This window comes from Bemisia tabaci, chromosome 10, assembly GCF_918797505.1.
Source record: "Bemisia tabaci chromosome 10, PGI_BMITA_v3".
In the NCBI taxonomy this organism is placed as follows: domain Eukaryota; kingdom Metazoa; phylum Arthropoda; class Insecta; order Hemiptera; family Aleyrodidae; genus Bemisia; species Bemisia tabaci.
Window position 1 is genome coordinate 31,226,169 of NC_092802.1, and position 246,310 is coordinate 31,472,478.

A 246,310-nucleotide genomic window follows, 5' to 3' on the forward strand; every position below is an offset into this window, starting at 1 on the left:
GTATCTCCGTTAATAACATACATGCATGATATTTGTTTTGCAGGTTGCGTTGTGCGGATCGAAGGCGAATAGCTGTTTGGACAGATCTTATTATTTTTAGCTAATCTACAAAAATCAAGCACCAAAACACGATTCTGTGTTCAGCGCAACTTGATTCACACCTTGTCTATTGACCCACTACCCAATTTTCGTAAAACAGCTTTTCGCCTTCGATCCACACAACGCAACTTGCAAAACAAGTATCTCCGTTAATACATGCATGATATTTGTTTTGCAGGTTGCGTTGTGCGGATCGAAGGCGAATAGCTGTTTGGACAGATCTCACACTGAAAAAAAATTCTCGGCGTTTTTACCAAGGTCCGTTGGTACCTTTACCATCTCACTTTTTTTTACCAATTATTGGTATTTTTACCAATTATTGGTAATTTTACCAAGACAGATTGGTAAGCTTACCTAAAAACCGGTATTTTTACTGTTTTTTTCAGGTAAGACTACCACTTTTATTGGTAATCAATTCCCGGTAACTTTGCCATTTTATCTCGGTAATTCTACCACAGTCGATAAAAATATTGGCGTTTTTACCGGGGTCCAGTAAAATTACCGAGAAAGTCAATAATTTTACCGAGATATCTCGGTAAAATTACTAATTCCATAAATGTTAATTTTACCAAGAAAAAACTGGGATCAAATAGAACCCTGAATTCTAGGTAATTTTACCCTTTCCTTAGTAAATACACCGAGATTTTTTTCAGTGTATTATTTTTAGCTAATCTACAAAAATCAAGCACCAAAACACGATTCTGTGTTCAGCGCAACGTGATTCACACCTTGTCTATTGACCTACTACCCGATCTCCGTAAAACAGCTATTCGCCTTCGATCCACACAATGCAACTCGCAAAACAAATATCTCCGTTAATAACATGCATGCGCCGTGCAAAAGCATAGGCCATCGGGAACGACGCTCCACGATCAACTCTCCCTCCGGAGCGCTGCGAGCTGAGCTTCAACACCCTTAACCCGCTCCCCTCCCTCGCGACCTCCCTTGCTCCCGGTATTTTATTTCACAATCTCATTAAATTTGATTTTACAGTTTCTTTTCCTTCCGACGCTTTCGCATGCTCTCCCCCGAGAAACTACCTCCGGAGCAGCGTTGCTGAGTCTCGCGAAACGCCCCCCTCGCGATACATCGATCGTTCTACCATTTAAACCTATGGATGTGGATCGATGTTCAGATTGCCCGCAAGGAAGGCCTCGATAATCGATCCTTTATCATAGTTTCAAATGGAAAAATATCGATATCCGATTATTCACGCTTCGTCACGGTTGGAAAGTCGGAAAGTTCTCGCGGAACGGCAATGAGGCTGCCAAATCTCGGAAATTTCCAGAGGTTCTGTCGTTTCCCGGGCAAAAGAACGTAACTTCATTCAGAGGTTACAAAATAGACCAAAGAAATTCAATTTTCTACAAGAATGAATCCGTGCAATTTGTTCTCCATAATTCGTCACATTTTTGTACGAGATCAGAAAAAAAATCTGTAAAATTTTCAATTCGAAATGCCCCAGATCCTCCTAATAAAAACGCAATCTGCGAGGGGAAATTTGGCAACATTGAAATGAAGTTACTTTCTTTCTCGAGGAAAACGACGGTTTGGAGGAGCGAGTCCGGAGTTTTACAGTAACTTTGGCATCGGGTTATGACGCTTTCGCGTCTGAGATTGTCGTTTCTCGGGTAGAATTCGCAGTTTTTCCGCGGGAAATTGGAGAGTTTTCCGGGAAGTCGCGGCCTCTCAGTTTCTTCCTGGGGGTATCTCGTTGATCGCTCGCAGTAATGATCGTGTTACTGATACCCGGCCGAGGAGACGTTAGCGGCGGGTCGTGCTTAACGATGAATCGATGTATCTGCCGTTTAATCTATGGAAAAGGATCGATTATTAAGGTACACCTGAATAATCGATTCTTTACCATGGCTTCAAATGGGAAAATATCGATAGGTGATGACGAGGGACGACGCCGTTGGGAGGCGTTAATGCTGGTAGCTGTAAAATTCCGAGAGAAACATAGGTGCGCTCTTGACTTAGAGCTAAGATTCCATCCCGAGGGCTGCTGTTGTTTCGGAGCTTACCTGACTTCGTGAGTGAATATTTGCTTTTGGGAAGAGAGTTTTCTACGGATTTCTTGGGAGTCTCAGCCAGAATCGAGATAACAGATGCCGTAGAACCTTGAATCATTACGATCATATTACGTCGAGCTTTTTTACTCCCTAAATTTTCGTTTTTTGTCATCAAAGTTTGTTCTTCCATTCTACTGGGACGATTCTGAGGATTGGGGTATCGTGAAACGTAAAAGTCGAATTTTCAGTCAAATTTTCAAAAATCCAAGATGACAGAAGTGAGCTAATACGCTATCTAGGCACCTTCGAAAAAATTCCAACTTTGCCGCATCGATATATTTATTCTTTTTATGTTTAGTCTTAAATTCGACACTGGAAAAAAAAAAACAAAAAAAAAACACATTGGATCTAGATTCCAGACTCTTAAAAACATCGACAAGAAAAAAACTCTTGATTCAATCAGAATCTAGCTTAAATCAAGAACCAAGCCTCGTAATTTAAGCGGATTTCGTTTTAATTTAAGCAAAAATCCGATTGAATCAAGAGTACTTTTTCTTGTCAACGTTTCCAAGAATCTAGACTCTAGATCCAATGTGTTTTTTTCCAGTGGATGCACTCTCAGCTGCATTAGACCTCGATATCGGGGCGTTCCTCAACTACATATATTTGGGTTCAATCTATTTCGTTCTGTTTTATTTTTTCATTTGATCATTCGGAAGAATGTAATCAAAGTTTGTACTATTAGCATATTAGATGCAAAAGCACGAAAGTGATCTGAAAATGACTACGATTGTTAGTCAGTATGTTTCAGCGCATCATCAACTTTTCGAGCCCGTTCACTTGAAAAGATATACAATTTTGGATCCATTTTGTCCGGTCGAGGGTTCCCACTCATATTTGCCCCTCCCCCCCCCCATTTTTAAGAAAAGTATACCCATAGGCTTGAGTGATACAGTAAAAGGAAATGTTTCGTCATATCTCAGAAAAATAACGACGGATTCTTAAGTGTCCATATTTGTTTACTCGCACAAAAAAGGCGGCAAAAATTGCAACGTCGGAAATTGAGGTATGGATGTTTTTTACCTCGCCGTCAGTGATGAGAAAACGTGGGACTGTGCAAGTGCTAGAGTGTAATATCAGCGATCTTCTGTCATTTACTCTTGAACAATACCGTTGAAGGCGCTCGAAGCAACTATTCCACCACGAATGTATTGCACAGTATCAGCCGAAATTGAAGGCGCACTAACGTGCGTGAATTGACTGGCATCGGGGCTATTCACTGTATTGAGCTATTTTTAAGTTTCCACCTTAAGGCATATTTGAACCGCGGCTAGCAGAGCATATCCGCTATTGCCTTTAACGAAGCGCCTTAACTCTTTACAAGAGAGCGTTTGTGCGGATTCCTTTGATCATTTTAAGAAATTCGCCTCGTACTGTGCAGAAAATTCACAGCAATTTACTCAGCAATCCGCACAACCGTTTTCATGCGAAAATTGAATTGTCTACTTAAATTTGACAATAGTTGATGTGGCTTGGTTCCTTTTTGCTTCACGCGGTCCAGTTTATCTAACTCCGTCACCAATTTATTACAAATTGTAGTGAAACAAGAAAAATGACCAAAAACCCCCAGGCAAACGACCGTTTTACCCCTCGTATAACTTACGTATACATGTTCGTGAAATTTTGAACGAAAATACATAATTTTGTCGGGTACCGCCTTCTCCCGACTCCTTAAATCTGACACTTAAGCCTGGTCAACGGATTCTCCTTTTTCTCCCGGTTTATGGACCTCTTATCACTAATGATAATATTATTTTTATCAAAAATTCGGATCTAAAGCTTTACGCGTGACGTAATGGTCAGTCATCTAGTCACGCGTAAAGCCTTTATATCTCCTTTTTTTCAACTTTATGATGTCCGTTGATAATCTTGCACTTGCACTTACTGTTGATATCAATCCGTTATTAAACATGTAGTCCGCGACGCGTGAAGTTGCCTCCGCCTGGTCGAGGAAGTGTAGTGTGATTCCTGAACTTTGAACTTTATTCTTCGCTTCGTAAAAGTCCATACTTCACACGAAGAGGAAATGAGATTCCGTATTGAATAGAGAAAGTGCGTGGCCGTCTGATCTTCCCGCGTTTGCTTTTCAGCCAATCAGACACCCGAAGACCACTTTTGAACTCCTCATGGAAAATAACAGGGAAAATTGAAATAATTTTTTTTTATGTCGAATTCAACCAGTTTTTAGGGGGAAAATGTACGTGACTGACTTTTTTTGGATTTTGCGTTACCATAATAGATTCGACTTTCTTTAGAAAACACCGAAGATCTTGACTCTGAAATCTCAATGATATTCCACTTGAGTCAGCGGGACAGTCAAAAATCGTCACTTTGTAGCCAAAGTATCGCAAACGCTATGCGACGTTTTCAAAATTTCGGCCGCCATTTTAATTTTTTACAGAGAAATTCTTCAACGAAGCTGTCCGAAAATTTCACCGAATTTTCTTTGTGCTGCCGATGAAATTCAGTGAAATTTTTAAATAGATTCAGCCAACAATTTCTTTGTGAAAAAGTAAAATGGCGGCGGAAATTTTGGAACGCCGCATACCGCTTGTGATACTTTGGCCGGAGGCAGGTGACGAAATATCGACCCAAGTGCAAAAACAAAAATTGAATTTTTTTTAAATCAGGATCTTTGGTATATTTTAGAAGAAGTGGTACATATTATACATCAATAGAAACGCCATATCCTAGAAAAGTCAGCCATGGACATACTTTTCCCGAAAAATCAACTGAATTCGAAAAATAATATAGGCGATCGATCTCTCATGTTATTTTCCATAGGGAACTCAAAAGTTGTTTTCGGATGTCTCATTGGCTAAAAAGTGACCACAAGGCGATCAGGCGGTCACGCACTTTCTTTGTTCAATCAGACACTTATTTCCTCTTTATTTTCACAGAAAATTTTCCAGCACACTCAGTGAACCTCATCATCCCTGGAACAATAGGCTATAAAATGATCAAAGACTTGTACATCACACATGTCGAGGCCTTTGGTGGCCTCCTTCAAGTGTGGGCGCAGTGCGACATGACAAATTGCGAAAAATTGGAAAGGAACATCAAAAAGGTCTCTAACCTTTTAGAAACAAATGTCATCACAAATCCTATCGAACAGCTCTCTAACGGAAAACTCTGTCTATTGAAACTGAGAAACGACGAATATTTCCGGGTGAAAATCCTGTCGCTCCAAAAACTAGAGCAACAAACCATCCCTGTGTTTCTGGTGGACTATGGTAATATTATTGAAGTCCGTCTCCAGAGTTTAAGACTAATAGATACACACCAAGCTATGAATCCTTTCATCACCGGAATTCCATTCTTGGCGTCTCTTTTCTACGTTGCTGAGGTTCAAGCACCCGGCAATGGTTGGCCTCCTCAAGTGATGGACTTCATCAGGCAAATCTTGGCTTGCAAATGTTTCAAATGTAATATTTTAGACGGAGAGATACTAAAGAACTTGATTCAGATTTTTGTTGCGATAAACCCGCCAACCACCCTCTCAACTATTCTACTCTCAAGAGGTGTTGCAAGCTACATCACTGTTCAAACACAAACGGCTTTCATTCAATCTTTGACTCGACCTAACGGCCAAGAACAACGTCTGGCTCCTCCGAAATCGGTGATTAAAACCGATGCAACTGTGAATGCTCCGGGTGTAATTACGAGAAATACACAATCGATGACACCGATATCAACTGATATGATTGGCTCATCTAGTGGCATCGTCAGTGTTCCTGTACCTGCTGCTCCTTCCACGCCCCCCATCTTACGGAATCCCACTCCAGACATCACTGTTAAGCAATTTATTACAGTTAAATTTACACCCGGCTCTAGGCACACCGTGTATATTTCACACGTGGAGGATGGAGTGTTTGCTTTCGCTGTCCATTTAAAGGTGATTTTTTTTTGCAGCTGTTTTCAAGCAATTTAAAATGGGTAAATTCGACGGATTTAACCGAGATCGACTTACTTACATTATCTGACTTTTTCTCGTGTTCTATTTTTTGACAGATAACTAGAATTGTATCGTCTGTATATACTGCTCAGAGACATTTTGACTTTCGGTAGTGCCAATTTTTTTGAACGAGAATAAAAAATCCAACCAACCAAATTGGGTTTTTTTCCTCGGATCTTGGCCACCAACGTGTAGGTCTCAGGTATTTTCATCGATATTTCTTAGTCATTTGCCAACTGAAAATGACTCAGTTTTGAGTAGAAACATCACGAGTTTTTAGTGCTATATTTTCCGTCCCCAATTCCTGTTTTTTACATGTTAGTATTGTCTCTGGCTACTCCGTAAAAATTTGTATCTATGAACCGCAATCCCCAAATCTTTGGAATTGGAATCGGCACCAGACTTTCAAATTAGCAGCCCAATCTGCCGTTGAGATCATTCATTTAGTTGCATTTACGAGGAAGTTCTATGTCTACACCAATCAATTATTTTCTTCAGGCTGATGCTGAGAATTCGCTCCCTGACTTGATGAATGAAATAAATGGAAGCTACAAACCTGAGCCAATTGAGGGCATTTTGATGCCTGGCGCACCGTGCCTTGCAAACTCCACCTCGGACCGAGTTATATATCGAGCCGTTGTAATGGATGTGGCAGAGAATCAGGTTAAAGTCTATTATGTGGATTTTGGACACTCGGAGTGTTTATCTCCTTCGGACATTTTCAAGATTCCAACCAAGTAAGTCATTCAACTTTCTTTATGTGTCGATATCTCGTCTAAATCAGAGTCCTTTTACACTGAGAGTAAAGAGATCTTCTATACTATAAGCTCCAAGGCCTCCTATAATTTTGCATAACTGGTAACGCTTAGTTCCAGCGCTCTACCGGGCCGATTTTCATGATTTTTGCGGCAATCGACGGACAATTGTCTCGAGATGAGCTCGTTTTGTTCAGATTTTCAAAATATGACCCACGTTTTTTTTATATATTACATGGTAAAGTTGCGAATCGTCCCATTTAAACAATGTAAATTTATATTTTTTGTCATAGTTCGTTTGAGCGTTCTACAAAGCCAATTTCCATGATTTTTACGGTTATCGAAAGGTGATAAGTCCTAGATGAGCTCGTTTTAATCAGATTTTGTAAATAGGACCTAGGTTTTTTCATATAAAAGAAGATCAGAAAGCTTAAAAAGGGGGCAAAATTTGAAATTCCCGCCAATAAAAAATGGCGAGAATTTTAAATTTAGCGGAATATTGAAATAAGCGGGAAATGCAGAATCTTGGTCTGTTGGTACGGTAAGGTAGGTGAATAGAAGGTATGCTCCTTTGGCATAGACTATCCAAAAGCGATAGAACGCTTTGTTTCGTTTCGTTTCAGTTTTTGCGAGAAGTTTGAAATAAATGCCGATTTTTTTATTTAATTCTTATTGGTTCAATTGCTCCCGGCCAGAGGGAGATTGGTCAAATGAGAGTCGAGTATGAACATCTTTCATTTTTTGGTCGTTCTTTTGTCAAAGCGGGCCTAATACAGCGCGAAGCGCCCTCCGGGGGTTGGGCCTCGTAACGGCCAGGGGGCATGGCCCCCTAGTACAAATCTATTTCTGATCGGTTCCCGTATTTTAGCCCTCCACAGTGTCACAAACGGAATAAAGATTACATGTTCACCACTTGCAAAGGTAATACACCAGAATAGACCGGGAAATTTCCGTTCCGGCAAGGAACTAACAGAATGAGAGAAGGAACGAAGACATGAATTCGGGAATGAGTTGATCGAAGATTACAGAAAACGTTCAATTTGAGCAATCTTTATTCTCAACTGTGACATCCATGAGCCGTGCTGTCTCATCCCTCCCTATAAAGGGACTCTGGTCTAAACTAAAAAAAAACATATACATTTAGTTTTTTTCAGTGTGGCAGCGAGACGTCGTCGCTTGGGTATCGCTGATACTTCAAGTACAATTATTTAGTAGGTTTTCAGAATTAATTTTATTTCACAAAGTTAAAAAACGAGGCCCGATTGCATCTCTCCTACCATCGGATGTGTTGTTTAAGCAACCCTTGAAGAGCCACCACAAATAAAACACACAGAAGCATCACAACAACAAAACAGAGCAAGGAAAAGGACGCGCGTGGATAACGGCGCTGATATACAACTATTCGTGCTTGATGGATGTCCGTGTTGCATCTGCAAAATTGAAGGCGCGATGGTGCGAGGCATGAACTTACAATGCTCTCCTACTTATGCTGATGTGACGAAAAATGAAAATTTAGGGGTCAAAGAGCTTATCGTAATTAAACAGTACTAAATCCAAAGGGAGATCAAAACTGAGAACAAAACTTCCACCTCTTTCAGTTTTTCACTGAAATATGTTAGAAGGTCTTTCTTCTCAACTCTACTTCTACTATATTGTTTTATCTCGCTGTCGCTCTTCCCCCAGAATTATTTGGACACATTCACTGTTCCATAATCCTCTTACTTGCAGTACTCGGACCGTAATTTGGACGTATTTCTACCAAACAGACCTATGTGGAGGTGAGAAATATGAGGTGTGCTCGTTAGTTCTCTTTGCGTGGCAAGTGAATGAGAATAATAAAGCGCCAGTGACGTCAGCGGTAAGAATCGAGACGGGGCCACGACGGGGAGATCGTCGTCGGGGCGCATTAACTCATGAGCCCTGTCCACAACGCTCTCTTGCCATGCCCGCGGCTCATGAGTCTCGCATTCAGTTGGCACATAGGTCTGTTTGATAGAATGTAAAATCCCGCTTTTCCAATTCTTCAAAAGGAATCACGCCCACTTTTACACTTCTTCTTATGCAGCTTTCTAGAGCACACCCCATATTTTTCACCTCCACATAGGTCTGTTTGGTAGAAATACGTCCAATTAGTGGTTCCTCTCTCTTAAAAGTATCTTTGTAGTGAAAAAAATGCGGATATGTTTAGAATTGCATTTTGCAAAAAGGAACCAAGAGCATTGTAATGTTGCTAAGATTGGGCAACTCCTCTTGTTTATTTTGAAGAAAAACCTGATCATCTATGAGAAATTTCTGTTTTACACCCTAGAAACTGATAAATTTAAGACAATAATTACCAAGTTCGTTTCATTATTTGCATAATTTCAGTACTTTTCTTGCAAATGATAAAAGTTGCACAGTCTCAGCAACAGTGCAATACTTTTGATTTTTTTTTTGGTAAATGCAATTCATTTCTAAATGGAGCGTACTCGTTAGTTTTTTTTACAGCTATGCAATTAGCATTTACCTCATTTAAAGAGTTTTTTTTTTCTAAATTTGACGTGTTAGCCATAAGTTGAAATTTTTCAATTACTGCAATTTCACCATTGGTAACCCATATGTTTACATCCTTTTTAGATTCATGACACAAAAAGTTATGGCCACGAAATTTTCGCTAGCCGGCGTTAGAGAAGACCCCGCATGGAGACTAAAGACTGTGAAAACCTACTTCCTTGGGTTTGTTTATGACAAGGAATTAATCATGGATGTCACAAGTAACAAAACACCTTCGCCAACACATTCTTGCGATTTATACTACAACGGTTACAATGTCAGAGAGTTATTGCAGGAGCAGTTGGATAAAATTGTTCCGTTCGCCCACCGTGACCCTTTGACCATTGCAGTGTTCAAGTGACGGTCAACGTGATAGGCTTTACAATGGATCACTAAACAAGGTACGAATTTCAACATTCTGATACATGTTTCTTAATCAAAATTTCACGTAAAATACGATGCGCTCAACGAAAATCACCGATATCAACTCCTTACGAAGATATTTAATGATTCTTGGTGCGTGAATTCAAACTATCCGCTCATGAAAACTCGATGCTCTACGTGATTCACATCGCGCACTAAACGTTATCATGACAGTCTCTGCGATATAAAAATCTGGCAACCTTAATCTTGACACTTTGGCTCATCTATTACAAATAGCTTATAGTTTGAACAACACATGGTGGGAAATGAACATTGCTCGATTGAGCAGCTTGCTGAAACCGTTGTAGTGCGCGATTTGACTCATGTAGAGCTTTGAGTTTCTTGTGAGCGGGCAGTTCAAATTCCTCGTAACCAATGTGAAATGAAAACGTCAATATCTTTGTTAGAAGTTGGTTTCAGTAATTTTCGTTGCGCAAATCGTATTCTACGTGAAATTCTGGTCAAGAAACATGTATCAGATTGCTTAAATTCGTACCTTGTCTAGTGGTTCATTGAATTGAGCTGCAAAGTAGTTGCTGATTTGGTTAATAGTTGTTTGCATATTGCGGAGAAATCAAGTTCCTCCTTTCCACGGTGAGGTGATCGACTCCTAGTCCTATTTTAATCTCGGAAAACTACACGGAAAAAAATGGATTTCTGATTTAACAATTCAATTGTTGAAAAATGTGTCCGACATGTTTCAAATGTACATTTTACAATAGTGGAAAGCTAATTTAACCACAAAGGCGGTTAAATTAGCATTCTTTAATTGTAAAATCTACATTGGAACATGTTGGAAACTTTTTTTAGCTACAAAATCGTTAAATCCGCAATTTCATTTTTTTCCGTGTGGTGCTGCCAGTCTTACGGGACCAAAGATTCTGGGATTCCTAACTATTTTATTCCGAGTTTTTCCGGATGAAAATATATGACATAGGCGTAAAGATAGAAGTGTGCATTTTTTTTTTTTTTTTTTTTTTTTTTTTTTTGTGGGGGGAGGCTTCTGAAATAAGGAAATAATAGATAAGGTTTAGTACGATTTTTAAAAAAAGATAATCGGGTACGTTCTGTTATTTAAGCTCAGAGATAATGTCGACCCACCGCAGGCTGTTAAAAGCGTTTTTAACATCGATGCCAATTAGGCATAGCATGTTACGCTTATTGTAGGGAACTTTGCGATTACTCTCATATAGCTCTATCACACGTCTCATGGCTTGCACAGTCGAGCGTTCTTAACAATCGAGTTGTGTTCATTCCACGGAGAAATTCTCGGGTTGAATTCGACGGGTTAAGGCGGGGGTTAATAGGACTATCTTTATTAATCTTATGAGAGTAAGGCTCAGTAACGCGGAAAATGGCAGGGAACGTCCATTAGAAAAGACGACGGATTTGAAAATTTCAATTTTTAAAGAAGGGAAACAGAGTTTTAAACGGAATGGTGGGGTCAACGTGAGGTCAAGCAGGCATTTGAAAGTGAAATGTGGGGGAGAAATAACCTGTGAATGGTTGCACTGTGAACACCAGACGAGAAAGCGCATTCTTCAGTTTAAAATATAGCGGACTGGCTCTAATAACACGAAATTGTACAGGATTTAGATTATTCACATTATAATACATAACATAAGATTAGAGCTTAAGGTTAGGATGAAAATGGTGGTGCCCTAAACACAAAATTAGGGTCTGTAGTAAAAAAAAAAGACCGGTGAGACAAACAAATTGCGGATCGAAGTTGAACAATTTCGTCAAATCAGGGCATGTTTCTGAAAACGTTTCAGAAATATTGAAAAAAAGTTTACGGTAATATTGTTTTATTATTTTTGAAACTTTGCAAACATATTTAAAACATATAGTTATGAGAGCACTTTTATAATGCCAACAACATTTCGTAAGTACATCGTAAATATTTACGATGTATTTTCGATGTTATTGAAATATTTACAAAATAATAAACATTTTATTAAATGCTTACACAATTTCGTAAACTAATTTTTCCTTTTTCTAGTTGGTAAGTAGCGCATGTGAAGTGTACATGTTTGCTAGTTGGTGGCGCTTTTTAGTTATGGAGTGTACATGTTTGCTAGTTGGTGATGCACTCTAGTTGTGGAGTGTACAAGTGCACGAAACGTACATCAGACATTTATTATTCGAATACATTTTGTACATTCTGATGTTACACAGATTAATTAGAGACTATATTACTATTGTTGGGACCGAAACCATCCTGTTGAATACTACATCAGGGAATTGGGTTTGAGTATGCAAAACTTCGTACTTGAATAAATAAGCACACGCTGCTAAGAATACTATTTAACTTAAGATAATATCTGCTCGGAGATGAGAGCGGGTCTCATTGCTTGTCCGTGTGATCAATCATTATAAACCATTATTTTTTGACCGGTTTTCATTTTCGTTCCTGAATTTTTGGATAAATTAAACCACCTGGTAACAAAATTATTTTAACTCATTCCTTTTGACCCGAACTAGCTTCCTTTGAAAATTTAGAGTATTGGGACACATCTGCTCTGGTTTTGAGTGTGATCACTTTAGCACACTGATTTTAAAATACTTCAGCAATTTTTGCCTCAATGGGTCAGTTGCGCTGGTCACAGAACCGCGTTTTGGTGCTTTCTTTTTGCAGATCAAATAAAAATTATAAGATCCGTTGCGCCTTGAAAAACTCGATTTATGACGTCATCCACCTTGATAGAACATACCATGTTATGCACTACCGCGGTGGATGACGTCAGAAACCCGACTTTTCGAAAGACAATATCCCGGCTAATATTCAACGTAGAAAGTTGCTGTTTGAACAAATCTTCTTATTTTTAGCTACTCTACAAGCATCAAGCAACAAAACACGATTCTGTTACCAGTGCAAATAGCTCATTCATTGCCTCTTTTTGATCCTCAATTATGTAAACGCTCCCCTAAAAATGATAAGTAGGTCTCATATCGGTACAATGTTCCGTTCCCCGGGCGCGATGTTTCTGATCAGGGAACGGATCTACATACCATATGAGGTGATGAGTTTCAGAAATATCAGGCATTGCAGATTCTAAGTCTGTCCTGATATAGGCTAGAACCTATACTCATACAGAGTGGCCAAAAGCAAGTGGATGGATTCTACTGACATGACTAGAATTTTCACCAGCATCAGAGAGTTACGTTCCAACTGATATATCAGTAGATTTTACAGACTCGGACTTATTTGACTGATTTGATTTCTGCTACACGCGGTGCACATGTACTCCGGTACCTAATTTCACTCCTTAATTTTTAAGGGCGTGGAACAGACTTACGGCGCTTTTGCATTGTAATGTTGCCAGGGCACCGAAGGAGAGTCGTTCCTTCACGTCCCACAGTGGATTGAGTCAATTACAGAGGTCGGACATGAAGTTTTCAACTAAAACTGTAGATTTTGATGTTCGATTCGCCACATTGTAAATTTTAATGGGTGCTTCTAAAACAACGGGGATGTTGTATGTGTGAGGAATTTGCGATTTGACGGTTGATTCTCATGCAAAAGTTCGCAAGAAACACGATGGTGCCACTGGTTTTCTCTAAAATTAACTCCCAAGCTCAAAAAAAGCTCTCAAGTTGAGGCCAAAATGGAGGGGATATCCCACGCTATCCTGAGAGTCCACCTCTACATCAAGACAGTCTCTCCATGCAAAGATAGGGAGTAATTACATTGACAGGGCTACCACTTTATTTGAGGACTCTAAAACTGAAAACACGGCAACCCTGCTAATGTATTTGCTCCCTATCTTTGCATGGAGAGTTTGTCTTGATGTAGAGGTGGACTCTCAGGATAGCGTGGGATATCCCCTCCATTTTGGCCTCAACTTGAGAGCTTTTTTTTAGTTTGGGAGATGATTTCAGAGAAAACCAGTGGCACCATCGTTTTTCTCGCGAACTTTTACATAAGAATCAACAGTCAAATCGCAAATTCCTCACACATGCAACATCTCCATTTCACGATGAAACCAATAGAACCACTTTAAAACCACAAAATTTTGTATGGACGGGGTGTAAGCTTTTGAAATCTCCAAATTTTGTCTAACCTCTCCCGTTGACTAGATCCACTGTGAGTTCCGAGCAACAACGCAACAATTAATCGGGTGACAATCGACGGACAAGCGAGCTGGAGCTCACGAGAGAGTCACTCGGCATGATTAAGAAACGAAGAAACGGATCCAAGACAATACTGCCGTGCAAAGTAAAAACACCGTATGAATCTTCAGGCGTTGCCAAATTTCCTTTGATAAAAAACAAAATTCCTGCTACACTTACGAACGTTTTTCATCTAATTTTCCGGATAATTTTCCTCGCAATTTCAACTAAAGCCCCTGAAAGTTTCAAGGAAAAACATTCATAAATTCCCTCAATAATAAACATTTTATCGAATGAAATTTGGCAACGCTCGAGTGTTCATACGGCGTTCTTCCTCAGCGCGGCGGAACACGACCGACGCGCAAAGTAAACACACGCGAAACACACAAAAAATAGCGCGAGAAAAATAGGCTATTATCACCGAGACGCGTGTCGATTCCCCCCTCCCCCTTCCCCGACCGTAGCGGGGGGTGAGGGCGCCCTCCCGCCGCAGGGCGCGAGCAACTCGGAAACTTGTGAAAGGGATAAAAAGTTCCGGCAGCGGGGGCGGGGGCTGGGGGGAGGCACTCACTAATGGTGCGGAACTTGTGTGTGTACGTTGATTGAAGTGGTCGCTTTACGCTCTCTAGGAGTGAAACGCACTTGAGAGTTAGCGCTAAGGTTATTCACTATCCCTCCCTCCCCCCCCATCCCCGGCCGGTGCAGCTCCGTGAAAGCCCTGGCGGTGGAGATTTTTCCCGCCCCCGCCCCGCGAGCCGCGTTCTGTGGATCGGACCGATATTTACACTGCGAGCCGCGGATCCTTATACATCCGGGAAATATGTTTATTCTTCGCGCATTGACCGGTCTTGATCGCCGTTTGTCGAGCTGTGCTGCCGTGTTAAGCAGGAGTAACGCCGTATGAACATCTGAAAGTTGCCACGTTTCGTCACCTTCCGGTGGAAGTATCACGAGCACCATGCGACGTTTCAAAATTTCCGCCGCCTTTTTATTTTTATACAGAAAAATTTCAGGCCAGCGCAACACGCGTATCGGCGCCTACAAGACTGAAGGATACTTCACGCATTGCGCATAAAATTTGATTAACGACTACAGGAATACTTCACGCATTGCACCTATGCGCAATGCTTGAAGTATTCCTGCAGTCTTGTAGGCGCTGATACGCAACTCGCGCTGGCCGCACTGTGTGTTCGCCTGTAATACTCAAACTCGCGGAGTCAGCGTTCTCCAACTCATGATTTTGACATTTTTTACAGCATTTTTCTCCAGGAGTAACGCCGTATGAACATCTGAAAGTTGCCACATTTCTTCACCTTCCGGCCGAAGTATCACGAGCACCATGCGTTGTTTCAAAATTTCCGCCGCCTTTTTATTTTTACACAGAGAAATCCGGTTGCATCTGTTTGAGAATTTCACTGAATTTTATCGACCGCAAAAAGAAAACTCAGTAAAATTTTTGGACACCTTCGTTGAACAATTTCCCTGTAAAAAAATAATATGGCGACAGAAATTTTGAAACGTCGCATGGTGCTTGTGATACTCTGACCGGAAGGTGACGATTCACCCTCGATAAAAACATATTTTCGAGGAAAGTTATGAGTATTTTACAATTGAATGTTCAGAATTTGTTTGAGATTGGATGGAGTTGAGGAGAATAATCACGTCTACCTTGCAATATTTCAAACTATCTTCACTCCTAATCTTTTGGAAAGAAACTAACCATCATCACGAAAAGTATTGCAATTTTCCTCGCCCGTATGAAACGTATTACCTTAAAACTCAAGGAAAAATGTTAGTTCATGGTTTCCTTCCTAAAATTAAAAAAGAAGATGAGATTTTGAAACAGTCTCATGTAGATGTGATTATTTGTCTTGAGTTCGTTGACATGAAACGTATTTCACTGTGGAATCGTTACTTGTTTACTATAGATAACATGAATGAGATTCGAATCTTTGATTCTGAAAATTTAGTTTCGGTTTTCCATTGTTTTCGTGTACGAGGAGTAGAAAGCCGTTTAACGGAAGTCTTAGAAACCCATGCTTGCTTATGACTGGTGCCGAATGACATCATTCGGTTCGGCGCGTTAACGGGGAGTTTTAAAGTTGCGTAAAAATTCCGCTTTTTGAATTACGTATTCCTCGGGTTCTGAGTTACTTCTTTGCATTTTTAATGTGCGCATCGCATTTCACGCGACATTAACCGTAAACTGCATCCGCGAGGTTAAAATTTGTTTACGGTTTAGCGACCCATTCAAACGACATTAATCAACACAGATAAAGCAGACATTTCAAAATCATGAGATGATCATTCTGCTGACTCCATGAGATTTAATATTAGAGCCAATCGTGGTGCGGCGCGTCGTGCGGCCAGCGCAACACGCGTATTGGCGCCTACAAGACTGCAAGGATACTTCACGCATTGCGCAGAGAATTCGATACACGACTACAGGGATACTTCACGCATTGCACCTACCCTACGCGCAATGCTTGAAGTATTCCTGCAGTCTTGTAGGGGCTGATACGCACCTCGCGCTGGCCGCATAATCAAACTCGGCGTCAGCGTTTTCCAACTCAAGGTTTTGAATTTTCTTTTCATAGCATGTTTCAACCAATGTTTTTGTTTTACCGATTTGAAGAGTCCTTCATATTTACCAAAATGTTTTCATAATATTCATGATTTGCGGAAATATTGCGCTTTTAAAACTGCACATTCCTCGAGTTCGGAGTCACTTCCTTGCATTTTCAATGTGCGCATCGTATTCTACGCGTCATTAACATTTGGAAAAGTGTATGCGCAAAGTTTGTTTGTTTATAGTTTAGTAACCCGTTTCCAAGATGAAAAAAATGCCACGCACTTAAATCGAAAACTGCCACGCATTTAAGCGGAAAGCAGCCTCAAATATATTAGGAGGGGTCAAGTAGATTTCTTTATGATTTATTTTTCTTTTTCGTAACTTCAAATATCCCTCAGGGGATAATCCCACGCTTGCCGTCCCTAAATTCCCACCCCCTCAGTCCCTAATCTAGCCAGCCCCAGGTGACCGTCATTCGAAAACATCAAACTCGGGTCAACTGGCCGGGAATCGAACCCAGAACCTCCCGACGGGAGGCCGACATGATAGATTATGATAGAGTTTTATAATAGATTTGATATAGACATGATTCTTTATGATAGATTTTGTTTTTTCATGGTTTAGTAACCCGTTTCCAAGATGAAAAATATGCCACGCATTTAAATAGAAAACTGCCACGCATTTAAGTAGAAAACTGCCTCACATTTCTTAGGAGGGGCCAAGTAGATTTCTAGGGGGAAGGCGGGGGGCTAGTTCTGCCCGTGACGCTCTTCTGTCTGAAAAACTAGCAGCGGAAACTAGCTGGCGAGCAGTTCGAGTCCTCGAAGAAAAGTAACAGACGCCATTATCACCGCACGCGAGAGTGGCAGTTGACACGGAAAGGAAGCGGTAGGAGCTCCCCGTTACGTGTGTAGTTATTTAATCCTGTAAAAGCAATGAATGAACTCGAATGCAAATTTACCCCCCCCCCCTCCCCTCACGCCGTCGCGTCGTCACTTCCATACGAGTCCCGCGAGTGCAACACCTAACACGAGAACCGTTTCATTCAGATTGCACCGAGGCTCCCCCTTCCCCCGGCGCGGGGAAGGGGGGGGGAGGGTCCGTCGGAGTCTAGCCCACGAATTATTCGCATCAGTTACCGAAGCGCCCGGATTGAGAAATACATACCGATGGAAATAAATTTATTTTTCAATTTACCTCCTCTCCCTTACGATGCTCGAGAGCTGGCCGCTTTGAGAGAAAAATGGCTTCGAATCGTCTGTTCCCCGGCGAAAGAACGTAACTACATTTCGACGGTGCAAAAGTTTAATTCGTAAATTGTATTTTTGGCAGCAAAATTTCGGGTATTTCTCACGGCAAGCAAGAAAAAAAACACTGTGCCTGGACTGTAAATTCATGAATTTACAGTCCAGATCCAGGTCCAGTGAATCCTTAAATTCATGAATAATTACCAAATATAAAGCGCTCTTCCATCCGCTTTCTCTAACTGCGGGCTAATTGTTGAAATTAATAGACAAAGCTTTCGAAAAAGGAGACAAAAAGTATATGGAGGGATCCTATTGGTGGAAGGGGGTGGTTGCAATGGACAAAGGAGGTAGATAATAGACTAACTAACGGCAACCCACGAAAGACCAATAGTTCGTCCATCATTTTCTCCGTTAGTCTATAGGACCATTTCAACCAATAGGATAGCTCCAAGCTCCATACGCCCTATGTCTTCTTCGTCTATAGCTTTGTCAATCAATTTTAACAATCAGCTCAAAGCTTTATTTCTTCCCTCTTTCTTCCCTCTATCTTCCCTCTTTCTTCCTTCTTTCTTCCCTCTTTTTCCCTCTTCCCTCCCTTTTTCTTCCCTCTTTCGTCCCTCTTTCGTCCCTCTTTCGTCCCTTTTTCGTCCCTCTTTCTTCCCTATTTCAACAATCAGCTCAAAGCTTTATTTCTTCCCTCTTTCTTCCCTCTTACTTCCTGCTTTCTTCCCTCTTCCCTCCCTTTTTCTTCCCTCTTTCGTCCCTCTTTCGTCCCTCTTTCGTCCCTTTTTCGCCCCTCTTTCTTCCATCTTTCTTCCCTCTTTCTTCCCTCTTTCTTCCCTCTTTCTTCCTTCTTTCTTCCCTCTTTCTTCCCTGTTTTTCCCTGTTCTTCCCCTTTTTTCTTCCCTCTTTCGTCCCTCTTCCTTCCCTCTTTCTTCCACCTTTGTTTTGGGGCAAATGAGGGGGATGCACGCCCCCCTTGGATCTATCTATGAGTCATTTTGGTTGATACGCAAAAAGGAGTAACCTACAGTATAACCTTAAACACAGAGATTGTATAACCGTGTGAAAAGTTTATATGTATTTCGGGTTCTAAAAAGGGACGATATACGTTCCGGCTGGGCCACTCGGCTCACCATCGAACGGCTCCCGGTGAGATGACAGCGACAAGCAGGAGCGTTGTCGACAACCGCGAGTCGTCTCACCATAAATCACGCACAGGAGTCACGGGTGTCAACGGGTTGATAACTCTATTAGGGCCGTGACAAACCGCCGTCGAGCCCGCAACAAGTGGCGAACACGAGTTAATCGGCTTCCTACAACCCCGCTCAACAACTTTTCGATTTTACCCGCTGGAGCTGGAATTCGCAATGGGCCTTTTGCAACCTTCAGCTGGGTGGTTTCACGATAACTGGAATAGCTGTCGCCGTAACAGACAGCACATTTTTCGGTCATATTTTTAGTAGAAATGATAATCACTCGAATTTTTCGCATTAATCTTCAAAGGGTTGCGTATTACATCGCTTTCTAATGATTTATTGCTCTACTTCTCAATTAATATTAAGTGAATTCCAAAAATGTGCTGTCTGTTACGCGGTAAAAAGTCAGCGTAACAGACAGCACATTTTCGGCCATTTATATATTAAAATTGAAAAGGAGAGCGATAAATCTTTGAAAAACGTTATAACACGTAAACTTGTGTAGATTATTGCAAAATAATTTGTGTGATTATCATTACTACTAAAAATATGACCGAAAAATGTGTTGTCTGTTACGGCGACAAAACTACTCCAGTTATTGCTATAAGCCTAACACCAAGCGGAGCGGTGACGCATTGGCGCCTACAAACCTAACAGGGATACTTCACGCATTGCGCGGCGACGCACTGGCGCCTACAAACCTAACAGGGATACTTCACGCATTGCGCGGCGACGCACTGGTGCCTACAAACCTAACAGGGATACTTCACGCATTGCGCAATGCGTGAAGTATCCCTGTTAGGTTTGTAGGTACCAATGCGCGTTTCGCGCTCTCTGCCGCCCGCCGCGCCGCAGCGTGCCACGACGTCTGAAGCAACTATTTCACACCAGAGGTATTGTATCCACCACAGTATCATAAGAAATTGAAAGCGCTCCAACATATTAAGAATGACTGGCATCATTCAAAAGTACGGAGCTTTCCTCGCAAAATAAATCAAGATACTACGGCACAAAAAGAGAGCGGTAGTCCAAAAACTAACTAAGTCCTAGTATCCGTATTTAGTAACGTTTAGCATAAACTTTATCGTCTGGCTGTTGCTTAATCGCCATCGGCTATAAAAGGCTATAAGAAATTGTACAGCCGGCTACAGAAGCTATTGGAAATCTTACAGCCGGCTGTAGGTATACAGTATTTTGGAACACACATTCTACTGCCAATTTTTACCGGGATGATTCAATTAAACTCGACGGGGAAAAAATTCGAGTTACATTTCCGAGTCGATTTGTAAACTCTTTTGGATGTGTTCTCCAGGAGGCGCTATAAAATAAAGATGTAGATAAGCTGGAACTCGCAGAGCTATCTTAGAAGCGGGCGACAAACGAGCGTCCCCGAGTCCGAAGCGCGACCCCCTCCGCGGGCCCTCGGCCATAATTTTTATCGTCTCATTAGTGTCTATTCCGACAGTTGGAGTCTCCCGGAGGGTCGTTACCGGCTAGTTTATCGCCGCCCGATAATCGAGCCCCACGAACAAATCATCTCGGCCCGGAGTTGCCGGTCCCGGCCACCGGTGGCTCTGGGTTCGGCCGCCCCGGCGATCAGATAAGAGCAGTTGACAACCCGGGAGTGTCAAGTTGTTTGGTCTGTCACTCCGTTTTCATTGTTCCCTTGTTTGCGTTCCGCGGGTACTTTTGTGTTCCCTCGTTTGGCTGTTTGGATACCCGGCCCAGGAACAAATGAGGCGCGACCGACGGTGGGCTCGGCTGACGTAACGGGCGCGGATGAGATCTTAGAGGATGGTCGGTCGTGAAAAACGTGACGCTCCGGTTTTCAGCTAGAGTAGCCGCACCGAAAACAAAAATATGCTGACTTAACATTCGACAGGTCGACGGGTCGTTACAACTGTAGCACTGAAAAAAAAAATAAAACTCCGGTCGTGGGAGCCGCAATTACGGGCTATACAGACATACCGTCCGTTCCGGGCTCAAAGACCGAAATATCGGTTGCTGGAGCCGTAGCTTCGGCCTCTGAACCCGGAGCAATCGAAGTTACGCCTCCAGCAGCCGGAATTTTCGGCCTTTGAGCCCAGAACGGACGGTATGTCTATAAAGCCCGTAATTGTGGCTCCCACGGCCGGAGCTTTTTTTTTCAGTGAATGATAAATCACTCTCTGTAACCAGTGTAAGTGTGAGAAACACACACTTACACTGGTTGCTAATCGTATAGAACACGAATGATACCAATGTGGGAGAAATCGCGAATATGTACTACCACACATACATAACGCTTAAATAGATCTTATTCCATTTTGCTAACCTATAATCTTGAACCACTAAAACATGATTTGGAGCTGGAGCAACTGACTCATGGGTGTGGGAAACTTAGAAAACTGTTATAGGCGTTTTTAAGTAAGAATTTTACTGATTCTTCTGCTAATCACACGCAAAAATCAGACAAATTTTGGACAGTAACTTTACAGTCACATTTTTGTAATTGAGGCAATTTTGTTACGCTGGAATGGAATCACGCCACTCCGCCTCAAAGACGACGAATTGTGGAAAAAAATACCACCGTCACGCAAAAGTTACTGTCACACGATCAAACTGTGCTACCATTTTCTAAAGATCAGGAGTTGTAATTGGCTTATTCGATGACTTGGACTAATCGCAGCATTTGACCTTGATATATTTATTGCACGGTTTGGTCGTATGACATTATGGCTATTATTATGTCGGAGCAAAGAATACTTTCACAATGAACGCTATTCCGTCATATTTGAGTCACATTTTGAAATGAGGAACCACTATCTATGGCTATCCCATAAAAGCACATATTTGCGTAGGGAAACCAATGGCATGCATGTTGTTTCTAAAATGGGCCAGAAATAGTGGTTCCTTCTTGCAAAATGTAATCCATTTAACCCTCGAGGTGCGCTAATGAAATTTGAAGAGGTTTTACTCTATCTTCGCGATGTGCCTAGATACGTTTGCTGGAGTAAATAAAGTTGCCGATATTTCACAACTTTTACAAGGTTATTCTACCCGCTAAGGAAGAACGTCCTATGAACAATCAAGCGTTGCCAAACTCCTTTTGACGAAACACAAATTTATTTGAAAAGTTCTAAAAATTCTTCATTCAACTTTTCAAGTAATTTTGTCCGCAATTTAATCTAAAATATCTGAAAATTCCAATAAAAATATGCAAACTTTTTCCCCGATATTAATTTTTCATCTGAGAAAATTTGACAACATTCAAATCGTCATACGGCGTGTTTCCTTAACATGGCAGTATTATACTGCCGTGCCAAGGAAAAACGCCGTATGAACCTTTAGCCGTTGCCAGATTTACTTCAATAAAAACCGACTTATCTTGGAACATCGCGAATATTTTTCTTCAAATTTTCGTATAATTTTGTTCGCAATTTGACCTAAAATATCTGAAAATTTCAAGAAGAAATATGAATAACTTTCCTTAAAAATGCATGTTTTACCGGGAGAAATTTGGCGAGTCTCAAATGTTCATATGGCGTTTTTCCTTAGCACGGCAGTATAATCGATGTGTTAAGATTCATTCATATTTTTCCTCGAGAATATGGCATCCATTTTAGCTTGTCGACGCCTCCGTATGGCGCCTTCCCACGAGATAAGATAGGAAAAACCTTCATTCCAAATTTGTTTTTTAGGCTGCGAAAGTCCTCAGAGCTATGCGCGGGAATAAAACAGCGTCTTCTCCACGAGGGCTTTGGCATCTGTGAGAAAAAAAACACTTAAATGTGCTGATAGGAACAGCAATAATCATGGTAGCTGAAGTGAAATAAGCTCGGGTATCTACATCTATTCCAACTGTAAATATATGATGACCTCAATCAATAAACCCTAAGATGCCAATAGTCAATAACAGTTGCGCGGTTCTTCATTTCGGACTGTTTGTGATGTTGTTTTCTCCCACAGTATGATGCAAAGATCGACAGCGGAAAAGAGTTATGGGATTGTAAAGTTCAAAAATTTTAATTAGTCAACAATGCAGTTGTTGCATGTGTGAGGAATTTGCGATTTGACTATTGGTTCTTACGTAAAAGTTCGCGAGAAACACGGTGCCACTGGTTTTCTGGTTAAGAATAAAACGCGCCCTAGGGTAGAATAAGTGTCGTAGTTATGGTACTTCAGAAGCCATACACTTAGGTTGACAGCGCGGCGCCTTCATACAACTATTCGTGCTTGATGGATGTCCGTGTTGCATAAGCGAAAAATTGAAGGCGCTTTACGCTTCCTCGCTGCAGTGACACAATGGAGCGCGCGACGCGACGCGCGCACATAATGATACCGTTCCATGAGGCTTTGCAAGCATTGATCCGATGTGAAACATAAGTGAAACATGAATACGAACATAACCTTCTAAAGCCCCCCAAGTCAATGGTGTTTTTTTCAGTTAATTATTCTATTATAATTAATAAACTTAATCACATAAAATTGTGTGTGATTTTTTGTTATTTTTGTCGGAAAATGTTCTTCAAATTGTGTGGAAAGGCAATTGACCTTACTCTCAAAAATGAAAGTATTTATAATTAGCGAAGAGTGCGTTTTTATGTAGTAACCGTAAGCAAGATCGTCTATATCAACTGTACCATTCGGTTCACATGCCCGTATTTTCGCATTATTTTTTGCTAATCTATAAACCTACAGCTAAGACTATTGAACCGTGATTGTGTGAAAAAGGATACGGTTTGTAGTTGTTAAATTTCCGGTGTCTGGATTTCTGAAAAAATCACCATAATGCGTCAGTTACGCTATTCCTGCAAGGAGAATATGGATTCTACAGACATGAATCGATCGAAAAACGGAACATTTGAACCGATCGACACAGATTCCTTCGATCGATTAGAAAATCGTTGTTGATTTTATCCTGATGAATCAATCGGAAAATAAAAACGAAACCGATCGACAAAATGCAATCGATTTACGGTACTGTCGGTCGATTCATGGGTTTATCGATCGATGTAAGGATTTGTCGATTTACTCATGGGTTATGCCGATCGATTCACGGATTTCTCGGTCAATTAGCGGGTTTGTCGATGTATTCGAGGGTTGTTTGATCAATTCACGGATTTGCCGATCGATTCGCGGGTTTTTCAATCGATTCGCGGATTTCTCGATCAACTAACGGGTTTGTCGATCTATTCATGGGTTTTCAATCGATTCACAGCGGTTAGCGGTCAAAAGGTGCAACGATCGAATCTCAGTTGATCGATTCGTGTCTACAAAACCCATACCCTCCCTCCGCGACCAGCGCCACTGGCTCATTGTGTTGATTTTTTAAATAATCTCAAAATCGAAAATTCAACACATATTAACTTTTTTCTTAGCACGGAAGTACTAAAATTAAAGATGGTATTCTAGGGGGACAAAACCCAGGGAAAAAAGGAATACCAGCACAATGAGGACGCGAAAAAGGAATGAAATCGAGGGGGCGCTGAGAGGTGAACGTCATAAGTGTTTTCTGCTCGATTTACCACTCTTAGAGGCTGCACCTGCACCAGTTGCGATAAAGTCACGCCTTCCATACCCTCTCACTCCCACGCATACCCGCTCACTCCCACAGAGGAAAACCTTTTGAGGGTTTTCCAGGTCAAAATGCCAGACTATGAAATCCAAAGCAAAGGATATGGACGTCAGAGGACCGTATGGGTCACTAAATCATGAACGAATTATGACATGCGAATACATTTTTTTGAAGGTAACTGACACAAAATGACACAAAACTGACACAAAATGTCATAAAAAAACACGGTGCGCACATTAATAATGCGAAAAAATTACCCAGAATACGAGAAAAACGCAGTTGAATAAGCGCAGATTATCCGCAAATTTAAAACCCCTGTATTGGACATGTATTCTTATAGGTCTCAGAGCTCATGTTTGAATGCACGTAGCTCCTTTTGATTTTATATTCCATCTGTATACAAGTCTGAGAGTAGAGTGCCTTCATAGAAAGAGTACGGACTTGTCGAAATATGGCGGTCTTCGGGCCCAAAAAGGCAGCCAACCTTCTATTACCAAAAATGTCACTGCCAATCATCAGATTCCAAAATCAAACCAAAATGACCAAGCATTTTCATAAATGAGCGTTCTTCCGAAAATATGAGTTAATTTATGCAAAAAATTAAGTCAAATACTTGCTTTACCAACGATGGGTCGTATCAATTATAACAATAAAGCACTCTGGACGGAGGAATGATTGAAATAGGAAACGTGGTACTATACATTTTACGAGTACTAAAATAATTTACTTACATTTGTAGATATGTACAGAGATGGTTACGGCAAAGCCTTCCGGCTCCAGTAAGAGCTAGAGTCCCTTTATGCTGAGAGTCAAGACAATTCGGCTCATGGATGTCACAAACGGGAATAAAGATTACAGAAATTGAACGTTTTTCGTAATCTTTGATCGGCCCATTCTCAAATGCCTTTCTCCGTTCCTCCTCTCATTCCGTTTGTTCCTTGCCGAACCCGTAATTCCCTGGTCCATTCCAGATTATAATCTTTGCAATTGGTGAAAATGTAATCTTTATTCCCGTTTGTGACACTGTGGAGGCCTAAAATACGGGAACCAATCAGAGATGGATTCAAATTGTCTTGACTCTCAGTATAAAGGGACTCTAGTGAGAGCCATCTTCAGAGATCTTTTTTTAAATATACGTTACTATATAGTACCACGATTCCTATTTTAATCATTTTAATATACGGTTCTATACACTGGAAAAAAACACATTGGATCTAGAGTCCAGACTCTTGAAAACATTGACAAGAAAAAATACTCCTGATTCAATCGAAATCTGCTTAAATTAAGAGGCTTGGTTCTTGATTAAAGCTAGATTCTGATTGAATCAAGGGTACTTTTTCTTGTCGATGTTTTTAGGAGTCTGAACTCTAGATCCAATGTGTTTCTTTTTCCAGTGTATAGTACCACGATTCCCATTTTAATCATTTTAATATACCGTCCTATATAGTACTACGAATCCTATTGTAATCAGCTTAATATGCGGAACTACTTAACCAAGAATGTTTGAACACTCTGGATAGCTGAAATTCATCGGCTGTCCTTTTGGGCCCTGAAAGCTCCGGACCTAACCTCAAAATTTCGGACAAATCCATGATCTTGCTCTCCCTACATCGATTCTCTATCTGAGAATATTCGACGGTGAACTTTGACGTCCGTTCGTTCGCAGACTGAAATGTAGATTGGAGCCTTCTATTAGGCAAAGGGAGTTCCTTCGTCGTTCTCAGGATAAAGAGTTCAATTTGCGGGAGTGATATTCTTTGGGCGTGACCACATCTCATCGTGACTCAGACGACGGGAGGAAGGGGAGGGTGTAAACATTGAGGAAAAATCCGGCGGATGTCAATGTCCTTGCGAGTTAAAGAAAGCATATACGCTCAAAAGCATACTGAAGCTAATGGGAGGATTATTGGCGGATCCAGCAATTTGGCAACACTGGATTTCCGCCATTTAAACCTATGGAAATGTATCATTCTTGGGGAGGTCAGGTGCTCCGGCAAGATTCAATTATTTAGCATAGGTTTAAATGGATGTTGCCAAATTGCTGGATCCGCCTCTGAATTCATTGAAAATTGGGATTTTTTGATATTCGACTTTTGATAATCCACTTCAAGCGTCTTTTAAGAAGCAGTCGAGCTCTTGTCCGCAATGCTGACGTGCTGAGGAGGAACGCCGTAGGAACCTCCAGACGTTGCCTAATTTCCTTTGGTAAATCACTCTTTCTCGGGGAGATTTTTGAATATTTTTCTCCCAATGTTTCGTATATAATTTTGTTCGCAATTTCACATAAAATTTCTGAAAATTTCAAGGCAAAATATGCATGTCTTTCCTCAAAAATAAACATTTTATCGAAGGAAATTTGGCAACTCTCGAAATTTAATGGCCTGTTGCAAACTTCAGCCGGAGCCAGGAGAGTTACTCTAGCGCGAAATTCAATGTTTTCGTAACCGACAATATATAAAACGATCCTATGTTGGTTGGGAGTCTAGTTCAGTAATACTCGTTACGAGAATCGAGTTCTATACGAAATTTTGAGGAAAAACCTTATATTAAGACGCAAGGATGCAATGGAGTCAACACCTTTTAATACGCAACGCCTGGATGCAACTATTCGTGCTTGATGGAAACCTGTGTTGCATACCAAACAATTGAAGGCGTTTCGGTTCTTGTCGTGCCTAAAGCGGTGATGAACATGAGCCACCGCCGCACAGTGGATCGAGTCAATCAGGAGGGTCGAACATGAAATTTTTAACAAAAACTGCCAATTTCGGTGTCTGAATCGTCACTTTTTAAATTTTAAGGGGTATTTCTAAAAGAAAATATCACGAGGAAACCAATGAAACCATATTTAGAATCTCAAAATTTTGTATGAACGGAGTTTTAAGCTTTTAAAAAGTCCAAATTTTGTCCGACCTCTCCTATTGGCTCGATTCGTTGTGCGCCGAGGGAACGTAATTGGACTTCATTTTACGATAGGCCTGTTGCAAACTTCAGTAAGATCAACATAGAAACTGGCTCAAAAATCACGATGAGCGCATCGGAACAGTCTGAAATATGCACTCCTAACTTCAAAATCTGCGTTAAAAATTTGCGTTTTTTTAAGGCTTCCCGCTGGGAAAAAGTACAGCGGCACAAGTGAACATGTAAGAGGAGGCGTTCGATCCACCCCTTGCGTACTAGGATGCTACATAGTACTCAACATAGCAGACGCTCCTGCGCGCAAATCGTGAAGAAGCAGCATACACTTTATCAATGCACGGAAAATGTGAATATTAACACGTCGGTTAATGCTAATCAACCCTTCTTTCACTGTGTTCTGGTGGGTTGGCGACCGTCATGTTGCACTGCGTCCTAGAGCGGAAGGGTTGGATGGATAGACTCGTCTTACCAAATGTCCATTTGTGCCGTATTATCGTTTTTGAAGCAGATGTGTAAAAAAAAACATATTTCTCACGCAGATCGTGAAGTTAAGAGTGTATTTCACACTTTCCAAATGTGCTCATCGTGCTTTTTACAAAAAAGGCTCCTTTTTGCTCTGGCTGAAGTTTGCAATAAACCCATTTCAGAGACACTATTTGGTAATTTCAGAGAAAGGTCATTTTCTACAAAAAAAAGGCCCCTTTTTGCTCCGACTGAAGTCTGCACGGACCCATTTCACATACACTATTTGATCATTTCGGGGAAAGGCCCTTATAATTTTTCTTAAATACATATAAAATTTTAATCGGTAGCGATTTGCCTGCGTCGGAATGCTCATACGACTTTTTTTCTTAGCACGTTAGCGTAATAACCGTCATCTGAACGTATTTTAGTTCATAGATTTACACTGGAAAAAAAAACACATTGGAACTGGAGTCCAGACTCTTGAAAACATTGACAAGAAAAAGGACTCTTGATTCAATCAGATTAAGCTTAAATCAAAAGGAAATCCGCTCAAATTAAGAGGCTTGGCTCTTTGATTTAAGCTTAACTGTGATTGAAACAAGAGTATTTTTTCTTTTCGATGTTTTTAAGAGTCTGGACTCTAGATCCAATGTGTTTTTTTCCAGTGTTCTCGTGCAATATTTCCCAACCTTAAACGCACCGAAATAGTAGCCGCGACCAACGGACATTTAAAAACAGTGTATGAAATTTTTTTCGTCCTTGATTCTTGTCCTGACTACAGCTCCCTGTCAGGAAAACCGCTGAGCTCTGACGCGCAGACAGAATCGCTCATCCATGCGTGAAACGCATACACTCACCCTCGCTTGTTTTCAATCAACTCGCTAAGCATCCACTTTTTTCCCCCCCAAACCGAGGCTCCGAATTTTCAGCAAACATTTCGTCGCGTCGGCTGAAACGCTGAAATAGAAAGCGGGTCTGACATATAGCACTGGATTTAATGGGGTTAATGCGAACTCTGAGCCTCCACTTGACGGGGGGGGGGGGGGTTGCCAAATCGTGCATCCTCGAAATGAGAAATCTACCGTGCTGAGGTCCTCAGCCTGAGGATAAACGCCGCACGAACGATCAGACGTTGCAAAATTTCCCGCCATAAATCCCGAATTTTCGGGGAGACTTGTGAATATTCTCCTTCAAATTTTTTGTATAATTTTATTCGCAATTTGATCTGCAGTATCTGAATTCATCAAGGTAAAATACCAATAACTTCCTGAAAAATTGAATATTTTTCCCGGGGAAATTTGACAACATTCGAATTTTCGTGCGGCGTTTTTCCTCGGCACGGTAGGAACGGTCGGATTCGACTGAGATTTGGCAACGGCCCGCGTCGGATTTCCTCGAATTCTGATGCCGAAATGCTCAGAGCAGCGTGTTCTGAAGAGGGGTGAAGTTTTGTTCCCATTTAATTAGAGACTGCAAGCTTATAACGAACTAATTTCACAATAATATGTGTCAAATAATTGAAACTCTTGTTAATGGCCCGCTCTCCACGGATGGGATTGGCTGCTTTTTCGAGCTGTTGAGTTGATGCTCAGCCACTTATATCCCGATTCCTACGTGAGCCATATTGTCCATATAACTGCGTGCTTTCTGCGACTCACGTGGAAATCGAGTTACGCCGTTTCGTCAGGAGCGACAAATTGTACCTCTATCCTCGATCTGCTCTTCTCCAAAATTTTCGCAGTGCGCGAAACAATTGCTGCGCCGCGGCCGAATTTTTGTGGTCGTGAAAGTGAAATATTTCACTGCTAACAAGCTGTTTTCATACTGTACTGAATTTTAAAAAAAGGATATCGACAATGGCCAAAATTGGTTCACTCCCGGAATCCTGAGATTTTAGATATTTTGCAGTTGATGAAGTATATCGATGGCTGAAGTGCCAAATCACAAACCTCCATCGCGGGGTCTGAAAATTTACAATTGTTTTAGCGGCTCTGGTGCTTGCACTAGAGCTGCTATTCCGGACGGTCCCAGCTGGGGAGTATCAACGGACCATGTTACATTGGAGAGACCGCGTGTTGGTTGATGGGAATCGGCGCCATTTTCTGCTGTTTAGGGGGGACTGATTTTATTTTAATTGATATCTTTTTCCTGTGAGCGAATGCTATGTTGTGTAGTGTATTTTTGGAATCATGGTGATACTGTCAATAATTCAAAACGGGTCTGTGCTTTAATCTCGCACTGGAAAAAATGTACTTTACGTTTAAAATTTGAAAATTCAAATCTATAAGTTTTCGCGCTTTTTTCGAAGAATGCCGTGGTTGGAGCTTCCTAGTCATACTACTCGACATCAGCTGATAGCAAACAAAGGTTACCAAGGAAACCGTAAACGCGTAACAACTACCTACCGTCGCCAGAGCCGCTTTCCGACGCGAATGCGTTGGAGCTTCCTGCTTGTTTTATTTTTTCAGAGAGCAATAAGTCAACTTTAAAGATTGAAATTTTTACAGAATATTCTGCGAGCGGAGAGGAAAAATCGAAGAAGTTTTTGAGAAATTACGTTGAATAGTTTTCCAAAGGTAAAATAAAGCGTGACAGGAAATTTGCGACGTCGTAAACGAAGATAAATGGTTTAGCACTTTGGCCACCGATATACTACAGAAACATTGTTCTTCGGCGATACTCACAAGTTTTGGCTTCGAAACCGAGGCCAAAACTTAAATTCGACGGCCAAAATTCAAGAAAATGCAGATTAATTTTTTACTTTGAAAAACTCGTCAAGGTAATTTCTTGGAAACTTCCTCGATTTTTCTTCCCAGATGTTTGAAGAATATTCTGTGAAAATTCCCGGCTCTATAGTTGGCTTCTCCCCTTCGAAAAATTAAAATAGAAACGGAAATTTTGAAACACCGCGACGGAGATACGTGGTTCTGCACTTTGGCCAATGAAATATTTTAGAATGAAATAAGATTCTACGGAATCTTATACAATGAAGAATTTCCAGCCATCTTTTGAAAGAGAGAAGACTATTCGTCATCGCTACTTGCGACTATTCTGAACGGCGCTTTTAAAACTAGGACGGATCTCATAATTTCTCTCAGTAGATCAGCATTGCGTCGTAAATGTATCATTCCTTGATTATACGGAAATTAATGACTTGCGGATGGCAACCTTTTTATCCCTCTTTTTTAAATTGAGAAGAGGGTATATTATAGTTGCATACGTTGCGGTATACTTAACAAAATGAAAGTGTAAATCAGATTATTGACCGACGCGTAATAACGTACAGCCGGATCAATGGGCCTGTTGCAAACTTTTGCTAGAGCAAAAATAAGAGTTGTTTCTTATAGATAATGCCTCAAAAATCACGATGAGCGCATCGGCAAAGTCTGAAATGCACTTATAACTTCACAATCTGCGTAAGAAATTTGCGGTTTTTTGAGCTTCCCGCTTCAAAAACGATACTACGGCACAGGTGAACATTTTGTTAGAGGAGTCGCTCCATCGTCGGCAATATTCATCATGGCCGACGCTTGCGCAGTTCTGCGCGTAATTCGAGGAGAGTTTAAGGTCAATCAAGGCGGGCGAGAAAAATATGAACGTAAACACGCCGATTGTTACTTGGTCTAATCCTGTTCAGGTGTTATCTCGTACCATCACACGTGTTTTGGCGGATTGGCGTCGGCCATGATGAGTATTGCAGACGATGGAACGACTCCTCTAACAAAATGTTCACCTGTGCTGTAGTATCGTTTTTGAAGCGGGAAGCTCAAAAAACCACAAATTTCTTACGCAGATTGTGAAGTTATGAGTGCATTTCAGAGTTTGCCGATGCGCTCATCGTGATTTTTTAGGCATTATCTATAAGAAAAAACTCTTAGTTTTGCTCTAGCAAAAGTTTGCAACAGGCCCATTATCGTATTCAAAAAGAAAATTCAATGATGAAATATCGTTTTAATTTTCAAAAGGCGCAACATTATTCCAATTTTCAATTCGAGCACAGAAAGCCCCCACTCAGTTGACAAAAAATAATAAGCGCTCAATGTATCAGAGTATTATGACACATCAAGAGAATGCATGCATCATTTTTGCGGAGCACTTTTTGATCAAACGATATCCGCGCGTCAATTAGCAACATTGCTAAACCTTACAGAAACGACACATTATTTCAGCTACGACCATCCAATTACTACCTTTAAAAAGGGCTATGCAACACCAATACGTCCATTAGCTGAGGCATAAAAAACCTAATATTATTTCACCGACGGAAATTTCATTACGATCATTTAAAAGTCCATCCAAATCAGAGCAAAGTGCGGAAAAGTAACCGCGGGTTGACATTGAATGGTCCTGAGAATGCAATCGAGAATATAAAGCATATTAGACCTGCTGGAGCGACCTATGCATAAATGGACTATTTCTTTCAAACGGAAGTATGTGCATCATGATGTGAGCCCTATTATGCGTGTATTCTTATGGGTCTCAGGGCTCATGTCTTAATGCACATAGTTTCGTCTGATAGAGATCGTCCAAATGAATCAACTCTAAAGAAACTAAATACATGGGATTTGCGTGCGTCATAGTGATTATTTTTTAGTTAAAAAATTCATTCGTGCGTGGTTAATTTCGGCAAAATTACATCCAACTGACGTTGTGTGTTCTTGAAATTCACGGGGACAGCAAGGTGGTACAATACCTATTAAAAATCAGAATGAGTTTCAAGCATTGTGATTACGTCAACAATCGATATCACGAGACTGTGATTGTCATTGGCAAACTCGTGATCTGCCGTGAAACGCAAAAACGCCGTAAACGCCATTTTACATTTTTTGAAAACAGTGTATCATAGCAGAAAAACTTGTGTACCTTGGGACAATATTTTTACAGAGTTCTTTTGCAAATATACTGTCAAAAACTTAACCTGAAAATTTGAGGTGCATGGGTGAAACAGTTTTTATTTTATAAAATGTTAAGTTCCAAAAACGAGGGAAAATCTTGATTATTTTTCGGCGTTCTTGCTTAGCACAGCAGTCTTACACGCCACTTTAGGAGCGCGTGCAGTTAGGATTGAGTTTAGTCCCGATTAAGAGTTAAAATCGTGAGAGGTTTTCAGGGATGATGGAGCAGAGAACTACATCGAGAAAGAAACGAATTCAACAGAAGAGCGTTAACCTACTTTTAGTTTCAGGTATTAGGGTTGTACTTGAAAGCCTCCTGTCAAGCGCTAAGAAAGAAAAGTCAGCTTTTTGGTTATCGTCCATCCGATGCATTGTGCTTAGTAGTTTCTGTAAAAACTACCTGATTCTTCGAAGAATCACTTCCATATTTTAGATCTGACATTTCTTCCGACTGGAAATGGCTCAGTTTTGAGCCGAAATGTCTCGGATTTTTATGTGTACTTTTTAGCCTTGTTTCCCGTTTTTCTCCTGTGATTCGATGTCACGATTGTCACGGGCTGCTGCCTTAGAAATTTCAACCTATTTTAGATCTCAAGGATTTTTTTCTGTTGAAGGTATTTGCAAGCTGCTTTTTATCTTTTTTTTCACTTGTAAATTTTTAAGAGGTTGCAAATTTTTCACTTCATGCAGAGCAAATAACACATTTTTTCCAAGAATTAATCATTATGTTTTGATGCTTAAAATACAGTATGACAGGAGATTTGGACGTCGAAAATCGGAAAATGTGTCTTTTGACTGTAGCTCACGGAAAAAATTAAATTGCTGATTTAACAATTGAATCGCAAAAAAAAGCGACTGCAATGTTCAACGTAGATTTTACAACAAAAAAATGCTACTTTAACCACTATTGTAAGATAAATTAACCACGGGATTTGTTAAAGTAGCATTTTTTTCAGCAATTGAATTGTAAAATCAGTAATTTAATTTTTCCAGTGATAAAATTTGAAACAGCAAACGCAGCACAGCGATACCGTGAGAAGTCAATCAAAGCAAAAAACACCTTATCAACCCTACCGGTAGTTAGGGTCGTATTCATAGTCTCTCTTTATACAGCTTTTCGTTACAGCTGATTGTTGAAATTGGTAGACAAAGCGATAGACAAAGAAGACAAAAGGGAAATTGAGATATCCTATTGGTCGAAGCAAGTATAGTGAAATGGATGAAGAAGGTTAGTGATAAACTAACTGAAGGTAACCCACAAGAAACCCTTTAGTTACTCTATCATTGTCCCTTCTGTCCATAAAAACCACCCGTTTTAATCATACATGATGTCTCCCTGCACTCATGTCTGTTTTGTCTATCGCTTCGTCCATCGATTTCAACAAAGCGATAGACAAAGAAGTCAAAAGGAAAATTGAGGAATCCTATTGGTCGAAGCAAGTATAGTAACAGTGGATAAAGAAGATTAGTGATAGACTAGCTGAAGGTAACCCACAAGAAACCCTTAGGTTACTCCATCATTGTCCCTTCTGTCCATAAAAACCACCCGTTTTAATAATACATGATGTCTTCTTATACTTTATGTCTGTTTTGTCTATAGCTTCGACCATCGATTTCAACAATCACACTGAAAAAAAAAGATCTCGATGTATTTACTAAGAAAAGGGTAAAATTACCAAGAATTCAGGGTTCTGTTTGATCCCAGTCTTTTCTAGGTAAAATAACCATTTATGGAATTGGTAATTTTACCGAGAAATCTCGGTAAAACTATTTAACTTTCTCGGTAATTTTACTGAACCTTGGTAAAAACGCCAATATTTTTTACCGACTGTGGTAGAATTACCGAAATAAAATGGCAAAGTTACCGGGAATTGATAACCAATAAAAGTGGTATTCTTACCTGAAAAAACAGTAAAAATACCGGTTTTTAGGTAAGCTTACCAGTCTTTCTTGGTAAAATTACCAATAATTGGTAAAAAACAAGTGAGATGGTAAAGGTACCAACGGACCCTGGTAAAAACGCCGAGAATTTTTTTTCAGTGTAATGATAACTGAAGGTAACCCACAAGAAACCCTTTAGTTACTCTATCATTGTCCCTTCTTCCCATAAAAACCACCCGTTTTACTCATACATGATGTCTCCGCTCTCTATACTCTATGTCTGTTTTGTCTATCGCTTCGTCCATCGATTTCAACAACCAGCCCGCTGAAAATCGTGTTTTTTTCCCGAGGTGCGCACTCTCGCAGTTCCACCGTCGATACATCGATATAAAATCGCATCGAAAAATAAACATTTCCCGGCAACGTGGCAAACATCGCATCCGAGAGGTTCTTCGTTAAATCCTCCGATCGGCAATATATCACGCCCTGCAGACCTGCTTCTCCTCTTACACCCGCCCCCCTCCCCTCACCCCGGAAAAACCAACTGTAACCACTCATGAACCCGACCCTCCACTCATAAACTTTCATCGTCGAGCCAAACCCCCCCCCCCCTTCATCCCCGCGCGTCCTCGGTCCGGAATCGCTGGGCCCAAATGAGCCCGTGTAGTGTCGCCCTGTTTATTTTTTCAAAACGTAAACTTGCGGGGTAAAAAAAAAGGGGAAAACATGACGAGGCGCGTTACGGAATAACACGACGAGAGATAAACCTTCCGAGGTAAAAATGTCGTAACTGAATTCCGTGTTTTGCATTTACGAGGATCGTCACTAAAGAGGCGGATCTAGCAATTTGGCAACGTTGCTTTTCTCCATTTAAACCTATGAAAATGTATCGATTCTTAGAGGGGGCAAGTGCTCCGACAAGAATCGATTGTTTAACATAGCTTTAAGTGGAGAAAAGCAACGTTGCCAAATTGCTGGATCCGCCTCTGCACCAAAGTTTTACCTGTTTAGTATCTTATACATTGAGATAGATATCGACGATGAGACTGCCAGACCACGTACCTCGATTTGTGATGTTGTAGACTTCCCGTCGTATTTTATTTTTTAAATGGAGAACTATTCAACGTCAATTCTAGAAATCTCCCGTATTTTTTCTTTTTCCTGTGAAGAAAATTCTGTGAACATTTCAAGAAATACTGAAAAAAAAATCCTCGGCGTTTTTACCGAGGTCCGTTGGTACCTTTACCATCTCACTTTTTTTTACCAATTATTGGTAATTTTACCAAGACAGACTGGTAAGCTTACCTAAAAACCGGTATTTTTACTGTAGTTTCGGGTAAGAATACCACTTTTATTGGTAATCAATTCCCGGTAACTTTGCCATTTCATCCCGGTAATTCTACCACAGTCGATAAAAAATATTGGCGTTTTTACCAAGGTCCAGTAAAATTACCTAGAAATTTCAATAATTTTACCGAGATTTCTCGGTAAAATTACCAATTCCATAAATGGTAATTTTACCAAGAAAAAACTGGGATCAAAAAGAACCCTGAATTCTCGGTAATTTTACCCTTTTCTTAGTGAATACACCGAGATTTTTTTTTTTTCAGTGAACGATATTAATTTGTTCTACTTCAAAAGAATTAAATGAGAGCGGAGATTTTTAAACACCGCAAACGAGATACGTGGTCTAGTAGTTTTACCATCGATATGGATTAAGCTGTAAAATTCGTTAAAAAACCGCTACCATCAGCTTCCTATCTTGCATTGTAGAAATTTAAATTTGGTTCAGTGGAACTCTTTAAAAGCCAATAAATTTGGATTTCTACGGTGACATAATGGCTTCTGAACACTTTTCATAAAATTACGAACCAAATACTCTTTCCATTCAGCAGATAATTATTGATAAATTTTGCCAAAAATTCGTCGTACGTCAACTTCCGGCCAGAGTATCACAAGCGTTATGTGACGTTTCAAAAGTGCCACGTGAAAAGTGGTTCAAAAGTGCTTTCATGTCGCATGAACACTAATAAATGCTTGTAAACATATAAACAGGAAAAACAATGTTTGAAGTAAAAAACTAAAATGAACTCGTAACTTGACTAAAATCTTGTCCCGAATAACGAGAGCTTGCCACAATTATCATTTATTTATCTAGTGAGACTCCATTAAATTTGACCCACTTTTGCGTTAATGAAAGGGTAAAGGACCATTGAGGGATATGTTTCTCTCTTAAGAAATCATTTAGCTTTAAGTTTACCATTTTCCTTATTTACCACCTAGCCGATTTTAACGAGATGGTTGCAATTTTACTTATAGATAAATTCGGGTGCCGTAAAAGAAGGATAGTTTTATACCTCATTAGACCGCGGTATTACGTAGCAAACATGCTAACGTCGCCATTGCTACCACAACTTGCTAGTGATTTCCTGTCAAACTTAAGAGCACAATATTTATTCCCGATAAAACATCTCCCTTAAGAAATCATTTAGCTTTAAGTTTACCATTCTCCTTATTTACCTACCTAGCCGATTTTAACGAGATCGTAGAAATTTCATTTGTAGATAAATCAGGGTGCCGTATTAAGGAGGATGGTTTTATACCTCATTTGACCGCGGTTTTACGTAGCAAACATGCTAACGTCGCCATTGCTTCCAACAACTTGCTAGTGTTTTCATGCTAAACTTAAGGGCACACAATTTATTCCCGATAAAATTTGAATGACTTGACCCAGTTCGAAATGATAGCTCAAAAAACGAGACGTAAAATATTTGGTGCAACGCTTTTTGGGGCAAAACCTGACGAAGAAAATCATGATCAGTTTTCTCTTAAACGTCAGTTAAGTTCCTTGTCTCTAACCCTTCCACCGCCATTACGTGTAACTTTCTGCACGTATCCATGTAATACGCAATCGGTCCGGTGTCGGCAAAATATAATCGAGCCTGCCTGTTCTGTAAGTAAAATTTAATTTAACGACAACATGAACATGTGTTATACATTTAAACGGATCGTTGTTCTCCTACTCATTGCTTTGACGGCAAACAGTCTAGTATCTCAGAGGTTCAACTTCAACGAAAAAGATCGCGAACGTATAATCTCGCTCGCTCTCAGAATTTGTCACAATACAATCCAACAATCCGATCAAAAGTCTTTCTTCGTAGCAAATTTCAACTCCGACCCGTCAGTATCCGATTTGATCCAAACCTTACACCGCTCATCAATTCCAACCATTTCTACGGATCACTACTGTAAGCTGATGGATACAACCGAAAAAATTCCCTCCAGAAATTTTATATTCTACCTTGACAATCTTGAGGAAATCACAAGTTTGGTTCTTAGTACGTCTTCGACAGAAAAGACATGTCAGAGATACTTCAATTTTGATGAAATAAAATATGCAAACACCTCGATTTCTGCCTTTCGCGATCGTAAAGAGTCCGGGATTCGTAAAATGAAGAAATTGCCACGATACTGCATAATAGTCGATAAATATTTGCAGCCAATGGCGGACAAGAGCAAGACCTGTTACGAAGAGATGTACATATCTACAGAGGAACTGGACGGCTCTTCGGAATTATCGGATTTAAATTTCAACATGACCCGAAGTTTGTACACCCACCCAATCTGGAACTCGAAAAATTACTTGATTTTCATGATCAATGAGTTTGATTGGGACACCTGCATTTCTAAAACCTACTGTCACTCAGTGGAAAGGCTTTACACCCCTGATTCAGGTAACTCAAGCTCTCGGAATTATTACAATGCGCTGATTTTTTGCTTCAAATTTATGTGGCGATTCTTCCGCGGCTTAAAAGCGATCATCTGCCACCGAGGAGGTTGTAGCAGATACGATCATTTTGCCGAAAAGATATTCTGGTACAGCGGTGCGGAAGATGAGGCTTATTTCGACTTCTTCGTAACCAACATGCATGGGAAAAATTTGAGGTTAGCCTTGAGTGACACCGAAGGTGTCGTCATAAAACTGTCGTTTTTTGACTCCTCAGAGTGGATATATTATACATGGAATTCCATCCTGACCGAAGTGGCTAAGTCGTTGCACTTCACGTACGACACCTCTGACATGAGTCAATATGTCAGCCGTGAGATAGGTCAAAAACTTGACCTCGATTTGCACTATGTAGAAGTTGGCCTGGGTACAGAGGGTACTGATTACTCGAAGTTTGACTTTTCTGTCGGTGTTGAAACAGCAACCATGGGCATTCTCACTCCGCACAGTAAATTCATGCCACAATGTCTGGTGCCGTTTGAAGTTTTTACTTTCGAAGTTTGGATTTGCATCATACTGACGTGTATCGTGTTTGTCTGGATGCAGTACGCGTTCCTCAACGCTCAGAGCAGAATGTTTCGGGGCTTGTATTCAATGGCAGACATTTCATTGTACGATAGTACTTCGTCAATGTACACGATATACGCGTATTTCATTTGCGGAAGTCCGCCGCGTTTACTGCTGGGCAAGCTTTTCACCGGAAAGATTTTGTTTTCCGTTTTTATTTTTTCAGCTCTGATAATTTCCAATGTTTTTCTGGGCGGTATGACCACATTGTTGACAAACACGGTGCAATATCCCGAAATAGACACGCTGCAGGCTCTTGAGGATTCCCATCTGTCCATCCAAGTGACCGAAAAAGAATCAGCAGTCTCGTATTTCAGTGAGCTAGGCCTGTCCGAGAAGATGATGGCTAAATTTTCTACCAGTTTCAATCACTATTATTCCATCATTAAAAATGATATAACGCGCGAAGAGCTATGGTTGTGGGTATTATATTTTGAAAGAAATGAGACGCATCCGTTATTGGCAACATTTTTAAAAAGTATGCAAGCGATTTTGGAGGAAGATGCGTTTTTTTTTTCATTTCCGGATTCTCTAATAACAGATAACCGCTTAGTTTTAAATTATCCTCCACTGGGATGGGATGGATTCCAATATCATCTGGTCAAGGAACGTTTGAACTCCTTTCCGTGTATTTTCACGTTCCTGAAAAATTCGTTTTTATTCAACGCTTTCAACCGCAAAACCACACAATATCTGGAAACTGGTCACTTGGGAAAAAGCATAAAACAACTAAGTTTTTTTATAAAGTTACTGGAATTTGAGCATCCACTTTCGGATGATCAAGAACCGCGATCCTACAGTTTGAACGATTTGCAACTCCCGTTTTTTTGTCTCGTTTTAGGTTTATTTCTAAGTTATCTCGTCTTCATTGCGGAGATGGTGATTGAAGACACTGAGATTGCCGTAGTTTTCAGGTTATTAAGACGCCTCAAAAATCACCTAAACTGTTACAGTGTCATGCATTGGTACAAGAACCATTGAATGTACATTGAATACTTTCAGCCGGAGTGGCTGTAATAGAGAAAGTTGAATAAGGTGATGGATAGCTACAAAAAATGTATTGTGCATATAACAAAATTGCCGGTTCAACGTCCGAGGATGGCATACATTTGCGCTGCTTGAAAACTCCTGAATGCTTTTATGAATTCCTCGGTTGGCAATGGGTCAGTTGCGCTGATCACGCATGTTTGATTCTTGTGCATTAGCTAAAACAATGAGATCCGTCCAAACCGCAACTTTCTACGTCCAATTTTAACCGAGATACACCCTTGATTTTCCCTTGTCACCGAATGACACCCTTGATCTCTACCTCTTTTGTTCGATCAGTAATGCAGAAGGCGTAACGCGAAACTTTAACGACATTGAGCTCAAACAAACTCAAGAAACAGACGGATTTGCGCTTCAAGGATCCTCTCATTAGGAGATAACACACTCAATGCGGAGAAATTAGGCGATCAGTCGATTCGCCGCAGTTTGTTTGTGTCTAATGTCGTTGAAGTTTTGCATTGCGCCCTTTGCATGAATGACCGAATAAAATAAGAAAAAACCAAAGGTGTCTTTACCTCGGTGGATGATGTCAAAACCCCGACTTTTCAAAGGGCGATATCTCGGTTAATATTGGACGTAGAAAGTTGCGATTTGGACGGACTTTATTATTTTTAGCTAATCTACAGAAATCAAGCATCAAAACCCATTTAATGTAGCAAGGATGTTACTTCAAGAGCCGAAATGTTCACATCTAAGCGCCTGAGTTCTCGCACAGATGTTTAATATTCTAGATTTTTAATTCACAAACTTTTTTTCCGTGTGCTTCATATTATGTACCTTATAACAATATGAATCCCTGCTGTTTTTAATGAACAAAATATATGAGTAGAATGAATCAAGTGCAATTTTTACCATTAGAACGATTGCACGATTAGTTTTAAATTAGAGTGAAGCACAGTCCAGCCGGGTTGAAGCTGTCAAGCTGTTCCATGGTAACGGAACCAATGTCGACGTATTTCTGCCAAATGGAACGAGAGACAGGCGGGAAAGGAGGGGTGTGCTCGTTAGCCGATGCCCGTAAGAACGAATGGGAATTACAAAGTGCTTGTGACGTCAGCGGCGACGGAGCTACCGTCGCGGTCGCCCTCAGGCGTGTTTAACTCATGAGCCCCGTTCACAACGCTCATGTCATATACCCATGGCCCATGAGTGCCGCCTTCAGTTGGCACATAGTTCCGTTCGACAGAATGTAAAATCCTGCTTTTCCATTTCACCATAGGGAATCACGCCCACTTTAACATTTCTTATGCAGGTTTCTAATGCACGCCCCATCTTCCCCACTCGTCCATAGTTCCGTTTGGCAGAAATACGTCCATGTATGATACTGCTTAGATGTGATATTCTCTGTGTATCTAAAACTTTTTGCAACCATTTTTCTCAATTCAACTTTTTTTGAGTAAAATTAACGGCGTTTTTCCTAAGTATGGCAGCATATAATGGTGCGTTCTTCGGGCAGATGACTATTCGCGCTCCCCGGTATGTTTGTTGCCTATCCGGCAAAATTGAAGGGGCACTTTGAACGAATGATATCCACCAAAATGTTCCCGCATTGCCCATTTGGTTCTATCAACATTTATGGATCAGGATATTTGTGTGTGTATGTGTTTTAATAGGTTACTACTCGCACTTATTGGTATATTTTTTGTCTGAACGGCGGGTTGAAAAGAATTAACGCTAAAAATATTTTCTTCCCCTGCAAATGACAGAATTCATGATATTTCATAGTTAGCTTTTCGGACTGAACGATTCAATTTTGACGATCAGAGCTCAGGAAAGAATTTCGTTGGCGACTCAGCATTTTACCGCGGTGAAGCTTGAACCATCAAGGAACAACGCTGTCATAATGAGAGAAAACAACGTATAAACATTCGATTGTTGCCAAATTTCCTCTAATTAAACATGCATTTTTGACAATGGGTATGAACATTTTCCCTAGAAAACGTCAGATACCTCTGACAAAATTGCGATTGAAATTCTATACACTATTGGAAAAAAATTATTATAATAAGTTTTTTTAAAAAAAAAATATTTTATCGAAGGGAATTTGGCAACGCTCATAGTTTCATACGTCGTTGTTCCCTCGCAACGCAGAACGGTATCAAGAAGATATCATCTCAGGCGCACGAGGCACGACCCCCTTTCGTAATGAGGGGAACAACACCACGCCGCGTCACGCCGCAAGAACTTTTTTCTTTCATTAAAAGTTTTACATGAGAGCAGATTTTTCGTCGTTTCCGCGAGTCGGGTATCGCTGAAAAACTGACGCGTGTCGGGTTTGCGATAAATCGATTAATCCGCCATTGAAACCTTCGGAAAGAATCGATTATCAGGGTATACTTGGATAATCGATTCTTTGTCATAGTTTCAAATGGAGGAATATCGATAGCGGATGATACGCGGCTCACCACTGCTGGGAAAGAGTCGTCCTTGGGCGAGTGGTGACGCACCTTTAAAACCGCGACACAATAGACTTTCCGGGAATATCCCCTTTGCTTACTACCCCCCTCTCGTGCGTCCCCCCTCGGATGGGGTTCTGTAAACTTTTGCTCCGGTTTCTGTGACGCGGTCCGTGGAGGGTGCGGGGAGAGGGATGGTTAAAGGGGCAGTGTTTCTCGAAAGGGGACCAAGTGATATCACCTCTTGCCAATTTTCACTCGAAAATGAATTTTTAACCGGGAAAAGTTTGGTGGATTTAACTCAAATTGGACTGCATTTTGCAATTAGGCACTACAATTTTTTCGGCTCGGTTTAGAAACAACATATCGACGGTGAAACTACCAAACCACGTATCTCGGTTTGCGACGTCGCAGACTTCCTGTCACACTTTATTTTTTAAATAGAAAACAACTCAACGTCAGTTCGTGAAGACTTCCGTGATTTTTCTTCTTTGTGCGGAGAAAAATCTGTGAAAATTGTAAGGAGTGATATTGATTTGATCTCCTTCAAAAAAATAAAATGTGAGCGGAGATTTTTAAACACCGCAAACGAGATACGTGGTCTGGTAGTTTCACCGTCGATATCCTGTACACCTGTACACATCACGTACACGACCTGTACACGTCAAAGTTAACCGACTGTTTTCGTGTTCAAAATATTTTTTCTTGACTTCAAATTTGTACCGGTTTTTCCGGTATTCCCTGACTATGGCAACCCTGCTGATCATTTTGCGTCACATTTTATGGGGGAAACTTGGCAACGTCCGAAAGTTCATACGGCGTTTTTTCCCAGCACCGGGGAATCAATACAGATACTCGACACTGAAGACTGTATCCAACACAGACCCATGAGGCAGCCTTGGTCGATTCTTTTGAGATGAAACCGGTTGGGTGCACATGAAGGCATCACGCTGCGAGCGGCCAATATTTACTTTTGCCGCGCCGAAGACATGGAGGGGGAGGAGTTAAATGCAAGTGCAAAGAGTGCACTGTCAGTTGACGAGTGCAATCAATGAGTGAGGCTAAGTGATAGATGCTACATTGTTGTGGTGCGTCAGGGTCATAAAAGTGGTGCCAACTTGCAGAAAATCTCCCGGTTGTAGAATGAGTTGGCACACGCTGTGTGGCCGTGTGCGGTCTGTATCGAACTTGCACAGAACGGAAACGAAAGTACTCCATCGTAGCGACGAATGTTAAAAAATTGTAAAAAAGGGTTTATATAAAAGAGTAAGAGGCAAACCAGTGTGCGCATTGCAGTTAGCAGTACAATTTTTAATATTCATATCACGCGAGATGCGATTTTTTAATTTTTAAAAAGACTGACAATGTTTAGCCAAGGTGCGTGAAAAATCAGCATAAAGCTAAAAATCTCAATACAGAGAGAGGCCGAACACTGCACCAAACAGCGTACCTATCTCTTTAAGGGAAACTGTGCTTGTATGTTAGCTTTTTTCCCCTCTGTATTGAGATTTTCAGCTTTATGCTGATTTTTCACGCACGTTGGCTGAAAAATTCTAACATACTGTCTTACGATCCGTGCGTCCACCGCGATCAGTTTGTGTAAAAATTTATGATGAAATCCCCAAACCACGTAATTTCGTTTGCGACGTTGCAGACTTCCTGTCACGCTTTATTTTTTAGAGAAGTAATCGACGTTAGTTCTTGAAAACTTCCTTAACTTCCCTCCTCTGAGCGAAGCACATTTCCAGAAAACTTCAAGGAGTGATGTTAGTTTATTCTCCTTTAAAATAAAAGAAGGGCGGATATTTCATAACACCGCGAACGAGATATGTGGCGTGTATATCGAATAATTGCCTTCGATAAATTTTCTCTGATTATTTGATACAGCCGATTTTTGTAAAAAATTAGTTTGCCCTACATTGCATTCTTGGTGAACGTTAACGCTTTCGCAGCTGATACGGTGCATTCCTTAAAAGAGCCTCCCAAAATTTGGCCCCTTTTTAGGTATTTTCGATTCGACCATCGGACCAAGGTGTAAATGGAAGCTATAGTAAGCAGAAAACTCAGGAAAAAAGTTCAAGATGAGTATAGAACCGTTTTCGGAGTTACGAGGGGGGGCAAGTGGTCACAATTCTGGCCTAATTTTTTGCTGTTTTCTTGTAGAATTGATGTAACAGCGGAGGTTCTTATCGTTGTTTACGCATGTGTAGCACAATGGATTCCTACGTGTATTTACACTTAGAATCGATTTTTAACGTTGCCGAATCGATATCTTGATCAGTTAAATCGATTTTGAACGATTTTTAAGGAAGAATCGATGCTATTATCAGGATCGAAATTGTTTATTTTCGATCATGAATGAAAAATGCACCTGAAATGACTGAAAGCACATTAACCCTATGTATTATGACAGGAGAATTGATTTTTAACATTGACGAGTCAATTTATTTACAGTTTGGTATCGAATTTTTGCGACGTTTTATGAAAATCGATGACTTAGCGGAATTAAAATCGGGTTGCTCCATCCGAGATCGAGATATGTACCAACTGATTGAGCACATTCGACACTTACGTATTTTTATACCGTGGAATCGATATATCACCTCGATAAGTCATAACATCGATCAATTGTAATGAATGATGTCGATTTTTTTTTTTGCGGAAAATCGATGGTTTATCGGGATTGAGATCGGTGTCTCTACCGTCCTAGATCGAGAAATTAACCCTTCATGATTGGCGCACATCAATCTCTTACGTAAATTCTGCACGGTAGCATCAATTTTAAACGTCGACCGCGTCGAAATATCCGATCTGACATTCACATCTCTTGCGATTTTTTTTACGGATATTCGATGGTTCTTTTGGATTTGCATTGAAAAATCTAAACAGAACATGACTGGAGCACATCGATTCGTTTGTGATTATTTCTCTGCAAAATCCAATTTTTGAAGTCCACGATCGTTTTATTGACTGGGTCATATTGACTTCAATGTGGTTGGAACCAAATCCATTGACACCAAGTGAATGATGAATGAAGGACTTCACTTAAAATGAGTTAAGGAGATACATACAACACGCATCATAACCTTTTTGATAGGACAAGTATGAGAATTCCGGATCAGCATATTTGAACAAAGATAAACTTCCCTCGAGTTGACGCGAGTATGACCGCAATCGTAAAGCGACTCCGTCAACCTTAAAAATGATTCTACGTGTTTAAGTACGTGGACACGGCGCTCCGACCATGTTAGGTGCATATCTCCACCCTCGGACTGAAGTAACCCAATTCATTTTCCTGATCAAAAAATCGATTTGTTCCATAAAAATCACAGAAGTCATACGTCCCATCAATAAATCGCCTCGTGGACTTCAAACTTGATTTTGCAAATAATCCAAAGCGAATCGATGTGCTCCATCATGTCCTGTTAAATTTTCCAATGCCAATCCAAAAGAACCATCCGAATATCCCGTAAAAAATCAGCAAGAGTTGTGTATGTCAATCGATATAATCGACCGCGTCGACGTTTTAAATTGATCGACGTGCGAGAATTACGTAAAGAATTGATGTGCTCCATTCATGAAGGTACATTTCTCCGATCTTGGACAGAGACACCGATCTCAATCCCGATAAAACCTTCGATTTTTTCGCCAAAAATCGCATCAATTTCAATACAATGATCGATGTATCGTCTTATCGAGGTTATACTATCGATTCCACGTATAAAAATACGTAAGATCGATGCCCAATCATGTTGGGTACATATCTCCGATCTCGGATGGAGCAAAACCCGATTTTATTCGCTAAGTCATTCGATTCCGAAAAGTCGCAAAAATTCGATACCAAACTGTAAATAATAAATCGACTCGTCAATGTTATAAATCATTCCCTGTCAAAATACATAGGGTTACAATGTCTTCAGTCATTTCAGTGCATTTATTCAGTCATGAATCGAAAATAAACAATTTTCGATCCTGAAATAGCATCGATTTTCCTAAAAAAATCGTTCAAAGCGATTTAACTGATCAATAATCGATTCGGCAACGTTAAAAATCGATTCTACGTGTAAGAAACACGTAGGAATCCATGTGCTACACATGCTAAACAACGTAAAACTCGCTGATACATCAATTCTACAAGAAAACAGCAAAAAAATTAGGCCAATTGGTGCCCCTTTGGCCCCCCCCGAACTCGAAAACGGTTTCCTATACTCATCTTGAAATTTTTTCCTATTTTCTGTTACTATAAGCTTCATTAAACCTTGGTCCGATGGTCGAATCGAATACCTAAAAAGGGGCCAAAATCAGCCTCTTTTTTGGGAGGCTCTTTGAAGAACAGTGATACGGACTGAGCAAAATTTGTCCTTACAGTGTAGATTTTGGACATTTTTTTTCTGCTCATTGGGATTTTCAAGCGTTAATTTGCCCCCATAGAGTCTGCTCAGTTGTTCATTTGCAGGAAGACCAATCTACAGGCATTTTAAAATTTAAAGTGCCAATATGTACTTAATTGCTATGTAAATGTTACTGCAAAAAGAACATTCGTTGTGCATTAAGTGTACAGTGTACATTGTAAGTGAAGAGGAGAACCTCATTATTCATCAGGCATGCCGCGTCTAATCTAAATTAAAATTTGCTGTTTATCAATCAATTGACATTCAGCCTGACAGAAGGTGAAGCGTAGGATCATAAATAATCCTTACGTTTGTCATTGCGTTCTGAACAATGGAACGCAATTCAATAGTGCAGATCCGAATTGCACGCACTCGCATTCACTATTCATACCTACTTACGACATAAAATATGCGATGTATCCACTAATAATTTTAAAGTTTTCAAAAAGTAGTTTTTAGCTCTTGAACCTACTGGATGGTTTATTGGCGTTTAATAACTTTCAAAACTGACACTAAAAATCGAAAAAAAATGAGTAATGGTTTTTCACTATGGAAAATTATTTTCAGCTGCTTGAATAACATCGTATGAATTAAGACCGAATTTTCTCCGTAAAATTGTATCATACAATAATATTTTCATCTCCTTGTTTACCTTCATAGCAATTTTTCTAGGGATGCATGGTCCACATAGTTATGAAAGCAATGATTTCACCATTATTTTACATTGTACGCTCCTAGCGCTTCACAAAAATTGTGAATAATGATTAAATTATGTCATTTTTTTAATGGGTATGGTTGTGTATTGCTAATTTACTTTTCAATAAATATTTATTTAATTTTTGAATTGTTTTACAGATACAATTTATTACAAATGAGTGATAAGTGTTTTGATAAGCATTGCTCAATAAAAATAAAGAGACAATTTTTTCTTCTTCTAAAAGGGCAAAATTAATCGTGACATTACATCAGGAGACCAATAATGATGAGGATTGATCAGTAAAGAAGTAAAAAGTAGTCTCCGACAGGATACAAATTTACAACGTATCTTTCGATGATGTCTCCCTGTTCGCCATATGAATCTGAGACACCATCATTCATCGAATCAATCCTTGCTTTCAGAGGCGGATCCAGCAATTTGGCAACACCAGATTTGCTCCATTTAAACCTATGCTAAATAATCGATTCTTGTCGGAGCACTCGGCCCCTCCAAGAATCGATAGATTTCCATAGGTCCAAATGGAGAAAAAGCAATGTTGCCAATTTGCTGGATCCGCCAATGCCTACATTACGATTTTCGTCCAGTCCTGCAACTTTACACTTTGGCAGAACTACGCAAAGAGGGACATGGAAATTTATTCAATAAAAAATAGCAGGAAAGAAAGTATGAATTCGACTAAGCGATCAGATTACAATTTTTATACCATAAGGAAGCAATATTTTTACTTCCTTTAATCAATAGATTCCGATTTCAAGCGGTCACAAAAAGAATTAGGGGATATCCCCTTAAATTTTGGTAGGTACAAATCCAATTTGCTGGATGAAATAGATTAATTTTGGTGGTACCGCAACATTTGGTAACTAGTATTTTGGTAATTAGTAACGTAATTTATTGGGGTGCCACTACAATTAATTATTGCACTATCGCGATTAATTGGAAAAGTCCATATCATCCATCAACCCCTTGCCGTTTTTTTCCGTGATCAAGAAAATGAGTTCTGTACACGAGAATAGTAGGTAATTTGCAAACGAAATTGCAACTTACTTTAATTTTATCGTAACATATTTCACACTGGGAAAAAACACATTGGATCTAGAGTCCAGACTCTTAAAAACATCGACAAGAAAAAATACTCTTGATTCAATCAGATTTAAGCTTAAATCAAGAACCAAGCCTCTTAATTTGAGCGGATTTCCTTTTGATTTAAGCTTAAATCTGATTGAATCAAGATTATTTTTTCTTGTCAATGTTTTCAAGAGTCTTGACTCTAGATCCAATGTATTTTTTTTTCCATTGCAACGAGAAAAGTCCCTTCATTCATTTAATAGACAACATACACAACTTTCCACGCACATCAGCAATAATTTCACCAAATAAATTGAAATAAATTGCAGTCAGTGCTACTCAAAATGTACTCAAATTCCTGTTTCCTTTTGAAAAATCAGGTTTTTTTTTGTCACAAATCGCTATCCACGGAGTAAAATTACAGCTCGGGTGGGGTTGTTTCAGGAATGTCGCGATCCAGGCTCGACGGCTCCATGCGACCATAAAGCCAGCCACTCTCATATGGATATGGAGTCCAAGGAGCAATCGTGTTAGGCCCAAATGTATCGACAGAGTCGTACGGTTGCTCATACATAGTCGACTCCGGGGTGTCCCTCTTAATCTTACGCTTCATCCGCCTGGCAATTCTCTTTCCTTCTGCCGATGTGGAGGCAGAATCTCCCATGACGTCACTAGCTTCGTCCGATAAGTTCGATACCTCGGTTTCATACGACCAAGTAGGATCTTCACGTGTTTCCTCTACCAATTCGGAAGCAGATAAACCAATATTCATTGAATCTTCCAATGAATCTAGGTCTATCCACCGGCCTTCTGGCTCATAGTAGGTGTCGTCCTCTGAAGCTCTTTTGCGCCTGCTCATTCGAGCGGTAGCAGCTAACCCCCAATAATCATCAATAGTGTCTCTCTTCTGCACCAGACTGGAGTCTGAGCTACTTCCTTCGTTATCGTTTGGCGCACCCTCAGGGTCTGACCACGTGATCGCTGGATTATCCGAAACGTCGTCGTTGGCAGCACCCAGTGCGATGTTTTCTGAGGCATCATCAGTCGGCTCCACTGATGCAGAGAGACTGTCCTCCGATATTTCTCGATTGCCATCTGATGGGTCTGTTGATAAAGATGCCGCTTGGGCAGAGTCTCTTCTTCGCCTGTAGAGTATTCCCATACACCCGTACGGATCCGCAATGGGCCCATAAGGACCAGCAATGGGCCCGTAAGGACTTCCTGCGTAGATAACCGACCTTTTACTGATGCCTCCTTCGTCAGAATCCGACTCAACCTCCTTGTCGTATTGAGCATTTGTACGAAAACCAAAAACACTGATTTTTGGGGTGTCCGTTCCATCGTCAGCAGAGTCTTTTACAGCGTCATCTGTTTGCTCCGTTAAGCCATTTTCTAAATCTTTTTGATTCCAGTCCGATTGATCTGTAGATGCAGTAGCAACGTCATCGGTTTCTCTTCTTCGTCTGTAAAGTATTGTATACATTTTCTCACCATACTCACTAGGGCGTTTAAGGTCTTTTAAGGACGAAAGAGCAATTTCGGGATCGTTTGTCTCATTGTCTACAGCATCCATTGCTGTGTTTCCCTCAACGTCTCCTGATTCGTTTACTGCGGCAGCCGAATCGTCTACTGCATTAGTCGGATTAGGATCCGAAGAGCCGGTAGATGTAGGTACTACACCATCAGAGACCCTCCTACGTCGGTAGTCATACGTATCATAAAAACTCGGATCATTTGGTGTCCCTGTATAAGACACTGACCTCTTACAGATTTTACTTTGGTCCAGATCAGGCTCGAAAGCATATTCATACTCCGTCCCTGATAGAGGAATGCAATCTTCCTCGTCTTCGGTGGTATCTTCCGAAACAGGATCTTCGCTAACGCCGGCTGGTTGGTCCATCGAGGCGGGAGAACTTACATCCAAATCGGGCAGATCGGAAACCGATGCACCCGCGGGTGTGGTTTCTGCATCAGGGGTGTCTCGCCTCCGTCTGTAGACGTCAGTGCCGGAATAATCGTAAAGACCATCTCCTCCGACGGTTATCGACCTTTTCTTCATAATGGCTTGATCCAGAGCATCCTTAATCATACTTACCGATTCTACATCTGTTGGATTTCCCACTTCTGTTGAATTGTCCGATTCCGTTGAATTGTCCGCTTCTGTTGAATTGTCCGCTTCTGTCGAATTATCCGCTTCTGTCGAATTGTCCGATTCTGCTGAATTTTCCGCTTCTGTTGAATTGTCCGATTCTGTTAAATTGTCCGCTTTTGTTGAATCGTCCGCTTCTGTTGGATTGTTCGCTTCTGTTGGATTGTCCACTCCATCGTCCGTATATTCCGTCGAGATAGGATCGATGCTATCTGCCCCATCCACTATATCATCATCTGCGTCACCTACCGAACTGGCAAGACTATCGCCCATCTCATCCACTGAAAAGTCACTTGATTCATCAACCGAACCTTCATCAGCCTCATCCATCTTACTGTCATCTGTATCACCCATCAAGCTTCCGGGAGTATCACCATTCTTTGCCTCTGAACTTGCATCTGCGTCATCCAGTGGAGTGTCAACCACTGCATTCGGACTAACATCCGCCTCACTCGCATTATCAGTGTCCCTCCTTAGTCTCCAAGATTCCCTTCGGAACCGGGATACTGTCCTTTTGCTAGTCGTCGCCGTATCAAGAGCGGGGTCAAGAGACCCGTAGTCCGCCGTATTCATTAGAGTGTCGGGCAAATTGTTCTCTTGGGCATCCTCTGCGACAACGTTTGCAGACTCCACAGCCGTTCCATCATTCCCGGTGTTTTTATCTTCGTCCGGAGCCCACGGAATCATCAAATCATCATCCTCCACGACGTCCGTAGATCTACGTTTCCTGGTATTTATTACCGTTGCTATAGTTCGTTTCTCCGCACTATCACTGTCGTAAGGGTAGGGATCCATCCAGACACCATCCTCGACAGCTCTTTTCTGCGGAGGGTTCTCAAGATTAGACCCTAGTTCGCTGTGGGCATCCGCGTCCTTCGCATCTTTACCGGAAGGGTTAGCGGCCTCTTTAGGGGGTGGAAAAATTGTGACAGGGTCGATGATGGGAAGTGTGAGAGGATCGCTAGGGGGTGGTGGTAGGACAGGAGCCTCGGGAGGTCCTACGGGTAGATTGGGGTCCTTGGGAGGTTTTTTGTGAGGAGGAAGAGGAGGGGGAGCGGGCGGTCCTATGGCGGAGCCATCGTCGGTTTCATGACTTGTCGTGCAGTTTTTTCCGTCGTCGAGTACCCATGACCACAGGCAACACCAGAGGTCATCCCCCTCGCAAATGGATGTGTCGGTTGATTCGTCGAGGGTGTCGACCGTTACGTTGACATCAGGTATGCTTGCTGTGCTAACAACCACAATGCAAAGAGCGCCGAGGAAGAGGCTAGTTAGTGGTGTGGCAAGTTGCATGACTCAAGGTGAAGGTACCTAAAAACACAGAAATAAGACATGGATGACGCCAAGCAAATGGTTTGGACTACACTTTGAAATTAGGAACTATAATTTCTGTCTCATTTGTTAAAACACTTATGTGCATAGGGGAACTACTGGTGCATTTGTCATTTATAAACTGAGCCAGGAATCATAGTACCAAATGCAAGGTGAGTGCCGAGGAGGAGGCTAGTTAGTGGTGTGGCAAGTTGCATAACTCGAGGTGCAGGTGCCTAAAAACACAGATAGAAGACATGGATAACGTCAAGCAAATTGTTTGGACTACATTTTGAAATTAGGAACTATAATTTCCGACTCATTTGTTTAAACACGTACCTATGTGCATGGGAGAACTACTGGTACATTCGTCATTTATAAACTGAGCCAGGAATTGTAGTGCCGAATGCAAGGTGTAGTTCATGGAAACTTACATTGAGCGTTAAACAAATTTCTCGGTGGAATTCGTCGTTTCTCAGACGAAAGATCATGACTGCACTCCAAAATTAAACGTATTTAAATCAAAGGTAACCGTATTTAGTATGGAATTAGCCCAGCAGCCTGATTATTGAAATTTTTTGTTTGTCGGATCGACATAGATGACATAGGTTAAAAGGCGGAGCGTGATTGGTCGGCTATGTCTTATCGCTGCCTTATCGTGCCTTTGTCAGGTGGAATGATCGACATACTGTCGGAAACTTAAGAGGTGCCGTTAGCTTGTCGATCATTCCACCTGACAAAGGCACGATAAAGCAGCGTTAAGACATAGCCAACTAATCACGCTCCGCCTTTTAACCTGTCATCTATGTCGATCCGACAAACAAAAAATTTCAATAATCGCCCCGCTGAGATCCATTGGAATTCATGCATGGCATGGCTCATGTCTCGAAGGATAAAGTTCCTTTGGATTTCAATGCGTCTGATTAGTTGCCTAAAAAAATTTAGCAGTGGAAATTTCGTCGACAATTGTTCTGATCTCGCGCGATCAGAAGGAAAATCAGCGATATTTTCAAGTGAAAATTTCTCGGCTTCCGAAATAATCTAAAATTCGAGAAAGGGAAATTTTCCATAGTTGAAATGCAGTCACGTTCTTACGAGAAACGAAGAAGTGTGCAGCGGGTCGATTGTTGAATCGTTATCGAATGACCTTGATCGATATATTTCATTGTGAAGATAGGGATTTATCGATCGAGATCATTCGATAACGATTCAACAATCGACCTGCAGGACTAGTAACATACTTTAGATATAAATGAATACGAAATAGAGATAGGTACTATGAAGCTATCATTGTGCGTTTCTCATCAGAGGTTCGCAATCACAGTGACTCACTGATTTTTATGACTTACTTCAGAAATTTTATGTTCATAGCATGGCGGTGCATTCGGAATGGATGTACACAATTTTAACTTTTAATTTTAAAAAAACTAAAAGTTATAAAATAACTTGAATTGAATCTAATACAAACTGTCGATTAGTCATAATCACACGCACATTTACTTACTCCCGTTTTTTTCAATCATTACTATCCACACTATTTCATATACAACTTTGATTATATTTTATGACCCAATACATTTGTACTAAAACCTAACGTATAGTGAAGGGCTGCCAGTTTGATCGTTTAAAGAAATCAGTGTTCGAAACTCACAGGCGCCAACGCGCCAAATGCGCCTAAAAAATCGGCCATGGCGCCTAAAAAATGAAGGCTCTGCGCCAACATGGCCCCTAAAAATTGCCCTTTAAAAATTTGAATTTTCATATTAGGTGATTATTCAAAATTTTCAGCACTATAAGTGAAAGCTTTTCTATTCTTCACGATTTCATCCTTAGTGCTTTTGTCTTCCCCAAGTTACAGCTACTTACTACTTCTGTTACGAAAACATCTTGCGTCTAATTTTTCACTAAATATGCCATAATATATAGGCAAAAAGTCAATTTGGCCCCTAAAATATCTTCAATGGCGCCTAAAAATCAGGTTTTATACGCCACGTGGCTCCTAAAACTCAAAGTTGAGTTTCGAACACACTGAAAGAAATGAAGAAAACTGAAATTAACCAAAACTATTCTGTTGATGCACTGATGCAAAGCTGAGCAAAAAAAGGGATGAATTACACGACGATGGGTCATGCTAAAAATCACTTTCAATCCTGCTTAATACAGATTTCAATCTAAGTCTGCTGATCAAGAATTCAATAGATATGTAGAAGGACGAAACGTCATTTTCGTTCTGTTCGGATAAGAAACTTCAGGGTTTCCAATTTTATGTAGACTAAACACCATAGCAAAAGCGTTACTTACTTATAAGTACGAAGGTAAGCTCCAGTAAAACTCCAATTTTTGCGTGTCGAAAACTTTCAAAGCGTCAAGAAAGCACAAACTGTGAAATCGTCTAACCACAAATTAAATGAGAGCAAGGGACGATCAGTTGTTTTTAAATGGACTGCTATGCATCTCGCCAGATAAACGTCTTATATAAAATTTAAAGACTTATCACTAATACCGTGAGCCGATTTGGTTTAGAACAATAGGTATGCCTCATTGAGACCAAACGGCGCCAGGCGTGTTTTTCCGTCAAGACGAGAAAAAATTAGAATTAATTCCTCACGTAATGAAGTAGTGCGTCAGATCATGAGAGTCAAAAATGACATCGTATTCGACGTCATGATCAAACAGCTTGTCTGGTATGATCATGTGAGCAGGATAACGGAAGAAAGGCTGCCAAAGAAGATGCTTGATTGGGTTCCTCCTAGGAGGAGACGAAGGAGACGCCCAGTGAAAGAGTGCGGCAATGGCGAGTCTTAGAGGAAATGAAGGAGTGCCACAGTGCCAACTCCCTGAAGGGCTTTGGCGGCTAGGTGTCGCAGAGCGCCAAAGAGCTCTGTAAAAGCGGCTTTTGTGTGTATGATTTCTGACGTGTGACTAGGTGCAAAATTCTTGCTAATGTTACCTATTGATACAACACTCATATTCCTTATTTTTTTTTTAAAAAACATCATAAGTCCCAACTATTTTGCAACTATAACTAAAAAAACTGTGATGGTTTGAGGATTTGAAGATGTGGAGAAATTAGCTCAGTCATGTTAACTTTAGGTTAAGACCAATAATTTTTTATCATTCTTCCATCTCTCTCTTTGAAATCTTAGGAACGTGACTAATGATACAAATTGTACCGAAGAGGCAGTAACACATGTTCAAGAATGTGGCATGTAGGATAATATGGAAATATTAAAACAGAAGAAAAAATAACAAGATTAGAATTCAAACTTTTTACGTCAAAAAATAAAAGAGATACATTGTCCTCTCATTTTTTGTGACATTATTCTTAATCTTGAGGAAAGAGAAACCTAACTAAAGCTGCTTATAGAAGGCGATTTTTGCTTTTTTTCTCAATCATTTCAAATCAGCCCCCGAACATCGTATCCACATCCCTTCTCTCTTTATACGCATTATAGTTACAAGGCTTGACGTTTTTTGTCGGAGATCACAACCTACAAACTCAAGTTGATGCAAGATAAATTGCCTGAATCGAAAATCGAACGTTCATATTTTTTTTTTTGCATTTTTGTCTTCGGAAAACGACAATACACTTCTAGAAAAACCATATGCGGAGTATCGGAATATCGCAACAAGTGATGCACTTAGTCTCCAGAGCCGACAGAACAATAGTTCAACAAAAATAAAAACGACGTATGAATATGAATGAGGACAGATAAATTATCTCCACAGTTTTACTCATAAATACCCAATTCTTCCATTGGTTTAGGTGCAGCCATTCTGTTCTGTAAGATTTTCGAGAACAATTCTAGTGGTTAATTATATGTCTATCAAGCTTGATCGAAAAGAGTGAAAGACAAAGTTCGTAAGTACGTACTTCTACCATGTATTATTTGGTAGTTTTGTGGTCTAATCATCCTGACAAAAGAATTATGGTGAGTCAACTTCTGTTGCATTCTTGCTATTCAAAAGAAATAAGCCAACACCTAATGCATCAGATCTTGCATATTTTTATGACCTAATACGGATTTTCACATTAAATTTTGAAATTGAAAAAGGAGCGAAGTGATTCTTGGAGACATGAAATCATATGTTTCAATTCTTTGGGGCGTTGGCAAATTTTTCTAACCAATAGATTTATTGCGCGAATCATAGAAGTTTGTGTTGACAGATCAATCTTGTCGATTAGTTTAAAAAACTCACTTAATCACCACGTTTTAGGTCTAATGCTGACAAAGATATTGTCCATTGAAAAATGAGGATGACCATTTGATCCACCGCGCTTTAGACTGCACAGTTATCTTTCAAAACAGTTACCACCACCATTAATTTATCAACTACATATAGTGTTTTAACATGTCATTTTACTAGTTACATACAGCATCACACATCAAATACCAAGGTAGAAGAACCCGTGGTGTAGGTGAATAACGTCTATCAGACTATTTTTTGCGTGTTGATTTCTCCATTGAGTAGACTGAGATGAGCAGAGAGGGATCAAGTCGAAACTTCGCAGTACTACGGTCTCTCCATTTAAAGGCCGATTGCCTCTCCTAGAATCCAAATTTTGGATGGAATTTAACGAAGAGAACCCAGTGTTAAGAATTTGGAAAGTCGCCAAGGTAAAACCAAGAAAAACTGAATTAAAGTTTACTCTCTCTATTCTGCTTTTTGAAGTGTTTCACATCCAAAAGAGTTGTTTTTGACTTTGCATTAGGGATATTTTAACGAAGAAGTTGACATTTGACAAAATAAAGACTGAAAACTTCAAGGAAAATTTTTCTTAATTATAAGTAATTAATCTTTAAATTTTAAAGTTAGAATTTTGAATAATTTTCATCGTTCCTCTCACGAGAGAACGTACCTATAACTGCATCGCAATGTCGTCATATCTCCTCCCGCAAATTGCATTCTTACTGGAAGAATCTTGTGCATTTCTAACTGAAAATTTCAGTGATATTTCTTCTGATCTCATGCAAAAATCAGACAAATTTTGGACAAAAATTGTACCGGTACATTCTTGTAAAAATGTAATTGTTTGAGCCAATTTTGCAACATTGGAATTGAAGTACGTCCCTCGTCCGGGATACGACTTTCTCTGGTAGGATGAAATAAATAAAATAAGAGAAAAAATCAAGCAACGTCAGATATGGTGGGGCTGATTCTGCTTAAAGCAGTCTATTTGGTCTGATTCAAGCCGGCGAGCATGACGTAATGACTGTAGCGTGGATCCCCGCAAGTCGTAAGTGATCTGTATGAAGGCATTCTCAATCCTGACATCAATGTTCGTTCACCTTTTCAGCTTTGACGATTCCACAATATGCAGACTCATCGAATCATTGTCCTTGCTCTGGTCGCGCTGTGCCTCATCCACGGGTTGGACTATTGGTGCGATGAATATAATAACTGCTTTACTTGAATAGCCTGGGATGACGACCGGAATTTGAGTGAAATTTTAAAGCAAATTAAAGACGGCGTGAAAAAAATTAATACCCGAGGTTGATTTTCCTTTATCTCTTCATGACAACATTGCCGGTGAAGAATTTAAAAACACAGCAATTTTGTGTAAATTGAATAAAATAAGTTGTGTGAGCTCGAGTGCTTCTATTCATTGTTGCTTGTCATAGTAATCTAAGAAGGTGCCTCGGCTGACTGGTTTAAATTAAAACAACTTATGAGGTAGAGTAAGTATTTCTTCATTACACATTTTTTTTTCATCAGAATAATCCATGCAGAGAGTGTAAAAATTTCAAAATTACGAGTTTAAAAACGCTGACTCCGAGAGTTTAAATATTAGAGCCAAACACAGCGGAGTGGCATGCTGCCAACGCGAGGCAATGCATGAAGTATCCCCTTAGGTTTGTAGGCGCCAGTGAACGTCCGCGCTGGCATGGCAGCATGCCGCGCCGCGTGCCACGGCGCCTACAGCGACTATTTCACAACCTAAGCGTTACACAGTATCATACGACATTGAAGGCGCTCCAGCATGACAGGCATCCTTTAAGAGCATAGAGCTTTCCTCGCAAAATAAACCAAGATACTAAGGCAAATAAATAGATCGGAAGTGCAAATGCTCTTAAGTCCTAGCATCTGTATTTAATAACGTTCAGCATAATTTTTGGATTTCATTAGAGAAACAAGTGACTCAATGTAGGCAAATGTAGGCATTCTTGAGTATGCTGTGAAGAAGATTTTATTTTGAATCAAGAATGAAATCACCGAATTTAAGCAGGTTTCTGCTTGATGTAAGTAATTTTTGTTAATATAAGCATATTTTCTTCTTTAAACAAGCATTTTTTTCTTTATTGACTCAAAAGAAAATCTTCTATGCGGTAAATTTGAGCACATTTTTGATCAAATCAAGTCCCTTTTTCCTCTAAAGAAGTTCAAAAATCATGCTAAACGTTATTGAGTACGGATACTAGGACTAAGTAACTTTTTTGACTACCGCTCTCTTTTTCTCATCGTCACTGGATTTAATTTGCCAGGGATCTTCGTGCTTTTGATGCCATCAATCATGATACGTTGGGGCGCTTCAATCTCGTATGATACTGTGCAACAACTCCGTTGCGAAATAGTAGCTCGAAGAGCCGCAGCACGCCGCCGACGTCTGTATGTCCATCTCACCACAAAATTGCAATAGTGGACCACTAGACAAGGTACGAATTTAAGCATTCTGAAACATGTTTCTCATCCAAAAGAGCTTGATGCAAAAACGGCTTTTTTCGCCCCCCCCTCTGGAAGTTCTTCAGACTTTGTCTATTGATTACTCATACTTGAGCGCTTCTTTTCCCAAATTTTCAGACCCCCAAAAAATTTTGGGGGGGAGCTAGAGGGGGTGGAAGTCAAAACCTGTGAACCTCGATATCTCTTGAACAAAGAAAGATATCGAGGTCCGGTTTGGACGAAAAATCGTCTAAAATTGCATACTTTAAGATTCTAAAGGTCGAAATCCCGATATCACATTTTTAAGTCAACATATGTGCTTTTTTCCAGTTTTTAGGTCTAGAAAATTTCTTTTAAACGAAAAATTTACAAAGATCTCAATTTTTATTTGAACCAAAACCAGTTTTTTAAATTGTTCGTCTTTTTCCCGCATCCAACGAGTGGTCCATTAAGCTGGGGAACCAAACGGTTCCGGAGTTATGATCGATTGAAGTTTCCGCTCAACGCGCGCCGACCGATTTTCGCGCGCAAAAAAGTCGGATTTGACTGTTATTAGATCAGATTGAATGTTCAAACTGAGCAAAATGCTTTATTAGGGACTCTTGAGGGTCGCTGAGTTCAGAAATTACCGATACTTCCAAATAATTCACGTTTTTAAAATTGCAGCTTCGGACAGGACCACTGAGCGGCCGGTCGGCGCTCAGTGGGCCTCTAAAATAGCGCTGCGGAGCTGTAATTTTAAAAACGTAAATTATTTGGAAGTATCTGTAATTTCTGAACTCAGCTACCCTCAAGAGTCCCTAATAAAGCATTTTGCTCAGTTTGAACATTCAATCTGATCTAATAACAGTCAAATCCGACTTTTTTGCGCGCGAAAATCGGTCGGCGCGCGTTGAGCGGAAACTTCAATCGATCATAACTCCGGAACCGTTTGGTTCCCCAGCTTAAAGGACCACTCGTTGGATGCGGAAAAAAACGAACAATTTAAAAAACTGGTTTTGGTTCAAATAAAAAATTGAGATCTTTCTAAATTTTTTGTTCAAAAGAAATTTTCCAGACCTAAAAACTGGAAAAAAGCACATATCGACGGTGAAACTACCAAACCACGTATCTCGTTTGCGGTGTTTAAAAATCTACGCTCACATTTTATTTTTTTGAAGTAGACCAAATCAATATCATTCCTTGAAATTTTCACGGAATTTTCTCCGCACAAAGAGGAAAAATCACAGAAATTTTCAAGACTGGATGTTAAGTAGTTTTTCATTTAAAAAATAAAGTATGACAGGAAGTCTGCGACGTCGCAAACCGAGATACGTGGTTTGGTAGTTTCACCGTCGATATGTTAACTTAAAAATGTGATATCGGGATTTCGACCTTTAGACTCTTAAAGTATGCAATTTTAGACGATTTTTCGTCCAAACCGGACCTCGATATCTTTCTTTGTTCAAGAGATATCAAGGTTCACAGGTTTTGACTTCCACCCCCCCCCCCTAGCTCCCCCCCAAAATTTTTTGGGGGTCTGAAAATTTGGGAAAAGAAGCGCTCAATCAATAGACAAAGTCTGAAGAACTTCCAGAGGGGGGGCGAAAAAAGCCGTTTTTGCATCAAGCTCTTTCACGTAAAACACGATGCACACAACGAAAATTACCGAAATGAACTCCTTACGAAGATATTTAATGATTCTTAATGCGTGAATTCAAACCACCCGCTCATGAAAACTCAATACTCTGCTACGTGATTTACATCGCGCGCTAAACGTTATCGTAAACGTTTCAGAATGCTTAAATTCGTACCTTGTCTAGTGGTCCACTATTGCAATATTGTGGTGAGATGGACATATTGACGCCGGCGGCGCGCCGCGGCGCTTCAAGCCACTATTTCGCCACGGAGGTGTTGCACAGTATCATACGAGAATGAAGGCGCCCCAACGTATCATGATTGATGGCATCAAAAGCGCGAGGATCCCTGGCAAATCAAATCGAGTGACGACGACGGAAAGAGAGCGGTAGTCAAAAATCATTAAATATCTTTGAAAGGAGTTGATTTCGGTAATTTTTGTTGTGCGCGTCTAGAGTCCCTTTATACTGATAGTCAAGGCAATGTGAATCCATTTCTGATTGGTTCCCGTATTTTAGGCCTTCACAGTGTCACAAACGGGAATAAAGATTACATTTTCACCGATTGCAAAGATTATAATCTGGAATGGACCAGGGAATTACGGGTTCGGCAAGGAACAAACGAAATGAGAGAAGGAACGGAGAAAGGAATTTAAGAATGGGCCGATCAAAGATTACAAAGAACGTTCAATTTCTGTAATCTTTATTCCCGTTTGTGACTCCATGAGGGGTGTTGTCTTGACTCTCAGTGTAAAGGGACTCTGCTATGCGCGTCGTATTCTACGTGAAATTTTAGTAAAGAAACATGTAGCAGAATGCTGAAATTCGTAGCTTGTCTAGTGGTCCATTTTCGGTTCATGAGCGACGGAGGTTCGTTTAGCTTTGGCTAACCGCGATATTGTTGCTCTCGGAGCCGGATTATTAGTGGCTCAAAGGTAAGCGAATATTTAGCCTCGGCGGCCCGGGCGGCGCGGGCGGGGGTGCGCGGTGTTTGCCGGGCCGTCGCGGCGTCTTCCTGCGGAGCTCCCGAAGAGAACGAGCGATTCCTTGGGAATTAATGAAGCTCCCATCTCTGCTCTTGGGATCGGACGCCGGACGACGCGACGCGACGGCCCCATCATCAAAAACACATGCACGCGCCAATCCGCTGCCTCTAATTAGATTCCTCTTGTGTGATATCGCCCCGGCGTTGTCGCATCCCCCGGTCAGAGAGTATAGAAGGTTCCGTTCTCTCTGCCCCCGGTCGAATGGATCGTCGGCCTGGTGAATCGTCAGCTTTGGTGTCATGCGTTCTAGTGTACATAGTACACAGTAAGTAGCACATCGACGGTGTAAGTTGGCAATCACATAACTCGTTTGCGGTGTTTGAGAATCTCCACCCCTATGTTATTTTTTTAAAGGAGAACGAATCGACATCATTCCTTGAAGTTCATGCAGAATTTTCTTCGCACAGAGAAGAAAAATCACGGCAGTTTTAAAGAACTGCCGTTGAGTAGTTCTCCGTTTAAAACAAAATATGACAGGAAGTCTGCAGCGTCGCAAACCGAGTTATTTGATTGTCGAGTTACATCATCGACATGGTAAATTGTACGTAGTGCGTAGTGCGTAGTTCGCACTACGTAGTTCGTAGTACGTAGTGCATAGTACATAGTAGTTCAAGTATTGCGTAACGCACTTTTTCCGATTCCTCGACTTCAACCCCTGTAACGTATCCGTAATGCAGCCCCACGCCCCCCGTTTTAATTACGTGACGCTGGCCTGCCCCCATCCCCATTTTCAAAACATAAGAAAACGCTGAGGAAACAGCTCGAAAAAAAGATCCAGGCGACTCTTTTTTTTCCAGTGCGGTTTTTCATTGGTTGCGAGAAAAAGGCTAATACGGTGGGTGTGCTCCTAAAGTTTGGAGAAGGTAAAACCTATCCTAAAGTTTATCAAAATTATCGAATTGCCTCCACTGTATTTTGTACTTTTTGCGGTGAAAAATCATCGAAATCCCTTGTAAGGATCGATTCCGAGGTTGAACTGTCAAATTTACGCGAGATTGGCAAACATTCTTCTTCTTATAATGCTATTTTGATGGTTTCCGTAATCCTCCCCTATTTACAGTGTAAATGAAAAGGGGCCTCCTAAACAAGCTTGAAAAGGTGCTTGGGTGGAAGCTTCACACTGAAAAAAAAAAATATCGGTGTATTTACTAGGAAAAGGGTAAAATAACCAAGAATTCAGGGTTCTATTTGATCCCAGTTTTTTCTTGGTAAAATTACCATTTATGGAATTGGTAATTTTACCGAGAAATCTCGGTAAACTTATTGGACTTTCTCGGTAATTTTACTGGACCTTGGTAAAAACGCCAATATGTTTTATCGACTGTGGTAGAATTACCGAGATAAAATGACGAAGTTACCGGGAATTGATTACCAATAAAAGTGGTATTCTTACCTGAAAAACACAGTAAAAATACCGGTTTTTAGGTAAGCTTACCAGTCTGTTTTGGTAAAATTATCGATAATTGGTAAAAAAAAAGTGAGATAGTAAAGATATCAATGGACCTTGGTACAAACGCCGATAGAATTTTTTTTCAGTGCGGTGGAAAATCATTGTAATCCCTTGTGAGGATCGATTCCGAGGTTGAACCGTAAAATTTACGCGAGATTGGCAAACATTCTTCTTTTTATAATGATATTTTGACGTTTTCCGTAATCCTCCCTTATTTACAGTGTAAATGAAAAGGGGTCTCCTAAACAAGCTCGAAAAGGCGCTTGGGTGGAAGCTGAAAACCCGGCAGCAGCGAGACCAATAATCTGAGATTCAATTTGAGACTTGCGGCCGCTACTTCTAAGAGAATGATATCGAAATTATTGCTTGTTTACGGCTCTTTGAGCGGGGATCGGGTGCTTCGGGGGGCGGGGGGCGGGGCTCGGGTTCACGCTGGGTAATTTGCCGCCGTCCCTTTTGATCGGAGCAATCTTTGCACGCGGCCCGGGCTGCGATTCCAGCGGCTAATCCATTCACGATGCCCACCTCAAACCACGCTCATTATCGCAATCAGAGCGGGGGTGGGGATGGACCCTGGGCGGCTCCCGCAATCTCCGCATGACTTTTGCCTCCCCCGCCCCACAGTGGAGCGACTCGATACGGGAGCCCGGACAAAATTTGGAAACTTTAAACGCTTATCACTCCGCCTATACAACATTTTAAGGTCCTGAAAGTGCGTACATTTGGTTTCCTTGTGAAATGGAGATGTTGCATGTGTAGGAATTTGTGATTTGACTGTTGATTCTGATGTAAAAGTTCGCGAGAAACACGATGGTGCCACTGGTTTTCTCTGAAATCATCTCTCAAGCTCAAAAAAAGCTCTCAAGTTGAGGCCAAAATGGAGGGGATATCCCACGCTATCCTGAGAGTCCACCTCTACATCAAGACAAACTCTCCATGCAAAGGATAGGGAGCAAATACATTAGCAGGGTTGTCCGTGTTTTCAGTTTTGGAGTCCCCAAATAAAGTGGCAGCCCTGTCAATGTATTTGCTCCCTATCTTTGCATGGAGAGTTTGTCTTGATGTAGAGGTGGACTCTCAGGATAGCGTGGGATATCCCCTCCATTCTTGGCCTCAACTTGAGAGCTTTTTTTTGAGCTTGAGAGTTACTTTCAGAGAAAACCAGTGGCACCATCGTGTTTCTCGTGAACTTTTACGTAAGAATCAATAGTCAAATCGCAAATTCCTCACACATGCAACATCTCCATTTTCTTCTAGAGGCACCCCTTAAAATTTAAAATATGACGGAATAAACAACAAAATTTGAAGTTGTAGTCAAAAATTTCATGTCCGACCTCTGCTATTGACTCGAACCACTGTGCGCCTCCTCGATGTGGCGCTCATCAAAATTCAAGCCCCTTAATTTTCTGAAGAGAGGATTTGTATCAAAATCCCGTGATGCAGTACCTGAATAGGGAGAGTGAGGACATTTACGAAAAGAACGACCGCGATGGGGGGAACACGATTCGCCTTCATTATCGGATGTAGGCAAAATTGCGTCCCTCACGTTCGAATAATGGTATCGTGTAGAGTACCTATATCGTCACCATCCGGCCAAAGTATCACCAGCGCCATGCGACTTTTCGAAATGTCCGCCACCGTTTTATTTTTTTACAGAGATTTTGTTGATTGATTCTGTTTGAACATTTCACTAAATTTTATCGGCAGCACAAAGAAAAATTCGGTGCAATTTTTTGGACAGCTTTGTTAAACTTTTTCTCTGTAAAAAAATAAAATGGCGGGGGATATTTTTAAACGTCGCATGGCGCTTGTGATACTTGGGCTGGAAGTTGACGATTTATCATAAGAATGACCGCGATGGGGGAAATACGACTCGCCTTCATAATCAGATGTAGGCAAAATTGCGTCTTTCACGTTCGAATAATATCGTGTAGAGTACTTATATGTATAGGAAACGTGCGGTCATGTCGAAATATGGAGCTCCTAGGGCCCAAGAGGGCAGCCAACCTTCTAACACAAAAAAATGTCACAGCCAAACGCCAAGTTCCAATATCTAACCAGGATATGGCCAAGAATCTTCATAAATGAGCGTCCCTCCTCAAAAATGAGTAAAATGCAAAAGCTAGGTCGAAACGACGGGTCATTGTAATGATAAATCACTCAGGATAATTTGAATTCATAGTTTGGCTGCCCTTTTTGGCCCTAAGAGCTCTATGGCCTAGTCTCAAAATTACCGAAATGTCCATAATCTACCTAGGCACTCTACCCTGTGATGAGTGTATTGCGTGTGTCACATAATTATGCTGTTATAAAAGGTAGTATCTTGCAGATAAGTATGAATTGAACTACATTTTGAAAAGAAACAATTCCAATTTTGTTATGTAATGGACTTCGTGTGATGTTAATGTGATTATGCTACCGTTGATCTCATAGTATCACGGTAATGTTTAGTTAATCTCATATTGTTGTTAAGAAACTCAATATTGTATGACTTGCACTTGGACGTATTTATGCGAAAAAGGAGATATGTGGAAGTGGAAAGATGGGGTGTGCTCGTCAGTGGTCGGGCCATAAGAATGAATGGGGAATATTGTGCGCCAGTGACGTCAGCGGCAATGAGTGCGCACTCTAACGACGGGGAGATGGTCGTCGGGGCGCTGTAACTCGTGAGCCCTGTGCACAAGGCTCTCTTGCCATGCCCGCGGCTCATGAGTTAGCATATTTTGGCCGTTTAGCTCCTTTTGATTTAATAGAAAATCCCGCTTCTCAATTTTCTCAAAAGGAGCTATATCCACTTTTACATTGTTTCTTATGACCCAACTAACGAGCACACCCCATCTTTCCACTTGCACATATCTCCTTTTAGCATAAATACGTCCAATTATGCTGTTATAAAAGGGTAGTATCTTGCAGATAAGTATGAATTGAACTACATTTTGAAAAGAAACAATTCCAATTTTGTTATGTAATGGACTTCGTGTGATGCTAATGTGATTATGCTACCGTTGATCTCATAGTATCACGGTAATGTTTAGTTAATCTCATATTGTTGTTAAGAAACTCAATATTGTATGACTTGCACTTGAACCTGCCGGGGTTTCTATTACACAGATAAAATAAAATAAATATTTTTGCTCGTTTAAAAAAACTGTTGCACTTACAGAAAAAATACTTAGGTTTACGAGTATACGGAATGTTGCAGTACTCAGTCCATGTAACTCAAAGTTCTGGTTAGGAGTAACCAAACTTGCTCGCTGAACTGAAGTTTTTGTTAACCATCCTAGAACTTATACTCTATGAGTAAGACTTCAGTTCTTTGGACTGGATTTCGGTTCCTAGAACTTAAAACGTCGGTCATATGGACCGAAAACTTTGGTGTTCTAAATGAACTGCGTTTCAGTCCTTTTGGATCCAATTTTTTTTTCAAAGGACAATTTCAATTTTTCAATTTTTTCAATTTTTTTTCCTGTTATTATTTGCCTTGAAGTAGATAAAAATTTCTTATGAATGGGCTTTTAGTTAAGTGTCCTCTACTTTGGTTTTGTCGATCAGAACTTAGTCAACTTTAAAACCTAAACTGAGAATTTGGCAAAGATTGACAAAAAGAAAATTGTAAGGATCCCTCGTATTTATTTCGACGAAGAAAAGTGTCACGCATCTTTACCTTCCCAAGTAGTAAAAACTCTGTTTCTAATAAATGGGTAAATTCCAAAAAAGCGAATCCCCATTTCAACGTCTCAAAATCTACAATTTTATTTTATTTTGAGATATAATAAATAAAATATCTTCTTCCAATTATCTTTGGATATTTCTGAATGAGCGAGGACAATTCTCGGAGAACTGCAAGCAAAATTTTTAGTTATAGTTCACTGTAAAACGAACAACACACTGGCGACGATCAGTGAAGTCTCAATTGGACGTGTTTGAATCAAAATGAACTATCTCCATTGTGGCATGAACCCTGTCATATGAGTATTCTTATGGGTCTTAGGTTCAACGTCCCAATTGAGATAGTTGTTTTTGATAAAGTTCGTCAAACTGGCAGAATTTATTTTCCGCACAAAGCACATTTGTGGTAATTTTTCCGATTATCGTTGCCGCACAAAATCATTTTCGCGCAAATTAATCAAAAATTTATGGAAGAAATAGCAAGAATTAACAAGGAATTGGAGTATAAGCTCTCAGATGAAAATAATGAAAATTCACGCACGAAAATTTGGACCCTGACGATCCCTGTTGGACTGCTGAGTAAGGTAGGAAATAATTTTTTCAATCTTTGTTCACTCATTTTGCTTAAAAATGCCTTCTATTTTTTTCGACGTTGCCATATACTACAGAAGATTATTTGTGTGAAAATGGTTTTATGCGGCAACGATAATTGGAAAAATTACCACAAATGTACTTTGTGCGGAAAATGTAGTCAGCCGTCAAACTTGGAGATACGCGTTGTTCGACTTCAGTCATCGACTGCTGTTCAAGCTAATCTCATTATTTATGACGAATGAATGAGATCCCACATCAGAACACGATCTCTAGTTTGCATGCGTGTTATTTGCACAATTTATGGTAAAAGGAACTATATTGCACGCAAATCCAATGCATATAGCTCCTTTTTACATGAATACATTGTTGTTTTCTTTGATCAAAGGAAAATAAATACTCATTTTCTGTGTGATTACGATTTCAATTTTTTATTGGAAGTTGCCGGGCTCTCTAGTATTCACTTACGTTTTAGTGAACATAATTATTGAGACTCAGAGGGAATTGAAAATCAAACGAAAGGGATTATATTAATTTTAACAACATTCTTGAAGAGACTGACACTTTACCACCATTTAAAAACAGTGTCAAATAGCTCAATTTCGATTCCAGGGAGGGGCTTGCTTGACCCAGAGAGGTAGACATCTTTTTTTCAAAGTGGTAGCACTGGATTGAGTATCTCATCTTTCATGCTTCGTCTTTGTTTGCTGTTCTGCCATCGCAACTTCCTCTGACTTATACGCTCTTTCATCAACCTTGCTCTCCGTTTTTTCGACCTACCACAGTCCGAAGTACGCTTTACTCTGGAATGTGCCCGGTCGCTGAAATTATTTTTTCTGCCATCAAAAAATCCAATTTGTGACTCTGCGATATTTTGTGGAAGTACTGCGAACTGAGACCTGAAATTGATTCCTTTATCATTAGTTACCTTTGAGTTTGCATCCCAGGACTTATTCGTGGCTGTGTGTGTCTTCAGATTGGAATTTCGGTGGATTCCATTTACCTGTCGAGCATGTTCCAATTGAGGCGTATGAGTGATTTGATAAGCTGGTTCTGTTTGAGTTTTCCTCTGTTGGTTTGGATGATTTGAATGACACTTCTGCATTTGGGATGGTGCTACATTGTTCTGTGAGTTCCACTGGTTCTGGTTTTGAGGGCTATTTTGAGGCTGTAATGGTCTGTTTGGAGGCCATTGCTGGTTCGGATTCAGAGGGGTATCCTGACGAGAGGGTTGAATGTTGAGTACGCGTTGCTGATTTGGTCCCTGCGCGGTATTCTGGAGTGTCATGAGGCCTTTCAGAGATCGTTGCTGGTTCTGCTTTTCAGGGGTACCCTGAAATGGCACCACATTATTCAATATCCCTTGTTGTTTCAATTCCTTAGAAACCCTGTGATTATCGACTGCCGCTTGAAGAACTTGCCCAGCTTGAGGCGCTTGCGTAACTTGAGCTGTCATCCGGTTGAGGTGGTTCATATGTCTTTTCTGCATCTGCCGTGGTGGTAGGTTGTTCAGTAGTTGTTGCCTCGGTTGTGGAGGGGCATTCTGTAGTTGTGGTAGGTTGTTCAGTGGTTGTTGCCTCGGTTGTTGTAGAGTATTCTGTACTTGTGGTAGGCTGTTCAGTGGTTGTTGCCTCGGTTGTCGTAGAGTATTCTGTAGTTGTGGTAGGCTGTTCAGTGGTTGTTGCTTCGGTTGTTGAGGGGTATTCCGTAGTGATGGTAGGCTGTTCAGTGGTTGTTGAAGGGCACTCCGTAGTGGTGGTAGGCTGTTCAGTGGTTGTTGAAGGGTATTTTGTAGTGGTGGTAGGCTGTTCAGTGGTTGTTGAAGGGCACTCCGTAGTGGTGGTAGGCTGTTCAGTGGTTGTTGAAGGGTATTTTGTAGTGGTGGTAGGCTGTTCAGTGGTTGTTGCTTTAGTTGTTGAGGGGTATTCCGAGGTAGTCGGTTGTTCAGTGGTTGTGGCCTTAGTTGTTGAGGGATGCTCTGTAGTACTGCAAGGCTGTTCAGTGGTGGTTGCCTCAGTTTCTGTCGAGCAATTTTCCCCTGAAACATTTTTGGACTCTTCAGATTCAGGTTTCCCATATGATTCATCTTCAGATTTCTCCTCATTAGCAACAAACTGCTTTTCGCGTGCTTCCCATTCTTCATCATAATCATCCTCAAAACTATCACTCGAAGTCCTATCAGTACTATCACTATTCGACGGAGATTTGTTGTTGTTTTCAGCCGACTTACCTGGCTCGGAATCAAGGTCAGGCTCAGTGCCACGAGAGGATCTGGCTGCTAATAATTTCCAGAGACAGATCATGGCCTTCCCGTCGTCTTTTGAGTGATCAGTTAGGCATGCTCGTAACTTAGATCTCAGATCCTTACAATCGCACTCTTCTTTATTTTCACCACTCGAACTTTCCTCACTTTTCGACGCATCACAATCCAGAACATCCTTCAGAAGTTGTTTCCACAACTCTGGCAGACACGCTTTTTTCAAGTCTTTCGGTGCCTCAGAAAAATATTTACATAGCAACGATGGATTAGTGTAAGTATTCTGAACCCCTGGGTAGAATTCACAAGATCTCCTACCGAAATTTGTACACGCACCAGGTGAATAATGTTTGTAACAATGAAAATTGTCACCGGTGTAACTAGTTGGACATTTTAACGATGTATCCTTTCCATAAATATTGCTAACGGGGTAATAAGAGTGTGGAGAATCTGAGCAATAGATTTCATCAGGTACATACCGTCCGCATGGACAAGGATTTAGAGAATTACAGAAATGATTTCCAGTAAAGTAATCACTTTTGGACTTTTGGGTGCAAGGGTAACTCACCGGATAAGTGGGGGCACAACGCTCGAACTTAGATCCGTGCGTTGCGGCTGAATTTGAATGCAAATTACGGAAAGATTGTGTGTTTTTACAAAAAGGTTGATACTTGTTCAGGCTCCCTGAATAATAATTTGAATGTTGCCCGCTTGATCCTTGGGCTAGGCTGTAGGAGGATGGAGAACAATATTTGGAGCTTGGCCGGGAACAGTCTGTCATTGATCGCTGTTGGTGCCGGTTGAAAAATCCCTCGTTAGTTTTCATTGATCCATGATGATGCCGCGAGGATTTCCAGCTGGGATGATTTCCTACTTGGAAACGCTTCAGGAACAATAACGAAGCACACTAGAATAACATACAACATTTTGGAATCCGAGCTCCTAGCTTCTCACACAAAAGTTAACACCCTCAGCTTGAGTCAGTAAACTCAAACTAGGATCAGGGCTTGAAAATGAAAGATTTTCAAATGGAATTCAAATGTATGAGTTACTAAAAACACATCTAAAAACTTTTTTCAATTGATGATTTGAACGAAAGACGGTTGATGAATTCTGAAATAAATTAACCGTCAATGATTTGGTTCTTAAATTTAAAGAAAAAAAAATTAATTATAATACTATTCGCGCTCAATTAACCTTGTTTCATAATAAATTCACTACACGAATCGCACATACGATATACATTTGCGACGGTATTTTTGACGAAGAAATAACTATTTCCTGTTCGATGAGGAGGGAAACTGATGCCGGCACACATGGATCATACACTGCGCTCAGGCGGGTTGCACACCGAGCTAAATATTGATTGATAGTGCAGTTGTTAGTGCCATTTTAAAGAGTGTAAAACAGGAGTAAAAAAAATCGATTAAAAAATAAGAAGGAAAGCAGCCCGAATACGGTGGGTGGTGGAAGAAAAGCCTGCGTGTTTGGCGTCTCGGTTGATAGAGATTGTAATGTTTATTGGTCTTGTAGCTTGGGACAAAAGTGCACCCGTAGTCTGCCGTGATAGCGAGGAGAGCAGTAAATGCATGCTGGGATGGACCTCGAGACTCATAAAAGTATGTGTTAACCATGGCTCATACAGAAATGTACTTACTGCTCTCTGCGCTATCACGGCAGTAGTGGTGCTGAGGAATTGGGTTATCAGCACGGAACACTTTTCATCGAGGAAGAATTTTAATCGAAGCAAAAATTACGTCCCGCCATCTGCACACCAGAACACTCAAATTGTCTTGGTAATTTGATCTGTGGTTGTTGATGCCTGAGTATCATTTCCGAAACAAACATGCGGTCTGTTATTCGTCTCATTCTGAAACAAAGCGTATAACCACGTTCTTAACCGGTGAGCACAAAACGTTTAACTTTTTTGGCGCGATGCTCCTATTTAAATATTGTTTTCCGTTTCGCGAGAACAGTGTAACCGTGATTATTACTGACAGGTAAGTAAAATGAAACTATCTGCTATGTGGTTTACACGTTTAATCAACACTGAAACAAAGTTATGGGCTATATATACATGCCGTCCATTCCAGGCTCAGAGGCCGAAATTTCCGGGTGCTGGAGCCGTAGTTTCGATCGTTCCGGGTGCTACGCCCGGAACTTTTGGCCTCTGAGCCCGGAACGCGAGCGGTATTTCTACAAAGCCCGTAAGTACAGCTTCCACGGCTGGAGTTCGTATTTCAGTGTAAAATTATTTAGACTTCATAAAAATGACGAGCCTGTGTTCTTAGGATACTCAGAGAAATGCTTGTGAATGCTTTCGAGAGCTTTTAACAGAGGGGCCTTACCAGTGGTACAAATTATTTTACTTAGTGTACTCAACTTTTCTCAACGGGAACTTCACGGGTTGTCTCTATCCGCTTTAATGCACAATGCACACTGCACAGTGACTGATCAGCGGGAAATTCTGTTTCATACGGTCTATATTATGATCGATCCCTCTAGAGAAATTTCGTAACCACTAACCAGTGCTGAAGTGTTAGCCATGTTTCTGTGTAAGTTTACCAGCCACATGCCTGATACTGTTAAAAATCACCAACAAACTACAATGAAATCTTGCTAAGGCGTATTGTTAAGGGACCGCGATAAATTTTGACCAGAATGGCTTTTCGTCTTATCTGCATTACGGCTTCGTAAGCTCAATTTCAAGTAAATTATGAGTGATTTTTCAAGTAACTTCTCCAATTTTTTTAATAATCGACTGTGAATCTAACATTTTTTACGTTAATTTCTTAATTTTATCTCTTCACTTTCAATGAATTCTCGAAAGACATAAAAAATTACAAGGTTTGAAGCATTTACTTCTGTGCTTCCTTCAAAAATACAGATAGGCCATCATAAACCTGTTGTGAAAGGTAGCTTTCATTTAAAATTGCTCTCTTTTTTAAAATTTTCAAGTATAAAATTGAATTTTGATCCGTAAATTTTTCTTCCTTCAAAAATACAGATATGCCATCACAAAACTTTTTTTCCTGGACTTTCGCAGCTTTTCTTCCGCGACAAGCGTCACAAACACGGAAAAGACGAAATTGCTGATTTAAGAATTTTGTAGTTGAAAAATGTGTCCACCATGTTTCAACATAGATTTTACTGTAAAAATGCTAATTTAACCACCCCCGTGGTTAAATTAGCTTTCCACCATTGTAAAATTTGCATTTGAAATATGTCGGATTTATTTTTCAACAATCTAATTGTTAAATCAGCAATCCGTTTTTTTCCGCGAATTCGTCCGAATCGTAGGTTTTCATATTGGTTATCGTATGGCGGTGTCTGTCAAGGGACCGACGCAGAGCAGTGCTCCCATTCCATGCCCGTCATAAGCTCCGGGATTCGGAACTTTTTTGTTCCAATTACTCCCTCACTGAAAAAAGTGAAGTTGATTTAACATTCTGGATGTAAAAAGAGTGTACGAGAACTCACAAAGTGCTGAATAAACTGCCACAGCAGCTACTTTAGCAATTTCAAGATGTAAAACTAACTTGGGTAGGATGGGGTCAGTCCGCCAGGGTGGGTCAGTCCGCCAGTCGACCGTAGCGCCCCTAGCGGTGGTCGAATTGGGAAATTCAAAGCATGGGAGTAAGCAGTTGGAAGTGCTCGTCTACTATATGTTGTTCCAGGCATGATTCATTTGTTTACAACTAACCTACAGGCGCAAGTGTTAAAATTGCTCCCGATCGTAACTTTTTTCTTTTTTGGAACTTTTCGTCTGGACTTTGGTGGTTTGGTGATCGAAATTTGGGAAGTACATCATCGTAAACTACTCACTCAAGGCTATTGATTCCGTTTTTGATCTTTGAAATATCTTTACTTTTGTCATGTCAGGTAACAATTTTGTGCAGCGAAGCCGGGATGGGGTCATTCCGCCAGTGACGCCGAGGGTCATTCTGCTACTGGCTAAGTGACCCCTTTTTAGGTTTAGGTGCTGCTACACTGGCTAGTCCTTTATATGTATGTAGTTCAATTTCAAAACCACCGACTTTTTATTAATATTTTAACTTTTTTTTAAAAAAAAAAAAAATTCAAATTTTGAAATTTATTAGACCCTTAAAATTAACTTTTCGTTCTTATAGTTATAGACTTTTTTGTACTGACTGAAGTTCTGAGTTCAGATATGTTTGTTTTCCTTCATTTTTCTTAATTAAATTGTTTTTTCCAGCACTTCTCATGTCTTCATTTGCTACTGGCGGACTGACCCTAAGAATGTGGCGGACTGACCCTACTCGTGGGGTCACTCCGCCACTTTCTTTTTTAAAAAAAAAAAGTTCAAAAAAGGGGGGGAAAATGCACCTAAAGTATCCAATTTTTTTTTGTGCATAGTCAAAGGTCCAAAGATCACTCCTAGCATTCAAACAAGTTCATCCATCAATTAGGGAACTCATGAAAAATCTTGGGGCAAAAAAGTGGCGGACTGACCCCATCCTACCCTACCGTAGCGGGTAATTTAGCATTTTGTGAGTCCTCGCACAATTTTTTACATTCAGAATGTTAAATCAACTTCTTTTTATTTTCGGTGCTCGCTATGACCGTCAATAGTTCCGGGGTTTTTCTTGGATATTTTCAAAAGTCCCAAAAAAGTTCCGGAAAATGCAAAAAATCTGGAACATTTCGGGAATTTCAAAAGTTCCGGGACAAATTCAATAAAATTTCAAAAGTTCTGAAATTCGGTACTAGTTCCGAAAAATGAGGGCATTGGCGCTGAAGATTTCGTCTTGACCGCAGCTCAACTATTCAAGATTTCACTGTTATAGATTCCCGCAGAACTGTGCGTAATGAGATAGCATATAACCATAAACATTCTCTATGTGTGTGCGATTTGAATTGAGTTTCTGCAGAAATAAGCAGCAACTCATCGCGTCTTCCGGAACGAACAGACAGGACAAGACGCTTGATAATTTTCAAGTGTCCCCGCTGACGGCGAATTAAGCCGTCAAAGTCAGCCACGTGCGCCTTTTTTTACATTTGCCAAATTGTTAGAGAAATCCTACATTATTTGAGCATGAAGATGTTTTTGAGAGAATCGAATACTCTCTGAAGTGCATTTCAAGAGTGATATGTTGGGTGATATCAGCTGGGAAACAAGTGCATTGATTTCCTTACTGAAAAGTTGAATTAGGCATTCAACCCCTTTCGGGAATTCAACACTTCCTAATGGACAATTATAAGAAAGCAACAGGCATAACATAAAGCTTTCATCGGCTGTTGACCTATACGTGCAAGGTGAATGATAAGCTTCGGGTGACGTGATGAGCCAAACAAGTTCGCCAAATTTTTTGCTATGTTTGCGAAAGGAAATCCGTTTTATAACACTCACCTGGTAGGAGGTCAACAGTTGAATGCTGGAGTCCCGCAATGGGTCCCTGAACTCTGCATTTTTCATTTAATACTCTGAAAGTGAAGGAGTAATGTCAAAATCTTCGGTATAGCGGGAAGAGGATAGAAGGGAAGCACTGCGGCAATCAAATCGGTCTCCTCTCATTTCTTACCGAAGTTTGTTACAATAAAACTTATAACGTGGAATTGTTTCTTGTATTCACAACAGACATGTAACATCAATGAGATTCGCTTCTTTGATTTTGAAGTTATTGTTCCGACGTCCCTATTGCTTTCATACACGAGGTGTAGAAAGACGTTTCACGGAAGTCGTAGGGACCCGTGCTCGCTTCTGATTGATGACGGATGACATCTTTAGGTTCGGCGCGAAACCTGGGCGTTTTGAATGGGTCAAATGCGCTGGTCACAGAATTGTGTTTTGATGCTTGATTCTTGTAGATTACCGAAAAAGATTAAGATCAGTTCAAACAGCAACTTTCTACTTTCAATATCAACCGAGATATCGCCCTTTGAAGAGTTGAGGTTTTAGACGTCATCCACCGCGGTAGTGACACCCTTGGTTTGCTTCCAACTTGCTTTTATCTGAATTTCCCGTTGAGTAGCCAGTGCTTATGTGCGTCTCACTGACTGCTGAAAGCAAGGTGGAAGAAACCAAGGGTGTCACAACCGCGCTGGATGACGTCAAAAACCCGACTTTTCAAAGCGCGATACCTAGGTCAATACTGAACGCAGAAAGTTGCGGTTTGGACAGATCTTATTACTTTTAGTCAATCTGCAAGAATCGAGCATCAAAACATGATTATGTGACCAGTGCGCTACTGACTCATTTGCAAAAAAGAGCCATGCACAAATTCGCCCGTTTTTGGGCCCTCGAAATTGGGGTCGGTGTGAGGTTTTTTTTCATCTATAGGGTGACCCTTTACACATAATAAAATTTCAGATTGAGTATACGCACCGTTTTTGAGATATGGGGGGGCAAAGTCCCCGATTTTTACTCATATTTGCAGGTATTTTATAGTCGAACTTCGGCTGCTACAAGGTACCGGATGTAGATATTGAAGCGCGGTTTGCGGTGATTTGTCAAGCTATTTCTGGATTATTTTTTCACATCTTTTACAAACCCGCAAATGGTTTTTCGGGGGGGGGGGGGGGGGAGCTTTATTCATATTATCATGACCGTTCGTATACGTCTTACTGGCATTAATTGCTTCGTTCTCGACTCCTCTCCACGCCGTAATCATGATGGTATTTTCTGTTAGGAATCTTTCTTCTTCTTTATATTTGACCAATTCTAATGTTGTCTCCCCCTTTCTCCCTTTTTAACCTCCCCCCCCCCCCCAATTCTAAACACTCCCTCTCAAGTGTATATTCCTGTGCGGCAGATATGAAGGTGTTATTTGTGGGGAATTATTTTCTGTCTTTATGGTTGATAAACTTTGACCCCACCTATTTCCTCCTTCCCCCCTTTACCCCTGTTTCACCCCCCCCCCCCAATTTCCACCGTACCTTACTCGAAGTTGTCTGCTCCCTCCGCAGCAGAAATGAGGATGTTTCCAGCGAAGAATTTTTTACTTTTTTAAACTCAATACAAGGGAGACACCCCCCACCCTTTTTTCTCTTTCCCATCCCCCCTCACTAGTTCATATTTCCTACCTTATTCCCTCTTTCCACTGCCCCCCCCCCCTCTTTTCTCTTTTTTACATGCTTGAATACTTTTTTTTGTGAGAGTATAATAGTTATCGGATAGTGTAATAGTTACCGGAAACATCCTCATTTCTGCTGCAGAGGGAGCAGACAACTTCGAGTAAGGTACGGTGGAAATGGGGGGGGGGGTGAAACAGGGGTAAAGGGGGGAAGGAGGAAATAGGTGGGGTCAAAGTTTATCAACCATAAAGACAGAAAATAATTCCCCACAAATAACACCTTCATATCTGCCGCACAGGAATATACACTTGAGAGGGAGTGTTTAGAATTGGGGGGGGGGGGAGGTTAAAAAGGGAGAAAGGGGGAGACAACATTAGAATTGGTCAAATATAAAGAAGAAGAAAGATTCCTAACAGAAAATACCATCATGATTACGGCGTGGAGAGGAGTCGAGAACGAAGCAATTAATGCCAGTAAGACGTATACGAACGGTCATGATAATATGAATAAAGCTCCCCCCCCCCCCCCCGAAAAACCATTTGCGGGTTTGTAAAAGATGTGAAAAAATAATCCAGAAATAGCTTGACAAATCACCGCAAACCGCGCTTCAATATCTACATCCGGTACCTTGTAGCAGCCGAAGTTCGACTATAAAATACCTGCAAATATGAGTAAAAATCGGGGACTTTGCCCCCCCCCATATCTCAAAAACGGTGCGTATACTCAATCTGAAATTTTATTATGTGTAAAGGGTCACCCTATAGATGAAAAAATACCTCACACCGACCCCAATTTCGAGGGCCCGAAAACGGGCGAATTTTAGACCTTTTTGTGCAAGGCTCTTTGCGCTTGTAGGACTACGCATTTTTCAGTTCCTGAGTTACTTTTTCGCTTTTTTAGTGTGTGGATCGTGCTCTACGCGTCATTAAGCTACAGCCGAAATGTATTCGCAAGTCAAAATCCGCTTATGGTTTAGTGACCCATAAAAGCTTCCACCATTGCCAAGATAGCGATGGGGTCTCTCTCCGTCTCTGACCCACCGATACGGACGACTGCATTTTGCGTCGCCATGTGACAACACGCCCCTAACCGTGAGCCCTCTATTTATAATCGACGAATCGATGATCGCGTCGCAACAAGGGGGCAACACCGCGGGGACCTTGGCCGCCACGCGAAGGGACCTTGAATTTTATGCAACTGCAGATAAGTGCACAAGTGCATTTCAGTTCCTCGTTGCATCTCGGCCCGGATGCGAAGCCGGTCCTAAAAAGCCCGCCAAAGCGCGAAAATTGCGAGTGCACCCTCGTGCTTTCGCCCGAGTCCGATCGCGGCAAGTGGAAGTGAAAGTGAACCCCCCCCCCCCACACACACCTACGTTGCAAACGCTTATGAGGTGCTTCTTTCGGCAGGGTTTTATGCTAAATCAGTCGGCCTAAATTTTACAATTCGTCGTTTTCCGGACGAAGAAACGTACCTCCATTTCAAGGTTGCAAAATTGACTCGAACAATGGAGATGTTACATGTGTGAGGAATTTGCGATTTGACTGTTCATTCTCATGTAAAAGTTCGCGAGTAACACGATGATGCCACTGGTTTTCTCTGAAATCAACTGCCAAGCTCAAAAAAAGCTCTCAAGTCGAGGCAAAAATGGAGGGGATATCCCGCCCTACCCTGAAAGTCCACCTCTACATCAAGACGAACTCTCCGTGCAAAGATGGGGAGCAAATACATTGACAGGGCAGCCACTTTATTTGGGGACTCCAAAACTGAAAAACACGGCAACCCTGCTAATGTATTTGGTCCCTATCTTTGCATGGAGAGTTCGTCTTGATGTAGAGGTGGACTCTTAGGAGAGCGTGGGATATCCCCTCCATTTTGGCCTCAACTTGAGAGCTTTTTTTGAGCTTGGGAGTTGATTTTAGAGAAAACCAGTAGCGCCATCGTTTTTCTCGCGAACTTTTACACCAGAATGAACAGTCAAATTGCAAATCCCTCACATATCGACGGTGAAACTACCAGACCACGTATCTCGTTTGCGGTGTTTAAAAATCTCCACTCACATTTTATTTTTTTGAAGGAGATCAAATCAATATCATTCCTTACAATTTTCACCGATTTTTCTCCACACAAAGAGGAAAAATCGCGGAAGTTTTCACGAATTGACGTTGAGTAGTTTTCTATTTAAAAAATAAAGTATGACAGGAAGTCTGCAACGTCGCAAAACGAGATACGTGGTTTGGTAGTTTCACCGTCGACATGCAACATCTCCATTAATTGGACGTACTTTTGCCAAACGGAACCATATATAGGTGGAGAAGAAAGGGTGTGCTCTTTAGCCGAGGGCCGTAAGAATGAATGGGAATTATAAAGCGCCAGTGACGTCAGCGGCAACGAAGTCGTCTCCGTTGTCCCTCTAGGTCGGCATTAACTCATGAGCCCTGCTCACAACGTTCTTTTCCCATGCCCACAGCTCATGAGTGCCGCATTCAGTTGGCACATAGTTCCGTTTGACAGAATCACTCTCATTTTACCATTGTTTCTTATGCAGCTATCTGGAGCACACCCCACTTTCCCACTCGCCTATAGTTCCGTTTGACAGAACTGCGTCCAATTAGGAACTAAAGATTCTGGCTCAGCTTAGAAATAACGTACCAGTACCATTTATCTCTCTACGCACATGCGTGTTTTTACGGAGGATCCAGAAATTACGGTTTCCAATTGCAAAATGTGGTCAAATTTTGATGGAGTCGGGTAGAAGAAAGTAGAAAGTGCATCTTTTGACGTTTTCGAAATACCGCCCACGAAAGTTCAAGCATTGGAATTCTATCGATGGAACCAATGAACTGCACTAAAACTGAGAAGCCTTCTCATAGTTCTACCTCGAATTTTTCGGTACTTATTTGCAATAACGCAGGCAAAATTGGACGTATTTCTGTCAAACGGAACTATGTGCATTATGAAGTGAGCCCTGATATGCATATAGTCTAATGGGTCTTAGAGCCCATGACTTAATGCACATAGTTCCGTTTGGCAGAAATACGTCCAATTCATCAACGATTTCTCGAATGCCCGCTGTACCGTTTTCCACCTTTAAAATGATCTCAAGTGGTCATTTTTTTAAATTTTTTGGGCGTTCTCTGCACCAAATGATGCAAAATTGACCCTACCGAGCTGTAGATAGATAATAATCTCATCTTTTTTACCTCACCTTGTGGATTTTTTTGCCTGACTCTACTCTATTACAATCAATAGAGAGCTACTTATATTTATTTCACATAATTTTGATATTACATATCAATAATTATTTATAATAAGCAAGAATGCTTATTATCCGCTAGAATTACTACTAAAACTCATTTATATTTAATAACAAGTCAATAGATAATAAGAATCATAGTAGTAGTAGTGACATATTTGTATTGTTAATATAACAATAAATTAATAAAATAAAAAAAAAGAGCTACTTCGGGCAAATTTTCAGCAAAGTTTGCCGTCATTTCGCCGAGTGTGAAGTCACGCGGACCTGGTGTAATGTTGTGACGATAATGCCAGTCGATTTCATTACGTTTTATGATGACGATTCACGATGAGGTTAAATTTATAAATCAGGATGTCGGTGTGGCGTCATATAAGAGAAACTGTTCCTTTCGGAGGGCAGCTCAGCGCTCAAATTCTCCTAATGATGACTTATTACGAAGGGATCCAGCAATTTGACTTCAGTTTGCTATTGGGAACTACAACTTCCGTAAAAACACTTAAATACATGATGAAACTATACGTTGTTTCTAAACCGAGGCAGAAATTGTAGTTCCTAATTGCAAAATGTAGTTCATTGGTGGATAAATCACAACCTAATTTGCAAAAACTCGCCTAGCAAAGTGCTAGGTCCGACATAAATTGGTCACACTTAGGCGGATTTTATTTGATTTTGTGCCCAAAACGTTGCTTATTATGAGTTAGACGAAATTCGCCCGATTACATTGCTAAGATAGTTCAAGCAGGGTCTTTATTCCCAATGGCAGGGACCACTCAAAAGGATGTTCATCGTCGAGTTTTGCGTGAAATAGAGACTAAGAAGGAGTCATCTAGGTTTCAGAGAAGCTCTGACCACTGAACCCTGAGTTTTTAAAAAAAAATTTCTTGCGTTTACCCACGTGACAATGAGATAGGTCATTCGTGTCCGTTGAAAGATACCTGAAACACACAGAGAAAATAAGAAACAAATTAGTGATATTACTAGGTGTGAGAACATCAGACATCATTAGGTGGATTTGATTTGATTTTAACTAGATTAGTTGATAATCTGCCATTATTGGGCAAAAAAATGGAGTAAACCCCTGATTTTAGTTTTTGCCTCGCCCAATTTTATTATACTCTCTAAAATCGTCAATTTTCGAACGAAGGAGCGTGACTCCATCCCGAGGTTGGAAATAGACTCATATCATTCATTTTTTTACAAGAATGTACCTGTGCCGTCTTTGTCGAAAATTTGTCTGATTTTTGCATAAGATCAGTAGAAAAATCAGTGAAAGTATCAGATAGAAATTCCCAAGATTTTTATTATAAAAATACGATTGAGGTGAGGTGTTGGGTGCAGAAATGACATCTCTTCGTTGAGGTGCTTCATAATCTCCACTGCTAATCTATATTTTTGATAGAAAACTATCGGTTGAATTTTCTAAACATTTTCGTTTTCAGCACTGTAAAATTGTAAAGAAAGTTGCGTAAAAGTTTCAACGAATTACATACCATTACTTTGAACCTAATGGAAGAAAGGTTGGTGGGGATTCTGAGGCACCGCAACCAAGAAGTGCCGGTTCTACACCCAGCGCTTCAATTAGGGAGGAGAAATTTAGCTACACTAAAATGAGGATACGTTGTTTCGTGAGATTACCGAAAAAACAAATGGACTGCATTTTGCAAAAAGGAACCAGAAGCATTGCAATGTTGCCAAGATTTTGCAACTTCAACCTTCGCAATAAAACTATTAAAATCCTGAGGGAGTATGCATGGTAATTTGTGTCTTAACTTTACAGTTTTTTGCGAACATACTAAAAACTGTTTAATAGGTGATCAGGTTTCTCTTCTAAGACAAAAGAAGTTGCATGATCTTAGCAACATAGCAATGCTCCAGGTTTCCTTTTGCAAAGTGCAATCCACTTAATCCCTATAAATGACGACGAGCATCGCATATGCACCGATCCTCGTATTCCTTAGAAAACAAACTCGTAATTTGATTCATACGGAAAACCTTACGCAATTCATCTACGCCTACTCGTCTTCGATATGCGATACTCCACGCAGCCGTAAGACTTGAATGAGTGCGATCAACGCGACGCTGCCATCCCGCCGCCGAAAACCCTCAAATTCGAACCGAGGCCCAGAAGCCAGCACTCGCCGCACAGTGGATCGAGTCAATGGGAAAGGTCGGACGAAATTTGGAAACTTTAAGAGCTTATAACTCCGTTTATACAAAATTTTGAGGTTCTCAAAGTGGTTCCATTGATTTCCTCGTGGAATCTCCTTCTAGAGGCCCCCCTTTAAGTTTCGAATGTGCCGAAATAAACATCAAACTTTGCAGTTTTCGTCAAAAAAGTTATATTTGACCTCTCTAATGGAGATGTTGCGTGTGTGAGGAATTTGCGATTTGACTACTGATTCATATGTAAAAGTTGGCGAGAAACACGGTGGTGCCACTGGTTTTCTCTGAAATCAACTCCCAAGCTCAAAAAAACTCTCAAGTTGAGGCCAAAATGGAGGGGATATCCCACGCTATCCTGAGAGTCCAGCTCTACATCAAGGCAAATTCTCCATGCAAAGATAGGGAGCAAATACATCAGCAGGGTAGCCGTGTTTTCAGTTTTGGAGTCCCCAAATAAAGTGGCAGCCCTGTCAATGTATTTGCTCCCTATCTTTGCATGGAGAGTTTGTTTTGATGTAGAGGTGGACTCTCAGGGTAGCATGGGATATCCCGTACATTTTGGCCTCCACTTGAGAGCTTTTTTTGAGCTTGGGAGTTGATTTCATAGAAAACCAGTGGGACCACCGTGTTTCTCGCGAACTTTTACATAAGAATCAACAGTCAAATCGCAAATTCCTCACACATGCAACATCTCCATTTTGAGGTTCTAACAGTGGTTCCATTGGTTTCCTCGTGAAATCTTCTTCTGGAAGCCCCCCTTTAAGTTTGAAACAGTGGCGTGGCGTGAATTACGATATATCGATTGTCATGCCATTTAAACCCATGGAAAAGGACCGATAAATAGGGTGTTCGCAGCGAACACCTTAATAATCGATTCTTTACCATAGGTTTAAATGGCATAACAATCAATATTTTGCAATTCACGCCACGCCACTGGTTTGAAATGTGGCGAAATAGACATCAAAATTTGCAGTTTTAGCCAAAAATTCCATGCCCGACCTCTCTAATTAACTCTATCCACCGTGCGCCGTTTCCAGCGGGTGGACTACGATGTGTGACGGTGCGGCCAAGGGGGGCGATGGCGGATGAGAGGGGGGGAGACACGCCTCCGTCGCATTGTTTCCGCGTTTCCAAGTTCACGCAAAACGATGCACCGGCCGGGCCCGGCCTTATCGCGTTTATGACCCACATCCGCGGAGCGCACTGTGTCAAGTGTATGCGCGCTCCTCCGGCACGTGCCGTTCGCGTCAGCTGACGACCCCCCTCCCTCTCCCCCCCTCCACCCATCCCCCCGACAGTTGCAGTTCGCTTCCTCATTCCGAAGTGCAGTGCTTTGTCGGCGGTGATGATGATGTTTAACATGATGAAGGGGGGCTGGGGAAGGGGGGGGCTGCTCTCGGTGGCTGCGGGTGGGGGAGAGAGGGGTGGAGGCCCACAACAATGATAGCTTCGTGCTCTGATAGCGTCGTAGAATGACTGGGTGACGTTGTCGTCGACGTTGAGTCAACGTCGGGTACTGCGAGTCCCCTCTCTGTCGTGTCACCGAGGATAGCCGCGGTAATTCCGAGCTTCAAGTTTTGTGTGAATGGATCAGAGGGGGTGCCCGCAATTTGGCAACACCGGCTTTTCTCAATTTAAACTTTTGCTAATTAATCGATAGTCCGAGAGCTCGATGGAATTTTGCGACAAACTCGTGACACAAGTTTTGACCACTTAAATCAATAGCTTTACTCAAAGTGACACTGAAAATGATCATTGGCCACGTTGTTGGGTGTGCCAACACATGGCAGACAATTATTTCCTGTGTGAGTTCAGATTCAAGAAGTCAAGACTTGTGTCCCGAGTTTGTCCCAAAATGTCGTCGGGCTCTCGGACTATTCTTGACGGAGCACCTGGTCCCTCGAAGAATCGATATAATTCCACAGGTTTAAATGGAGTGAAGACGGGTTAGCCAATTTGCCGCATCCGCCAATGAAATGGACCCAGTACAGTTTGAGTGGGAAATTTTATTGGATGAGTCCTCCATTTTTCGCAAAATTTCCGAAAATCATCCAAGAACACCCCTCCCTCCGAAATAAATCCTGGATTTTTTCTTTGATAGTTACGTGAAACATTGACAATGAATATGAGTCAAATGATGTCCTTAAACAATATAGGAATAATTTTCATTAGCAGCTAGGAGGCTACGCCCCCTCACTGTTTCGTGTTCCAGCCCTAGAGTTGCTGAAGAATTTGGAAAATTAAATTCCCTGACAAATGAGCACATGTCAGATTGTTAAAAGGCATGCAGTAAAAGCTCCCCGAGGCAAACTACAGTTAAGACAAAATGCCGATAAAATCGACTTTTTTTCGATACCTAGACAAGTCCATAAGTTAAGTGGAAAATTGGTTGAGACGAATTTCTGCTTAGATCGAGTTTTTTTGTCGTCCCCATGATCGCCCCACAGGCCGATAATTGAAATTGATAGACAAAGCTGTAGACAAAAAAACAAAAGAGATATAGAGGGATCCTATCGGCGGAAACGGCTGGTTGTAATGGACAAATGAGTTAGGTTATGGACTTTCTAACTGCAACCGACGACCCGACAGTTAGTCCATCATTTTCCCCCTCAGTCTGTAAGAACCACCAGTTGCAACCAATGGGATCCCTTTATATCCCTCTTGCCTTCGACTAAAGCTTTGTCCATAACTTTGTCTGTCAATTTCAGTAATCGGCCCGCAGGTGTCCCGAGTTTGATGGTCTTAAACAACAGTTATCTGAATGGGGCTGGCTTGATTAGGGACGTACGGAGGTGGGACTTTAGGGACGGTCAAGCGCAAGATTATCTCTTCTGGGATGTTGTAAAAAAAAAAAAATAAAAAAAAAGTTGAAATTTGATGAAATGTTGCTCTCCGGCATGGACTCCAAATTTTTTTAAAAACGAAATCCATTCCGAAAATGTCAAGTTGACTAAAGGCGGAGTTCCCTTACCTCGCCGAAGAAGCACCTCCTAAACGCGTTGGTCCATAGATGCCGGCCGGCAGATGACCTCGTGAACGCAGCACGAGAACTCATTGAGCTCCCGCACCAAGATGACGTCAGGGGGCTTCGTGACGAGCCTCGTGCGGAATATCGTGACGGCCAAGAATGACGTCATCATCGACTCCTTCGAGGAGGCCAAACTCGGTGACACCGCCAAACACTACATCTCCGTTCCAGTCAGTCTCACCGTCAAGGGCAGATACAAACACAACGGTAACTGTCATCCAGACACTGAAAAGAGGCAGTGGCGTGGCGTAAATTGCGATAAATCGATTGTTATGCCATATAAACCTATGGAAAAGGATCGATAAACAGGGTGTTCGCAACGAACACCTTAATAATCGATTCTTTAACATAGGTTTTAATGGTATAACAATCGATATATATCGCAATTCACGCCACGCCAATGAAAAGAGGATGCAATCAGAGGCCAGTATCGTGGCGTGCTTTGCGATGCATCGATATTCCCCATTTGAAGCTGTGGTAAAGAATCGATCATCGAGGTGTTCGTTGCGAGCACCCTTTTTATCGATCCTTTTCTATATGTTTAAATGGTAGCTCAATCGATATATCGCAATGTACGCCACGCGCCACTGGCGGAGGCATGATAACGTAACGCCTTGTCTGCATGGGTGAATTAACCCGTCACTTCGGTCAAAGTACGGTCCACGGAACGAGAGAGGCAGCTCCGACCATGTGTTTTTTGCATCGGGTACGCCGGAGAAAATATGAGATTGTATTCTTCGACTGTAGGCGGATTTTGCGATTAATTCTGATACATTTGTTTAAATATTCGAGGTCAATATCGGCAACTTCCGGCGAAAGTGTCATAATCGCCATGTGATTTTTCAAAATTTCCGCCGCCATTTTACTTTTTTACAGAGAAATTGTTAATTGAATAATCTATTTGAGAATTTTACTGAATTTCATCGGCAACAAAAAAAATTCAACTTCGAGTGAAAGGCAGCAGTATAACTTCAAAAATGAATCCTTGCAACAAATTACAATAATTTGCCACTGCAAATATTACAAAATGCAGAAGCGAAAAATCTACGATTTTGACTAACTTTAAAGGTTGGCGACTAAGCCTACCTTAAACTTTATAAGAATCGCAAAATATTTCATTATGATTGATGTTCATTATCTGATGCTACTTTGAGGACCTCCTTAAACCTCCCTTAATGTAAACCATACAAGATATTTTAAGAAATGGAGCTGCTCGGGGAAAAAGTTTGTTCAAAATGCAGTCTAATATGGGGCTCTAAACGAGGTATGAATTAAATCTGTGTGATAAATGTTTTCTCCTACGTGACTTCCTACTATGACAAACGTAAAGCAGATGGGACTTCCAAGGAATAGGGGATGTTTAAGGAACGACTTCATTATGAAAAGAAAACATTAAGTCACACTACGAAGAATCTCAGCCACTCCCGATGGCCTTATCAGGTTTTGAATTTCCACAGAGGGTGATTTCACGATAACTGGAATAGTTTTGTCGCCGTGACAGACAACACATTTTTCGGTCATATTTTTAGTAGAAATGATAATCGCTCGAATTTTTTTGCATTCATCTTCAAGGGGTTACATATTAATGCTCTCCTATGATTTATTGCTCTACTTCCAGATTAAATTGATGTAAATTCCGAAAATGTGCTGTCAGGGCCGGATTGAGGGGGTGGCCACATGGGCCGTGGCCGGGGGCGGCAAATTTTGCAATTTTTTTAATGTAGGAAAAAAAAATCGGATTCAGAAAAAAAAATTATCAATGAGAAAAGGGGACAAAACTTCTCTTTCCTGAGAGTATAGTAATTTCTAATTTTGTCGTTTTCCGGTGATACAAGAGACAGCATCTTTAATTAGTCGAGTTAAGAGAGGAACTAAACACGCAATTTTGCCTGGAGCTTAGCGCAGAGAGGAATGATGACGAGGACTTGAGATGAAAAGGACAAGCCCTCGGCGCGGCGGTCGGCATGTAACACATATTTGCGCCTACAAGACTGCATGAGTACTTCACCCATTGCGCTAAACACAGTGCGGTCAGGAGCGGCGGGCGTAAAACGCATATCGCCTACAAGACTGCAGGAATACTTCACGCATTGCGCCAAACACAGTTCGATCAGCGCGGCGCAGCGGCGGAAGTTAAAGTTATTATACCACATTTATGTTTGTTCTTGCATTATTGTTTGGTTTATTTCTTATAAATGGAGAAGCAAAGTTCCGTGAAATTTTGCTAGTAGTGTTGACAGGACTTTCGCAAAAAATGTATTCAACACGAGTAGGTAAACGCGTCTTATGCATATGCACCCCTCCCCCTCCGGCACGTTCACTTGATGGGTTTTATTGATGTTTCAAAACGAATGACAAGGGACGGCAAAATACAGACGGCCCATGGGCGGCAAGTAAGTAAATCCGGCCCTGTGTGCTGTCTGTTACGCGGTTAAAAGTCAGCGTAACTGACAGCACATTTTTAGCCATTTATATATTAAAATTGAAAAGTAGAGCGAAAGATCGTTGAAAAGCTTATAAAACTAACCCTGAGCAGATTGATGCAAACAAATTCGAGGGATTATCATTTAAGACTCCTAAAAATATGACCGAAAAATGTGTTTCTGTTACGGCGAGAAAACTATTCCACTTATCGTGAAACCACCCATGAGCTGGAAAATTCGCAAATTTCCCACAAGGTGACAACAAGGCTTGAACTTGGACGGCCACCCCTGTCGCGACTGGCGATGCTCGGGACAGAAACACAGGGACGGTGACAGGGCCAGAGAAAAGCGCGCCGGGGCCCAGCACGACACAGGAGACGGAAGCTATAGATTTTTCCGACAGCCCTGTCCCGCGGTGGAGAAATCTCGCTCACCTTGCGTCTTAAACGTATTACCCGAGGAGCGTGCACGCATAATACCGGGTCTTTTATGTATTATACACGTCAACAGCTGGAAATCTCGCAGGCAAAAAATATGGCAAATCCCTCTCAAAGGACTCCTCTCCTGGAGTTATTATCGAGGGCTATTCACTCCCACCGGGGCACGGAGATGTCTCTCGAACCCGAGGGCGTTGCCAAGTTTCTTCCGATAAACTCAGCGCTTTCCGCGGGGCTTAAGAATTTTTTAAGTAAAACCGCAATATGTGTGGGTCTAATCAAAGGGAAGGGTATCAATGGGGGCTATTTTTGGACCACTCTGGCTGTGGGCTGATTTTTGAAATTAATAGACAAAGCAATAGATAAAGAAGACGTACACTGAAAAAAAGAATCTTAAATTTGCCGCCAAGAAAATTTTTTCTTAGATCAAGAATTTTGCTGCTTAATATTAACTGCTTTTTTGCTTAACCCAAGCATTATTTTGCTTGTATCAAGAAAAATTCGGCTTAAATCAAGAGAAAAAAAAATCCTGGTGGCAAAGTCAAAAATCATAATGCTTGAGCCAAGCATTTTTTTTTTTTTCAGTGTAGGTAGTATGAGCGTAATTCCATTGGTTGGAATGGTTGGTTCCCATAGACTGAAGGAGAAAATTATGGACTAACTATAGATTATCGCGTGGGTGCCGTTAGTTAGTCTGGTATCTACCCTCTTTGTCCATTGCAACCACTCGCTTCCACGGATAGGATCCCTTCATGTCCCTTTTTTCTTCTTTGTCTATCTTTTTCAACAATCAGCCAGCTTAAATTCCTCACTCTCCGATTTTGTGCTTATATTTTGCGGGATGCATCATAATTTGGACACTTTTGGTATCTTTTAAGGTCCAATATTCGTGCATTTTTTTCGATGGCTCTTTCGAGTAAGCACATACGCAAATCTGTAATATGGGTAGATTTAACCAAAAGAAAAGATATCGGCAAGGGCCGTTTTGTGGGCCCATCCTGGATAAAAATATGGGGAAATACACCGGAAAAAAAGTGAAGTTAATTTTAACATTCTGGATGTAAAAAAAGTGTTCGAGACCTTATAAAATGCTGAGTTAACCGCCACATCAGTTAGTTTTACATCTTTGCAATGCTAAAGTAACTGCTGCAGCGGGTAAGATATCATTTTTTAAGTTCCCGCACACTTTATTTACATCCAGGATGTTATATCAACTTCACATTTTTTTGGTGTAGCTTTTTTCATGGATGCTCATCCACTGGAGTCGACAAACTTCAGATGGAGCGATGATTTTACGAGAATTAAGCGGTCATAGCTTCAACTGGAGACACTTTTGACACAAAATTCACAGCGAAAAAATTCTCTTTTTGACCAACATACCATTCTTTCTTGCAGTCTCGAGAAAAAAATTCTGAGGCATTGGGACACACTCCGTATGTGCGTGACGCTTTTAAAGAAAAACACTCAAGGCTTTTCTCAAAACTGAATATTTTACTGAGAGAAATTTGGCAACTATAGAAAGCTCATACGGTGTTCTTTTTTATCACGATAGTATACTCTCCTGAACGTTTTACAAGACGCTTCTTGGACGTGCAAACATGCTCGGCAAATTCTCTCTCAATTTTGATGCAACCCACCGAAAAGCGAATGCCTCCCCGCTGCCTACCCAAATACATACTTTTTGATTAATGCGCTTTGCGTTCTGATTCGCGCTCAAAACGGTATCGAAGCTTCTTTATCGGTCCGCGGAACAGTTATTATGATAATTTTCTGACGCTCCTGAAACATTCACAGGTTACGGCGAACAGAGGAACGAACTACAAGAAGTCGGACATGAAATTTTTGACTAAAATTTCAAATTTGTATGTTTATTTCGTCACAAATTATATTTCAAAGGGTGGTACTGTAAAGAAATTTCACAGAAAATCCAATGGAACTACTCTTACACTGTTTAGTTTCATATTTTCGAAAATATAAGCTTTCAAAGTTTCCAGTTTTGTCCGACTTCTTCTGTTGCTTCGGTCCAGTGTGCGGTGGCGCTAACCTGTTCCGAACCAGGTTATAGATTTTTGCTCTTTAACCTGCATTTGCGTTTCATTATATTTTATGAGAAGACTTGAATTAGAAATCAAAACTTAGTAGTGTTCATAATTTGAAGGAACATCCCCGGTTGGACATTGAAGGAATAAAAACTGCATTGAATTTTGCTTCCTCTGGATAGTTAGATTTGTCTTCAGAATCGCACTCTCATGTATCTCTAGTGCCCCTTTTTCCCGGAACGAGTTCAAACTTCCGGAACTTTTGAGATTTTCCTGAATTTTTCCCGGAATTTTTGAAATTCCCGAAATGTTCCGGATCTTTTGCATTCTCTGGAACTTCCTCGGAACATTTGGACTGCATTTTGCAATTTTGAACTATAAATTCTGGCTCTTCTGGAATAACACTTATAAGCATAGGGAAATTAATGGCATATACGTTGTTTTTAAATCGGGCCAGAATTTATAGCTCCAAATTGCAAAATAAAGTCCATTTGAAAAATCTAAAACAAATCGTGGAACTTTTGACGGTCATAGATTGGAAGAAATCGGAACAAAAAAGTTCCGAATCTCGGAACTTTTGATTGACATGGAATGGGGGCACTGTGTTTCTCCTCTATACCCGGTCACAAAGTGGATCAAAAACAACCAATTAAATCACAAGGATTTTGTGAATAATGATAGAGGAATTGACTGACTAGAGTGTCCATCGTGACTAGCTTGTTGATTATGTATGATCCCAGAAAATAGTACACACGGTTAACAATTTCCGTACTTTTACTACTTTTCAATTACTTTTTTCGGTTGATCAATCATCGACCAAATTTTGGTTAAAGCTACCGAAATCGTAGGTTACACTCGGAAACATTTGGGGATGAAGAAAGTGTCCTACTGAAATTATGCACTCGTGTTTCTCCTGATTGTCACTCAGAGGTTGCGACTCATGGGCATATTCATGCTAAAAAGAACTATTTGCGTAGGTTTTACACACAACTTAGTTCCTTTCAGCATAAATACGCCCTTATGTGTGGCTGGCGCATTGGGCTATCACCAATGCGATCCAGGGTTGATTCTGGGGGCTCGTGCCTAATTTTCAACCAAGTTGCGAATCTTCAACCCGAAGATTTGGTCGATGTGACTGATAGAATAACTAACCAAAAAATATAAACCACGCATGTTAAATTTACTCATAGGCGGACTCTGAGGTGGCGTCAGGGGCACACGCTCCCCCTCCATCCCCCTTTACACCCACTCCCCCGTTCGAAGCGATCCACCTATGAAGTAACTTCGTGAGCTTCTTCTAGTCCACGCAAATAAGTCAAAAAATGGGTCGTAGCCTGCAAAAATCCCGGGTAGCCGTGTTTTCATTGATTCCAATGTCATTTTTGGCACTAAATTCAATTTTCAACTTTGCACCAAAAAATTCGGACCGGAAAGTTGCCAAATGGTACAGAAGGCCTAAAATTGGCTTTTTTGGCAAAATACAGTCTGTAACTCGCCAAATATTTACCCAACAACAAAATTATTTACTTCCAAAATGTTTCCGGCCCGAATTTTTTTTGCAAAGTTGAAACTCTCAGCGTCAAAAATCATATAGGAATCACTGAAAACATTGTCACCGCACCCGCGGATTTTTACGGGCTCTTTTCCTTCTTTGCCGGCGGACAGTTCCCAATTAATACAAATGTCGATCATTTTGTCCTAGTATAATTGGACTACATTTTGCAATTCGGAACTATAAATCCCGGCCCGGTCTAAAAACAACGTATGTGCCATTAGATTTCCCTGTGCACGTAGGCTTTTTTTCAGATGAGCCAGATTTATAGGTCCAAATTGCAAAATGCAGTCCAATTACTGCCTTTACATCCAACCATTCGATGGATTCGTTTCACATTCCTAACGTATTTTTATGTCGACAGATGCTCCGTTCGAGGTATCCTTCTTCGCGAAGCGGCGACTGGACAACCCGTCCTTTTTGGAGGGCGGGCTGGCGCGCCTGTTCGGGAACGAGAAGTTCGTCTACGAGCGCTTGCTCCCGGCCCTGGAACAAGCGTCCGGCGAGGAACTACCACGGCCCACCTTCTACGGCGCCTCCGAAGATTACCTCCTCCTGCAGAACCTCGTCACCTCCGGCTACCAGACCGCTGACATCTTCGCAGGGGCTGATCTCGAGCTTACCCGACTCGTCCTTCAGGTCAGTCACTCCCAATTGAATCAGTAAGTTCGAAAACACACAGACTCGGGTTCTTCTCGATGTCCACTTTTTTGCGGTTTAGTAACACTTATGGATAGATGCATCTGCACGCAAAAGGAAATTTCGAAATTGCAATCGGAAGTGCTCGAAACAGCGACAGGAAAAGGGAAAAATCCAAGTATTTCATTGGAAATACCAATTTTTGGCCATTTCAAGGGAAACGGGTGACCACGCGATCTTGCGATTTTCTTTTTTCGGTTCAGTATACCTTGTACCAACAAGTTATATAAATATTCAAGCGTTATTTAGGTCGAAAAATATACATTTTTCAGGGCAGACTATGAAAAATCAGTTTCTGAAAGTCGGCGAGAACGAAAACACACCAACTCAGAAATTTTGAAACGCTCAATTCTCTGTCATCAAACATGGTGTATCGATTTCAACTTGGTGCTTTACAAAGTCTCTAAGTACTTGTCCTTTGGCACCAAAAAGGTTTTTCTTAAACTAACTTCTTCGCCCGCTGCGTAGTTTTAGGTGTCTGGTGTTTCCTGAACAATTTTTTTTTCCGAGTTGGTGTGTTTTCAAACTCACTGATTCAATTTTCAACTCCTTGAATTTTCCAACTAATCACCAGAGTATACACGTATAGCTTATAAAATAATTAAAAACAGATTATATCTAATACTTAGTCCGTAAATCAATCAGCAAATATTAATTATAGAACTGTAACCTATCATTTTCTGAATAACGCCGTTATTTAATCCTATTAAACCCCCAAAAACTGTTGAACTAATTGTAGCAAAGAAAAATCTTGGGATAAAAAATAAACAATACAATAAAATCAACGGAACTGATTTTATTGAAGTAGATAAAATAAAAAATCTCACTCATTCAAGTTTTGCACAGATTAAAATAAACCAAAAATGGAATGGAAATATACCCATCTTAATTAGTAGTCCTAGGTTTAGAATAAACCTATATAAATAACCTGAATTAAATATATTTAAGGAGTTTTAGGAATCTTAAGGAGCATTGGGGCGAGGCCAAATTTTAGGCACCACCTACGATATTTGGACGCATTTTTACCAAACAGAACCGGAGGCAGGTGGAAAATAAGGGGTGTGCTCGTTAGTTGAGGACCGTAAGACAATTGAATAAGGGAATTATGAAGCGCCAGTGACGTCAGTGACAACGAAGCCGTCTCCGTGTCGCTCACGGTCCGTATTAACTCATGAGCCCTGCGGGCTGATTGTTGAAATTGGTAGACAAAGCTATAGATAAAGAAGACAGAGTATATGGAGGGATCCTAATAGGTGTAAACGGGTGGTTGCAAAGGACAGATGAGGTAGGTAATAGACTAATAACGGCAACCCACGGGAGACCCTATAGGTAGTTCATCATTTTCTCTCTTAGGGACAATATCAATAGAAAGAGTAGAAACATTTCAAAATCAAGAATTGAAAAACGATGAGACTGTGAATTCGAAAATTAGAGCCAAACACAGAGCGGCCTGCGGTCATGCCAGCACAAAACGCGTATTGGCTCCTAAGTGACTGCGAGGATACTTCACGTGTTGCGCATAAAATTTGACACAAGACTGTAGGGATACTTCACGCATTGCACCTAACGCGCAATGCTTGAAGTATCCTTGTAGTCTTGTAGGCGCTAATACGCGGTTCGCGCTAGCCGCACTGTGTTTGGCTGTAATATTCAACCCTACGGAGTCAGCGTTTTCAACTCATGATTTTGAAATTTTTTTACAGCAATTGTCAACACACGTTTTTGTTTTATCGATTTGTCGAGTCCTTTACATTAATCGATTTTATGCTGTTATGATATTTAGTTTTAATTTTCTCCTTGTCCATTATTCTCTCCCTTCGTCTATAAGAACCACTCTTTTCAAGCATTAGGATCTCACCACACTTCTCATGTCTTCTTTGTCAATCAATTTTAACAATCAGCCCGCAGTCCACAACGCTTTTCTGCCATGCCCAGGACCACGGCTCACGAGTGTCGCATTCAGTTGGCATATAGCTCCGTTGGACAGAACGTGAAATCCTGCTTTTCCATTTCTCCAAAGGGAATCTCGCCCACTTCAACGTTGTTCCTAATGCAGCTTTCTAGAGCACAACCCATCATTCTCCCTCGTCTATAGTTCCGTTTGGCAGAAATACGTCCATTTTAGAGGCTTTGAGGATTTGTCACCACCCTGGTAGAACACCGAAAAATATGGATTGCTGATTTGACAATTAAATCGTTAATAAATATGTTCGACATGTTTCAAGAGTACATTTTACACTAATAGAAAGCTAATTCAACAACATAGTGGTTAAATTAGCTTTTTTTTTCAATAACAAAATTAATTAATTTAACAACATGGTGGTTAAATTAGCTTTTTTTAAATTATAAAATCTACATTGAAAAATGTCCGACACTTCTTTTAGCGACAAAGCTGTTAAATCAGCAACATAATGTTTTTTCCGTGAAGTGCAAGATCTGGACACCTAGTCATCGCGACATCACAATGTTTATGGAACAGATAAGATCATTATGATGCCACTCTGGTATCACTCTGATATGAGTCCGAACATTCAGACGTCAGTATTATATCACTGTGATGGCAGAGTGTTGCGGACATCTTAGTGACAGCACAACTGCTTTATGACACACATGGTAGATGCCATTGTGACCTCAGAGTGATGTCACAATGCCCCATTTTTACCAATGCATCCAGAGGTAGGTTACCTATTTCGAATTTCTCGATTGACGATCTATCAATGTGCCTCGAGAAGGGAGCAATACTACAGTGCCGAGGAAAAACTCCGTATGAGCATTCGAGAGTTGCCAAATTTCTCTTGATAAAATATGTATTTTTGACGACATTAATGCATATTTTTCCTTGAAATTTTAAGATACTTTAGATTGAATTCCATACAAAATTGTCTGAAAAGTTGAGGAAAAAATATTAAAAATTTTCCCAATAAATTCGTTTTTTATCGCAGGAAACTTGGCAACGTTTGAAGGCTCATACGGTGTTCTTCCTTAGCACGGCAGAATAGAGGATGCTAACTTTTCGTGGTAAAGCGGGAATGATCGATTATCGATATTTCTTAATTTGCTCCTGTGGTAAAGAATCGATAAATGAGGCTTGCGTTGCGATTAACGATCCGTTTCCATAGGTTTAAATGGCAGATCAATCGATATATCGCAAAAAAAAACTGTTAATTTTATACATGTAACCCCTGAGTTTTTCCTTTGCTAAGGACTGATGCGTTTAAGGAAAACTCAATTATTAGACTGTATATTATATTCCGATACTTTCGTTCCGACGATCGCAAAAACTCGTAAAATCAAGAATAATGAAGCAAAAGGAAATAATTGCAGTCTTTTTCGTGGAGGTTAGGTTAGGTTTAAATGACAGATCAATCGATATATCGCAAAACAACTGTTAATTTTATACATGTAACCCCTGAGTTTTTCCTTTGCTAAGGACTGATGCGTTTAAGGAAAAACTCAATTATTAGAGTGTATATTATATTCCGATATTTTCGTTCCGACGATCGCAAAAACTCGTAAAATCAAGAATAATCAAGCAAAAGGAAATAATTGCAGTCTTCTTTGTGGAATCCCGAGGCTTGCTTGAATAAATTTTCCTCCTGACCTTTCCTTAATTTTCAGCATTTCCAGTCCTGTAGATACCCTAATTAATTCCTGAACATCTTTTTAATCGAAGCTGAGTTTCCTCCAAGTTTCGACGTTTCTTCGGGCTTAAGATCGATGTGTTCTCAGTAAAAATGAGAACTTAATATTCGCGAGCCACGAAATTCTTTTCCAGAGTTTACTTTACTCTCTCTTGCTCTTTGTCGTAAGAAGCTTTTAAATTGTACAGGAGACTGTCCTAATTATTGGAAGGAATTTTTTATTCGACATTAATAAAGTAGTTTTTGACAATTAAGTGGGCAATCAACGAGAATGTTCCCATCAATGAAATTTATTACATATTTTTTCAAGCTTGTAAGAAGAAATCATTAAAAGTCCTGAGGATATTGCCAAAAAATACGGCGCTCGTATTGGTTGTGTTGATTGTGTCTGAACACTGAAAAAAATTGATGTTTTGTGATTACCAAAGTATAGTGATGTTCTATATAAACTCTAACTTAAAGGTAGCCATAGCCAATGATAGTAGTGATTATACCATTAAATTATACTTCCGACCCCGATTTGTACCGCTATTACTGGCTTTATGATAGTGACCCTCAAAAGACGAGCTCGACTTGAAGTGCCTTCAATGTTTTTGATACTCCACGCTTTGTGAAGGAGTTAGTTTAGTTGCCTATCCGAGCTGAACTCAACTAGGGTTACGGACTTGACAATACGCTCTCCGGAGTGTGCCTGTCACTACCATTTTGTTAGTGACCTTTGTCACTTCCATAAATCACTACCAAAAAATGAAAATTTTCACTGCCATTTTATTTTTTTACAGAGAGATTTTCCCACGAAGCAGTCCGAAAATTTCACTGAATTTTTTTGTGTGCTGCCCATACAATTTGGTGAAATTTTCAAACAGGTTCAACCAACAATTTCTCTGTAAAAAAAAAGGGGGGGGGGAATGGCGGAAATTTTGGAACGTCGCATGGCGCTTATGATACTTCAGCCGGGAGGCGATGAGTTCGGTGTTTTTGTAGATGAACCAGAAATCTTCATTGCTTATTCCAAGATATAGTTCGATTGTCTACAACAAATCCAGCGCAACACGATAACCACAAAATATTTGACGGTTCATCTGAATTTTCCAGAAACTGGCTTGCTACCATGCGTCCTCGCTGAAACTGAAACGCGAGAAGCCGGAGTCATACGCGACCATGACGAAAGCCATGCCCGTCTCCTTCATGCTCCAGTGGCTGGACACTTTCAGACAATACTCGGACAGCACCATCCTCCCCGCGTTCGACGCTCTTGCGGCCGGTGGATTGACGGAGATAGCCGAGTATATCCGCGCTCATGGTATCTTCACATTTGACGGCATCCTCTCCTTCTTCAGTGCCCAGGCTCAGGACGAAGGGCTCAACTTGTTCATCCACGGGGACACCAAACTCGATAACATGATGTTCCTCTATCGCAATGAAGGTAAGCCCGAGGATAATAAAGTTTAAAGGTCTTGATAGACGATCAAATTCCCGAACCAATTGCCATCAAAGTGTCGGGAGTCATCAGTCTCAAACTCATTAATTTCCTTAATTTTAAGCCCTGCAAAGACGATCAAATTCCGATCAAAGTAGACATGCTGATGACTGGTGGTCACCATCTACCATCAAATTTTGACGGGCCGCACTTTTTTGTTCAAAGTAAGATCAGAACGGAGTGTCACCATTCATCATTTCCTGCCGCAGGAAACATTTCTGCCAGGTTTTCATTTTAAAATGAAGCAAATTAATGAGTTTGAGACCGATGACTCCCGACACTTTGATGCTGCTTTGATCGGAATTGGTTCGGGAATTCGATCGTCTATCGAGGCCTTGAAGGTCTCGATTGACGATCAAATTCCCGAACCAATTGCCATCAAAGTGTCGGGAGTCATCAGTCTCAAACTCATTAATTTCCTTAATTTTAAAATGAAAACTTGGCAGAGATGTTTCCTGAGGCAGGAAATGATGAATTGTGGCACTCACTTTGAAAAAAATAGTGCGGCCCGTCAAAATTTGATGGTAGATGATGACCATCAGTCATCAGCATGTCTACTTTGATCGGAATTGGTTCGGAATTTGATCGTCTATCCAGGGCTTATAGATTCCGCGTACTAGTCAGTCGCGCTAGTCAGAGAATCTTGTTTGGATGATTTCAGACTAGATCAGCAAAAAATACTCAAATTCTTCAAAAAAACTTTTACATAGATGGTAGGGCCACTGGGCCCTGTGAAGGGGCTTAGGGTCCAAAAATGGCAGTGATTTGATTTGGTTTTTGATGATGGGAGGGGAAATAATCATCGCCAACTTTTAATGGTTATCACCAACCGCACTTGCTGCCAATCGTACTCTTCTGAGATGATTTTTCTCTAAAAGAGAACTCAATTAGCCGTAAAACTCAATAAAAGAGGAAAAAAACCAAGAAGCACGCAATCTTTACTTTTAACCCATTTGTACATCGATCTTTTAGAATCAAATACGTCAAATTTTGAGCGTTTGGTTGCGCGCACACCTCGCTGCAGCACAGTAAAAACACAAAATGTAAAAGAAAAAATTAAATAAGTGCCTTGGAAATCATTAAATTTGACACGGACCCACCAATATTTAAAAAACACATTATATTATTACTCTCCTTTGAAGAATTGATACATATTTTTTTTCATCAATTTAAATGAGAATAATCAATGCAGAGTGTGCAAACATTTCAAAATAATCAGTTAAAAAACGCTGACTATGCGAGTATAAATATTAGAGCCTAACAGAGCGGAGCGGCGTGCTGCCAGCGTGAGAGGCTCACTGGCGCCTACGAACCTAAGAGGATACTTCAAGCATTGCACAATGCTTGAAGTATCCACTTAGGTTTGTAGGCGCCAATGCGCGTTACGCGCTGACCGCCCGCCCACTATGCGGCGGCGCCAGAAGCAACTATTTCACAACAGAGGTGTTGCACAGTGTTATACGAAATAGAAAATATTAAGAATGACAGGCATCCTTTAAAAGTACAGATCTTTTCTCGCAAAATAAATCAAGATACTTATCGTACACAGGAAAAATCTTAGAGCCTTTAGCTGAGGCTAATCAAGAAGTTCATCCGAATCAGGTATAACGAGGTGGGAATTTCTTGAAAGATAATTAAGTCCTGTTGCACCAAAGAGGTGGAGAGAGTTTTAGTGAATTTTGTCTGATGGAATTGACGCCCCCTCATTTTTACCAAAAATCTCAATTATATATTATTCTCCGTTGGATCAAACAACCAAAAAAAAACCCAAAAAAAAACAAGCAAACCCTCATTCTTCCAAGACATTATACATTTTCATCCGAAAACGTCGTGAACAATTGTCGTTTGTAATTACATGTGGACCAACTACCTTTGGGTATCAACTGGCACGTCGACAAAAACCTCCGTGCCGAAAAAACGCGTGGACGTAAATTACCGGAAAAAACAGGAGCGCGGACAAAAAATCGTTAACGAAATGTCCTATAACCATCCCAAGCTCAAAAAAAGCTCTCAAGTTGAGGCCAAAATGGAGGGGATATCCCACGCTATCCTGAGCGTCCACCTCTACATCAAGACCAACTCTCCATGCAAAGATAGGGAGCAACTACATTGACAGGGCTGCCACTTTATTTGGGGACTCCAAAACTGAAAACACGGCAACCTTGCCAATGTACTTGCTCCCTATCTTCCCATGGAGAGTTTGTCTTGATGTAGAGGTAGACTCTTAGGATAGCGTGGGATATCTTGTCCATTTTGGCCTTTACTTGAAAGCTTTTTTTGAGCTTGGGAGTTGATTTCAGGGAAAACCAGTAGCACCATCGTGTTTCTCGCTAACTTTTACACAAGAATCAACAGTCAAATCGCAAATTCCAAATGTTCACACAACTGTAGTTTCACAAATGTTTGTTTATTTTTAAGGAAACACTGATCAAATTTTGTTTCCCCGAAATTTTTCCTGGCTTTTCAAGTCGGCAATCACATAACTCGCTTGGTGACGTCGCAGATTTCCTGTCATACTTTAATTTTTAAACGGAAAACTGCTCAACAGCATTTCTTTAAAACTGCCGTGATTTTTCTTCTCTATGCAAAGAAAATTCTGCCAAACCTTCAAGGAATGATGTCAATTTGTTCTCCTTTAAAGAAATAGCATAGAGGCGGAGATTTTCAGACACCGCAAACGAGTTATGTGATTGCCGACTTACACCGTCGAAATGCCTCACACATGCAACATCTCCATTATCGGTCCGCTGGAGTCTTTAAACTATGTACGACGTTTTTCCCGCAAATTCACAAATCTCCTCTGTTTCCAGGTCCCGCGTCCGGGAAGGTGGTCGACTTCAAGTTCATCGACTTCCAAACGGTTCGCGAGTGCTCGATCCTGGTCGACGTCCTCCTCTTCCTGGGGACATCGGTCAACGTGGAGGTGTTCGCGTCCTCCTTGGACGACCTCCTCGAGTTCTACCTGGCCGAGTTCCTGTCCGCGTGCCAGCGGATGCACATCGCCCACCCGCCCACACGCGAGGCTTTCCGCCGCGAGCTGCGCCGGATCAGCGGCGGCGCCCTCCTCGCCATCGCCTGGTACCTCCCCATCCACACCATGGACTTCAACAAGGACGTCGACTGGGGATCCGTCGACATCGAGGAGATGAAGGAGAAGTTGGCCAAGGCCGACCGGGCGCGCTTCAACGCCAAGTTCCAGGTGTACGCTGCGACCCTCGCCCAGTATTTCATGGATCGGTAGTGTTGACCGGGTGGGTTCCCGATTGATGCACCGAAAAACAAGTAAAGTTGATTGGACTACATTTTGCATTAAGGAACCACTATCTCTGGCTCTCCCATAAAAGCACATATCTGCATAGAGAAACTAATGGCAAGTATGTTGTTTCTAAAATGGGCCAGAAATAGTGGTTCTTTATTGCAAAACGTAATCCATTTGGACTGCGTTCAGAGACGTAGCTAGGAAATTTCTCTGGGGGGGCCATGGGACCACCTCTCGTGGTGAAGAGAGCAGGGGGAGGGTGAGGAATGAAGGATCCCGTTTTTCTGGGGGGGAGGGCACGAGATTTCTGGGGGGGGGCAGGCCCCCCAGGACCCCCCTAGCTACGCCCATGACTGCGTTAAGCAGAGAGGAATCTAGCCACATCAGCTATTGCCAAATGTAATTGGGCGATTCAATTTTTTACACAGACTGATTGCGGTGGACGCACGGGTCGTAAGACAGTATGTTGAAGTTTTTTGCCAACGTGCGTTTAAAAATTCAGCACAAAGCTGAAAATCTCAATACAGAGGGAAACAGCTCACATGAGCACAGTTTTCCCTTAAATAGATATGCTGTCTCACGACCCGTGCGTCCTTACTACACTGAAGATTGGCCCAACAAGGCCGAAACGCGTCTGTAGTCGCTTTCCTGAATGGACGTACCTAGTGTTGCACCAAACGGCATATCGCTTTGAAGGAAAACTGTGGTCATATGGGCTTTTTCCCTCTGTATTGAGATTTTCAGCTTTATGCTGAATGTTTAAACGCACGTTGACAAAAAACTTCAACATACTGTCAATTTCTTACATGAAACCGGTTCTGCGGATTTTCGTGCAAATGTCAGTGAATTTTTTGCTTAGTACGAAGCAAATTCTTTAAAATTTTTAAAGGAATCCACACAGACGTTCTCTTTTAAACGATTAAATCATATGGTTACGTTTGGCAATTGCGACGTGGCTTGGTTCCTTTCTGCCACACACGGTCCATTTAACATTCTAGATGTAAAAAAAGCGTTCGAGAACTTGAACATGCTGAAATACCCACTACAGCAGTTACTTTAGCAATGCCAAGATGTAGAACTAACTGCTGTGTTCATTGTGTGTATTTCAGCGTGTTTTAAGTTTTTGCACACGTTTTTTACACCAATAACGTTGAATGAACTTCACTTTTTTTCGGTGAGTCCTGTAAAATGGGCCAACGGGCTGATTATTAAAATTTATAGACGAAGCGATAGACAAATAAGAAATGAAGCGATTCTATTGGTGGAAGGTTCTTATAGACTACGGGATGAAATGATGAACTAAATATGAGGTTTTCCATGGGTTGCCATTACTTAATCTAAGACTTACCTCCTTCGTCCATTGCACCCGGTCCCTGTTATAAAGGGGATAACTGTATTGTCCCTTAGTGTACTCGTCTATCGCTTTGTTTGTCAATTTCAATCATCAGCTCGCAAGTTCGCCTTGAATTTGCGAATTGAGACTCCCCGTAAGATAGTGGGAGGCCAGGTCGACCCAGAAAACAAACCGTATGGTATGTGCCAACCATTATGCCTGTGGTTCAAAGTATTAAATGTTCATAAATAATAATTAGATACAATTAAGTCTGTAACAAATTTCCTAACGCACGATGTGTCCTGTGAGGAAGATGTCCTTCAGACAGAATTTTCAACTGCCAGTCTCCGTCAAAAAGACGATGCTTTTTTGGTTGAAAATTTGAATGTGCAATGACATAAAATAGATAATTTTTTAACCGTCATAATCCCGAAAATTCTTACCAAACGAATTTCCACGTGAGAATTCCAGAGAAAGTGAGACGCAGTTCAATATGACTCCCATATTATGTTTCACATCGTTGTTCTATGTTTACGTTGAAACTGAATATTTGCATTGAAAAAAAAGATTATTAGGTACTAGAATCACATATCATTCCTTCATCTAATATTAAAATTTTCGTTGAAAAGAAAAACCCTATATACTAAATTTGGAATTGGTTTCAACCTATGATATCTAATAGTTTGACTGACTTCGAAAACTCGTTCTAGTATCCATTAATTCTAGAGAGAACATTTTGAGATTAAAGTTTAGAATGTGTACCGCAAAAAACCAAAGATGTATGTAATTTGTAGGAATTTAAAGCCTACATTGCTTGCTTGGATTGATAATAAGACTTTTCACAAACTTGCTGATGATTTGAGGAATAGTGCCATAATTTGTTAAAGTAAAGGGCGTAGAAATCAATGAAATGCGATGTATTTGTTCGGTTGTTTTTTTATTTTTTGTTTATAAAGTACTAAATTGGGACTTTACATCCTGAGTTTTGAAATGTGCAATGAATGTATTCCTTTTTTTAAAAAAATATTGTTGGGGGCAACTACTAAAAACTACTGAATTTCTGTCCACCTCCTGTTCAATTCATTATGCCTTATTACACCTGGTGAAAACAACTGCAATTTTTTCTTAAACCTTCCTTCGTTCATTTCACAATGCCTTATTACACTTATATACATTGAGCCTGTGTCACAACTACCACCAAAAACTTTAAATGTGATGTAATTGAAATCTGTATGTGATATTTAGTTGAATTAAAATTGTTTTGTTCTAAACCTTGCTTTTCTTTTTCAACTGATACATCGATAAACAAACATCAGATATAACATTGTAACATTACTCGAAATCACTGACGGTAGTTCTCAGAGCATTGCTTGAAACAGCTCATACTCTTGGGAGGCCTCGTATGGTTTACACAGTGATTGGGGGGAGACTCAAGGAGCTCCTCAGCATGGCATCATATACAGGACAATTTTTGCCAACCTCGCGCAGAATCCAGGGGTGTAGCTTTTGAATTATTTCCTTGAAAAGGATTAACATGATTTCCCACCGCAAAAATTACAAAATACGAAAGAAAATTTTTTTATAATTTTGACGAACCCCAAGGTAGGTGCGAACGTACCTTAAAATTTACAAAACTCGCAACTTATTTCCGTTTGTATTTCGTACTTTTTCCAGTGATTAATCATCGTAATTCCTCACAAGGACCAAATTCTACTACAATTTTTGCCAACCTTCAGTCAAATTCAGCAGTGAAACTTTGGAAATGGATCTTTGCAAAGGGTTAGTCATCACAAAAAATACAAAATATAAGAGAAAAATCCTCTACGCTTTACAAAATGTAACGTTGTTTAAAGGTACCTTAAAAATGACATGAAATGAAAAATATGAAAGATTGGAAATTTCCGTGAAATATTCCATGAAACAGGAGGCTGGAATATATATTCCATATTTTTCGGGGGTTGGAGTATGCAACTTGGGAAAATGTCCACAATCTTTCCGAAAAGTTCTTGATTTGCAAATCTTCCGGAAAAATTCTCAATTTACACATCTTGAGGAAAAATTTTCAATTTCTAAATCTTGAGGGCAAATTCTCGATTCGCTAATCTTACGGTGGTATATCCGGAAAGGGAGAAATGTCCCGATTCCGGACAATTATCCGGAAAAAGGGAGGCTAGGAAAACGACCGTGTTCGCAACTCGATTTCAGATTTCAGCGCTCACAATCGAGCCGGGAGGAGCACAAAGAGCTTCTACAGCTACACGTGTAGTCCTCACGTGGTAGTTGAGAAAAAGCCACGTGCTCCTGCTCACCACGTGCCTCCGAAATCTTCAGAACGGCGACAAGAACAAGACAAGGCTCGAATCCTCTCGCTTGACAAACATTTCAATTCTATCATCCCGTCCCTGTCCCAGGACCCTGCGTCTGCCACGGACAAAAAGCACCCGCTGAGTCTTCAAACTCCGCGCTCAGCGATCCCGTACAGTGAGGAACGCCGTATGAACCATCGGGCGTTGCCGAATTTCCTTGGGTAAATCACGAACTCTCGGGAAAATTCGTAAAACAGTATTCGAAAAACATGGGGGAAAACGGGAAACAAGGCTAAAATACACAATTAAAAAATACAGAGATGTTTCTTGGTCCTTTAGGAAAGCTACGAATATTTTTCCTTTACATTTTCAGGAACTTTAGGTAAAATTGCGAACCAAATTATCTGGAGATTGGAAGGAAAATATTTACGAATTATTTTCAAATTTTTATGGAGCAGCCCTACACAATTTTGACAGTAGAAGAACAAGGGGGGAAACGGAAAACAAGGCTAAAATACACGATTAAAAAACACAGAGATGTTTCGACTCAAAACTGAGTCACTTTCAGTCGGAAATACAATAAAAATTTTAAAAAGAACAACGATGAAAACCTGAGCCCCACATGGTGGTGGCCGGGATCTGAGAAAAATGATAAAAAACCAAAAGTTTTTTTTAAAGGTTTTTTTTTTAAAAAAATTTTTATTGTGTTTCCGACTGAAAATGACTCAGTTTTGAGTCGGAACGTCTCGGTGGTTTTTTAATTGTTTATTTTAGCCTTCTTTTCCGTTTTCCCCCTAGTTCTTCTACTGTTACCATTGTCTAGGGCTGCTCTATAAAAATTTGAAAATAATTCGTAAATATTTTCCTTCCAATTTTCAGATAATTTGGTTCGCAATTTTACCTAAAGTTCCTGAAAATTGCAAGGAAAAACATTCGTAGCTTTCCTCGAAAAATGAACATTTAATTGAGATAAATTTGGCAACTCTCGAATGTTCATACGGCGTTTTTCCCTAGCACGGCAGAGATGTATCTTAGAGTAGATTGGGGTCTATTACAGAACGATTGCTCTGGAGTTCTGGGAAACGGTCGCTCTCTTTTACCTTCATCGAAAAATGCTACTATGATAAGTTTACGGAGGGATGCAGATTATAGCGATCTCCGTGAATAAGGTCCTGATGAGATATCCCTAAATTATGAAATTATTTCCAGTTTCCTTATCGCGCTCTTGGGGGCCGTTCCTGAATTACGTCATGCTCCAACGGGGGGGGGGGGGGGGTCCTTGTCAGCGTTACGCGAAGTTACAGAGGGGTGGGGGATATAGAGCGAAGCATTTCGTAACGACTTTAAGTAATTTTTTTTTCGAGTTTCTGTAGAATATTTCGTGGTCGTCTTTGGAAGTTTTGAAGAATCTCTGCAATACTTTTTATATTCTCTGCAATATTTTTTGAAAAATACGAATCACTCACTTCAGGGGTGGGGTTTGCAATCCGCACTAAAAAATATGTAAAAATTCAACAAAAAAAAATCTCGCACTTTTCGTAAGCAACTCTGAATTTTTTTTCCCTTTCCCTCGTGTGTAAACACAACTGATAAAAATTAGTAACATGGACTATATTGATATCGTTTCAATGCTAATGAAGCGCGAGCTGATCATCGACACATCAGGACAAGATTTTTAGTATATTTTATAAATTTTGGAAATTTCTAGAGATATTCCTTGTGAAATTTCTCAATTTTAAATTTCATGAAATTGTGCAAACCTGCCTTCTCCTGGGAATCTGACGTTATTTCTGGACATCCCCTCAGGTATCTGAAAACACTGGTGTTAGGTAGGCCCCCCTCTCCCCGATACTCAATTTACAAACATACCAAATAACGACTTCTAAGAACACAACTTCGCCGTAACCATTAAGCATCTACAATATCCAAACTGGATTCATAGCTGCAATTCCAGAGAAGCCCTGAAGACCTGTAACACCGCGGATCCTTGTTGGCGAACGTTCGGTTCCTGGTAAATAATTCAAAGGAACGCACACGCCCTGATTGCCCCGGGCTCGCACTTCCGGGTTGGGAACTCTGCGAACTCTGCGAACCACCTGGGTATGCAAGCGACAAAAGAGGACCTGAATCCCAGAATCGCCACAAATTTCCAGGTAAGCCGCGCTTCAACCCAACACGGAAATTTTCGAATTTGCATTCAGCGGGCTAATTATTTAAATCGGTTGACAAAACGATGGACAAAGCAGACACATGTAGTATGGATCGATCCTAATGGTTGAAATGGGTGGTTCATTCGGACTAAGAGGGAAAATGATGAACTAAGTGTAAGGTTTCTTGTTGGATAGTCTTGTAGGTTTTCAGCAGTTTACTTAATTTATTCATTGCAACCACCCGCATCCACCAACGGGATGGCCTCGTTCATTTGTCTTTTAAGTCTATCGCATGGGCTATCAATTTCTATAATCAGCCCGCAGGCGCTGCTAAGTTGCATTCGGTCTTCATCATCAACATTCCATTGGCCATTGCTGAAATGAACGCGAAAAAGCTAGAGCTCCTTCATATTTTTGGGTATGCAATACACACATCAATTCAGCACGAATAGTTGCGTCCAGCGTTACCATCAATCCTACCACGTTACCAATTAGAGCGGTAAGGGTCAATTTTTTTTTTAAATCGGATGCTCCTCAAAATCCCACCTATCTAATTAACATGAAGTGAATGATTCTACCGCAAAAGCAAAGGTCGGCCCGTTGCAGAATAAGAAGGTTGCCGGAAAGCGATGAATTTGCGAAAATCGACCTAATTTCCGAAACATTAGTCGGCCAACATTACCACGCTAAAAAGCTGTACACACTGATTCAAAAAAAGCACAATGGTACATTTTTGAGCCGTATCCAGGGCCGGATTTACCTACTTGCCACCCATGGGCCGCCTGTATTCTGCCGCCCCCTTCTCATTTGTTTTGAAACATCATATATATAAACCGACAAGTAAACGTGCCGGAAGGGGAGGAGTGATAAGACGCGTTTACTCGTGTTGGATACATTTTTTGCGAAAGCCCTGTCAACACTACTAGCAAAATTTCACGGAACTTTGCGCAAAAGTTAAGTTCCGTAAACATATCTCTGTGTGGACAAGGCCCTCCATTTAGAAGAAATCAACCAAAAAATTATGAAAGAACAAACATAAATGTGATTTAATAATTTTAACTTCCGCCGCTGCGCCACGCTGATCGCACTGTGATTGGCGCAATGCGTGAAGTATTCCTGCAGTCTCGTAGGCGCTATACGTTTCACGCCAACCGCTCCTGACCGCACTGTGTTTGGCGCAATGTGTGAAGTAGTCATGCAGTCTTGTAGGCGCTAATATGTGTTACATGCCGATCGCCGCGCCGAGGGCTTGTCTTTTTCATCTCAAGTCCTCGTCATCATTCCTCTCTGCGTGCCAGCTCCAGGCCAAAATGCGTGTTTAGTTCCTCTCTTCACTCTACTAATTAAAGATGCTATTTCTTGTATCACCGAAAAACGACAAAATTAGAAATTACTATACTCTCAGGAAAGAGAGATTTCGTCCCCTTTTCTCATGGATAATTTTTTTTCTGAATCCGATTTTTTTATACCTACATTTTAAAAAAATGCAAAATTTGCCGCCCCCTAAATTTGCCGCGGCCCATGTGGCCACCCCCTTAGTCCGGCCCTGCACCAATGTTGCGATGCGTTACTCGAACTCAAATAAAATGATAGCTCGGAGGTTCGAGCGCCACACTGAAAAAAAATTGGCGGCGTTTTTACCAAGGTCCGTTGGTACCTTTACCATCTCACTTTTTGTATCAATTATTGGTAATTTTACCAAGACAGACTGGTAAGCTTACCTAAAAACCGGTATTTTTACCGTTTTTTCCAGGTGAGAATACCACTTTTATTGGTAATCAATTCCCGGTAACTTTGCCGTTTTATCTCGGTAATCATACCACAGTCGATAAAAAATATTGGCGTTTTTACCAAGGTCTAGTAAAATTACCGAGAAAGTTCAATAATTTTACCGAGATTTCTCGGTAAAATTACCAATTCCGTAAATGGTAATTTTACCAAGAAAAAACTGGGATCACATAGAACCCCGAATTCTTGGTAATTTTACCCTTTTCTTAGTAAATTCACCGATATTTTTTTTTCAGTGATGCGGCTTGGCTCCTTTCTGCAAAACACGGTGCACTTTTCTCACCGCACGCCCACCGTAAATTCTCACCGCAGCCCGCCAGGCTCGACTACAGAGGGTAGGCCTGCGCGCCGGGCGAAAAAAGCGATAGAAACCCACTCGGATGTGTGTCGCGCGGACAAGAGATTTCCCGCCGGGCCGAGCAAACAGGAGCCGGGCTTCGCTTCGGCGGGACCTTGAGTGAGTTCGATATCCGAAAGGGATCGGAAGGTTACTTTGAGGCTATTTCCTATATTGACACAAGAACGGATCCCTCTCCCGCTACCCCCCGCCCCCCCGTCGCCCTTAGCCCCCCCCCCCCCCCGCGCCCCGACACGCGTGTAAGCGTAAGCAGGGATTTCGCTGCCCGCCGGGTCCTGGGGGGGGGGGGGGGGGCGAGAAACAGCGGGAACAAACAAACTTGACCGGCGATGTTGCCGCCCGCCAGCTTGCGGATCTGCGGTTCGTCCTGAGGTCGGACGGAAAGTTTTTACTTTTTTGAGGCGGGTGTTCGGCGGGCCCGTCGCCAGCTTTTGGCCAAGTCGGGAGAAAAGTTGTTTTCTGCGGATCGTATTCGATAGTGGTTCGATGTATCGTTCGGTTCGAAACAATAGAACATAATCTCAAACAGAAACTTTTTTTTATATTGGTATGATACAATCTGTAGAATATGTATTCAGTTGTCCTCGGACAAGACGCCTCACATTTATGAACTTTGGCATATAAAAACGGGTGGGGAGGAACTTAGCATTCTAAATTCTCCGGCAGATAGCTCTAGCGGTGGTTCACAAATGAGAAGCCATGACGGCAAGCGGTATTAAAAAGATGTTAGTTGGAAAAGCTGAAAGAGAGTAAATTCGTGGCAAGTTCACTGTAATCTTGGCCAATTTGTACTGGTAGGAATCAAAAATCTATCAGAAAAAACTCGTTCCGTCAAACTACTCGATTGACTTTTGAGGCTATGTTTATGTTTTGGACCAATTGATATCGATACAATCTCACCCGTTTGATGAAACGAATACGGTCCATGTTCAATGTATTGTATAGATCGTATTTGATAGTGGTTAGATGTATCGTTTAGTTAAAAAAAATGGAACATTACCTCAATAAAAAATTGTAAGATCTAAGTTAGGAAAGCTTAAAATATGAGAAAATTCCTGACAATTTCACCGTTCTTTGCCATTTTGTACTCATTAGAATAAAAAATCTATCAAAGAAAACCCGTTCCCTCAGATTATTCAAATGGCCTCTGAGGCTATGTTCACATGTTGAGCCAATCGATATCGATACAATCTCACCTGTTCGATGTATCGAATACGAATTATCATAATGAGAATGATTCATGACGCCACTTACTGCTAGAGTACCCACATAGGGAGAGTGCGGACTTCCGCCGTGATAGCGAAGAGTAAGTTCAAAACTCAAGTTTTGAGAAAACGGGGCCAGAAGCGTCCGACCGGAAAATTTTATTGTTAGAAACCTTCGTTCTTTATCAAATTGCCACTGATCATCCAAAAGACTCCTAGAAATCGTTTGGGTGATTAAAAATCGACCGATATTAATTCAATCACATAAAAAGGGTATTATTCATTTTCATGTTAGGCTAGTAGTAGGTAAGACAGTCGTAATTGCTTTCTTCTGGATACTTTCATGGTTGCGTTTAGGACGCACAACAAACACATTTTCAGATTATAAATTCGCAGAGGAGGGCGGCACTGTACTTGAAAGCACTGTTTTGTTTGGCTCTCTGGAGGAATATAGTCACTTGCTGCTTTCTTGCCAAAAACTACGTAATTTTTGGCTTACTTGCGGCTTTCTCATAATCTCATATGGCTCGTTTTCACACAATTAAGATTGTTTTAGCTATTTCATTGAAATCATTTAAAAGAGATTAGACGAATCTTGAAGGAAACTCGGTTTCGAAAATTTGAGACTTACAGCTCTCCTCCCTATCACGGCGGTACTACTAGTGGAGCATAGAGAAAAAAAGGAGGTGTTTGCATCTTGAGGATTTGTACCCACCTACGTCATCAATGTAAACAAGACGCTCGTTGAGGGTTATGTTGACGCTGTAAAAACGGACCATAATGTCCGATTTTTTTACTTAAATCAACTCTTGGTTTAATTTCAAGCACTTTTTATAGAATGACTTTTTCCCTTAAATTACACCATTTCCAAGAAAATCGACAGGATAAAAACGTCGCTGTACCCAATGACGTCATCAAAGCTATAGATACTCTATGAAAAATTCCAAGATGCCCGAAATGCAAGCACCTCCTTTTTTTTCTCTATGCTAGTGGAGTACCTATAAACTTTGCAAGGTGAAAAAAGTTGTAAAATCTTAGCAACATTGGAATGCTCGTGGTCCCGTCTTGCAAAATACAATCCAAGTCATCTCGGCAAAAAGACACTCAATCCTCACCAGGGCCAGATTTACCGACTTGCCGCCCATGGGCCGCCTGAATTTTTCGGCCCCTTCTCATTCGTTCTGAAACTTCAATAAAAACCACCACTTGAACGTGCCGGAGGTGAGGGGTGAATAAGACACGTTTACTGGTGTTGGACACATTTTTTGCAAAAAAAATGTGCAAAACATAAATGTGATTTAATGATTTTAACTTCCGCCGCCACGCCGCGCTGATCGCACTGTATTTGGTGCAATGCGTGAAGTATTCATGCAGTCTTGTGTGGCACTATTCGTTTCCCGCAGACAACTGATGACCGCACTGTGTTTGACGCAATGCGTGAAGTATTCATTCAGCCTTGTAGGCGCTAATATGTGTTACATGCCGATCGCCGCGCCGAGGACTTGTCTTTTTCATCTCAAGACCTCGTCAGCGTTCCTCTCTGCGCCGCGCCGTTCCAGGCCACATTGGGTGTTTGGTTCCTCTCTTAACTCGACTAATTAAAGGTGCTGCCTCTTGTATCATCAAAAGACAACAAAATTAGAAATTAATACACTCTCAGGAAATGAGAGATTTTGTCGCCTTTTCTCGTTTTCAATTTTGTTTTCGGAATCCGATTTTTTTGTAACTACATTTAAAAAAATGTCAAAATTTTGCCGCCCCTAAAGAGGTTATGCAAAACGGCCAAAAAGTGGACCCCGGCGGGGTTGTAACGAAACTATGGGATGATTGTATAGGGTAATTTTGGGACTGCATCTGCTGCTTTAGGCGAAAACCGCAGGAAACAGCGGTGGCCATTTTTTTAAAGTCGTAACCTTCAAACACTCCATAACTTTCGCAAAAATGCAGTTACAGAGCTTCGTATTTATACCAAAAATGCGGAAAAGTTTGTTCTACTTCGACCAGCGCAAAGAAAATTTTATAATTGGAGTCCACTATTCCACGTTTTGGCCAGTGTTTTAAATTTTCATAATGATAAAAATCACGTTATCGCCTAAAAGTGTGTTTGCAGTTGGGGGATTGAATAAAACCACGTCGGAATTATGATCGTGTCGATTCCGCATCCATTGATATTTATACCTTTTCTGAGGGAGGCTTAGGGAATCCAAGTTAACAGCGATATAAAAATTAATTCGGCAACAACGCCCGACACCCGATTTTGACGCTCGTTAAGGTACGTGTCCGCGACTCCGGGTTGAAGGAGAATGCCTAATAAAACAAAATTCGAAGACCAGTTTCGTTTCAATGTTTTACGCTTTTTTGAAACTTTCACGTCATTTTTAAAATTCAAGGTAGCGCGGTGTTGCGGTTTCAATGAAAACCACCCTGCGATCACTATTGAAAGTAGCACTCATTGAAATCACTCTAGCTACATAGTTATCCTAAACGGACCATGTGCAACAGATGTTAACAACGTCCGCCTAATTCCGTCGGAAATTCGCGGAGAAGGCGGGTTGCCAGTTTCAAGGAAACCGCCGCCGCAATCACTAAAAAAAATGTATCACTCATTCAATCACTCCAGCCTTATTCTGTGATTGGAATTGTCCCGATTTATCGAATCGATGGTTTCTTCTATCACTTTGCAACGGCACTGGTGTCCGCAATACGAGGTATCGAATGTTTAAGCTACCGAATCACCCAGCGTCTATATTAGTTTTGGAAAGGGACCTAGATCCCATCGATCTTATCCGTACAATTATCGAAACCGGCAACACCAGCCGGCACTACTTGAATTTCTGAAAATGAAGTGAAAAGTTTCAAAAAAGCGTAAAACATGAACGGCTCGTCGAATTTTGTTTTATCTAGGCGTTCTCCTTCCAACACGGAGTCGCGAACGTACCTTAACGGACGTCAAAATCGGTGTCGGGCGTGTTGCCGAATTTTTTAATCGCTGTAACTTGATCACTAAGCCTCTCAGTTAAGTAAACATATCAATGATCGGAATCGAACGAAACAATAATTCCGACAGTATTTATTCAATCCCGCACCAACTGCAAACAACACACTTTTTAGAGGCATAACGTATTTTTAATCATATAAAATTAAAAAAAGGCCAAAACGTGGCAATATGGACTCAAATAAAATTTTCCTTGGCGCTGGTCGAGAGAACAAAATTTCCCGCATTTTTGGTATACATACGAGCGCTGTAACCTGCATTTTTGCAAGTTATGTGTTTGAAGTTCCGACTTTCAAAATAATGCAACGCGTTTCCCTGCGGTTTTCGCCTAAAACTGCCAGATCGGCCCAAAATGACCTATACAATCATCCCACAAAGTTTCGTACAATCCCCGCGGGGTCACTTTTTGGCCGTTTTGCATAACCCTCTTTGCCGCCATGGGCCGCGGCCCATGTGACCACTCCCTAAATCCGGCCCTGATCCTCACCTTGTCTAAGATTGTGCCACTTTTTTCCCCTTGTAATTTATTATAAACTGATCACCTGAATAAGTTTCATCTTTACTCCCGATAAACTATGAATTCAAGCCGAAAATTACCTTTGTAAATGTAATTTTTTGCGTAATTTTAGTGACTTTATTGCAGAGAATGTAAATTGCACAATTCTAGCGACATTGGAATGCTCGTGGCTCCTTGTTGCAAAATGGAATCCAAGTCATCTCGGCAAAAATATACTCAATCCACACCTTATCTACTTGCTCATTCTGCCGTGCTAAAAAGGAAAAACGCCGTATCAACATTCGAGAGTTGCCAAATTTCCCCGATAAAACATGTATTTTTTACAACATTTAGGCATATATTTTCTTTAAATTTTCAAATATTTTGGATTAAATTGCGTATGAAATTGTCTGAAAAATTTGGAAAATAATATTCGCAATGGAGATTTTGTATGTGTGATGAATTCGCGATTTGACTGTTGATTCTAGTGTAAAAGTTCGCGAGAAAAACGATGGTGCCACTGATTTTCTCTGAAATCAACTCCCAAGCTCAAAAGAAGCTCTCAAGTTGAGGCCAAAATTGAGGGGATATCCCACGCTATCCTGAGAGTCCACGTCTACATCAAGACAAACTCTCCATGCAAAGATACGGAGCAAATATATTGACAGGGCTGCCGTGTATTCAGTTTTGGAGTACCCAAATAAAGTGGCAGCCCTGTCAATGTATTTGCTCGCTATCTTTACAAGGAGAGTTTGTCTTTATGTAGAGGTGGACGCTCAGGATAGTGTGGGATATCCCCTCCATTTTGGCCTCAACTTGAGAGCTTTTTTTGAGCTTGGGAGTTGCTTTCAGAGAAAACTAGTGGCATCATCGTGTTTCTCGCGAACTTTTACACTAAAATTAACAGCCAAATCGCAGATTCCTCACACATGCAACATCTTCATTTTCCCAGTAAATTCGGTTTTTATCGGAGGAAACTTGGCAACGTCTGAAGGCACATACGGCGTTCTTCCTTAGCACGGGAGCATTGTAAGGCACCTCTCGGGGCAGCGGCTGGAGAATCGAGAGCTGTCGGAAGGATTCAGCGGTCCGAGCGGAGACGCGATCTGACTTATCTCCCTCCGCGGGGCGGGGTGGGGGGGTCGGCGGGCACCGGGGGAGGGGCGCCGGCCGGGCGTGGGCAGCGAAAGGGCGCCCACAACTCACGGCCCAGTGAGCAGTAAATGAGCCGAAAAATGAAGTGTCGTCAACAGTTTGTTATTTATTCGACTCGGGTGATTTCGGCCCGATCGCCATCGCCATCGCTACCGTAATCAACTGCCCGCCACTGCCGTCTAGGGTAAAACCGCGTATAAACCTTCAGGCGTTGCCAAATTTCCTTGAATACACTGGGGGAAAACACATTAGATCTAGAGTCCAGACTCTTGAAAACATTGACAAGAAAAAATACTCTTGATTCAAGCAGATTTAAGCTTACATCAAAAGGATCAACGCTGACTCCGAAAGTTTAATTATAGGACTACACAAAGTGCAGCCAGCGCAAAACGCGTATTGGCGCCTGCAAGACGGCAATGATACTTCACGCATTCCGCTTACGACGCAGTATCCACTTAGACAGGGGAATTAGATTGAGTCAACGATCGATAAAAAAAATGCGATAAATAAAATAAAATATACTGTGTGTTTTGCAAAGGTCCTGCAATCTTTCATTTTAGTGTGCGTAGTATTACCCGCACCGTTTTCGCGCTTTTAATGTCCACATCGTGCTCTACACTAGAAAAAAACACGTTGGATCTAGAGTCCAGACTCTTGAAAACATTGACAAGAAAATATACTCTTGATTCAATCAGATTTTTGCTTGAATCAAAAGGAAATCCGCTTATATTAAGAGGCTTGGTTCTTGATTTAAGCAAATATCCGATTGAATCAATAGTATTTTTTCTGTCGATGTTTTTAAGAGTCTGGACTTTGAATCCAATGTGTTTTTTTTCCAGTGTAAGAGACAAATTTCGCACTGGGTAGAGTCCCTTTATACTAGGAGTAAAGACAATGCGAATCTATTTCTGATTGGTTCCCGTATTTTAGACCTTCGCAGTGTCACGAACGGGAATAAAGATTACACTTTCACCCATTGCAAGATTATAAACTGGAACGGACCGGGGAATAAGAGGTACGGCAAGAAACAAATTAAATGAGAGTGAGAACGGAGACAGGAATTCGGGAACGAGTTGATCAAAGATTACAGCAAACGTCCGATTTGTGTATTAATTCCCGTTGGTGACATCCACAAGCCGCGTTGTCTCAACTCTCTCTGTAAGGGACTCTAGCTCTAGGTGAGAATGTTCTGTGAAAATTTCAAGTCGATTATTCTAATATTAATAATTTTAAATAGTTTGATTATTATTGAATATATCGTTACCTCCCGGCCAAATAATTACGAGCTCCATGCGACGTTTCAAAATTTCCATTTTATTACATACAAATTGTTGGTTAAATCTGTTTGAAAATTTCACTGAATTTTTTCGGCACAGCGATTCTGAAACGTCGCATGGCGCTTATGATACTTTGGCCGGAGGGTGACGATATCTCTATCACAATTATTATTTTAATATTCGTGTTCACAAAAACAATAAATTTAGAAAACCAATCTATTTTATAATTTATAATTTTGTTAATTAAAGAAACAAATATTGGAATATCCTTATTAATTAGCATATTTCGAACATGAGGAAATGACCTCATAAAATCATCACTAATACTAAAATTAGGTATACTAAATTCAGTATAATATTCCCCCCCCCCCAATTTCTAAGACAATTTTGATCGTGATTCAATCTAAGGTATCTGAAAATTTCAAAGAGAAATATACATAACTTTCCCCCGAAATAAATATTTTATCGGGGGAAATTTGGCAACATTCAAGTGTTCATACGGCGTTTTTCCTTAGCGTGGAAGAGCAGCTTGTCGATGTCGCCACCAGGCTTGCCAGGTACGATTCACCCTTCATCGCTTCTGATCCGACACGACAAGGGCGATGGTAGAGGCGTTGGGAACAGGCGTGCTTTGCGATATATCGATTGATCAGTCATTTAAACCCATGGAAAAATATCGATAAACAGAGTATTCGCCACGAACAAATGGATGATCGATTCATTACCACAGCTTCAAGTGGGGAAAATATCGATGATCGATCATTCCTGCCTCGCAACAGGTTGTGACGAACCCTTCTTCTGGTCGCCCTTGTTATTCCAGATCCAAAGGCAGATAAGGACGCAGACCCAGGCTGCCGTGCTAAGTAAGAACGCCGTATGAACCTTCACATGTTGCCAAATTTCCTTTCGTAAATCACGAATTTTCGAGAAAATTTCTAAATAATTGTCCTCCAATTTCTCAGATAATTTTGTTCGCAATTTTACCTAAAGTTCTTGGAAATTTCAAGGAAACATATTCATAACTTTCTTCAAAAATAAATATTTTCTGAGAGGAAATTTGGCAACTCTTGAATGTTCATACAGCGTTCTTCCTTAACACGGCAGAATGGTTCGGGAAAAAAATGTTCGATCTCGGATTTCAGCCCCCAATGGTAATTCTGGAAAACGTTTGACAAGAATAGAGCTAAGAAAAATTTCGAGTCGATCCGTCGATTTTCAGAGGTTGCGCATCCCATTTTAAAACGAAAAATGGAATTTTTCATAATTTCACCGGCGGACAACTCTGACACACTTTGTGTGTTCGGAATATTGGCTCTCAGTCGAAAATATCAACGTAAAAATACCAAATTGGAGCGGTGCGAAAGAACCCCGCACCGAACAGGGGACTCACTGGCTCTCGGTGGACTTTAATAAAACATTAATAGGTCGACAAAAAGTTCATTATTAGCACAAAGCCAAAAAATTTAACGAGCCATTTTAACGAGTAGAATCCGAGATATTCGCGATTGAGCCCGGACTTTTTTCTGTCATATCACAGCAAGACGGAAGATTTATCCCCTCTCCTCTAGTTGTCCGGCGTTTTCGATCGAACAAATCAATAAGTATCCCCGGCCAAACTTCCATCATAGTATCACACTATCGGTCAATGGAGATGTTGTATGTGTGAGGGATTTGCGATTTGACTGTCAATTCTTATGTAAAATTTCGCTAGAAACACAACGGTGCCACTGGTTTTCTCTGAAATCAACTCCTAAGCTCAAAAAAAGCTCTTAAGTTGAGGTCAAAATGGAGGGGATATCCCACGCTATCCTGAAAGTCCACCTCTACATCAAAACAAACTCTCCATGCAAAGATAGGGAGCAAATAGATTGACAGGGCTGCCACTTTATTTGGGGACTCGAAAACTGAAAACACGGCATCACTGCTAATGTATTTGCTCCCTATCTTTGCATGGAGAGTTTGTTTTGATGTAGAGGTGGACTCTCAAGGTAGGGCGGGATATCCCCTCCGTTTTGGTCTCACTTTGAGAGCTTTTTTTGAGCTTGGGAGATGATTTCAGAGAAAACCAGTGGCACCATCGTGTTTCTCGCGAACTTTCACATGAAAGAACAGTCAAATCGCAAATCCCTCACACAAGCAACATCTCCATTGGACCAAAGGAACCAAGCTACATCAGCTATTGCCAAATTTAACTGGACAATTTAATTTTTTACATGAAAACGGTTATGTGAATTTTTGTGCAAATTTCAGTGAATTTTCTTCATAGTACGAGACAAGTTCTTTAAAATTTTCAAAGAAATCCGCACAAACGTTCTCTGGTGAAAATTTAAAATGCCTCATAAATTTCGCAATACCTGATGTGCCTTGATTCTTTTCTGCTAAACGTGGTCCAATTAATATAATGGAGAATTTGCATGCAAATTTTTTATTGCTTCATCTGGAAGTGCTTAAAGAGCTGATTTCACGGTATTTTTTGTAATTTTTTTCCGACATGGGAAATAGTATAAAAATAGATTTAAAAGTGAGAAAATGCACCGGCTAGTGACGTCATCTGGCGGCATTTCCCATTTAAACACACGCATTTTAGCAGATCAGATCATTTTGTCTCATCTTCTCCAATATTTTTTCAATGGACCACTAGACAAGGTACGAATTTAAGCAATCTGATACATGTTCCTTAACCAGAATTTCACCTAGAACACGATTCCTGCAACGAAAATTACTGAAACCAACTCCGAACGAAGATATTAACGTTTTTATTTCACACTGGTTACGAGGAATTTGAACTGCCCGCTCACAAGAAACTCAAAGCTCTAAGTGAGTCAAATCGCGCACTACAACGGTTTCAGCAAGCTTCTCGATCGAACAATGTTCATTTCCCACCATGTGTTGTTCAAACTATAAGCAATTTCCTTTAACTGAGCCAAAGCGTCAAGATCGACGTTGCCAGATTTTTATATCGCAAAGACTGTCATGATAACGTTTAGCGCGCGATGTGAATCACGTGGTGCATTGAGTTTTCATGAGCGGATGGTTTAAATTTGCGCATCAAGAATCATGAAATATCTTCGTAAGGAGTTGATTTTGGTAATTTTTGTTGTGCGCATCGTGTTCTACGTGAAACTTTGGTCAAGAAACATGAATCAGAATGCTGAAATTCGTACTTTGTTTAGTGGTCCATTCATGAACCAAGGGTATTCTCGCGTTCAGTTCACTCAGCAGTTTCCACTTAAACACGAAATTCATCAGATTTCAGACACCTGCAAATTCTCTATTGAAAAATGAAGCATATGATTGATGTGGTGAGAGCTGCCAACGGAGTGAACAACGACAGGGTTCTTGAGCCTTAGTGGGATTAATTTAGTGTGGTATCGATAAATTGTTTTAACATCCCAGGAATTTGATGCAAGACTGTTTGCATGGTTCCGAGATTCCAGCGGAACGAAAGGAATCTTGCGTTACTGCCATTCACAGGAAGGGTGGCAAGCAAGATCCCAATAATTACAGAGGGATATCGGTCACAGGGACCCGAGTTAAGGTGTACGGCAAAATTCTAAAGCCGAAGTTTTCGGATGTTTCGAGGAGACAGGGAGTCAAGAGTAAGTTGAATTTAGAGCCGGTATCGGTAGGTTCACTGCCGGTGGCGCGCGGAGGGAACGATCGATTTTCGATTATTCCCCATTTGAAGCTATGGTAAAGAATCGATTATTCGTCCCAAGGGGAGCTAGGGAGGCTTTGGGACCATAAAAATAGGATTCCCCGGGGTCGATTACCTAGAGTAGCATCTTTATCCGGAGAATCTACGTCAGATGCAACCAAAAGGAAATAATAGAGGGGCCACTCTGTCCGTCCTCCTCTTTAGGAGATAATTTTTGGGCCTAAAGAAGACTGATTTTAGGTTTTTAGGGGTCAGTTTCACGTGAAATTTTCCGCATTTTTCAATTTTAATGGAATTGAATCGCAATTCTATCGGAACCCCAACTTTTAGGATCGAGACCCCCTTTACCTCCCAGGGGGGGTTGGGGGGGTTCGGGACCATAAAATTCGGATTCCGGGGGGTCGATTCCCTATTCAACTCCGCGGTCCCTGATTTCGTGCGACCTGAACCAACCAAGAAAGAGGCCTGGTAAGGGTGGTCTGGGACACCCTGTATAATATCAGAGAGTATAATCATTACTTTACAGTGTCAAATCAATTCTATGCGAATCAGTCACCCTTACAGCTTGCATCGCGTGTCGTCAATAGCTGACAAGACTAAAATATTTACGACATGAATCGATCGAAGACACGGAAAAAACACTAGATGCACTTGAGTAACTTATCACGCAGCAAATTCATGGAAATGACAACCTCTACGAGAATTTTTGATGCGGTAAAATCCCGCTAAAAACTCAATTACTGAACATGAAAATACAGATAAAACATTTGGCTTCCCTAACTATCTAGGTCACAAAACGACCTTTACTAAAACTGTTTTTGAAGATTTTCAAGGCGACTGACAAGGTGTTCAAGATAACTACGAAAACAGTCTAGCATTAGGGTTCAATCTGATTAAGGGATGATAGGGCTGTGAACGTTACTCTTCCGCAGCACGCATTTCACCGATTCAATTGTTTTACTTCTCACGTGGAAAATTCGAATGGTAAGAGATTAAAACTATACTTACATTATAGACACTCGGATCTAAAGCCGCTTTGTAAGGGTGCACTGTACGATTTTGAAAAATTCGCGTAAAGCAGCCAGAAGAATCTGATTTTTCCATATCTTAATTTTGCGTAGCGAAGGGCGCGGAATCGTACTTGCAAGGGAATTATGCATAAGTGTTCTTTTTCATGTTTCCTCCTCGTTGGTCTGATTTCCCTCAATACGCAAAGCATTTACATTTTGGCACTATCTCCGGAGAGCGAATGGGATCCTTTAACTTCAATAGCTCTGAACGCATGTCGAAGTATCGTCGACGAATCCAAACAAGAATTATTCTACATTTACGAGGACGGATTGCATTCCGAACCATCTTTCGAGCACTTTAATCAACAGTTGCATGAAACCTCCATTAAAACTATTTTGATAACCCATCATAGTTATTTGACAAATGCTGTCAATACCGATCATGGCAAAAATATCATATTCATTCTTAACGATGTGAGAGAGCTGATGAGCTTAATTTTTTACACAGTCTCACAACCAAGACTCTTGGAAGAAAACGACGAAAATGTGAAAAGTCTCAAATACGATAAAATGAGAACAGGAAATCAGCCGAAGAGTATTTTACCTCTGTACTGCGTGACTGTAGATGGGCGTTCTATTTGGACGCAAGTGGAAAAAACATGCAGTAAAGAGTTGAGACTATCATCAGCTGAATTGGAGCCAAATTCGATTCTAAGCGATCGAGTGTTTAATGCAACTCGAGGTTTGTACATCAACAAATTTGGAATTCTAAGAATTATCTGGTTTTCATCTTAAAAAATGTCGATCTGATTCTCAAACACCCGGAATATTCAGCACTATTAAAAACAGAAAATGGAGGGCAAAAGTACACTGTGGATATAGACCCGGTTGCTAGGTTGCTGTTCTGCTTCAAATTTTTTTGGCGCTTCTTCAGAGGACTGAAAGCAGTCATTTGCCACACGCAGGGTTGTGAAAAATATGATCCCTTCACGGAAAAACTCATTACAACTGAAGGTGAGACCAATCAATATTTTTTTGACTTTTCTTGGAGCGACATGCACAAAAAATCAATCAGCACATTCGACACCTTTGGAAAAGGTCATAATTTTAAGCTTATTCCGTCTTCGTCCTCAAACTTTGGGGTCGGACCGCACGAAGCAATATTGAATGACTTAAAACGTGCTGTAAATTGCACATTGACGTACCCATCATATACGAAATACATTGTAGACCAATTCAACAGCCACGGTACTGAAGCAGGCTTGAGATTCGACATTGACTTGCAGCCGATTGAGTACGGACTAAGTTTAGAAGGAACTAACTACTCCAGGTATGATTTTTCAGTCAGCTTTGATACGAGATCTCTGTGCTTTGCAACGCCACATGGTGGTTTTATGTCACAAGGTCTGGTGATTTTCAAAAGCTTTTCGCCACTCGTATGGACACTCATTGTTCTTACGATTGTTAGTTTCTGGATCATTCTGGGCACTTTCCATTACTTACAATGCAAAGTATTTTACTTCTTCTACCCAGACGCAGAACTTGAATTTTACAGAAACTCATCTTCTCTGTTCACTGTTTACGCGTACTTCATGTGTGGCAGCCCAGCAAACCTACGCCTGGGCCATCTTTTGACCGAAAAAGCCCTCTTCGTAATTTTTAGTTTTTCTGCGTTCATCTTAACCAATGCTTTTTTGGGTTGCATGACAACGCTTCTCAGCAAGAGAGTTCTGTATCCGGAATTGGATTCACTGAAAGCCTTGGAGGAATCAGAATGCTCATTCAAACAATGTATGGTGATGTTCAATCGGAAAAGGAAATGTTCTCTCTGCAAAACCAATCAGAGGTGCTAAGTGAGAAATTGGTGGATAATTTATACGATTACTCTTCGGCAGAAATCAGGGAATCCTTTCTGTATTATTGTAGTTTCCCTGAGGACAATGAGACTTTCGCACATTCTAATTTTACCAAAAATCGCATCATGGAGATTAAAAAGAATATTCTTTCTGTGGCTGCGATGGATGCTATGATAATCAGTGTGCCGTTCTCTTCCAACCGCAAGGAAAATGTCCGTATAACATATGCATTGGACGTTGATTTCGAGTATCATCTAATGCAAGAGTGCCTGATTACGTATCCGGTAATGATTCCATTCCTGAAAAATTCTTTTCTCTATGATAAATTGAATCGAATAATTTATCAAAATCTAGAAACTGGGCACACGAGAAGAGCGACTGAGACTTTTGAAACCGAACTCAATACCTATCAAACCTATTCATCACAGGGCACAGATGCTGAGGGTGGTGATCCAAAGCCATATGATCTGGACGATTTGCAGTCAGCTTTTATAGGTCTCATTCTTGGTTTATTTGCGAGTTTTCTCACCTTTATTGGAGAAATTCTCACCGATCTATATCCAAACGCTGTCATTTTGAAATATTTGAAAACTTTAAAACTTTTCTAGACGCACACGCTGAGAATGGACAAAGTGCTATCAACGACGATAGAAAGCAGCTCTGCTTTTGTAAGTCATCGATGCCAGTTTTGTTTAGAGTGACTTCATTCGGAATTCCAGGTGTCGATTTAAGCAGACTATGTCCATTGTGCCTAACTTTCATGATTATGCCTATACAAATAGTTGCCGGGAAAAGTATTGTAAACATTTTGGAACGTCAAACGCGTGAAAAAGAGTTCAAGACTTACAAAGCAACAAAATTCTGCGTGAAAAAAAGGAGAAAAGTCTGTAGTTTTTCTGACATTTGAAGCACAGGAAATTTTGAAAAAAAGAAAGAAAGAAGGACATCACTCCAACGCAATCCCCCCTCCCCTCTTTTCTGCTGCGTTTATCGCAATTTAATTGAACCGAGGATCTTTTTGGGAAAGGGCACAAATCAAAGGGCCTATGGTTACATACAGATTTCAAGGGATTAATTCTAGAGACATTTGAACATGCTAAAGGTTATTAATCACTATAGACTTGGTGCCTTTACATGTATGTAATCCGCAAGAAAAAATTCACTTTGTAGTTAGTTAGTTTAGTTACTTTAAGTTACCACTTTAAGTTAAAATTTTCGGTTGCTCACCTGCTATGCCTGAGCCCCCCGGGGGTTTCGGAGGTTTTACTTTAAATCCTGTTGTGCTCTGCGTTGTTCCGGTTGTGTCTCCTGACAATAAAGGTCTTTTTTCCGGTGAGACGGATTTTCTTTTCGGCGATTCGGGATCAGACTCCTCTACCAGTTTTTTGTATCCAGGATGGCCTTTCTTCATTGCGTCAAGCCTCTTGAATGAACCTACCGAAAAGAAGAAACAACACCGGAGAAAAAGGACGCTGATCTAAAATTCTGGATGTGAAATAGTGTGTGACAACTCCCAAAACGCTAAATTAACCGCCACAGAAATTCGCCAAATGAAACGAACGGCAAAAGTACGGCATAGCATACTATAGTTGGACGTATTTTTGCCAAACGGAACCAGTGACAGGTGGGAAACATGGGGTGGGTTCGTTAGTCGAGGGTCGTAAGAATGAATGGGAATTATAAAGCGCCAGTGACGTCAGACGTCGAGAACACCCTATTATCGATCCTTCTCCATAGGTTCAAACGGCAGAGGAATCGATAGATCGCAAAGCACTGTTCACTGTCAACCAAGTGTTCACTTTCACCTCAGGGTGTCTACTAAAACAGGCTAGCCAAAGATCAGTACTTTTTCAGTACATTCCCAAGAAATTCAGTACTTTTTCAATAAAAAATCCAGTACCTACTTTTCCAATACCTCCCATTGACGAAATTCGCAAAATTTCAAAAATTTTAATCCCTCGCTCAAATTATGTCAAGGGTGACAAAAAACTCCGGACCTCCTTGCGGAATATCCGCACTTTTACAGTACTTCAGGACCAGGGACTCTCAGGACAAAAGAGGCTAGCCAAAAATCAGTACTTTTTCAGTACATTCCCAAGAAATTCAGTACTTTTTCAATAAAAAATCCAGTACCTACTTTTCCAATACCTCCCATTGACGAAATTCGCAAAATTTCAAAAAATTTAATTCCTCGCTCAGATTATGTCAAGGGTGACAAAAAATTCCGGACCTCCTTGCGGAATATCCGCACTTTTACAGTACTTCAGGACCGCCCTTAAAAATTCAGTACTTTTTCGTGACTTTTCGGACTTGTAGACATCCTGCACCTGGGCCATTGAGATGAAAATGGCGGTCGGCGAAGAACTAGAACGGCATTTTGTAATGAGGTACTTATATTTGGACCGCGTCAAACAGAAAAGAACCAAACCACGCCAGCTATTGCCAACTTTCATTGGGCAATTTAATGTTTTACATGAAAATGGTTGTGAGGATTTTTGTGCAAATTTCAATGCATTTTCTGAATAATATGAGGCAAATCCCTAAAAATTTTCAAAGGAATCCACTAAAACGTTCTCTCGTTAAAAATTGGATTGCCATGTTAAATTTGGAAATAGGTGGTGTGGCTTGGTTTCTTTCTGATGAACGCGGTCTATTGTAGACTCGTTTTAAAAACCTACCAACTTTACTACGTAGGTTAATACTACTACTGCTTCTTCTTTTACTTCTTGAATTTATCTCCTCAGGAGTCAAATGAAAAAAGAAAAAAGAGGTTTTTTTAAAATATTTTATTACGCTCTTACAAGATAAACCACAGCTCTCACAAAACGATCTATTCGTAATGATACAATATTTACACGATTATTTTAATTTGTTTCATTTAGAAAAATGAAGAAACAAACAAAGAAAAACAACTGCAGGAAAAGGTAACTTTAATGGTAGGATCTGTTCCTAGTCTTAAATCTAAGGATTATCACTTCCAATTTTCAAACGTTTCGCAACCCCCGGACTAAGAACTTGAACTATTGAAAAAAGAAATGAGCAATCGAAGAATTATTCCAACTGTTGGAAGACAGAAAAGAGGAAAGAAGCAACAAATAAAGACGTAGAAAATTAGAGCACAGTGCTCAAAGCAAGTTTTTTCTTCTTATTCACGGTGAGTATTAATTTTGCCAATGATGAGAATAAGTAGGTACCTTGGGTAAAAATATGGAAACAGGTTCCCGATTTAAGGTTCAATATGTGCCTTGCGACAAATTTAAAACTATACACAGGCGTAAGTCGTTATTTCGTTTTAGTTTTCTTCTAAAAGGAAATAACGATAAAAACCCATGATTATTACCAGGGAGGGTGAGTTTTGAACATTTTGGAAGATGATTCGGTCGTTGATCGATCAGTAAAAAATTTCTGAATTTTCGTATTTTTTTTCCTTTTTTTTTTGAAAAATCCTAATATTACATAGAGCTGTAGTCTATTTATTGTTCTCACACACTAGGAGACCAAATAACACTTAGAATAACTTTTTAGGCAAATCTAGAGTGATTATCAACAACGCTACATTCTCTTAAGACGTGCTGTTAAGTTATTTCAAAGTATCTCTTTGTATTTTCTTACAAACGAATATCCAATGAACTACAGCGTGATATGAAATTCCGGATTTTACTTAAAAAATATTTGTAAAGACTCTTGAGGTCTAAAAATGGACTTAGTAATTCTTTATGTGTAATTACAAAAATAAAAAAAATAAAAGAGAACAAAAAAAAAACTTAAAAAAATGTTCAGAATTCCAGAAATTATCGATTGATCAATCGACGATCAAATCGACATCCTAAGTACTATAGAACCACCTGTATGTACACGAATAACGACTGTTACGAATTATTCCGTCAAATTTAGCACTAAAATCAACCAGGTTTGATTTAACCGGAATATTACAAGAAATATTGAAGGATACTGTTTACGATGAAATAAGATATTATCCATCTGTGCCAGACAGCCTATCAACTGTCTCACGGCCTCAGTGCACCAGTTTAAGCTTGTAGCTTGTCATCAATAAAGCTGCTTAACATGGAAAAGCTCTCCGACGACCAGAGGTAATTTTGCAAGTTGGCAGCACTGTTTTTTCTGTTTAAATCGATTGAAAAATCGATTTTAGGCGAGGTAAGCTGCCTAATTGAAAATCGATTGTTTTGCATGTATTTAAAATGGTGAAAAACAGTATTGCCAACTTTCAAAAATCGCAACTGTCGCAACTTGCGGAATGACGAAATTTACGAGCTGTTGAACGCACGTGTACTCATAGAAAATCGAGCAAATAAGCATCGGTCCTCAAAAATTCGCCATCGAAGAAGTATGAAAACGATCTTGAAAATTGCAAGTCCAAACTTAAAACTAGGTAAAATTATGAAATAAAAAATAAGAGTGAGAACCGAAAAAAATGAATGTTTCGTGGTTTTCGGCGACCGACATCCTTTCATCAGACACAGCAAAAAGTTAAAAAAAAAAAAAAAAAAAAAAAAAAAAAAAAAACCGAAAGAAGTGGTCAAAATAGTGCTATCTTCTGCAATTCATCATTTCCCGCGCAAAGGAACGTAACTGTATTTCAGGGTTGCGCAATTGGCTCAAACAATTTGGATTTATTACAAGAATGTACCTGTGTAATTGTTGCAAGACATTTGGCTGATTTTTTCATGGAATCAGAAGAAAAATTAGTGAAATTTTCAGTTAGAAATGCCCAAGATTCTCCTGATAAAAATGCAAGTTGCGAGGAGAAATTCGGCAACGTTGAAATGTATTTACATTCTTTCGCGAGGGAAAGGTTGAATGCATAGTTCCCCAGTCGAAATAATGTGACTGAACTTTACAAAATTCCCTGTCGCATGTTTTGTTTTCGCTAGGATACTGCTAGGCGTTTCTGCCTACAAATTTCACTGATATTTTTTTGACCAAACGCAAAATCAGGATAATTTTGGATAGAAATAAAATTGCACAATCATATTTTAAAAAAAAATTGAATTGCTAAGTCAATTTCGCGACTTTATGAAGTTATATTCCTTTGTCTGGGAAATGACGAACTGTGAAGCAATTCAACGAAAACTGAATCAACGGGTTAAGTCAACAGCCTTAATTACTACTTTGAGCCTTAAGCTCATACAGTGTAACTTCGATAGGGCAAAATTTCAAACAGTCTCCTGTAAAAATATACTGTTATTGAGCAAATTTTAACTTAAACTATAGTTTCAGATAAACATTTTGTGATTTTTTGGTCGTGATATCCAAAAAGCCTCCACCTTGTTATTAGAGCCTCGAATCTCATTTTCTCTACGGAAGAAAGGGAATCTCTGAGATAATTTGAACTAATCACTCCCTGATTGTCGTTTAAAATAGGCTCCTCTTTTCTCTTGGCTTATGATCTCGATACGAGTGCATAGAATTTCTAAGTTGACCGCCAATGATAGGTCAAATGATGAGGTCATCATCACCGTGGATGGGAAATGAGTTTTAATGACAATACATTTAAACGTGGAAAATTGAATAGAAAACAGGAGGACTGATTCATCTCTTCTTAAGTAGCTTATTGGAGGATTAAGCAAACAGAGGTAGTACTTGGTACAGATCACTGGTACTTATTGGATGAAAAAAAAAAAACCAAAAAATATTTCCTATGCGGTTAGTGAATGAAATTGTGCAGATTAAAATAAAGCTTGGGTTCTTATTCATATTTGGGCAAATTTTTTTGACGGTAAAATTGTAAGGAAAAATCTTGGGATATTTTTCTTATCTTCACAAATGAACCTGAGCACTCGCAGTTTTTTTCTCTCTGGATAATAAAGACTTTCTCCTTAAACTTTCTCCTTTGATTCTGACCTGGGATGAAGGAATACCTACTCTGTAGAAATGGACTTGCTGACAATTAAACGTATAAGTTGCACATCTCAGGAACATCTTGCTTATTTAAATAATAGATTCTGGGTGCGTTTAAAGGATTACAGTCGGTAATTATTATTGTGAGTCACAAGAACAAGTTATCTTCAATCGATATGGCGGGCATCGTACTATAGACCTAATAAAAACGCATAGTTTTTTCAACGACTGCTGAGACTCATATCTGTCGGAAAGAATTGCATTTGGAAAAGCAAAAATGTAAAAACAATTCAACGATGATGACTACTATTTTTCAAAATTCAATGCATGCTTCATCATTAGGTGTGTTGAAATTGCCTTAAACATGATGTCGAAATTGAGGCCTCTCTGAAAGTTTCATTTGAAATTGTTGACCAGAAAATAACCACGTGGGGTAAGATGTGCAATTAAATGTGTTAATATTACCTTAAACATGGTGTCAAAGTTGAGACTTCTCTGAATGTTCGACTTGAAATTATTGACCAGAAAACTAACATTCAGAGTAAGATGTGCAACTGACCCATTGATGTACCAGATTACTAATTAAAAATAACTTCCTCTTAGATTAAAAATAAAGGTTGGTCAGGTTTCAACCCGAAACTTATTCATAGCATGATTTCAAGCATAATTTTGGGCGTGGATACCTAAGGACTGAAACTAATTGTTTTCAATTAGTCCTATTCACCCATGCTGTTATCAGGGCTTGCCAAAAATAAAAATATACTTAAAATTTAAAAGAACCCTAAATTAGCTCAAATTTAGCGAAGTTAAGTGCGATATCGTGTGACCAAACTTTTACATATCATCCTCAGCCGTGAAAAAATAAAAAACAGAATTCTCACAAAAAATGAAGTTTGAAGAAACTTTTTCTTCTGTTGTTGACGAACAAGCTTTTATACGTATGCGCATGATGCACGGCAATCGTTTCAACTTTCAGGGTTTTTAGCAACACTGACAACCGTTACAACATATTCGGTTCTAATCTGCTATTATCGGTACAATTAAGAAGAATCTTGCTGGAATCTTCACTACATAGATGGAAAATATTGTAGATAACATTCCAACTCTCCAAAGAACGAACTTACACTAAGACGGTCATTTTCGGTAAATTTGCCGCGATTTGCGGTAGCATAATTGAATTTTTTGTTTTTTTGAAATACCGTTTTCTTTTAAAGGGTTGTAGGTGAAGACAAAAAGCATTTGTTTCTTTTAGCGGAGGCAATGAATCTCAAGACAAAAAGGCACTTTCTTTTCTCCACTTAGAAAAAAAAAAAAAAAAAACACTTTGCTTTCATTCGAATCCTACAAAATACTTAATCACATAGAACGTTTCAAAATTCAACTCATAAAAGAAATTCACGACTCGCGAATTTAAGCGTCAGGTGTTAATTTTTCATTTTAGGGTTAGTTTTCGAAACTTCATTGTATTCTGCATCATATAATGATTGCATTAAGAGGCTAGAGTAACCTCACTCAATGGCCACGTAAACTTCCTTCAGCTCTTACTTACGACACGAACGGCTAAACGATTACCGACAACATAGACGTCTAAGAAGACAGAAATTACAAGTCCTTGGCGTCTCAATAAAGGAGATCCAGTTTCAATTTGTTGATTAATTAAGTTATATAGCAGTAAAACAATGGGTTTGGCTTATCGTAAATAACAGTAAATTTACCGCTAACAACCACACCAAATGGGCGATACTAATAGAAGCAGCATTAGCGCATTTCATGCTGCCTATTTTCTTCATGCGAATATTTTTATCAGCCAAAAGTTATGAAAAATAAAGCTTTGAAATTTTTTCAGCTATATGATGTTCAGTCAAATCACTAAGTTCCAGCGCAAGAAGATTGCTTCACTTTCATTGAACAAATAAAAAATGGGAAAAAAAAATAAATAAATAAAAAGAAAGAAAAATCAGGCAACATGTAATGCAGTTAGGCGTACTTCTGTAAACGCTGTGAAAGTAATATTATCTTCGCCTAGTCGATTACTTAAGCGTACTCTCTAACTCGGTGCGAAAGTCCCTTCCGACTATGAAATTTCTCGTAATTTCAAGCAATGAAGAACCCTAGTTCCACGCATCACAGATCATTACTTAGCATAGAGAAACAGCGGAAGGTAATTGTGACTTAGCTTTAGCAGCCATTCTTAGCGCCACTTTCAGATTTCATGTTGTAGGATACAAATTTTATTAATGGAGAAAAAAGGACTTGACACGGACGGATAGGTCAACGTGCGTTACTTAACTTCCTTGCGTCTCAGATCCACTCCTTTAGACCCGCAACATACCCTAGATTGTTTCTTGACCCTAAAACGGCAGGTGTAGGACAAAAAGAAGTTAGATGACGCCGATTGACGGGGTTGGCACAGAATTTGGAAAATTAAATTCCCTGACATTTCCCTGACACATTTTGGTGAAATTCCCTGACAATTGAACAAAAGTCAGATTTTTAAAAAGACATACTTAGAAAAAGTTTTTAGGCAAATTGATTGTTCGAAACGTCAAACCCACTCGAGCAAGCAAATGGAGGTGATTTGACAATTTTTCCCTGACATTTTCGTCACACTGGAAAAAAAAGGCATTTGATCTAGAGTCCAGACTCTTCAAAACATCGACGAAAAAAAATACTCTTGATTCAATCAGATTTAAGCTTAAATCAAGAACCAAGCCTCTTAATTTGAGCGGATTTCCTTTTGATTTAAGCTTCAATCTGATTGAATCAAAAGTCCTTTTTCTTGTCAATGTTTTCCGTAGTCTGGACTCTAGATCCAATATGTTTTTTCCAGTGTGACATTTCCAACTGTTTCCAGACTTTTCTAAATTCCCTGACATTTCCCAATATTCCCTGACTGTGGCAACCCTGGATCCCCTAACCGCCTCGCGTCTCGTTTTTCCGCGGAAATTAATTCACAATTACCTTCCCTTCTCCATGCTCGCTAAGTTGAGGGAGAGCCAATCTCCCAGCAGCCGCCTTCGACGGCGGTCCAGCGCAATCCCGAACGCACGCGCCGAACCGGTCTCACTGCACAGCCGCGGCGTCCCCGTCTTCAGAACCGGTCCGCGTCGACTCCTCAGGATCCGCCTCGGGGCTGTCGGCCTCGTCCCTGGGCACAACGACGAAGGAACTCATCTGAATCTCCTCCTGGGCGGAGGCGGCGGGCGCCGCCTCCGCGTCCTCCTCGGTCGTTCGCGGCGGCTCGAGGGCGGCGGTGTTGTTGTTGGTGGCCGTGGGGCTGTTGTTGTTGTTGGAGGAGGTGGCCGAGAGCTGGACGGAGCCGAAGAAGGAGCGGATGCGCGACATGTTGGGCGTGGCGGAGGTGGGCATGCCGAGGAGGTCTTCGGCGATGGCCTCGAAGGTCGGGAGGGTGGTGTTGATGCGGAGGCGCTGCTCGCCGCCTCCGCGGCCGGCGGTCGTGGTGACGACCCCGCCGCCGCCATTGCTCCCGTTCTGCGCCCGGTTCACCTGCGAGCGGACCACCAGCTGCACCTGGGCGTGCTGCTCGATCAGCGGCAGCTCGTAGTGGTGGAAGAAGTAGAGCATCGAGTGCTGCAACAGAAATCAGTGACGCCGATGTTCATAAGCATGCGAGAGGCAAGAATATTACTCTTTCACAGGTTGCAAAGATAGTCCACGGAGAAAAAAACTTCGTTCGTGGGACCCGAAGTTTAGGTCATATGGATCTCTGAAGTTTTCAGATTGAGCATCTGAACACTTCAGGTCTAGCTGTCAAGGTTCGGATCACACATCTGAAACTTCAGCTCTTATATCTGAAGTACTTCGGTTTTCACATCCGAAAAACTTCGGTTCTCACATCTGAAATACTTCAGTAAGAACCGAAGTTTCAGATGAGTGATCCGAACCTCGACGGCTAGACCTGAAGTGTTCGGATGCTCAATCTGAAAACTTCAGAGATCCATATGACCTAAACTTCGGGCCCCACGCACGAGGTTTTTTTCTCCGTGTGGACTTAGGTGAAACAAGGAACTGAAGTCACGAATGGGAAGCACCCGGCGGGCTGATCGTTGCAATTTGTAGACAAAGCTGTAGATAAAGAAGACAAAAGGGTGTGGAGGGATCTTACTGGTGGAAGCGGGTAGTTGCAATGGACAATGGGCCTTGCGTCAGACGCGCTGACCACTAGACCAACCTGGTCGGTTCAAGCTATAATAAAACACGTGTGGTATATAGGAAAAAATTCCGAGCTTTCCTGCGGAATTTCTGCACTCCGTCAGTACTTCCAGAACGCCCTTAAGAAATTAGTGCTATATCCAGACTTCCCAGAAATTCCGGACTAGTGGACACCCTATTTGGCAACACTGGAATACAGTTGTGCTCTTTATCAACATGTGCCCACCAAGGTTCAGGTCAGTCCGTTCCCTCTCTAATAACACCGTCCCGTCGCATAGTGGATCGAATCAATTAGAGGAATCGAACATGAAATTTCTGACCAAAACTGCAAATTTTGATGTTTATTTTGTCACATTTTAAATTTTAAGGGGTGCTCCTAAAAGGAAATTTCACGAGGAAATCAATGAAACACTTTCAGAACCTTAAAGTTTTGTATAAACGGAGTTATAAGTGTTTAAAGTTTCAAAATTATGTCCGACCTCTCTTATCGAGTCGATCCACTGAGCGTCGGCTCCCTTCACATTCCGACCCGGAATACGCACTGCCATGCTAAGGAAAAACGCCGTATGAACCTCCAGGCGTTGCCAAATTTCCTCCGATAAGGCACGAATTTATTGAAGAAATTGTAAATATATTTCTTTAAACTTTCGAGACTATTTTGTTCGCAATTTAAGCTAACACATCTGAAAATTTTGAGGAAAAATATAGATAGATTTCGTCAAAAATACACGTTTTATCTGGGGAAATTTGGCAACTCTCGAATGTTCATACGGCGTTTTTCCTTAGCGCGGCAGGATGCGCAGCACCGCGTCACCGCCTTTTTCCGCGGGAAAACAATCGGAAAATCAGGGGGACGCGCCGCCGCGGGATTAAGTGCGTGCGGCGAAAAGAACCCCCCCCCCCGTCGCGGGAGGGGGCGGGGGAGGAAACCGGGAGCATCGAGTTATGACTTTTAACAATGTAAAATGCGATTCGATTAGGGCGCTCGCTCTCTCTCGCACTCGCCCGGGCGGCGCCTCCCTCTCGCTCCCTCTCATTCGATTATGATTAAACAGTGAAGAGCCAATGACATAATCAAATTTATATGCAAATGCGATATCGGGTCTCCGCTCCCGACACCTCCCTCGCCCGTGACCCCCCCCCCCCCGCCCCTCGCAACGTCACGTGCCGCCTCCTGTTTACGCTCGTCGTAGTAGCGGGGACGGATAGGGGGGAGGGAGAGAGGGGAGGGGAGGTCGGCCGCGAGGTGAGCGGAACGCATGTATGCAGTTTTGAGGGTGGCCGGGTGGAATAGACGCTATTAGTGCCACACGTCACAGTAAAGCGATATATATCGATTTTTTCACATTGATAGCGTTGAAAGAGGCAAGGTGTCAAGGTTTTTTTTTTCTTTTTGGGAAATCCTGAATTTTTCCTGATATTTGACTGCTAAATCCAGATTTCATTATTTTTCCAAATCCTACTTTTTTTGCGCACTGGAAAAAAAACACATTGGATCTAGAGTCCAGACGCTTAAAAACATTGACAATTATGCACAATAAAGTGCACAATTATTGTGCACAAATTAATTGTGTGATTTATAATGATTTTCCCCGAGAGGAAACGCGCTTATAATAAGTCTCAAAAGCAATGCACTTTCAATGCTTCTATTTAAGACTACAACATTTAAATAAAGAGATTTTACATTACGATAATCGATACATTATGTACAGAAACTTCAAAATCACTAGTTGATCAACGCTGACTCCTTGAGTTTAAATATAGGGCTACACACAGTGCAGTCAGCGCAAAACGCGTACTGGCGCCTGCGAGACGGCAATAATACTTCACGCATTGCGCGTACAACGCAGTATGCACTTAGACAGGGGAATTAGAATGAGTCACCGATAAAAAAAAAAAATGCGATAAATAAAATTAAATATACTGTGTGTTTCGCAAAGGTCCGGCAATCCTTCATTTTAGTTTGCGTGGTATTACCCGCACCGTTTCCGCGCTTTTAACGTGCGCATCGTGCTCTACGCGTCACTCACCTTATTTGAATCAATGAGTTCGAAAACACACCAACTCGGAAAAAAAAATTGTCCAGGAAACCCCTAAAACTGCGCGACGGACGAAGAAGTTAGTTTAAGAAAAACCTTTTAGGTTCCAAAGGACAAGTACTTAGAGACTTTGTAAAGCACAGAGTTAAAATCGATACACCATGTTTGATGACAGAGAATTAAGCGTTTAAAAATTTCCGAGTTGAACGACTTTCAGATACTGATTTTTCGTAGTCTGCCCTGAAAAATTTATAATTTTTGACCTGGAAAACGCTTGAATATGTATATAACTTGTCGGTACAAGGTATACTGAACCGAAAAAAGAAAACCGCAAAATTGGATGGTCTCCCGTTTCCCTTGAAATGGCCGAAAATTGGTATTTCCAATGGTACTTCGATTCTTCCCTTTTCCTGTCGCTGTTTCAAGCACTTCCGATTGCAATTTCGAAATTTCCTTTTTCGTGCAGACTAAAGTTAGACTAAGACTAAAGGCAGACTAAGTGTTACTAAACCGTAAAAAAGTTAAAAACGAAAAAACCCGAATTGGTGTGTTTTCGAACTCACTGATTCCATTTAGGTCGCGAAAAATTCAAAGCGTGAAGTAATTCCGGGACGTTGGAACACCTTTTGTCTGTGTTACGATAGAATATACCCGATTATTATGATTCTGATCGGTCATAAAGCTCACATACTGATCGGAACCGTGTCAGGTTGGGTTAAGTTAGGTCACGCAACTAAACTAACTTAACGGCAAAGCGGGAGGTATCACTCAAATTGAGGGCGCCCCAATCCTGAATTTGTACACACTAGTGAATCAGTGAGTTTGAAAACACTGGGTCACGAAACACTGGGGAAAACTATAGGGTTTCCCGCGGGTTACCGTTAGTTGGTCCATTACCTAACATCCTATTTCTGTTGCAACCCTCGCTCCCTCCAACAGGATCCCTGTATATCCCTTTTGTCTTTTTTGGCTATAGCTTTGTCTATCAATTTCAACAATCAGCCCGCTGACTAAGGTTTCAAACGAGAGAGTCCAAACGACAGCCTAGTGCTCTCATCCCATGTCCGTCAATAGTTCCGGGATTCGGAACTTTTTCGCTCCGTTTTGTCCCGCTTTACTGCCGTCAAAAGTTCCGGGGTTCGTTTTAGATTTTTTTCAAAAGTTCCGAGAAATTTTCGGAAAATGCAAAAGATCCGGGTGAAAAAATTCGGAAAATCTCGGAAGGTCGGGATAAAATATTTGGGAGAATCTAGAAAGTTCCGAAAGGCGGTACTAGTTGCGGGAAATGGGAGCGCTGCGACAGTCGTATCTCAACCGCTACGCACATGGCGAGAGACGCGCAGTAGAGAGGCGTCTCGTTAAATTTTCACGCTTCGAACTCGGGTTTCGACTGGACGAAATTAAGTCCCCGAAAAGGAGTGGGTTTCGGGAATCGAGACGGCGGGCGCGATGGGCAATTTCCTGCTTCCGCGTCGCCCGCGCTGGACCCGAGTCGGTTGAATCTCGGGAAAATCTCGAAAGTTCCAAAATGCGGTACTAGTTCCGGGAAATTATAGGAAAATGCAAAAGATCCGGAACATTCCAGGAATTTCAAAAGTTCCGGGAGAAAAAAAATCGGAAAATCTCTAAAGGTCGGAAAAAAATATTCGGGAAAACGTCGAAAGTTCCGAAACGCGGTACTAGTTCCAGGAAATGGGAGTGCCGCGACAGTCGTATCTCAACCGCCACGCACATGGCAAGAGACGCGCAGTAGCGAGGATTCTCGTTAAATTTTCACATTTCAAATTTCAGATTTTTTTCAAAAGTTCCGAGAAATTTTCGGAAGATGCAAAAGATCCGGTACATCCCGGGAATTTCAAAGTTCCGGGAGAAAAAATTCGGAAAATCTCTAAACGTCGGGAAAAAATATTTGGGAAAGTCTCGAAAGTTTTGAAATGCGGTACTAGTTCCGGGAAATGGGACAGTCATATCTCAACCGCCACGCACATGGCGAGAGACGCGCAGTAGAGAGACGTCTCGTTAAATTTTCACGCTTCGAACCCGGGTTTGGACTGGACGAAATTAAGTCCCCGAAAAGGAGTGGGTTTCGGGAATCGAGACGGCGGGCGCGATGGGCAATTTCCTGCTTCCGCGTCGCCCGCGCCGGACCCGGGTCGGTCGAACCTCGCGACTTCCTGCTTCCGCGGTTCCGGGCCTTAATTAGCCCCTTTACACCTGTCTGGGCGCATGGCGTCCCGGCGTTTGCCCGCCCGAACCGATCCCGTCTCGATTTTCCGCGAACAACCCCAATTCAAAAGGGTATCACATCTGAAGGTTTCATTCTTGATCGAGGGAAAATAAATCGCATGGGCCACTAAACCTTGAGCAAATTTTGACTTGCGAATATATTGTTCCACATAAATTAGTGAGTTCGAAAACACACAAACTCGGGCTTTTTTTTGTTTTATACTTGTGCGTACAAATTCAGGATTGAGGCGCCTTCGATTTGAGTGATACCTCCCGCATTGCCGTTGAGTTAATTTAGTTGCGTGACCTAACTTAACTCAACCTGACACGGTTGCGATCAGTATGTGAGCTTTGTGACCGATCAGAATCATAATACTCGGGCATATTCTATCATTATGGGCAATGTCTATCCATTTCAAAAATCAGCCCGCTTGAGTGTTTTTAACAGTATACCTTTGGTTTTTGATCCACAATAAGTTTACAATGATTTGCCACGGCAAAAAATACTAAATATGAAGGGAAAATGGCACACTGGAAAAAAGAAACACATTGGATCTAAAGTCCAGACTCTTGAAAACATTGACAAGAAAAAGGACTCTTCATTCAATCAGATTTAAGCTTAAATCAAAAGGAAATCCGCTCAAATTAAGGGGCTTGGTTCTTAATTTAAGCTTAAATCTGATTGAATCTTATTTTTATTTATATTTATCTTATTATTATCTATATTTTTTCTTGTCGATGTTTTTAAGAGTCTGGACTCTAGATGCAATGTGTTTTTTTTTCCAGTGCACATTAAAATGTACACATTACACATGTGTTACATTTACTCTGATTAATTCTGAGTTCTCTAATCATACAAGTATTTCACGATACCGATCAAGATAAGGAAGATATCTGTACCGCAAAGGTTCCCCCGCGTCGCGGAGTGAATGAGCACAGGAAAAGAGCTATCCGAGATTCGTCTCCGGCTGTCCTCAGGGATAATGGTTGTTTTTTTCCCTTTTCCTTTTTTTTTAAAGCGGGGAATGCACCGGAGCAGATAGGCAAAAGGCACTTCGTCGGGTAAATAGCCGCTTCAGATCGTCAACGATAGAGGGATCGGGGGACAGAGACACCCCACTCTTCCCGATAAATTATGACGAGGAAATGAAGAGCTAAGGAACGCTGATACACCCTCGCGGTAGTATTTTCAGACTCTCGGGGGTGTTGTCAGATTGGCCTTATGAATGGACCTCTAGACAAGGTATGAGTTAAAACACTACAGAAAAAACATACACTGGAAAAAAAACACATTGGATCCAGAGTCCAGACTCTTGAGAGCATTGACAAGAAAAAGGACTCTTGATACAATCAGATTTAAGCTTAAATCAAAAGGAAATCCGCTCAAATTAAGAGGCTTGGTTCTTGATTTAAGCTTAAATCTGATTGAACCAAGAGTATTTTTTTTGTCGATGTTTTTAAGAGTCTGGACTCTAGATCCAATGTGTTTTTTTTCCCAGTGTACTTTCTCTTCAGAATTTCATTAGGAAAACAGAAAACCACGACAGGAAGTCTAGAAATCAATTCCCGAACAAAAAAATAAGTTACAATGAATGAAGTAGCTGTTAAAAATTCACAATGATTAAATGTATTGCATTTTGGAAAAAGGGACCAAGAGCATCACAATGATGCTACAATTTTTCAACTCCTTTTGTCTTGGAAGAAAAACCTGCTCATCGAAAAACAGTTTTTGTTTTGCACCCTAACAACTGTATTTAAGACAAAAATCCCCATGTGAATTTCACATTTTTGCATGATTTTAGTACTTTTGTTGCAAAGGATGAAGTTTCACGATCTTAGCAACATTTCAATGCTCTTGGTTCCTTTTTGCAAAATGAAACCCAAATTTCTAACATACGAAATGAAGTGTATAATCTGACTTCCGTTCGATCTGTGTTTAATAGAGGCCGTCCCTAAATTACGTAACGTTTTACGGGGGGGGGGGGGGGGGGCGAGGAGAGCGTTACGCCATGATATTTTTACGAGTTAAAGGATAGGGACCTACGTCACAAAAAAGGGGGCGGCTCCTTAAACCTGTAAATATCTGGCTGATTTCCAAACTTCTCTCTGTTTGAATCATGTTCTGGCAGAAATTTTGAGGAGAAAACACGTGGCCTTCTCCACTAGTTCATACCTCGTCTAGTGGCCCCTTATTTTGGTCCGGATAATATTGCAGCGCTGTTACCGGCACCGGATCAAAGTAGTTGATTATTACCACGAGAAAGGCATTGTAACTTCGACTAAAAAGGAGGGTGAGATCCATAAATCTAATTCCTAAAAAATAAGGAAGTTGATTTACCATGATACGGTGGAATACGTTTCCATTCTGCACCTGTTCAATCACACAGACACTTCTAAAACCACACTTCTGGGCGATAAAAATATTTCAACGGGTAAGATAGTGCTGACGACTGATTAGATAGTGCTGAAGACTGATTAAATAGTGCTTGAAACATTCTAAAATTTCGAGGAAATCAAGGCCCTTTATCAAGTAGGTCTTCACAACTCACTTTTGCCTGTCCAAAAAAAGAACATAGGAGCCACTCTACTTTTGAAAAGTCGATGCATCCGTCAAAAGCAGAGTTTGATGAAAATTTCAAAATGATCCCGATCATCTAAAATGGCGCTCATAAATATTCGCGTTCGGTTGAAGCCGCTAACTATTTCGCATTCTGTTCCCTCATTTGGGATCCGACTTATTTTCGTTTTCTTGGTAAACGAAGAAGGCAATTTTTCCTTGATCGTGATAATACTATGCATCAATTCAAACTGTTTATTCAGGATAATTTTGAATATTGAAAATCCATCTTACGCTCCTCCAGAATGTAAGATCTCTGGTAGCGGTACACCTCTGCCTCCTTCAAACCGATTTTTACAATTGATAGACAAAGCTAAAGACAAAGAAGACAGAGGGGATATGGAGGGATCCCTTTGGTGGAAGCGGGTGGTTGCAATAGAGAAAGGAGGAAGGTTATAGACTAACTAACGACAACCCAAGAGGGACCCTATTGTTAATTCATCATTGTCTCCTTTCATCTACAGAAACTACCCATTTCAACCAATAGAATCACTCAACAGTCCGTGTGTCATCTTTGTTTATTGCTTTATCTATCAATTTCAATAATCAGCGTGCTATCCGCTACTCGCCGAACCCTCGTTAAAGGAATGAGACGCGCGATACAACTAAATAAACTCCTGAGTAGCTCAAATTGCATGAGCGAGAATTGGAGGCGCACTCGATTCTTCGTCAGTATTGTCATGGGACGTCACTCATTTGCGATGGACTTTACATCAATATGCCTTTTTGGCAATCGTTCAGATGATATTGTAGGATTTTAAAGACCCCTAATCGACTGATTAATTGGTAATCTCTAGATTTTAGGACTTCTTTTTCGGAGATTATGAGGTACGGCGGATATGCGCACTCACGATTCGATGAGGAATCATTTTAAATAGATCCAAAATTCAGCCCTTTACGGATATTTAAATTTTTTTGTAATCCAATTTACGATATTTACTCGGGACTTAATGTTAGATTCCTTTTTTTTAAAAAATTTTCCAGTCAATTCTAGTGGACAAGTTTCTGATCCGTTTCTGTAGCGTGATGTGCCGTTACGGGGTTTTTGACAAACTGTCTTGAAATCCAGAGACTATCAAAATTGATCGACCGACTATCGAATTAATCTCCTGAGCGATACAGGGCCACCTTCACAATTTCTCGAAAGGCGCATTGGCTCAGCATAGATCGCAAATAAGTGATATCCGATGAAAATACAACCGGAAAACTGGGTGCGCCTACAATTTTTGTGTATGCAATTGATACTGCTCGGGTGTTAATATAGTTGTATCACACCGTCTTTCAAATCTTCTAAGGAGAATTTAACGAAAATCGAAAAGGAAGTTTATCTCCTCCAAGGATGCGCAGCCCAATCGCTCTGCACGTATTTCAGTTTGCGACGTTGCAGTCTTCCTGCCATACTTCAAATTTCAAAAGTAAAACTATTCAGCGTCTTTCCGTAAGAACTTCCATGATTTCTTTTCTTCTGCTTAGAAAAAACTTTTTTAAAAACTTCAACAATTGTTTTTCATTTCTTCTCCCTAAAAAATAAAATAAATAAGAAAGGAGTTTTAAAACACCGAAAAATAGATACATTCTTCAAGAATTTCACCGTGGAGATTCTGAGAGAAAGAGTAAAATGAAGTATCTTTCCTCTGATAGAATGTCTATCAGCATTTCATTTCGAATTTTCTTGATTTTTTCTGATGTTTTGAAGTATTTGTGCTGGAGAGAACTATGTGAAAATGAATTAAAAAATCAAAAGGGACCATGCGCATATGATTTGCGTGCAACATAATTCCTTTTGATTTTATGCATTTGCAAGTAGTTCCTTTTCGGTGAGGCACGTCCATTTAATCTGAAATTTCCTGGCTATTTGTGTAAATAAATTGACACTCATATTACAATTTAACAAATCCAAGTACATACTCGAAGAATTGACTCATGTCTTTCACTCAAGACTTTGACTCAAGACTCAATGTTTGAAAAATGCTTGAAGCGATCATAATTTCCTGTTTCACGATCAATTTTCCGGATTTTTTCTGATGGCATGGAATTTCCCGATATTTCCAGGTTTTTACTGACACTGAAAACCCTGTAAGGAATTTAACTTTTGTACACATTACAACTGCAAACAAGGCCTAATGTCAGCGCATCAACGGAGCGATCGATCGTCCTGTTAACGTGAAAAAAAACTTGCAACAAGACTAGAAATCGACACTAAAAACCAGGGTGGCGTGAAACGTAATAAAGAAATCAAAGATTAAAGATTTCAGAGACCTATTTAATAAAATTTCTGGAGGTATTGTGAAATATTTCACATTATTCAGGGACTAGGATATGCAACCCGCAATCAAAAACACAAAAATAGAAGAGCTGCACTATTTTTACATTTTGCGAAACACGAAAAGAAACCTGCGTTTTTCAATATCTTTCATAAATTTCTGAAATTTCATGAAATATTTCACGTGCAATTCCAAGATTTTCTTTTTCATGAAATTCTGCCGCTCTGCCTCCCTGCTAAAAACCCCAGATGTTTCGACTCAAAACTGAGTCACTTTCAGTCGGATAATACATTGAAAATTTAAAAAAACACGAATTTACTTAAATATCGATTGCATTTTTAGCCTTGTTTTCCGTTTTCCCCTTTGATTTTTTGCATGTTACTATTGTCCCGGGCTGCTTCGTAAAAATGCGTATCCGCCGTCCTGTTCTGCCGTGCTAAACAAGAACGACGTAAATCCATCAAGATTTTCCCGCGTTTTGCGGAACTTAACACTTAATAAAATAAAAACTGTTTCACCCATGCACCACAAATTTTCAGGCTAAGTTTTTGATAGTGTTTGCAAAATAATTCTGTAAAAGCCTTGTCCCAAGGTACACGAGTTGTTCTGCTATGACACATCGTTTCCAAACAAATTTAAAATGGCCTTTGTGGCGTTCTTGCGTTGCACGGCAGTGTTGACCGTTATTCCCCATTGAATTTCCCAGCTTTTCCGGGCCGGTTCGAGCTGGCAACGCTGTCGGGGGAGAGGAGGAAGGTTAAGGAGCGGAAACGGAAGAAGTAGGTATGCGTCACGCAGATCGTAATAAGAATAAATTGCGTGTATACATTCGCTTTGATTTTTCATGTTCACCGACCGGAGGAGGCCTGATTGAGTATCTCCGTCGAGAGTCTGTTAGCCCCGCGCATCCCTCCCCCCTTCCACCCCCGGGCCCATGCGTAAGACGGGCAGGATAGGACCGCAGTTATGATTTCCAGGGGAGACCCGGGGAGTCAGCGAGCAGAAAGGAGTTGTAACTGACGCGCATTATGTTTTTGAAAAATGAGCCCTCTGTCCCGCCCCCCTCCCCCGCTCGTCCTCCACCCTCCCCGTGTCGCTCACCTCGACACCCCCCCCCCCTTGCCGCCCGCCGGCCGGGCCGGAGGGCTACACTTTATAAATATCAAATGACGCGGGCGCTTTAATCAGATTTTTCTGTCGCGGGTCGCCGGCGCCGCTCGGCGAAAGGGGTTGTCGGGCGGGGCGGGGTGGAGGAGGACTCGCGGTTCTACGGAATCGGATTTTCCGGAATTTCTTCGGTTTTGAGTTTCCGGAATTTCCCTGAAATTTCCGTGACCCAAATCCGGAATCCCGGACGAGCTCGCTTGTAAAAAGTCGGAAAACTCGAAGAAAATCCAGGGTTGTCGGACGGGGCGGGGTGGAGGAGGGCTCGCGGTTCTGCGGAATCGGATTTTCCGGAATTTCTTCGGTTTTGAGTTTCCGGAATTTCCCTGAAATTTCCGTGACCCGAATCCGGAATCCCGGTCGAGCTCGCTTGTAACAAGTCCGAAGACTCGAAGAAAACCCAGGGTTGCCATAGAATCTAGAAAATGAAATTCAGCCTCAGTCGTTACTAGTGGTGCGCCAAACAGCGTATCTCCCTGAGGGGAAAATTGTGCTCATGTGAGCTTTTTCCCTCGGTATTGAGGTTTACAGCTTTATGCTGATTTATACCGCACGTTGGCTAAAAAATCCCCGCTTGAATCGTATTACGATTTGCGCGTCTACCGCAATCAGTTTGTGTAAAATGAAATTGTCTGACATTTCCCGGACACTTTCCGGTAAAATTCCTGACAGTTCAGGATATGCCAAACAGTTGTAAGGACATAATTTGAAACAGTTTTTACGCAAAATGTGTTGTTCGAAACGTCAATACCATTTTAGAGAGCAAGTTAAGGTTACTTAAATATATTTTTCTCAGACACTTTCAGTTATTCCAGTTCAATATGGAGCTGTTGGTTCCTTACTCCAGATAACATGTACGAGATTCGATTATTTGACACCATTGATATAGTTCCGACTTTCATATTGCTTGCATACACGAGAAATAGAGAGACTTCTGCCGCAACTCAAAACTCGTGATTGCTTTTGATTGGTGCCGGATGACAACATTCAGTTCGACGCGAAACCAGGACGTTTTAAATTTGCGGAAAAGTTGCGTTTTATGAACCATGTATTTCTCGGTTTCTGGGTTGTTTTTTTCGCGTTTTTGATGCACGCATCGCGTTCGACGCGTCATTCATCTGCAGAAAAACGATTTCGCAAGTCAAAATTTTTGTAGAGTTTGGTGGCCAATTTTTACAAGCAAAAATACATTGAGATTGCCAACCAATCTCTTCAGAAAAATCTGGAGAATTGACTTTTGAAATTTCCGACGGGTATATTTTTCCTTTTTTTCGAGATGCTATCGATGAAAAAGGAACTCTGTATTATTTTTCATAAGGGTCCCAGCAAGTAGGCACCAGGCAGATTAGCCAATCAGAGACGACTCGTAAAAGTAGGGGGCCTGGTGCCACTCAGTCTGCAATTTATATTGCAGCGCTTGTTTTCTATTCGCTAAAAATAAGCATCCTGTGCTTAAACCAAGAAAAGATACATAGATTTTACCATTTGTAAAATACGATAATAGATCCGAATTCTTACGATTGCTCTCAATGATGTGTTATCGTAAAAAGCACGAAACATAAGAGAAAAAATTCAGTGCTTTGACTACAGTGAATTGGTACGGAACCACCTTAATATCCGCAAAACACACATCCTATTTCCTTCAGTGCATACATTTCTTATCATTTTGATGACAATAATCGATAGAGACAGTACAAACATTTCAAAATCAAAAGTTGAAACACGCTGACTCTGCGAATTCGAATATTAGAGCCAAACACAGAGCGGTCTGCGGCAATGCCGGCACGGAATGCGTATTGGCGCCTACATGACTGCAAGGATACTTCGCGCATTGCGCATATAATTGGCACAAGACTGCAGCGATACTTTACGCATTGCACCTAACGCGCAATGCTTGAAGTATCCCTGCAGTCCTGTAGGCGCTAATACGCGGTCCGCGCTAGCCGCACTGTGTTTGGCTGTAATATTTCACCCTACGGAGTCAGCGTTTTTAAGTCATGATTTTGAAATTCTTTTAAAACAATTTTTGACTCACGTTTTTGTTTTTTCGAATTGTTTTGTCCTTCTTATTTTATCAATTTTAGTTTTTATGATATTTGGATTTAATTCTATCTTTACCTGACAAACACGGCTATGCCCTAGTCGTCCGTAGAAGAAAAAAGAAAAAACAGCATGTGAGATTTTTGTACACTCTGTATGGATTATTTCAATTGAAATTGATACAAAAAATTATGTAAATCATATACAACTAATTTCCTATCTTTCTTCACGTATTTCTTAAAAGTCTCCCGCGACATCTTTTAATCACACTGTAAACCAGTGCGGCGTCCCTGGTGGGTTAGGTTGCATAGCAACCAGTGGTCTGATTAGTCAAATTGATAGACAAAGCAATCGATATTAAAGACCAAGGGAAAATGGGGCGATCCTGTTGATGGAGGCAGGTAGTTGCAATGGACAAAGGAGGTAAGTAATAGACTAAACGGCAACCCACGAGAGATCCTATACTGTCGTGCTACGGAAGAACGCCGTATGGGCATTCAGGCGCAATATTTCCTTCAATAAAAAACGAATTTACTTGGAAAATTCTGAGTAATTTTTCTCAAACTTTTTAACACAATTTCGTTCGCGGTTTTGTCCAAAATATCTGAAAATTTCAAGAAAAATATGCATAACGTTCTTCAAAAATACATTTTTTATTCAGGGAAATTTGGCAACTCACGGATGTGCATTCGGTGTGCTTCCTTAGCACGGCCGGGCAGTATAGTTAGTCCATCATTTTCTTTCTTATTTGATATGTTCGATGGTAACCGACCATTTCAACGAATACACGAAAAAATTAAATTCCTGGTTGAACAATTCAATTGCTAAAAAAAGTGACTGCAACGTCTCAACGTAGATTTTACAACAAAAAATGCTACTTCAACCACTATTGTGAGCTAATTTAACAAAGTGAGTGGTTGAAGTAACATTTTTTTGTTTTAAAATCTACATTGAAACATTCCATTCACTTTTTATACAATTGAATTGTTAAATCAGTAATTTAATTTTTTCCGTGTAGGTGACTCCATACTTCCTCTATCTTTTTCGTCTATCGCTTTGTCTGGACATATTTCGTGGAAAAGTCCATCATTTTCTCCCTTATTCGATATATTCGATAGCAACCGACCATTCCAACAATAGGATCGCTCCATACTCCCCAAATCCTCTTTGTCTATCGCTTTGTCTAGACATATTTCGTGAAAAAGTCCATCATTTCTTCCCTTATCCGATATATTCGATGGCGACCGACCATTTCAACCAATAGGATCGGTTCATACTCCCCAAATCCTCTTTGTCTATCGCTTTGTCTAGACATATTCCGTGGAAAAGTCCATCATTTTCTCCCTCGTTCGATATATTCGATAGCAACCGACCATTTCAACCAATAAGATCGGTCCATACTCCCTAAATTTTCTTTGTCTATCGCTTTGTCTAGACGTATTTCGTGGAAAGGCGTCCGGCTGACCCCCGCCACGGTGCGAAAAACAGGAAGAACCCGTCGTCGTTGTGGCCCGCAACGGAGCGTTTCGCCGCTCTTCTGACGTGGGCGCATTTCCATTTCAACATGAGCCTCGTTTCACACATAAACCCATGCGTTTCAGGGGTCATGCGGGGGTGGAGATACGCAGTTGCGTCGGAGGAGTAGAGGTTTCTCACCTGTCACCCATCAAAAGAAGTCACCGCGGCGGCGGCGAGAAGCGAGACGTCCCCGAAATGATCAAAATTCCATTATCCTCGCGTCCTCGCGGTTATTCCGTCGAGGTTGGAGCTCCCGAAATAGGTGACACCCATCGTCGCCGCGGGATCAAAAAGGCGGCGGCTAATGTCATTAGAGCCGGAAAACCTAATGTAATTGTCCACGTCTTCCGAGGGCTCCGTTTCAGCGAGGAAACCAACGCCGGGGCTGCGACGTCCTGCCCGAGAGAGCGGCAAGTCCAAAAATGGAGTTTTGAGAGCGGAGAGCTACTAACGACTACGACTACTACGACGTTCAATGTTTGTCCAATATTTTTCTGATTTTTACAAAGGATGTCTAGCTTTTATTCGTATTGGGAAATTCTGAGGAAATCCTGATTTTTCCTGATTTCTGACTGCTGAAGCCTGTTTTCATAATTTTTCCAAATCCTGATTTTTTTGCGGAGAAAAATTAAAATTTCTGCATGAACGTATGCGAAAGCATGAAAAAATCCGATCGGACAGCCGATTTTTCTCAAATCCTGCTTTTACGATCGATTTCTCCTCAAATCCTGATGTAATCGCACCGAGAAAAGGAACACACTGGATGTAGAGTCCAGACTCTTGAAAACATTGACAAGAAAAAATACTCTTGATTCAATCGGATCTCAGCTTAAATCAAAAGGAAATCCGCTCAAATTAAGAGGCTTGGTTCTTGATTTAAGCAAAAATCCGATTGAATCAAAAGTATTTTTTCTTGTCGGTGTTTTTAAGAGTCTGGACCCTAAATCCAATGTCTTTTTTTTTCCAGTGTGATTTTTACACAAGGTGTCTAGTTTTTATTCATTTTGGAAAATCCTAACGTGATCCTGATTTTTCCTGATTTTTGACTGCTAAGTCCTATTTTCATAATTTTTCCAAATCCTGATCAAATCCTGCTTTTTTGCGGAGAAAAATTAAAATTTCTGCATAAACGTACGCGAAAGCATGAAAAAATCCGATCGGACAGCCGATTTTTCTCAAATCCTGATGAAATCGGGATAAAACCCCGATTGACCTCAAATCCTGGTAGATTCGGAAAAATCCTGATGCTAGACATCCTGTTACATGAGATTAGAGGAAAAATCGGTGAAATTTTCAGTTTGAAACATCGAAGATCCTCCTGGTGAAAATTCAATAAATGAGTAGAAATCCGGCAACACTGAAATTCAGTTACGTTCTTTGGTGAAGGAAACGACAAATCGTTGGCGTGTATGGGTTCTACCGTTCACTAGCCTGCGAACACCCTGCTATCATAAAAATCACTGATTTTCACCCGAAACTTTCCGAATTTCCAGACACCCTGATTCCTGATTTATGCGCAATAAAGATCGACTCCGCGCATAAATCCCAATTCATCGTAATCAATCTTTAAATTCTGCTGCACTCGGGACGCCGAGGCGGACGCGGACGTCTGCAATAATAATAAAGTTGGATACAACTATATCAACTCCGAAGTAGGTGAAATTGCATAAGCAACGAAATCTAGGCGCGCTGAGTTTCTCGCTGGCACGATCATCCGATTTCCGAGAATTGCGATTTAAAATGAATTGCGGTGCATTAAATAACGATGCAATTTTTGTTCAATATTTTCCTGATTTTTACATAAGATTAGAGGAAAAATCGATGAAATTTTCTGTTTGAAATATCGAAGATCCTCCCAGTGAAAATTCAATTCATGAGTGGAAATCCGGCAACACTGAAATTCAGTTACGTCCCGTGGTGAAGGAAACGACAAATCGTTGGCGTGTATGGGTTCTACCGTTCACTAGAGTCCCTTTATACTGAGAGTCAAGACAATGTGAATCCATTTCTGATTGGTTCCCGTATTTTAGGCCTTCACAGTGTCACAAACGGAAATAAAGATTACATTTCCACCGATTGCAAAGATTATAATCTGGAATGGACCGGGGAATCACGGGTTCGGCAAGGAACAAACGGAATGAGAGAAGGAACGGAGAAAGGAATTTGAGAATGGGCCGATCAAAGATTACAAAAAACGTTCAATTTGTGTAATCTTTATTCCCGTTTGTGACTCCATGAGGGGGTGTTGTCTTGACTCTCAGTATAAAGGGACTCTTCCGTTCACTAGCCCCGTGAACACCGTGCTATCATAAAAATCACTGATTTTTGCCCGAAACTTTCCGGATTTTCAGACACCCTGATTCCTGATTTATGCGCAATAAAGATCGACTCCGCGCATAAATCCCAATTCATCGTGATCAATCTTTAAATTCCGCTGCGCTCGGGACGCGAGGCGGACGTCTGGAATAATACCCGGCGATGATTCGATTTGACATTCAAACATATCAATATCGGTGCCCCGCGCGGGTCGCGGCGCTGCCAAACCGCCGGAAAAAACCCCGATTCTCGATCCCACGCTTCGAGGCGCGAAAAAATATGATTTGACGGTGAATCTGGCAACGTCGCCGTCGGATTTGCCTTCAGGAACAGGCGCTGAACCGGATTCGGGGGCGCGGAGGAACTGGATCCCGATTGGACGGATTTCTGCGGAACGGGACTATGTGCATTATGACGTGAGCCCTGTTATACATGGATTCTTATGGGTCTCAGGGCTCATGTCTCAGTTCCGTTTGGCAGAAATACGTCCGATTCGCCGTCTAATAAACAACTCCGCCACGCGATATGTTTTTGTCATCTGATACTTGTCTCCTCGTTGTCTTTTCGCCCCCCGTTGCCACGCGCCGCCCCGGATAGGGGTTGTTTTGTTTCTCGTCGCGGGGGAAAATTCGCGGTAGAGACAGTGGCGGATTTTCCACATGGTGGTATACTGCCGCGCTAAGGAAGAACGCCGTATGAACATTCGGGAGTTGCCAAATTTTCCTTGATGAAACCTGTATTTTTGACAAAATTAGTGCATATTTTTCCTTGAAATTTCCAGATATTTTAGATGAACTTGTGTACAAAATTGTCAACAAATTTGAAAAAATAATATTCACAATTTTCCCAGTAATTTCGGTTTTTATCGGAGGAAACTTGGCAACGTCTGAAGGCTCATACGGCGTTCTGCCTCGGATGCTGCCGTGCTACAGAAAAACGACCTATCAACATTCGAGTGTTGCCAAATTTCCTTCGATAAAATGCTGATCTTTGTGGGGTGCCATGAATATTTTGCCTCGAAATTTTCAGGGACTTTAGATGAACTTGCGAACAAAATTATATGAAAAATTGGAAGAAAAATGTTCGCAATTTTCCAAGCAAATTAGGTTTTTATTGAAGTAATTACGGCAACGTCTAAAGGCTCATACGGCGTTTTTTCTAAGTACGGCACACTGGAAAAAAAAACACATTGGATCTAGAGTCCAGACTCTTAAAAACATCGACAAGAAAAAATACTCTTAATTCAATCAGATTTAAGCTTAAATCAAGAACCAAGCCTCTTAATTTGAGCGGATTTCCTTTTGATTAAAGCTTAAATCTGATTGAATCAAGAGTACTTTTTCTTGTCAATGTTTTCAAGAGTCTGGACTCTAGATCCAATGTGTTTTTTTTTCCAGTGCAGTATGGCCGTGCTAATCTACACGGAAAGTAAACGAACACACGGTTGCATGATGCATGAATGCAATGATGCATAAAATCTTCATCTTTTATTTCCCTGACTTTTTGGACCGCGTTAGGCAGGGTGAGACCAAGCCACATCAGCTATTGCCAAATTTAACTGAGCAACTTTATTTTTCACATGAAAACGGTTGTGTGGATTTTTGCGCAAATTTCAGTGAATTTTATACATAGTACGCAGCAAATTCCTCGACAATTTCAAAGGAATCCGCATGAATTTTCTCTTGAATACGGGCAGGGTACGGACAGGTCGAAAAGGATCGCGTGGAGCAGAAAGGAATCAAGCCGCATCTACTATTGCCGAATTTGACTGAGCAAATTACTTTTTAACAAGAAGACGGTTGTGCGGATTTTTGTGCTTTCTGTACGAAGCAAATTCCTTATTAACAATTTCAAAGGAATTCGCATCAAAGTTCTCCTGTAAAAAATTAAATTGCTCAGTTAAATTTGGCAATGGCTGATGTGGCTTGGTTTTTTTCTGCTAAATGTGGTCCATTTTTGCCCCTCCAGGTCTAAAAAATTTTCTAATTTCCTGATTTTCCCTGAACTTCAATTTTTTTCCCGCTGATTTTCGCTAAACTTAAAACAAAATTTCCTTTGTTAGAGATCAAATCGTGGGAAAGGGCACTGAGCAGCTGGTTAAGAGATGACAACCCTTAAAAATTGCAAAAAGGGGTAAACAGCTAGAGGATCAGTAACATATTTTACTGATAAGTAAACGTGTCAGAAATTCCCTGAATTTCCTCACGAATTCCTGGACGTTTCCCGATCGTTGCAAAATCCTTGACTTTCCCTGATTTTTCCGGTTTTCTAGACCGCTGGCAACCCGGCAAACATCCAGACATCGAGAAAATTTGGCTCGATTACTGATTTCACTTTAAATCTAAATCACCTTAAAATGAAAAAAAAAAAAAAAAAAAAAAATCCGATCGTAAAACGGATCCATTACATGTAAAAATACACACAAAACAAGATGTGGTTGTTCCTTACCTGGATAAATAGCCACGAGGTAACAAGCGCCAATCCACTGTACTGTCCGTTAAACCGATAGTGATAAGCGTAAAATGAAAAATGATACAAATAAAAGAACCTGTAACAAAAAAAAAAATAAGATCGGGAGTTAGCGATGATAAGTCTTATTTTCATGGTGATACAATAGTTAGACGACAGTATAGAGCAATGTTATATGGCAACGGCTGGAGAAGGCTTACACGGCGTTCTTCACGTAGAAAATAGACTGGTGAAATTTACTACACCAATAGTTGATTTTGGTCCCTGCTAGGTATTGTGAATGGTGTAGCGTAAATTGTAGTGTTATTTATCGCAATGCTGATTCATTTTACTATAACTTTACCGAAACTAGCCATACTTCAGTAGAATGTAACGATACTTCAGTAGAATGTAACGATACTTCAGTAGAATGTAACCATACTTTAGTAGATGTAACCATACTTTAGCAGAATGTAACCATACTTCATAGCAGGGGCCGAAATCAACTATATAGTAAACTCCGCCACCAGTCTTTTATCTCCCAGTTCCTTGGTACGTCAGAATGATTTACTCCCTTTTCTCTGTCTTTATCTACAGCTTTGTTTATCAATTTCAATTATCAGCCCCCTGAAGGATGCTGACATTCCATGTTCCCGAGAAACACTAGGACACGCAAGCAGGGGTGCGAGTTACGAATATTCGCGAACGATTATAAGAAGACGCCGGTCGATTACGTATGCGCGAAGCAGCGGTAGGGGTTGAGGAAGGAGAGTATGGAAGGAAATGATTTGAGTGACAAGGGAATTAATTTGCTCTCGGGATTCGGAGGAAAGCGGTGAGTCCGGGCAGAGCAGAAAGAGACGATGACGTCCAGGAGGCGGCGGGAGCGTGCGATTTAGATTGATTGGGTTGATTGGAAGTAAGTTGAGTTGAAGGAACCGGAATGTGATTAGCAGAGAGAGAGACGGGGGAGCGACGTTTCTTAATCGAATGGTAGATTGGGCAACCTTTGAAATATGCTGTATGACCTACTCGGCCGCGTTACCGAAAAGAGCCGGAGCGCTCAAAGTTTCAAAATTGAATTTCTTTCAAAATTGAATTTCTTCCAAACTTGAATTTCTTTCAGAATTCTTTAGATTTAATTCGAACCGCGTCAAGCAGAAAGGAATCAAGCCACAAATATTATTGCCAAAAATACTGGGAAAAAAACCACATTGTCTCTAGAGTCCAGACTCTTAAAAACATCGACAAGAAAAAATACTCTTGATTCAATCAGATTCAATCAAGAACCAAGCCTATCAATTTAAGCGAATTTCCTTTTGATTTAAACTTGAATCTGATTGAATCGAGAATATTTTTTCTTGTCAATGTTTTCAAGAGTCTGGACTCTAGATCCAATGTGTTTCTTTTTCCAGTGAATTTAAAAAATTTGGTCTCCTGTGGTGTGGTGGTTGTTAGCGCTTGCTCTATAATCAAGAGTTCCCGGATTTGATTTTCGGCCAGGTGACCTGAGTTTGATGGTCTCGAACAACGTTTACCTGGGGCAGGCTTGATTAAGGTCTAAAAAAGGGGTGGTAAGCATGAGATTGCCCCCCCCCCCCTCCAGGGATATTTGAATTGAAAAAGAAAAGGAGGAAAAAAAAATGAAAACTTATCAGAGAAATTCGGCAATGTTCAAAGGTCCATACGAAGTTTTTTTCTTCGGCAGGAGAGGGAGGGACACAAAATATGACCCGAGACCAAACACAGAAAACTCCCCCTCGCGGAGGGGCTCTGGGGCACGAACTACCGCGGGGCAAGGCGAAAGGGGGGCGGGGAGGGGAGGTTTGAAATAATTACCCACGAGTTGATAAGTCGCGGGCAATGATGTCGAGAAGTACACCACGAAGGGATGGCGACGGGGGGAGGGGGAGGGGGTGGTTTGGACTCGGGACACCCTGCGTGCTCCATTACCGGATCCGCGGGAGGCGCCCAGCGCGCCTTAATGTGATAGTCTTGTTATCGGTGGGGCCGAGGGCGAAAGGGAGGGGCGACAGGGGGGTAGGGGCGCACGCGGTCCGAGTCAACTGATTTTTAATGGACCTCAATTGACAATGGTGCCCTCCCACAGCAGAGTCGGATCGAGGTGTTTCGCTTTACCGCCGTGCTAAGGAAAAACGCCGTACGAGCCTTAAGGCGTTGCCAGATTTCCCTTCATAAAAAAGGAATTAACTGGAAAATGGAGATGTTGCATGTGTGAGGAATTTGGTTTACAAAGGTCACGGGAAACATATGCAAACCTATACTCGCGCGTACAAATTCAGGATTGGGGCGCCTTCAAGTTGAGTGATACCTCCCGCTTTGCCGTTAAGTTAGTTTAGTTGCGTGACCTAACTTAACCCAACCTGACACGGTTGCGATCAGTATGTGAGCTTTGTGACCGATCAGAATCATAATACTCGGGCATATTCTATCATAACAATAACAAAAGGTGTTCCAACGTCCCGGAATGGAGATGTTGCATGTGTGAGGAATTTGCGATTTGACTGTGTCCATTGCAACCACCCGCATCCACCTACAGGATCACTCAATTTTTCCTTCGTCTTCTTTTCTGCAGCTCTGTCTATCGTTTTCAGTAAAATTAGTCCGTTCTACCGATAGTATACCGAGAGGGATTCGTGTGAACACCATTGGAAGTTATCTTCGATTTAATTGAACATGATTCCTTTGAGTTTTGTCGGCAAACAAGCAGTTTGGTCTATAGAAAACCACACCTCGCACACACATCACCGCATTGTGTGTCAAAGTTGAGCTCAAACGGATGGTGGAGTTGCTTTATTGAATATGATGATCTTTTCACGCTACGCGCAACCATTTCGTGCACCAGGAGGATCGAGTAGCGGAAAATGCTGCGAGCGAAAGAATTTCGTGGAAACCGAGATTCGCGACTCGCCCCAATTCGTGGAGCTACAGAAGCCCAAGGTGAAGGGGGCTTTTTCAGGAGGCTTTGAAACATTCAGCGTGAAAAAAATGGTTGCGCCCCCTGGACCCCCTGCAATTTCTGAGGGTGATACACTGAAAAAAAATACTCGGCGTTTTTACCACGGTCCGTTAGTACCTTTACCATCTCACTTTTCTTACCAATTATAGGTAATTTTACCAAGACAGACTGGTAAGCTTACCTAAAAACCGGTTTTTTACTGGTTTTTTTTTTAGGTAAGAATACCACTTTTATTGGTAATCAATTCCCGATAACTTTGCCATTTTATCTCGGTAATTCTACCACAGTCGATAAGAAATATTAGCGTTTTTACCAAGGTCCAGTAAAATTACCGAGAAAGTTCAATAATTTTACCGAGATTTCTCGGTAAAATTACCAATTCCATAAATGGTAATTTTACCAAGAAAAAACTGGAATCAAATAGAACCCTGAATTCTTGATAATTTTACCCTTTTTTTAAGTAAATACACCGAAATTTTTTTTCAGTGTACTCTTGAAGTCACCGATGAATTCAATGAAATGAATTATGGGAGGGGGCACTGGGATGGGGAAAAATGCATTTATACGACAAGTTTGTGAGATAGGGAGGCCCTGCAATCCGAGGCAGAAGCACGTCCAGTGCCACAAAAAGTGCTTTCTTACAAAAACATCGAGTGCCAAAAACTGATTTTTGAAATTAATGGACAAAACTATACAGGGCATTTAATTGGCCCGAAACGTCCTGATTTGTTTCTTCGATTTCCTTAGCCTTTCGCACCCATTTGTTTTGTACATAATTTGTTTTTATTGTTGTTGCATTCGGGCTATTGTGTTTCATCTCTCTCTTATCACTATAGACAAAGAAGACAAAAAGGATATGGAGGGATCCTATTGGTAGAAGCGGATGGTTGCAATTGAGAAAGTGGGTAAACAATAGACCAACTATCGACAACGCACGAGAGACTCTATAGTTAGTTCATAATTTTCTCTCTTAAAAACTCCAAAATCCATAGAGAGTACAAACATTTCAAAATCAAGAGTGGAGAAACGCTGCCTCTACGAATTTGAATAATGGAGCCGAACACAGAGCGGCCAATGCCAGCACGACTATTGGCGCCTACATGACTGGAAGGATACTTCACGCGTTGCGCATACAATTTGACACGGGACTGCAGGGATACTTCACGCAATACACCTAACGCGCAATGCTTGAAGTATCTCTGCAGTCTTGTAGGCGCTAATACGCGCCGCTCACGCTTGCCGCTTGTTAGCTGTAAAATTCAACCTCGCGGAGTCAACGTTTTCAACTCATGATTTTGAAATTTTTTACGACGCGTTTCAAATCACGTATTTGTTTTATCGATTTGTTAAGTCTTTTATATATTATTCGATTTTATGATTTTATGATATTAAGCTTTAATTTTCTCAGTACCAGATGACCTGACAAACACGTTATGCCGTAGTCGTTCGTAGAACAAGAAAGAAATGTAGCATTTGAGATTTTTGTACACTATGTATGGATTATTGTCATTTAAATTGATTAAAAATGTTAGTTTATAATTTACCACTAATTTCCTCTCTTTCTTCGCATGTTTCTTAAAAGTCTCCTACGACCTTCCTTAATCATACTGTAAACCAGAGAGGCGTCCTTAGCGGGTTAGGTCGCATAGCGCCCGGGAGGCTGATTACTAAAGTTGATGGACAAAGCAATAGATATAAAAGACCGAGGGAAAATGGGGCGATTTTGTTGGTGGAGGCCTGGAGGCAGGTGCTTGCAATAATGTACAAAGAAGGTAGATAATAGATTAAACAGCAACCCACGAGAGATCCTATAGTTATAGTCAATCATTTTCTCCCTTGTTCGATAGAAACCAACCATTTCAACCGATAGGATCGCTCCATACTCTGTACGTCTCCTTTGTCTATCGCTTCGCCTACCAAGTTCAACGATCAGCAGACCGATTATCGAAATTGATAGACAAAGCTATAGACAAAGAAGACATAGGGAGTATGAAGCGATCCTGTTGATTAAAATGAGGGGCTCTTAGACTGAGGGAGAAAATGATGGACTAACGATAGGGTTTCTCGTGGGTTGCCGTTAGTTGGTCTATTACCTACCCCCTTTGTCCATTGCAACCACCCGCTTTTACCAATGGGGTCCATTCGTATCAATTCAGTCTTCTTTGTCCAAGGCTTTGTCTATCAATTTCAATATACAGGGTGTCTAGTATTTTTTAATTTTGAAAAATCCTGATATTTTATTAAAAAATTCCTGATATTTTCCTGATTTTTCTTTGAGAAATTATCGGAAACAAAGACGGCGCGACGACTCCTGGCACGGTAGGCAAAAAGCAGTAAGACTTCTCCGCTGAGGAGATTCGCGTGAGAAAAATTCCTGATAAAACGTCCGATTTTTCCGATTTTCCTGATACTTCCCAGATTTTTTCCTGATCGGCCAAAATTCCTGATATTTTCCGGGGTTTTCCTGATGCTAGACACCCTGAATAACCGGACCGCAGCCGGCTGACATCGCAGCGCCACGCGCCGTCGTCTTCATAACTTTCGCGTCCGGTGACGTCAATGACGCACCGAGCGGATAGCCAACCTCGACTGGGCCATTGACATTCCGACTCACTACAAACCGACCGACCAACATCAAAGACCTCGCTTTAATAAAGCAGAGCGGGAAAAGAGGGTATTTTTTACGAAAAACTTTTCAGGGGCGGGAGAAGGGGACCGCCGTTTCAGCGGAAAGCTCGAGGACCTGAAGTCAAAGACTCTCGACGCAGTGTAAAAGGTCGCCGGGAGCATACAATAACAAACTTAAACTTCCCGGGGACGAACGGAATACCGAGAAGTCAGTAGCGTGGCGTGTTTCGCGATATATCGATTGTTACGCCATTTAAACCTGTGGAAAAAGATCGATAAACAGGGTTTTCGCAGCGAATACCTTAATGATCGATTCTTCGATAAATCGATTGTTGTGCCATTTAAACCTACGGAAAAGGATCGATAAACAGGGCGTCCGCAGCGAGCACCTTAATAATCGATTATTTACCATAGGTTTAAATGGCACAACAATCGATGTATCGCAATGGACCACTAGACAAGGTACGAATTTAAGCAATCTGATACATGTTTCTTAACCAGAATTTCACGTAGAGCACGATTCGCACAACGAAAATTACTTAAACCAACTCCTAACGAAGATATTAACGTTTTTATTTCACATTGGTTATGAGGAATTTGAACTGCCCGCTCACAAGAAACTCAAGGCTCTACGTGAGTCAAATCGCGCACTACAACGGTTTCTGCAAGCCTCTCAATCGAGCAATGTTCATTTCCCACCATGTGTTGTTCAAACTATTAGCAATTTGCTACAGCTGAGCCAAAGCGTCAAGATTGAGGTTGCCAGATTTTTATATCGCAGAGACTGTCATGATAACGTTTAGCGCGCGATGTGAATCACGTTGAGCATTGAGTTTTCATGAGCGGATGGTTTGAATTTACGCATCAAGAATCATAAAATATCTTCGTAAGGAGTTAATTTCGGTAATTTTCGTTGTGCGTATCGTGTTTTACGTGAAATTTTGGTTAAGAAACATGTATTAGAATGCTGAAATTCGTACCTTGTCTAGTGGTCCATTCACGCCCGCCACTGCGAGTAGTGCAAGTTCTCCCCGGCGCCCGGCCCGGATCTTATGAAATTTATTAACGAAAAAATGCCGGCGATTATGAGAAAAAGCTTTGTCGACGTCGAATCCTAATTTTTCACGCACGGGAGTGGGCAGCATTCCCAATCCGCGTCCCTGCCTTCGCTTTCGCGTTTCTGGATTCGTGGAAAAGGCCGTCGCTCTGAAAGAGCGAATCTCATGCTTGATTTTATTGTTCACGGTTAATTGGAAAAGACAAATTCGTAGAGGCGGATCCAGCAACTTGGCAACTGCCTCCGTTTAAATCTATGTTAAATTATCGATTCTTGTCAGAGCACCTGGTCCCTCCAAGAATCGATACATTTCCATAGGTTTAAATGGAGAAAAACAACGTTGCCAATTTGCTGAATCCGCCAAAGCGAATTTGTTGTTTCCCTCACGAAGGCACGTAAATTCATTTCACCGCCGCCGAATTTTCCCTCGCAAATTGCATAGTAACTAGGAGGATCTTGGCATTCTTGACTGAAAATTTCACTCATTTTCCGCAGAGTTTCATGCAAAAATCAGAAAATTGTTTGATAAAAATTGCACGGGTATAACTTTGTAAAATAAATTGATACTTTGAGTCAATTTGCCAACCTTGGAATGAAGGTGCATTTCCTCGTGCGGAGATGGCGAATTGTTCTGGAGTGTATTAATTCCGTATGATTCGATACGTCAAGACGTGCGTATCGAAAAGATATATAAGACGAAGGAGAAAAACAGGAGGAAGAGGTAAGAGGCAAAAGTGAAGAAAAGAAGAAGCGAAAAAAGATGAGGGAGAGTAAGAAAAATAAGAAGGTTGAAAAGGAGAAAAATTGGAACAAGAAAGAGAGGAATGAGAGTAAAGGAGAGGAAAAAGAAGAAGATAAAATTGGTCGTTAGAATCCAAACAAGAAGAGTGCCAATTGAGAGAGAACTAAAAAGAGCGGATCGCCTTCAAGTTTTGGCGTATGCAACCCGTTGACATAGGAGTCGAAATAGTCGCATCCATGAAAAACAAATGGATCGTTTCAGATTTCCATTTCTAACTAAAATCCTTTTCGATGAAAAAAACGACATCGTTTCGCGGTTCAAAGAGAAACGCCAAAAAGTAAGCATAATACAAGTTGTGTCCGAAAAAATATATTATGACAGAAAAATCTACTTGCTTTCTCGCATTCATCATATTAACAGAGCTATTGTAACGCGGTTGTTAGAAAGGTCACAGAAAGCCAGGGAATTGGGATATTTTGCAGTCAGGGGAAAGCAAAAAAAGGCTTTGAAAAGTCAGCTGAAGTCATGGATTGGAAAATGAAGAAATTATGGAAATCCTTGAGTACAAATTGTACATCAGTAAATTTTATTACACAGATTAGACACCAAACCGTCTATATATAAAGGATATCCGAGGTTTTTCAATAACTGAACAATAATGAAAGTTAAGTATAGGCTTCGCCAGGATTTCGGTTTTTTCTTCTCTTCTCAAACATGCTTCAAGAGGACAGCGAGGTCTCTTTCCCGTTGACAATTCGTCCGAAACTGCGACCTAGTGAGCGACTGGAGTGGACGTAAAATGGCTAAAGCTCTTTTTTCTTTGAATCGCGCCGCCCAGATGGAAAAAACGGTGCTTTCAAGTTAGCCTTTTCTCGGAAGATTAGAGCATGTTGTTTGAAGGTAAAAGGAGCATCTTTAAACAAATTAGCGCGCTCTTTGTGTTTTCTTCCCTCCAAAAAAGTGTGTCTGTAATAATTGAGAAGCCACTCCCCAACCCCTCACATCAGTGAGAAGGAAAAAATATAAAGAAGCTGGTGTCTGCTGTTGCATTTGTCGTCATAGGGACTTTAATTGGATTGTATTTAGAAAAAGAAACCAAGGAGCATTGCTACGTCGCTACGATAGTGCAACTTTCTTCACCTTGCAAATATAAACTGATCATCCAAACGAATTTCATCTTCACACCCAATAAACTATAAATTCAAGACGAAAATGACCTTTATGGATTTAGTTTTGTTCATGATTTCAGTAATAAAATAATCACATTGTAAAGAAGGAAAAATGGAACAATACTACACGGAAAATATTAAATTGCTGATTTAACAATTCGATTGCTAAAAGAAGTGACTGCAATTTTTCAATGCAGATTGTACCACAGAAAAATGCTACTTTAACCACCCCTGTGGTTGAATTAGCGTAGTTAGAATGGCATTCTTTTTTTTTTTTTTGTTCTGAAATCTACGTTGCAGTCACTTTTTTTAGTAATTGAATTGTTAGATCAGTAATTTGATTTTTTCTCTACAGCAACATCAGGGTGCTTTTGGTTCCTTTTTGCTAGATGCAATCTAATAGGAACTCATTGTCTTTGTTAGTTAGTCTACGCTGCTTTGATTTTTCTCACAATACACTCGAAGTAGTCGACCTTAGCACTACGTCAAAAGAAAACTACGACCTTAGATGGAATACTACAGCCTGAAATAAAAACGCCTTCAACTCCATTCTAAATTTTTCCTATATTTTTCTGATAAAATAATTTAGAGCCGAAAAACCAAAGAGCGAGCACTCATCTTATCCATAATTTTGAAAAGTTACAACATACTGCTGGGAACTGAAATCGACAAAATGGAGCATGATGGTGACTTTTATATAGTCAGAATTCTGGGCTACGTCCAGCGAAAAATTCCCGTGCTAGTCAAAGATCACCAACTTTTCCAAGTCTGCCTACAATATTCTAGCGTTTTCCCTTAGCGCGACAGGACTAAACCCCCCCCCCCCTCCCCGGGAAACATTCGACCCCATTCGATCGTTCGAGCTTCCGAACTCGGTTTCGGGTGGATATGGCAAAGCCGGCCTCAGCGGCGCGGGGGGAGGGGGGCGGTAATAATCGAGTGTCATATTCCTCGTGCTCTCGCGAGGTTTATTTATTGTCGAGGCCCCCCTCCCCCCGAGTTACCCCTTTCGCGAGGGGTGAGGGTGTATCGGAGGAGCTTCTAGTTTATTACCGGGTGCTCCGGCTCACCGCGGTTCCGGCCCTTCATTTGGACGTATTTCTGCCAAACGGAACTATGTGCATTAGGACATGAGCCCTGAGGCCCATAAGGATAGGTGCATAACAGGGCTCACGTCATAATGCACATAGTTCCGTTTGATAGAAATACGTCCGTTTCGTCGTCCCTCCTACGTAAGGGCGTATCTCTATTTTCAAGTGAGCCGCGGGAAGCATAGATTTACACGGAAAACAGGGCTCATGTGGAAATTGAGATGCGTGCTTACGTCGGAGGAGCGGCGTTTGGTCGATCGCTTCCGCCCGGATGTTCCGGGCCTGACTCCCGGTTCGGACCTTTCCACTTGAGTCGCTGGCCACAATAACTCCGGCCCGAAATTTCCAGTGGCGTGGCGTCAATGATCGATTATCGATATTTCCCCCATTTGAAGCTGTGGTAAAGAATCGGTTATTGAGGTGTTCGCTGCGAACACCCTATCAATCGATCCTTTTCCATAGGTTTAAATGGCAGATCAATCGATTTATCGCAAAACACGCCAGGCCACTGGCAATTCCGTAATTGACCCGGTTGCCTCGTTAATTGGACTACTTTTGCAATCGGGAACTATAAATTCTAGCCTGGTTTAAAAGCAACGTATGTGCCATTAGTTTCCCTATGCACATACGTGTTTTTCCAGAAGAGCCAGAATTTATAGTTCCAAATTGCAAAATGCAGTCCAACTGTTCGCGGGCTCGCCTCGCAATGCCGCACAGTCAACCGAGTCAATCAGAATGGTCGGACAAGGGAATTTTGACTAAAAATGCAAATTTTGATGTTTAATTCATCACATTTTAAATTTTAAGGGGTGCTTCTAGACGCCGATTTCACGAGGGAACCAATGGAACCACTTTTACAACCTCAAAGTTTTGTATAAACGGAGTTATACGCGTTTCAAGTTTCCAAATTTTGTCCCACCTCTCCTATTGACTCGATCCACTGTGTACCGAGACTGGTGATTAGTTTTGCCGGCGTCATTAATTTCTATCACCTGTGGATACGGAGACGCGATCAGTTTTGAATACTTATGAACTTATGGATGACTAAAAAACACAAGAAAACGGGTGACCACGGCTAAAAAACAACAAAACGTACAGGCTGTGACGTTTTGGGGTGGTTTTAATCCCCTCTTCTACCAGGAAACAAAAAGACATACACAATTAGAGAAATCAAAATACTTAGACCCCCAGTAGGGTGGAGCGTTTTTGGGCTTTTTTTTTATTTTGAAAATGGACATAGTACAGTAGTTGTGAAATGGTCTAAAAGTAACGCCTGAATTTTCCTGAATTTTTTCGTCAACGTTTAGGCCTCCCGGATTGACGTTGACGTCAAAATTAGCGGAAAATCCGGGTTTTTTGACGATAACTTGGCAACAATGGCAAATACGACAAAAATGCATAGAATCAGAGTTGTTGGAAATTAAATTTCCAACAAATCACTTTCTTATAGTTTTTTCTGTAAGTGCAACCGTTTTAGTGTAAAATTCGAAAACCCGTATTTTTCCGGAAATTTGGCACAAATTATCGTTTAGTCCGGGAGAAATACGGTAGAAATACGGGAGGAAAAGAGCTAACTCGGAACAAATTGCGTGATAGACTTTTCCTACAAGAATACCATCATCGGGTTGGCCTGAATAACACAAAACATACAAAATGTTTTCCACGGCTCCACCACGGACCACCCCTTAAAATTCCTAAAATTCAAAAAGGCGGCCGTGTTTAGATTATCAAGCATCAAGGTAATTTAAAATGTGCATCTCGTGTGGTATGAGGTGTCGTTTCCTATGTCTTTTTAGTCGTAAATTTCAAATATAGTGTTAAAAAAAGCCCCTGGTCAAACGGGGTGCATCAAATCCAGGACGGCGTGGCGGCCAACTTTGAACGGCAGGAGGGTATATTTGTCCCATATGCCCTCACATTCCCCCTTGATAGTTCGTTCTAGTACCACTTCTTCGCGCAATAAGTCAAGTGAGGCATTAGTTCCTTAAAGAATATCGACAGCGAAATTCCCAATTTAAAATGTGCATCTCGTGTGGTATGAGGTGTCGTTTCCTATGTCTTTTTAGTCGTAAATTTCAAATATAGTGTTAAAAAAAGCCCCTGGTCAAACGGGGTGCATCAAATCCAGGACGGCGCGGCTGCCAACTTTGAACGGCGGGAGGGTAGCTTATAAAGTTTGATTAGTGTATTACATTTTAAATTGAAAGAAAGGTAACGATCTCTGGATAATATTGGTTTAGCATTTTGATTAGAGGTTCAAAATTAAATTGTCTTTTATAAGACCTCATCTATGATCCGATGAATGACACCTGGTCAGTAGGCGTAAAACTGGCAATCCAGGCCGAATTCGCAGGTTACTAGAGTTTAAGATGCCACAATGTTTGCGGTAAATTTAGATAATTTTGTTCGTAAATTTTAAAGTACAACAGAAAATGCCTCATAATCGTGCGGGATCTCCCGATTATGGGATAAGTGGATGACTTCTAAATGTGAAGGACATAACAGAAAATTTCAAAAAGTGATATTAAAAAATCTTTGAAATAAATCTAAAAGTTTTCTTAAATGTTTACAATTAATATTACTCCTTAATAAGAGCTGAAATCGAGGATGGTGACTATCTCCATTTGAAGAATCAATAAAACGACACTACAAAATAAATGTACAATTCAAAGAGAGACTGCTGAATAAGCGATATTTACATGCAATTGAGTTACCTATTTCTAAAAGAAAAAGAATGAAAAAATGAAAACATTGATGATTCATACCACCGGACGATGTTCCTCAGTATATTTTTTGAAGAGTGGTGTCGTCAACTTTTGATTTCAGAGAAAATTGATTTTTTTCTTTTATTTCGCCATGATTCTCACGTGGCCTAATTTGCTTAATTCACATTTCGAATAAAAAGAGTCTTGGTTCTCGGGGGGAATAAAAGGATTTTAAACGCGGATATTACTTACACGGAAATCGGTACCTTATTTTCGAAGATGTATAATAAGACATATTTTAATATAAGACGTAATGCTAAAAGAAACTATGTTGCACGCAAACACCGTTCAGATATTGCCTTCCGGCATTATACCTACACCTCTGGTTAACACCACTGCCTTTTACAGGCAGTCATCGTGGATTTGAGACACCCTGTTTGACCATTCATTTTCCACTTAATTTTTTACTTCACATTTTACCAAAATTACACAGGGAATAATATGTTCACATCACTCATTGCGTCATTATTTAACTTGCTTAAGTCCTCCCACCCTTCAAACTTATCAGTCTTCTTTTAGTTTTGTGCAGCCCGATTAACCAGGTGGTATTCATCACGTCACACTGGAAATCTACGACCAAAATTACGATGAAACAACCAAAGCATGTATCGGTTTGCGTTGTTGCAGAATTCTTGGAATTTTCAAATATTGCAAACGAGATACCTGGTTTGGGAATTTCGCTGTCGATATTCTTTAAGGAACTAATGCCTCACTTGACTTATTGCGCGAAGAAGTGGTACTAGAACGAACTATCAAGGGGGAATGTGAGGGCATATGGGACAAATATACCCTCCTGCCGTTCAAAGTTGGCCGCCACGCCGTCCTGGATTTGATGCACCCCGTTTGACCAGGGGCTTTTTTTAACACTATATTTGAAATTTACGACTAAAAAGACATAGGAAACGACACCTCATACCACACGAGATGCACATTTTAAATTACCTTGATGCTTGATAATCTAAACACGGCCGCCTTTTTGAATTTTAGGAATTTTAAGGGGTGGTCCGTGGTGGAGCCGTGGAAAACATTTTGTATGTTTTGTGTTATTCAGGCCAACCCGATGATGGTATTCTTGTAGGAAAAGTCTATCACGCAATTTGTTCCGAGTTAGCTCTTTTCCTCCCGTATTTCTACCGTATTTCTCCCGGACTAAACGATAATTTGTGCCAAATTTCCGGAAAAATACGGGTTTTCGAATTTTACACTAAAACGGTTGCACTTACAGAAAAAACTATAAGAAAGTGATTTGTTGGAAATTTAATTTCCAACAACTCTGATTCTATGCATTTTTGTCGTATTTGCCATTGTTGCCAAGTTATCGTCAAAAAACCCGGATTTTCCGCTAATTTTGACGTCAACGTCAATCCGGGAGGCCTAAACGTTGACGAAAAAATTCAGGAAAATTCAGGCGTTACTTTTAGACCATTTCACAACTACTGTACTATGTTCGTGATGATAAAAAATGAGGTTATCCGGATGGTTCTTTAGCAATAAAATGGGTGTTTAGGTATTTTGACTTTTATAATTTTTCATATATTTTTGTTTCCTGGTCGAGGAGGGGACTAAAACCACCCCAAAACGTCTCGCGCTAATGCTTGGGTTGTTTAGAAGTCTTGATTACCCGATTTTGTGTGTTTTCCAGTTACATTATTCGGGCTATTTTCGTGTTTTTTGTTGTTTTTTTTTTCATTACTTTGGTCTTACGAAGGTAATGTCTCTAACGTCGTATTCATTGGCGTGGTATGCTTTGCGATATATAGATTGATCTATCTTTTAACCTATCGAAAAGGATGTTCGCAAGGTGTTCGCAACGAACACCTGAATAATCGATTCTTTACCACAGCTTCAAATGGGGAAATATCGAAAATCGATCATTCACGCCACGCCACTGGTTGCCTCTACTACTATTCGTGGTGTTCCATGTAAACCACTAATAGGTTTATAAGCCATAGCTTTTTCTCAGTGATGTCCAGCAGCCCCATTCTCTGCCACAGATTTTCCACGCGATGATAAAGGAGAGAGAAAATCCGATACTTTTCACGAACACTAAAGCTAGACTGCATTAAGGCATGTTCGAGTCGATGAAGTTATAGGACACAGCGTGTGAGGGCATGGTACGGCGAACATATGATTTTATGATCTGCGAACATACACCTTAATTACCACTTCTCCTAGATTCTTAACGTACCCTCCGATTTCCCTCTGGGTTTTCACAACTGGCTGTGCTACAAGGGTGTCATATTTTCAGCATTCCCAAATCTCTTGGGAGGAAGCAAAGCTTAGGAAATTAAAACTTGAGGACTTTTTTTTCTGATTGACCACGTAAAGACTCATTCACACGGTTCTTACGGTTGACAACCTTCGTATGGCTTTTGCATCGAATCAAATAAGCACGGATACTTAATTTCTTCACAGGAATTTATATCAAAACTGATGAAAATATTCGTTTAAAAATCATTGCCTTGGCTTTCAACTGGAAAAATTTAAGCGCAACCCAACTGCATTTTACGTTGCCCAAATTTCTCTCGAGTTTTTTTTCTTTTTACGGAGAGCTAAACGATTTATCGTCATCAGACTTTCTGTAAATTTACTATAAATCAGCAATCAGTGAAGTATTTTCCGAATACTCACAAAAGTGTAAGATTCGCAGAAGCCTAATTTTTACTTAAAAAATAAAACATCAAAGAAACTTGGACAAAACCGGACGCAATCATACAGGCTCATTTCCGTTAAATCTATCTAATTTCCTATCCAAAAACAACAATTTAGTAACCAAAATCTCAGCATAGTTTCAAAGACTACACGTGGATATTAAAAAAATTACTCAATTTTAGGGGTTGGGGAAAATGATTCCGGACCTTCTTCCGGAATTTCTGCACTTTTCCGGTACTTCCGGATCGTCCTTAAAAATTCAGCACTATTTCCGGACTTGTAAACACCCTGCTACGCCTAATGGCTCATAAGGATTGACATGTTCTTTCTCAGCACGACTGAATTACACGCAGTCTCGTTGTGTAATCGTTTTTTAAGTAAAAGTTTGGGGAAAAACATGTTCTTCAGCGTTTTAATTCATATCTCGCCTAAAGGTCCATTCAGGGGTATGAAAAGAGCTCCAAGAGCTGCAAAAACGGCATTTTCAACAGTAAAAAGATCCAGTACTGAGAAAAAGAATCAGTACCGAGAAAAAAATAAGTAAGCTTTGTATATTTACTTGCAAATCAACAATCGAAGTCATATTTTCCCTGCATCTTTTTCCAATTAAAGACCCCACTTTCAGCTGAAATTACATTTTGTTTCGGCACGCGGAAGCTAATTTATTCGTGCGTGGAGTAGTGTAGCGGCAAGTTTCCGTTATTAAATGTCATACGTAGAGGAGGAATCCATACAGTTGTGAAAGCGAATAATCTCTTTGCTCGCTTTCATTCTCGGAACACTTCAACCGAACATATTTGTGCTGAAAGGAACTACGTGCATAAGATTTGCGTGTAACATAGTTCATTTTGGCATAAATACGTCCGACTGTTCCATATTACGACGAGCAAAGCTTTCGAGATTTTTAGACGCGAGCAATTTATTCTGCCGTACTAACGAAGAACGGCAATTGAACATTCGAACATTGCCAGATTTCTACCGGTAAAAGTGTAATTTTGAGCAAAGTTATGAATAAAAAAAAGAAAAAAAGAAAAAAGAAACAAAACAAGAGAAAACACTAAAAAATGACCCGAAACTGTGTGTAACAAGGTGGAGATTTTTTGACTCTAATTGCAATTATTGGATTTTCTCAGCTTTGTTATCCCCGCGAAATGGTGTGGACCCAGCACCATTTCTTCACCTTGTTACATAAAATTATGAATATTTTCTTCATTAAATTTTCAGTTAATTTAAAGAAGTCGTTCATAAAATACGTAACGCTCTATGGGGCGGGGGTTTCAAAGAAAGCGTTACGCCAATTTTTTTCTACGTCTTAAAGTATAGGGACATACTAGTACCCTTAGTAGGACCTTCACTAGGACCCCCACTAGGAGAGAAAATCAGGCAATGTCTGCTGTGGTTGATCCTATTCCGGTTGTGTCCGTCCAAAAAACGAATGAAAATTAAAACAAATTAAAAAAAAGGGGGAAAAAAGAAATTTTTGCAAGTTTCCCGGATAATAGACCACTAGACAAGGTACGAATTTCAGCATTCTGATACACGTTTCTTCACCAAAATTTTACGTAGAACACGATACGCACAACGAAAATTATCGAAATCAATTCCTTACGAAGATATTTAATGATTCTTGGTGCGTGAATTCAAACCGCCCGCTCATGAAAACTCAATGCTCTGCGTAATTCACATCGCGCGCTAAACGTTATCATGATAGTCTCTGCGATATAAAAACCTGGAACCTCAATCTTGACGCTTTGGCTCAGCTATAGCATATTGCGAATAGTTTGAACAACATATGGTGGGAAATGAACATTGCTCGATTGAGAAGCTTGCTGAAACCGTTGTAGGGCGCGATTTGACTCACGTACAGCTTCAAGTATCTTGTGAGCGGGCAGTTCAAATTCCTCGTTACCAATGTGAAATAAAAACGTTAATATCTTCGTTAGGAGTTAGTTTCAGTAATATTCATTGCGCTAATCGTGTTCTACGTGAAATGTTGCTTAAGAAGCATATATCAAATTGCTTAAATTCGTACCTTGTCTAGTGGTCCATTGCATTTTAAAGGAATATGTTTGGCAACGTCCGATTGCTCGTACGTCGTTTTGCCTTGGCGAGGAAGGATTGCACCCGTGAAGTGCGCTTCGTGAGGGGCGTACATACCGATCTAAATTGCATTCGGATCAGATGTTTTTATTAAAAACATACCTTCCACGTGCACATTAATTACTTGTTTTCATTAATCACGCCAGCTATTTAAGCGTTTGTTTTGTACTCGGGGTCGTGTCGTCGCACAGTGGAGCGAGTCAATAGAAGAGGTCGAACAAAATTCGGAAACTTTAAACGCTTATAACTCCTTATATACAAAACTTGGCGGTTCTAAAAGTAGTTCCGTTGGTTTCCTCGTGAAATTTTTTACTAGAAGCACCCCTTGAAATTTGAAATGTGACAAAATAAACATAAAAATTTGCAGTTTTAGTTAAAAATTTAATGTCTGACCTTTCTAATTGACTCAATCCACTGTGCGTCGGTTCAACAGAGGAACAATTTCAAACCATTGCTAATTTGCTTTCCGCCTGTATGAAGAGCGCGCCACTTTTTGATAACTTCACTAGGAATTTGCTGCAAACTTCCCTTGACCTACTGTGGCTTTCGTGCAGGATTCGCAAGGGTGCAGAAGCGAGAGCCAGAGCAGGGTTCCCGGTCACCATCGACCTAAGAATCTTCCTGCTTTTTCTAGGTTTTCCAGATTAAAATGACACGTTTCTTAATGTCTAATCAGAAGCACAGTGAGTTTTTTAAAATCATAGTCGGTCAAATTCAGCTTTAATTGTTCAAGTACTCGAGCCGGGAGGTTATGATTGTATAACAGGTTTCAAGCCTGATTTTCAAAAAGAAAAGACTTTTGTGATTACGATTTGCGGATTTTTGCAGAATGATTTTTAGGGCGGACCTATCCCATACTTCTCTGACTTCTCTCACAATTCACTGGGAAAAATTCACGGCATTTTTACCGAGGTCTGTTGGTACCTTTACCATCTCACTTTTTTTTTACCAATTATTGGTAATTTTACCAAGACAGACTGGTAAGCTTACCTAAAAACCGGTATTTTTACTGTTTTTATCAGGTAAGAATACCACTTTTATTGGTAATCAATACCCAGTAACTTTGCCATTTTATCTCGGTAATTCTACCACAGTCGATAAAAAATATTGGCGTTTTTACCACGGTCCAGTAAAATTACCAATTCCATAAATGGTAATTTTACCAAGAAAAATCTGGGATCAAATAGAACCCTGAATTCTTGGTAATTTTACCCTTTTCTTAGTAAATACACCGAGATTTTTTTTTCAGTGTACATGCCCTCCGACTATCGATTCAAAGCTGCTAGTAGACCACCGGCAACCCTGGGGAAGCTAGAGGCCAGTACGTTGTTTCTTAAATGAGCCAAAAATTGTAATCTCTTATTGCAAAATGTAGTCCAGTTGGTTTATTACTTACTTTCTCCGTCCATTTTAACTACTCGCTTCCACCAATAGGATTCCTCCAATTGTTTTTTGTCTCCTTAGTCTATCGATCCTAATGATCAGCCCTCGGCATTCAACCGATTATTTGGACTGCGCTAAGCAGAAAGGAACCAAGCCACATCAGCTATTGCCAAATATAACTGGGCAATTTAATTTTTTACATGGAAACGATTGCGCAGATTTTTGTGCAAATTTCAAAGAATTTTCTGCATAGTACAAAGCAAATTCTTTAAAATTTTCAAAGGAATCTATAAGGACGTTCTTGTGTAAAAAATTGAATGGAGATGTTGCATGTGTGAGGAATTTGCGATTTGACTACTGATTTAGGTGTAAAAGTTTGCGAGAAACACGATGGTGCCACTGGTTTCCTCTGAAATCAACTCCCAAGCTCAAGAAAAGCTCTCAAGTTGAGGCCAAAATGGAGGGGATATCCCACGCTATCCTGAGATTCCCCCTCTACATCAAGACAAATTCTCCATGCAAAGATAGAGAGCAAATATATTAGCAGGGTTGCCGTGTTTTCAGTTGTGAAGTCCCCAAATAAAGTGACAGCCCTGTCAATGTATTTGCTCCCTATCTTGGCATGGAGAGTTTGTCTTGATGTAGACGTGGACTCTCAGGATAGCGTGGGATATCCCCTCCTTTTTGGCCTCAACTTGAGAGCTTTTTTTGAGCTTGAGAGTTGATTTCAGAGAAAACCAGTGGGACCATCGTGTTTCTCGCGAACTTTTACATAAGAATCAATGGGAAAATCGCAAATTCCTCACACATGCAACATCTCCATTCCCCAGGTATATTTGGCAACAGCTATGTGGCTTGGTTCCTTTCTGCTTAACGCGGTCCGTTTGCATTTCAGCGATCGGAAACCAGGAGGCAGAGACAAAAAACAAAACCGCAAACGACCGGGACCGAAAACTAAAACGAAAAAAACCCCACCGAGGGGGGAACCGCTCGCCGCGCGAGGGGTTGAAAAATACCGTCGCTTATTCGATTTGGTCGATTTGGAAACGGAGTGGGTGAAAAACAGCTGGTGAGAGGGCTTCATCGGCGCGGAAAAGCAGCCGAGAGATGACGGGCGATACCACTGTTGCCGGATCGTGCACTTCTCCCCCGTTCGACTCCACGTAAAACACCCGCCGTACATCGCACGACCTGGCAACCTCGGGCGATGTCAATATCGGCGAATGACGAGTGATTGGAAAACAATTGTTTTATTAAATAAAACGCGTGTCTGTCTCCTGCTACAACCTGAGTTGATTGCCGCGCGCGGTCGGGTGAGCCCTGCTCCCCCACGAGGGGGGTGTCGAGAATTCGGGGGGCTGGCAACCCTGGTCGATTGACTGCATAAACGGGGGGTGTTGGGGGTGTTGCGCCCGGCTCGAACAATGCCCCAGCCGGAAAGCCTCGGTTTAACCGCGTAATTTCATCCATTCATCACATCCTTGAGACTCGTATCGAGTTTGGGGAGGGGGGGGGGGGGTTGTTAGTTTCGGGGTGCCACGCTGAGCTGGTGGGGATATATTTTTCCTTTCGGAAATCATTCGGTCTGGTCATGGCCTAAACATAAGAACAGTGTTCGAAACTCACCTTTGAGTTTTAGGAGCCATGCACTGGAAAAAAAAACACATTGGATCTAGAGTCCAGACTCTTAAAAACATCGACAAGAAAAAATACTCTTGATTCAATCAGATTTAAGCTTAAATCAAGAACCAAGCCTCTTAATTTGAGCGGATTTCCGTTTGATATAAGCTTAAATCTGCTTGAATCGAGTCCTTTTTCTTGTCAATATTTTCAAGAGTCTGGACTCTAGATCCAATGTGCTTTTTTTCCAGTGTGTAGCGCATCAAGCCCGATTTTTAGGCGCTATTGAAGATTTTTAGGGGCCAGATTGACTTTCTGCCTATATATTACGGCGCATTTAGTGAAAAGTTAGAGGCAAGATGTTTTCGTAACAGGAATAGTAAGTAGCTGTAACTTGGGGAGGACAAAAGCACCTGGAATGAAATAGTGAAGAATAGAAAAAGCAAGCTTTCACTTGTGGTGCTGAAAATTCTGAGTTTTTTCAATTCAAATAGATTTGTTTTACTTTCTTCATGTGACTCCCTGTGAAAATCCATATTTTTAAGGGGCAATTTCTAGAGGCCACGTTGGTGCAGAGCCTTCAATTTTTGGGCGCCATTGCCGATTTTTTAGGCGCATTTGGCGCGTTGGCGCCTTTGAGTTTCGAACACTGCATCAGAATAACTATTCTACCGTGCTAAGGAAAAACGCCGTATGAGCCTTCAGACACCGCCAAATTCCCTCCGATAAAATGCGCATTCATTGAAGAAGTTGTGATTATTCATCTTCCAATTTCTCAGACACTTTCGTTTGCAGTTTAATCTAAAATGCCTGAAAATTTCAAAGGAAAGTATTCATAACTTTCATTAAATATACATGTTTTATCTAGAGAAATTCGGCAACTCTCAAATGTTCATACGGCGTTCTTCCTTAGTACGGCAGTATTGCAATGGACCACTAGACAAGGTACGAATTTCAACAATCTGATACATGTTTCTTAACAAGAATTTCACGTAGAACCCGATTCACACAACGAAAATTACTGAAACCAACTCCTAACGAAGATATTAACGTTTTTATTTCACATTGGTTACTAGGAATTTGAACTGCCCGCTCACAAGAAACTCAAAGCTCTACGTGAGTCAAATCGCGCCTTACAACGGTTTCAGCAAGCTTCTCAACCGAGCAATGTTCATTTCCCGCCATGTTTTTTTCAAACTATAAGCAATTTGCTATAGCTGAGCCAAAGCGTTAAGATTGAGGTTGCCAGATTTTTATATCGCAAAGACTGTCATGATAACGTTTAGCGCGCGATGTGAATCACGTAGAGCATTGAGTTTTCAGGAGCGGATGGTTTGAATTTACGCACTAAGAATCATTAAATAGCTTCGTAAGGAGTTGATTTTTGTAATTTTCGTTGTGCGTATCGTGTTCAACGTGAAATTTTGGTTAAGGATCAAGCATCAGAATGCTGAAATTCGTACCTTGTCTAGTGGTCCATTGCACAAATCGTCGTTTCCCGTGCAAAGGAAAGTAACTCCATTGCGAGGTTGCAATGTTGACTCAGACGAGTGAATTGGATGGTTTCTCTGGTTGTTAACGACTTTGCAAACCAAACTGAAGTTTCGACACTTTGAAGTTAGCGGTGCAAAAAATGTTTCAACATTTTTCCCGCTTCCTCGTTGGGCGCTGCTCTGTACTGCCGTGCTACGGAAAAACGCCGTATGAACCTTCAGGCGTTGCCAAATTTCCTTCGATAAAACACGAATTTCCCGGTAAAATTATGGATATTTTCCTTCCGATTTGTTTGATAATTTTGTTCGCAATTTCACCCGAAGTGCCTGAAAATTTCAGGGGAAAATATTCATAAACTTCCTGAAAAATAAACATTTTAGTGAGGGAAATTTGGCGACTCTTGAATGTTCATACGACGTTCTTCCTTAGCACGGCAGTGTAATCCACCTTTGACGCGGAGAGAGGGATAATTGGAGGAAGTAAATGAGATGGTTGTGAAGGCAAAGTTAGATGAAAGAGGGACGGTCGTTTCTGGTCGTTATGACAGATACTCTGACGATGAGATGCTAAAAACATGGATAAAGATGGTTGGAAGGCAAAAGCTCCGATTTTTGCCACTGTGGATAGCTCTTTTCATTTGGACGCATTTCTGTCAAACGGAACTATGTGCATTATGACGTGAGCCCTGTTATGCAGATATTCTTATGAGTCTCGGGGCTCATGTCTTAATGCACATAGTTCCCTTTGATAGAAATACGTCCATTTTTGAAAATGAATCGAGTCAATTAACTAGCAAACTGAGTCAACTAAGACTCCGACTTGAAGGCAATGTTTGCAGTCCATTAGAATCGAAAGTCTTTAAATACATTTTGACTCGAGAGGATAGCTGAAGTAACTCGATATTTTCTTCAGTATGGGAACACGCACTGGAAAAAAAAAACGCATTGGATCTAGAGTCCAGACTCTTAAAATTATCGAAAAGAAAAAATACTCTTGATTCAATCGGATTTTTGCTTAAATCAATAACCAAGACTCTTAATTTGAGCGGATTTCCTCTTGATTTAAGCAAAAATCTGATTGAATCAAGAGTATTTTTTCTTGTCAATATTTTCAAGAGTCTGGACTCTAGATCCAATGTGTTGTTTTTTTTCCAGTGCGTTATTATCATTTTTGAAGGTAAGATTTTGATGAAAAATGAATGCGGCCATCTACGAGTATGAGGATCCTACTTGGTACGAAAATATTCTAAACCGAGAGGTTAAGGTACAGGAAGTTTCAGCTTATTGTTAGCAGCTCAATGAAAATGCGACTTAAAAGTCTGAGCTGTCGCGTTGACTACGATTTTCCGAATGAAAATGGAATTTAACGTTTTGTTGGAATATGATTTCACTGAACTACTCACGAAATATCAGACGGCATAGGATTGTTTTTCGTCGGAAAACCGCTTCGATTTTTCACTTAAATACGTGAAAAATAAATTGACTTTCGGAAACTTTTCAAGGAATTTCAGTTGGTAAACGCAAGGACTTTTGAACGAATATTCTAAGACTTTCAAAGAGGTACAGAAAAATTCAGGCGTTTGGGAATGCTGAAAAAAATAATTTTCGCCAATTTAAACGGCTTTTTGTGGTTAGCTGAGAGAGTAATAAGTATCGTCAAATATATTTGTTACACTTTCTGCGGTTCTCTGAAGGTTAGACTAAGTGCCTTATAATGCTTTTCTTGTCCTACATGGTTCAAAAAACTTTGAGATCAGGGCTAATCACACTGATCCTTAGGTGTAATGTAAGTTACCTCTCGAAAAAATCAATCATGTAGAAAAAAGTTAGTTTCTGCAGTTCTTTGAAAGTGGGATAGCGCCACCCATTTTTTCAACTCATTTTCTGAGAGTACTAAATAAGAGAACTGGACTTCAGCGAATTTTTTCGGATCTTTTTTACTCCAGGATCCAGATGGCAAAGAAACTTCTATTAGAATATATCGTTTAACACGTTTTTTCTGCGGGCCCGGATGGCATAGCAAGGTGGAGGACACAGCGTTATGCTGATTGGCTGACCACGTCTTGCTACGTCAACTCTGCCGCGATGAGGAAAAACGACGAATTAGCTTTCGATAGTCTCCAAATTTTTCCTAATAAAACAATAACTTTTGAGGAAAGTCACAAATATTTGTCCTTGAAATTTCCACTTACTTTAGATCAACTTCCGAATGAAACGCTCTGAAAAATTGGAGAAAAAGTATCCATAAGTTTCCTTAAAAATGTGTATCCTATCTTTGGAAATTTGGCACCGTCCGAAAGCTTATACGTCGGTTTTCCTAAGCACGGCAAAGCTCAACTGTCGACTTTTAATTTTTTGGATTATTATTAGCGTCGTCTCCCCTTGGCGATGATTGTGTGAACTTGCGTATGGAAACTACATTGAAATGAAATGCTCTGAAAAATTGGAAGAAGCATATCCTAAATTTTCTTGAAAATCGTAATTATCTACGGACATTTGGCAACGCCTGAAGGCTCATACAGCAGTTTTCTATGGCAAAGCAGAGCTCAACTGTCGATTTTTGATTTGTTGGATTATTATTGGCGTCGTCTCCCCTTGGCGATGATTGTGTGAACTTACGTATGAAAAACTAGCACTACACTGAAATGAAATGTTCTGAAAAATTGGAAGAAACATATCCTAAAGTTTCCTCGAAATCGTATCTTAACCACCGAAATTCGGCAACGCCTGGAGGCTCGTACGGCGGTTTTCCTTAGCACGGCAGAGCTCAACTATCGACTTGTGATTCTTTGGATTATTATTAGCGTCTTCTCCTCTTGACCATGATTTTGTGAACTTACGTATGAAAAACTACACTGAAATGAAACGCTCTGAAAAATTGGAGGAAGCATATCTTAAAACTTTCTTGAAAATCGTATCTTATCTACGGGCATTTGGCAACGCGTGAAGGCTCATACGGCGATTTTCCTTGGCACGGCAGAGCTCAACTATCGACTTGTGATTCTTCGGATTATTATTAGCGTCTTCTCCCCTTGGCAATTCCGTGATCTTACGTACGAAAAACCTTACAATCCTACAAAAATCCCTTTTCAATGCCCTTTTAGAAAAATCAATGTCGCGCTCTTTTCATTCTGTAAATGAAATTAAGGACCGATACGGCAGCGTTGGGCGGTGAGCCGGCACGGGCGAGGAAAGCAACAGGACCGAGGAAAAGCTGCAACAAGTTAATAAAAATAAAGGGAGAAAAGTGCGCGGAGGGGCCCAACCCCCCCCCCCCTCTCCCCTCGCCGTGACGGGATTCGTCCGGGGGCGGGGGGGAGGGCGCGGAAACGGGCCGGCTGAAAATCAGCGTCGACAACGGGAAACAGAAACTACTTAGAGTCGGGGGAAGGGAGGGGGAGGGGAGAGGGGGAGGAGGGGAGGGGGGGCGAAAAAGCGAGATTGTCTGAATTGCACGGTTCGGCGACTCGGCCGCGCTGGCGAATGGCGGAATGGTGGTCTATCATAAGTAAACAGATTTTGATGGCTACGAAATTTTATTTCCCAGCAGAGCGCCCCGGTTATCAGCGTTTAGAGGGATCCCTTTCGTTTCTCACGCCGGCTGCTCCCTCCGAAATCGCCCCTTTTTGACCCTTTCGCTCCTCCTCGCGGTGCCGCTCGGGATGCCGACTTTTTCGTCTCTTCCTCTCGTCTTTGCCTCCTTCCCGCCCACGATATCGCCCTCGAAATTTTCCGGTGATGGGGCGGAGGGAGCCGGGAGGGGTGCTGCGACTGTCGTGAACTTCTTCGCGGTTTTCGTCGTTCACTAGAAAAAAAAAACCACATTGGATCTAGAGTCCAGACTCTTGAAAACATTGACAAGAAAAAATACTCTTGATTTAATCAGATCTAAGCTTAAATAAAAAGGAAATCTGCTCAAATTAAGAGGCTTGGTTCTTGATTTAAGCTTAAATCCCATTGAATCAAGAGTATTTTTACTTGTCCATGTTTTTAAGAGTCTGGACCCTAGATCCAAAGTGTTATTTTTTTTTTATTATTTTTTTTTCCAGTGTGCGGTTTTCGTCGTTTACCGGTCAAAGGAACGTAACTCCACCACATGATTGCAAAGTTAACTTCAACCGTTCAATTTTTTACGAGAGTAAAGCCGAAAGATCTCAGTCCAAAATCTGTCTGATTTTTTAATGAGATCAGAGGAAAAATTAGTGAAATTTGCAGTCAGACATTTTCAAAATTTTCCTCACTGGAAAAAAAAAAACACATTGAATCTGGAGTCCAGACTCTTAAAAACATCGACAAGAAAAAATGCTCTTGATTCAATTCGATTTAAGCTTATATCAAGAACCAAGCCTCTTAATTTGAGCGGATTTCCTTTTGATTTAAGCTTAAATCTGATTGAATCAAGAGTATTTTTTCTTGTCAATGTTTTCAAGAGTCTGGACTCTAGATCCAATGTGTGTTTTTTTTTTTTTTTTTTTTTTTTTTTTTTTTTTTTTTTTTTTTTTTTTTCCAGTGTGGGGCGGAGGGAGCCGGGAGAGATGCTGCGACTGTCGTGAACTTCTTCGAGGTTTTCGTCGTTCGCCGGCAAAAGGAACGTTACTCCACCACATGCTTGCAAAGTTAACTTCAACCATTCAATTTTTTACGAGAGTAAAGCTGAAAGATCTCGGTTCGAAATCTGTCTGATTTTTGCATGAGATCATGGGAAAAATTGGAGAAATTTGCGGTCAGAAATTTTCAAAATTTTCCTGGTAAAAATGCAATTAGAGTGGGAAAATATGGCAACATCGAAACGTACTTGCGTTTTTTCGCAAGAAAAAATACATTCTGTACGATCCAGAGCTTACTGCAGGCAACATTGAAATGTGGTTACGTTTTTACGCAAGAAAAAAGACATAACGAAGAGAAAAAAGAAAAAAACCAACATACTCTTTCAGCGGATACGTCGTTCTTGTCATTATTTAAAAAAAAATCGACTAAGTTACGGTTTATGGCGCCAAAGTAAAGAATAAAACACGACACGTCCGAATTCTAAGTTGAGTATTGATGGATACGTTGTTTTTTCGAAGCGATAGTAAGAGTTGCTTCTTGTGAGAAGAGACTGAAAAATTACGATGAGCACAAAGAGAAAAGTCTATCTATCTACATGGTTTAAAACTAAAACTAAACGAATTGCATTAAATGTACCGTAACGTTAGATAATACGATGATTACGTTACATTTGATAGTTCTTACACGGAGGAAAAAACTTCGTGCGTGGGACCCGAAGTTTAGGTCATACGGATCTCTGAAGTTTTCGGATTGAGCATCTGAACACTTTAGGTCCAGCTGCTGAGGTTTGGGTCGCACATCTGAAACTTCAGTTCTTACATGTGAGGTACTTCGGTTCTCACATACAACGGTTCAGTACTTCAGATGTAAGAACTGAAGTTTTAGATGTGTGATCCGAACCTCGACAGCTAGACCTAAAGTGCTCAGATGCTCAATCCGAAAACTTCAGAGATCCATATGGTCTAAACTTCGGGTCCCACGCATCAAATTTTTTCCTCCGTGTACAATATTTTCAATACAATTTTTCCAAAAAGAAAAAAAGACACGAATGCTAAAGACTCGTGCACTTGGGATTATTTTTCAGCTTAAAGTCCCTATTCCCTAAAGCTAATTACGATATTATTCGATCCTGACGCCATCTTCCGAACACGCTAACGCAGATTACGCTTTATTTATGAGTGTTTTTGTATCTCCGGCCGCGCTCGGAAGTGAAACCACGCACTACAGAGGCCTTGATTTTAAGAATGAATGAGGAACTATACCGGCTAATAGCTCAGTATTTTATTTTATTTCATTTTAAGAAGCCGCAAAGTGAATAATTTCGTTAAAGTATATAGTTCTTTCAATATTTTCAATACAATTTTTCCAAAAGGAAAAAAAAAAACCGAATGCTAAGGACTCGTGAACTTAGGATTATTTTTCAGCTTGAAGTCACTGAAGCTAATTAGGATATTATTCGATCCTTACGCCATCTTCTGAATACGCTGACACAGATTACGCTTTATTTATGAGTGTTTTTTTATCATCGAGCGCTCTCTGAGTATTCCCGAATAATTTCGTTAAATTTGGTAGTTTTTAAAATATTTTCAAATAAACATTGTTCAATAGGAAAAGAAGACACGGGAGCTAAAGACTCGTGACCTTAGGATTCTTAGGATCTTTAGGTCTGTAAAGCTAATTACGATATATATTATTCGATCCTGACGCCATCTTCCGAGCACGCTAACGCAGATTACGCTTTATTTATGAGTGTTTTTGTATCTTCGAGCGCGCTCGGAAGTGAAACCACGCACTGCAGAGGCCTCGGTATTAAGAATGAATGAGGGACTTCCGACAGGTTCAACACTTTTCATCGGGCGGCTTCCGAGAATTTCGGAGGGGAGAAGTCCCCATCCCGGAGGAGCCTCAAAATGATGATGGTTTGATAAATGCGTGTTTGCCGCGACTGGGTATTTAATAATAAAGCGGTTTAAAAGTTGTGACGTCCAGGGAGTCCGCGGACGTCATGTCCTCGATTTTACTGCCAGCAACTTGAACCAGTTTCTTTCTCGTCTTCATAAAATAATATTCGAGATTCCAGCGAAACTGGTCGGATAGGGCATGTGACGGGTGTAAAGAATCCGAGAAAAAAGTAACCTTCATAATTCTGAGAAAATGACCCAGTGACCTAATAGTCGATTTCAAGAGAAACAAAAAGAATAATGAAGAAACGCTGCTAGGATAGGTATGTGATAATACCTAAATACGGGGTAAAAATATTGTGATAAATTACATGTTTACCCCGTAAAAAAAGTGATATATCGACGGTGCGAGTCGGCAATCACAAAACTCTGTTTGCGACGTCGTAGACTTCCTATCATACTCTATTTTGTAAAAGGAAAACTACTCAACGGCAATTATTTAAAACTGCCTTAATTTGTCTTCTCTGTGCGAAGAAAATTCTGCACAAACTTCAAGGAATGATGTCAATTTGTTCTCCTTTAAAAAAATGACACAGAGGCGGAGATTTTCAGACACCGCAAACGAGTTATGTGAGTGCCGACTTACACCGTCGATATATGAAAACTATTTATATCTCTCTTTACATTTAATCTCATGAAGTATTACTCTGTTATACTATCTTACTTTTATATTTTTACTTAAGGGAAATTGTGTAACAAGCTCCTGTAACTGTTCACATCGAATAAAATATAAATATGAAAAAAAAAAAAAAAAAAATTACATAGGGGGAAAAAAGTACAAGGGACAAGTCGCCTTCAAAATTCTGAGTACGCAACCTGAAGATCTGAGTGTCGAACTAGTCGCATTCAAGGAAGCTTTCGTGCAAAATTGGTAGAAAAAGGTGTGAGATTGGCGAAAAGACTACAAGAATAAGTCGCTTCCAAAATTCTGAGTGGGCATTCGGATGACCTGAGTATCGAAATAATCGCATTCAAAGGGGCGAAAACTGAAGGATATATAAGGTGCGTGAGGGAGGAAAAGAGAGTGAGAGGCAAGTCGTCTTCAAGATTTCGAGTGGGTAAATTGATGACCTGAGTGTCGAAATCTCATTCAAACACAAGCTAATCGTAGAAAAGTCAACTTCCTCCCAGCTGGTTTGGTAGATCATTGTACAGGGTAACCTGTACATAAGACATACGTACCTAAATTCACACGATTTGTTTTACCTTCCAATTTTTTTTTTTTTGGGGGGGGGGGGGTGTCGCATTAGGAGATTTTAAAATTTCCAAGGAAACACCAAGAACCGTAGAAACATTTTGCGGCATAGGTGTTCTGCTGTAAAGTAGCACAAAATCAACATCACCAAGACACCCAGCGATCCGAACGCCTTGTCACCCGGAGAACGCAACCACTCAGACAGCGTCGCCCAGCGGGACGCGGAGCTGGGACCCGACGGTCTGTTTTTGTGCGTGGCGGGCGGACTAACAATACTCTGTTTGATGAGGGCGACGCCGATGAGTCCGGGCCGACGCCGGGGCTGGCGTCGCGACGCCCTGCCCCCGCCCCCGCCTCGCCCCTCGTTATTTATCACAGATTATACTTGACACATGCTAGTCGCCCGTAGACATCACTTGTTGATTTTTATTTATCCTCCCGCGCTGGCTCTCGAGCCGGCTCCGCGCACAGTACATCGAAAGAATAGACTGCATAGGACAAAATTTGGAAACTTTAAACGCTTATACTTCCGTTTGAATAGAATTTTGAGGTTCTAAAAATGGTTCCGTTAGTTTTCTCGTAGAATTTTTTTCAAGAAACACCCCTTGAAATTTAACATATCAGGATGTCTACTAAAACAAGCGGGTCAAAAATCAGTACTTTTACAGTACTTTTTCAGTACATTCCCAAAAAATTCAGTGCCTCTTCAATAAAAAAATTCAGTTCTTTTTCAGTACCTCTATTTGACGAAATTCGAAAAATTTCAAAAATTTGAATTCCTCACTCAAATTGAGACAAAAATTACCAAAAAATTAAAAAAATTCCGGACCTTTAGCGGCATTTCCGCACTTTTTCAGCACTTCCGGACCCCCCTTAAAAAATTGGTGCTATTTCCGGACTTGTAGACACCCTGGATATGACGGAATAAACATCAAAATTCGCAGTTTTTGTCAAAATTTTCATTTTTTAATTGACTCGATCCACTGTGCGTCGTCCCTCTCGGGCCTCTTCTTATCGGCCCCTCTTCCACCCCCTCCGCCCATTATTCGTCCCCTTCATTAACCCTTCTTTTCTGCCCCCGAGGCTTCGGGGCGTCTCCGGCCGCGGTTTCACGCGACGAGGAGTTGACCGCGCCACCGGGTCCCACGCTGCCGTGGTACGGAAAACCATCGTAAGAGCCTTTAGACGTAGGATTTTTAGATTTTTACACTGAAAAAAAAAAAAAAAAAAAAAAAAAAAAAAAAAAAAAAAAAAACACATTGGATCTAGAGTCCAGGCTCTTAAAAACATCGACAAGAAAAAATACTCTTGATTCAATCAGATTTAAGCTTAAATCAAGAACCAAGCCTCTTAATTTGAGCGGATTTCCTTTTGATTTAAGCTCAAAACTGATTGAACCAAGAGTCATTTTTCTTGTCAATGTTTTCAAGAGTTTGGACTCTAGATCTAATGTGTTTCTTAGTCCGGTGTAGATAGCAAAATCCTGTACTTTAGCATTGAAAAGACACATATGTAGATTCGACCACCATAATATCTCCAAAACACACATCGAATTTCCATTCGTACATAATATCTTAGCGGTTTGAAAGCACGAAAAAAATAAAATTGCTGATTTTAACAATTCAATTGCCAAAAAAGGTGACTGCAATGTTTCAATGTAGATTTAACAAAAAAAAAATGCTACTTTAACCACCCCCGTGGTTGAATTAGCTTACAATCGTGGTAAAAGTAGCATGTTTGTTGTTGTAAAATCTACGTGGAAACATTGCAGTCACTTTTTTTAGCAATCGAATTGTTAAATCAGCAATTTCATTTTTTTCGTATGACAATAATCCATATAATCCATAGAGAGTACAAACATTTCAAAATCTAGAGTTGAAAAACGCTGCCTCTACGAATTTGAATAATAGAGCCGAACATAGAGCGGCCAGCGCCAGCACGACGTCCGTGTTGGCGTCTACATGACTGCAAGGATACTTCAGACGTTGCGCATATAATTTGACACAAGACTGCGGGGATACTTCACGCACTGCGCCTGACGCGCAATGCTTGAAGTATCCCTGCAGTCTTGTAGGCGCTAATACGCGGTCCGCGTTGGCCACACTGTGTTTCGCTGTAATATACAACCTCACGGAGTTAGCGTTTTGAACTCATGATTTTGACATTTTTTTGGAGCGTTTTTCAACGCACGTTTTTGTTTTATCGATTTGTTACGTCCTTTATATTTATCGACTTTATGCTCTCACGATATTTAGATTAAATTTCCTCTTTCCGGGCCGGGGAGATTAATGTTGTTCTTTATTTTATGTTTTCGTTTTTGAATAAAACATCTCATCTTATCGTATCAGTACCAGATGATCTGGCGGACACGGATATGCCCTAGTCGTCCGTAGAAGAAGAAAGAAAATAAGCATTTGAGATCGTTGTACACTTCATTGGGATGATCGTCATTTAAATTGATATAGAAATGTGTTTTTACACAAACACAACACAATTAATCACAATTAATACCACAACAACACACAATTACACGAATAACACACACACACAAACACACAATACACAAAAAACACAACACACAATTAATTTCCTCTCTTTCTTCACATATTTCTTAGAAGTCTCTTACGACCTCGTTTAATCGCACTGTAAACCAGTGAGGCATCCCTGGCGGGTTAGGCCACATAGCTACCAGTGGGCTGATTACTGAAATTGATAGAGAAAGCAATAGATATAAAAGACCGACGGAAAATGTGCCGATCCTATTGGTGGAGACAGGTAGTTGCAATGGACAAAGGAGATAAGTAATAGACAAACTAACGGCAGCCGACAAGAGACTCTAGAGTTAGTCCATCAGTTTTTCCCTTAGTTTATAAAAACCACTTAGTTCAACCAAAAGAATCGCTCAATACTCCTTTTGTCTTCTTTGTCTATCGCTTTGTCGATACATTTCAATGATCAGCCCACAGGGTTCATAGCCCGACACGGTCGAGATACGCAAAACCCTGGATACACCTTAAATTCATCGTCCGTCATCATCTTGAAAAACACCTTGACTTAAAAGGAAACTCAACTCAGATACGCGGTTCTTCTTCGTAGGGCGGATGATTGCACCAACTTGAACGACGCGCAGTGGATTGAGTCAATGGCAGAGGTCGGACAAGAATTAAAAGCTTTAAAATCGTATATCTTTATTGATATGAAATGTTGATGTTATGAAGGTAATTTCATTGGTTTTAGCACACAATTTCTTGTACAAAGCATCCCTTACAATTAAAATTGTAACGAAATAAACGTAATTTTTTTGTCAAAATGTCAATTTCCGGGTGTCTACTAAAACAGGCTGACCAAATATCAGTACTTTTACAGTTCTTTTTCAGTATATTTCCAAGAAATTCAGTACCTCCTCAACAGAAGAATTCAGTACTTTTACAGTACCTCCAATTGTCAAAATTCAAAACGTGTCAAAGATTTGAATATCTCGCTTAAATTGCGACAAAAATGACAAAAAAAAAAAAAAAAAAAAAAAAAAATTGAATAAAATCCGGACCTTCTTGACATTCAGTACTTCCGGACCGGCCTAAAAAAATCCGTACTATTTCCGGACTTGTAGACGCATTGGAAAAAAAAACACATTAGACCTAGAGTGCAGACTCTTAAAAACATCGACAAGAAAAAAAATACTCTCGATTCAATCAGATTTACGCTTAAATCAAGAACCAAGGCTCTTAATTTGAGCGGATTTCCTTTTGATTTAAGCTTAAATCCAATTGAATCAAGAGTCCTTTTTTTTGTCAATGTTTTCAAGAGTCTGGTCTCTAGATCCAATGTGTTTTAAGCGTGCCAGTAGGGCTCGCTTTTTGAAATCACTCGGATGTACCATAGTACAGCACACCGATCAACCAATGCTATTCAACGGGCCGTCCAAATATTTTTTTCCTCGGACCCGTTTTCTTGTCTTTGAACCATTATACTGTCAAGCCCTGATGGTCTCTTACCAAAAAACCTAATGAACTGCTAATTGGGAACCCTTGAGAACATTTTCCTGTCAAAACCGTATTATTTCATTTGACAAAAACCTCATAGAAGCTTTCTTACGCTCGGAGGACTCAACTCTAGAATCTTCTTTCCCGCCAAAACTGTTTAGCCAATGAGCGTCTTGCACTGCAAGTGCAATCTGTGATGAGCCTCGTGACTCTTTATACCATGTACTAACCGTGGCCCCTGCAGAAATCCACTCAAACCACTGCAGTTATCTCCCGATATAGCTTTGGGTGTCAGGTTTCGAGCAAGGCAATAAAAGACGGCGAGGAGAGGGTCGCCTCGTCGAACCTATTATCTTCCACGCCCGATTAACCATTCACCGTGACGCCAGTATCCACCAAATTTTCACAAAAATTGTTTTCCGTCTATTTAGCGAGTTTTTCCTTACTTTCCGTTAAAGTACAAATAAAAAGAGACCTCATTTGTAAAAATCGGCCGAATAGGAGAGAAGTTACAGTTCGAAGTCCAAAGAGATTAACTCAACGCGATTTCGATGCACGGCAGTTCGCCCAAATCACGGTCGTGCGAAATGCCGCATATCAGCTTAAAATCAAGATAATTGGACGGAATCTTTAAAATCAATTTACATTCAACGTTCATGAATCAATATTTTCTCCCAAATTTAGCAAAAAGTACCAATTGATGCAAATAACAAAGACGTGAAAATAGTAGGTATGTCTCCAACACTTTAGTTATTCGGCACGCTTTTCCAACATATTCATGTTGGATTTTTCTGCTTGTTTTTTTTTTTCCAGTGGACCCTGAGTCCGATCTCGTCCGAAACCTCGTTCCGGTGTGCGGCGGAGGAACGGGAAACGGATAAAACCGCGACCGGCGGAACGGTTCCTGAAATGCAAAAGCTCATTAACGCGTCGGCCGGGGGAGGGGGTTGAGAGCCGTTTCCGAGATTATTGGCGCGGCGCGGTAAGTTTTAGAATGCAACTTTCCACGGGGACGCGCCGTTTTCACCTCCTTCGCCGACCCCCCCCCCCCCCCGCCCCCGCCGCAGGGGCCCTGGTTCTTCCGCTTCCGGCGGCTAATAAGCCGCAATTGGTTCCGATCACGGGAAGCGACGCGGACGCGGTTCCTCCCGGGCGATTCTCGTCCATGTACAGGGTGTCGCATTTGTCGGGTCGTGGAATGACTTGCGAAGCGGAAACGCGTAAGTTGCGTATTTCCGTTGTCATCGTTTCGGCGGAACACGGAGGAAAATGAAATTGCTGATTGAATAATATTGCGGTTAAGTGTCCGATATGTTTCGATGTAGATTTTGCAATGAAAAAATGCTAATTTAACCACTCCTGGGATTATGTATATAAATTCTGAGTTCCTGGAGGATGACAAGAGTACATAAGTTCGGCAGGGCACTATACGCATGATCCGATGTATCAGAGTAACCTACGGGTTGGGTCGATTTAATATAAAATTGCGTTAGGCAACCGAGTCCTTTGGGTTGATCGGACACAAAAAAGTAACATGAGGTATCACCAAACACGCAAATTTTTAGATGTGTAATAACTCTTAAAAATCACTCAAAATTTACACGGAAAAATGGATTGCTGATTTAACGATTGAATTGTTAAGAAATATGTCCGACATGTCTCAAATGTACGTTTTACAATAGTGAAAACCTAATTTAACCACGGGAGTGGTTGAATTAGCATTTCTTAATTGTAAAATCTATAGTGAAACATGTTTGACACCTTTTTTTAACTACAAAGTTGTTGAATCAGGAATTGAACATCCTTCCGTGAACATTTACGAGTGATTTTTATGAAGTATTACACAGCTAAAAATTTGTGTGTTTGGTGTTATTTCATGTCACTTTTTTGTGTCCGATCAACCCAAAGGACTTGGTTGCCCGACACAATTGTATATTAAATCGACCCAAACTGTAGGTTACTCTGAGACAACGAATTATGCAGATAGTGCCCAGCCAAACTAATGCACTATCGTAGACTTCTTTAGAGTAGAGGTAGACTTCTATAGAATAGAAGTAGACTCTCCATTAGAATGGAAGTAGACTACAAAACTGACAGGACGGAGGAACGGTTCTGTATACTAGGGTGTCTATGTATGCGCGCATGTCTAACGGTGCTCGACGAGACCGCAAGTTGGGCCGAAAACCGAGTCGTTTACGCGTGCAGCTAATTCGAGTATCAAAAGCTTAAGCTTCGACTCTTGACGCCTCGCCGCAGCTAATAAAGCTGCTTGAACGCTCTAAACACGTCTCGCACCAAATGCGACTTGTTGCCCTTATGCGCCGTGTTGACAACAAAAGTGTTTCCGCGAAGCTCGTGATAAACTGGTTGCCGAGTCATTCATAGGTAAATGAACCTCTTTGGGACGGATGGATCGCATTCAGCAAAAAGGAACCAGCGCGATGGACCACTAAACAAGAAACGAATTTAAGGATTCTGATACATGTTTCTGAACCAGAGTTTCACGTTAAATATGATTCTTGCAGTAAAAATTACCGACATTTTTTCAGGTCTAAGATATTAACGTTTTTATTTTACATTGGTTACGGGAAATTTTAATTCCGTTTCTACAGCGTTACAAAAATCGTTAGCGCGGAGCCTCTGAAACATATTGTCTCCGAACGAATAATTACAGCAACGAAAAACGGAATCAGAGAAAGAACGAGAAAATGGGCATAAACTAACCAAACTTACGATAAACCTATGAAAAATTGCAATATTTGCCACGGTTTACGGCTCAATAAACCGTGATGCCCAAACTCTCCCAAAGAAAGGCTACTAAAACAGGCTGACTTAAAATCAGTGCTTTTACAGTTCTTCTTCAGTACATTTCCGAGAAATTCAGTACCTCCTCAACAGACAAATGGACGTATTTCTATCAAACGGACCTAAGCGCCATAAGGTGAGGAAGGTAGAGGGGGGCTTGCATTGGCGGCAGAATCGGGCGTCCGGCTAATTCCGTCCTATACTCGCAATGCTTTTCCATGGCGCTTATTTAGGTCCGTTTGACAGAACGCGCTATCCGGGATTCTAAATTCCTCAAAAGGAACTCAAATTGGCGCTTAGTTCCGTTTGATAGAAATACGTCCAAATTTAGAACTTTTGAAGTGACCCCATTCGACGAAATTCGAAAACTTTCAAAAATTTGAATTTCTCGCTTAAATTGCGACAAAAATGACAGAAAAATGGAAAAAAGTCCGGAAGAAAAGTGTGGAATTTCCAAACCGCTCTTATAAAATCAGTACTATTTCCGGACTTTCCGGAAATTCTGGACTTGCAGACACCCTCACTGGAAAAAAAAAAAAAAAAAAAAAAAAAAAAACACATTGGATCTAGAGTCCAGACTCTTAAAAACATCGACAAGAAAAAGTACTCTTGATTCAATCAGAATCTAGCTTAAAGCAAGAACCAAGTCACTTAATTTAAGCGGATTTCGTTTTGATTCAAGCAAAAATCCGATTGAATCAAGAGTATTTTTTCTTCTCGATGTTTTCAAGAGTCTGGACTCTAGATCCAACGTGTATTTTTTTCCAGTGTAACCAAAAACTGCGAAAAACCTGAAAAAAATTGCAATATTTGCCACGGTTTACGGCTCAGTAAACCATGATTCCCGAACTCTCCCGAAGGAGGAGCTCTGCGTGGAGGAACTAGAAATGAAAAGAGCGGCGCCGCGCGCGGTCCGAGCGCGAGACCCGATACCGCGGGAGCGCGCAACGGAGTGTTTCCCCCTCGGAAAATACAAAATGAGTTGAAATGATTCGAAAACACAAGGGGGGCGAAAAGGCTTGACGTATAGAAACAGAGGCGGAAATCGATCACTTTCTTCCGAGTTGACTGCTCCGGAGCCAAGTTTCGACGGAAAACAGAACCGGAGATGGGAGCGTCGCACCGCGGATCGAATCAATAGGAGAGGTCGGACAAAATTTGGAAACTTTAAACGCTTTTAACTCCGTTCATGCACAACTTTGAGGTTCTAAAAGTGGCCCCGTTGGTTTTCTCGTGGAATTTTCTTCAAGAAACACCTCTTGAACTTTCAAATGTGACGAAAAAAACATCAAAATTCGCAGTTTTTGTCGAAAATTCCATGTCCACTGTTTAAACGCTTATAACTCCGTTAATGCACAACTTTGAGGTTCTAAAAATGGTTCCATTAGTTTCCTCGTGGAAGTTGCTTCGAGAAACAACCCTTGAAATTTAAAATATGACGGCATAAACATCAAAATTCGCAGATTTTGTCAAAATTTTCATGTCCGACCTCTTTAATTGACTCGATCCACTGTTTAAACGCTTATAACTCCGTTTATGCACAACTTTGAGGTTCTAAAAGTGGCTCCATTGGTTTTCTCGTGAAATTTTCTTCAGGAAACACCTCTTGAACTACCAAATGTGACGAAAAAAAACATCAAAATTCGCAGTTTTTGTCGAAAATTTCATGTCCGACCTCTTTAATTGACTCGATCCACTGTTTAAACGCTTATAACTCCGTTTATGCACAACTTTGAGGTTCTAAAAGTGGCTCCATTGGTTTTCTCGTGAAATTTTCTTCAGGAAACACCTCTTGAACTACCAAATGTGACGAAAAAAAACATCAAAATTCGCAGTTTTTGTCGAAAATTTCATGTCCGACCTCTTTAATTGACTCGATCCACTGTTTAAACGCTTATAACTCCGTTTATGCACAACTTTGAGGTTCTAAAAGTGGCTCCATTGGTTTTCTCGTGAAATTTTCTTCAGGAAACACCTCTTGAACTACCAAATGTGACGAAAAAAACATCAAAATTCGCAGTTTTTGTCGAAAATTTCATGTCCGACCTCTTTAATTGACTCGATCCACTGTTTAAAACGCTTATAACTCCGTTTATGCACAACTTTGAGGTTCTAAAAGTGGCTCCATTGGTTTTCTCGTGAAATTTTCTTCAGGAAACACCTCTTGAACTTTCAAATGTGACGAAAAAAACATCAAAATTCGCAGTTTTTGTCGAAAATTCCATGCCCGACCTCGCCCATTGACTCGATCCACTGTGCGCCGAGAAGGGAAGAAAGCGGGGTTTCACCCCACCGAGTCATAAACCGCACAACTCAGTTCGGAAATCCCACGCTTAAACGTGGTTTTTCCCGGGGGTTCGTTACGATCTTCTGAATTCTGCAGTGATGAACCACGCAACTGAAGTGGGTGTTCCGTGTACTTATGCGGTTTTTCCTTGGGGGTTCCTCTGTAGCTTGGAGTGACGGCTTAAATAATTCACTTCTTCCGAGAAAATTCAAAAGTTGAAGGATCTTCCGACTTGGGGTTCTCGGGAGGTAGGCACTCCGAGGATTAGGGCCGATGGGCAGGAAAGCCCTTTTGAAAACATGGCCGAAAAAGCTTAAGTACTCGCTTAAATGCGTGTGAACTTCCTATGAAATAAGCTCCCGTAAGCTGCCCTTGATAATGTCCCATTAAACGGGGGTCTAACTTCAACTGGAGTCCATTTTTGCTCTCTAAAGCAGAAACGCCGTCCCTGAATCCTAATTATTTTTAAATTTTTCTCAACAAAACGTTCTATTATAAAAACCTAGAAAATATCCATCATTCATACTTTTAGAATCATTGTATGTAACATACCATGTATACAGTGTATTTTCATTTAATACATTAGTAGCCTGTGACGCTGAATGTCTTAAAATATATTAACTAACTAACTAACTAACTAACGAACTAACTAACTAACTAACTAACTATTTCTTCATCGATTAAAATAACAAGAATCCATATACAGAGTTTGCAAACATTCCGAAATCATAAATTGAAAAGCGCTGACTCTGCGAGTTGAAAAATTTGAGCCATAAAACAGAGCGGCGCACGGTCAGCGCGAAACGCGTGTTGGCGTCTACGAGAATACAGGGATACTTCACGCATAGCGTACATAATTTGACACGAGACTGCAGGGATACTTCACGCATTGCCTCTAACGCGCAATGCGTGAAATATCCATGCAGTCTCGTAGGCGCTGATACGCGGTACGCGCTACGCGCTACCCACACTGTGTTTGGCTGTAATATTCAACCTCGCCGGGTCAGCGTTTATCAACTCATGATTTTGGAATTTGTTTACTGCCTGTGAACTTCCTATGAAATTATAAGGTCTTTTCAGCTGCCCACAAGAATGTCCCATTAGAAAGAGGTTTTATTAGGACCTCGAGGAGAGGCTTTTATTAGAAGGATTTATGTCCTTATTCAGGGTGTCTACTGAAACAGGCTGGTCAAAAATGAGTACTTTTACAGTAATTTTTCAGTACATTTTCAAGAAATTCAGTACCTCCTCCGACAGAAAAATTCCGTACTTTTTCAGTACCTCCATTTGACGAAATTAGGAAATTCGAAAAATTTGAAATTGCGACAAAAATGACAAAAAATTACGGACTTTTTTGCGGAATTTCCGCACTTTTTCGGCACTTCCGAGCCGCTCTTAAAAAATCAGGACTATTTCCGGACTTTCCCGAAATTCCGGACTTGTAGACGCCCTGTTATTACTTCCTGATAATTTAAGTCTTTTTTTTTTACATAGTTCCTTTTGTCATGAATAGGTCCAACTGACATTTTCTACACTAATGCTGTAGACTACAAAAATCATGGATGACTGATTCACTTGGTACGACGAGGATAAAAAAAAATGAATTCAGCCCTTAAAAATACATCCGCGAAGACGTTAAAGTTCATTACAGAGCGAAAGATCGCGGGAACTTTTCGATCCGTGCGATTTTTTCAGGTTCGACTTTATAATTTCATAAAAATACTCGGGATAGAAGTGATCCGTATCGGGGAAACAAACTTTTTCGAACTTTCGGAAGTTTTAAGTAAATTTTAGGGCTCGGTGGACTGATCGCGAGATGTTACTCAGTTCATCACAATGGCGGAGAAGTACAATCGGTTCGACTTACGGATCGATTTTTGAACTGTTATCGAACGACATTGCGATTGATAACACTGTTAAGGCTAGGAATCGATGAAGGTGGTTCGATACCGATTCAAAAACCGACCAGAAGGCCTCGCTGATTATTCTGCAACTTTCCACGGGCGGCCCTTAGATAAACACGCGCAACTTATTTTCAGCCTCTCCGTTTTGCTCAAGAAATATACGCGGATTTGAATTCTTCTTCGAGAAAGACCCAATTTACGAGATCCCCACCGAAGTTGTCGGTTTTCAGTGCTTACATATCAATTTTGATGAAAATGGACCACTAGACAAGGTACGAGTTTCAGCATTCTGATACATGTGTCTTAACCAAAATTTTACGTTGAACACGATGCACTCAACGAAAATTACCGAAATCAATACCTTACGAAGATATTTAATGATTTTTAATGCGTGAATCCAAACCATCCGCTCATGAAAAGTCAATGCTCAACGTGATTCACATCGAGCGCTAAACGTTATCATGACAGTCTCTGCGATATAAAAATCTTTCAACCTCGATCTTGACGCTTTGGCTCAGCTATAGCAAATTGCTAATAGTTTGAACAGCACATGCTGGAAATGAACATAGCTTGATTGAGAAGCTTGCTGAAACCGTTGTAGTGCGCGATTTGACTCACGTAGAGCTTTGAGTATCTTGTGAGCGGGCAGTTCAAAGTCCCCATAACCAATGTGAAATAAAAACGTTAATATCTTCGTTAGGAGTTGGTTTCAGTAATTTCCGTTGTAGGAATAGTGTTTTACGTATTTTGGTTAAGAAACATGTATCAGATTGCTTAAATTCGTACCTTGTCTAGTGGTCCATTAAAAATTGAGAGGTTCTTGACAACGATCACGTTCGGTGAAATGGGTGCGTTTGCAAACTTTTTCTGCGGGCTGATTATTGTAATTGACCGACAAAGCTATAGATAAAGAAGACAAAAGGAAAATGGAACGATTCTATTGAAACGGGTGGTTCTTCTTGACTAAGGGATAAATTGATGGGATGGACTGACCGGTATCTCGTTGGTTGCCATGAGTTAATCCATAAAACATCTTCTTCAAGAGGGTTACAATAATTACGTTATCTTCAAATTCCCTTGCTTTCTCTGATTGTTCCCTGACTATTTCCGCTTTTTCTGGACTACCTGACTTTCGAACAAAGAGGGTTATTCAAAATCGGCGATTTTACCCAACGCTTGGATTTTGCCCGGAGTTGGATATGTTGTTCCCTATCACAAGACACGCCTTTTTCCGGCATTGGCAAGTTCACCCGAAATTTTTCCCGCGCGCTACAGCGTTGCCAAGTTGAAAACAGGCAAATTCCGTAAGTGGCATCAAAATTGAGCTATGAAGTTGCGGTTTTAACGAAAATTCTCTAAAAATTACGCACTTTTAGGATATGACCATGTTTTTAATGTCGCATTAATTTTAACATGCATTATTGCCAAATTTCCGATTTTTAAATTCGACAAATGCTACATATTCGCAAATACCCAAAAAAGCTATCTTCAAATTTGAATAAAAAGTTGTCTAATCGATAGTTCGTTCGATTCCGCATCCATCGATATATTATAGCTCGCTGGGAAACTTTTGGTTCGCGAGATATCATCATTTTTGTGAACAGCTTTATGGAGCGACGACGCTTTTTGAGTCCGGGCGGATAGAAATTTTAGCCTCCAAAAACACCGGGTAGCATTAATTCCATGGTTTCCTATGTAATTTTTGGCGCTGAATCCGAATTTGACCATTTCATAAAAAAATTGTCACCAAGATGTTGCCAAATTTGGCAAAAATTGCTTAAAATCGGCCTTTTTGGCGGATTGTAGCCTGTGACTTGCCAGGAGTTGATCAGACGACAAAATTGGTTATTTCCACAGTTAAAACTCGTTAAACTATCTACAAGCTGAGTCAAATTCTTTCTGCTCACGGTAAAATTAAACGCGCGACAAGCAGCAAACTGAAAAAAAGACACCAAAATTGGCGCTTTTTGCGGTTTTTGTCGTAAGTTTCTTGTTTTCCGATTAAGAGAATGTTTCTTGACTATACTAATGAACAACATGAGCAGAATTTAATAAAATTGAACAATAAAATAAGATCGAACATATTCCAATGTTGCCAAGCTTAAACAAAATACTTTAATTTTCGCTGGTTTTTTCGATATTATTGTCCTATATTCTTTGTTCACCTCTTATTTTTAAATTTTATAAATGTATCTCTCTTGCAAAATAATACACTTCTGTAGAATAATTTAATTTTCAACTTAGATATATACTAATAACTAGGGTATTTAGTTCAGAGAGGAAAAATTCATAAAATAGTGAGTTTTATCGAATCGTGTCAATAAACCACATTTTGAAACAATAATGGAAAATTTTCTGTTAAAAATTAATGAATAAAATGTACTCCTCAGACAGACTTCATTAAAACAAGACAAGACGCATTGCAATATTGCCAAAATTACGTACAAATCGTTGAATTTTGGCGGTATTTGACCGTTATTATTCATTACCCTATATTTAGAATACAATTTTATTTTATAATTCTGAGATAATGGAGTTTAATAGAAAAAAGTAACGACACCAAACTGAAGAAGACGCCCAGGAAAGGACAATAAGGGGCTTAAAAAGGAACAAGGGCGCTCTAAATTACTGAGGACCTGTGGGTGGACAAGGGACTATGGCGGTTAGGCGTCGCGGGGCCCGAGAGACCGCTGTTAAAGCGGCTCTTTATCTATATATGTAACAATACAATAGTTTGTCGTTACACTCGGCGTAATTAGGATTTTCCTAAGAAACATTCTCTTAATCGGAAAACAAGAAACTTACGACAAAAACCGCAAAAAGCGCCAATTTTGGTGTCTTTTTTTCAGTTTGCTGCTTGTCGCGCGTTTAATTTTACCGTGAGCAGAAAGAATTTGACTCAGCTTGTAGATAGTTTAACGAGTTTTAACTGTGGAAATAACCAATTTTGTCGTCTGATCAACTCCTGGCAAGTCACAGGCTACAATCCGCCAAAAAGGCCGATTTTAAGCAATTTTTGCCAAATTTGGCAACATCTTGGTGACAATTTTTTTATGAAATGGTCAAATTCGGATTCAGCGCCAAAAATTACATAGGAAACCATGGAATTAATGCTACCCGGTGTTTTTGGAGGCTAAAATTTCTATCCGCCCGGACTCAAAAAGCGTCGTCGCTCCATAAAGCTGTTCACAAAAATGATGATATCTCGCGAACCAAAAGTTTCCCAGCGAGCTATAATATATCGATGGATGCGGAATCGAACGAACTATCGATTAGACAACTTTTTATTCAAATTTGAAGATAGCTTTTTTGGGTATTTGCGAATATGTAGCATTTGTCGAATTTAAAAATCGGAAATTTGGCAATAATGCATGTTAAAATTAATGCGACATTAAAAACATGGTCATATCCTAAAAGTGCGTAATTTTTAGAGAATTTTCGTTAAAACCGCAACTTCATAGCTCAATTTTGATGCCACTTACGGAATTTGCCTGTTTTCAACTTGGCAACGCTGTAGCGCGCGGGAAAAATTTCGGGTGAACTTGCCAATGCCGGAAAAAGGCGTGTCTTGTGATAGGGAACAACATATCCAACTCCGGGCAAAATCCAAGCGTTGGGTAAAATCGCCGATTTTGAATAACCCTCTTTCCACAACAAAAAATTCTTTGTTTAGAGAATTATGGAAAAAGGCATTTAGGAACTGATGAAAAAATGACGAACCTTAAAAATTACCAAAAAGGTTAAACAGTTGGAAGATTAATACTATTTTTTAGTGATTAGTAGATAGTAGATATGTCAGATATTCTCTGGCTTCTCCCACGAATTCTTTGACCTTTCCCACGAATTCTCTCACTTTCCCACGAATTCTCTCACTTTTCCCACGAATTCTCTCACTTTCTTTGACCTTCCTAGGTCGTCATAAACTCCCTAACTTTCCATGATTTTCCCGGATTTCCAAATCGCTGTCATCCCTGCTTTTTGTCCATTGTAACGAATTACTTTCACCAATAGGATCGCTCTATTTTTTCTTTGTATACCAATTGAATCGACTCATGCGAAAACGTCCGTTGTCCAACACAGGATTTCATAATTGCAGAGGTTTCTTCTGCCCCACGACATTGACAAATAAGATTGACCTCTCTGGTAATCATTAATTATGCTTAGCGGATTTTTTACAAAAACGTTCTGCATTCCTAACGTCTTAAACCATTTTGTGTCTGTAAGTTACAACGAAATTGTCCACTCAAATTTACCTCTTTTGTAACCGTTTAATTATACTTAGGGTATTTTAGGAATTGAATTGTTAAATCAGCAATTTAATTTTTTCCGTGAGAGTACAAACATTTCAAAATCAAGAGTGGAAAAACGCTGACTCGGCGAATTAAAATATTAGGGCCAAACGCAGAGCGGCCTGCGGCCATGCTATCCCGAGGCGTGTATTGACGCCTGCAAGACTGCCAGGATACCTCACGCGTTGCGCATGTAATTTAACACAAGATTGCGGGGATACTGCACGCATTGCGCTAGACGCGCAATGCTTGAAGTATCCCTGCAGTCGTGTAGGCGCTAATGGGTGGATTTCAATTAATGGGATAAAATATGGGAAAGACGTGTAACTGGTTGCTCAAAACTTTCAATTATAATATTTTATCTCGATATTTGGTTTTTTGCGTAGAAGCAGGTCCGTTGTCCAAAACAGGATTTCATAATTGCAGAGGTTTCTTTTGCCCCACGACACTGACAAATAAGATTGACCTGTTTTGTAATCATTAATTATACTCGGGGAAATTTCTACAAAAACGTTCTGCATTCCTAACGTCTTAAAACCATTTTGTGTCTGTAAGTTACAACGAAATTGTCCACTGAAATTGATCTCTTTTGCAATCATTTAATAATACTTGGGTTTTTTTTTTTTTTAAAAAAAAAAAACATTCTACATTCACGTCTTAAACCACTGTGTCTGTAAATTACAACGAAATCGTCCACTCAAATTCTGGAAATCGGACGTTTTCGCACAAGCCGAATCAATACGTCTATCAATTCGAATAATCGGCTCACTGCTGAATTCGAGGAACTTGGCCTGGCTAGAGACAGGAATACGAAGCAGCTGCTATTTTAAGATCTATCGATAATTTAATATCAGTCACGTAGCTCTCACGGACAGCTCCATTGAGTGCACCCATTTCCCAAGCCCCGACCCATTTACCGGGAGCATCCGATTCGAAAAAAATACGGAGCAGAATCTTCACCGCCGAAGCGGGAATGACCGATTGTCGCTATCTCCCCAATTGAAGCTATGGTAAGGAATCGATTAAGGCGTTCGATGCGAACACCCTGTACATCGATCCTTTTCCATATGTTTAAATGACAGATCGATCGATACATCGCAAAGTACGCCAGGTCCGATTCGGAAAACGAGATTACCCTGCCGCGTAGACATAGTCCGAGTCAACAGTTGTTCCGTGATCGCACATTCATTCGGCGACGAAGCCCCAAGAAGGACAAGGGGGGGGGGGGCGGACGGGACAGTCACGCGGGGGCGCGGGGGAGGAGGGTCATACCCGGGGAAAACACAGTGTCAATGAGCAATTAATCTATATTTCGGGAGGGGCGGAGGGGGTGACTTAAATTACTTGGCGAGGGCGAGGTTGTCGGGCCGTGCACGAAACTTCCTGTTTTAAGTTCAATGGACCACTAGACAAGGTACGAATTAAAGGATTCTGTTACGTGTTTCTTAACCAAAATTTCACGCAGAACATGATTCGCGCAACGAAAATTACTGAAACCAACTCCTAACGAAGATATTAGCGTTTTTATTTCACATTGGTTACAAGGAATTTGAACTGCCCGCTCATAAGAAACTCAAAGCTCCACGTGAGTCAAAACGCGCACTAAAACGGTTTCAGCGAGCTTCTCAATCGAGCAATGTTCATTTTCACCATGTATTGTTCAAACTATAAGCAATTTGCTATAGCTGAGCCAAAGCGTCAAGATTGAGGTTGCCATATTTTAATATCGCTGAGACTGTCATGATAACGTTTAGCGCGCGATGTGAGTCACGCAGATTATTGAGTTTTCATGAGCGGGTGGTTCGAATTCACGCATCAGGAATCATAATATATCTTCGTAGTCAATTTCGGTAATTTTTGATGTGCGCATCGTGTTCTACGAGAAATTTTGGTTGGAAAGCATGTATCAGAGTGCTGAAATTCGTACCTTGTCTAGTGGTCCATTTTCTACGCTTGGAGGGTATGGATTCGATTCGCATGGATGGATCGACGAATAAAAATTCTGCCGTGCCAGGAAAGAACGTCGCATGAGCCGTCAGATGTTGCAAAATTTCCTTCGACAAATTAAAAATTTTCGGAAAAATTTGGAAAAATTTCCGCTCCGCTTTTTCAGAGGATTTCGTTCGTAATTTGATCTAAAAATTCCGAAATTTTCGAGGGACAATTTTCATATGTTTCTTAAAACGTAAATAATTTTCAAGGGGAAATTTGGCAACGACAGAAAGCTCAAACGGCGTTTTTCCTCAGCGCGGTAGAGTTGAGGCCCCGATCTGGGAGTCTCCGGTTGGCGCCTGAACCGAGCGAGGATCGGATCCTTATTGGTGTTGGTCGCACCCCAGGGCGGTACTGCCGTGCTAGGGAAGAACGCCGTACGAACATTCGAGAGTTGCCAAATTTCCCTGGATGAAACATGTGTTTTTGACAACATTCATGCACATTTTTCTTTGAAATTCTCAGATATGTTTGATTAAACTGCGTACGAAATTTTCTGAAAACTTTGGGGGAGAATATTCAAAATTTCCCCTGTAAATTCGGTTTTTATCGAAGGAAATTCGGCGACGTCTGAAGGCTCATACGGCGTTCTTCCTTAGCACGGCAGGGTAGCTTGGTCGACTTGAAACCCGAACCTCGATTCCCGGCGCCCGCGGGTAAATTAATAAGCTAGATGAGCTCACCACCACCTCGCAACCCCCCTCCCCCTCCCCTCGCCCGGGCCGCAACCCCGTTGTCGCTTCCCGTCGCTTCCTCCTCTTGGTGCACTCCGCTATGAGTCGGTCTTCGGCGAGTTTAGTACCGCGCTAACAATATATCGTATAGACGATATTAGTGCCACGTCACAGTCGGTATCGATCGTATCGAATTGGATCCAAACAATCAAACATAACCTCAAATTGACCACCCCTCTCCCATTGATCAACAGAATTTCACTGTCAAATGGCAGGTAACTGGAGTGGCTTGACACACGGCCGCTTTCGTAGGCATTTTATGCTTTCTGAAACTGATTTATCCTGTCAACTTAATCATACAGGAACGTACATACATTCCAGTCGCTTTACAGCGCGCTCGGGCGCTCTGCGACACCTAATCGCCATCCTTGCCTATTGATCCAGAGGTCATCTGGTAGATGGCATCTTGTGATCTCATCTTGAATGCCACCAATCCACGATTTTGCTGGGCGTCCCCTACGTCTTCTCCCAGGAACGTTCTATGATTAAAACCACTGTCTCTGAAATGAACTTCAATATCAAAATAGGCAAACTGTCTCTGGAATAGTCAAGTTTGATGTTTCAATAGTAAGGTTATGTCGTTGTTTGAATCCAACTCGATACGATCGATACCGGCTGTGATGTGGCGCCAATATCGTCTATTTGATAGTGGTTCGATGTATCGTTTGGTTTAAAACAATAGTACATGACCTCAAACCAAAATTTTACAAATTTTTCCCTGACATTTTCGTTATTTTCCCTAACCTTTCAAGGTTTTCCTGACTTTTTGAAGTTCCCTGCCATTTCCAATTCCCTGACTGGCAACCGTGCGACTACGAACACAACCCTAAACCACGAGCTTGCGACTAACCTACTTTAAAACGGCCTTTCCCAGCATCGACGAAAAACCCGCAACTTCAAGGCGAGATCGCGGTTCCACCTGAAAGCGACCCCGTCAGTATACTATCGTGCTGAGGAAATCCGTCGTATGAACATTCGAGAGTTGCCAAATTTCCTTCGATGAAATGTTTATTTTAGCAGGAAGCTGTGCATACTTTTCCTTGATATTTTCGGAAACTTAATGTGAAATAGCGAACAAAATTATCTGGAAAATTGGGAGAAAAATGTTTGCCAACTTTCCCGTAAATTCGCGATTTACTCAAAGAAATCCGGCAACGCCTGGAGGTTCATACGACGTTTTTCCTGGGCACGACAGTATACTGCCGGGCTGAGGAAGAACGCCGCAAGAGCCTTCAGACGTTGCCAAGTTTCCTCCGAAAAAAACCGAATTTACCGGGAAAATTATGAATATTATTTTCCAAAATTTTCAGACAATTTTGTTCGCAATTTAGTCTAAAATATCTGACAATTTTAAGGAAAAATACGTATGAATATTGTCAAAAATACATGTTTTATCAGGGGAAATTTGGCGACTCTCGAATGTTCATACGGCGTTCTTCCTGAGCACGGCAGTATAGGTGCGAGTTCACACCCCCTCGCGAAACGGCGCCCCCGGGTATCGCGTCCGTCGAACCGGGGGGGGGAGGGGGGGGGGGGGGGCGAAAAGTGTCGCGAATCGCGGCGGCGGGAGCGCGCGGACCCCGAAGATGTAATACGTGAACCGAATGCAAATCCACAAAAACTCTTCCTCCCCCCTCTCCTCCACCCCCTCTCCACCCTTCCCCTCCCCCCACCCGGCGCGGGGTACCCAACTCGCGACAAAAACACCCTGATTGAATAATAAACACATTAGCCGAGCGCGATCGGATTGAAATGTAAAACACACCCGGCAGACGACAGGAAAACAGTTTATCTTTGTCTTCGCCGCGACGGTGAGGCAGAGACAGCAACGGCGGCTCCTGACTCCGGGAAATGAGGATGCTCCCGAGAGCGGTGTATGAGTCGAGGGAAAACGTCGTATCATCCCTGGGATGTTGCCGAGTTTCCGCTGCGGGAATGCGGTTCTTGCGTGCGTTGAGTATCTGAATAGGAAAGGCGCGGACACTCGGACAGGTCGAAATGCACAGAGAAAAAACAAGACGACGGTTCCAACGTTAAGACGTTGGAGAGCGTTCACCGTGGCACCTCGTCAATATGTAAAAGTGGATTTGCGCGGACGTTCCGGGACGTTGGAACACCTTTTGTCTTGGTTACGATAGAATATGCCCGAGTATTATGATTCCGATCGGTCACAAAGCTCACGTACTGATCGCAACCGTGTCAGGTCGGGTTAAGTTAGGTCACGCAACTAAACTAACTTAACGGCAAAGCAGGAGGTATCACTCAAATTGAAGGCACCCCGATCTTGAATTTGCACACACAGGTACAGATTTGCACAAGTTTTCCCTGACCCTTGCAACAATTACCATTTAGTATTAATTAAGGTCGCGAAAAATTCAAAGCGAGAAGTAATTCCGGGACGTTGGAACACCTTTTGTCTTGGTTACGATAGAATATGCCCGAGTATTATGATTCCGATCGGTCACAAAGCTCACGTACTGATCGCAACCGTGTCAGGTCGGGTTAAGTTAGGTCACGCAACTAAACTAACTTAACGGCAAAGCGGGAGGTATCACTCAAATTGAAGGCGCCCCAATCCTGAATTTGTACACACGAGTATAGGTTTACACATGTTTCCTGTGACCTTTGCAAACCTGATACGGCATTTTCCCTTGGCAATCTCTTAAAATTGAAGAAATATGATGTTACGGTTGTAGGAAAAAACAAAACGAAGGTTCTAACGTTAAGACGTTGGAGAGCGTTCACCGTAGCAACTCGTCAATATGTAAAAGTGGTTTTGCGCGGACGGAAGAGAGCGCTGCAAGACGCTGTTGAACCAAACGTGGAGCGTAACCTAGGAAACATACATCTATCTAAGAAATGACTTGTCTTCATAGAGTAAAATATAGGGGTCATTATGAAGGGGTACTTCGTACCCAAAGATTTTTCTAGACCTACGACGACAAAAAATTTGAACTATGCTTGAAAGAGTCATTAAATGAAAGTACGTTGCAGAGTTTTAAAACGTAAAGATATTAATTTCTCAAAGACAAGCCTACAGGCATTGTCAAGTAGTCGATTCGACAACACCCGAACGCCCATACGGCTATCTTACTTATCACAGGGGTGCGCGGCGCGTTGCTTGGCCGGGTTTTGAAGGCACGCGGAATAATACATTCGAAAAGACGCATATCAGAATGCTTAAATTTATACACTGTCAAGTGGTCGATTCGACAACGCCCGAACGCCCATACGGCGTTCTTCCTCATCACGGGGGTGCGCGGCGTGTTGCTCGGCCGGGCTTTGAAGGCGCGCGGATGAATACATTCGAAGACGCCAAGGATTGAGCGGCATCGGGAGGGGAGGGCGGTTCTAATAACATGCACCATTAGTTCTCATTACTCGGCCGGAGCCCAGCGTCCTCGGGAGGAGAGGGAGGGGGTGGGGGTGGGGGAGGGGGAGGGGCTCGAGGCGCGGGTTTGATTAAAGCCCGACGACGCGATGGAAGACCCTGTGACACCACCGCCGCCGATTTGGCGCCGATCCTTCGACGGGTTTAAGTCGATCTCGCGGTGACCCTTGTCCTTGTTGGTGTCGGTTCCGTCCGCTAGGTGGGGTTGATTGCGGGGGTATGATGTCGACGCGCTTTTGACGGGGATAACTGAGATCTACGATATTCGCGTGGGTATGTTCTTGGTGCTCAAGGGTGTTCAGTTTTTTTCATTTTGGAAACCCCTGATAAAATCCTGATTTTTGACTGCTAAATCCTGATTTCATGACTGTACCAAATCTTGATCTAATCCTGATTTTTTGCGGGGAAAAATTAAAATATCTGCATAAGCGTTTGAGAAAGCAGAACTCTTAAATTAAGTTCTAATGATGAAAAACAAGTGCTTTTCTCAAATCCTGATTTTGCGACCGGTTTTTCCGCAAATCCTGATGAAATCGGCATTTAAATCCTGATTGGCCTTAAATCCTGATGCTAGACACCCTGCACAATCACAGTCGTTCCTTAAACAACTCCTTCCCTTAGGAAACCTCATACGGTTTACACTGCGGTTAAAGGAGTTTTAAAGGAGCCCTTAATGCCCCATGGGGTTTAAAGGCTGTAAATGGATTCTCACTAGTTGTGAAAATGATTTTCCATAGCAAAAGGTACACAATACAAAAGAGAAATTTCTTACTTGGGCCAATGGCGCTTGGTGATAGGCGAATGGCAGCAGATGGCGTCGTATTGGTCAGCCACCCACACGATGAGGATAATGTAAAACGCTGTCGTCGTGTCGTTGAAGAACTCCGACATTATCGCCTCCATTCCTGCGCAGAACAAGGAATAACAATGACAAATTGAAGAGAGCCAACAAGGGGAAATTCCCGATCTACCACCTCCGATCGGGCTGAAATTTTTTCTACGGACACTTCGGGTGAATAGGTCAGGTTGGCAAAATTTCATGAAAAATAGAATCTTGAAATTTCACGTGTAATATTTCATGAAATTTATGAAAGATATTGAAAAATACCGGTTCCTTTTCATGTTTTACAAATTATAAAACTTGTGAAATTCCTCTATTTGTGTGTGTTTGAGTGCGGGTTGCGTGCTATAGCCCCTGAAAAATATGAAATATTTCACAGCCTCGTGAAATTTCATGAAATAGTTCACTGAAATGTCCAATCTTTCATTTCTTTCTTGCGTTTTATGCCACCCTGTCGGTGGTCACTGAATCGTATTATGATTATTGATTCTTGTCGATCAGCTGAAAATTATAGGATCTGTCCAAACAGCAACTTTCTACGTTCAAAATTAACCGAGATATGGCGCTTTGAAAAATTCGATTTATAACATCTACCGCGGTAGTGACACCCTTGGTTTCTTCCACCTTGCTTTCATCCGAAGTACACGTTGAGTACCCAGTAGAAATGTGAAATGTGAGTATTTTTGACAAATAACAGGAAGATTGAAGAAACCGAGGGTGTCAATACCGCGTTTGATAGGAATAGGATTTCCATACTCCCTACGTCTACTTTGTCTATAAATGCATTTATCTATTTTAACAATCAGGCTGCACCGAGCTGATATTGAAATTGATGGACAAAGCTATAGACAAAGAGGACATGGGAGTATGGAGCGATCCTATTGGTTGAAATGGGTTGTTTCTATAGACTAAGGGAGAAAATGAAGGAGTAACCATAGGGTTTCTCGTGATTCGCCGTTAGTTTGTCAATTACCAACCTCCTTTATCCATTGCAACCACCCGTTTCCACCAATACTGACGCGATAAGGAAAAACGCCGTATGAGCCTAGAGACGTTGCCAAATTTCCTCCGATAAAAACCGAATTTACACGGAAAATTGTTAATATTTTCCCCTCAAAATTTTCAGACAATTTCGCACGCAAATTAATCTAAATGAAAATTTCAAAGAAAAATGTGCATGAATGTCGTCAAAAAAACATGTTTTATCAAGGGAAATTTGGCAACTCTCGAATGTTCATCCGGCGTTTTTCCTTAGCACGGCCGAATAGGATCCCTCCGTGTCCTTTTTGTCTTCTTCGCCTATAACTGTGTCTATCAATTGAATCAGTGAGAACGAAAACACACCAACTCAGAAAAATGAAACTAATCAAGGCATACACAAAACTGCACAGTAGAGGAAGAAATTAGTCTAAGAAAAATATTTTTGGTGCCGAAATACAAGCACCTAAGGACATTTTAAAGGTCCAAGTTCAAGATGCGCTAACTTCAATGACCTTTATAAAAATTGACCGTATTTAATGGAATTTGAGCATTTTCGGGTTACCGAGTTGGTGAGTTTTCGATCTCACTGATTCAATGGAGATGTTGCATGTGTGAGGGATTTGCGACTTGACCATTGATTCTTATGTAAAAGTTCGTAAGAAACACGATGGTGCCACTGGTTTTCTCTGAAATCATCTCCCAAGCTCAAAAAAAGCTCTCAAAATGAGGCCAAAAAGGAGGGGATATCCCAACCTATCTTGAGAGTCCACCTCTACATCAAAACAAACTCTTAATGCAAAGATAGGGAGCTAATACATTGACACTTTCTTTGGGGACTCTAAAACTGAAAACACGGCAACCCTGCTAGTATTTGCTCCCTATCTTTGCATGGAGAGTTTGTCTTGATGTAGATGTGGACTCTCAGGATAGCGTGGGATATCCCCTCCATTTTGGCCTCAACTTGAGAGCTTTTTTTGAGCTTGGGAGATGATTTCAGAGAAAACCAGCGGCACCATCATGTTTCTCGCGAACTTTTACAAAAGAATCAATGGTCAAATCGCAAATCCCTCGCACATGCAACATCTCCATTGCAACCATCAGCCCGGAGGACGACGCATTTCGTCCCCGGAAAAATTCTCACGGGAGAAAAACGGAGCAAATCCGCGACCCTTTCAGCGCCGCGTTACATAAACCGCCTGCATCGGCACTCGCCCCTTTCAGCATTCCGCCGAGCCACCCCGCTGCCCGGCGGCAGCGGCGGGTCGCGGGCTGTTTACGTAAAAGCGACCGGGGGCACAATTGCAGCCGGGAAGTCTTAGAAAAATCCCGCCGCGGCGCGGGGGGGGGGGGGCGCGGGGGCGCTCGAGTCAAAAACGCCGCCGCCCCGCTCGGCGGCGGCGGCGGGCAACAGGGAAAAAATCAACGAAAACAATTGAGAGTTTAATTGGACTGAAGCCTCTCCGGGGATGCTGAGACACGCAAGGCTCGCGAGGCGGTGGGGGGGGGGGGGCATAATTGGGGCTCTCAGAAACTAATTATCTGAAGCTCAACTTGTCCCCCCCCCTCCCTCCTCATTACAACGCTCCTTCTTTTGAGAGTATCGTCGACGACATGAAATATTTCCCCTCCCGGCCCTGCACCTCCCCCCCACCCCCAGCTCTGACCCCCCCGCCCGATCCCATTTTTCAGTCGCGCCGATCCTAGCACTGCAGATACTTTTCTTAATTAAACTTTTTTTCTCCTTTTTATATCGCCTCGCCCCCCCCCCCTCGTTTGATCACTTCCTCGAATCTTTTCACTTCCGTTTCCGTTACGATTCACCAGCCCCCCCCCCCCCCCCCCCCGGGTACGGAGTTCCGTCTTGCTCTATGGTATTTTTATTTATTTTAGATACCGGCTCTCTTTGGGAAAGTGGGGCACTAAAAAATAATTGGTTCGTTATGTCGCGTCGCGTTTTGCAAAAGCGTCGATCGCGCGGTGCTAAGGTGAGATTTTTTTCCTCCCCCCCCCCCCCCGGGTTTTTCGCGCGCGGGTTCGCGATAGCGGGTCGCGCCTCCGAGTTTTACCGCCCTCTCCGCCCTTTTTATTAGCGAGGATTCGTCACTAGTTGCCGTTCGGATTGTATACAATTAGCGCGAAGAAGGAACTAGGAGGCGGACTGATGAGCAGTCTCCGGGATTGTATTTTAAGGAGGAACAAAAGGTATTTTCAATGGCTGGAGATCCAGGACGCGTTCAGCCGCAAGCTAATTAGTTTTTAAAAAGCTTGATTTTTGAACTTATGGACAGTGTTGCCGAGCTTGCACGTGATTACGTGAAATTTTGAGGCAGAAATCGGGGGCATCCTTCAGTAAATTGGACGACTACATTTTGCAAATTGGACGTATTTCAAACAAACGGAATTGTGTGCCTTAAGACATGTCTTAGTGCACACAATTCCGCCCTGAGACCTATAAGAATATATGCATAACAGGGCTCACGTCATAATGCACATAGTTTTGTTCGGCAGAAATACGTCCAATTAGAAACCACAATGGGTCAGTTGCGCTGGTCACAGAGTCATGTTTTGATCCTTTATTCTTGCAGATCATTGAGAAAAAAATAAGATCTATTCAAATAGCAACTTTTTACGTTAAATATTAACCGAGATATCGCGCCTTGAAAAACTCGATTTACGACACCATCCATCTCGGTAGTACATACCACTATACCGCAGTGGATGACGTCAAAAACCGGACTAATCAAAGAAGGATATCTCGGTTAATATTCAACGAAGAAAGTTGCTGTTTGGACTGATCTTATTTTTAGGTAACCTACAATAATCAAGCATTAAAACACAATTCTGCTACGAGCACAACTGGCCCATTTTTGGCTCACCCGTAAAAACACCGATGTGAGTGGGGAAACTAAAATCATACGTTTATTTTATACTGAGCCATAAATTGTAGTTACTAACTGCAAAACGTACACAAAGGAGAATCTGCATGAAGAAATTATATCACTTTATCTGAGAGTGCTAGATGAGCTGATTCCGCAGTATTTTTCATACTTCTTTTCTGAAATTGGAAATTGTGGGAAAATAGATTTAAAAGCGTGAAAATGTGCTGCCCTGTTATCAACTGACTATGTATCGCAATGACTGTCACAATAAAAGATTTGCCACAGAATTTAAAACATTAAATTCATGAAATTTCCCTGATTTCCCTGACACATTTTGGTGAAATTCCCTGACAATTTGACAAATACCAGATTTTCAAAAAGACATAGTTAGAAATAGTTTTCAGGCAAAATTTGTTGTTCGAAACTTCAACCCCACTTGAGAAAGCAGATGAAGGTGATTTGAAAATGTTTCCCTGACGTGTTCGTCATTTCCCCCTAACATTTCCAGGCTTTCACTGATTTTTTAAAATTCCCTGAAATTCCCCGGTTTTCCCGATATTCCCTGACTGTGGCAACCGTGCAATAATGTGAGTGGAAATGTCGGTCATTCCAGAGAACGCGCGGGCAATAGTTATTCTGAAACGTTCGGGAATACGAAGCACCTTCTAAGGGGTGGGCCACTCAGCAGCCAGCGGACTGATTATTGAAACTGATGGACACAACGATATACACAGAGTAAAACGATTAATGATACTAGTATAAGCAGTTGCTTCCGATGGACAGAGGAGGTAGGGCATAAGTAATAGACTAAGTAGTGGCAACCCACGAGACCCTATACATAGTTAGTACATTATGTTCACAATTTGTCTGTAGCAACCATCGGTTTCATGTAATTAGATCGATCCATTTTCGTACGCGTGGCTAGGTTATTTTGCTGGGGAGGGCCTAACCCCCCTATCACCGGGCGGTCTGGGGGATGTTAGTCCAAAATGGAGTCCCGAAGCTCCGCTCCATCGGAAGTTTTTTTTAGATTTTGACTATATTTGGAGACCTTTTGAGGCTTCCGTGATGCAAATTTTCCACTAATTCCTGCACATAAACGCGCTGTTTTAAGTATTTTCAGCTTAAAATACTTTCGAATTGTCAAAAAGAGTTTACCTTTACACTGCGACATAGAATTATAGTCGACGAAGATTTCATTCCACCAGATAGAATTTCCAGCGGGGGGGGGGGGGGGGGAGCAGATGATACTATTTTCCATTCTAGGAAAGTCAGGCCTCTCCTGGACCCCTCTAACTACATCCATGCTCATTTGAGGAGCTTAAAGGACAAGGCACATTCAGTGCAGTTTTGCTATTTTGAGAAACAACGAGTTTGAAGTTACGAAATTGCATGGATCTTTACGGCGGAAAGAAAATTCAAACTCACTTTCAGATGCTTAAAAATTGTAATTTGGGAGCGAATTGTTCCCAGAATATGCATTAAGACTAGTTTCACTCAAAACCATTAATATCTGAAGTTTTTCTAAAACTGCACCTATGCGCCTTGTCTTCCAAGCCCCTCCTTTCCCCTTTGTCTTTTTTACCTATGGCTTTGTCCATCCATCTCAATTATCAGCTCGCAGGGGTGGTGAACCCTTGGACCCCGCTAACTACGCCCGTATCCCCTTTTCTTTTGTCTAAAGCTTTGTCTATCCATAAAATACTTTTGGGGGAGCTTTACCGCACAAGAAAATGACTTAAAAGGTTAAAAGTTAAATTGTTTACTCACTTGCACATTTTTTTAATTATTTTTCCGCAGACGCGTTTCAGTCAGTACGGACCGAAACGCGTCTGCGGAAAAAAAATTAAAAAACGTGCAAGTGAGTAAACAATTTAACTTTTAACCTTTTTGTCTATTCATCTCAATAATCAGCCCGCAAGGGTGTCCCCTTCGACTCCACTAACCACGCCCACGTCCACTTTTCCTTTGTCTAAAGCATTGTCTATCCCTTTTGACGATCAGCCCCCAGGATTGAACCCGAATTTGAAGCCAAACGGGTCCAACGCCCATCAACGTCCAACGATACGGCAACGTCCACGTTCGCAACGGCGCGGCGTCACGTTACTCACAAGAGACGGGGGGCGGAGAAAGGGGTGGTCATGCCCTCTTCCACGGGAGCGGGCGAGGGGGAGGGGGGGGGGCTGCAAATCTGAATCAATTAGTCAAGCGACGAGTTGTTACAATCATCCGGAGCTACAAGCGTGGCGCTACCCATAGGCGCCAATTTACTGCTAACATCATGTTACCGCCGTTAAGCTCCCCCCCCCCCCCTTTATCGCTCGCACCTCACACACCGCGCGCATTTCCACCCGCTCCGTAAGGATCCTCAATCCGATCTCCTCGCAACTTCCGACTGGGCATGTTCGATATGATCGATAGTCGAAACATGCAGCTAATCGATCAAGCGATTAATCGGCAGCGACATGATCGATTGTTACGCGATTTTTTCCCTGGCGCCTACAATACTGCAAGGATACTTCGCGCATTGCACATAAAATTCGACACAAGACTGCAGGGATACTTCACGCATTGCGCGGACGTGCAATGCTTGAAGTATTCCTGCAGTCTTGTAGGCGCTAATACGCAGTTTGCACTGGCCACACTGTGCTTGACTCTAATGCTCAAACTCGTGGAGTCAGTGTTTTCCCACTCATTATTTTGATATTTTTTACGGCATTTTTTAATTCATGTTTTTGTCTTACTGATTTGACGAGTCCTTCATTTTTACCAATTTTATGTTTATGATTTGATTTGCTCGGTACTGGATGACCTGACAAACACGGTTATGCCCTCGTCGTTCGTAGACGAAGGAAGAAAAGAAGTTTTTGAAAAGTTTGTACACTCTGTATGGACTTTTGTCTTTTGAAATGATAAAAAAAAAATTATGTACGTAATATTCAACTAATTTTCTCTTTCTTTAAATGTTTATTAAAGGCCTCCTTCATTCCTTCTACCTCCCTCAATCACACTTTAAACCAGCGTCACATTTTTGAACTGCGTATAATTCTCGGTTTCTGAGTTTTTCTTCGCGTTTTTAATCTGCGAATCGTGTTTCACGCGTCATGTAACTTCAAACAAATGGATTCGCAAGTCAAAATTCGTTCATGGCTTAGTGGCCCATTATGCGTCAACTGAAGATCCAGGCAGATTCGACACAAGACTGCAGGGATACTTCACGCACTGCGCGGACGTGCAATGCTTGAGGTATTCCTGCAGTCTTGTAGGGGCTAATACGCAGTTCGCGCTGTCCGCAATGTATTTGGCTCTAACACTCCAACTCGCGGAGCAGTGGCGTGGCGTGTTTTGCGATCGATCGATATTTCCCCATTGGAAGCTATGGTAAAGAATCGGTTATGAAGGTGTTCGTTGCGAACACCCTGTTTATCGATCCTTTTCCATAAGATGAAATGACAGATCAATCGATAAATCGCGAAGCACGTCACGCCACTGCTAAGAATGTTAAGTTTGACAAATAAAATCTATTGACTTTTATATGGACGTATTTCTATCAAATGGAACTATGTGCATTACGACATGAGCCCTGAGACCCATAAGAATACATGCTTAACAGGGCTCACGTCATAATGCACATAGTTCCGTTTGATAGAAATACGTTCATATTATATGGCGCGAGAGAACGTTACTTGACATGACCTCAAATTTTCCGATAAATCGTAGACTAACACGTCGCTTGGCTGACAAACGGACGTAACTACGTATAGAGATGAGCCCGTGAAAGCATGGAATTATATAGACAGCAGGGTTCATCTAGAAGTGTAGTTACGCTCTTATGCGCGGAGAGCGACGAATAATCGAATGGAAGATTAATCGGATAGCTGTTTATCGATTGCTTTAATCATTTATTTGGGGCTCCATCAATCGATTAATATTCGATAATCGGAACATGCTCACTTCCGAGCCGCAGGTGTTAACTTTCACGGAGCCGAGAAAAAAGCGTTGACGCGTGACGCGTGTTTCGCGGTCTAGCGGCAATGGATCGAAGTTTCAGGTGTCTAAAACAGGAACGGAGGCCGGATAAGTCTACCGTGCTGAGTAGAAGCGCCGTAAAAGCATTCTAATGTTGCCACATTTTCATTTTGAAAATATTTGTTTTTGAAAAAATTTATGAATATTATTTCTTGAATTTTTCAGAGCTATTAGACCAAATTACGGACGAAATCCAGTGGAAAAATTGGAGGAAAAATATTCACAATTTTCCGGAATTTTCGTGATTTGTCGAAGGAAATTAGGCAACGCCTGATGGTTCATACAGCGTTCTTACTTAGCACAGCAGAGGTATCCTGTCATGCTGAGGGAGAACGCCGCACAGTGATCGAGTCACAAGGAGAACTCGGACAACATTTGGAAACTTTGAAAGGTCATAACTCCGTTCATAGAAAACTTTAAGACTTTAAAAGAGGTTCCATTGGTTTTCTCGTGAAATTTTCTTCTAGAATCACCCCTCAGAATTTAAAATGTGACGAATGAAAGATAAAAATTTGCAGTTTTAGACAAAAATTGAATGTCCGACTTCTCTAATTGATTCAATCCACTGTGCGCCGTGTAATCCTCCAGTTGATGTAATTTTTTTCTTTGGGAAAATATGCTTTTTCTGGGAAATTTGAAAATATTTTCTTTTGAATTTTTCATTGGACTATATATGCAATCGCATTTTGATGAAACGCATCTAAAAATTGGAAGGGGCAAAATATTCAATGCGGCTCTTGAAAATAAATTTTGCGATATCCGAATGTTTATATGAGGATTTTCCTCAGTGCGACAGTGTTCAGTGGCGAGGCGTGTATAATCGATTATCGATATTTCCCCATTTGAAGGTGTGGTAAAGAATCGATTGCTACGGTGTTGGTTGGGAACACCCTGCTTATCGATCCTTTTACATAGGATTAAATGGCAGATCAATCGATAAATCGCAAAGCACGTCACGCCACTGGCATTGTTGAGATTGGGATGGTGACGGTCTGCGGTACGCTTTTGAAGTGTAATTATTCGTCTTATAATGACTTTTACACTTTGCTGATGAATTTCCACTGTAAATCGAACTTCTCAGATAAGTTTTCAGATCTTGACGTAGGCCCTGTGTACACCGTGGTATAGAGCCGAAGTAAGAATTTTCTATACGAGAAAACAGCCTGAATGTGATTGCATGTTTCGTGTGTGAAACGATTGAAATTTTAGAAATTGTCGTAAATGGTTCCGTCAGAATGATAAGTTTTCTTGAATATCAAATGTCCCTGACTGTAATTATGCTTTCTTGGCACGATTTGGACCGAAAATAGAAACGCACGTGGTATTAAGTTTGAGGCGAGGAAAATAAGTTTGAATTTTTATTCATTCCTAATATCGCTCCTCTGACGTATGAGCGGGTCTCTATTTCCAAATGAACCCCAGAAAACATAGTATTATACGATGGACAAGGTTCACGTGGAAATAGAGATATGCTCTTACGTCAGAATAACGACGATGTGTTTAGGACAAATTTTTCACACTTTTTTCAGTTGAAAATATCCTTCCTCAACTATGAATTTTTTACAAGAGAAAGACGACTTGAATTCAAACTGCTCCCAGCTAAATTTTTCGCAATATGTTACTTGGTGCATTTATTGCAATTTCTGAGCAAGACGGCAAATAAACACTCAAATTTGAAGGAAAGAAAGAAAGAGAGAAAAAATGCCCGAGTTTTATGGTTCTGATCAGTCACAATGCTCGGAAAACAATCGCAACGGAGTCAAGACAGAGCCAACTTAGTGCATCCATGTTAAACTTTGTCCATTTAGTATTAATTAAAGTCGCGAAAAATTCAAAGCGTGAAGTAATTCCGGGACGTTGGAACACCTTTTGTCTTTGATATGATAGAATATGCCCGAGTATTATGATTCTGATCGGTCACAAAGCTCACATACTGATCGCAACCGTGTCAGGTTGGGTTACGTTAGGTCACGCAACTAAACTAACTTAACGGCAATGCGGGAGGTATCACTCTAATTGAAGGCGCCCCAATCCTGAATTTGTACACACAAGTATAGGTTTGCACGTGTTTCCCGTGACCTTTGCAAACCTGATACGGCATTTTCTCTTGGCAGAAAAATGAAGAAATACGGTGTTACGGTTGGAAGAAAAAAAATCAAGGTTTTGCATCAAAAGTCTCTAACTTTTTAGAGTGTTCTCTAACTTTTTATAAACTTGCCACACTTAAATCGAAGTACCTGCCCGCTTCCTCCCTTTCTCTTTCGCGCTTGCGTTCTACGTTTTATTTCGTCGCTCTCTGCTGAATGGCACAAAATCAATGATAAAAACGAGTAACTCCCAAGTATAGCTAAAATTGCATATCTTTAAAAATTAGAGCGCGCTCAGATTCAAATATTACTACTAATTCGCCACTTAAATTGTAAGTGCCCTAAACTGCCGCTGAAAATAGGTGGAAAAACCACAGTTCTGGCTGGAGGAAGATGAATAAAACTCCACAACTCAAAGCGCAGAAATTTCGTTCCAATTGTGACCCTCCTCACTCGGTGAAACTTGTCAAGGAAACATCAGCTCAGTGAAAAAACTATTTGGTCGCAAAGCACACCGACATCAGTCTAATCTTCTCACCTGTGACGTAAGAGCGAATCGATTTTTCGACGTGAGCCCTGAAAAGCAAAGAGTCATACGGACAATCGGACTCAACTTTATTTGTAGTTAGACTCTTGCGTCAGAGGAGAGACGCAATACGCCTCTTGATTCGAGCAGACTTTGCTTTTTGGAGAGTGTAAAATAAGAATTGACGGACGGGGTTAATTTTTCGACCACGCATTAATTTTGGAAAATGCAAATGCCTTTATCGTGTTGTTCGTGGAATTCCGGCGCGAGAAGTCGTTTTGTGGTGCTCCAATTTTCATCCTGTCTAAACGTCCATTTTTGATCTTGCCGCGCACAGCTTCAACAGGAAATCGAACCTAATGTTGAATTGCATTATGTTGCCTGGATCTTCAGTTGACGCATAATGGGCCACTAAGCCATGAACGAATTTTGACTTGCGAATACATTTGTTTGAAGTTACATGACGCGTGAAACACGATTCGCAGATTAAAAACGCGAAGGAAAACTCAGAAACCGAGAATTATACGCAGTTCAAAAACGTGACGCTGGTTTAAAGTGTGATTAAGGGAGGTAGAAGGAATGAAGGAGGCCTTTAATAAACATGTAAAGAAAGAGAGAAAATTAGTTGAATATTACGTACATAATTTTTTTTATCATTTCAAAAGACAAAAGTCCAAACGGAGTGTACAAACATTTCAAAAACTTATTTTCTTCCTTCGTCTACGAACGACAAGGGCATAGCCGTGTTTGTTAGGTCATCGAGTACCGAGCAAATCAAATCATAAATATCGTAACACCATGGAATTGGTAAAAATAAAGGAATCGTCAAATCAGTACGACAAAAACATAAATTAAAAAATGCTGGAAAAAAATATCAAAATAATGAGTGGGAAAACGCTGACTCCGCCAATTTGAGCATTCGAGTCAAGCACAGCGCAGCGTGGCCAGTGCAAACTGCGTATTAGCGCCTACAAGTCAGCAGGAATACTTCAAGCATTGCACGTCCCCGCCATGCGTGAAGTATCCCTGCAGTCTTGTGTAGAATTTTGATGTGCAATGCGTACAATTTTTGGCTCAATTTAGAGACAACAAATGTACCATTATGACGTGCTAAGGAAGAACGCCGTATGAGCCTTCATACGTTGCCAAGTTTCCTCCGATAAAAACTAAATTTACTGGAAAAATTGTGGAATTTTCCCCCAAAATTTTCAGACAATGGACCAATTGACAAGGTACGAATTCAAGCATTCTGGTGTATGTTTCTTAACCAGAATTTCACGTAGAACACGATTCGCGCAACGAAAGTTACTGAAACCAACTCTTAACGAAGATATTAATGTTTTTATTACACATTGGTTACGAGGAATTTTAACTGCCCGCTCACAAGAGACTCAAAGCTCTACGTGAGTCAAATCACGCACTACAACGGTTTCAGCAAGCTTCTCAATCGAGCAATGTTCATTTCCCACCATGTGTTGTTCAAACTATAAGCAATTTGCTATAGCTGAGCCAAAGCGTCAAAATTGAGGTTGCCAGATTTTTAAATCGCTGATACGGTCATGATGACGTTTAGCGCGCGACGCGAGTCACGTAGAGCATTGAGTTTTCATGAGCGGGTGGTTTGAATATACGCATCAAGAATGATTAATTATCTTCGTAAGGAGTTAATATCGGTAATTTTTGTTGTGCGCATCGTGTTCTACGTGAAATTTTGGTTAAGAATAGCATTTATCAGAATGCTGAAATTCGTAGCTTGCCTAGTGGTCCATTGCAAAATACAATCCATTTCCGGTATCTCGGCTGCAACGACAAGCGCAAACGAGGCCCCGTCCGTAGAAACAACATACGCACGATACGCTTCCCGCGAATCATACGTCGTTCTTTAAGTGCACAGCCTTGGATGTTAAAACAACGGGCGTGCGATAAGTTTCGCACGGGACATCCGATGTTTTTCCGGCGAAGGCCTAGGATGTGAGGCCGGGAGGCTGCGGGGAAGGATCTCGGTCACGGGACAAATGAGCCGTTAAAATTTTCGAAAACTCGTCGGCACGCGCAACATTCATTGGACCATTATCTTAACTTTCGAGCCGTCCCCGCCCTCAGTTCCACAGTCCGCTCTTCTGAGCTCTGTCAAATCGTGCGGGAGAATTTTGAAATATCTTGACGGTACAATCTCAAATGAATGAGTGAAACAAAATCAAGAATTTATGACCACGCTCTTCCCTGAGTTTTCCCTAATTTTCAGGAGCTCATTCCCTGATGAGAAACCTAAGTTTTCTCCCATTTCCCGGGATTTTCAGGGGGAAAAGAAAATAATTCTCCAGAGTTCCAAGTATGAACATTGATTTTAATTCATCTTTCAGCCATTTCTTTGGCGCACATTCAAAATTTTAATTCCGATAGCGTTCCTGATGTTTATATTACTATCCGGTCAACAAAAGCTTGGCAAAGTCTCTAAGTACTTGTCCTTTGGCACCAAAAAGGTTTTTCTTCAACTAGCTTCTTCGCCCGCTGTGCAGTTTTAGATGTGTCCTGAACAATTTTTTTTTCCGAGTTGGTGTGTTTTCGAATTCACTGATTCAATTATTACATTTTGCGAAACGCGAAAAGGGACCGGTATTTTTCAATATCTTTCAAACATTTCTGAAATTTCATGAAATATTTCATGTTAAATTTCAAGACGGTCTCATCCATGAAATTTTGCCACCCTGCGCGGACGTTCCCAAGTCGACAGTGGCGCCGTCGGGCGGCAACGACACTTAGCACACCCGTCCGTGAAATCTGGAGCTGGACGGAGCCCGGAGGCAACCGAGCGGAAAAATAGGGAGAGCGCCTCATTTCATTTGCATTATTTTAATCGCCAAAGCGCCAGCCGGGATGAGTTTTCGGCAGGGCGACCGTCCGTTTTCCCGGCAATTCGTCGCTTGGCCGACAAAGGGGCGTAACTAAACATCTAGATGAGCCCGTTAAGACATTGAGTTAAATGGACGACAGGGCTCATTGCGAAATTCAGTTACGCCCTTATGTCAAACAGGCGACGAATTGCTGTTCGCACCCGAGAGGGGGTGTCAGAGGTCATAAGGGCAGGCGCCACTCCGAACGGCAGGCGGCTCTGTGCTTTCGTTAATCGCTCGATTACCGCCGCGCTAAGGAAAAACGCCGTATGACCCTTCAGACGTTGCCAAATTTCCTTCAGTACATGGTGTCTAGTTTTCTTGGTAAAGCCCATTCTCTGATTTTTCCCTGAGTTCCCCTGATTTTCAGGAGCTTATTCCCTGATGAGAAACCGAAGTTTTCTCCCACTCTCCCGGGATTTTCTTGGGGGAAAAGAATATTATTTTCCACGGTTTCAGATATAAATATAGATATTAATTAATCTTACAGCCATTTCTTTGGCGCACATTTAAAATTTTGATTCAAAAAATGTGCCTGGGTGTTCTGAAATGATCCCTGGGTGGTTGGAGAAGAGATTGCCGGTTTCTGGAACAGATTCCCTGATTTTCCCGGTAAATTTTCACTCCCTGATGCATCCTGGTTTTCCCCGTTTTTCTTAAAAACTAGACACCATGCTTTAGTAAATCAAGAATATCCGAGAAAATTTGTAAACATTTGTCTTCCAATTTTATAAACAAATTTGTTCGCAATTTTACCTACAATTCTCGAAAATTTCTCGGAAAAATATTTATAACTTTCCCAAAAATAAGCATATCGAAGGAAATATGGCAACTCTCGAATGTCCATACGGTGTTTTTCCTTAGCACGGCGGATCAGATGCCTTGGCGGTTTGCTCCGACTTAGTTGATGTCTTCTGCGGGTCGATTATTGATGTTTTGTCTTCGTCGATGGGACATGATGTTGCTCCTCTGATAAAAGGGCGTATCTCAATTTCCCATGAGCCTCAGAAAGAATATTAAACCTATAGATTTACGTGTAAAACAGGGCTCACGTGGAAGTTGAGATACGTCCTTTTGTCAGAGGAACGCAAATGATAAGGTCGAGAAGGACACGCGCTAAGTTTGAAGTTGTATTCCTCCATAAAACTCAATGTTGAGGATGAATTTTGAACGGTTGTTTTCACGATCGAAAAATATTTTTTCTACTTTGAATTTCACGACTGGGTGGGTAAATTTAAAACTACACTCAACTTTTTTTCTTTTTTTTAAATGCGACTTGGTACATTCATTTTACATTTGATTCATTCGTCATTAATTATCATCTCCAGAAAAAGCTGCGAAGTAATTCCGGGACGTTCGAACAACTTTTCGCAAAATTTTTTCTTGTGCATTCATTGTAATTTTGAACATGAGGACCAATTAAAACTCTAATTTGAAAAAAAAAAAACAAAAAAAAAAAACAAAAAAAACCGAGTTTCATGATTCTGATGAGTCACAAAGCTCGGAAACCGATCGCAACGGAGTCAAAACAGAGCCGATTAAGTGCATTTATGTTAAACTTGGTCTGTTTATGTTAAAATTGATCCATTTATGTTAGACTTGGTTCATTTCTCATTAATTATTGTTGCAAAAAATTAAACCGCAAGGTTATACCAGAACTTTGGAATAACTTTCCTCTTTGCTTTAACTGAATGTACCCGAGTTTTATGAATCTGATCGGCCATAAGGCTCGGTAACCGATCGGGACTGAGTCACGATGGGTTAAGTTAGGTCACGCAACTAAACTAACTTGACAGCAAAGCGAGAAGTATCACTCACATTGAAGGCGCCCCAATCCTGAATTTGCACACACAGGTACAGATTTGCACAAGTTTTCCCATGACCCTTGCAACACTTACCATTTCGTATTAATTAAGGTCGCGAAAAATTCAAAGCGTGAAGTAATTCCGGGACGTTGGAACATCATTTGTCTTTGTTATGATAGAATATGCCCGAGTATTATGATTCTGATCGGTCACAAAGCTCACATACTGATAGCAACCGTGTCAGGTTGGGTTAAGTTAGGTCACGCAACTAAACTAACTTGACAGCAAAGCGAGAAGTATCGCTCAAATTAAAGGCGCCCCAATCCTGAATTTGCACACACAGGTACAGATTTGCACAAGTTTTAACCGACCCTTGCAACACTGACGCCAGTGGCAAGGCATGAATGATTGACTCTCGGTACTTCCCCATTTGAGGCAATGGTAAGGAATCGATTATTATTAACGTGTCGGTTGCGAACACCCTGTTAATCGATCCTTTTTAAAGGTTTGAATGACAGATGAGTTTATACAGCTTAAAGCACACCACGTCAGTAACTGATACGGCGTTTTTCTTCAACAAGGCAGCATAGTTCTCATTTCTAAACTAGAGATCCTCTCTATCGCGAAAGAAGAATGGCAATGATACATGCGGCGTTCATTTGAAGCTTGGAAACGAAATCGCTACCGGTTCGCCTTCAAAATTGATGATACAACCCAACTTAACACCGGAGTTAATTAAGTTGTATCTACCGATCGGCTATGATTCTGAATGTTTCTACGTGTCCTGAGGTCCCATTACTTTTATTTGAGGAAAAACCCATAAATTGAAAGACGCACACAGCCAGCAACACTAAAAAGGAAAAAAAATTCTAAGGAAAAACACCATACAAATGTTGACATTTTGCCGAATATCTCTCTAAAAAAGAAATCGCTTGAAGGTAAAGTTATGGATTTTTTCTTGGAAAGTTTCAGATGATTTAGATCAAATGCGAACAAAAATTCACAGAGAAACTGGAGGAAAGGGATTTGTAAGAACTCACCGACTAGAGCAAGAATGACTGTCAACAGAGGTGCTGCGGGGAATGTAATCGCCACATTGAATTCCAACATTTGCAACAAATCAACTGGAACAAACAAAAACGAAAAATTATGAAGGTTACAAGACTTTCGCCCAACACAATCCATTTACGAAATAATTTGAAAATACGAATTTTTCATACTTCTGGAAGCTATCGAATGTAAAGGATTCGCCCCAATTACGCCTCAACAGGCGTTCAATGAGACAAAGTATTGCGATCCCAATTATACTTCCGGCTGATTTTGGCGCCAGATATAAGAGTAGTCGCCGTACTAGCCGGAGGTACGAGTATTGCTGATCCAACCACACTTTCGGTAGACCTAACCGTACCTCTGACTGGTGCAACTGCTCTTGCATCTGGCGCCAAAATCAGCCAAGAGTGAAGTTGGGGTTGTGATGCTTCTCTTTCCGTGTTTACAATCGTTGGCAATTAATTCTACTGCTTTCAGAGTCTGACCTTGCGCTAACTTAGGTTACCTTAACTGAAGTTCGGTTCCCATGGCTGAAAACTTCAGTTGCCTGAACTGCAAACTTCTAAGTTCCGTATGAACCAAAATCTTTTTCTCCGTGCGCTGCTTAGTTAACAGGAATTTCACTTGCTGTCACTCTGCCGCGCTGAGGAAAAACGTTCTGCGAGCCTTAAGACATTGCCAAATCTCCTTTGACAAGCCAATCATTTTCGGGAAAATTTGTAAATATTTTCCCTCCAATTTTTTACAGAAATTAGTCCGTCTTTTGATCTAGAGTGTCTGAAAATTTCAAGGAAAAATATTCATAGCTCCCTTCGAAAATAAGAGGTTCCTGAAGGAAAATTTGGCAGCATTAAGATGCTCTTGCTACGTATTTCCTCAGCACAGCAGTACTGTGCTCTACAAAAATTTCCCAGATTCATCCCTCTATCTAAACCCCCAGATTCGCCCCCCCCCCCCTCCCAGTACACAGAAAACGCTGCGACAAAGAAGGAGATTGCAGTGCTAAGGCGTGACTATCGTTATTTTTCCATTTGAGGCTATGCTACAGAATCGATCACTAGGGCGTTCGTTGTGAATGCCCTGATAATCGATCCTTTTCCATAAATTTAAACGGCACATTAATCAATTCACTGCGAAGTTTGCCACGCCTCTGAGATTGCGTTATTTCCCCTTCTGGGAGTAAACAATAAGTCACGGCATGCATCAAGTAGGTCAGGGGGTACACGTCGGTAGCTATGTCAAGTACGCAGTGAAAGGGGGGGGGGCGGTGTTCTAATAATTAGGGATAAAAGAGTAGGAGGGGTCGTGGGGGATTTTCAATTTCCTCGGAAAATTCAACTTGGAAAATGGGTCATCTTTCCTCATGCGAGGGATTCTGAGAGAAGATGTACGGATGAAAATTGTTAAAGAAAGAAGAAATCATAACAGAACAAATAATACTCTAAAATAGCGTGCCTTCAGACCAAACAACTTGATATGCGCCCAGGCATATTCTGCCGTGCTAAGGAAAAACGCCGTATGAACCTTCTGCGGTTGCCAAATTTCCTCTAATCAAATAGGAATTTTCAGAAAAACTTGTGGATATTTTCCGTTCAATTTTCTAGAGCATTTTCCTTGTAATTAGATCTATATGATCTGAAAATTTTAAAAGAAAATATTCGCAACTCTTCTAAAAAATAAGCAAAATACTGGAGGAAATTTGGCAACTCTCGAATGTTCATACGGCGTTTTTCCTTAGCGCGGTAGTATTTCCAGACGATTTCTCGGTTCCCGGATTTTTACCAAGGCCCGTCCCCATCCTCGACAACTGAGTTTCTAGGGAGGCATTAGTTTTCTGTTTCATTGAATAAACCCATCTTTTTTCTTCGCGAATTTGTTTTTCTTTTCTCTCTCTCTCTCTCTTCTGCTGGCTTATTAGCTTATGTTCCGTTAAGAACCTACAGCCATCTGTAGACTCTATTTATTGTCCGCAGACATCAAGGGATTGGCACATCCATGCTTCAAGCTTTTCGAATACTCAAAAATTACAGCAGAAAAGAATCTGTTTCTACGGATCCACTACCGAGACTCGAACCCAGGGCCTATTAACTCTGAGTCAGACGCGGTGACCTTCCTCAAATTTTCTATGGTTGATGTTCAAAATGTTCACATTAAACATCTTGGGGCCTTGCAAATGCCCTTCTAACCGTCAGATCCGATAAGAAAGAGGAGTTCCAGCCATACATATAAAGTCCCGCACCATACGTATAACCCCTATGGTTCTTGCCCCTTCACCGGGGGGGGGGGGGGGGGGGGGCTTCAAAATTTTGGGTGTTCACAAAAGCCGTTTCCTTCGACCTGGGAACACCCTTTAAAATTTCAAATCCCCATCTCAATTTCTTCAAAAGTTAAAGGGGTAATGCATGGTGTTGGTGGTGCAGAACTTTTAGATCATCCTGTAGACAGAGACGTTTAGAGAGCGTGTATCACCCGTATTTCGTCGTTGCACGGATGAAAGGAAGTGTATAAATTTCAATGTCGTAATCAATCAATTCACGAATTTAATTTTTATTGGGAAACTGTTGGGTCTTTCTACCTGAAAATTTCGCTGGTTATTCTTCAGATTACACTTAAAAATTGGTAAAATTTTGGACGGAAGCTGCAAGGTCATATTTGTGTGAGAAGTTGGATTGTTTGGGTCGATTTTGCAACTTTGGAATTGAATTACTTCCTTTCTCCTGGGAAACTACGATTTACGACTGCAACGCAACTTTGCGATACCTCGAGGGGGGAAACATTTCGAATTCCTCTATCATTTTAGCAATCCACACATGCGTCAGAAAAAATATCACGAAAATATTTTGATGTCAAAATCCTACCGTTAGTTAAGGTAAGGAATAACTATGTAGGCGTAATGCCCCACCCGGACTTCAATTCGAATACTCTGTCACTTTTATTATGGAGTGCATCTTCAGAGAGCTCAAATATTTTCAATTCGTAAGAGAACCCTTAACAATTGAATTTAATATAATATTGAGAATATGCTTTTCTTAAAGGAAGTATGAGGATAATGCATCTCCGTTTTACACAGGGTGATTCAAAAGTCCCGCAACACTCTCATAACCCTTAGGGTTCTTGCCCTTTTCCAAGGTGGTCCCTTTAAAATTTTAGGGGGTTTGAAAAGTCATTTATTTTGACTTAGAAGCACTCCCAAAATTTCAATTATCTATCTCAAACTGTTCAAAAGTTATAGGGGTAGCGTCTGATGCCGGTGGTGCAGAACTTTAAGATCACCCTGTATGTACAGAATTCAGCTGAGTCCCTCTTACTCTTAAACTGAATCAAAATCAAACACCTTGCACTAATATTGTAAAAGATGAAACTCACAAGCTATGACAGTATTGGCAAATTTTTCAGGATGCGCACAGTGTGGAATATTCAATTTTATTTATTCAGCTTCAACTCTCGCTACCCTCCAAATCACTTACGATCACAGGGTGTATCTTTTATAAGCTTGCTCTTTTGGCTTACCAGCATTTTATTTTTCAACATTATGTTCAAAAGTTAGAGACCTAACCATTCTGTTCTGCACGGATGAGAGATTGATGGGAGATTTGTTGCCTCCATTAGGCGGCTATTCAGTCTCTTGCAGCATTTTGCAATGAGGAACTACAATTTCAGGCTCATACGTAAAAACATCTATGTGCATTTGGAAACTAATGCAACATATGTTGCTCCTTAATTGAGCCAGATATTGTCGTTCCTAATTGCCTAACGTTCCTAAATGTGGTCCAATTATAGATCCTAAATTTCATAGCCAAGAATCTTAATCACCTATTTATTTAGCATTTTACTAATGATTCTTAATAGTGTGGTACACTTATTTTGAGTAGATTTAGACAGAGTAAAAGAACAAGGGTTCAAAATTATCCAACATACCAAACAATTCATGAGATTCAATTTACAAATATATATTAGCGAATATAATTCTGCTCAGGTTTGTGCACAAAGGAAATCTTTTTGTTCCAAATAGATACATAAAAGTCGCTTTCATAGCGCTCTTTGACGCTCTGCTAAAATCTTGAAACAATGACTTGACGAAATGATTTTGATAAATTATATAAAAAACGCACAATATGTTAAACTTCAGCAAGCTGTAAGTTTTGAATAGCCTCACCTTACTTTATCACATAATCTCCACCAAGGTTTTCATGATTACTTCATTTTCCAATTCCCTAACTTTTCATGACATTCGATCAAACTTGGATTTATGATATTTTAATTACACTGACTTTTGCTCAAATTTGGATAATAACTTCACTTGTTAAGATTCAATTTAAGAAAAGAGGCACTTAAAAGTCAATCGCGCTCTCTCAAAAAGCACTGGCTTGGGTTGCTCTACCAAAGCACTACTCGCAAAATTCCCAAATTTTTCCATGAATTCCCCAACGTTTATAGGTTGCCATTGATTCCCTGACTCTATTTGATTTTCCAAGCTTTCCAGACCGATAAAATCCCTGTGTAACAAAATCTATTTTATTTGGAGAAAAGATATGAAGTACACATGTAAAGGATGTTAGTAAATATTCTTTTTTTTCCTCCGAAACTAATAAAGATAAATGAAACCTGTAAAAAAATGTCTTCATAAAAATTTGGTGCACTGGTTTACAAACAATGTCATTTTTTCCAAGCCAACCTATATGTCCAAGCTCATCGTGGGACCAATAAATTTTTTCACCGTGCGGAGATCACTATCCAATTAATTTGTTTAATTTTGGTAAGTTTCAAGTTTTGAATCTTCTACAGAAAAACTTATTCAGGGACTATAAAGGTTAGACATCAAAATGGATAAAATCTTTGCCCACTCATTTGCACAATACTTTCTCATTGAGGGGCACATTTTGGAGTTACTCAGGCAATAAACTCACTGTCGCTGAACGGAGCCTTCTGCCGGCTGATGATTGAGTTGTAACTCCAAAACACATACCTCAATAAGAAAATACCACTGTGCAAGTGAGTGCGGAAAAATGTATTTATTTTTAATCTTTCAGTTACTTCCTGACATAATCTCCAACTTATTGAGCACATTTCCGGTTCTGAGATATGTTTGATGCTCTGCAATCCGTGACAAGATTTACAATAATAACAAATTAAACACGGATAACAAGGCTAATTTTCACATAAATACCAACAAAACGCTTTGGCTGAAAACTCGGGCCTTCTTCAGTTAGATAAAAACAGAAAAAAATTGTAAATATCTAAAAACATAGTACTTAGCTGTACCTTTTAAAGCGAGAAAAATGGTGTGATCAAACAAGATTATTCAACATTTTTTTGTTGTTGTGATTACAACTTTCTTCTCGCTTTAGAAGGTACAGCCAAGCACTACTTTTTAGATTTTTACAAATTTTTACTGTTTTTATCCAACTGTGGAAGGCTAGAGTTTTCAGCCAAAACGTTTTGGTGGTATTCGTGTGGGTACTAGCCTTGATACCCGCTATTTAATATGTTATTATACTATTCCGGTTCTATTCCGGTTCTATGGCAGCAATTCAAGGATTCCATCTTGAAAAAATGGGCCACTTGACTAAGTCTGAACTTTTAGAAACGTTAAATGTTTTCTCTTCAAAATCTTTCGTAAAAAACAATTTACATAAAAGGAAGTTTGGAAATCAACTCCTGAGGCAGCTATAAATAAGTGTATTTAACACAGATCAAATAGAAGTTAAATAATACAAATAATGTAATTTGTATTTTCGCCATTCACAAGATGTTAAATGTTGACGCTCTTCGTGTTGTTAAGGAGTTGATTTTGAAACTTCATGTTAGGTGGATTGTTCATCTCTTGAAATTTGGAGGAGATGATATGTTGCAAAGGGCTTTACTTCATATCATATCTAGTGGCCCATAACGCATCCTGCCGTTGCATCCATTTTCAGCAACTTTGGAAATTCTGTATCAATAGAGAGCTTTCGACTAACCAAGTTTTTCGATAATTCAAGCAAAATATGGAAATTGCTTGAAACAAAGTATCAGGAGCATAGCCGATGAGGAAAAAGGTCTCATTTGAATTAGTTTCACAAGTTTTGAGTCAAATGAGCTACAGGAAGTCTAGGGTTATATTAACGGAACAAAACTTAACGAGACAAACCACTGCAAATTTTTTGTTTGATTGCTGACTAAAGTGTTTTCAGTATGTTGGAGTTTTTTAGCCAACAAGCATTAAAAATTCAGCATAAAGCTGATGTCTGTTGCTGGTGTTGCACCAAACAGCATATCTTTTTGAGGGAAAATTGTGTTTGTGTGCAAGCTTTTTCCCTCTATACAGATATATCAGCTTTATGCTGAATTTTTAACGCAGGTTGGCTAAAAAACTCCAACATACTGTCTTACAACCCGACAGCAATCAGTTTGTATAAAACTGCCTTGCCAAGGCTTATACGGAGCTGTTTGGATAATCGCTCACTAGTTGGCGCAAGTTTACTTCTGCCAGCGACTGCTTGCTCAAGTCTCAGGTTGGTTTTCACGACCTCTCCGAGCTTGGTAGCAAGAAATTCAGGAGGCTGCGCTGCACTGAGGATTAGCCCAACGAGGCCAAAACGCATCTGCAGTTGCCTTCCTGAATGGCTTGATTTGGTTGTTACTAGAGTTGCATCAAACAGCATATCTCTTTGAGAGACAATTGTACTTGTGTGTGACCTTTTTCCCTCTATATTGAGATCAGCTTTGTGATGAATTTTTAACGCAGGTTGGCTATAAAAACTCCAACGTACTGTCTCACGACCCGCGCGTCCACTACAATCAGTTGGTGTAAAAGTGTTTTCAAAACTCTACAATATCTTTCAGCACTAATTATATTCTTACTTCCAAAAATTGGTCAGCGAAATTCTTTGAAAATTCCAAAACAAAATAACTATGACCTGGACTCTGAAGAGAGAATACATTTTGTTTTTATTGATACTATCATGTTGCGTTAGAAAAATTCTTGGACCCATCATATAACTCGGGTTGGCACTTTGCAACCACATGATATCACTGTGAATCATTGTAAATCGCATGAAACTATTACAAACATACAGCGGCGAGAGGTAGACGAAAAAAACGATGTTGCTGGCAAACCAATGCACCACATTAGAAAAAACGAGGGCTTTTTTAAAAAGCTCTAAAGTGAAGATATGTTTTACTGATTGAGATTCAGATTGTCTATACGTAATAAAGTGATTGACTTACCAATAAAAATAAAGATTTGATGATGGGAATACCTAAGTAACATTGAAATTGAAACAGTCTGAAACAGAATAAAAAATTCAGTTGAGGTACCTTGACAGAAACCCTGCACAGTCTAGATACATAGTTATTTGTAAAACCTCTTTAAAAAAAAAGTCATTTTTCATGATATATTCTCATTTGTATATAATTGATGATGCAGGTCGAATTGGGTATTGGAATCAACTTATACATGAAGTAAATAACTAGATCTTGGTCTCACATATATTTCCCTTTTCCTGAAATACATGGAATCTTTGATTTTGCCCAAAAAAAAAAAAAAAAAAAAAAAATTAAAACACAGGAAATTTATTATAAAGTATACCAAAGTCATTTCAGAGATGGCCATTTGACTCATGAAGGCTACGGTTTTCTGAGAGCATGTAGTATAAATTCACGTAAACAAAAACCATTATTTTCTCACTCACAGGTTGAATCTGGAATGTTTTAACTTACAATGGTATTCTACGTAAAATTTCAACAAGGAAACTTACATTGAGTTTCTTAATTTCTACCCTGTCTGATGATCCATTGTTAAATTAAACTCAAATGTAAGTTTTTCACTGTTCATGTGAACGTGACACAATATTTGAACAAGATAGAGAGCTTAGTACTGATGGCATTGCAAAGTGGCTGGTTTACACATTCAAATTATATGCGATATTTTTCCTCTAAAAAAAACCCTACTTTTACTACGGTGAATTTCTCTGTCAAATTTGGTATATAAATTCTTTAGTCTCATGACAACAGAAGTGCGATCTCAAAATTAAAAAAAATGAACAGTAGCTAGTAGTATAGAACGAATTGATGCGACATATCGCACGTTGCTCTGACTCAAAAAATGACGTCCCTCAAATCACCTTAATTGATAGGTGATAACAAGTGGTAGTACAGTACAATCTCTTTGTGGCGGATTCTCAGGGGACCAACCACCTTTGCCGCTATAGAGAGAGGTCCGCTATAGCGAAAGTATGACCCGAACATAAAAAGTTCAAGGGACCGGCCTATTTTGCCGCTATAGAGAAATTTCCGCTATAACGATGGCCGCTTTAGTGAGATTGTACTGTACAAGTAAAATACTATGCACTCTGCTATGCATCCTATTCTTCATTTTATTTTGTAGTTTCTTAGTAGTAAATTTCTTAGCCTTGATAATGATCAAAAAGATCGAAAAGCATCAGCTCTAATAAAAAAATTTCTTTCGTAACACCTTGGTGTTGTATGTTTCACAAAACCTCTTTACTACCACTATTGGTGTTACGGTGATATTCATCACAATGTTCAAATATACTTTGCTGATAGGTTGGAAGATATACCTTCAAGCAAAGAGCACTACAAAAAGGAGGGGGAGAAGATTTTGCAAGGAAATTCCCGTGCAAAAATGGATCCTCAGGAAGTCTGAAACCCCTATGGCTTTTTGCAATTATACATGCTGTAAGTTTTTAAAGTTTTTCAATGCATTGTAACAGTTTCTAGAGCAGTGTAGCTTCCAATCTATGAATATTTGAACAGATAGATTTCCTTTTGTCATGCAATTCCTTGAGAATGAGATAAAAAAAATAAAATAACCTGAGATACTTACAAAAACTAACATAATGAAAAAAGCTGAGATGTATGAGGTACGAGCCATCCACATACTGACAAATCGATAATGTTCTCCAGTTACAACATTTCTGCAAAAAATGATAAAAGGGTGATTTTTAAAATGCAGTTTTGAAACACATGATAAAAAATACCTGTTGAGTACATATTCATAAAAAATAGATTCCCAAAATGCATTAGAAATATTGCATTGTATAAATTTTTGCAAAAACTTTGATAGAATTGATAGAATCAATCAGTTTGATCGGAAACAAATTAAATCAATTTTCATCAATTTCATTCTTTTTACACTTGTCTGATACAATAACAGCTGATTAAACAAAGCTTACACCCTAGTCAAAGGAGTGAGGAGAAGGGAAAGCAATATTATCTTCTTCAATCCCTCATTGTACAGGAGTTATTTATTTAAAAAGTGTATGAGTTCAAGAAATGATTGTGTAAATGCAATAATCACTTTTTTGAGAGAGCAAAAAGGAAAAAAAGAGCGTGTTGTGCACATTATTACATTATTGTTTCCTGAATATCTTCCATATCAACGGTAAAATTAAAAAAATATGTATACTGTTGAGGTGTTTCAAAATTATTCTCTCGTTTTCCTTCAATAAAAAAGAGGAAACCAACATTGTTGCTTGAGATATTTCACAAAATATTCTTCACGCAAGAAGAAATAGTGCAAGCTTTCAAGAGATGACATTGAGTATTTTTCCATTTTAGAGATTAGCTATAATAGGAAGTCTAAAATGTCGCAAACCGAGATGTGTATGCATTATTGCGATTTCACTGTGTAAATGAGGACTTATGTGTAACAACAGCGGTCGCTGACATCTGCCATTTTTAGGGCAAACGCTTTTTTCGAATTCTGGAACCCTCAAGAACGCCTGTGCAAAGTTTCAGGCTTCCAGGACAATTTTTCAGTGAGATGTGAACTGAAAACCATGTTATTTCTAAAAACAGCAGATGTGAGAATCCACTGTTCTCCCCCGCCGGCGCGGCAGGACATGGTAGAGATTTGAATCCACTTACGATAACTGCCCACGCACCGACCATGGGCTATAGCTGACACTCAAATTATACATATTGGGACCGTCTCGCCAGAATTGTTGATTTTTTAACTGATTTTATAATTTGTTCCTTATTTTTGTTCTAGAAGTTACAAGCGGTCTAGTATATTGTTAAATTGTATTAAATAACTCAGCATTGACTTATTTTTGGTTCATTTCAATCGTTTCACCAGCCTTAACCCTCCCGAAGACTTTGTTTCATGCATAAAAAAACGTTTTCAGTAAAAACAGCGGATGTCACATTTTTTTCAAATCGCTGTTACTCCTTCAATTTTTCACTTACAAAGATCACAAAACGTGTGTTTTTTACAGGAAGGCTTGCTCTTCATGAAAATCTTTATGAGAATCCTCTCGGTTCTACGGGCAGAAAAGTGCAAAGCTTCAAAAACTTCAAATGCGATTTTCTCACAATGTGAAAACTCGACATCCGCTATTGTTACAGATAAGTCCTCATATGTTGAATTAAACATTTAATACGACTAATAAAAATGTTTTCAACAATTGACTGCTTGGTTGCAAAGGGACAGATTAGATAAAACATTTCAGAAACTGCAGAGATCAAACCTTAAGTATCCCTTGTTGTCTTCAGTTTCTGCTAAATTTTTGATTGATGCCATCAACAAATCATCGTAACCTAGAAACTCCTCCAGCAAAAATCTACTGAAAGCATCACCAAAGCACTTGTCTTTGTTCGGATCCAGAGTGACTATCTTGACAGGAATATTGAGCTTCTGCCTTGTGGGGGGTGTTAAACGTAAAAAACCATACTCCAAAGAATACTCCAGTATATATTCCTCTTCCGGCCAGACTATTGAAAGGAACAAATTAAAATCACATTAGAAATAGAGGTGACGAATAATCATAAGTACAAATCGTTTGAATTATAGATGGAGTTTGATAATTTGACAGGTGAGCAAGGAAATTTTCCTGAAGTTGCATGGCGGAAAAAGGTAGATGAAGCTCAAAATCGTGAGATATAAAGTGTGAAGATATGAAGAGTAAACATTAGAAGTATTTTGGCTATTTTCTACATATTGAGGAATATTTTGTTCCTTTTCTTCCAAAGTGTTTCTTTCTATTCATTCCTGTTGGCTTGAAAACTTTGTTAAAAAAAAAAAAAAAAAACTGTATTTTATAATATTTGGGCCGCATTCATGATGACTGACAAGCTACAGCATGGAAGGATTTTACCATAGAGTACATAGAGTCGTGATGTAAGTGGGAGAGCTGGTGCCATTTTCTAGGTCCTGAATTCCGAGATTCCTGTGTGACGCCAAGTTACTTTTTTGTTACATGATTGACTGTTTTCGATACACAGGTATCCGACCATCCGATGCAAACAAAGAAGATAGAAATTACCACGTATTCCACACCGCCCTTTTGGATCGAAAATGTATCGAAGAAGTGACCGAAGCTAGGCGCACATCGAGCTTGGAACTCGTCAAGCAGAACATGGCCAGCTCTCCCATTTAAATTACAACTCTATGTACTCTATGGATTTTACTGATTGATGGTTCTTTACAAGTGAAAGCTTGAACTGGATTTATTTCCCATTTCGCAAAAACACCTGCCTAAAAAAAAAAAAAAAAAAAAAAAGAAGTTCAAAACCAAAGCAAAGATGAAACTAGTCTGACGGATTAAAGTAGACAGAGTAAATGAAAGGGCATTATCTGGCGCTCAGAGAATTGCGACGGCTGATTTCAGCAAGGTGCTGCTACCTCAGAACTATACCCATCGCAGTAAGATTTCCTTTGTGTCCGCAGAGCCTGTCCTGCTAGCCCAGCCCTTGCACTCATGTCTTATAGCCGGTAAGAATTCGCTGCCCAATAAAATTTGTAAAAACTTCCCTTTGTATTCACCAATTTGGATTCAGCAAGCCATCTTCATGAAAACTATGTATAATTATAAATAAATAATACTGTAAATTATTAAGTCACATACCTTGCAAATTTTTCTATTGAAAAGCACTAAAGAAATTCATGAGTTCACCAATTTTTTCGCAAAAGGTAGTTCACCAAAATACTTACTTAAAATTTTACATATTTTTCATTAGAATTTGCAAGCTAAATCCGCATTGATGGAAATTAATATGATTTTACAAGTACTAAAAAAAAGGTTGTCAATATCTTTCCACCTAGTACCTCTGCGACTTTCTCCACAATATAATATTTCACAATTTTAGTTCCTGTCGTCAACTATTGATTAGTTGAAACACATTTCCTACAAAAATACACTTTCAAACACAGAGCTTCAAGTTTACATGAGCGGCTGATAAGACTTCAGTTTTTTTATGAGGAGCGCTTTAAAAAGCAGACTAAAATTTAGAATTTTTTAAAGTTACAAAATCTATAGAAGAAAATTAGAGAAAGCCTACATCACAAACACAATATAGTTTAAGCTACAAGTTTCATTTCATTCTTCAAAGTTGGATGCAATAAACTAATGATTTGAGCTCAAAAATAGAGAAAAACCCTTTATTTTATTTTTAACTGCCAGATTTCTGTACTTTATTCTAAAATGCCAGAAATATTACTAGGCAAAATTTCATTCATTTTCATGAGTTCTTTATTTTTTTGATCAATCAAATCTTAAGACTGATTTTATCTTAAAATGCTAATATTTCAAGGAGAATCGGCCTTTTTCTTAGAGACTTTTGATAAAATCCTATCCTCAGAAAATATGCGTAAATTTTTCTGTGTAAATGTTGCAAAAAAAACAAAACAAGGTTTCCACAATGGACCACTAGACAAGGTACGAATTTAAGCATTCTGATACATGTTTCTTGATCAGAATTTCACGTATTCAGAACACGATTCGCGCAACAGACATTGATGAAACCAACTCCTAACGAAGATATTAACGTTTTTATTTCACATTGGTTACGGGGACTTTGAACTGCCCAATCACAAGATACTCAAAGCTCTATGTGAATCAAATCACGCACTACAACGGTTTCAGCAAGCTCCTCAATCGAGCAATGTTCATTTCCCATCATGTGTTGTTCAAACCACAAGAAATTTGCCGTAGCTGAGCCAAAGCGTCAAGATTGAGGTTGCCAGATTTTTATATGACTGTAATGATAACATCTAGCGCGCAATGTAAATCATGTAGAGCATTGAGTTTTTATGAGCTGGTGGTTTGAATTCACGCATTAAGAATCATTAAATATTTTCGTAAAGAGTTGATTTTGATAATTTTCGTTGTGCGTATCGTTTTTTACTTGCAGTTGTGATTGTGAATCATGTATCAGAATGCTGAAATTCGTAACTTGTTTAGTAGTTCATTTCTTTATTTTCCAATTCCCTGACTTTCACTGGCTTTTTCCTGGCTCTCTTAGTTTTTCCCCTGACTCCAAAATTTCCAAATTCCTTGACTTCCCTGGACCTTCAATCAAAACCTTCACTAAGATTTTTTTCCTCAGGAAAATGCTAACTTTTTCTATATAAAAAATTAGATTTCCCTGTTTTTCTCTTCAGTGTTTAAGGTACTTATTTACTTAACATGGGGCATGATAATAAAATTACGTACCTGCTTTGACAAAATTCTCCATCTTCGAAACCGAGAATTTGAAAGGCGACTCATAGAGATCTTTTTCTGAAGGCAACATTGTCTCGTTGGAGATGGGCGTGATGTGCTTCTGTTTTGGTAAGCCCACATCTCCGGTTTCTCTCCATCCGCTCACTCCCGTTGCATCAATGCTCAATTTTGTTGTCGATATTGTTGTATTCGAAAGAGAGAGTATCTTGCTCAGCGAAGGATTCTCCGTTGTATTTGATTCTGTTGCGTTCTCATTTATAATTATGTTCTGCTCAGGGACAATATCATCCGTTGAAGATGGCTCAATATTAATGACTTCTCCCCAACTATGAATTTAAAAACAATAGAATCAGTCATAAGAATATGAGAGAATTTATTGATGACAGAAAAAAAATGTTGATAATATGATTTTAGAAAAATAAGTTCGCAGAATTTTGAGAGAAATTTTTATTCTATTGATACAAGCTGATTTTGATCCTTTTTTGTTTCCTGTTGACGTACTTCTAGTTATCGGTCTAAATTTGATGGCATTCAACAAAAGAAAGCTGTCCACATCAGGGGTTTATAGAGATGAAATCTTCATTTTAACAGTGAATTTTCACGGACGACTGTGGTTTGAAGCCTCAGATTGAATGGAGTATGCCTCCAAAAGTTGCTATGTCTTCCAAGTTTTTGGTGGAAAATCCATTTTACACATCATTCTTATAATGCTGTAACTTAGGCAATTTTTTAATCAGAGATCTGCAGAAGATCTTTTTTCAAAGCAAAGGATTCCTCCTAGAACCCTGTGCAAAAATCAAGTTGATAGCTCTTCACATTCCCTCGAACACAGGAAATGTGCAGCACTTTAGAAACACTCTGTACACAATGCTCAATGGACCACAACCATAAAGGAACCAACTCAGAAAAGTCTAATATAAACCTTGAATAAGTCTACGGACTGTTTTCACACTCAAGGAGGTAACTATGTGATCCTTTTGCAAGTCCTGTTTCCTCCTTCTTTTTTCGGTTTAAATGAAATAAAATGGGGTAACACTTACTCATCATTTTGAAATTTTGCCAAAATGGTCTTTCCCAATATAGATGAAATATCTTCACGTTTTTCTCGCTTCAACCTCAATTCTCGCTCGTAGGAACTTTCGACTGTGTTTTCTTCGGCTCCATTCCGTAAAATCTCCACGCGTAGAATACCATCGCGAGGCCATGTATCACGGATATGACCAAGACAGTCAGTGGGGGTCCTTGAAAATGCTAGATGAATGTAAGCAAGAATGAAAAACGCAAAAACAGCCTGAAAGGAAAAGAACGTCAAAAAAAGAAATTAATAAGAGTAATGACTGGCAAACTACAAAAAATAAAAACAGAGCGGGAGAAGCATCTATCAGACCAAGAAAAAATCATTTTTGAACTTACATATTAATGGCTTAAGTGCGAAACCACATACATATAACTCCGTTGCAGTATTTCAAAATGTCTTTTTTGTTTTTGGAGGAGAAACAAACAAATATTATACCTACTTTGAAATGGGGAAAAAAACCAAGGAAGTCTTGGAGAAATTACATTGACTAGTTTTCTAAGGAACAATAAAGTATGACAGGAAGTCTGCAACATTGCAAATGGAGATACGTGATTTCACTATTCAGCTATTGATATTTGCTAATTATTTGCCTAAAAAAGTACCAAAAAGTAAGTTTCTAAAAAAGTAAAAAGTAGACTTACATGCTGTGCTGATCTTTACAAATGGAAAAAATTCCTGACTCCCAGCAAAATTCTTTGAATATTCCCTGACTTTCCACGGTTTTCTTAAATTCCCTTACTTTTCCATGTTTTTCCTGTTGTTTTCCACCCTTTTCAACCTTTGCTTTCGTTTATTTTAAAGCAATCAAGATTTTCCATCAAGAAGGTGACTATTACAGAATGAGCTTCAAAACCCTTAGTCCTTCGCCATATTTTGATAAACCATCTAATTTGCAATAATCTTTCAAACGATCAATTCTGTATGTTAAAAAGTCAGTTAGATTGAATTGATTCTGGCATACTGATATTTTACCCAGATAAATGCTCTTGTCGATGAATTAGATCAAAATAATTAACTCCAAATTTCCTTCACATTTGTGTTTTTGCTGAATAATGTAACAACTTGTTTAAAAGATAGGGGGGACTCGCTACAAGCACCTCTTTTCAAAGCTTACTAAACATAATGCTATTTGTTTTTTCCACCAGTTCTGACTTTCTCCAATTTTTTCCTTTCTTGTCAATCGGATCAGAACTGATCAGCAAGATTGTCTTTTAACAAATTTGGGCAGAACAGACAAGAAGCACAATCTAAGATCTTCACACGGCAAGTCTCTGAAGAATTGATAGTGCTTTTCATGATTGCTACACGACAATGCTAGCATGTGCTATCCATTCACAATTTATCAACGGTCATTGATAAATTTTCCAAACATTAAACCGGCAAGAGAGGATCAACATCACCAAATCGATCTTTGAAAAAATCAATGCTTTGAGCTGGATCATTGAATCTGAGGTTCTTGCTTGCTGATGCAAGTTGATTTCAGGGGATAAATTATCAGCCTGAGAATCTGAATCCCAAAGATTAAAATACACAGTTATTAATGATAAAGTTTGAAAACAATGAAAGTATCGATTTGGCAACACATTTTAATTCGATTAACTCAACAATCTTGCCAAATTTAATTTGGAGCCATATGTATTTTGAGGCTACACTGCCTCTTCATATGTGACAAGCTTACTCAGTAGTTGAAGCTCTTTCACCCTGAAGTGCACTCGTATTGCATCCCCTCTTGGAGCCTCAGTAACTTTATGAACTGTCTCTTCTGTTTCATTGGCTAGAATCGAGAATTTACATACCTTGACTAAAACGCAGAACTCCAAAAACCTACGAGCAGGTTTTGGAAAAGTGCGAGAGTAGGTGAGCGCTATTTTTATGAATAAGGCGTGGAACAATCGATCACGAACATTGATCAAGGGATTGAAATTCCTCCCTCGATTATTGTTGTTCTCCGCTCCTCCTTGAGCTCCGTTTTGGAATTCTATAGGCATTTCTAGATTGTTCTACAATGGTTGAGGGTTGATGGAAGGAAGAAAATTTCTCGTTTTCTTTTTACGAGAAGGTGCCATAAATCCCAGCCAGGCGAGAATCTTCATGGTCGCCTAGCAGAGGCTGAAAAACAGAAATCAAGTTGATTAAGAAGAGACCTAAGAAAATAGGATTCTTCCTGAGTAAATACGATTTAATGAGATGCAGACTACAAGCTTGAGTGCAGTAAATCAAGCAGTAAATTTTGATGGTTAATCTATTAAACAAATCTTGAATGAACGAGAAATGAGTCGCATAATAAACTCAAACTTTCAAATTACCTTGATATTTAAAAAAAGAGATAAATTTGTTTCGGGAGCCTGACTGCTCCCATCTTCAGCAGGTGCCAACTGAGGCGCTCGCAGCGCACCCTTCTTTGTCTCTTTTTGTAAATGTCAAGGGAATTTGAAAATTTGAGTTTATAATGTGACTCATTTCTCGATCATCTTCATTTTCAAAGTTTTTAATCTCTCGTAAAAGTTAAAAAAAAAATACCTTCAAATACCTATTTTTGGTAATTAATCAGAAATATACTTTCAAAAAATATTTCATTTTTTTCTAAGGATTTTGGGAAGCAAAATCTTCAATAATGTAGCAAAGTTACTACAATCTTCAACCAGATTGATGAAGATGCTGGTCAAAAAGTAAGTGAAAACTGCCAGAAATTGGCCTAATATGTTCCCATAAGAAAAACACTGAAGTGTACATGATGCAGTGAAATTTTCTGTCAGAGAAAACAATGAGAAACTTCCAGGTATTTGAGACGAGCAAAGAGCGCAATACGCAGCAACAAAGTTGCCACCTTGCTAGTTGAATCAGAGTATCTTTGAATCAGAACAAGGGATCGGTATGGGAATTGTGGTATTGACTTCCATGCTTCAAGTATTGTCCACAGCAGCACTTAGATCAAGTTTTTCATTTTTAAAGATTTGAATCCTTAAAAAATAGTTTGGAAAAGTAAAATAGAAATTGATTAAACTATCGATCTTTTGGGTATCACAAATCACCTTTTAAGTACAGGGGCGTTTATCTGTCATTTCAAATTTTAAAGAACAGAATTTTCATCTCATTGCTTAATAGAATCAGTGCAGTTTTTCTTCGTATTTTTCATCAAGGATACCTACTACTAAGGTGCATTATCAATGCTGAAACTGCAGGGATGCATATTGATGGTGTAAGTCCGCAACCACGTATCTCCGTTGGCGATGTCACAGACTTCTTGTCATACTTTATTTTTTAAATAGATAAAGACTTAAGAGTAATGCTTCAAAATCGCCTTGATTTTTCTATTCTATGCGAAGAAAATCCTGCAAAAACTTCACGGAATGATATTGATTTGTTCTCCTTTAAAAAAGAAGAAGAAAGAAACGAAGATTTTCAAACACCGCAAACGAAATACATGGTTGCAGACTTACACCGTCTACTTCTTGTTTGAGGGTGTTTCAAAATCTCTGCTTTCATTTTCTTTTGTCAAAAGAGGACAGACCAACACCACTGCTTAAAAGTTTCAAAAGAAATTCTTCAGACAGAGAAAAAATTCAAGGAAGATTTAAAAAATGACATTGAGTTTTTTTCCCATTTGAAAAGCGAAGGATGATAGGGAATTCACAGCCCCACAATATGAGGAGTGTATTCCTACAGATTCACCATTGATGTTGAGGGAGTGCACGTAATTTCATGATTTAGTGTTCTGTTTAAATATACCATCTCTCTATAATTGTGTCATTTCGTCCAACTTGAGAAATTAGGATTACTTAGGTGCCAGAATTGCACAACTCTGGCAAGTGATTAATAAGTAAAAATTGCCTCTGAACTAAGACATATGTACCTTGTGGTTACTTCAGCATCACGACAACCTGAGAATGCTTCCACAATGGAGGCTGCTTCCGAAATGACACTGCAAGAGCTGTACAACGATTGCTGTTTTCAATTCAAAGTGGATGCAAAACTGGTTGAATGACTTCCCATCTCCTCAATCTAAAACGCAAAGCATAAGATAATTCGTTAGGCGCAGCTGTAAAACAGGACGCAGTGTTCACATTTTGCATTGATGAGTAAACTATTTCCTGAAAATAAAATACTATGCATAAAAGTCCAAGCAATAAAATTAAAAAATATGATACAAATTTGTCTCAGGTGTTTTAATTTTCATCGAACTATGTATTGAATCATCTTCGGAAAATGCTTTCCATCAGGATGAGAATTTTTAAAAATCGACCGTGAGTAAAAAATTCGAGATGATAAGTTAACTTAGCAATCCTCGATATGTAATGGTGTTTTAGTAAGGGCTGGTCCATCAGTAATTAAGAGTAATTAGCATAAATGTCGAGAGATTGGTATTCCTTTGGCGAAGTAATATTGGTAGAGGTGTTGTCAGCTAAGTTAGCACTTGGTTACATTCCGTTTGCAAGCAACCGCAATGCAATTGTTCATTAGAAATGGAGGACTAACCACTCTCATGCTCAGGTTGCAATTACGCCTTGATGGCTATTGGTTGATTGCATTGCGATCATTTGCAAGCGGAACATAAACAAGTACCAACTTAGCTGATGACACCTCTATGCAATGATTCTTGAGGTCTCTGAGACAGTAAATACTTTAGAAAGAATCTTCGCAGTATAAATCATAACATGACTGAGCTCCTTAGTTTGATTTGTGAGTCCCATCAATAACGCTCAAACTTTAACAACAATGTAGCATTAATGCGCGATGCAAAATGAACTGAGCTGAAGCGTCATTCAAAGTACAGACTGGCTCACAGAGCTCCTGCTTCAGAATCGAATGTTGTTGCAAATGTTCCGCTGCAACCTGCAATCATTCATTTAATAACCTGAGCTTACGAGCTGCATGGTAATTATTCATCAGATAAGAAGTATTAACAGATGTAGTCGAATTACTATTCGCGATAATGAATGATTCGGAAAGACTTGGAATAGGATTATCCCTGTTTTCAACACAGATGACAGAGCAAACATAACCTAAAAATTTTACTGTTGAGATAAGGAAAATGTAGATAAGATGATCCACATAAAACGCACGATTAATGCTAATAGTGAACATGACAAGAAATAGAGCAGCATTTCATATTGAGAGTACCACGATTTGAAAGGCTTTCAGGCCGTAAAAATGTAAATTTGAAATGGCGTAAGTGATGACAAGATTGTTGACGATTCATAACAGATTCCTCCTCACAATGGTTTGATAAATAAAGCAGATTGATAAGGTTGTCACCACACGAAATAAATACACAAACCTCACACTTAACATACCCAAATTCGCACGGAAATCGAAGGGCCTCGCGAACACTTCAATAAAAATAAAACGCACGATAAAAAAATTTTTCAATGTCAACCACTTACATACACATGCACATTGGCAAATTTTGAGGCACTTTTTCCGTCATTGAATTCTGACAACTCCACACTTGCTATCTCGTTCTTTGGTTCTTCGCTCGCAGAGAAAGAGGGAAAGGTGGTGACCTTTTTGTGTTTGTACTTGATGACGTTCAAAATGTAAATAAAAACACCCGAAAGAATCATAGAGTACATAGAGTCGTAATGTAAATGGGAGAGCTGGCGCCATGTTCTGCTCGACGAATTCCGAGCCCGGTGTGCGCCGAGTTCGGGTCGCTTTTTCGATACATTTTCGATCCAAAATGGCGGTGTGGAATACATGGTAATTCCTATCTCCGTTGTTGTTGTTGTTGTTGTCATCGGATGACCGGGTACCTGTGTATCGCAAACAATCGATTATGTATCGAAAAAGTGACCCGGCGTCACACAGGAGTCTCGGAATTCGGGACATGGAAAATGCTTAAAAGTGGCGCCAGCTCTCCCAATTACATTACGACTCTATGTACTCTATGGAAAGAATTGACGTTGTCAGATTGCGAAACAATCATGTCTCCGTACGAGAGGAGCCGTCCAAGTTATGACGTAACAAGATGGTGGCTAGATTCTTACGCTGCCGCGCTCCGTGCTTTCTGTATGCGCTTACATTTACTATATACATATGAACTTGATAGCCATGAAATAGCCCCGGCTCCTAGTTCCTAGTTCCATCCAACGGTCGTGTTCGGCAGACCACTCGTAAAATTGTACCGGGGAATTCCCATTTTTCTTTCGATGACCGTTTTTTCTTTATCGATTTTTCGACTCTTTTTTTATCATTTCATCTTTGAATGTCCATCAAAAAATTTTGTTGTGGGGAAGTAATACAAATAATACAATAGTCCAACTTATCCTCCATAGGAATTACCTAACTGGTACTGTGCGGCTACATATAATACCTACATGGGGCTCGAAAAATTCCTAAATCCCTGTGGGTGAGGGGGAGGGGGGCATTAATTGTTGAAAACGATTTTCCTGAGCAGCATGAAAATTAAGCGATTTTTACTGCTTTCTGAGTCCCAGGGCAAAAGACCAATAGCAACTTTCAGCAATTTTTCGGGAGAGGAGGACATCAACCCTCTTGGGCTGGAGGGGCAAGCCCCCTGGAACCCCCCATAGGTAACGCCCATGTAATGCCCATATACCATAGAGTACATAGAGTCGTAATGTAAATGGGAGAGCTGGCGCCATGTTCTGCTCGACGAATTCCGAACCCGGTGTGCGCCGAGTTCGGGTCGCTTTTTCGATACATTTTCGATCCAAAATGGCGGTGTGGAATACGTGGTAATTCCTATCTCCTTTGTTGTTATTGTTGTTGTCATCGGATGGCCGGGTACCCGTGTATCGCAAACAATCGATTATGTATCGAAAAAGTGACCCGGCGTCACACAGGAGTCTCGGAATTCGGGACATGGAAAATGCTTAAAAGTGGCGCCAGCTCTCCCAATTACATTACGACTTTATGTACTCTATGCCATATACACTTAAAGAAACGTTTTTGTCGAATTACACGACCCCCCCCCCCCTTTCTAATCGTCCAAATTAGGTACATATCTCTGGAAAAAGGGGAGAATCACTTGTCTCTCCATTACGGCAAGCCTTCAAATTCAATTAATCCACATTCCGAAAGAATAACAGCTTGTTTAGAATGTGAACGTTTAACCTGCTTTTTTTCTCTTTTTTTAATAATTTTAGTCCAATTACCAAAGAAACAATTAACCGAAAAGTGCACCTGCTGGCTGACAGACCTCGCTCATCTATGGGGAGGAGGGGGGAGGGGGGAATGGGGGGGGGGGGGTGCTTGGGTTGTCATTCATTCCGGACCTGATCGTTCACTTGCGAGCTGATTAAGGTGGTTCATATCGACCCTGGTAAAAATTGGCAGTAGAATCTGTGTTCCAAAATACCATAGACCTACGGCCGGCTGTAAGATTTTCAATAACTTCTACAGCCGGCTACACAATTTCTCATAGCCTTTTATAGCCGATGGCGATTAAGCAACTCATAGCCAGGCGATGAAGAGTATGCTAAACGTCACTAATTACGGATGCTAGGACTTAGTGAGTTTTTGGACCACTGCTCTCTTTTTGGGTCGTAGTATCTTGATTTATTTTGCGAGGAAAGCTCCGTACTTTTGATGGATGCCTGCCATTCCTAATATATTAGAGCGCCTTCAGTTTCGTATGATACTGTGCAATACCTCTGGTGTGAAATAGTTGCTTCAAGCGCCGTGGCAGGCGGGCAGCCAGCGCGAAACACGCATTAGCGCCTACAAACCTAACATGGATACTTCACGCGTTGCGCAATGCGTGAAGTATCCCTGTTAGGTTTGTAGGCGCCAGTGCGTCGCCGCTCCGCTTCGTGTTAGGTTCTAATATTTAATCTGGCGGAGTCAGCGTTATTCAACTCATGATTTTGAAATGTTTGCACATCCTGTATGGATTATTCTCGTTTTAATTGATGAAATAAATATGTATTAAAGGAAAATATAACGTGTGTTTTGTAAATATTTAGGTGGTTCCGTATCAAACTTAATGATTTCCAAAGCACACGAATTTCTATACAATTTCTTATAGCCTTCAGTGGCGTGGCGTGCTTTGTGATATATCGATTATTATGCCATTTGAACCTGTGGTAAAGAATCGATTATTAAGGTGTTCGCTGCGAACACCCTGTTTATCGATCCTTTTCCATAGGTTTAAATGGCATAATAATCGATGTATCGCAAAGCACGCCACGCCACTGATAGTCTTTTATAATCGATGACGAAAAAGCAACAGCCAGGCGATAAAGTGTAAAGCCCGGCTATAGGTACTATAGCCCGGCTGCATAATTTTTTATCACTTCGTATAGCCCGGCCGTATGATTTTCTCCGCATTCTACAGCCAGCTACATAATTTTCTGTAGCCTTCTTTAGCCGGCTATAAGAATTCCTATGGTATTTTGAAACGCAGCTCTTATCGCTAATTTTTACCAGGGGATTTCTGACGTGGTCGAACTGGCGTGCGATATATATAGCATCGATGAAGTAAAAAGCTCGGCAGATTTGGAATTTGTGGCCAAAACACAACGCTAGCCCCGGCGCAAGAGCCTAAAGAATTATTCTAAACCAAAAAATTGCCAAAATTCAGGATAATGAAAGCAGGGTCCGTTTTGGAAAGCACCTCGCGTTCGATACAATTATCGACTTCTTTATCGAATGCGAGGTTTTTTCCAAAACGGATTCCGCTTTTATGTCCCTGAATTCTGCCAATTGTTTGGTTTAGAAAGATTCTTCAGGCTTATGCGCAGGGGCTATCGTTGTTCATTTTTAGCTACAAATTCAAAATCTGCCGAGTTTTTATACTTCATCGATGCTATGAATCGCACGCCAGGCCAACTGCGCTAAAAATCATGATTTGCTTTTTAATCGCTTTTAGGTCCATGGTTCACCCTCGAGCTCACTCATTCATTTGCTCTGGCTAAAAGTAAGTGAAATTTTATTTTTCTTAATTTAATTTTACTTGACATGACGACGATGAGACTGCAAAAGCATAACTCGTTCTCGTAAAATTTCCTTTAAAAAACTCCACATAAATGCTTCATGATGTGACGAAATAAGCATACAAATGTATGAAGTCTTCATCCAAAATTTAATTTTTGATGTCTCATAACGGCTCATTGTGCGACACAAGCTTTGTGTTCGAATGCGTCTTCCAGAAAAATTTCACCAGTTTGTGAAGCGGGTAAGGAAAACTGAGACGATCGAGAAATTATGTAAATCTTGAAAAAATTGCGCGCTCTCCGATGGAAATTCTAATTATTCGTAAAAATTAGTGGGCGAGGCTTCTGATAGCCTCTCGCCTGACACTATTGCATGTTTGTAAACAAAATAAATGTGGGCGATCAAACATTATACCAAAACCACGTATATCGGCAGCGATGTTTCAAGATATTCTTTTCTGTTTTAATTTTTCATGAAGGACAGATCAATGCCATACCTTAAAATTATTACAGAGTACTCGCTTCACACAAAGAAAAATGAAAAATGGAGAGTTTTCAAGGAACGAAGTTTAATACTTTCAGCTGGAAAAATGAATTATGGTAGGAAGTCTGCAACGCCGCCAACCGTGTTGAAACGTAGTTTGGGATTTCACCATCGATATGTTGGATGCGGGATATGGAAGAGAAATTATGCAGGATGATTGAATTTTTAAGTGGACGGTTTTCTTCCATTAGGATAAAAAATGGCAAGATGAATCGTCATAAATTGAGATGCTGACAGAGGAGTTTTCCAGTTTCATCAGACTCATCACGGGAGTAACTGAAATTGCGTGACACTAAATTGAAGGCGCTTTTAGTTTTCTCGCTCTCCTTAGCCTGAGAGGATTGCTAGGTCTGTGCCCTGTGCATGAATCACTTTTCGACCTATTTTATGACTGTTTGCGGCAATTCATCAAATATCATCAAGAATTCGTCACTTTCCGGCCAATATATCACAAGCGCCATACTTTGCTAACTTCTCAGGCGACACGAAAAACTGATTAGCGACCGCGCAAAACTTACTGCCTTGAATTTTAATAAAATCTCTTTGTAAAAATATTTTAATCTTTGAAAATTGGCGCTTGTGATACGAAAGCTCATCAAACTTAACGGAGTTTTTTTCCCACATTTATTCATTTTTAATCTAAAAAATATTATTTTCGTATGTAAATGCATCTTATGAATTCAAAACCACCCATGTTCAATAAAAATAATAGCGCTTGTGATACTCCAGCCGGAAAGTGACGAATTGCTCCAGGTCATTCGAAGTGTTGTTGATAGTTGATACCGAAATTGTTAAAACAATCTCAAAGATGAGCGATTACCCAACTTGACGCTTGTGATACATTGCTTTTATATGGCGCGGTTATAGAACATTTCGTCAACGATTTTTTGTCCGCCACCTGCTTTTTCCAGTAATTTACGTCCACGCGTTTTTCCGGCACGGGAGTTTTGATCCACGTGTCAGTTGAGACCCAAAGTTAATTGGCCCACATGTAAATACAAACGACAATTGCTCACGACGTTTTTGGATGAAAATATATAATGTCTTGGAAGAGTCAGGGTTTGCTTGTTTTTTTGTTTTGTCTGTTTGGTCCAACAGAGAGTAATATATAGTTGAGAGTTTTGGTAAAAATGGGGGAGCGTCAATTCCATCAGACAAAATTCACTAAATCTCTCTACACTTCTTTGGTGTAACAGGACTGAATTATCTTTCAAGAAATTCCCGCACCTTGTTATACCTGAACCGGATAAACATCTGTATTTGCCTCAGCTAAAGGCTCTTAGATTTTTCCTGTGTACAATAAGTATCTTGATTTATTTTACGAGGAAATATCCGTACTTTTAAAGGATGCCTGTCATTCTTAATACCTTCAATTTCGTATAATACTGTGCAACACCTCTGTTGTGAAATAGTTGCTTCAGGAGTCGCCGCACGGCGGGCGGGCGGCCAGCGTGGAACGCGCATTGGCGCCTACAAACCTAAGTGGATACTTCAAGCATTGTGCAATGCGTGAAGTATCCACTTAGGTTTGTAGGCGCCAGTAAGCCTCTAGCGCTGGCAGCACGCCGAGCCGCTCCGCTCTGTTAGGCTTTAATATTTATAATCGTATAGTCAGCGTTTTTTAACTCATGATTTTGAAATGTTTGCACACTCTGCATTGATTATTCCCATTTAAATTGATGGAAAAAAATATGTATCAATTTATCAAAGGAGAATAATATTATAATGTGTGTTTTTTAAATATTGGTGGTTCCGTGTCAAAGTTAACGAGTTCCAAAGCACTTTAATTTTTTTCGTTTACATTTTGTGCTTTTACTGTGCTGCTGCAGCGAGGTGTGCTTGCAACCAAACGCTCAAAATTTGACGCATTTGACTCTAAAAGATCGATGTACAAATGGGTTAAAACTAAAGATTGCGTGCTTCTTGGTTTTTCTTCCTCTTTTATTCATTTTTGCAGTTTCTGTCGGCGCAACTGCGGCTCATTCAGATTAATGTCGCTTGGAAAAGGTTTTACAAATATTTGTCATGTTTTAAAAATATAAATGTTTTCAAAATGAAGTAATAATTTCGTAAAGAAAAAATTAAAAAAATAAAAAAATACGTACACATATATAAGGTATATTGTACATCGAATATTTTAAGGATAGAAATAAACCAAATATTCACCAATGACAATTTAAAAAGACGATTCAAAAGGAGAAAGTAATAACATTTCATTTAGAAAATGAGCAACCATAACAACACCTCTGTCTCTCTCAATTTCTCATCTCGATATTGTCAATATAATTTAACATACGGACTAAAATGTAACGCTTGGACCAAGTCACTGTTGCTTATTTTACGTGTGGGCGTAAACTACTGGACAAAAAAGGTGCGCGGACAAAAAATCGTTCACAAAATGTCCTGAAATCTATGGCGCTTGTGATACAAAAGTTCATAAACTTAAATGGAGTACTTTCCATATTTATTTATTTTTACTCTAAAGAATATATTATATTCGAAATAAGGAGATGCATTTACGTACGAAAATATTTTAGCTTCAAGTCACACCAAGGGTTGTTGTAGCAAAAATTTTAGACAATCAGAATGGTGGGCGGTTGCCGAACTTGGCGCTTGCGATACCTCTCTCCCAAATGGCGCTTGTGATACGAATAAAGTACATCAACTTTAATTGATTTTTATTCATATTTCTACATTTGTATTAAAAAAATTATTATTTTCGTATGCAAAATAGGACTTATATGTAACAAAAACCGGTCGCTGACATTCGCCATTTTTAGGAAAATATTTTTTTTCGCATTCTGGAGACCTCAAGAATGCCTGTGCAAAGTTTCAGACTTCCAGCGCAATTTTTCGGCGATATATGAACTGAAAACCATGTTATTTGTAAAAACTGCGGCCAGCGGATCCGAGAATCCACTGTTCTCCCCGGCTGGCGCGGCAAAACACCGTGGAGATTCGAACGCACTTGCGATAACTGCCCGCACATTGGCCATGGGCTGCAGCTGATACTCAAATGATACGTATCGGGACTGTCTCGCCAGAATCGTTGATTTTTTAACTGATTGTTTGTTCCTTATTCTTGTTGTAGAATGGTTTAGTTTTTTGTTCAATTTTATCGAATGACTCAACATTGATCCTCTCAGTTCTGCGGATGGTAAAGTGCAAAGTTTCAAAAACTTCAAACGCGATTTTCTCGCGATGTGAAAACTCGGCATTCACTATTGCTACATGTAAGTCCTGAAATGCATCTTGTTATTTCGGAAACTATTCATAATGGAGATGTTACATGTGTGAGATATTTGCGATTTGACTGTTGCTTCATATGTAAAAGTTCGCAAGAAACACGATGGTGCCACTGGTTTTCTCTGAAATCAACTCCCAAGCTTAAAAAAAGCTCTCAAAGTGAGGCCAAAATGGAGGGGATATCCCACCCTACCCTGAGAGTCCACGTCTACATCAAGACAAACTCCCAATGCAAACATAGGGAGCAAATGCATTGACAGGGCTGCTACTTTATTTGGGGGCTCCTAAAATGAAAACACGGCAACCCTGCTAATTTATTTGCTCCCTATCTTTGCATGGAGAGTTTGTCTTGATGTTGAGGTGGACTCTCAGGATAGGGTGGGATATCCCCTCCATTTTGGCCTCAACTTGAGAGCTTTTTTTGAGCTTGGGAGTTGATTTCAGAGAAAACCAGTGGCACCATCGTGTTTCTCACAAACTTTTACATAAGAAACATCAGTCAAATCGCAAATTCCTCAGACGTGCAACTTCTCCATTCAAATTCGGTGAAAATGGCGCGTGTGATA

The 246,310-nt window shown here is 40.5% G+C and overlaps 4 protein-coding genes across 14 annotated transcripts; 2 read left to right on the forward strand and 2 right to left on the reverse strand.

The window, feature by feature from the left end:
- The first annotated feature begins 3,991 nt into the window (after positions 1-3,991).
- On the forward strand, positions 3,992-11,809 carry LOC109030924 (tudor domain-containing protein 6). Of its 5 annotated transcripts, none has more exons than XM_019042157.2 (4): positions 3,992-4,132; positions 5,072-6,066; positions 6,625-6,863; positions 9,498-11,809. In XM_019042157.2, the coding sequence occupies exons 2-4, from the start codon at positions 5,128-5,130 to the stop codon at positions 9,772-9,774; spliced, it is 1,455 nt and encodes a 484-aa protein (XP_018897702.2). In that variant the 5' UTR covers positions 3,992-4,132; positions 5,072-5,127; the 3' UTR covers positions 9,775-11,809. The 5 variants fall into 5 exon arrangements, with proteins under 5 accessions (XP_018897702.2, XP_018897701.2, XP_072161048.1 ...); XM_019042156.2 differs by having other exon boundaries at positions 3,992-4,127; XM_072304947.1 differs by having other exon boundaries at positions 4,038-4,167.
- A 54,860-nt stretch (positions 11,810-66,669) lies between these two features.
- Positions 66,670-70,831, reverse strand: LOC109030930 (uncharacterized). The gene has a single exon (XM_072305420.1). The coding sequence runs from the start codon at positions 70,228-70,230 to the stop codon at positions 68,542-68,544; it is 1,689 nt and encodes a 562-aa protein (XP_072161521.1). The 5' UTR covers positions 70,231-70,831; the 3' UTR covers positions 66,670-68,541.
- A 6,814-nt stretch (positions 70,832-77,645) lies between these two features.
- Positions 77,646-101,627, forward strand: LOC109030887 (uncharacterized). Of its 3 annotated transcripts, none has more exons than XM_019042087.2 (5): positions 77,646-77,925; positions 84,872-85,096; positions 91,705-91,979; positions 96,776-97,106; positions 99,971-101,627. In XM_019042087.2, the coding sequence occupies exons 2-5, from the start codon at positions 84,934-84,936 to the stop codon at positions 100,399-100,401; spliced, it is 1,200 nt and encodes a 399-aa protein (XP_018897632.2). In that variant the 5' UTR covers positions 77,646-77,925; positions 84,872-84,933; the 3' UTR covers positions 100,402-101,627. The 3 variants fall into 3 exon arrangements, with proteins under 3 accessions (XP_018897632.2, XP_018897633.2, XP_018897631.2); XM_019042088.2 differs by having other exon boundaries at positions 77,646-77,832; positions 84,808-85,096; XM_019042086.2 differs by having other exon boundaries at positions 77,646-77,832.
- Positions 101,628-124,874: 23,247 nt separating this feature from the next.
- LOC109030888 (membralin) lies at positions 124,875-238,592 on the reverse strand. 5 transcript variants are annotated; one of them, XM_019042090.2, is made up of 12 exons: positions 238,442-238,592; positions 236,911-237,059; positions 234,854-235,166; positions 233,020-233,270; positions 231,971-232,305; positions 229,007-229,250; positions 227,362-227,452; positions 225,744-225,801; positions 218,525-218,608; positions 202,215-202,347; positions 150,674-150,773; positions 124,875-131,459 (listed from the first exon to the last, which is right to left on the reverse strand). In XM_019042090.2, exons 3-12 carry the CDS (start codon positions 235,043-235,045, stop codon positions 130,932-130,934), a joined length of 2,016 nt encoding a protein of 671 aa, XP_018897635.2. In that variant the 5' UTR covers positions 235,046-235,166; positions 236,911-237,059; positions 238,442-238,592; the 3' UTR covers positions 124,875-130,931. The 5 variants fall into 5 exon arrangements, with proteins under 5 accessions (XP_018897635.2, XP_018897634.2, XP_072161008.1 ...); XM_019042089.2 differs by having other exon boundaries at positions 238,352-238,577; XM_072304907.1 differs by having other exon boundaries at positions 238,336-238,577.
- Between the last annotated feature and the right edge of the window lie 7,718 nt (positions 238,593-246,310).

What these genes read in the sequence shown, in the direction of transcription:
- LOC109030930 (XM_072305420.1), bottom strand. Translation starts at nt 70,230, where the DNA reads ATGAAAACTAACGAGGGATTTTTCAACCGGCACCAACAGCGATCAATG.
- LOC109030888 (XM_019042090.2), bottom strand. Translation starts at nt 235,045, where the DNA reads ATGCCTATAGAATTCCAAAACGGAGCTCAAGGAGGAGCGGAGAACAAC. An exon ending in GGAGAATTTTGTCAAAGCAG is followed by an intron (nt 229,251 to 231,970) that starts GTACGTAATTTT and finishes TCCTTTCAATAG; the next exon opens with TCTGGCCGGAAGAGGAATAT. An exon ending in TCAAATCTTTATTTTTATTG is followed by an intron (nt 218,609 to 225,743) that starts GTAAGTCAATCA and finishes TGTTTGTTCCAG; the next exon opens with TTGATTTGTTGCAAATGTTG.
- LOC109030924 (XM_019042157.2), top strand. Translation starts at nt 5,128, where the DNA reads ATGATCAAAGACTTGTACATCACACATGTCGAGGCCTTTGGTGGCCTC. An exon ending in CTTTCGCTGTCCATTTAAAG is followed by an intron (nt 6,067 to 6,624) that starts GTGATTTTTTTT and finishes TATTTTCTTCAG; the next exon opens with GCTGATGCTGAGAATTCGCT. An exon ending in ATTTTCAAGATTCCAACCAA is followed by an intron (nt 6,864 to 9,497) that starts GTAAGTCATTCA and finishes CATCCTTTTTAG; the next exon opens with ATTCATGACACAAAAAGTTA.
- LOC109030887 (XM_019042087.2), top strand. Translation starts at nt 84,934, where the DNA reads ATGACGTCAGGGGGCTTCGTGACGAGCCTCGTGCGGAATATCGTGACG. An exon ending in GGGCAGATACAAACACAACG is followed by an intron (nt 85,097 to 91,704) that starts GTAACTGTCATC and finishes TTATGTCGACAG; the next exon opens with ATGCTCCGTTCGAGGTATCC. An exon ending in TTACCCGACTCGTCCTTCAG is followed by an intron (nt 91,980 to 96,775) that starts GTCAGTCACTCC and finishes TGAATTTTCCAG; the next exon opens with AAACTGGCTTGCTACCATGC.